At 38.3% G+C, this 288,358-nt stretch overlaps 7 protein-coding genes across 12 annotated transcripts in view; 2 read left to right on the top strand and 5 right to left on the bottom strand.

The window, feature by feature from the left end:
• Positions 1–6,081: 6,081 nt before the first annotated feature.
• plcb4a (phospholipase C, beta 4a) lies at positions 6,082–68,485 on the bottom strand. 3 transcript variants are annotated; one of them, XM_077238292.1, is made up of 37 exons: positions 68,456–68,485; positions 66,298–66,386; positions 64,932–65,012; positions 61,625–61,684; positions 61,140–61,283; positions 58,753–58,832; positions 56,359–56,412; positions 55,601–55,682; positions 52,878–52,978; positions 51,830–51,887; positions 51,425–51,533; positions 50,609–50,819; positions 49,416–49,509; positions 49,090–49,169; positions 48,896–48,980; positions 48,707–48,797; positions 48,186–48,281; positions 46,404–46,501; positions 42,743–42,887; positions 39,370–39,454; positions 37,374–37,498; positions 35,009–35,060; positions 32,999–33,101; positions 32,033–32,197; positions 29,710–29,914; positions 29,542–29,630; positions 26,963–27,092; positions 24,394–24,446; positions 24,215–24,280; positions 23,963–24,078; positions 21,937–22,012; positions 21,672–21,847; positions 18,718–18,819; positions 17,204–17,261; positions 17,029–17,115; positions 15,520–15,556; positions 6,082–6,760 (listed from the first exon to the last, which is right to left on the bottom strand). In XM_077238292.1, exons 2-37 carry the CDS (start codon positions 66,379–66,381, stop codon positions 6,675–6,677), a joined length of 3,564 nt encoding a protein of 1,187 aa, XP_077094407.1. In that variant the 5' UTR covers positions 66,382–66,386; positions 68,456–68,485; the 3' UTR covers positions 6,082–6,674. The 3 variants fall into 3 exon arrangements, 2 of the variants coding, with proteins under 2 accessions (XP_077094407.1, XP_077094408.1); XM_077238293.1 differs by lacking the exon at positions 15,520–15,556; XR_013206568.1 differs by lacking the exons at positions 6,082–6,760; positions 15,520–15,556; positions 17,029–17,115; positions 17,204–17,261; positions 18,718–18,819 and having other exon boundaries at positions 21,800–21,847; positions 23,968–24,078.
• Positions 68,486–74,537: 6,052 nt separating this feature from the next.
• On the bottom strand, positions 74,538–151,141 carry plcb1 (phospholipase C beta 1). Of its 2 annotated transcripts, XM_077238291.1 has the most exons (32): positions 150,692–151,141; positions 147,812–147,889; positions 138,700–138,768; positions 120,834–120,974; positions 119,945–120,024; positions 118,004–118,057; positions 117,847–117,922; positions 116,980–117,080; positions 115,717–115,883; positions 109,789–109,935; positions 108,354–108,511; positions 107,476–107,558; positions 107,043–107,127; positions 106,779–106,965; positions 98,309–98,385; positions 97,083–97,179; positions 96,924–97,008; positions 95,340–95,464; positions 95,093–95,247; positions 94,761–94,925; positions 94,583–94,682; positions 92,594–92,698; positions 91,360–91,475; positions 90,290–90,425; positions 90,071–90,124; positions 88,719–88,938; positions 88,447–88,627; positions 85,164–85,240; positions 84,987–85,076; positions 82,600–82,657; positions 82,432–82,518; positions 74,538–79,486 (listed from the first exon to the last, which is right to left on the bottom strand). In XM_077238291.1, the coding sequence occupies exons 1-32, from the start codon at positions 150,788–150,790 to the stop codon at positions 79,283–79,285; spliced, it is 3,657 nt and encodes a 1,218-aa protein (XP_077094406.1). In that variant the 5' UTR covers positions 150,791–151,141; the 3' UTR covers positions 74,538–79,282. The 2 variants fall into 2 exon arrangements, 1 of the variants encoding a protein (XP_077094406.1); XR_013206567.1 differs by lacking the exons at positions 74,538–79,486; positions 82,432–82,518; positions 82,600–82,657; positions 84,987–85,076 and having other exon boundaries at positions 88,729–88,938; positions 150,692–150,969.
• An 8,404-nt stretch (positions 151,142–159,545) lies between these two features.
• tmx4 (thioredoxin-related transmembrane protein 4) lies at positions 159,546–177,751 on the top strand. Its single transcript, XM_077238312.1, has 8 exons — positions 159,546–159,768; positions 160,223–160,338; positions 162,165–162,210; positions 162,372–162,500; positions 162,588–162,633; positions 164,094–164,195; positions 164,650–164,713; positions 175,980–177,751. The coding sequence occupies exons 1-8, from the start codon at positions 159,566–159,568 to the stop codon at positions 176,192–176,194; spliced, it is 921 nt and encodes a 306-aa protein (XP_077094427.1). The 5' UTR covers positions 159,546–159,565; the 3' UTR covers positions 176,195–177,751.
• Positions 177,752–193,294: 15,543 nt separating this feature from the next.
• hao1 (hydroxyacid oxidase (glycolate oxidase) 1) lies at positions 193,295–207,286 on the top strand. 3 transcript variants are annotated; one of them, XR_013206560.1, is made up of 9 exons: positions 193,300–193,470; positions 197,114–197,265; positions 198,430–198,685; positions 200,878–201,053; positions 204,587–204,678; positions 205,874–206,032; positions 206,115–206,184; positions 206,779–206,969; positions 207,124–207,286. XR_013206560.1 is itself a non-coding variant. In XM_077238262.1 (8 exons), the coding sequence occupies exons 1-8, from the start codon at positions 193,334–193,336 to the stop codon at positions 206,844–206,846; spliced, it is 1,110 nt and encodes a 369-aa protein (XP_077094377.1). In that variant the 5' UTR covers positions 193,300–193,333; the 3' UTR covers positions 206,847–207,028. The 3 variants fall into 3 exon arrangements, 1 of the variants encoding a protein (XP_077094377.1); XM_077238262.1 differs by lacking the exon at positions 207,124–207,286 and having other exon boundaries at positions 206,779–207,028; XR_013206561.1 differs by lacking the exons at positions 206,779–206,969; positions 207,124–207,286 and having other exon boundaries at positions 193,295–193,470; positions 205,869–206,032.
• Positions 207,287–262,630: 55,344 nt separating this feature from the next.
• On the bottom strand, positions 262,631–264,983 carry LOC143746318 (uncharacterized). Its single transcript, XM_077238159.1, has 4 exons — positions 264,908–264,983; positions 264,184–264,311; positions 263,958–264,050; positions 262,631–263,128 (listed from the first exon to the last, which is right to left on the bottom strand). Exons 1-4 carry the CDS (start codon positions 264,981–264,983, stop codon positions 262,823–262,825), a joined length of 603 nt encoding a protein of 200 aa, XP_077094274.1. The 3' UTR covers positions 262,631–262,822.
• Positions 264,984–278,455: 13,472 nt separating this feature from the next.
• On the bottom strand, positions 278,456–284,803 carry bmp2a (bone morphogenetic protein 2a). Its single transcript, XM_077238310.1, has 2 exons — positions 283,692–284,803; positions 278,456–282,818 (listed from the first exon to the last, which is right to left on the bottom strand). Exons 1-2 carry the CDS (start codon positions 284,020–284,022, stop codon positions 281,992–281,994), a joined length of 1,158 nt encoding a protein of 385 aa, XP_077094425.1. The 5' UTR covers positions 284,023–284,803; the 3' UTR covers positions 278,456–281,991.
• Positions 284,804–285,999: 1,196 nt separating this feature from the next.
• gdf3 (growth differentiation factor 3) overlaps positions 286,000–288,358 on the bottom strand; it is a 2,771-nt gene continuing 412 nt past the window's right edge. Inside the window, 2 exon segments of the mRNA XM_077238263.1 lie at positions 286,000–286,334; positions 286,337–287,011. Of these exon segments, the coding sequence (XP_077094378.1) occupies positions 286,198–286,334; positions 286,337–287,011 (812 nt within the window). The 3' untranslated portion in view covers positions 286,000–286,197.

Consider the following 288,358-nt stretch of genomic DNA (forward strand, 5'->3'; position numbering starts at 1 on the left):
TGTAGTAGATGAAGTGGATGTAGTAGATGAGTGGATGTAGTAGATGAGTGGATGTAGTAGATGAAGTGGATGTAGTAGATGAGTGGATGTAGTAGATGAGTGGATGTAGTAGAGGAAGTGGATGTAGTTGATGAAGTGGATGTAGTAGATGAAGTGGATGTAGTAGATGAGTGGATGTAGGAGATGAAGTGGATGTAGTAGATGAAGTGGATGTAGTAGATGAGTGGATGTAGTTGATGAAGTGGGTGTAGTAGATGAAGTGGATGTAGTAGATGAAGTGGATGTAGTAGATGAGTGGATGTAGTAGATGAAGTGGATGTAGTAGATGAGTGGATGTAGTAGATGAAGTGGATGTAGTAGAAGAATGGATGTAGTAAATGAGTGGATGTAGTAGAAGAATGGATGTAGTAAATGAGTGGATGTAGTAGATGAGTGTATGTAGTAGATGAAGTGGATCTAGTAGATGAAGTGGATGTAGTAGATGAAGTGGGTGTAGTAGATGAAGTGGATGTAGCAGATGAAGTGGATGTAGTAGATGAAGTGGGTGTAGTAGATGAAGTGGATGTAGTAGATGAAATGGATGTAGTAGATGAGTGGATGTAGTAGATGAAGTGGATGTAGTAGAAGAATGGATGTAGTAAATGAGTGTATGTAGTAAATGAGTGGATGTAGTAGAAGAATGGATGTAGTAAATGAGTGGATGTAGTAGATGAGTGGATGTAGTAGATGAGTGTATGTAGTAGATGAGTGTATGTAGTAGATGAAGTGGATGTAGTAGATGAAGTGGATGTAGCAGATGAAGTGGATGTAGTAGATGAAGTGGGTGTAGTAGATGAGTGGGTGTAGTAGATGAGTGGATGTAGTAGATGAGTGGATGTAGTAGATGAAGTGGGTGTAGTAGATGAAGTGGATCTAGTAGATAAAGTGGATGTAGTACATGAAGTGGATGTAGTACATGACGTGGATGTAGTAGATGAAGTGGATGTAGTAGATGAAGTGGGTGTAGTAGATGAAGTGGGTGTAGTAGATGAGTGGATGTAGTAGATGAAGTGGATGTAGTAGATGAAGTGGGTGTAGTAGATGAGTGGATGTAGTAGATGAAGTGGATGTAGTAGATGAAGTGGGTGTAGTAGATGAAGTGGATGTAGTACATGACGTGGATGTAGTAGATGAAGTGGATGTAGTAGATGAAGTGGGTGTAGTAGATGAAGTGGGTGTAGTAGATGAGTGGATGTAGTAGATGAAGTGGATGTAGTAGATGAAGTGGATGTAGTAGATGAAGTGGGTGTAGTAGATGAGTGGATGTAGTAGATGAAGTGGATGTAGTAGATGAAGTGGGTGTAGTAGATGAAGTGGACACAGTACATGAAGTGGATGTAGTAGATGAAGTGGATGTAGTAGATGAGTGGATGTAGTAGATGAAGTGGATGTAGTAGATGAGTGGATGTAGTAGATGAAGTGGATGTAGTAGATGAAGTGGATGTAGTAGATGAGTGGATGTAGTAGATGAGTGGATTTAGTAGATGAAGTGGATGTAGTAGATGAAGTGGATGTAGTAGATGAGTGGATGTAGTAGATGAGTGGATGTAGTAGAGGAAGTGGATGTAGTTGATGAAGTGGATGTAGTAGATGAAGTGGATGTAGTAGATGAAGTGGATGTAGTAGATGAGTGGATGTAGCAGATGAATGGATGTAGTAGATGAAGTGGATGTAGTAGATGAAGTGGATGTAGTAGATGAAGTGGATGTTGTAGATGAGTGGATGTAGTAGATGAAGTGGATGTAGTTGATGAAGTGGATGTAGTAGATGAAGTGGATGTAGTAGATGAGTGGATGTAGTAGATGAGTGGATGTAGTACATGAAGTGGATGTAGTTGATGAAGTGGATGTAGTAGATGAAGTGGATGTAGTAGATGAAGTGGATGTAGTAGATGAGTGGATGTAGTAGATGAAGTGGATGTAGTAGATGAGTGGATGTAGTAGATGAGTGGATGTAGTAGATGAGTGGATGTAGTACATGAAGTGGATGTAGTAGATGAGTGGATGTAGTTGATGAAGTGGGTGTAGTAGATGAAGTGGATGTAGTAGATGAAGTGGATGTAGTAGATGAGTGGATGTAGTAGATGAGTGGATGTAGTAGATGAAGTGGATGTAGTAGATGAGTGGATGTAGTAGATGAAGTGGATGTAGTAGAAGAATGGATGTAGTAAATGAGTGGATGTAGTAGAAGAATGGATGTAGTAAATGAGTGGATGTAGTAGATGAGTGGATGTAGTAGATGAGTGTATGTAGTAGATGAAGTGTATGTAGTAGATGAAGTGGATGTAGTAGATGAAGTGGGTGTAGTAGATGAAGTGGATGTAGCAGATGAAGTGGATGTAGTAGATGAAGTGGGTGTAGTAGATGAAGTGGATGTAGTAGATGAAGTGGATGTAGTACATGAAGTGGATGTAGTAGATGAAGTGGATGTAGTAGATGAGTGGATGTAGTAGATGAGTGGATGTAGTAGATGAATTGGGTGTAGTAGATGAAGTGGATCTAGTAGATAAAGTGGATGTAGTACATGAAGTGGATGTAGTAGATGAAGTGGATGTAGTAGATGAAGTGGGTGTAGTAGATGAAGTGGGTGTAGTAGATGAGTGGATGTAGTAGATGAAGTGGATGTAGTAGATGAAGTGGGTGTAGTAGATGAGTGGATGTAGTAGATGAAGTGGATGTAGTAGATGAAGTGGGTGTAGTAGATGAAGTGGATGTAGTACATGACGTGGATGTAGTAGATGAAGTGGGTGTAGTAGATGAAGTGGGTGTAGTAGATGAGTGGATGTAGTAGATGAAGTGGATGTAGTAGATGAAGTGGATGTAGTAGATGAAGTGGGTGTAGTAGATGAGTGGATGTAGTAGATGAAGTGGATGTAGTAGATGAAGTGGGTGTAGTAGATGAAGTGGACGCAGTACATGAAGTGGATGTAGTAGATGAAGTGGATGTAGTAGATGAGTGGATGTAGTAGATGAAGTGGATGTAGTAGATGAGTGGATGTAGTAGATGAAGTGGATGTAGTAGATGAAGTGGATGTAGTAGATGAGTGGATGTAGTAGATGAGTGGATGTAGTAGATGAAGTGGATGTAGTAGATGAGTGGATGTAGTAGATGAGTGGATGTAGTAGATGAAGTGGATGTAGTAGATGAAGTGGATGTAGTAGATGAGTGGATGTAGTAGATGAGTGGATGTAGTAGAGGAAGTGGATGTAGTTGATGAAGTGGATGTAGTAGATGAAGTGGATGTAGTAGATGAAGTGGATGTAGTAGATGAGTGGATGTAGTAGATGAGTGGATGTAGTTGATGAAGTGGATGTAGTAGATGAAGTGGATGTAGTAGATGAAGTGGATGTAGTAGATGAGTGGATGTAGTAGATGAAGTGGATGTAGTAGATGAAGTGGATGTAGTAGATGAGTGGATGTAGCAGATGAGTGGATGTAGCAGATGAGTGGATGTAGTAGATGAAGTGGATATAGTAGATGAAGTGGATGTAGTAGATGAAGTGGATGTTGTAGATGAGTGGATGTAGTAGATGAAGTGGATGTAGTTGATGAAGTGGATGTAGTAGATGAAGTGGATGTAGTAGATGAGTGGATGTAGTAGATTAAGTGGATGTAGTAGATGAAGTGGATGTAGTAGATGAAGTGGATGTAGTAGATGAGTGGATGTAGTAGATGAGTGGATGTAGTACATGAAGTGGATGTAGTTGATGAAGTGGATGTAGTAGATGAAGTGGATGTAGTAGATGAAGTGGATGTAGTAGATGAGTGGATGTAGTAGATGAAGTGGATGTAGTAGATGAGTGGATGTAGTAGATGAGTGGATGTAGTAGATGAGTGGGTGTAGTAGATGAGTGGGTGTAGTAGATGAGTGGATGTAGTAGATGAGTGGATGTAGTAGATGAAGTGGATGTAGTAGATGAGTGGATGTAGTAGATGAGTGGGTGTAGTAGATGAGTGGATGTAGTAGATGAGTGGATGTAGTAGATGAGTGGATGTAGTAGATGAAGTGGATGTAGTACATGAAGTGGATGTAGTAGATGAAGTGGATGTAGTAGATGAGTGGATGTAGTACATGAAGTGGATGTAGTAGATGAGTGGATGTAGTAGATGAAGTGGATGAAAAATCAACTAATTTACGCACAGCATTTAAATCAACAGCAAAAGAAACAATCCTCCAGCAGACAAAAACATAAGATGCACAACCCAGTCTTGATTTGTGAACATTTGCAATGTGAAAAATGTTAAAGAAATAGTTCTTGCATTGCACAAAAAAACAAATTCTTACTCATTATTTTTGTCTTGTTTTCCACTACAAATATCTAAACATTCTTGAATTAAGATACAATTACTTGAGAAGTCATGTGTCAAGTCTTGTATGTCAAGAAAAATATTAATTCAAGAGGAAGAGAAATGTATTTATTTTTATGACCGTATTGGCGGATATTCTTTTCTTGTTTTAATCATAAACTTTTTCAGAAAACAATACTTAATCTCTTAAATGAATTTGCTTTTCAAGTAAATATATCTTGCTTTATGAATGTTTAGGTATTTGTACTGGAAAACAAGGCAAAACAACTTTCTTCGGTGAAACCCAAAAGGTGAATTTTTTGGTTATTTTGTCCTTTTTGGATCTTGACAGAACTGAGTGAACTCAGAACAAAGAAAGTCCAAAGGGTTTGGAGTGGCATGACGGTGAGTAAATGAGGAGAGAAGCTTCACTTTTGTGGTACAAGAGGCAAAATTCTGTATTCAATACATTTTTTACACAATTGTTTATAGCATGAACACGCACTGACATCTCCAGATGATCGCAAGCTTCCTGACGGGCAAAATAAACAGAGAACCCGTGAGGAACGGCTGGACGCGTCTGTCTGCTCAGTAGTCTGTGAACGTGTGGAGGACGGGCAATAATTCACACATATGATGGACTGGACTTCCATACGGGGAGAAATGAAAGAATCATGGGAAGGGGAGGCGTTGTAAAATTGATTTTAGAACAAAAACTAGGACTTTATTCAGCATTGTATTGTCTTCCGGTTCTGTTGTGGATTCGCGTTCATGAGTCCGCTGACGTAAGACGAGCTGACGTGTGTCTGGTGCGCCTGAGCTTCGTTTACAGTCTGAGGGAGACGCACGCTGTAAAAAAAACAATCTTTGCAAACATGTCTGAGGATTTGGACACAGGGGAAGACTTGCATTTTTTTTAACCAGACATATTTATTTGAACCCGAATACACGGACGCACCAGATACACGTCAGCAGCGCCACGGGCCTCGTGAACGCGGATTGACAACAGAACCGGAAGAGAATACAATGCTGAATAAAGTCATCGTTTTTGTTATTTTTGGAACAAAATGTATTTTCAATGCTTCAAAAAATTCTAACTAACCCCCTGAGGTCACGTGGACTACTTTGATGATGTCTTTATTGCCTTTCTGGACAAGGACAGTATACCATACATAGATTTTCAATGGAGGGACAAAAAGCTCTCGGACTGAATCTAAAATATCTTAAACTGTGTTCCGAAGATGAACGGAGGTCTTACGGGCTTGGAACGACATGAGGGTGAGTCATTAATGACATAATTTTTGGGTGAACTAACCCTTTAAGCGTTTTAAGTAGCGACTGGCAGTGTGAAGCTTTCACTTCTATTGGTCGTCGCTCTCAAAGTCACTCTTCATTTGCATAAATTTAAACGTAACTTAACTCTGTCTAACATGAGACTAGTGTGAGAAAAACACTCACTAAGTTCACCAAGTCTGTTCAAGTTTTCCCTGTTCTTACAAACTGCTGGAGTGATTTTTGTTTCTGTGGTAATCAGCAGCGAGTCTTGGCTTCGGTCCGAAGAGCTTCATCTGTAATGAACCTTGAACTTCATGAAGTCATTGAGCAGATCTTATCCAAAGCCATTCAAAAATAAGGAACATCACAAGCATTTCAAAATGAAGAACGAACATTGAGGATGAAAACTCAAAATCTACCAGAAAAATTGCATTATGGTAAAATAGATTTTCTATCAATGCAACACATGTACAACAAGTATTTTGCATGATTTTTATAATATTTAAGTATGAAAAACAGTGTTATTTCTAAAGACTCAAATACATAATTTATATTTTGTGGTTTATATTTTACAGCTATATTCCACTGTAGAGGATATTTAAAATCAACATGAAAAAGCATTCACAATTTATTTTACTCAGGTAATGGCATATTTACAAAATATATTTCTGAATATACAAAAATAAATTGATCGTGTGGTAAAAAGTTGGCGTTCTGTACCAGAATAGCTATCACAGGTTTACAACCAGGGTTAATCAAGTTATTATATTTTGTAAAAGACTTTTATTCTTTATAATAATAAGCCCTGGTGAATCATTCACAATAAAACCAAGAATGTCTCTTTAAAAAATAAATATAGTGGATTTTAATTTAATGTTGACCTTAAAAGTTATTGTAAACCAAAGATCAAAATCAAACACTTAGTTTATCTCGTCACCGACAAATCATAAAGCATCTATTTGCCCATATACAATATTTATAAATATTTCAACATTCCTAAAATGTAAATTAATATGAAGCAGACATCACTAAAACAGATTCTATGTGCATTTAAGAGTGAAAAAAGTGCGTTTTCACTGTGTGACCTCAAATGAGCTGTGAGGTTGATTGGCCGTCAGTCTGTCCTCTCTTGTGTCCTCATGTGCTGAGTCTCTTTGGCCTGTAATGACAGTGAAGTACATTAAAAAAAACATGTTATGCCCTTTTACAAAGTGTTGATGTTCTTTTTAGACTAGAACAGGTTTTCCTGCTTGAATGTTGATTATTTTCCTCATATTCTCCATTGTTGCAGCTTGTCTCTTCCCAGTCTGTCAGTAACGCTCTGTTTAGTTCCTGTCTCTATGAAGCCCCACCTTCTGTAAAGCACACTGTGCTCTGATTGGTCAGCTGAATCAGTGTCTTGTGATTGGTCAAGAGCTTCGAGTGTATTTGGGAAATGTCCCGCACTGTACCATAACCACGAGTTTAACACACTACTAACTAACTCAACCAGGCCCCGCCCCTTTATTCTGTGTATGAATTATTTAAATGAGGAATATTGAAATATGTTCGTTCCCTGAAGAAACTCAAGAAAACAATGGAGGCATTGCAGGAGTTCAGAAACACTGACACTGAAATAGAGAGTAACTCCCGCTGGAGGGACTTTATCATGTTCAAACAGCAACATTACACACTGAAGAAAGAGGAACTTGGGAAATAGCAGAATAGGACCCTTTAATGAGGAATTACAGTGCTGGCCTCGAGAGGAAATGCTTTCGAGAGAGACCCGGGTTATAAAAAGCCCTAGATTTCACAAATCCTGTTTATTGAACGACATCTTCTCAACATGAGATGTGCGCTGGGGAACAACATTTTTTGTATGGAGGATATTGCAAGCTCACAAACAACATTATGAAGTTAGTCACATGACACGTCCTGTGTTTTAGTTAGATAAGACTGGTTGGGAAGCGTTTTATAGGTCTCTGCACCAGCCATCAGTGGAAATGTAATGCGAAGTTCAGCATTTCCTATGGTGATTTAAGTAGATGAAGTGGATGTAGTAGATGAAGTGGATGTAGTAGATGAAGTTGATGTAGTAGATGAAGTGGATGTAGTAGATGAAGTGGATGTAGTAGATGAAGTGGATGTAGTAGATGAGTGGATGTAGTCGATGAAGTGGATGTAGTAGAAGAGTGGATGTAGTAAATGAGTGGATGTAGTAGATGAGTGGATGTAGTAGATGAGTGGATGTAGTAGATGAAGTGGATGTAGTAGATGAAGTGGATGTAGTAGATGAGTGGATGTAGTAGATGAGTGAATGTAGTAGATGAGTGGATGTAGTAGATGAGTGGATGTAGTAGATGAAGTGGATGTAGTAGATGAAGTGCATGTAGTAGATGAGCGGATGTAGTAGATGAAGTGGATGTAGTAGAAGAGTGGATGTAGTAAATTAGTGGATGTAGTAGATGAGTGGATGTAGTAGATGAGTTGATGTAGTAGATGAGTGGATGTAGTAGATGAAGTGGATGTAGTAGATGCAGTGAGTGTAGTAGATGAAGTGGGTGTAGCAGATGAAGTGGATGTAGTAGATGAGTGGATGTAGTAGATGAAGTGAATGTAGTAGATGAGTGGATGTAGTAGATGAGTGGATGTAGTAGATGTGTGGATGTAGTAGATGAGTGGATGTAGTAGATGAGTGGATGTAGTAGATGTGTGGATGTAGTAGATGAGTGGATGTAGTAGATGAAGTGGATGTAGTAGATGAGTGGATGTAGTAGATGAGTGGATGTAGTAGATGAAGTGGATGTAGGTGGATGTAGTAGATGAGTGGATGTAGTAGATGAAGTGGATGTAGTAGATGAAGTGGATGTAGTAGATGAGTGGATGTAGTAGATGAAGTGGATGTAGTAGATTAAGTGGATGTAGTAGATGAAGTGGATGTAGTAGATGAAGTGGATGTAGTAGATGAGTGGATGTAGTAGATGAAGTGGATGTAGTAGATTAAGTGGATGTAGTAGATGTAGTGGATGTAGTAGATGAAATGGGTGTAGTAGATGAAGTGGATGTAGTAGATGAGTGGATGTAGTAGATGAAGTGGATGTAGTAGATGAGTGGATGTAGTAGATGAAGTGGATGTAGTAGATGAAGTTGATATAGTAGATGATGAGTGGATGTAGTAGATGAAGTGGATGTAGTAGATGAAGTGGATGTAGTAGATGAAGTGGATGTAGTAGATGAAGTGGATGTAGTAGATGAGTGGATGTAGTAGATGAAGTGGATGTAGTACATGAGTGGATTTAGTAGATGAAGTGGATGTAGTACATGAAGTGGATGTAGTAGATGAGTGGATGTAGTAGATGAAATGGGTGTAGTAGATGAAGTGGATGTAGTAGATGAAGTGGATGTAGTAGATGAGTGGATGTAGTAGATGAAGTGGATGTAGTAGATGAAGTGGATGTAGTAGATGAGTGGATGTAGTTGATGAAGTGGGTGTAGTAGATGAAGTGGATGTAGTAGATGAAGTGGATGTAGTAGATGAGTGGATGTAGTAGATGAGTGGATGTAGTAGATGAAGTGGATGTAGTAGATGAGTGGATGTAGTAGATGAAGTGGATGTAGTAGAAGAATGGATGTAGTAAATGAGTGGATGTAGTAGAAGAATGGATGTAGTAAATGAGTGGATGTAGTAGATGAGTGTATGTAGTAGATGAGTGTATGTAGTAGATGAAGTGGATGTAGTAGATGAAGTGGATGTAGTAGATGAAGTGGGTGTAGTAGATGAAGTGGATGTAGCAGATGAAGTGGATGTAGTAGATGAAGTGGGTGTAGTAGATGAAGTGGATGTAGTACATGAAGTGGATGTAGTACATGAAGTGGATGTAGTAGATGAAGTGGATGTAGTAGATGAGTGGATGTAGTAGATGAAGTGGGTGTAGTAGATGAAGTGGATCTAGTAGATAAAGTGGATGTAGTACATGAAGTGGATGTAGTACATGACGTGGATGTAGTAGATGAAGTGGATGTAGTAGATGAAGTTGGTGTAGTAGATGAAGTGGGTGTAGTAGATGAGTGGATGTAGTAGATGAAGTGGATGTAGTAGATGAAGTCGGTGTAGTAGATGAAGTCGGTGTAGTAGATGAGTGGATGTAGTAGATGAAGTGGATGTAGTAGATGAAGTGGATGTAGTAGATGAAGTGGGTGTAGTAGATGAGTGGATGTAGTAGATGAAGTGGATGTAGTAGATGAAGTGGGTGTAGTAGATTAAGTGGATGTAGTACATGACGTGGATGTAGTAGATGAAGTGGATGTAGTAGATGAAGTGGATGTAGTAGATGAAGTGGGTGTAGTAGATGAAGTGGGTGTAGTAGATGAGTGGATGTAGTAGATGAAGTGGATGTAGTAGATGAAGTGGATGTAGTAGATGAAGTGGATGTAGTAGATGAAGTGGATGTAGTAGATGAAGTGGGTGTAGTAGATGAAGTGGGTGTAGTAGATGAGTGGATGTAGTAGATGAAGTGGATGTAGTAGATGAAGTGGATGTAGTAGATGAAGTGGATGTAGTAGATGAAGTGGGTGTAGTAGATGAGTGGATGTAGTAGATGAAGTGGATGTAGTAGATGAAGTGGGTGTAGTAGATGAAGTGGACGCAGTACATGAAGTGGATGTAGTAGATGAAGTGGATGTAGTAGATGAGTGGATGTAGTAGATGAAGTGGATGTAGTAGATGAGTGGATGTAGTAGATGAAGTGGATGTAGTAGATGAAGTGGATGTAGTAGATGAGTGGATGTAGTAGATGAAGTGGATGTAGTAGATGAGTGGATGTAGTAGATGAAGTGGATGTAGTAGATGAAGTGGATGTAGTAGATGAGTGGATGTAGTAGATGAGTGGATGTAGTAGATGAAGTGGATGTAGTAGATGAGTGGATGTAGTAGATGAGTGGATGTAGTAGATGAAGTGGATGTAGTAGATGAGTGGATGTAGTAGATGAGTGGATGTAGTAGAGGAAGTGGATGTAGTTGATGAAGTGGATGTAGTAGATGAAGTGGATGTAGTAGATGAGTGGATGTAGGAGATGAAGTGGATGTAGTAGATGAAGTGGATGTAGTAGATGAGTGGATGTAGTTGATGAAGTGGGTGTAGTAGATGAAGTGGATGTAGTAGATGAAGTGGATGTAGTAGATGAGTGGATGTAGTAGATGAAGTGGATGTAGTAGATGAGTGGATGTAGTAGATGAAGTGGATGTAGTAGAAGAATGGATGTAGTAAATGAGTGGATGTAGTAGAAGAATGGATGTAGTAAATGAGTGGATGTAGTAGATGAGTGTATGTAGTAGATGAAGTGGATCTAGTAGATGAAGTGGATGTAGTAGATGAAGTGGGTGTAGTAGATGAAGTGGATGTAGCAGATGAAGTGGATGTAGTAGATGAAGTGGGTGTAGTAGATGAAGTGGATGTAGTAGATGAAATGGATGTAGTAGATGAGTGGATGTAGTAGATGAAGTGGATGTAGTAGAAGAATGGATGTAGTAAATGAGTGTATGTAGTAAATGAGTGGATGTAGTAGAAGAATGGATGTAGTAAATGAGTGGATGTAGTAGATGAGTGGATGTAGTAGATGAGTGTATGTAGTAGATGAGTGTATGTAGTAGATGAAGTGGATGTAGTAGATGAAGTGGATGTAGCAGATGAAGTGGATGTAGTAGATGAAGTGGGTGTAGTAGATGAGTGGGTGTAGTAGATGAGTGGATGTAGTAGATGAGTGGATGTAGTAGATGAAGTGGGTGTAGTAGATGAAGTGGATCTAGTAGATAAAGTGGATGTAGTACATGAAGTGGATGTAGTACATGACGTGGATGTAGTAGATGAAGTGGATGTAGTAGATGAAGTGGGTGTAGTAGATGAAGTGGGTGTAGTAGATGAGTGGATGTAGTAGATGAAGTGGATGTAGTAGATGAAGTGGGTGTAGTAGATGAGTGGATGTAGTAGATGAAGTGGATGTAGTAGATGAAGTGGGTGTAGTAGATGAAGTGGATGTAGTACATGACGTGGATGTAGTAGATGAAGTGGATGTAGTAGATGAAGTGGGTGTAGTAGATGAAGTGGGTGTAGTAGATGAGTGGATGTAGTAGATGAAGTGGATGTAGTAGATGAAGTGGATGTAGTAGATGAAGTGGGTGTAGTAGATGAGTGGATGTAGTAGATGAAGTGGATGTAGTAGATGAAGTGGGTGTAGTAGATGAAGTGGACACAGTACATGAAGTGGATGTAGTAGATGAAGTGGATGTAGTAGATGAGTGGATGTAGTAGATGAAGTGGATGTAGTAGATGAGTGGATGTAGTAGATGAAGTGGATGTAGTAGATGAAGTGGATGTAGTAGATGAGTGGATGTAGTAGATGAGTGGATTTAGTAGATGAAGTGGATGTAGTAGATGAAGTGGATGTAGTAGATGAGTGGATGTAGTAGATGAGTGGATGTAGTAGAGGAAGTGGATGTAGTTGATGAAGTGGATGTAGTAGATGAAGTGGATGTAGTAGATGAAGTGGATGTAGTAGATGAGTGGATGTAGCAGATGAATGGATGTAGTAGATGAAGTGGATGTAGTAGATGAAGTGGATGTAGTAGATGAAGTGGATGTTGTAGATGAGTGGATGTAGTAGATGAAGTGGATGTAGTTGATGAAGTGGATGTAGTAGATGAAGTGGATGTAGTAGATGAGTGGATGTAGTAGATGAGTGGATGTAGTACATGAAGTGGATGTAGTTGATGAAGTGGATGTAGTAGATGAAGTGGATGTAGTAGATGAAGTGGATGTAGTAGATGAGTGGATGTAGTAGATGAAGTGGATGTAGTAGATGAGTGGATGTAGTAGATGAGTGGATGTAGTAGATGAGTGGATGTAGTACATGAAGTGGATGTAGTAGATGAGTGGATGTAGTTGATGAAGTGGGTGTAGTAGATGAAGTGGATGTAGTAGATGAAGTGGATGTAGTAGATGAGTGGATGTAGTAGATGAGTGGATGTAGTAGATGAAGTGGATGTAGTAGATGAGTGGATGTAGTAGATGAAGTGGATGTAGTAGAAGAATGGATGTAGTAAATGAGTGGATGTAGTAGAAGAATGGATGTAGTAAATGAGTGGATGTAGTAGATGAGTGGATGTAGTAGATGAGTGTATGTAGTAGATGAAGTGTATGTAGTAGATGAAGTGGATGTAGTAGATGAAGTGGGTGTAGTAGATGAAGTGGATGTAGCAGATGAAGTGGATGTAGTAGATGAAGTGGGTGTAGTAGATGAAGTGGATGTAGTAGATGAAGTGGATGTAGTACATGAAGTGGATGTAGTAGATGAAGTGGATGTAGTAGATGAGTGGATGTAGTAGATGAGTGGATGTAGTAGATGAATTGGGTGTAGTAGATGAAGTGGATCTAGTAGATAAAGTGGATGTAGTACATGAAGTGGATGTAGTAGATGAAGTGGATGTAGTAGATGAAGTGGGTGTAGTAGATGAAGTGGGTGTAGTAGATGAGTGGATGTAGTAGATGAAGTGGATGTAGTAGATGAAGTGGGTGTAGTAGATGAGTGGATGTAGTAGATGAAGTGGATGTAGTAGATGAAGTGGGTGTAGTAGATGAAGTGGATGTAGTACATGACGTGGATGTAGTAGATGAAGTGGGTGTAGTAGATGAAGTGGGTGTAGTAGATGAGTGGATGTAGTAGATGAAGTGGATGTAGTAGATGAAGTGGATGTAGTAGATGAAGTGGGTGTAGTAGATGAGTGGATGTAGTAGATGAAGTGGATGTAGTAGATGAAGTGGGTGTAGTAGATGAAGTGGACGCAGTACATGAAGTGGATGTAGTAGATGAAGTGGATGTAGTAGATGAGTGGATGTAGTAGATGAAGTGGATGTAGTAGATGAGTGGATGTAGTAGATGAAGTGGATGTAGTAGATGAAGTGGATGTAGTAGATGAGTGGATGTAGTAGATGAGTGGATGTAGTAGATGAAGTGGATGTAGTAGATGAGTGGATGTAGTAGATGAGTGGATGTAGTAGATGAAGTGGATGTAGTAGATGAAGTGGATGTAGTAGATGAGTGGATGTAGTAGATGAGTGGATGTAGTAGAGGAAGTGGATGTAGTTGATGAAGTGGATGTAGTAGATGAAGTGGATGTAGTAGATGAAGTGGATGTAGTAGATGAGTGGATGTAGTAGATGAGTGGATGTAGTTGATGAAGTGGATGTAGTAGATGAAGTGGATGTAGTAGATGAAGTGGATGTAGTAGATGAGTGGATGTAGTAGATGAAGTGGATGTAGTAGATGAAGTGGATGTAGTAGATGAGTGGATGTAGCAGATGAGTGGATGTAGCAGATGAGTGGATGTAGTAGATGAAGTGGATATAGTAGATGAAGTGGATGTAGTAGATGAAGTGGATGTTGTAGATGAGTGGATGTAGTAGATGAAGTGGATGTAGTTGATGAAGTGGATGTAGTAGATGAAGTGGATGTAGTAGATGAGTGGATGTAGTAGATTAAGTGGATGTAGTAGATGAAGTGGATGTAGTAGATGAAGTGGATGTAGTAGATGAGTGGATGTAGTAGATGAGTGGATGTAGTACATGAAGTGGATGTAGTTGATGAAGTGGATGTAGTAGATGAAGTGGATGTAGTAGATGAAGTGGATGTAGTAGATGAGTGGATGTAGTAGATGAAGTGGATGTAGTAGATGAGTGGATGTAGTAGATGAGTGGATGTAGTAGATGAGTGGGTGTAGTAGATGAGTGGGTGTAGTAGATGAGTGGATGTAGTAGATGAGTGGATGTAGTAGATGAAGTGGATGTAGTAGATGAGTGGATGTAGTAGATGAGTGGGTGTAGTAGATGAGTGGATGTAGTAGATGAGTGGATGTAGTAGATGAGTGGATGTAGTAGATGAAGTGGATGTAGTACATGAAGTGGATGTAGTAGATGAAGTGGATGTAGTAGATGAGTGGATGTAGTACATGAAGTGGATGTAGTAGATGAGTGGATGTAGTAGATGAAGTGGATGAAAAATCAACTAATTTACGCACAGCATTTAAATCAACAGCAAAAGAAACAATCCTCCAGCAGACAAAAACATAAGATGCACAACCCAGTCTTGATTTGTGAACATTTGCAATGTGAAAAATGTTAAAGAAATAGTTCTTGCATTGCACAAAAAAACAAATTCTTACTCATTATTTTTGTCTTGTTTTCCACTACAAATATCTAAACATTCTTGAATTAAGATACAATTACTTGAGAAGTCATGTGTCAAGTCTTGTATGTCAAGAAAAATATTAATTCAAGAGGAAGAGAAATGTATTTATTTTTATGACCGTATTGGCGGATATTCTTTTCTTGTTTTAATCATAAACTTTTTCAGAAAACAATACTTAATCTCTTAAATGAATTTGCTTTTCAAGTAAATATATCTTGCTTTATGAATGTTTAGGTATTTGTACTGGAAAACAAGGCAAAACAACTTTCTTCGGTGAAACCCAAAAGGTGAATTTTTTGGTTATTTTGTCCTTTTTGGATCTTGACAGAACTGAGTGAACTCAGAACAAAGAAAGTCCAAAGGGTTTGGAGTGGCATGACGGTGAGTAAATGAGGAGAGAAGCTTCACTTTTGTGGTACAAGAGGCAAAATTCTGTATTCAATACATTTTTTACACAATTGTTTATAGCATGAACACGCACTGACATCTCCAGATGATCGCAAGCTTCCTGACGGGCAAAATAAACAGAGAACCCGTGAGGAACGGCTGGACGCGTCTGTCTGCTCAGTAGTCTGTGAACGTGTGGAGGACGGGCAATAATTCACACATATGATGGACTGGACTTCCATACGGGGAGAAATGAAAGAATCATGGGAAGGGGAGGCGTTGTAAAATTGATTTAAGAGAGGAAAGTCCTACCTTGGCATTGTGATTTTGCATAGCACGAGTTCAACAGCTAAATAAAAGAGCAAAATAAAACTCATGGTGAGTGATATATTATATCCTCATGACAGTTTCATGCATCATCAAACGGGTCATTCCTGCTATGCATTATATTGTCATTCCACACTATTATATATATCTTTAAAAATATTTGTATCCAATATTTTAGGAACAAAACCATATTAGTAATGTATTAATTATTAAGGATTTAGAAATATTCCTAATGGGTTTTTTTCCACAACACTGGAAAACTTTTCTTTTTTTTATCAACATGATAAATTTTTTGCTAAAAACCTATTGCACACAATCTACGACATGCCTTCTATCGTCTGATTGATAGTTTATACTTCTTTAGCAATTAAAAGCCTTTTTAATGTAACTGTACAAACGTCCACCTTCAACTTCGTCTTTTTGCTGTGACATCTGCACTGATTTCTATCAAGTCAACATAAGAATAACTTGTTACTGATATTTCACTTACTGGACTGAAGCAACTTGGGTTTACATGATTGTTCATATATTATTTTTTAGTAAAATCATGTTCAAATGTGAGTCTCAAATATGATCATCAGGTTTTTGAGGAAGGTTTATCTGTTCATCTCTCAATCATCATCATTCTATTGCATTGCATTATATGTTTTAAAACTACAGAGCTTTGATCATAAAACTAAACATTTAAATTAAAAATTAATTACATTTATTTAAATTTTTAATTTTATTGAATTTAAATTAATAATTTAAATTAAACTCATCTTACTAAGACATTATTGGCAGATATAGAGGGATGACTGATATTTATATGCATTTGATGTCAGTAGTCTGTTATTACTGTTATTAAGATCTCATTGATTTACATTACATGAATTTCATCAAACTTTTTGTCCATATAAATATCAGCATCTGCACCAAATTGCATATTTTCTGCTCAGTTTGGTCCTCTGAATAAAATTGAGTTTTTTCCTCCATATTTTCACTATACCATATTATATGAGCAATAAAAGCTTGATGCATCAAATATAATACCCAACTAAAACATATGCATACTTTATATTTAACATATTTAAATATGTTGTCTAGTTTCAATAAACGTATTCATTTCTTATATCAGGCTTTACAGGGTTAACTGATAATCAGTTTATATTTTTTGTGTTTCCCTATATCACTTTCCATCCTCAGTCTTTTGTAGAGTGAAAACATCAATTAACATCCTCAATGACATCATCTTAAAGGAAGTGACATCATTATCATGACATCGACATCATTAAGGATCAATGAATTCAGAGGTGTTTTGTGATGTCACCTCTAAAACATTTATCCTGTTTGATCAAATCAACATTTCAATAGATTAAAAATATGAAAGAGAAGCCTGGGCGCTTCAGAACGTCTGCTATACCGCATATTTAATTACAGAAGCACATTCATTATGTGGAGGTTACAGAGTTGGACTGGTACAGCACAGCAGGAAGGACCCAAACACTGAGATACCTCGTGGTTGTGTTTCTCCAGCCTCTCGAGTTGTTCCCGCTGAGCCGCCTGGAGTTGCTCGCTCTCTTTGGATTGTTTCATGGCGAGCTGTCAATCAACGCCCATGTTCATTTACATAATTAGAAACATGCATTCGAAAAAACACACACTTCTGAAGCAAGATTAGAATCGTTACCCTCTTTCTTTCTGTAAGAAACTTCCTTGTGTTGGTGCTGTTGAGCTCTCGAACTCTCCTGCAGAAACAATATCAATGGAGTTATGGATAGTTGTTAAAGCCTAGAAGTAGATTATTGCTTAGAAGTTATATCTTTTGACCATATGGTTGCACTGGCTTAAAGGTGGGGTATGTGATTTTCTTTTTTGACCATTTTTTCAAAATCACTTGAAATCCTATTCCTGACCCACTTGCTGACTGTAAATTAGAAGCACTGAAATGAAAATTAAGCAATTTAATCATCTGTGGAACGGGCAGGACTCGAAAAACTCCAGCCAATCATTTTCAAGACCGTCTAGAATCATTGGGTAGAGAATGCGTCACTCAAACGGTCTTACCATGCCCCCCTCCCCCCGCCCCCCTCGCGCGTGTCCTGTTCGTGCGCATACTCAAAGCTCGTGACCCAGTCACAGGAAGTGCAAGTCGCCCCGGTACAGATAGAGAGAGAGAGAGAGAGAGAGAGAGAGAGAGAGAGAGAGAGAGAGAGAGAGAGAGAGAGAGAAGGAGAAGTTGCTTCCGTTTGGAGAATGTCAGACAAGACACCATCACAGAAAAGGAAATCTATTTTCGAGAGAGCAAAAAAACGGCCGAAAGAGAAAGGTCTAAAACAAGGGTCATTCTAGGCGATGCTTTTCAACGTTGGCGGCAACTGAAGGACCAGGAAGGAATACCAACAGATGCGGCTGTGGCATTTTTTCTGTGGCATCTGAGTTTTCGCTCGTGCTTGATTGCGCGTCCATGTTTTTCGAATGGGTGGAGTCAGAGCCAGCGTTGGAGGAGAAGTAGGTAGGACCTTATGAGTTGTGTATTTTCAAAATCTGCCGGCCGTTTTGCAAATCACATACCCCACCTTTAAACTTTTGTGCACACTCTAAGTGGATGATGACAATGATGATTACCCAGTTTCATTATAATATACCAAAGCTTTCCCAAAACACACCCTCAGTTCCTCTTTGGTGTTTTCAATTTATTGGTGTGTTAAGAGTCAAAAAGTTATGAAAACCACATTTGTGAAATTTGGTCTATAGATTGATGATACAAGGCTTTTTTTGTTGTTGTTGTAGATTTGTAGAAGTTCATTACGGTGCAAAAACATATGGTTTACCTAAAAAAAAAAAAAAAGTTTAAGGAAAGTTTAATGTCAACATATGGAAGCATTGTGGAGATGGGGTTTATTTTCCTGAATAACGCATGTACTGTTTCGTCAAATTTGGAGAGAATAACAAGAAAGTGACATTTTGAAATGGTGGAAATATTGCAATGAACAGAGCAGCACTAATGCAATCAGAGAAGAATAGAATAATAGTTCTAGGTGGTGTTTTCACAAATAATATGGATGAAATTGCACAAGATGGTTCTGTCTAGTCATTACACTGTAATAGCAATGCCTCAAAAATACAAGCAAAGCCCAAAGGAAAGTGCAACTCTAAAGTAACGCAGGTCATGTGATCTTTGACGGGAGCAGTTGTTATTACCGTTCCCTCTCAGCCTTGTTCTTTATGCTTTTGTCTTGACTGATGGCTTTGCTGCTCTCCATCGAGGTCTTGGCTTGGTTGGTTCGCAGCTCTTTACTCTGTCTGGAAGAGGAGAGGGAACATCATTTTTATGACAAACATTGGTTTGCTCTATGATGTTAAAAGTTGGTCTGTATTTATACGTTTATATATTTATAAATGTCAACCACTTGAGATGTTAAAAAAAGTGTCCCATGCAAGTTTTGCACGTTTTTTTAACATTAGTACGAGTAATTTGTTATGAACTCAATGTGACATTCATTTTTTTATTCGAGTAACACTTTAAAATAAGGTCCTAACTATGAACTAACATGAACAATGAGCACTACATTTGTTACAGTATTAATTCATCTTTTATTATGTTAGTATAAAAATACAACTGTTCATTGTTACTTCATGTTAGCTCAGGTTCATTAAATATTACATTAAGAGATACAACTTTTGATTTCAATAATGTATTAGTAAATGTTGAAATTAACATTAACTAAGGCTAATAAATGCTTTTGAAGTATTTTTATTCGTGGTAGAGTGTTACCATTATTTGTAATTGATGTTTTGCTTTGAGTCCATCAAATTCCTAATAAAAAGAAAAATAATTAAATGATATTAAGTATTTAATATTCCTAATAAAAAAAAATCCTAATACAAAGGAAAATAATCAATTGAGATTAAGTATTTAATACATTTAATTATACATAAGTACAGTAGACATTATCACATGGTTAATACATATATTAACTATTTTTATTTTATTTTATTTCAGCAAAACAAACTAATTTGTGAGAACGTCATTGCAATATAAAAGGACATTTTGGTGTGAAAATATCTTTTTGCCCTGTGCAACAGAAGTAGCAAGTACATGTAGTTTAAAGTGCAACTGCAATAATAAATGCTTGATAACTCTGTGGAGTTAATGTAAAATATCCAATAAGAACACAGAGAACAAAACAGCAGCTGCAAGAACAGATACACACACACACACACACACACACACACACACGTCGTATGGAACAAAAGCCCATAAGAAGGGCACACAAGGGAGAATTCAGTAAGAATAATTGCACCCACTGATAGTCTGTTTAGCAAGCATAGACTGCATTGTTTCAGCACTCGATTCACTTAAGGAATTATGCAAATCAGGTAATGCCACAAACACGCCTACAAAATTAGTGCAGCTCACACTTCGCATGAAGCAATTCCCCACAATACAGGCCGGATCTGACGACTTTACCGGGACTGCAAATGCTGGAGGTGCGCTTGACTTCACATCTGGATATATGCCTGGATATATCCTTCACTTAATGAATTACAGCTGACATGATCAATAAAAACTGTACACAGACGTTAATTGCAATTAACAGGCACACAGTGATGTCCTCTGTTAATGCAGCACACACTATTTGCATAAAAAATGAGACACATGTGCCCAGAAAATAATGACACTAGCTTCATTTAAATCCGCATGGCACTTAAAAAATACTTTTTGAAGTTTTAAAAAGTTTATTGGCGGATCTTTTAGAAGAACACTATTTTCAGTCAAAGTTTAAATATATATATATATATATATATATATATATATATATATATATATATTATTAGTATATATACCAATATTATTACAATTTAAAATAATGGTTTTCTATGTGAATATATAGTAAAATGTCATTTATTCCTGTGATAAAAGCTGAATGTTCAGCATCATTACTCCAGTCTTCAGTGTCACATGATCCTTCAGAAATCACTATAATATAATTTAGTATCAATGTTGGAAACAGTTGGTCTGCTTAATATTTTTTTTTGGAACGTGTAATACTTTTTTCAATTATTTATTCAAAATATAATTATTTTCTCATAATATAAATCTTCACTATCAATTTAACACATCCTTGCTGAATAAAAGTAATAATTTCTTTCAAAAAAGAAAGGAAAAAAATGACTGACCCCAAATTTTTGAACGGTAGTGTATATTGTATATTGTTACAAAAGATTTCTATTTTAAATACATTTTTTTAACCTTTTATTCATCAAAGTATCCCGAAAAAAGTATCACAGGTTTGAAAAAAAAAAAAGTAGCGCAATTGTTTCCAACATGGATAATAAATCCATATTATACAGATTTCTGAAGGATCATGTGACACTGAAGACTGGAGCAATGATGCTGAAAATTCAGCTTTGCATAATTTTTAATTGTAATAATGTTTCACAATATTACTGTTTTTTCTGTATTTTTGATCAAATAAATGCAGGCTTGATAAGCACAATAGATTTCTATCAAAAACATTAAATAGTAATGTTTCCATATATATATATGAATGCATAAAATATTGTAGAGGTATATAAAGCTATTTGCTATGACTAGCAAATAGTCACTTATCACGTTGACCAAGTTTGCTATATGCCACAAAATTTTCCAACACTTTAGAAACAGTGTGATTCATTAAAGCAGAAAGCTTTAAAGAAAATAAAATCTTTCTAGAGAGATCCAAGTTGTCCAGCGTTGCAGGTCATTGTCCTGAGGCCAGCGAAGAAGACTTCAGGGCACTACACTAGCTTTCATCTAAACTTATTCAGAAGTTCTCTGTCTGTCTCTCTCTCTCTCTCTCTCTCTCTCTCTCTCTCTCTGTCTCTCTCTATCTCTCTCTCTCTTTCTCTCTCTATCTCTCTCTCTCTCTCTCTCTCTGTCTCTCTCTCTCTCTCTCTCTCTCTCTCTCTGTCTCTCTCTCTCACTCTCTCTCTCTCTCTCTCTGTCTCTCTCTCTCTCTCTCACTCTCTGTCTCTCTCTCTCTCTCTGTCTCTCTCTCTCTCTCTCTCTCTCTCTCTCTCTCTCTCTGTCTCTCTGTCTCTCTCTGTCTCTCTCTCTCTCTCTCTCTCTCTCTCTCTCTCTCTCTCTCTCTCTCTCTCTCTCTCTCTCTCACCTCTCATGGACGAGTATGAGCTGCTGTGTTTGCTGGTCCTGCTCCATTAACATGAGCTTTCGGAGCTGTTCGCACTGCTGGGTCACGTGCTGCTCTCTCACAAGCTGTTCTTCAGACGAATGACATCTGATCATCTCAGCCCATTCACACGCGTGAGCCGCAACCACGTCCTTCACCTGCCGTACAGGGACATTTGATTTTAATATTCAAATTGTAAAAGGAGTAGCTGGAATGTGAATGGGACAAATGAAATTGAACTCAATACCTTGGATTTGTGATTTGTCGTTACGGTCTTAATTTGCCTTTCGATGTCTCTGCTCATTTCAAGGCTGTAACTTTCACTGAGGATGAACAAACATTGAGAGCGTGTTCTGTTTTCAACTCAAAATATGACTGAGAAGAAGCTGTTAAACTTCACAATGTTCTGGCTTTGCTTTACACAGGTCATAGCATGTAGATCTACAATGATTCAGATGTAAATGGATAGTTGGACGGCAGTGTATTTCTCTAAAATAAACAACTATTTTAAAGAACATTCTTCCAATTTTAGTGTAAAAATTGCCATATAGTATGTAATTTCATCTATCTATTGTATAATCTAGCTTATGTTCAGTGTACAATTATTTCATATTATGTGTTGCATTTCAGTATTCGAGTTTTGATTGTAAACTTTCTTTATTTGTGTGTACGTGTTAGATAAACATTCTCTATATTTACATTGAAATATGTTATATATTATATATTACAGTATATGTGTACTGGCCCTTTAAGAATTGTGAGTGTAAGTGATGTGGTTGTGCGTCCTTTTAAGAAATAGAGTTGCACAGTTTGCTTTACCGCATCCATGATATTTAGGATTTAAGATTATATTTTGTTTCTTTTCTTTTATTTGTTTGATTTACTTACGAGTCTGGATTAAAGGAAGATTTTACATGAAGAAAACGGTGTATGTGAATTGTTTTTTATTGGACACTGAGTAAGTTGACTGAAATCGTGCGATGCGCTCTCAACACATGGTTTGAAATTAACTTTTTCACTCACCAGCCAATTTGGCTACTACATTTTTAAGTTACAGACCATTCAGAACTTCTACTGGCCAAAAAAAAAAAAAGAAAGAAAGAAAATTAACCAGATTATCTTCTTCACAGCTATATATATATATATATATATATATATATATATATACACACACACATATATAAAATTAGGGATGTTGGAAAATAATGTATTTTCTGTTAACCAAATACTTTTTAATCTTTGCTATTGCTTCAATGCAAGTGAACAAGCGCGCCGTTATTTGTTGCGTATTTACAAGTGTGTTCAAGTAAGCCAGATATGAGCAGATTCTGCACAATACGCTGTATTTAATATATCATGATGAATCACGAGTTGAGTATTTGCATTAAATCTGCACAGATTTGGCTTACACGAACTTCTCCAGCAAAGTAAGTAAACATAATAAGTAACACACCAAATTGTCTAGTGATTTTACACGTTACCCGCCACAGTCGATTTATACCCGCATTTGGCGGCTGTTAATTTCAAACCCTGCATCTATTCATCCATCCATCCATCGTTACACTCAAGAATATGCAAAATTTCAGAAGCAAAATGAGTTGAATGAGTGAGAATGCCTTTTTATTATGATTATATAAATGCTAAAAGATAATGAATTGTGAACAATTAATCATTAATATAATATAATGTAATGGATACTAATGCCTAAATGCATTGTGTTTGTTTGAGCATCATGTGGATAGTTCATGTGATTCTCTACACCTGCGTGAATTTCAGCAGAACTGACTTTATACATCCAAAAATCATCAAAACACCAGCTGATTCAGACACTCTGAGACTTCAAACATCACAAGGAAAATTCACATTCATACATACGTGCCTGAAGTGAACAAATGTTTCTGGTGCCACAGTACACTTGTACACCTGAAACTTTGATGTTGAATAATCAACTTTTAAATGACATGAAGGATACTCAAACTGTCGGTAGATGTTATGACTGATTACTCACTTTTTTGTGAAATTTTGATATTTCATGACCTTGTAACTCACTATTTATTACCAGCATAAATTGTTATATGTTTTATGTTATATGTTTTTATGTCTGCAACCGTGTTAACTGCTGCCTGTCTTGGCCAGAACGCTCTTGGAAAAGAGATTTTTAATCTCAATGAGTTTTTCTTTCTGGTTAAATAAAGGTAATAAATAACTACTTGACTACCTGTATGAAGAGAAAAGTACATCTGAGTGCAATGAAAAGCTGATATCACATTCACCTCACTTTCTTGCAGCCTTTTTCGAGTTGCTTCTCCAGCGCTTGTTTCTCTTTATCATGTTGAGCAACAAACCTGTCCACTTGAGCGCAGTGGGAGCTCTGCAGTGCAGCGTGTGCCTGAAATAGGAAGCAGGATTGTCTTTATATCCGTGCCGTCAGTTTTCCTGCCCTACAGGCTTCAGTGTGTGTGACACTCCGGCAAAGTGTTCATAATCAATTCAATGAACTCAATGAAACAAAAGCCTTCGGTCACCTTAGCATGCTTCTTCTTCAAAGCCTCCACATCCTTCTGCTGCTTCTTGACTAGTTTCATGTAGGTCTGGGGAGAGGTTATAGAAACATGAATGCAGCCCTTTTCATATTTCACGTTTCAGCGGTGTAAATCACATGCTTTATTCTGTTTCCGACAGAAACGTCTGGTTGGGTTGTTACCTTCGTTTGCTGTAAGTCATCGATGGTCAGTTGAGGTGTGAGAATTGATGCATCTAGGTTCACAAAACAAAATATGTTAATGCAAATGTGAACTAATGAACCGATTCTGAGATGTGTGCTTTAGTGTAATCTTTTAAGACGGATGCATAATGTATGATTTTTGCCACAGTTTCACCTTTGGGAATTTCAGGGATTGTGAAAGATGTGTTTTTCGCTGTAGGACAGTCTTGGATTGGTTTTTGATATCAGTGTCAAAGTCTTTAGTTTCCCTGAGCTTTTACCCAAGATCTCACTGGAGCCATATCTCAATCTGACAAGCAACAATAGTAAAAGTAAAAAAAATAAGGTTTTTTTTTACTATTAAAAAAAGAAAAAAAAAAGAAAAAAATCACAGTCTACATGCAACAAGCAAATGATTTGAAATGCATTTAGATTAAAGGGGTCATGGCATGGATTTGTTTTATTATTGGAATATGTTCCTTGAGGTTTAAAGGTTTTTTGCACAAAAACAAGAATATATATATGAGGAACTTCGTTCTGACCCTCTGTCTGGAATGATCCTTTTTAAAGGTGCAGCTCTTTTAAGGCTTGTCATTGATTGGCTAATGTCATTTCATAGGAAACAGTATCAACAGTATCACTATTGCTCATGAGTAAAAGTTTTGAAAACATTATCCATATAGTATGTGGAGTATGTTCGAAACTGATCGCGCATCTGTATCCTGTATCCAGTGTAGACAGCATCTGTGATTATAATGACTTCTATTTGCTTTTTACACAACGTTCACATCCAGTGTAGTCAATGTCAGCTGCCAGTGGGCGGAGCCTATGGTGTGATCAGTGTTGTGCCTGAACGCGTTCATTGAACGATAGTTCATGAACTCGTTCATATTTTGGGCGAACGTGGACTGAACGTACTGTATTACTGCCTGATGAACATTACTGTGAACTCGTTCATTCTGGTGTCTGTGAACGCACACTCTCTCAGTTTAACTTCGTTCAATAGGGTGCCAGATTTCTATAGAGCCTCACAGGCGAAAACCAGGCTAAAACACACCGTAAACAGGCCTTAATATGTAGCGGAAAAACACCCAATCTGGCAACACCAGCACCAGTGTCGCACCGCCGCACGCGTCATCAACACAAAAAGCAGCAAGGAGGATCGTATGATCATTTAAACGAGTTTTATGACGAGGTCGGTGAGGATGGGAAAAATCTTACATTTCTGTGCAAACTTTGCCCGCCGATAAAAATCATTGCTGTCTGTGGTTCTATATGGGCTGTGGCAATAATTTTGAAAAATAATAGCTCACAGCAACATATGGAAAAAGTTAACTATGAACTAGTTCAACACTTAAAAGTATGAACTATGAAATGTACTAGTTCATTTTAAAATTTGTGAACTGAACTTTGAACTAGTTCATGTAGAAAGTGAACTTTCCCAACACTGGGTGTGATGATGATTAACTATTGGTCGATGTCTTGCTCTGGAGGCAGTCATACACAAATGTATTTGCATGTGAGACGTCACAAATCCCACAGTATGAGAAGCAGCTGTTTTTGGAGCTTTGATTAAATAAATGCTTTGTTTATGATGAGGAGGACATATTGATCTGAAACAAGTAAAAGACAAGATCAAGGCAAATTTGATTTTTTCGTCTTATGATCCCTTTACAGGCCCACCAACCAACTCGACTTGATAAACTACCCATCATCTAGCCAGAAATATATTTTTTTCAAATTTAATTAAACATTTTTAATGTAATAATTTTTTTTTATAAATTACATATAATACATATATATATATATATATATATATATATATATATATATATATATATATATATATATACACACATACACATACATACACATACACATATATATATATATATATATATATATATATATATATATATATATATTCAAAATTGTGAATGTAATACAATACATAGATCATTTATTATTATTATTTTGGGTTTGCATTAGGTTCAGGTTTGTAATATGTCTGTATGTAATATATAATTGATAATATAGAAATTATATTACATTCATTCATTCATTCATTCATTCAATCATTGATCCTGTTTCACTTAGGAATATGTTCAATTATTGAAGTAAAATCAGTTATTAATGCCATTGTATGATGATTACACAAAAGCTAAAATTAAAAAACAAATTGTGAAAATCTTTTTTGAACAATGACAGGATGTGTATTTTCCATTATGCATATATAATTGTAGCTTGTATTCTTCATTTACAAATTGCTTTGAATTAAAGTGTTTGCTAAATTACTAAATGTAAATGTATTTTAAGTATTCATCTGTATTTATACACATATGGCACATACAATATCTGAATACAATTACATTAGATTCATTTTTATAAAAAATATTTATATACATTTAATATATAAAAATGATTAGTTCAAAACTGATCAAATTATCTGATGTGCTGTCCACATTGATTTTATATCTCTATACTCTTACGGACTGATGTGTGTATTTTGATTTCTCCTACACAGAGCCACTGCCCATGCAGATCTCTACACTGTTTATTTTATAGTTACCCTCTTTTGAACAGGTGACCATATTTTGTCCCAGTTTCCCTGAGTCCTTCTGCGGTGTCATCGTGGCCGAATTCACTCTCCGTTTCTTATTCCCCATCCAGCGGTCATTCGGCACATCAGCAATATCTGACTGAATAAACACCCAGAATTCATTAAACAACATCATTCTCCTTCACAGCATCTCCATGAATGGGAAATAAATTACTGGCTTCTGCATTATCTGAAGTAAGAGTTATAATATTTTAATAATTTTGTCGAAACAATTGTGTATGTAAAATTAAAGCAGAACTAAGTAACTTTATTACCTTAACCAAACAGCTTTGGAGTCATTGTAATGTTTATATTACTGATTTCGTGTTGAATGGTGGTCGTCTCGCACCCCCTGGTGCCTGTGAGCCGCAAAACCACCCTTGCAACTTTGGGCCGGCGGGCCGCCGGCCTCCGTGTTAGGAAGTATCGTGTGATATCAGGTCTCGCGAGGTAACGAATTGCTTTACAGCACTGCACGCGTACACGCCCCCATCCAGGATACGACTAGCTATAAGAACAACTATCGTCCCATGGCAAAGCTGGCATATAAGAAGCAGAAAGCTAGAAAAGCATTGTCGGAGGAACAGAGAAAGAGGAAACGGCAGACTGACCGAGCGAGGAGTCAGACACGAGTAAACATCGGACTTGCGTTTTCAGAATGGCGAAAAAAATTAAGAAAGCGCTGTCGGAAGAGTCTAGAAAAAGGTAACGAGAATCTGACAGCGCGAGGAACCGGACAAGAGTCCTACTCGATCAGGCTTTCACTGTTAAAGTTGATTCCTGCGATTATCATGAGAACAGTTGTCAATATCTCACATAATTATCAGGACATAAATAAGCCTACACGTTGTAAATAGTGTAAATGAGCGCAATTTGCAAACTATTATGATAAATTGCAATAATCATGTCTAACAACATCATAACGGACATTGTTACGAAATCAGGGCTGTCAAGTGTCACGCATTGAGCGTGACAGTCACTCATTTCGGTCTTTTGTCCCGCTCTCCCGCCACACATTGTATTTCTCACGCTGAAAAACTATTTGTAATATATTTAATATGCCAAAACTCTGTCCGCGCCGCTCTCACTGTGGAACCGGCAGGAATCAAGCGTGTCTCCTCTGGTGTTGTTCGTCGAGCTACACAATAGCCAATCAGAAAATAGCACTATTGTATCTGGGTAAGATTTAACGCAACAACCAATGAAAAAAATGTATCTGTCGGCTGGATGTCACTCTTGCCTGTCTTCAAAACTTGAGAGCCCTGCGAAATAATGCAACGTACATGATACACTTTACTGGTGTCATCTGGCATTTAGGCTCAGGTTAGCCTAACGTGGTAGGCTACTTTATTATTATGAAGTGCAGAGGCTGTGAGTGCAGATACGCTCTGCGTGAGTGGTGTTTACGACAGTAACGTTAAATACAAGTACTCTACAGCGACTCTAGGGATCGCTGTTTGACAAAAACAGAAATCCTGCATAGTGCTACTTTAAAGCTGCAGTCTGTAGTTTTTCCTCTTCGTCACCACCTCTGTTTGAAATCTGCAATTGCAGTTATACACATGTCCAGTTATTATCAACTTTACGTGGGTTGTGCCTCGGCACGGCACAGCGCGGATGAACACAATGTTTTGAGGAGAATGTGCAGCTGTCAGTCGCCGCCGGTGTGGATCCTGGCATTCGCAATCACAGATTATACTTTTTGGAAGTATGACCAACATAAGAGTTTTCACTGGAAAATGTAATCTGAACAAGTAAGTAACATCTACTTTTGTTCTGAGCAACTAAAGGGAAAAAGCATTGCTGTAAATCACGCTGATTAAATCTAACGATCGCTTATCATATCACGTCAAACCATGCAAATTATACTTTCTTCTCAAAAACATCAGCGTTGCGTGACTACATTTAATGCCCTCCCGATATTATCCTTGTTTCCGCATGGGCCGGTTACAGTCTCTCTTTTTCTGTTTTGCATTTTACAGCGGGTGAGTCTCCAGTTGTCACCGGTGATTGTCGTTTGAACCGTTCTGGATCCGCCATCAAACTGATAAGTTTAATTATATCAAGTGCTGTGAGAAAAGGCTCTAAATCTCCACCTCCAACGTCCTCACTCATAGTCTACTAGCCGAGACTCTTCTTTATGTGTTCAGATGTGACGTAATGACACAAACACATGCTCGAATTTCCCACGGAAATCCACCAGTACCGCTGGAATTAAAAACATTATTACAAGCATTTTAGAAAAGAGCTACGGCAAGCTGAGAGTTTTGAACACTGGCTGGTTATGTACTTGCTCAAAAGTTCATTTTGGATAATTTTTAACCCAAAAAAGTTACAGAATTCAGCTTTAAGTAGTCGACATGTGTGTCAAATAAACTCACAAGTGAGAAAAACCAGAAGCTACCAGGAAAATCTTTGTGCCACAGAAACACATTAATACTGAAAGTTTAGCGGTCGATTGGTACAGTTCAGCGAGTACATGAAGAGCTGAATAAAGTACATGGAGACTTCTCAAGGTTAATGTGTGCATTAATGATACAGATGCTCACCGTCTCAATGCCCATGGCTCTCATTTGGTCCGTTCTTTTCTCACAGACGGATAAGAACTTTTTGGGATCAGACAGGGCATCTACAATAGCTGAAACGAAAAGATCTGGCAGCGTAAAGACTTGTGATGAAACACACTGAACTTGCTTTCATCATGTCAGTGTCCTAACCTCCGAAGCCGTCAGGCACGTATGTTTTGAGGATAATGTTGCAGAAGACGGTGGCCAGAGACAGGGGTTTGTTGTACTCATTTCTCAGGGAGATGTGTCTATAGCCAGACTGCAGTCCATCCAGCGGGAGAATCCGCTGTCCGATCAGTTTACTGTTGTCATCGTACACGGCCACCCGGAGCACAGCCAGATCGGGGAGGATCACCTGTGGGATCGAGGTCGTTATTTACTCTGCTTGTGTTTCTGACTTAGAGGAAGGGGTTTCAAAAGCAAAATAAGAGAGATGGTGACCTAGAATATTAAATAATAAAGCTTAGAAGCTGAGTGAGTATTTGATGACAGAATTAACAGTTGTGGGTCAAAAATCCCTTTAATACCCATTTAAAACCCATTCATCTCATAGCATTATTAATGCAATTACAACTGCAGTGTAAATGAATCAAAAATATTTATTTTTAAAGCTTCTTTTTGTAATGTCTATTTGACGCTTTTCTCGTTTAACACAATAATGTCATTATATTATCTTTTGGAGGACCACATTTGATAGCGATTCATTTGTGATTGATTTGATTAATTAATCGGTAGGCTAAGCTTTTGCTCAATTTTCATTATTTTTTTATTTCAATTTCTTCTAACTTGCAACTCAACATTTAGCTGTGTGCTTTTTATATTTAGGTCGGCTTTATTCATTATTTATCCACCTATATATTTTTTCAAGGGAACACAGAATATAACATAAAATATTTCAATCTTAAATCACATTCAGATTCAAAAACTCTGCATCTGATGCAGAACATTTTTTGTTATGCATGTCGTAACTAAATATGATGCGCCTGTTTTTTGTGATATTTTTATTGAAATTTGTTACAAAGTAGCGTGCATAATTATGCATATAATACAATAAATAGCACTTTACTATATACAATTGCCAAAACCCTTGTTTTTTTAATACAGACAAATAAATAAAATAAACAAATACGGCTACTTCTATTACAACTAATAATAATAAATTATACTAAATAAACAAGTTTTAATAATCACACAAGTGTGAAGGCCTGTTTTGCTAAATCTATACAAAATCAGAAGGGCTTCAAAAGAGTTTGTGCTTTATGGACAGTGTTGGGGGTAACTTATTACAAGTAACTTGAGTTACGTAATCAGATTACTTTTTCAAGTAACTAGTAAAGTAACGCATTACTTTTTCAATTTACAACAAAATATCTGAGTTACTTTTTCAAATAAGTAACGCTAGTTACTTTTTCACATTTATTGACTGACAGCTCTCCTGTCCCCATGTTGAGAGAAATAAAGTGAGGTGTTGTGTGCATTTGCATTGAACATGCATTTACTCATCTCACTTGCACAAAAACATTCAGTATTCCTCAAAATGAATAAAAACAGTCAAATGCAATCTCAGAATTTTGTGCAAAAGTTTTATAATTAACTATGTTAAATTACACAAATATACTTTATGTATTTAATCTCACTTTATTAACCAATGTCTTTGCTGCTGACCTACAATGATCTAATTCAACCATACTAATAAGCAAAAATGACTTTAGATTAGGTTTAGAAATAAGAGTGTTGAACTTCCTTCTCCTGTATCCTATTGTTATTTAATCAAGAACAGCACCAGCTGAAAGGTTTGTTTGAGCGGCGCCCTCTACTGTACAGTAGTAAATATGCATTTCCTTCAGCCTTAGGCTTATTCATTTAACTTTTGATGTGAAAGGGCCTTAACAATTGGCAAAAATAGATTGTTTTAGCTGTTATTAAAAAACAAACAAACAAGCCCATGCAGGTGAGAAAAAGTAACGCAAAAGTAATGTAACGCATTACTTTCCATAAAAAGTAACTAAGTAACGTACTTAGTTACTTTTTTGGGGAGTAACGCAATATTGTAATGCATTACTTTTAAAAGTAACTTTCCCCAACACTGTTTATGGATCACCCCTAATGGCTCTGTTCTTCATATAAAACTACTGTATTGCTTTAGTAGACTTACAAGTCCTTTGTGGGAGCTTGTGGTCACTATGAACTGTGGTTTGTGTTAAGATGCTTCAAAAACTCTCCTGTTGCGTTTCATCAAAGAACAGTGTGTATAATTACACTGCAGCGTTCAGATCTCTACTTCATTGAGCTCATGTAGATATAATGAAAGTTCACTATACAATTCCACGTCTTATACGTTCTGGATAATGATGGGAAGTCATTATGTCATTGATATTCTGAGCTCAGTGAGAATGAGCACCTCGGCTCTTTAGGGTAAGAAGATCGTAACGTGACATAATCGAGACAAAGACGTCAGTGGCATAAAGGTTACCTTTCTGAAGACAAATGACTCTCCGTTGTACACCGGATTCAGCCCGTTGTTCATCACCATCCTGGTGCGAAACTCTTTACGGATGGTGTCCGTGGGGAGCCCGTACATGTCCACCTCCACGTACGTGCCGATCTTCTTATCGGACAAAAACTGTCCAGAAATAACCTGAGACACAAACCCTCCACTCACTAACAACAGCTGTCATGTACAGTGAATGATTAACAGTACACTTATTACAGTCACATTTTACATAATTAACAGTGTAACACTGTAGCACTAACAAACCTTAGCACTCAATATGTCTGTCATTAAACCATAAGTGTTATTATTCAGGAAATATGTCAAAGTTTAGCTAACTAAAAGAGAACAGGGTTTCTGGTTTTAAATTTCTAGACTTTTTCACCAATCAGTGTCCATGATTTTTTTTTTTTCATGACCTTTCCAATTCCATGGTTACCAGATAAAGATTTTTAAAAACAATAAATAAAAACAAATCATTAATTTTTTTTTTTTTAAATACCTTTCAACGAATTTAGATAAATAAAAATGTATTTAGACAAATTCACTAATGAATCATTTAGTCTGTCTAACAACTGATATATTGAAAAGAGCCGATTTAGATGTGAATGAATGAATAAATAAATGTTCAGACAAAATGCTTAATAAACCATTTAGTCTAAGTGATTCATTGGAAAGAACTGATTTTAAAAAATATATTTAAATTAATAAATGTAAATAAATAGATTTAAATAAAATAACATTCAGACAAATTGCCTAATGGATCATTTAGTCTGTCTAACTGATTCACTGAAAAAGAATGACTCAAAATTCACAATTCACTCACAAGGAAGCGTGTGTTCACTAAAGACATTCCTGTGGTTTTTCCGAGCCTGATTGCAGATTTCCCAGGACCGCAGGAAGCCTGTAAAAGGGGTGTTAGTTAAAGCGGACTGAAAGGACACACACCTGGACACTGCATGTGGCGGCGATCACCCCGTCCACCGGCGTCTCTGAGAACGGGTCGAACATGCGATCGGGCCGGCGCATGAAATCAGGCTTCAGAAGAAACCTGAGAGTTCAGTACAAGAGCTACTGTATCATCAGCACTCACCTTAAAGCAATCATCCATTTAATGAATGTCCCATATTTAATCTACACCGCTAAACACAATGCTAATGAATATTGCGCTGCTTTGCCATGATTAATGTGTTGATTAATATGTTTGGAGTTTCACACTGTCGTGCGCGACTCACAGCGTGGATCAGCAAATTAACACTGACAACTGATGTGGCTTTAACCCCTTAAGTGTCACCCCCGCTTTTGATAATGGACATTAAAATGCACTATACAATCTTGAATGGTTGTAATTCAAGAATGCTTTGGAATATAGACCAAAGTTTGGTCTTGTTTTAAAGAAAACAATCAGCAGATTATTACTTAAGTGAAAGCAAAAAATTAAAGTATGAAAAAGTTATGGAAGTTTACATTTACAGTAAATCAAATATACTTTATTAATATTTTTTAATATAAAATAAATATTTTACAAAATAATTTTTACTATAAAATTACTATAACATGAAAGCTATATATCTAACCAAGTTGTGTTCCAAATTTGAAGTTAATATCACAAAAATTGAAGTTCCCATGAGATTTTGTTTAGGCGTAGTACCAAAAATAGCCACCGGGTGCCATTGAATTCCATTGAATTTAATTGTATGCATTCTGCCATAACAAATTAATAAATTTCTATCCAAATATCACTTTTGTCACTAAAAATGGAACCTTGAGACTCAGACCTTTCTGACAATATTTGTTTTGTCAAGATTAGAAAATGTTTTGATAAAAAATTATGAAAGATGATGCCCAAAAGGGGAGGAGCCAAATACAAAAATACCGTTTCTATGGTAACGCAACATCCAATTTCAAAACGGTTTTCACAGGATGAATTCTTAGTTCGTAAGCTTTCAAATGATACCTAATTTATGATAACTACTAAAATATGTGATGTAATAATAATAAAAAAATTTAAAAAATATATATTATATATATTATACTTTTTAGAGGACTTTTTACTTTACTTTTTCTAATATTATATTTCATCTTTTTTTATTGACAAATACTAAATTATGTTTTATTATGAACTTTTAGCATTAAAAAGCAAAGTTTCAATCATTAAAAGTGTGTGCGTCGACTTTTCGTGACAAAGGTCAGAAACTCCTGTTATGACGTAGATTTTTTGAGGCGCACTCTTGTCATAAAATCATATATTATTGTTCCTACATAAGTTGTAATAAAAACAGCGCTAAAATATCTATTTAGGAGTCTTAGACCTTTCCAACGATATATAGTTTTTCATGTTTAAATTAGGATTTAATAGTAATATTTTGAAGCAAAGTTAGGCGTCCCGCTAGAAAAACTAAACACCATCTCCTCAGACCAGTTCTGCACTGTTGTATGACGGACAAATATCAATTTTCATGTGGCCAAGTCAGTTATGTGATGTAAGTTGCTTTTGTGCATTTAAGATGTTTCGCATGTGGAATACGTTTCTGACGGTCACGTGTTGATGTTTACACGATTTTAGTTGCAATAAATGTGTTTTGAAGTTCTAACGCATGCATATCAATGAAACTTTTGATAGAAGATCTTTTAGACTTTATGGAGCGTTGTATATTTTCCTCTGGAAGTGAAACTCATAATGATGCTTTGTCTAGTGATAAATGTGTCAGAGTAACTGGTTTATTTGTGAGCACATGATGGTTCATTACTGCAATAGCTGTCAAGAATAATGAATAGCGCAGACGTCAAATGTATCCTACGTTTAATTTGATGTTAAACTTTTTCCCAGCACAGACACTCTAAAGCTTCAAACTAGATTAACAGCAAGTACAAGGCATCATTGTCAGGCAAAACCCCTCTAATTGAGTTATTCAGTGTAATTAGTTCAGTTTTACTCAGTCGATGATTTAAACTCACCCACATGAGCCGTTATATTCAAATTTCCCTTGGTTGAGCTGCATCGCCAAATCTACAGAAAACAACAAACAAACTGAATATTAATACAGTTTTAAGCTTTCTAAGCGATCCGGGTCTTTTTGACCCCTAATGATGTTTGCTAAAATTATTAATAAAAAAATTATAAACAAATTATAATAATAATAAAAACCAAATAAAATAAAAAATGTACCTAATATATTACCATGCATGTATTAACCATTTTAATAGTATTTCTACATTTTATGTTTTACTTAAAAAAAAAAACAGAAATAAGTATTATTAGTACTAAATGTCTGACATTTAATTTGATAATAAATAAAATAATTAAATGAAGTACTGTAATAAATAAAAATAAACTAACTAATAAAAATAATAATAGCACCCCCCCCCCCCCCAAAAAAAATGAACCTAATATATTACCATGCATTTTTTTTATACTTCATTATTATTATTTTTCTAAATGTCATATTTTACACCAAATTCAAAAGACAGAAATAAGTATTATCGGTATTATTAACAAGCATTATAATACATATCAATGCTAATAAACAAATTAGTTAAATGCATTGGTGTAATAAATAAAAATAAATTCACTAAAAATTACCAAAATTGTAAAAAGAAAATTCACTAATAACAACAACAAAACAAAATAAAAAAGGAAACTAATATATTATTATGCATTTTTGTATTTTTTGTTACTTTTTTAATATTTCACTCAAATCAATAAGTGATAAGCCAGAAATAAGTATGATCAGTATTAAATGTAATTAAAATGGCGCACTTGGAAGGGCCGAGAGGTATTATTGTCACTGAAAAGCTCGTTTGTTTGAGTGAATGTGGAACTGGAATTAAAGCAGAACTGACATCATGACTGACACATCAAACCCAGCAACAGAACACACACGAGCAAACAAGAGTTTCAGGAGCGCACACACACACACACACACACACACACACACACACACACACACACACACACACACACACACACACACACACACACACACACACACACGTGTGCTCAGATCTTCAATATTTCAGCACACTCAATAAACAGCACAATATCTCATCACATACAAATATAGCTTTTCATTTTTACTCCAAAATTCTGTGATTTTTACATCGTCTCGTTGTGAGAACGATCGCATTCGACTGAACAATTTAAACTTTTGGAGTCAGTAAAAAAAAAAAAGAAACTATTATTATTTTTTTATTCAGCCAAGATGCATTAAATTGATCAAAGTGACAGTAAAGACATTTATAATGATTCTATTTTAAATAAATGCTGTTCTTTTAGAGCTTTCTATTCATTAAACAACCCTAAAAAATTTTTTAATGATTTCCACACAAATATCAATCAGCACAACTGTTTTCATCACTGATAATAATCATAAATGTTTCTTGAGCAGCAAATCATCATATTATAGTGATTTCTGAAGGATCATGTGACACTGAAGACTGGAGTAATGATGCTGAAAATTCAGCTTTGATCACAGGAATAAATTACAGTTTACTATATATTCACATAGAAAACAGCTGTTATAAAGTGTAATAATATTACACAATATTTATTGTGTGTGTGTGTGTGCGTGTGTGTGTATGAATGAGTGTGTGACTGTCTGTCTGAGTGTGTCTGTCTCTCGGTGTGTGTGTGTGTGTGTGTGTGTGTGTGTGTGTGTCTCTCTCTCTCTCTCTCTGTGTGTGTGTGTGTCTCTCTCTGTGTGTGTGTGTCTCTCTCTCTCTTTCTCTCTCTCTCTGTGTGTGTGTGTGTCTCTCTCTCTGTGTGTGTGTGTGTGTGTGTGTCTCTCTCTCTGTGTGTGTGTGTCTCTCTCTCTCTCTGTGTGTGTCTCTGTCTCTCTCTCACTGTGGTGTGTGTGTGTGTCTCTCTCTCTGTCTCTCTCTCTCTCTGTGTGTGTCTCTCTCTCTCTGTCTCTCTCTCTCTGTGTGTGTGTGTGTCTCTCTGTCTGTCTCTCTCTCTCTCTCTCTCTCTCTCTCTCTCTCTCTCTCTCTGTGTTTGTGTGTGTCTCTCTCTGTCTGTCTCTCTCTCTCTCTCTCTCTCTGTGTTTGTGTGTGTGTGTGTCTCTCTCTGTCTGTCTCTCTCTCTCTCTCTCTCTCTCTGTGTTTGTGTGTGTGTGTGTCTCTCTCTGTCTGTGTCTGTCTCTCTCTCTCTCTCTCTCTCTCTCTCTCTCTCTGTGTGTGTGTGTGTGTGTGTGTGTGTGTGTGTGTGTGTGTGTGTGTGTGTGTGTGTGTGTGTGTGTGTGTGTGTGTGTGTGTGTGTGTGTGTGTGTGTGTGTGTGTGTGTGTGTGTGTGTGTGTGTGTGTGTGTGTGTGTGGTCTGCAGTACCTGGGGTCTGGAAGTTCAGAGACACCATCTGGCAGCCTGCGTTCCAGAAGATCTGTGGCATGTAATTACTGGAGTCCACTCGTCCTCCTTTAGGGTAGATGCGACTCATCTGACGCTTGTTGTAGCTGCGCATCTCATTCAAGGAAACTCACACGGAAAGGTTTCTGGGATTTTTGGGTCTTAGAAGACCCACACTTTAAACTTCATCCTTGAAGGCATCCTCACACTGTAGGTCTGCTGTTTCACAGTACAAACGCTCTTTGAAAGTCACTCTTTTGGATGAGAACAGAGATATGAGGGATCTCTCATTATAAACCTCTAGACCCTCAGTCAGGCTTTTCTTCTCAAGTGTTTCAGAAGCTTTCCTTTTAGTTTCAAGGACCCAACACACACACACACACACACACACGTCACACTGTCTGACTTCATACATCTGCTAAAAATCACCGAAACACCAGCTGATTAAAAGACATTGAGAGCCATTTCTTCACCAACCTCTTTTCTTCATCATTTCGAACGATGATAAAGATCCTGTAGTGTTTGAGAACAGATCTTACTTGATTTATTCTTGTGTTCTCTAATAATCAAGAGAGATTCAGTGTGACTTAAATGTCCAAGTAAAGTTTTTGCCACTTATTAACAAAATACTATAAAAAAGAGCCCAAATCTAAAGGTGAATAAAAGGCATTAAAACATTAGGGTTCAGAATTACAATTTTAATATTTAATTTGCTAACAGCTAAAATATTTAAATGTAATAAAATACATTTAATAAATAAAAATGAATTCACTAATAAAAAAAAGGAACAATAAACGTATAAAAAAATAAAATAAAAAAATATGATATTTTATAGATATTATTTAATTTGTTAATAAATAAACAAAACTATGATATTACCTCAATATTTTATTCACCTCTAAACTCTAAAATCTAGAGGTGAATAAAAGGAATTCAAACTTTAGGGTTCAGTATTAAACTAAAATAATTAAATGTAATAAAATAAATGTAATAAATAAAAATGAATTTAATAATAAAATGAAATGATAAAAAAGTAATAAAATAAATATAAATGAAAATAAATTCAGAATTAAAAAAGTAAAATATATATATAATGAAATAAAAATAAAATAAAAAGATAAACTATGATATTTTATTTTAATCACGATTTAAATTGCTAATATTTAATACAATAATACAAAATAAACAAATCTATATTACCTCTATATAAATTCAAAATAAAAGAAAAACTATATTTTATTTTAATGATATGATTTAATTTGATAATAAATGACACATAGATGTAATACATTTAATCAACAAAATTCAAGAAACTATGATATTTATCCCCCTCTAAAATCTATACAATTTTAAAAAACTAATATTTAATCAGCTAACAACTAAAATAATTTAATAATGTAATAAAATAATAAAATAAATGTAAAAAATACAAAAATTCACTTATGAAAACTGATATTGCCATGTATTTTTTTATATTTTATTTGAAAATCAAATCTAAAATCTAGAATAAAAGGCATTAAAACTGTACTTGCAAAAAATAAACAAAAAAATACTACAAACTGTTTCCAACCATCCATCTTATTTGTTGCACTCACACGCCCCCTGGGAACAGAGAAGTAAACTACAACGTCAACTGCAAAAACCTCATGAAACAAAACAAAATATTACAAAAGTTAAAGGTGCACCATGTAATATTTTAAATTTAATGTAATAGTGTAAAATTTTTTAACATGTAAAGACATGAATAATACCTAATAACTGTTTTTAAAATGAAACACCTGTTTTATTGTACATGGTGCGGCCGGTCACAGTCAGCTAAATACTCACTTTAACTCTTATATGAGACGCTTTAATGCAGAATACATTATTGATAAGTGCATATAAGCAGATAAAGTGTCTGTTTTTTTGCACCTTTAAACAAGACCCATAAGATGGACAAGAGCATGAGACATGGCTTAGCATGCAAAAGAAAGGATACTTCACGAATTCGATGGCGTTTGTCCTTAAATATCCCAAACCGACAGACTCGTTGAAGGAAGACATGTTGTGATGAATATTGTTTTCTGTGGACATACAGAGAAGATGTGGAGGTGATCTGACAGTCCTGAAACAGACGACCTGTGTGACAGAAACACTCTTGTAGAAAGAATATTATCCTCAACTAAACGTATTTAAAACATTCATTTAACATGAAATTTTAGAACACTATTTGAAATCAAGATGAAATAAAATATAGCAATATTCAGATGAAAAACTTTAAACAAAAAATAGAAATGTTGCCTGAAATACTTTTGTTGAAGCACTAAAAATTACTAACTGGAATTGAATAAAACCTAAAACTGAACAAAATCTAAAACTGAAACAATCTAAATGATAATGACAGGAGCACATAACATAATAAAAAAATAAATAATTCAAATGAAAAATAAAATTTAAAAAAAATCGCAAATAAAAAAAATGAAAATTAACATTTAATAATAAAAAATGTATTCACATATATATAAAAAAAGAAACCATGATATTTTATGATTTAATTTGCTAATAAATGAACAACTTATATTTCCTATATATTTTATTTACCTCTAAAATCTAGAGGTGTAAAAAAAAAACATTAAATCTTTAGGGGTTAGTATTACATTTCTAATATTTAATTTTCTAACAACTGAAATAATTAAATGTAATAAAATGAATTCACTAATAAAAAAATAAATGATGAAAATGTAATAAAATAAATGTAAATGAAAACAAATTTACAAATAAAAAAAGTAAAGAATGAAATGAAAAAAATAAACTGATATTTTCATTACATGATTTAACTTGCTACTAAATATGTAATAATTAAAAATAAAATGTGCAAACAAAATAAACAAAACTATGCTATTAGCTCTATAAATTCACAAATAAAAAATAAAGAGAAACTACATTTCATTTTAATGATATGATTCAATTTGTTATTAAATAAAACAGGTTAAATTTAATAAATGTGTAATAATTGTAATAATAATAATAATATGTAATAATTCACAAATAAAATAAACATATCTACGATGTTACCTCTATATTTTATTCATATATAAATTATAATACTACATAAATTATACTAAAATAAAACTTGTGTAGAATGTTTCAGGCCAAACTATCAATATATTTCCATCTACCTATTTTTATGCAAATCTTGGAATATTGTATTTTAAAAAGTGCTTAATTGAAAAGCCAAGATGTGTATCAATAAAAAAAAAAAGTGTATAAAAAAGCTTAATTGAGGTGGATAATTGTTTTTTTATCTGATAAGAAGTCATGTGCATAAACTAGGATGGAAACACGTTTACTGAATAAATCAGGTGACTTTGCCTCAGCAGAGGCTGTGATTGGATAACTGGACAAACCAGCGGACCAATGGCATCGCAGGATCTCAAATGTTGGTTTGTTGGCTCTGAAACGCCTGAGTCAAAGTGTGTGATCAGAATGATTTGGTTTAATTCCGTCCAGAAGCGTCTCACACGAGTGTGTTCCCGAACACCAGCAACCCAACGCAAGAGAACATGACAGCGTTTATTGAGTTTCGTCTGACGCCCGGAGAACTAACATGAACAATGTAATCTATTGTTATTTCATGTTAGACTCATTTATGATGGAGGGAAAAAGTAAAAACGTACATTTTTATTACAGATATTTTGTGCCAATTTCCCAGGAAGTGATGATTTAGTTTGAACAGATGAGATGGAAATGTGCTTTATTCACAAATGTTTTATGCGTTATTCCAGTTAAAGGTGCATTGTGTAATATTTCTGAGGATCTATTGACAGAAATGCAATATAAGATCCATAACTATGTTTTCAGTGGTGTATAAAGACCTTGCATAATGAACCGTTATGTTTTTATTACCTTAGAATGAGCAGTTTCTATCTACACACACCGCGGGTTCTTGATCATTGAAATGCGCAGACATGTTTCTACGGTGGCCCTAAACGGACAAACGCGTTTCGTTACTATGTTGCTCTTTGTGCAAGGAAGCAATCTTAGTTCAGCGAATAAAACACTGACACGATGATAAACAAGCAACAATAATATTCGCAATAACATTTAGTTTTACTGAATAATTAAGTAAACATCATTTCTTAATTAATCCTTGTAAAGAAACAAACCTCATTGCTGAACTGGCTACTCTCTGCTGTCTCATGGTGCGTTCACACCGGACGCGAATAGAGGGTCTAGCGAGTGATTTCAATGTTAAGTCAATGCAAAGAAGCGTTACGCGCTTAAAAAATTCCTGCGGCGCGAATGAGGTGTAGAGCGCGGCGCGGTAGATGCTAATTAATTATTTCGTGCTTTTTGTGCATTCACGCGTTTGACGCGAATTCGCGTCTGCCGCCCAAGTTGAAAAATCTGAACTTCTGCGTCAAATTCGCGCCGTGTTAACCAATCAGGAGCCAGCTTGCTGCTGTCACGTGGTGAAGTAAATATTTTACCACATAAAAACTTGATTTTAATATATGAGACATTTATTTTGTATGCTATTTATTCCATATCTAATCTAGATTATATGAAACATTATTATTATTCTAATGTAAAGAGAACCAACATACTTTAGTGCAAGAACATAGTTCGTGTCTGTGTTGCATGAGGGAAAAAAACACAGGACAGTTTAATCACTTTTGTAGTAGCATAGGCTGGCTCCATTTATCATCAAAACAAAAATAAATGACAGATTAGGTGGGTGAGGGCGAGGATGATCCTCGCTCCGATGCGGGACAGCAGGTCATTGAACTGGGCGCGGGACAGGCGGAAGTACCGCTGAAAGCGGCCGTCATCCAGGCGCAGCTCCTGGAGCAAATGGTGAAACTCGCCGAACTGGGTTCGCCTCCGAAGGGTCTGGTGGACCCAAATACGGCGATGATGATCCCTACGCCACTGTTCTGCTCTCCAGAGCAAATACAGAGCGGTGACTCTCTCGATAAATGAGCCATCAACAACAGACATCTTGTAAAAAGATGGCCGCCAACGGCGTTCGAAACTTTTGAAACTTTTGCCTCTGACGCGCGAGACGCGCGTAAATTTCGCTTCAAACTTTTGTTTTTACGCGCGACAGTTTCACTCTTGTTCGGCGAATTAACACAAAGTGGTCAAGCGTCAAACTAGACGCGGTAGACGCGAATTTGACACGCTATTCGCGTCCGGTGTGAACGCACAGTCAGACGATGACATATTTTCCTATTGGCCACCGTAACTTTTGTTGGTTGCAATTCGTAACCTCACCACTAGATGCCGCTAAAAATCACACACTGCACCTTTAAATTCACAACTTTGGATGGAAATATGGTTGATGTCTTTTTAGTGTAAAATCTACTTGCCCTCGGCTTCATCAAAGCCGATGAACTTCACGGCCTGAGCGTAGTTGACTATACTGGACAGATACGGGTGGATGTTAGTCGTGGCCGCCACATACGTGTACGACTGAATCAACGCCAGTTCATCGGCCACATTCGTCTCGCCCGCCTGCAAAACACAAACACCAGTCAATGCATGACAACAATACAAATAAGAAGAACAAGTGTGTGTGTGTCCGTCCAGGCAAATCTCAGCAGCTCAGAAGAGTTTGTTCAAATCTGGAATTTTAAAGTTCTACACACTTATTTTCTTTCTTTATGTATGTAGATGAGAGTGTGTCTGCGAGATTCCCATCATCAGAAGTAAAAAAGACAGTAATGGGTAAATCTGGCAGAAATATAAACGCCTCTCCAGCCCATTATCATGATAAGAGGCTTGACGTGAGTTGTGTGTTAGTTCTGAACTCTGCGTCACATTCAGAAAACAAAGACTGTCTTCATTTCCGGTTCTGATCACATGATCTTTGAAGAAGAGAAGAACTGCCAGAAGCTTCGATGAAGAGTTCATTAGACTTTTAAAAATGTATTTAAACCATATAGAAATAATAACTTCTTTAAAAGCAATAGTTCACTCACACATTTGACTATTTCTTCTGTGGAAAAGAAAGATGTTTAACAGGATTTTTCTTCACAAAGATTTCAGTTTTCATTTGTGTTTAGTTTAACTTGAAGTACTAAAAATAAAAATTACTAAAAACAATATAGATATATATAAAAAAATATTAAAACAAACTAAAATTAAAATGAAAACAAACTCAATATTAACAAAACACTTATTAATATTGAATATCCATGATAAAAATTGAAAATCCATTTGTTTTAATATTAGTTTTGTAAATTTGTTGTGCTTTTTTGTCATTTTTATTACTATTCTTTATATTTCAATTTGGCATTAATGATTTTTTTTGGTTTTATTTTAAGTAATTTTACTTAAACTTATTTTATTTTAGTTTTACTAAAGTAACATAAAATAAAATAAAAGTTAATAAAAACAATATAGACATTTAAAAACAATTGACAAAAACACACAATATTACTAAAACAAACTCAAATTAAAATAAAATGGGAAAATATGCCATAATAGTTTATTAATATTGAATGTTTTTATATATAACAAAGGTGCTACAATAACACTGATAAAAAGCATAATAAAAGGAAAGAAGTAGATACTTTTATTATGCATTTGAGTCACTATGAACTATTGTTGTATGCAGGGTTTGAAATTAACAGCCGCCAAATGCGGGTAAAACTCAACTGTGGCGGGTAACGTGTAAAATCACTAGACAATTTGGTGTGTTACTTATTATGTTTACTCATTTTTCTGAGTAAGTTTGTGTAAGCCAAATCGGTGCAGATTTAGAAAGCTGTGACGCCTCTCGCGGTTCAAACAAACAGGGACAAACGTAAATCATTGTGTTGTGCGTCAGGTCAAGTGTTATTCTTTCACCGTAAAGCGATGCGTACGGCTCTGCCGGAAGCTAGTTATTTTAGTCGATAACGTTTTAAATAAGGATATTTTTCTTACACGAACGCATGGCTGCACTTCAGAAGGCCTTTATTAACCCCCGCAGAGTCGTGTGGAGCACTTTAATCATGGATGGATGCACTTCCAAAAATATATACCAATGACTCCCATTCTAAAACTTGGAAGAGCCGGGACATTTTTTAATACAACTCTGATTGTATTCGTCTGAAAGAAGAATGGCATATACACCTAGGATGGCTTCAGGGTGAGTAGATCATGGGCTAATTTTCATTTTTGGGTGAACTATCCCTTTAAATACAGCGTATTGTGCAGAATCTGCTCATATCTGGCTTACTTGAACACACTCGTCACTACACAACAAATAACGGCGCGCTTGATCACTTGCATTGAAGCAATAGCAAAGATTAAAAAGCGTTTGGTTAACAGAAAATACATTCTTTTCCAACATCCTACATGTTCTTTGTACTGTATGGATCTGTCCTCCTAAAACACAATTTTAGTGAAAAGGAGGAGATGCTGGATGACAGGATTTTATTTGAATAAGAAATGAATGTATGAAATCCAAATTTTATTATATATATATCCTACATTTTATGATGTTCTTTGTACTGTGTTGATCTGTCCTATATATTTTTATAGGACAGATATAATATATTTTTTGCTGAAAAGGAGGATGATGAAGATGAAGGGAGGAGATGCTGGATGACAGGATTTAGTTTGAATAAGAAATGAAAAATTCTAATAAATATATATATATATATATATATATATACACAAGGGTGTAACTTTGGTTTGAGAAGTGGGGGGGACACAAAGTGGGGGAAAATATTTTCGATTTGAATCCCATTTCCTGCATTTACAGACATTTAGGGACAATGGTGATGCAAAATCCAGGAAATCATTTGATTATAATGATAAATTCTGCCAAAAATAATAGTAGGCTATCTGTGTATAAGAAAAAGATGTCTTACTTTATTGTTTAATAGGGGCCGATCGCCAAGACTTAAGAGAATAATTTTATAAAGTAAAAAATGTTAGCTATTAATGTTTTGTGTGTAGGCCTAAATAAAATTTAAATAATGTGAGACTCAATTTCCACTGTAATGTAGAAACAACATAAAGACAGAATAATGTCTCGAAATTAGGCTTCAAAAAATAGTGAAAAAAGTGAACTTAAAACAAACCTCACATAAACCCATAATAGAGTCATATTATGTTGACTTTCTGTCTAACAGCTGTGCCAGTTGTCTAACATGTATGAAATATACAGACATTTCAGAAAGTTTATAAAACGGCATACATTATAAATTAAATATTAATTTAAATAAATTAATTTAAAATATTTTATTTTATTAATCCGTTCTTTAGTCAAGAGCAGTTAGTAATTTTCTCTTTTCCTTTTAGCTAACACAGTCTGAAGTTATTAAGCAGCAGTGTAGCTCGCCTCAGTCAACGTAAGGCTAACATCAACAGGTGTAACGTTAGACAGAAAATATGATTATCCTGACCTGAGCAAATTTACTGAATCAACCAATTCACATCTCCTTTCTTTCTTTTCATCCAGGATGACATTAAAGTCACCTGTTGTTGTTTCTGGCGTTGCGCCGCAACCGCTAACGTTATTCCTGCTCATTAGAACTTTCAGTGAGCTATTTTTAGAGTGCACGCGAAGTTCCTGGACGTGGACTCGCGCGTCGACACTGGCTCGGTCCTGCTCCTCCGTTACGATGACGGCGTGCGGTTTAAAATCATAACAAACGAATTTGAAAGTGGGGGGGACACAAACGGGATTTTGAAAAGTGGGGGGGACATGTCCCCCCTGTCCCCATAGGAAATTACGCCCATGTATATATATATATATATATATATATATATGAGCTTTGATGTAGTTAATCTGGTTATTTTCTTTTCTTTGTTTTGACCAGTAGAAGTTCTGAATGGCCGGTAACTTAAAAATGTAGTAGCCAAATTGGCCGATGAGTGAAAAAGTTAATTTCAAGCCCTGGTTGTAGATGCACTAAGACGCTTTTTCCCATCAAAACAAGTAACAGCGAACCGGAATGATACGAGTGTGAGTAAATGTTGATTTGTGTGTGAATTATCCCTGTAATGGTCATTATGTTAGATGGATGTAAGAACCTTTCTGGGTCTGAGCAGAACCTCTTCCTCCCGATTCTCTTCCTCAGTGATCAGACATCCGTGAATCCGCTCGGGATGAGCTTCGTTCAACAGCTCCGCTAAACATCAACAAAATACATTACTCAAAAAAACTGAATGTGAAATCAATGCAATACTTCAAAATACAGACTACAAAGAAAAAACAAGAGTACTTTAAGGTGACATGATAAAAAAATGTTCAAAAATATGCAAAGAATGAATTATTTGCATTCAGAACAAATCCTCCAGTTAAACAGGTCTGAGACAGTGTTATTTTAAAATTATTTACATACTATTACAGTCTTAATTCATATTTTGAATTAGCTTTCATTTTTACATTTTCCTTTTCATTTTATATAATAAAATACTGAATATATATTTGCAGGGTTTTTTTTCCTCAGTATTTTTATATTTTCAGTTGTCATTCTAATTTATGTTTTGGTAAATTTGTTGTGCTCTTTGTAATTTTTATTAGTTTTCCTTATATTTCTATTCCTAATGGTAGTAGAGTTGGACTGGTGACCCAAAGGTTGCTGGTTCGATTCCAGTACCGGCAGGAATATGACTGAGGTGTCCTTGACCAAGGCACCTAACCCCCAATCGCTCCCCGGGCGCCACTCAAGGCTGCCCGCTGCTCCGGGTGTGTGTATCCACGTTTGCAGTGTGTGTGTGTTCACTACTCACTACTCTGCTCCTAATGTGTGTGCACTTACTTGGATGGGTTAAATGCAGAGGTCAAATTCCAAGTATGGGTTACCATACTTGGCCATCACGTGTCACTTTCACTTTCATGTATTTTTTTATTTAGTTTAAGCTTTAGTAATTTTAGTACTGAAACATATTTTATTTCAGTTAATTGCCAAGGCAACATTTCTAAAGTTTTTCAAGTTTAAGTTTTTAATCTAATATTTATATTTAATTTCTGCCTTATTTCAATTAACGAGCATTATTTCTAATCGTTTTAGTAACCGATAACAGCATGTTAATGAGAGAGAGTGAAAAATAATCATCTAAATTAAATGTAGTAGAATATGCCGAAATATGACCCTTTTATACCCTGTAACTAGAAGCTTTTATAATAGTTTAAACTGCAAAGCATTAAATCTGTAAACAGGGCATTAGGGTCGATTGACAGGGAATTAATTAATTGAAAAACCGAATAACCAGAATGTAATTTAAGACACTTTGGATACATGTAGTTATTTGTTATTAGTGTGCAAGGAAACAGATTATGGACTACCTCTAGTTTAAAAGTATTGCCACCGAGCAAATAATTACAATATATCATTATAAATATGATCTCATTGTATGCCCAGGTACAGACTTTGCATTTTTATTCAAAATGTGTGTCGGCAGTGTTCACAACCACCCTATAATGGTACAAATCCACCCACGGCTTTTTTATATTCCCATAAATCAGAAACAGTGTCTCAACATTCACGTTTTTTATACATCGGGAAGTCACAATGTAACCCGCCCACGACTGCTGACAAGATCTGCCCCGTTAGCTTAGCTCCTCCCCTAAGTCGCACAAGGCTCCGCCCTCTTCTGGAAAGGGGGCGGGGAGCAGCAGCTCATTTGCATTTAAAGATACACACGAGAACAGTGTGTTTTTGCTTTCAGCTAAAAAGGGGCATTAACAACATGCTATAAAACATGAGTTGTGGGGTATTTGGATCTGAAACTTCAGAAAGACTCACTGTGGAGACACCTGAGACTTATATTACATCTTGTAAAAAGGGGTCACAATAGGTCTTTCCTCACCGGTAGACGTCTCCTCCTCATTCTCATCTTCAGACATGTTTGTGGAGATGCTGGGCTCTCCGGCCTCCATGTGCTTCCTGAAGTGCTCCAGCTGTTCTGTGGATCAAAACCATGTTTGACAAAACTCAGTTTTTTATGACGACCTTGAGAATTATGTTTGTTGACATACTGGCAATGTAACTACTTCTTCCCATACAAAAATACAATTTACCATGGTTTCTGACAAAATACCCGTGTTATGCGTGACGGAGCTCTCAGAAAATTCAGAGTTTACAAGTTGTAATTACAAGTTCTACGAGTTCTAAGTCGGAATCTCATAATTACGGTGATTCTAACATGGTGTGAACACACCTTCAGTTATGATGACCAGAATTTCACAGACTTTTGCATGGGAAAAATGTTTTTTACAGAAAATATAAAAATATAGTTGTTAAAATCAACTTTTTTCAAAGTTCAAAGAAAAGATGCCATATAAATTGCACGTAGTAACTATGGTGTTTGGTAGAAATGAATATCACTACTTTTTTCAACGTCAGGCTTTAATCTTCTGTTCTTGATGAGGATTTTTCCCCGGAGCACATTTGGAGACGGCAGCGGACATCCCGTCTCCATCTGAGAGAGAATGACAGAAAAAAACATTAGCAGGTAACTGTGTTACGAGCTCTTCAATAAACACACACACACACACAATGAAAAACAAACACACTTACTGGGAAATCATCTAATGGCTGTTTAAGGAGAAAATCTCCAAAAATGTCCTCACAGTAGCGCGCTAGTTTATACTGCTGATGTTTCCTGACAGAAAGGTGAAATTACAGCGTTTATTGAGCGTTTCTTTATATAGTTTGTGAGATATTAATGAGGACCTGGATAAATTGTACCGATTAATAAAGCACATACATACGTGCAGTGGTTTTCGAAGGACAGAATCACAGGATACTCAGATGTCATGAAGGCCGTCTCTTTAATTCCCTGAATGACGTCCTGCATATAACATACAGTAAATTTTTTTCAGTCGAAATATTAACAAACAAGACATTCATACTGATTGGTATGACCGGACTGGATTTACTTGAGAAATGGATGATATGACATGAGATTGTTGTGGAACATTGACTGAAGAAACAACACAAGACGTGTGTGTGTGTGTGTGTGTGTGTGTGTGTGTGTGTGTGTGTGTGTGTGTGTGTGTGTGTGTGTGTGTGTGTGTGTGTGTGTGTGTGTGTTCACCCTGAACAGGACGTCTGTGCACATGGCCTTGCCGTGAGTGATTATGGGTTCCTGATCTTCACCTTTCCCATCCCAGCAGTCCAGCTCCACACACCTGCCAACACAACTCGCCAAGTTTCAGACACGTCAACAACATATTCAAAATGACAGACGTTACTTTGCATCAATTTTAAGTATGGCTTTATAACATATGCTGCAAAAATCAGATTCTTTATCACTATTGTCTTGAATTATTACTAAACATCCACTTTATAGTATTTCTTATTTTTTTAACGTAGCCATTATTCAACATGTACTGGCAGTAAAATATCCTTGTTCACTTTCTCATTTTTGTTAGAATTTATATTCTGTCAAATGGTAGGTTGTATAATATTTGATAATACTCTGTAATAACTCTAACTGATAAGGCATTTTTTTCAAACAATATCTAATGCTTTACAGAATAATAGATATATCAATAATGTTTAAAAAAATATGAATCAAAGTTGATGTTTTTTTGTAATTTAATGTTTTTTTTTTGACAAATGATCTCATAGTAATGCAATAATGTTTGTTTTTAAAGAAAGTTGTAAGTGTTACCCATTTAAAAACTACCCACATAAATAAACAAATGATATTGTAAATGCAACATAAACAGACTAACATTTCTACATCAGCATTCTCATTTTTGTTAGACTCTGTATTTTATCAAATAATATATTAATATGAATCTAAAATATATGAATAGAAGTTGATGAGTGGTATTTTTTGTCATTTAAAAAGCTCTAACAAATGATCTCACAATGATGAAATAATATGTGTTAAAAAAAATGTTAAAAAATTTGATAGCTTTCGATTGTAATGATGGAATCACTGTTAAGTTGGATGGCTATTATTAATGTTCAAAATTGTGTGTGTATGTGTGCGGGGGGGCATTTTTATCCAGACATCAATGGCTTATTGATCATTATAGGTGTTATCTACATACACATTTCAGAATTATCACTAATCTGTGTGTGCATTTTGCTTTAGAACCAAGCAAGTTGACTCATGAAACCATTTGTTTATTATATCGCAATCGCAATATTGACCTCAATAATCGCAATATGGCATTTTCCCCAAATCGTGCAGCCCTAATTGTTACCCATGTAAAACCAGCCAGATAAATCAGTAATGAGGTGTTCTGGGAAATGCGGCATGATCTGTCTGTATACCTGCAGCCGGTCAGCAGCACCTGTCTGTACATCTCCACTGAAGATCTTCCTCCGAACTGTCTGCCGCTCAGGTACGTGTTGTGAGACGAGTTGATGAAGTAATGAGACAGCGGATGATCCATCTCCTGATAAACCTCCAAACGGTCCAGAAACACAGGAGCGTTCTCATCAGACATCAGATACCGACAGAATCCATCACATGACATCAGGCCTGCACAAACACAAACATTCATGCAGGCATCAACAAATTACATCATGTTTATGTTCTTTAATATCTGTAAGTTACTGTACTTAGACACTAGAGGGTGCTGCAAGATTACAAAACTGTATTTACATAATCAGACATGAACAATGACAACATGACAGTTTATTTGAAATTCTTAAACGGCTACTTGTCAAAAAAAAAGTGTTTGCCTTGAACAACTGTCAATTATATTTATATATTATGTATTGACTGTACAATGCCAGCCCTGACCAATCACAATCAAGTATTCAAGAGAGCCATATAATAAATATATTATCTTATACTAACATTTCTACATTAACATTCTCATTTTTGTTAGAATCTGTATTCTATCAAATTGTTTTTTCAAATAATATATTATAATGAATCTAAAATATATGAATAAAAGTTGATGAGTGGTATTTTTCATCATTTAAAAAGCTCTAACAAATGATCTCACAATGATGAAATAATGTTTTATTGTTATTACTGTTGATGTTTGTTAATGCTATTGTTATTAACATATAGACATAATATAAGCAGAAAAAAAGACATTAGTCACATATAGTCAGATATAAACATAACACACACACCTTTCATCTTCAGTGTTTCATCAGGTTCATATCGCTCTATGATTTGGAAAGCGCATTTACAGTCAAAGAACGGGAAGAGGATTTCATTCAGACGTGGATCTCTCTGATTCTACCCAGGAGAAAAAACCCAGCCGGTTACATTAACTAGATCAAGGGTCCCAAGAAATGTGTTTAAAAGCATATTTCTCTAATATACACATGCCAAAGGAACAAGCTGCTTCTTTGAAGAAGTGAAGACTAAAGACTTCAAAGAAGAAAAGACACATAAGGATAACGATAACAGAGCAAAAGTCAAAATCATATATGATCTCATGTTTATTGTTCCTTCAGGATGCATAAACTCTAATGATTGCCAGACGCTCACATACAGGAAATTAAAAGTTAATATAAGAAAACATTGCTTACTTCGTTCAGAAAGTGGACTAACTGGTCGACGCTTAAATAGTGGCTTTTGTCTCCATTGCTGAAAAGAAAAGCAGCACATATGAAACGCAACAGGAAAACTTCAGAAATGTTTGTGTTGTTCCCGTGAATGATTCATCCGTGATGTCACACTACTACATGTTTCTCATTCAGGCTAGTTAGATTAATGGTTTAATATTACAGCTCCTCAGGCAATGCATGTTTAAATATAACACTGTTTAGTTTTAGTGTTGTGCAGCTCGTGGGAAAAACTCTCGACTGAACATGACCGTAAACTACTGTAGGTCACAAGAATCTCATTCTTAAAAATCAGCTTGAAACGCCATTCACAAGCCATTTCACTTACATAATGTGACATATTTACACAGAAAACAGTCATTTTGGAGGTTATTACATTTCGATGAATGATTACTAAGATATTTGATATAATGACAAATTATTATCATTATTATTTAAGTATTATGTCTTACAGATGTGGTTACAAGTGCATGATATAAATATGTGAAATGTTCATTTTATTTTTGGAGATTAATTTATTGTCTGTATTTTTATTGATTTATTTTTGGCGGTAGGCATCATTAACACAAAATAAAAAAAGGAAATGAAAAGAAAAGAAAGAAGAAGAAGAAAAATGTAAGGAATACTGAGGGAAAGAATAATTATGACCTTAATAAAGAAATGTGAAATATGAAATGAATTCAATGGAAAGACACATTTAAGTATAACAAATATTTTAAAAAAAATCATATAATACTAAGACTTTTCTTAGGAGTAAAAAAACAGGGTGAATTTACCTTTATAATTACTATAATAAGATATTAATAACAGATCAAAATCCATATTACTATTTACAAATCATTTATCAAAATGCTTAAAGAAACTGAATTAGTTTGTAAGAGCAATCAGCTCAGAGTATCTCATATGATTTTACACGTTTTGAATAATAAAGCTTTATATGTGTTGCTCATAATATACTGTATATATATATTTAAAAAAAACACAGAGCTAAAGTGCAGGTTTGCATGCTTACAATTTCTTGAAGAGTTCTTCTATATCAGTTCTGGGACAAATCTTCTGCGTCAGGCTGTAGAACTTGTCAAAGGTGAAGATCTCATGCTCAATTTCATCGTTCTGGTAAAAGACATGAATATGAATCATATGACCTCCAATCAGAAACAAACCAGCTGGATGGGTTACAATTCATTAGTAACCATAATAGCATAAAATCAAACTATTGCTGTATGTACGCATGTTGCCAAAAAGAGAACATGCAGCATAAAGAGGTCATGTGACGACAAATGTAGCATATAATCATTGCATATTGCATCGTCAGCATGCTAAAACTGGGTTTAATAACAGGTTTTTACAAAAACAAAAACTTATAAAATGATAAACCTCACATTTCAGCCTTTAAAACATTTTTTTTTTAAAGTCAAAATGCTAAATTATTATATTTATATTCATGTAAAATATGATTTTATATATATATATATATATATATATATATATATATTATTGTTATAATAATTTGGAATTTAAGAATGCATTAATTATCTTTTCAATCCACCGGCTGAATTAAACAATGCAACTTTACTTTCTGACAGCAGGTGGCGCTTATGAAACAGCAGAAATATAGCGGTCACGCTGGCATCGCATTTTAGAAATGCCATGTGTTTGCAAGTATGACATTAACACCATATGGTAAACATTGTCATAATTCATCAACATCACATCAATAAGCAATCTACCCAAATAAGCAAGCCCACCGGTGGGCCCACAGCCATTACATATTGAAACAGTAATATCCTATACTAAACATAAACTAATCTTGACAAACTACATATCATTTGAAAGCTTACAATTTGGTGACAGAGGAGCTGTAATTTATCAATTTACAACAAGAATATTTTCATACTCCTAAGGCGTGTTCAGACCTTTATTTTGAAATGGCGATGAACATGAAAAATCATGAAAGAATAATCATAGAAAACTCAGTTTGTTTTCATGCCAACACTTCAAAAGATAGCATCCATTAATTTTTTTTTTTTTTTAAAGTTCTGAAAATGTTATAAATATAAAGAAAAAAAATAGATTCACCATTTGTGATGTGGCAGCGAGCTATAACGCACATACGTGTCCTTTTTATATGTTTATTAGAGGTTGAATTCATATCAAAATCTGCCAAACTTCCAATATTACTTCTGAATAGGATGTCTACTTCATAAATTGTATGAAAATTGTGGAAATAATGGTTCAGATCACTCAAACCACTTATGGAAATGGCAGCGCCCTTATATGGGCAGTAATGGAGTCTGGTGTTCACCTAGTGAAAAAGTTTGGTACTGCGCCCAAACAAAATATCACTGAAAGCTCATTTTTCGAGATATCACCCTAAAATTTGAAACACAATTTGTTCAGATTTTTGGCTCAGATTTTTTTGCAGTTTTAGAGTCCAACATGTTTTACATTGTACATTTTCATAAACTCAAACGTCTATAACTTTTTTTCTGTTTCACTTTAATTTATTTAACTTCTACAAAAATCTGCCAAATGTCTTCTTCAAAACAAGACCAATCTTAGGTCTATATTCCAAAGCATTCTTGAATTACAACCATTTAAGTCCGGAATGTGCATTTTCATGTCTAAAAAAAGAAGGGGGGGGGGGGGGGGGGGGTGACACTTAAGGCCTGGTTTCACAGACAGTGTTTAGATTTAGCCAGGATTAGTTCAACTAGGACATTTAAGAAGCTTTTATAAACAAGCCTTAGAAAAATGACTGTGCATCTTGAGACAAAACAATGCCACTGATATATTTTAAGATCTGTCAGTGAAAGTTGCTTTCAGTTAAAACAGCTCAAACATTCATTTTAGTTTGGGACTAGCGTAAGCATTGTCTGTGAAACTGTAGGTTTACGGCACTAGCGGCGCCAGGAATTTGATTGTAGGTGGCCACCCAGAAAACTGGATGGGCCAGTTAAAAAAAAAAAAAAGGGTTCCCCTTCATCTCCGTTTCAGCACTTTTCTGCTGGACTGGATAGCGACTCAGTAGCCGTGTACCTGTGTGGCTCTTGTGTCGCTGTCCTCAGCTCAGTGCAGTAACGTTAGCCTAACTGGGGGGTCGCACACTGGGCCACGTTGCGTCTAGGACAACTCGACGATTTGAGACAAATACATTTAAAGTTAATATAAAACAAATGGCGCTCTGTGGCGCGGCAGGATTTTGAACAAGGTCCTGAGCCGTTGCTGGGCGCCGCAGACAGACGACGAATGGCGCCGCCGGTGTGTGTACACTCATAAAGTGTTCGAATTTTAAAGACGCGGCGCTGCGCTTCTCGTCCGGTATGCGATCCCCTTAAGTCACACTTGGGGTAGAAGCCGCTGATTGGTTTAGAAGCTTTCACTCAAAGCTTTCCTCGGGCTGCTTATTGGATGAACTGCTAGAATGAAAATCACTCACTACTCACTATAGGCCTGGGTCAAAATGGGCGGGCCCGGACCTAAAATGGGCGGGCCCGGATCCTAAAATGGGTGGGCCCATGGTAGCGCCGCGGGTGGTCTACGGTCTATGTAATAAAACTAAACTTGAGACTTTTAAAGACTTTTTAAGCCCCCACAGGAAACCTGTAAAAACAAACTAAAACAACATGTGGCTCACATCAACATCGGTACACTTATATAATTGTTGATATCTCTATCCTGGATCTTCATATATGAGATGGTATCTGAGAGAAAGTAAGTGCTGTTAAAAATTACCTTTCCACTGGGTAAACCAAGATCCTTCAGTGCCTGGAAAATACCCTTCTCCGTTTTGCCCGAGGCAAAGGTTCTTGTGATACTGAAGAAAATCAGACACATTCAACACTTATAAAGATAGACTTCACTCTTTTAAATTTGTGAATGTCCTTCAATAGATCAAGCGTCTGTATCAGTTGTCTTAAACAGCAGGATTGTTTCTCTTTAACAGATCTATCATTTTATTTCAAACTAAAAAAACCTTCTGTTAGCTTGAGGTGCTTGTGCATCTTTATGTAGTGTATACTGTATCTTCTAAACACACAGAGATATAGAAATGTGCTCACATTTTACAATTCTCACTATTACCTAACTATTAACTACAACTTTTGCCTCAATAAACTCCTAATCACTGCTTATTAATAGTTAGTAAGGTAGTTGTTAAGTTTAGGATTAAGGAATGTAGTATATTGTCATTCAGAATAAGGCATTAATATTTGCTTTATTAATACAGTACTAATAAACAGACAATATCCTAGTAATATGGATGCTAATAGGCAATTGGACCCTAAATTAAAGTGTTACCAGAAATATGATATTTTGTTATCAAATTCAATGTTCTGACATTTTTAAGTGGAACTGAAGTCTATTATTCACTGTAGGAACAATAATCAGTGTAAAATATACAGAGATGTGATCTCTTACTGTGCAGCAGGCATTATCAAATATCACCAAAAGCATGTAAAAACTCGTCACATTAACACGAATGCTGGAAGTACCTCCTGACGGGGATTTTTCCATTCACGTTAGTCAAAAATGACAACCGCATCCAACTGTAGAAAATAAACCAGAACACAAACAAAGGACAAACAAGAACATGAAAGTGACCAGACATAAAAATCTTCTAGATTGTCTTAAATAGTTCATTCAGATACAACAGTATTCGCACCTAAAACAAACGCCGTAAATAACATGTATTTTCCTGTGGAATTAATAGATGCTTCATATTTCTGCTTTGAAACCATCTGTAACGTCTTGCCACATAGACTTTCATTTTAAGAGCATTACTGTAAACACGACTTGTGCTTGTTTATACAAACTGAGGGATTAGAGAAAATAATTATTAGTGCTATTTTTCAGCACATTGACTTCAACCAAGAATATACTTTAAATAATGTTTTTCTGGGTAATTAACTCATATAAGTACTTCCTAAAATCTTTAAAACTAGTTGAGACAGTGCATTAGCAGGCTGAAACTGCTCCAGTGGCTTGTGTTAGCTGTGATGATGATGATGTATTAGCTGTGATGATGATGATGTATTAGCTGTGATGATGATGATGTATTAGCTGTGATGATGATGATGTATTAGCTGTGATGATGTATTAGCTGTGATGATGTATTAGCTGTGATGATGTATTAGCTGTGATGATGTATTAGCTGTGATGATGCATTAGCTGTGATGATGTATTAGCTGTGATGATGTATTAGCTGTGATGATGTATTAGCTGTGATGATGTATTAGCTGTGATGATGTATTAGCTGTGATGATGTATTAGCTGTGATGATGTATTAGCTGTGATGTATTAGCTGTGATGATGTATTAGCTGTGATGATGTATTAGCTGTGATGTTGTATTAGCTGTGATGATGTATTAGCTGTGATGATGTATTAGCTGTGATGATGTATTAGCTGTGATGTATTAGCTGTGATGCATTAGCTGTGATGATGTATTAGCTGTGATGATGTATTAGTTGTGATGATGATGATGATGTATTAGCTGTGATGATGATGATGTATTAGTTGTGATGATGTATTAGCTGTGATGATGTATTAGCTGTGATGATGTATTAGCTGTGATGATGTATTAGTTGTGATGATGTATTAGCTGTGATGATGTATTAGCTGTGATGATGTATTAGCTGTGATGATGTATTAGCTGTGATGATGATGATGATGTATTAGCTGTGATGATGATGATGTATTAGTTGTGATGATGTATTAGCTGTGATGATGTATTAGCTGTGATGATGTATTAGCTGTGATGATGTATTAGCTGTGATGATGTATTAGTTGTGATGATGTATTAGCTGTGATGATGTATTAGCTGTGATGATGTATTAGCTGTGATGATGTATTAGCTGTGATGATGTATTAGCTGTGATGATGTATTAGCTGTGATGATGTATTAGCTGTGATGATGTATTAGTTGTGATGATGTATTAGCTGTGATGATGATGATGATGTATTAGCTGTGATGATGATGATGATGTATTAGCTGTGATGATGATGATGTATTAGCTGTGATGATGATGATGTATTAGCTGTGATGATGTATTAGCTGTGATGATGTATTAGCTGTGATGATGCATTAGCTGTGATGATGTATTAGCTGTGATGATGTATTAGCTGTGATGATGTATTAGCTGTGATGATGTATTAGCTGTGATGATGCATTAGCTGTGATGATGTATTAGCTGTGATGATGTATTAGCTGTGATGATGTATTAGCTGTGATGATGTATTAGCTGTGATGATGTATTAGCTGTGATGATGTATTAGCTGTGATGATGTATTAGCTGTGATGTATTAGCTGTGATGATGCATTAGCTGTGATGATGCATTAGCTGTGATGATGTATTAGCTGTGATGTATTAGCTGTGATGATGTATTAGCTGTGATGATGTATTAGCTGTGATGATGTATTAGCTGTGATGTATTAGCTGTGATGATGTATTAGCTGTGATGATGCATTAGCTGTGATGATGCATTAGCTGTGATGATGTATTAGCTGTGATGATGTATTAGCTGTGATGATGTATTAGCTGTGATGATGTATTAGCTGTGATGTATTAGCTGTGATGATGTATTAGCTGTGATGTATTAGCTGTGATGATGTATTAGCTGTGATGATGTATTAGCTGTGATGATGTATTAGCTGTGATGATGCATTAGCTGTGATGATGTATTAGCTGTGATGATGTATTAGCTGTGATGTATTAGCTGTGATGATGTATTAGCTGTGATGTATTAGCTGTGATGATGTATTAGCTGTGATGTATTAGCTGTGATATATTAGCTGTGATGATGTATTAGCCGTGATGATGTATTAGCTGTGATGATGTATTAGCTGTGATGATGTATTAGCCGTGATGTATTAGCTGGCGTCACTCACTGTTTTCTCAGGCAGGTCATCGGACACACGTTATTCGCTCGAGAGTTCTGGATCAGTGACCGCAAGCCGCCTGTCCATTTCTGCAAACATGCACAAGCAAATAAGGGAACAACTTAAAATGTCACTGAGTTTCCAGTCTATGCATGGCCAAAATGATTGAGACAAACAAAAATATGTAACCAAAAGTCATGCACGGTTCAACTGACGATAGATTTTTCGATTCAGATTTTAGTTTCTCAGAAAGACACATCAGATGTGTTGCTCAAACAGTAGAGCATGAAACTAGCAACATTAAGGTCATGGCTTCGATTCCCAAGGAGAGCAAAAACTGATCAGATTTCATGATATTTCAAACCCATATTCCTTCCTTCATTCATTGGAATGCATTGCATGTCCATTTATGCATTTACGGCTTGCATTGCTAAGTATATATTTGATAAGGTCGTGCATTTCCTGGGAATCAAACCCATGACACCGGAGTTGCATATTCTTCTCATTCATATGCTTAAGTGTCAACATACTTTTATGATGCTTTTTTGTTTAGTTTCCATGCTTTGTTGCTTTTTAGAGCTTGACAGAGCCTACACACTGCTTTTATTGTATTGGAAAAAGATAACAGAATGATAGTAGGGTAAATGAGCAAAAAATGAAAGAATGTTGATTTTTGGGTAAACTAACCCTTTAAATAATGCACTGGGGAAAACACATAAAAAGATTGAGCCTGAAAGGTTGCATGAATGAATGAATGAATGGAAGATGTGCTGTTTTGTGAACATGTTTTTCTCTCTTAGCGTTTTATGAGTGTGCTATTTTTACACCAGATTCCAGGACATTAAGGATGTCACTTCTAATGCTCTCCTAAGGCAAACACTCTTTCTTCCCGGAAATCTAATAATGAATCAAGCACATGTTTCAGACAAAACATGAAGCTGAGACCACCAGAGTCCCGAAACAGCAGCTGCTAGATCAACACAAGTGCACGCATCCCAGGAGTCATGAGCCCATAAAACCAGCAGTGGTGACGGCAGTGACAGGAGACGTCAGGAGATGGAATTAGATGCGAGTTTGATGACCTTCCCTCAGCTGAAATCCTTCAGGGACGGGTTGAATCTTTGGTCAGATTTTTTATATATCATTTAACAGAAATTTTATATTTATAAATATGATGTTTAAAAAAAAAACAGTAATATGTATGATTATATATGAAATATATGTGTGTGTGTGTGTGTGTGTGTGTGTGTGTGTGTGTGTGTGTGTGTGTGTGTGTGTGTGTGTGTGTGTGTGTGTGTGTGTGTGTCTGTGTCTGTGTCTGTGTCTGTGTGTGTGTGTGTGTGTGTGTGTAAGACAATTAATAATAAACATTAATTGAAGTTAATTGAATTAATAATATTTCATATATACAGTATGTGTGTAAGACTGTTAGCAATTGGTTAGCAACAATCTTGTATTTTAAAGTCGCTTTACATAAAAGTGTCGGCTAAACGAGTAAATGTAAATCCAAATTATCATAGTTCATGCTAGATTTCTTAATATTTATAATAAAAATGTTTCACATTATTTTAAAATCTGATGGTGTTGACGCAGTGAGCGGAAGTCAAGGAAAATGTAAACATCAGTACATGAAAACATGAATATGTTTGATAGATCAATTCAAAATCACTTTTTAGTCCATAATCTTTTATTTCTGTATATGTTTTTCCCACATTACTCTTTCACAGCCAGTGTTTTTTAGTATCATTAAGAACCTATTATAGTTGTTATTAATAATTTTTAAATATAAAAAATAGATTTTTTTATATTTTCTATTTTCACTTTAATTGTTGCAATTTTATTTTTAAATATATCTATGTAGTTTTTATGATTTCTTTAGTTATTTTAGTACATTAACTTAAACTAAATGAAAATTAGAAATGTTGCCTTAAAAAAAAACTAGCCGAAATAAAATAAGCCCTTTATTTGAAGGTGACGTAATTACACTGTACCTACTCAAATAAGTGTACTCACATGTACTTACTACAGAGTTACGGTTAAGGGTTAGTTACTTGTAAGTATGCATTTCCTGTTATTACTTTAGTAACTACATGTAGTAACATGTCACTACATCACCTTAAAAAAAGGGTTACACTTTATTTTAAGGTGTGATTGTTACAGTGTAATTATATATTTAAGTACTGAGTAATATTAATCAACTACATGTACATACTATAGGGTTAGGGTAGGATTTGATTGAGAGTTGCATGCAATTGTGCATAATTTACTGTTATTACTATGGTAAGTGCATTTAACATATGTAACAAAGACACTGTAAAATAAAGTGTTACCAATAAAAGTGTTACCTGTAGTTTTAGTGACCTATAATAACCCTGGCTGCTCACAGCGAGCGTTACCTTGGCAGCGTTGATGTTCTGGGTGACCATGTACATAAAGCTCAGGTTCACCAGGTCTGTGCCGCTGCATATGCAGATGATTCTGCCCTCCAGGTTAGCGTCGCACTTTCCCGTGGCCTCCAACGCAGAGAGAATCTTTGGGTCCTGCGGAGAGTTCGGGAGACGAGTGCATGAAGCAGAGCACTAGCAGTCCATCATCATCACTACTCAAACCTCATCAAAATGTACATTTACAATGGCCATTAAAGAGCTGTCAGTTTGGTTAAAAAATTTATTTATTTAAGCTTGATGAATGAAACAAGATATTTAATGAAAAAAAAACCTGAGTAGCACTTAATTTTATTAATGCCAAAGAGCGGTTATTAAGATGACGAAGACAAATATTTTTTCTTTAGAGAAACATGCACTGATAAATCATTCACAATAAAATGAAAAGATGAATTAAGAAAGCAAATAGGGTTTCATGTTGAGTTTATTGGTTTTACCTTAGGTACACTGATATCACGTATACTGTTGATCAGGGAAAACTCTAATACTTGACCCTCCTGTATGAAAAAGACATGAAACAAATCGAAATTATGATAAGGCATGCTTTTTATTGTAAGAGTTTTCAATGTTTAGACATATGAGCCTAAAAATGAATGAATTAAAAAAGAACTGTGGTGAAAATCACGTTTTTAATGTTGTTTATTCGTCTATGTGGTTTTTTAAATATGCTTTAAGACAAACCATGTGCAGAATCATAAGTCAGCACTATTGCAGAGTGTTTTCTCCTTAAAACTGCAGTGAACCAAAGCATGGGACGGGCAGTGGAGGTTAGGCCCCGGTTACACCTGGTATCGGATCACAAGTGGATGACTCTAAATACAGGTGTAAACGGGGTCTAAAATGTTTTGAGCTTGTGTTTCAAACAAACCAGGAAAGAAAATGCCTCTGCACTCAACTGTATAGACCTACAACAACCAATCAGATCGGCCATCGGGGCCAGCTGATAAACACTTTCAAACACTTCCAGAGGTCGAAAGCACTTTCGTAGTGTAGACGCTCATGTGTTCAAACAGCCACTCTCAGTCTACTGACCTAATGCTTAAACATCACGCTAGCCAGACGGGATTTAAACTATCAGCTGAAGACCCCAGAGACCGAGTGGACCAGGTAATCTGATGTGTGGTAGGCGGGGCTAATTTGCATATTCATGAACCGCTTATACTACATGAAGCAAGGGTGGAGAGTTAAATTCAAGCTATTTGAAGGCATAGAGAAATTATATTTACAGTAAAAAATAACATTTTGATGATCAAAAATGATAAAATGATTGTCTGCAGTAGGACTTTAATGCAACGAATGCAATGTAATAATGTGATGTGTCATACTACATACTCAAACGTGTGTACGTTTATAATAAATGTTGTTTATAATCAGGGTTTGAAACTAACAGCCGCCAAATGCGGGTATAAATCGACTGTGGCGGGTAACGTGTAAAATCACTAGACAATTTGGTGTGTTACTTATTATGTTTACTTACTTTGATGGTAAAGTTCGTGTAAGCCAAATCTGTGCAGATTTAATGCAAATACTCAACTCGTGATTCATCATGATATATTAAATACAGCGTATTGTGCAGAATCTGCTCATATCTGCCTTACTTGAACACACTCGTCACTACGCAACAAATAACGGCGCGCGTTGAAGCAATAGCAAAGATTAAAAAGCGTTTGGTTAACAGAAAATACATTATTTTCCAACATCCTACATGTTCTTTGTACTGTATGGATCTGTCCACTTAAAACACATTTTTACTGAAAAGGAGGAGATGCTGGATGACAAGATTTTATTGGAATAAGAAATTAATATATGAAATCCAAATTTTATTTTATATATATATATATATATATATGTATGTATTAGGGATGCACCGATCCGATACTCAGAATCGGTATCGGCTCCGATACTAGCATTTTTGCCGGTTTGGGTATCGATCAGACGAGGCCGATCCAAATCCGATATTGTGCGTAATATTCTGTGTTATTGTTAAGCTCCACAATAGCACCAAAACATTATAAAGCACCATAAAGTTTTTGTGCACTATATTACAAGTGTTCTGAAGCCATTATAGTATAATGTGAGATAGAAATTAACATTTAAGTCATATAAATTCAAGATCACGTAAACTTTTCCCTCAGCTGCGGCTGTCAGTCATTCTCCATACAGTATATTCAATCAAAGTGTCACGTTTGGTTACGACAGTCAACATGATGAAACCCTCTCCAAGATGATTCAATATTACTATTACTATACTTGATCTGTAGATAAAATTGTATGGTTTCGCATAAAACAACTTTATCTTGTTGGACTTTATTGCTGTAATGTTAATCATGTTTCTACCGGGTGTTTGTTAGATCACAACACTAGAGTAGAGTCCACTATAATTGTTCTTCACGCGCACAGTAACTAAAATTTAAAACTGTTAAAATGAAAGGCTCTATAAACTGTTGCATAGATAGATACTGTATAATACACTACGCATCTATGTCTTTCGTTTGTGCTCTGAACTTTTCAATGCGGACTCTGCGCGCTGTGACTCCGTGTTGCTTCAAGCGCATCATTCTGCACTCGGGATGCGCATAAGCGCTCTGTGCCGCACTGTATTGCAGCCTTTCATATCATAATACAGTGACGCAATGAAAGATTATTAATAGCCTTTCTTGTTCTGTCCTATCTATCATATGTTGCAGCCTCATTAAACAGGTGTGCTATACATTTAAAACATGTCTCAATTGTATAGTAGCCTATTAGCTATATATAAAATAATTTATCTTTTTGATTTTTGTAATCTTGTTTTTCATGAATGTATTTTACAGTACAAAGAGCAATGTGTAACGTTTTACCAGATTTAGTGTTGCACTTATTGTCTCTTATTTGTTTTTTTCACTAAATGTTCAGATTTTATACAATTATTGTGGACTTATGATTCTTCTAGACTAAATTTTACTGCTGAATTATCCACTAATCTAGTTTATAAAAGCATTTTTGTCATAGATTATGATCATATATTTTTTGGATTTGTTTTTCTTTATAATGAAGTTGTCTGTATTAAGTAGATTGTGTTTAACACACAAAAGAGTGATTATCAGTTTAACACACAGAGTTATATAGATTCTACTTAATTAAAAAAAAAACTGTGTTGGTATCGGATCGGTATCGGTCGATACTCAGAATTTTTGGTATCGGATCGATTCTGAAAAAAGTGGTATCGGTGCATCCCTAGTATGTATATATATAGCCTATAAACTGTGACGCAGTTAATCTGGTTCATTTATTTTGTCTGGCTAGTAGAAGTTCTGAATGGCCTGTAACTTAAAAATTTAGTAGCCAAATTGGCCGTTGGGTAAAAAAGTTAATTTCAAACCCTGTTTATAATAAATTACACTATAATTTGTGTTTGTTTAATACTTATATTTTGTATTCCTGTTCTGTTCTGAATACTGTTCCATTTAAAGTACTAGTTGTGAAGTGAGGTGAACTAAAATACATGTTGATAATGTGAACGTATTTTATATGATTTCTGAATGTATAGTAATAGTAAAATTTGACTTATACACCAATGCGACTTATCCGTGTGTTTTTTTCTCTCAACATTGACCAGTTATGACCAGTGTGACTTATTTTGCAGAAAATATGATGCTTTAACATCACCAACAAGTCCATACTTTTAAAGTATAGCACATGAACTGGAACGCAGCCATAGACGACAAGAAACTAGAATGCATTACATTCTCACACAACTTGTACCTTTCCTTCACTTTTCCACGTCAGGAAGAATCCAAAAGCATCCGCTTTGAAAAAACAGTTTGATTCAAAGACAAACGGATCCTGCAAAACAGAAATAAAGCAGAAGCATAAACACTGTTCTGGGTCAGCTGAGATTGAGCGTCATTTGAAGCACGTTTGTTATCATCTTACTACTTTAATAGAACCCGATGCGCATGTAACTGTAATGTTTATAGCACTTTATAATCTTGTTTTATGAATGTATAAACAAGCTCATATTGAGGATCAATGAAAGAGCTGCTATGAGAAACTCCACATTAGAAAGAAAGAAAGAAAGAAAGAAAGAAAGAAAGAAAGAAAGAAAGAAAGAAACTCCTTGTTGCATCTTGGGAAGAAATAAACATAGTAAAATAAACCACCTTCATAATGTCAACAGAATAAATTTAAGTATTCAAGAGATAATGGCAAAAATATAATGATAACAAACAAATAAAGCTGAATTTGATCTCATATTAATAGAGAGGGAGACCTCTGAAAGCCTCATGGGAAATCTGTACGCTGGTTTCACAGCTCAGATCCCGTCTCTGACACATCGTTCATGAGAATACATCCTTCCAGAAAACTTTTATTCCAAGATAAACTTCTCCAGGCCGAGCGAATGTTCCCAGGGGACGAATGTCTTTGAGAACACAGATGTTCACAATATCCTCTGCGATTAAAGTCACCAGCGTCCAGAAGGATCTTCTTTACGAATGAATGATGACATTACTTCAAACATTACATAAAACATGGTATATTTACAGCAGCTGAGCTATTCTGTTTTGTTTAGTATCTTAAATGAATCCGGGTACCAGAAAAATGAAAAGCGGTTTAATAATGCACATTTTAACCCAACAAATTATCATTACTGAAATGCAGAGATGGTTTAAAATTGTAGTTTTTAAAATTACTAACTTTTCAGTGCATTACCATTAAAACAATGCAGTATAATGACCTTTTATTCCAATCAGCAAAACAATAAGGCAGTACAACACAGGGTTATCTTAGTTATAGTTAAACCATAAGAAACATTTTCATTACTTGAAATAAATGACACTCAATGCTCACAATCATTATGGTCCCTAATGGTGTAAACATTTAAATTTTAATTTTCAAATTATATATTATGATATATATATCACATATTATATATACAAACACACACACACACACACACACATATACATTATATATATATATATATATATATATATATATATATATAAATGCATGATTATATATTCTTGGATTTAGTACCTTCCTCTTCTAAAACTATATTTCATGATTTAACACCTAAACATGTTTTTCATCAAACAACAAAGACAATGAGTCTGAGAAATATTCATACCTCATCAAATCTGTCAAAATATGCCCCTTCTTGCATGAAATGAGGAACGGACCTTTGCCAGTTGAACTCGTACGGTTTCGCCATTTGACCTTCAGGATGTAAAAGAAGACAACAGCATTCAGTGCTAGAGAACGAGTGCGCACAGAGGACATCTCTCAGTCCTGTATGGGAGGTCCATATAAATCAGGCCTGACTACATCTCAGAAGACCAGCCCAACAGAGCATGTGCATTTATTATTATTATTAGCTTTCTTTTTTTCAGAAACTTCAGAATCACTATTTTTATTATTGCTCAATGCAAGAGTTTTGCACGTTCACATATTCAACTTAAAATCTGTTTGTTTGGGGGTTTTTTTGTTAGTTTTTTCACAGCACAGAAACATCTTCAACTTTAAGGAGATTTAAATCATAAGATCTTCCTAAATGAAAACAGCCTAACAAATGATCCATAAAATGCAAAAAAATCCCAATCTATCAGTCTGTTCTCACTGTTTTACACATTAGGATAATGAGAATACTTTATTTTTATGGCAAATGCGTTTAATTCTCGTAAAAATTAGATAATATTCTCCTCAGTACAATATAAAATAAACACAGCAATTCTAATAGGGTCTTCACACTATCGGTGCTCGGGCCTTAAAAATGCAAAAAATGTTAAAATTCATTATGATATTTAATTGTCTAGGGTACATTTACACAACAATGATGTGCTAGAACGGAAACGGTTTTGCTTTGCATTTTTGAAAAGTTTGGCATACAGACGACAACGTTGTCAAAACAATCCGTACACACGGATCCGCAAAAACAATGTAATTTTAAAGGAATTATGCACTTTTGCAATTATGCATATTTCTCAGGTTATGCAAAAATTCTCAGGTTTAGTAGCTCCTTTTTTTTTAAGAAGAAGAAAAATAACTCTGTTTTCCTGAAAACACTTTGACACTCAAGTTGTCATGGTTAATGAATCACACGTTAAAGATTGCACACGGAAACTTCAAAGTGCTGCTCATGTCTGCTTGAAAATCATCAATGAACAGCAGCTGAGCTGAAAACACCACAGATACACCACAAAGACACACACACACACAGAGAGAGAGAGAGAGAGAGAGAGAGAGAGAGAGAGAGAGAGAGAGAGAGAGAGAGAGAGAGAGAGAGAGAGAGAGAGAGAGAGAGAGAATGAAGAACCAAATCCCAAAATATGTCATAACTTCAGAAAACACATGGACAAAATTACATGAGTATCATTTCGGTAGATCACATGCAATAATTCATTCAGTTCTAAAACTATTCTAATCTAAAACATGTTTATTCTTTAGTATAATACACATGCAGTATTTCTGAGCTCTTTAAATGACAGTGAACTGAATAAATATATAAATCCACACTCACACATTCAGACAGGAGTCATTAATGAAGGCAGGTGTCAGTTGAAATGCTGAACTTTGTGCTCTGTACAAGAATAATTCACATTGAATTAATGTCAGGACGGGGCAAGTTGTCACATGCGTTTTAAATGTTGTACACTTATACATTTTGTTAACTACAATATTTGTTCACAGATGTTACTTTTTACACTAACTTGTTGTTACATATTTGCTTTTCTTCCTAAATGTGGCTGAAAATCCTATAATACATGGTTTAAAGTCAGATTATTCTGACAACATGCCCCACTGTTAGGTTAAATTTGTTTTTATTTCTTAATTAATGTATTAAAGGGAAATATAAATTGAAATGTAAAAAAAATGTTTTTTTGTGTGTGTGTGCATACAAAAATGATTAAAAAAGTAAACTCACTAAAGTAAAAGTGTGACAACTAGCCCCGTTACCCTACAGTGTGTGGTGTGGGATCTGATGTTTACATGTAAAGCAAGACTTTAAACAATTACTGATACATGTAATATAACTACTAATGTTCTGAATTAAATGGCTTTACAACATAAAACAAACAAAAGACAGATACACAAGAAACGCGTGAATCAAACGCACTGATTGAATCAGTTTGTCTCAAATCAGATGATTGACTGATGTTGTTGTCGAGTTGATTAAATCTCAATAATCCGAACTAATCGAGTAATTCATCGGATATTTAACAGATGATGTCTCATTGTTAGAGTTTACATCATTTTATTTGGTAAAAGTTGAGTTTGAGTTAACTCACCCGCTGTACTGCTGCTCCAGTGTGATTGATTTCCCCTTTAATGCCTGATGGGAATGAATGATGTCGAACCCGTTCATATGACTGAACAGCGACACCCACATGCCGCATTCTGCATTACACCGACACACTGTACAAAATACTATATACAGGTCCTTCTCAAAAAATTAGCATATTGTGATAAAGTTCATTAATTTCCATAATGTAATGATAAAAATTAAACTTTCATATATTTTAGATTCATTGCACACCAACTGAAATATTTCAGGTGTTTTATTGTTTTAATACTGATGATTTTGGCATACAGCTCATGAAAACCCAAAATTCCTGTCTCAAAAAATTAGCATATTTTATCCGACCAATAAAAGAAGTGTTTTTAATACAAAAAAAAAAAGTCAACCTTCAAATAATTATGTTCAGTTATGCACACAATAGTCAATACTTGGTCGGGAATCCTTTTGCAGAAATGACTGCTTCAATGCGGCGTGGCATGGAGGCAATCAGCCTGTGGCACTGCTGAGGTGTAATGGAGGCCCAGGATGCTTCGATAGCGGCCTTAAGCTCATCGAGAGTGTTGGGTCTTGCGTCTCTCAACTTTCTCTTCACAATATCCCACAGATTCTCTATGGGGTTCAGGTCAGGAGAGTTGGCAGGCCAATTGAGCACAGTAATACCATGGTCAGTAAACCATTTACCAGTGGTTTTGGCACTGTGAGCAGGTGCCAGGTCGTGCTGAAAAATGAAATCTTCATCTCCATAAAGCTTTTCAGCAGATGGAAGCATGAAGTGCTCCAAAATCTCCTGATAGCTAGCTGCATTGACCCTGCCCTTGATAAAACACAGTGGACCAACACCAGCAGCTGACATGGCACCCCAGACCATCACTGACTGTGGGTACTTGACACTGGACTTCAGGCATTTTGGCATTTCCTTCTCCCCAGTCTTCCTCCAGACTCTGGCACCTTGATTTCCGAATGACATGCAAAACTGAGCAACAGTCCAGTGCTGCTTCTCTGTAGCCCAGGTCAGGCGCTTCTGCCGCTGTTTCTGGTTCAAAAGTGGCTTGACCTGGGGAATGTGGCACCTGTTGCCCATTTCCTGCACACGCCTGTGCACGGTGGCTCTGGATGTTTCTACTCCAGACTCAGTCCACTGCTTCCGCAGGTCCCCCAAGGTCTGGAATCGGTCCTTCTCCACAATCTTCCTCAGGGTCCGGTCACCTCTTCTCGTTGTGCAGCGTTTTTTGCCACACTTTTTCCTTCCCACAGATTTCCCACTGAGTTGCCTTGATACAGCACTCTGGGAACAGCCTATTTGTTCAGAAATTTCTTTCTGTCTTACCCTCTTGCTTGAGGGTGTCAATGATGGCCTTCTGGACAGCAGTCAGGTCGGCAGTCTTATCCATGATTGCGGTTTTGAGTAATGAAACAGGCTGGGAGTTTTTAAAAGCCTCAGGAATCTTTTCCAGGTGTTTATAATTAATTAGTTGATTCAGATGATTAGGTTAATAGCTCGTTTAGAGACCCTTTTCATGATATGCTAATTTTTTGAGACAGGAATTTGGGGTTTTCATGAGCTGTATGCCAAAATCATCAGTATTAAAACAATAAAAGACCTGAAATATTTCAGTTGGTGTGCAATGAATCTAAAATATATGAAAGTTTAATTTTTATCATTACATTATGGAAAATAATTAACTTTAACACAATATGCTAATTTTTTGAGAAGGACCTGTAGACCTAATCCTGGTTTCATATAAGCCCTGCCTGTGAAACCATGCTTTTATGTTCTTTAAATATCATTAATAACACTTTATAACAACCAATTATTGTTAAAAACATTAACCATCAAACAGGTATCTTAAATGGTCAAAACAAACTGTATCAGACTGATGACTTTTAACTAATCTTATAAAATGATCATAAAAAAGAATGCAGATTGATTCTTCGCTTTTCCTCCATAAAATTGCGTACTTAATTTACTGTTTCAGATTGTAAATATATTAATAAATTACATTGTCTCATGCTCTGATACACACTTGCAGAACATCCATGCCAGCCTGTTGTCATTTTTTTGCTATTTTTCTTGTCTTTTTTTTCTGGGGTTAAATTGACCGCAAACATTAGCAATGTTAAAGGGTAACTGAACCCTTTCCCGTTTGAAGCCATAGTAAATAAGGCTACTCTGTGACCTCATTACATCAGTATTACCAAAATCATATTTCAAATCAGCAAAATCTGACACGAACTGTCCCATAAATGTTTCTTGTGCTTAAAAAAGCTATATTTCAGGGTAGACTAAAGCACATGTGCAGTCGTTAGCTCGAGTATCAGCTTCTGACGGTGCGTGTCCACTGGCGAGCGGAGCGAGCGTTTTCAATTCATTCCTATGGAAGTCGAGCTTCACGCTCGCCCAGTGCATTTTTGGATTGAGCGGACCGGAAAAAGCATTAAGAGCGTCAAAATGTTGGGCAGTTCGACTTTATGCAAATATCAAGCGAAAAACGCAGTCGACAGCCAATTGCTGTGAGGTTTGAGATGTGATGTACTGTTTTGAGAGATTCAAAATATGCAATTTGAGCAGGAGTTTATGCTGGATTTAGTGCGTATTTCATTTCGTTTACAAATTAGACGCTTTGCAGTTGTTATATGTTAAATACTTCATTTTGGATGTGTTCATTGTGATTGTAGCCTACTGGCTGGGTTTATAAAAGTTAGTAAAATTGACTGGATATACATCATACTAATACTGTGTTTGACCCCGTTTCGCCTTCAGAACTGCCTTAATTCTACGTGGCATTGATTCAACAAGGTGCTGAAAGCATTCTTTAGAAATGTTGGCCCATATTGATAGGATAGCATCTTGCAGTTGATGGAGATTTGTGGGATGCACATCCAGGGCACGAAGCTCCCGTTCCACCACATCCCAAAGATGCTCTATTGGGTTGAGATCTGGTGACTGTGGGGGCCATTTCAGTACAGTGAACTCATTGTCATATTCAAGAAACCAATTTGAAATGATTCGAGCTTTGTGACATGGTGCATTATCCTGCTGGAAGTAGCCATCAGAGGATGGGTACATGGTGGCCATAAAGGGATGGACATGGTCAGAAACAATGCTCAGGTAGGCTGTGGCATTTAAAAGATGCCCAATTGGCACTAAGGGGCCTAAAGTGGGCCAAGAAAACACCCCCCACACCATTTCACCACCACCCGCCTGCACAGTGATAACAAGGTATGATGGATCCATGTTCTCATTCTGTTTATGCCAAATTCCAGCTCTACCATCTGAATGTCTCAACAGAAATCGAGACTCATCAGACCAGGCAACATTTTTCCAGTCTTCAACTGTCCAATTTTGGTGAGCTCTTGCAAATTGTAGCCTCTTTTTCCTATTTGTAGTGGAGATGAGTGGTACCCAGTGGGGTCTTCTGCTGTTGTAGCCCATCCGCCTCAAGGTTTTGCGTGTTGTGGCTTCACAAATGCTTTGCTGCATACCTCGGTTGTAACGAGTGGTTATTTCAGTCAAAGTTGCTCTTCTATCAGCTTGAATCAGTCGGGCCATTCTCCTCTGACCTCTAGCATCAACAAGGCATTTTCGCCCACAGAACTGCCGCATACTGGATGTTTTTCCCTTTTCACACCATTCTTTGTAAACCCTAGAAATGGTTGTGCGTGAAAATCCCAGTAACTGAGCAGATTGTGAAATACTCAGACCGGCCCGTCTGGCACCAACAACCATGCCACGCTCAAAATTGCTTAAATCACCTTTCTTTCCCATTCTGACATTCAGTTTAGAGTTCAGGAGATTGTCTTGACCAGGACCACACCCCTAAATGCATTGAAGCAACTGCCATGTGATTGGTTGATTAGGTAATTGCATTAATGAGAAATTGAACAGGTGTTCCTAATAATCCTTTAGGTGAGTATATTTGCTTGGGGCATTTGGAAACAAAGCTTGCATATTTCCGAATGTAATTGTGTGCATCTCTAATGATTATACTGTGTGTGTGTTGACACACTCGCAACAAACACACCCCAAAGCGGAGGCGTTACCGTGCGTTCACACCACCGCCGGCGAGAGTGTCAAAATTCGCTCTCGCCGCCCTGCCAGCGACGCCGTGGAAAGATTCGTGGACGCTTTGATGCAGGGTTGCCAACTCTCACGCATCTGGCCTGACACTCACGAATTCAGCCTCAATCTCACCGTCTCACGCTCAACAAAGAAATCTTACGCTAAATTAGACATTCTTCTGTGCTGTATTTTTTTTCACTCATGTGCACTAATTTCAGAATTACTATAAGCAAGTTCAGGCTCATAACTACTGATTGGACCACTGCGTTTTCTCACCCAGAGACAAATTGCGGACAAAGAGGACACTGACACCGACAGACTAGGCAGAGGTGGTTACTTTTGATATGGAACAAATTCTCAGCTGTCAGATTCTGTCAATATTTCCAACGTTTTGGCGCTTTTAAATGTGACAGATCGCTGTAGCGCGTCGGTTCAAACAAGCAAAACTCAAAAGTTTGATGCTCTGACGTAGATCGAAAGTTAGGTCTTTTTATAGGGGCCACAAAGCAAACAAGCATGTCGATCGTTATTTTTGCAGAAAATTGATTGATGGAAAGAACTTAACAATTATAGTGACATGTTTGCTAACGAAATAAAAAAAATGAAAAGCCTTTTGTGTGGTGTGGTTTTTGTGTTCATGGTTGAGTGCTATTCTAATTTACATTCCCGCAGAAAAACAAGTGTTCTTGCGCAAAAATCTTGCCTATAAATAGTGTTGCGCACATTCTTATCAAATTCAAATGATCAACCTCTCCTCTATTTTGCTTGGGAACTAATGTGGTCGGAACCAAAGTTCACAGGACTGCGTTCTCTGGAATCCTCTCAAACGGAGCACTTCTACATTCCGATTGGTTGCCGCCGTTTGCCGCCGAACCGCATCATAGCTCATTACCATAAAGTTGACCTGATTTCAACTCTCCTCGCCGCTCTCAATAGACCCTCCCTCCTCCTCATCCACACACTAACCCTCCAAACCCCACCCCAAAATCCTTCTTGTCGGTTATTGGCTGGAACAGTTTGTTATGTTTCGTGGTGCGGGTTAGCCCAGTTTGTTTTTGTTGCCGTTTGTGGAGCCTGGGGTGTCTGCAGAGATCCCGTTTTTCTACAGTGTGTTCAGGAGACAGGCAGAGGCAGCTAGCGGATAGTGAGGAGATGTTTGCTGTATGTGACAAAAAAAATGCTTTGACCTAAAAAACGCGTGACACCGCTTAGAGCACCTTTAAACTGCGTCCGAAATAGCGTACTATGTGAGTAGGTATTACATTTAAATTTGAGCGTACTTCGCGACCGTTAAAAAAGTAAGTTCTATTGTATGAATATGGGTAGTATGAACGGAGTCCGGCGCCATGTTGGTATTGTCACGCGACATGCGCTGTCACATCAGCGCGAAAATTTAAAGAGCCCATTCCACTGACTGCACCAATTTTGAGCAATGTGTTTAGTTCTGCTTTCCGCTTTCGTCTGCGTTTTTACATCATTCGAGGTTACAATTCAGAGGATGCGTCGGTCAGCTGCTCGCACATCACCCCCTAGTGACGCAATGACTTTACCAATCAGCGATTGGTAGCCACTGCAATAAATATTAAAATACATATATATTATGGACCATTTTATAAAGCATAGTTATAAAGGTAAAATAATAGGAAATAAGTATAAAAGGAAATAAAAGTAAATCTCATTTAAATAATTGAATTTAGTAGGCCTATACTGTAAAAATTGCTGTCTTAAAATTTTAGGTACAATCAACTGACTTAAAATAAGTATATAAACATATATAACTTAACATTTTGTTAAAGTAATGTAAAAACGTTGTCATAACTTATTAATCATAAAACCAAATTTTAAGTGTATAACAATTTAATACATTTGAGAATGCATAACAGCTTTAATATTATCATCAGTGAGAGTTACAGTCTGTAAAATAGGTCTGAGAGGTCATAAAACCTTTATTTCACACCCACAACACATTAAAGTTACGACTAAAATAAGCATTATTGTTCAAAGCCCGAAGTTCACAAGAACAATTTTATTAAAACCAATGCACAACACGAGCACAACTTACATTCAACAATATTTGTCTTCCAAAGATCTTGATATTTGTCAAACTAATAACAGAAGTGGACAAAATCAAATGTCATTCAATGTTAAATAGGGATCCTTTCTGTCAACAGACGTTGAAAATAATAAAAGTGGCATTCAGTAGCATCCATGACCAATAGTCTGACACGTCATATCTATCTAATTCTGTAGTAGTATAAATATCTTAAAAGTGCGCTTACGGTAAGGTTTATACAAAAAATGAGCTCTATTCATCAACACTTTTTACATTCCACATCTAACATAGATTCAACATTCAAAGGCACGGGACTTCACTTCAAAACGATCGAAAATATTCTTGAGTCATAAAAGTAATTCAAGTAATCTTACATTGCAAAAAAGATTTTGGTGGAAAGGAACCGATGGCACAGAACCGTGTAGTAAAAATTCATTAACACTACTGGAAGTGAATATACAAGATTCATGTTACATGTAAACTAGTGATTATGGGGAAATTAAGTAAACGATAAACGCTTTTTAGTTGCAGCTGCTTCCCAATGGCCTCACTGAAATGATCCAGACTCTTTTCAAAGCAAATTGATATTATGCAAGGTTTCAACATTTGTGTTTGAAGATGGTTTACTCAAACTAATCTGTCACCAGCTTTGAAAAGAAAGTGAAAGGAAACACATTTTGGCCCTTTTGAAGTATTTCACATAGATCCGATTGAGCATAATAAATATCGAAACCTTGCAAATATACAGAGAACGAAATGTCAAACTTAAATCCATTACTTACAGTACTTGGTGTCAATAACCTTGAAATACATAACTAACCCAATTGGAGCAGATTAAAAAGAGTAAAAATTCTAAGTTAAATTAAAATCTAGAAGTAGCAAGTAGAAATAACAGATAATAAAAGTGCTTAATGAAATAACTAATTATAGATGAATGGCATAAAGTAGAAAAAAATTAACAATCAAATATCACTTGGCATAAAAATCCTTAAACATATCCTACATCAAAAACTGAATATAATAAAAAGGAAATATGACATGCTTTCTGACTTATGTAGAAAGATTGCATAATACCTCGGGACATCCAAAGTGCATATCCATTTTTATTATTTTTTTATTTTTTGCCTTCATCTGCATTACTAATTTTATTTATAACTAGGTGAATCTCAAGAAATCCAAGTCCAGGTCACATTTTACTCCAAAATCAGTAATAAATAATGACTGTAAAAACGTTTTGTAACATTTTCATGACATTAAAGCACATCGTCCCCAGCCAAGAATATCGTTACTGTAATGCAAAAAAATAACAATAAAAAATAAGGTATGCATCGTTTTTGAATTTAAAATTATAGTGCCTTTTATGCTGAAAAAAGAGACAAGTGCAATGCCAATTCCGGTCATTTCAATTTGTCACTGATTTTGGGGTGAAAGTGAGCTGGTCATGTTTCCATGAGATTCACTCAGTGATTAAAGTGACCTATTGATGCTAACCGGGAAATTCTGCCCGTACGACAAACTGTAGTAACAAAAGAGAGAATTAAAACAGTTCCCTAGACAGAAACTGGAGGAAATGAAATGGTCCCTTAATACAGCAAATACACTCTATGCATTTATATATTTTTAAAACGACCTATGGGTTCAAAAAGAAATAGAGCTTATAACTTGAAACACATCGTCACAAATTGATAATAGTTCATCACATTACAACACAAGCTATATTGCTGACATTTACAGATGTGTAGAAGCACAAACGCTGGGCTGACTGTAAGCATGCATCCCTGAAACTGTTCCAGGTCAGTGTTGGACAGGCTTTCAGCACCTCAGACCAGCATGTTTCATTAGTACAGGTGGAAAATCAATCCTGTAATATATACAGCAAGCACTCAGAGTCAAAACAAACCGACAGCAGCAACTTTTGCAAGAAGATGAATCCAATAATCATCTTCCGTTTCAGTGCAAATAAACCATGAACCTTTCAGAAACTCTCATGTCTGTTAAAGGCCCGTTCAAACCAAGCGCGATAACTATAAAGATGTTTATTCTAAGCAGTTTTGTCGTCTACAGCTTTAAGTGCTCTAGCTCTGAAAGCAAGATGGATTATGATTGGCTGTAAATATTTTTATCCTTCATCAGCTGGAAAAAAAAATCATTCTGAAAGTGATTCCAGCGATATTGTTTCTCTGTGGCGTTATCGTTATCGTTGTGGTGTGAAATCTGATGAATGATTTTTGGAACTAAAGATGCGTCTCAATTCACATACAAATGCAATATTTCAAAGCCATTTCGTAGGATAAATAGTGTACTGTGTTCACACGGAACATTCCAAAATGAAAAAGTGCACTTAAAATACCCGTATGATGCACTTAATTAACCGAAAATACAAAGGCTGCATCTGGAATCACGTACTTCCCTACTATATAGTATATGACAACAGAAGTATGTCTGAATTCACAGTACTCATAAAAGAGTGGGCAAAAAGTAACCAGATGATCTACTACTTCTGATCAGATTCTGAAGTGTGCATACTAGGGATGCACGATATATTAGCCACCATAATGGTATCGGCCGATATATGTCAATTTTTAATGTTATCGTCATCGGCTGATACATTAAAGACGATCAATAATATATTATTTCCTTCAGCTGAGACACTTCAGATGCGCAGTCTTCACCATAGTTTTAATTTGCATGAAATATGATAGGAATAATTTCAAAAAGGAAAATACAGTTCAGTGCATAAGTCTGTCATATCGGCTGCATAAAATTATGAGAACATTATAATTGTGTGTTTTAATGGAGAGACTATTATTTTTGTGATCAGGCTCTCAAAAATTATATAAAAATTTGGATTTAGATTCATCAGCCAATATATCAGCTATCGGCTTTAAAATATATAGAATTATCGGCTATCGGCCAAAATCTTAATATCGGTGCATCCCGCATCCGATGGACACTTTACTATCCAATTAGGACATGGGAGAGGGTTGATGAATGGAGATGAAGCGATGGATGGTCACATGATAATGACATCATGGCGAATGTAGTACAGAATTACGTAGAGGAGGGGGAGGGGCTTCAGACTCAAATGTTGAATGACAAAATAACCTTATAAAGTTCATTCAATACAGTAAAGCACAAAGTTTATAGTGCATCATTTGGGACACATCTTATATCTTTATCGTTACAGCTATCGTACTTGAAGTGTACGCGCCTTAAGGCCGTTTGTCCACCAACGAGTTTTTTCACGCGGCTGGTGTATTTTTTCAATTGTTTTCAATGGGAGCGCCGCGTTTTTAGAACATCATGAGCGTAGAGGCGTTGAGCGTTTTTTTCACGCTGAAGCGCCGAGCGCTCGGCATTTTTTACTGGTCGCCGAGAGTTGAAGAATGTTCAACTTTGGGTAAAACGCAGCAACTCATCACCGTCACTTTTTACCCAGCCGTCCAATCAGAGTGGAGGAGGGGCGGGACAAATACCACACCGACCAACTGTCACGACATTCTTTCTGTACAACGACGTCAACCAGCAGAGCTAACGGAACAAAATGGATGAAAAATTTTTTTTTGTAGTATGAAACAAATTATCTGTGAAATCAGTTACAAGTAAACTGTGCTGCGGATATTCTGAATCATAGCAACGAATCGTCTCAACTGAAAAAACGCTACGCTGCCAAAACGCTCTAAAGCGCCCACAGCTAGGCGTTTTCAGCTGGCTAAAAACACTTTGGTGGACACACGGCCTAAGAGTGAAACTCACAAAGCCTGTCGAGAACACATCCGGGTCATATTTCATCCCAAAAACTGCAAGGATGTGTCTGAAATCGCCCCTTATTCCCCTAAATAGGGCATTATTTGAGGGAACAGTCATTTGAAGTGGTGTCCGGAACCATAGTGGACGTTATCGAGTGCACTCAATGAATCCCACAATGCACCGCATTAACGAGTGTACAACATTCAGCCGCACTCAAAGGCTAGAGAATACCCATAATGCACTGTGAGAGTCGCGCGCTGAATGAATTCACGCGTCTGACCAGAAGATGGCGTCGCAGCTCAATCATCCATCCATCCACTTTCCAAACCGTGGGTCCAATGTAGGTACAGCGTAATATCATACAGGTATTACTTCCTTTTTAATTGATTATTAAATAGTTTAATTAAGGTTTATACATGACAGAGTTCAAGATAAATTATGCACAAACATTTGCACAAACTATGCAAAAGCAGCAGCGTCTGAATTCACTCACTCGTTTTCATTCACTCTTTCAAGAGGACTATATTAGTGTATTATGCAGGGAATATTGAACGAGCGTATAGGGAGCGATTTCACAGACAGAATGAGGTGAAATATGACTCAAATTGTTTTTATCATGATGTTTTTGTGAGATTCATCTATTAAAGATAATTGATCGCTACAGTACCTCTACAGTATCATGACCTGCATTCTCTTCCATTTTTCTTCCACTCATTATTATGAGAAGCACATCAACAGAACATTAGAAATAATTCATATTTAAACTTTAGTGTGTTCCCAGCCAAGTAGAATACACAAACTGAAATAAAATAACTCCCAGCGTGACATTAAGCCATGTTTCTGATGCAGCGCTCCCACCAAGACTCCTCCATCAGCTGTCCTTCACTTTTCCTTTCAGTTTCCCTCCGAGAGAGAAGTGGGAAGAGATCCTGAAGGTTTCTGACAGGGTGGGATCAGTCTTTCTTCTCCTCTTCTGTGTCGTCTTCAGATTGTGCGCTCTTCTGCATGAGTTTCTCCAGCGTGGAAGAGGAAGAAGGAAGAACTTCTTGCTCTACATCCTCAGTCTTTCTCTTGGTGCTTTCCTGCACAAACTCCTGGATCTCCAGTGGAAGCCGCCGGAATTTATCCTGGTATTCCTGATCCAGGTCGTTCTGAAGCTGTGAACACAGGTCAACATATTAATCAAAACTGATCATTAGTGCAAGTTATTTAAAACAATAATCATTTTTTTGGTTCCCAGAACGTTCTTTATGGTTTGTTTTTGGTTAGTCAGGAAAGATTTCTTAACGGAAATAGTATGCATTTTGATGGATCTAATTTCTACAATTTATTAAATGCTTTATTAAAATAATTTCGGGTGCTGTGTAGGTCATTGCACAAAAACATCTGCAACATTGTAATTGGAAGGTTAGTTTACATGGTTAAAAACAAAAACAAAAAAAAACCATTAGGGAACGTTCTGTATAAGTTATTTACAAAATAACCTTCCTGCAAAGTTCTGGGAACGCTATTTTACGGTTGCAAAAAAATAAAACCTACAAAGAATGTTCTTGGAACGTTATTATTTGGTTCTCAAAAACCAAACAGGTTAACCAACAATAAGAAACAAATAAATAATAAAAATGTGGAACAAATAGCAGCATGTTTAATTGCAAGAGTCAGAGAGAGAGAGTGAAAAAAATTCATATAAAAAATTAGTTTTTGGTGCAAAAAACAAACAAACATTGATTAACAATATAATAGGAATCCAAATAAAATAAATAATAAAACAAATAAATAATAAAAAGTATATATATATATATATATATATATATATATATATATATATATATATATATATATATATATATATAAGCTATAGCATGTTTAATCGTAAGACTCAGAGAAAGGTGCGGAAAATGATCCTGAAAAAAATAAATCAGATACATTTAAATATAACTTAAATGATAATTTATTTCAAATTTGAAATAAATCTAAAGATAAATAAAAAATAAATTATTAGAAACAATAAATGTGGGAAAAGTCCATGAAAAAAGCAAATAACCGCATGTTTAACTGTAAGAGAGAGAGAGAGAGAGAGAGTGCAAAATTATCCTGAAAAAATGATTTAATATATTTAAATATAATTGAATAATAATCTTAAATGTATTCTAAATGTAACTATAAATGTAAAATAAATTTGGTGGAAAAAACGAAACATTATTAGAGGGCTAAAAATTAAATGTAAAGAACAAAAAATAATGATATGATCCCTGTAAACCTCATCATTGCAAACATGCAATAATAATATGGTCATGTAGCAAAATTTATATCATAAACTCTAAACGTGCTGCGGTTCAGTGAGTGAATGTGTGAGTGAGTGTGTGTGTGTGTGTCTGCCGTGAGTGCAGGAGTCGATGGTATGAACGGGTCAGTAATGTGACATCATGTGACGGTATTGACAGATCCGGATCAATGTTCACTAATGCAGCAGCAGATCCAGACCGATCCGATCTGTGCGCTCCTGTAGCGCTCAGGAATGACAAATCAACAAATGCATGGAGATATTTCACCAGATACCTTTATAGATAATGCACTCATATCAATTTTGTTATGCACATTAAACACTGAATTTGGAAGCTCGGGAAGGGAGTCTTGACTCCATGTAAAATGATTGGTCAGGTCTGAAGTGTGTCAGTTCATAAGCCAATCAAAGAGCGGAAATCCTGAATCAAGTCGGATCTCTATGTTGAACATTAAAAAGCACATTTGTTCTGTTTCTGCATCTAAAAATGTGCTGGATCACACTGACATTCTCCAAATCATATAATCCTGACAGCTTATGGAATATTTAAAGGGCTGAATTGAAACTGGCATCATTTACTCGCCCTCATCACAGCACAAACCTGCAGAAAGCCTTAATAGGACTTAATGGACTTTCAAAGATGATAGAATTTTCATTTTTGAGAGAACTATTTCTCAACCTCATTAAACCTACTGTATCATATTTAATATGCACATTTATAAGGCCTCTAAATGATCAGCATGATCTGAAAAACCTTTTACACAATCTGCCTTCTGTCGCCTGATTGATAGTTTTAATTTTTTAGCAAGAAAAAGCCTTTTAAGTGTAATTGTACAAACTTCAGCTCGTGGTTTACATGAAATCTGCACTGATTTTTAGTCAGTAATATTTCAAGATCAACACTTACTGGACCGAAAGCAACTTCGGTTTACATGATTATCTATGCTTCATATTTTAGTACAATCATGTTCAAATGTTAGTCTCAAATATGATCATCAGGCTTTTGAGGGAGGTTTATTAGTTCATCTCTCAATCATCATTGTATTGCATTGCATTATGTTTTAAAACTACAGAGATTTGATCATAAAACTAATAATTGGCAGATATAGTGATGACTGATATTAATGTGCATTTTATGTTAGTATCTGCCATACTGTTATTAGGATCTCATTGATTTACATTACAAGCATCAGAATTTCATTTCAACAGGACTTTTTGTCCATAGAAATATCAGAATCTGCATCAAATTGTATATTTTTGCTCAGTTTGAGTCTCAGAATAAAACTGAGGTGTTTTATTCCCTTCATATTCTCACTATATCATACTATATGAGCCATAAAAACCTGATGGATCAAATATGATAATCAACAAAAACACATGAAAACATTTATTTTAGTTTTTTAGTTTTTTTTGTCGTAAGGTTTAATAAACTGTTCCATTAAAAAAAAAAGCATTATTATCAAATTTTGCCAGGTTTTACACTACAGGGTTAAAGTTAAACAACTGATGCTGACAAAAAATATTGTTGAGCATAAAGGCAACAATGACAAATGCAGAAAATCAATGACGTTTGTAGAATATGTATTGATGCAACACACTCTACAGACGCTGTAAGTGTATCAGACTGATGTTTCATCCAACACGCATCTGTCAAACTTCCCAGAAAGCAACAGCACTCACTTTCATAGCAATAACAGTCACAACGCTAGTAATAATGATATCTTTCATTCTGCAGTGTTCATTTATGTGACATTGGTCCATGGTACGTATCCAAAACAAGGTATTACTATGGTACCATATCATTTCATTTGTTCTTACCTTGGGTTTCTCATCTAATATCTGTTGCAGAATGCTTTTATGGGTTTCAACAAGCTTCTCGTGTCTTTTAGTCTGAGCGTCTTCCAGCTAGTGACGGAAAAGACAAAAAGTGTAAAGAATCATATTTATTCTCATTTATGATCTTGAGAAATGGGGAAACTCTTTTACCCTCTTAATGTGTTGCACCACGTCGTTCACATAAGACCGGTTGATCTCCAGTTTCTCCCTTAAATCAGAGAGAGAGAGAGAGAGAGAGAGAGAGAGAGAGAGAGAGAGAGAGAGAGAGAGAGAGAGAGAGAGAGAGAGAGAGAGAGAGAGAGAGAGAGAGAGAGAGAGAGAGAGAGTGTGTGTGTGTGTTATGGTGTTTTATCAGTGTTTTATTGCCATCTAGAGGCCAGTTTTATAAAGAATAATACAATTCTTTCCATTCCTTTAATTGCCACCCAGAACATTAATGAAAATAACCTGAAATGAATCTTCTTTTTTGTCTCCAAATCGATTCATGATTAGCTTGGAGTAAGTTAATATCTCGAGGGTCGATGATATAAGCATCTTTGTAGCTTAAATTATTTTAATACCAATTATGCTTACAATTCCCCTCAAAGAATCACCTGAATGAAACCGTCTGTAGTCAGTTGCACATTTTACTCATTTGACACAGATTTTATTAAAGCACTTCACCTTTGAGTCTGCATTATTTCTTATAAATTCATTTCTACTGATATGAATCCAGATCGTTTCGTGTCAATTTTTTTTTTTTCGTGCTTTTATCTAGAGTGACTTGCATTGCATTCAAGTTATTTATTTTCTGATTTTGTAAAACACACCAATTTGAAATTTCTATGATGACGTGTGTATTTCTGTGGAAAATCTTCACTTATTCACTGCATCTGAACATACTGCTCAACATGTTTAGGTCACGACTACATTAATCCAGATACATTGAACCAAACTGCATTTTGGTTTCAAAACGCTTTCCGTCCACACTAAAAATATCCAAAAGTTTCTCATCCACACTGAAACGTTGGAAGATGCAACTGCGCAAGGCTAAAACTAAATAAAAGCTCACTGAGATGATACAGAGAGACCAAACATAAAAAAAGTTATTATGCTATTCTTCTGGTACGATCACTTTACTAGCAAAATATCTCTGGAGTGTAAAATATCAAGGTCGCTACATGTGTGGTCTAAAACGCTACTGCAATTGCGAAATTGAGAAATAAAATGGCGAGTATATGAAATATACTAGTTGGCCGGTAACATTTTTATGAATTTTAACAATGCAATGTTGTGAGAACATGAACGGAATCAAACATCAACGTCACTCGCGACACCGTCGCAAGAGTTTAAGCTTTGGTCATTTAAATATTCAAGCGCAAGAATACGCAAAAGTGAACTCTCACTCAGTGTGGGAAGTTTTGAGTGAGGTTTCACATCTTTTTGCACTTGAACAGGCATAAAATTGTCAAAAAATGCCTGTTAACACAGTCGCTTGAGTGAACGTAAAAAGTCGAGAAAGAAAACGCATGTAACATTTTTATGATTTTTACCAATGCGATGTTGTGAGAACATGAACGGAATCAAATATCAACGTCATTCGTGATACCGTCGCAAGAGTTTAAGCTTTGGTCATTTAAATATTCTGAATTGAGCTCGGTTTCACATATTTTTGCACTTGAACAGGCATAAAATTGTCAAAAAATGCCCGTCTGGATGAGTATCCTCGTTAAGACAGTCGCTTGAGTGAACGTAAAAAGTCGAGAAAGAAAACGCATGTGTATCAGTACAGTATATTGGATCAGTGCATTGGGCCTTAAAGAGACAGCAGCCTAATATTCCTTCTGCTGTCTGTGTTTTTAATGGAAAGCAGACAAGAAAGGACATATAAAAAAAACAATCACTGCTCTTGAAAATCTCTGAATAACTTTTGAAACGATAATAGGATTTAATCTACATTTAATTCATACAGTGAAGACTATATCCAGTGTCATTTTACATTTGATTAATTTATGCAATGTCTCTACCTAAAAACTACTGGTACTTGTCTTTAATAATCTTTTAAAATGATATTAGTTAGGCTAGTAATTTTAGCTGCGGTATTGAAACTAGAAAAGAGAATTGTGAATTTTCACTGCTATCTAAAATTTTGGTGTCATTACTGCCTGTTTTTGCAAGAACGGTTTATTGACGTATAAAAATTATTTATGTCAGGTAAATTTTCTTAAGTAATAATCGGTCATTGGCAGGTGTGGCAAAAAATTATTTTAGGCCCTGAATATATTCCCATCGGTGCAATATTCTACACATGACTAAACATGCGACATCGTTTTCAAAACCTCTGTTTTCACAGTCGACACTAGCCGTTTTTTATTTAGCCATTCTTCAAAAATCTTTTTTTTCGAAAGACAAAACGCCCTCTCAGTGCGGACAGAAGGCCAAAATGTGGAGACAAATATGTGTTTTCAAATGTATCTGGATTAGTGTGGACACTAGACAATTTATTTCAACCAAAACACACATTGTATCCAGGAAATGATGAACAGATGAACTCTTACTCTTCTGTCAAGTGCTTCTCCTTTGATTTGGCTTCATTGATCTTCTCTTGTCTCTTCTTGTCCATTTTCTTTTTCAGTTCTTTCTTTTCTCTATAAACACAGACGGAACAGCGAGGTTGACGCTACATGACCTTATGAATTATTAAAGGACGTTCGTGATATTGGTAACGGACTCACTTCTCACACAGCTCCTTGATTTTCTTCATTTGGTTGCTTTGACTTTCGTCAGCGATGCCGGTCAGCTTCTCGATAACCTGCAAACACAGCCAAAACACCATCAGTCTTTCTGAACCATTCATTAAACAGAGGTTTTCAAAAGTTGTACATCAGAAATGTTTAAATCATTTATACTTGATTTCTCACATAAAATAAGTAAAAAGTAGCTTCTTTCTAGATGCAGACATTTAGATTGCACACTTGACTGCTTTATATTTTATTATTTACATTTATGCATTCAGCAGACTATCAAAAGCGACTGAAAAAAAGGAACAAAAGCATTATTTAAAAAAAACTTGCTATGATTTGTTTATTGAATTACTATCTGTATGTGTAATATGACAAGATATATTTGTATACTTTACTTTATTAATTGATATTGTTAGCATTATAAATTTATATATAAATGTTATATATAAAGTCATAAATAATTAAGTCATAAAAGAGTCATTTGCCAATGAACAAAAAAGTCAATAATCAATAAAAATATTTTTTTTGTTTCAAATTTTATTTGAAATAATTTCCTAATGTTTGGGCCTTGTTGGCATTATTTTCTGTATATGTGTAATATTACAGATGGAAAAATGCAATTTTGCCTTAAAGGGGTGGTTTACTTCTTTTTTTCTTTGCATGACTGTGTTTATGGGGTGCAATATAACAAGGTCTTCGTGTTTTTTTGTTTTTTTAAAGCCTTATTTTTCATAAATTTCCCCTTTATTGGAAGCCGCTTTCTCCTCTGTCATTTGAACCATAGACAGTAAAAGAAATGGACACAGCGACCCCGTTGATTTCAACGGAGAGAGTTGAAGCCGAACATGGGCACTCACTTCCTGATAGCCAAGCGTTCTGCGCAGGCTAAAACTGAGCTTGATGACGTAGATGTCACGTGAGCAACCTGACTGACAGGTGTAAATCTTCTAGTAGCTGTGCCAAGACAAATCTGAATCACCCATAGACAGTCACCCAACGTTAATCGTGCACAGAGACGGTGAAGCGCGACCTGCAGCAACTTTTGGTAAGTATTCTGATTAATTATTTTGTCATTTTGCTTAATATTTATTTATTTAAAATTTAACGTCAGTACGCCTGCGAGACTGTGCGAGCTTCTCCTCCTGTCTATACGGTAATGTCTCTATTGTGCGACATGAAGTCGCGTGGTTATGACGCAATTTTTAGCCTATTTTTACAAGAATGGCTTCTACGGGGCCATAACGTAAGATACAAAGTAATGGAGCCTTTTATACATTGTCGTGTTTCTTTAGAAATAAATAATGGACAAATGAAGTCTTTGGACGCCTCAGATGTAAAGTTATTCGCCGTCAAAGTGACGCCAAAATGAATGGGAGTCAATGGGATGCTAACAGCAGGTGATAGACAGCTACAATGGCGACCCCTGGAGGCAGCTTCAACTTCCGCCTGATGGATTACCCCCTTGATTTGAACGACCGGTTGACTTCCTGATTCTATGAAACCACTCCCTCAGAAACAGGCAATGGGCTCAGATTGGTTAGCTGGGCCGGTGTGTTGTAATTGGCTAAACTGCGTAGTGCATGTTGTCCGGAAACTCAACGCCCATTAACTTTACAGGTGAAAGCTGCATGTGCTCCGGTCAAATATAAATAATGGTGTCAATACAGCCGTCTCAGTTTGAGCCAGAATCAGCCCCAGAAAGCGGCAATGAAGAGAGTCAAGCAGAACCTCCCCAAACACGGCTCTTACAAAACATTTCTGAATGGTACATTTTTGTATTATTATTATTCTAATCTATTCTATTCCACTATTATAAGGCAATATAAGAATTTCGATATGCTGTTACTTGAAAATGCTACTGCTGCTTGTTAGCTTTTGAGTTAGCTTTTTCGGTTTTCTCCAGATTAAACATTTAAAACTGAATAAATGACTGAGTAATACCGTTTTTTAAAGTTATTGTTTTATCGATATAATGAGCAACAGTTTATCTATTCGCAAAACGTAGTTAATCAGTGTATCGTTTTCTTTAGGTGTACATGTGGCAACTGTGTTAAAATGCCAACAGAACGTGAAAACATCTGATAACAGCAGCTGAAGTTTTCTGTTGCAATTACATATCATTTTTTTTAACTTTATACACGTTTGTCTTATACACACAAAATAGCATCGAACTAACTGGCTACTATAAACAAACAGCGTTGGCATTGGTTTACGTTCTTGATCAAATCGAAAAATTACGTCATAAAGTATACATGGAAAATACATTTACAAAATTAGTACATAATTACAAATTCAGGTCCAAAATGTTTGTACGCATTTGTCATAGACACACGAAATAGAATAACTAAGTGGCTACTAAAGCCAGCACTGGCATTTGTTTACGTCCTTGATAAAAACTAAAACATTACGTCTAAAATTATACATGCAAATTCATTTAAAATTATTAAGTCTTACTTACTGGTTGTGGCCCAACAACTGTTGCCTCTGGTTTTAAAGTTGGAACTGCTTCATGCTTTAGTAACAGTTTCTTGTTGAATCCGACATTGAATTGGAGATTCTGGAAGCTGTCTTCCGTAAAATGCGCAGCACAGAGAGCTAAATCACGATTGTAATTTTCTGGAACATAATCAAACATAAATTGTAACCATTGTTGACGAACTACAGCGTCCGTAGGAAGCCCGAACACAGAAGACCTGACAGCTGGGTGAAAATAACACACTTTCGACGGCATGGCTTCTGCTCTCCACTATAACTCTTCATCTTTGACAAAGCCGCAGAAATATGGCCATGGCCCCTTTTTTGCATATTCCGGAGGGAGTGTTGATTATGGGTTAGTTACGTATAAAACCCGGGAAGTATCTCGTTGTAGTCCCATTCGAGTCGTTTTTGTAGGCATTAAGCTTCCTGATTTTTAAAAGACGATATCTCTGCTCACGTTGAACTTTCAGCGCAGCAACTTTGCAGGTACTGTTCATGCACCAACAGCAACATTACACACTATTTACAATGAAAAAAGTGAAATCGCAATCAACCACCCCTTTAAACTTTCAAGTTCAATCAAATAAGGCAAGTTTAAGTCTTTTCAACTTAAAATATATTAAACTGACTTTAAAAAATTGTGTTGAACCTTGTATAATTTATAAAAAAAGTTAAAGTTGAAAATGTGAAAACACAAGTTGCAATGAGTCTTTAAAGAGACATTTTCAGTTTTAAAGAGTCATTTGCAAATGAATCAACACTGTAACTTAGTTTGAGTCCTGTATTCCCGACTCGCCTGTTTAATGTGTTCTTTCTTCAGATATTTCTCGCTGTAATACTGTTCCTGCCGGAGATTCAGGAGCTGTTGTTGCTGCTGCTCCTTGAGGTCCGACAGTTTGTGTCCGCTGTCCTGATCCAGAGTGTTCAGCTCCTGCTCGAAGAACGAGGGTCCGTGTTCAGGACTGGAGGACAAGCACCTGACGGCAGACCCGGTGTGTGAGACGTTTGTTCACCGGACGTTTGGACACACAATCCCACACAGCAACCGATCCGAGGACGTCTACCTACCTCTTCTTACCGTCTCGTTTTGCAGATTTCAGCAGGACGGCACGTTTGCGGAGGTAGTCGTGCTGGATCTCGTTGTATTTGGCCGTGTGCTCCTTGATCATCTCAGTGGTCTTCTTGTGGTGTTTCTTCACCAGGTCCTTCATCTCTTTATAGTGTCGTCTCTGCTCTCGAACGAAGCCCTTCTGCTGTTTGAGCTCCTCCACGGTTTGCGCCTCCATCTCTGACGCAGAAATAGTCAGAGGTGAAATGGACTGTGAAATTACTCCTTTACATTCCACCTCCATATTTTATTATCCTTTTCTGAAGCTCATGTCGATGGATTTTCTAACTCTCTACATCAGAAGTGTTTAAATAATATATAGTGAACCTTCGAAATGATTTGGACTCAACAGCTACCTAATAAAACATAATTTTATTTGAAGTCTCATATAACATAGGCAAAATATAGCTTCTTTTTAGATAGAGAAATCATTTATATTGCACACTTGACTGAATTATTTGTATTGTTTATGTTTGTGTAATATTTTGCATGTTAATATATATATATATTGTTTTTTGTAAACAAATAATAGAATAAAAATAGCAGGTTATTTAAAAAATAATTAAAATATATTAACATAAAATAATACACTGAATGTGATATATATTATATATATATATATAATAACCTGCTATTGTTTATACTTTCATGTTATATATATATATATATATTAAATTTAGTGTATTATTTTATATGTTAATATATTTTAATTATTTTTTAAATAACCTGCTATTGTTTATTCTATTATTTATGTTTACAAAAATAAAATCTTTTATTATTTTATGTTAATATATTTTAATTATTTTCGAAAATAATTCTATAATTTATGTTTACAAAACACACACACACACACACACACACACACACACACACACACACACACACACACACACACACACACACACACACACACACACACACACACACACACACATACACACACACACACACACACACACGCACACACACGTGCCGAGAGTGGAGCAAGGCCGTGGCGATTGATAATGAGCGATCCTTTAACTTTGTTACATATTTGTTTAATATATATTTAATATATTTAAATTATATATGTGTGTGTGCATGTATACATAATATTATTTGCATAGTATTTATATGTAATATTAAATTTGCCATGGATTGTTTATTCGTAATCTATATCTATATATAAATCTATATTCGTAATATGAAAAAAACCTAAGTTCATCATATACAATTATATTATAAATAATAATATATTAATATAAACCGTGCAGTTATTTCAGATTTTTATTTCACTGAATCGTTTAAGCCATTAGATGTGTTTAACACTGACCAGTGAGGACGCTATGAATGAGATCTTCAGTCTTTGCCGCTGGTTTGGTTGAGCCTGAAACATATCCAGATAAGATCTCATTAGATAAGATTCATGCATATCTAATAACATCATCATTTTTCTATCCTGTCCTGCTTGATGTGTGAATGTGTGAAACACCTCAATACACGCGACAGTAATGACGTGTAGTTCAGAAGAGAAGGTGTGTGAAGGTCTGACCTGAGGACTGTGCTTGTGTGCTGGTCTGGGACGCTGGTTTAGGAGCCGCACTGGGAGCGTGACTCAATCCGTTCTCAACCGGGGCGGGTTTGGGTTCGCTTTTAACCTCCGAGGGGTTTTCAACACCTGGATCCGCCTGAACAACAAGAAACTTCTGCTAGAAACGTCAGCAAATACCATTCTCTGTCAAACACAGTTTAACAGCAACAGAGCGCTCTCTGGAATGAAGGAAAAACTCATTCGAAAAATGACTTCATTCAGAAGTAAATGAATGGGAATGTGATTAGAGTTAAGACAGAGTAATTAATGAAGTGATTCCATTATAAATCTAGCACTAACTGATGCTCGTGTATATTGCATCTGAGAAATTAATTTTAATATATGACATTAGCATTAGTTTGCCCCTTTCAAAGGGCTTTTTCTTATACATTTTTAAGGCTCTTTTCTTATATAATTGAGTAGATAAATAAACACACACACACACACACACACACACACTCACACTCACACTCACACACACACACACACACACACACACACACACACACACACACACACACACACACACACACACACACACACACACACACACACACTCTCTCTCAGAAGTCTGGCCAAGGAAAATTTACATCTTCACCCTTTATTCACATATTATTAAAAAACTGTTAAAGGTTTTCAAACATATTGCGTAGTTGAGCTTGGAGTTGATCATTTTATTTATGATAACTCTATGAAACATGACAAATTGAGCCGACATAATTTTTTGGTCAGGCTTTCATTCAAAGAAATTATGAACACATGCAAAAACAAGAGAACCAATGAAATATTAATAACAGATTATGTTGTAGTCAATGTATGCTGTTTTTCTATGCAAATTTTTTTTTTTTTGCGAAATAATTTTGTCAGATAAATACCTTACCCAAGTGTAGTGTTTTATTCTTCCCTCATATTTAAAGGAAGATAATGAATTTTCTTCATATTTTGATGGTTTAATAAAATTTGTAGGGTCATAATTTCACTCTCCAACATTCAGGAGTGAAGATTTGTCGTGAGAGAATGTGAACGTGAACCTCTTTCATGTCCTTCTCCTCTTCTCCTTCCTCCAGAGTGAGCGCTGCCAGCTGTTTGGATCTCTGCTCCATTAAGTTGACGTATCTGATGGGGTTGGACAGCGCTTCAATGACATCTGTTCAACACAGAAACACACACATCTGCATTCAAATCAGTCTCTGCGTTACTATGAGCTAAAGTCACTTTAGTTAGTAACAACTGTAATGTTTTCAGAATATTTAGCAACTACAAAACCTTTTAAATATATCCAAAATAATATCCAAAGAAATAAGAATTGATGTGTGACATTATGCTGTGCCCCTTTTAAAGACCTTCTTCTTGCAGTGACATATCGCTCATATTTCTGAAGTTTCATTACAGCTAGAAACCCTTAATTAAGAGACATTTTTGAAAAGGTTTTTTTCCTTGGCATTTTATGGGTCATTTCGTCTTTTTAAAAGGCCTTCATTTACATAAACAGGATGTTAGATTCAATATTTTCTAAAGAAAGGTCTCTGATAATTATCTTCTGTGGGGTCTATATCACTTTGGATATTTGCATATTTAACACGTGATTCCCCATTTTAGCTTTAAATAGATGAGTTCACTTTGTTTTTATGTGTCTTTAATAAGGCAAAGTTTCTATTTAAATTAAACAAAGGAAAAAAAAAACGTTGTCTCTTAAGATCTTCCCACCAGTATTAGCGTCTGACAGGAAAACAGACGAGTAGAAACAAACGTGTGAAACGCTGCTGAGAAGGTCAGTGCTGTTGTTCCTCTGCGCTGTAACACTTTTTGACACAAACAGGAGCATTCTGGGTACTGGAGACGTGAGTCTGTCCCAAAATCCCTCATCTCATTGTTTCGGTATGCAAATAAGCATAAAACCATCTCTGGTATGAAGATTGAAAAGCTCCTCATTAAAAGCACAGTCGCTGTACAGTGAAGGCATCAGACGGCAATACCACGGTATTCTGATATATACCACGGTACTGGTAAGTCATTACTCACACTCAATAATTCACACTGAATATATTTGTCACATATGTTGTAAATAATGCAAAGCAGCTTGATGGTCTATTTTCTGTATGCAAAGTATAATTTCTTGATTATGATCCAGCTTGTGAGATTCACTCATATTTACCATGGTATTCATATGGACACCACAGTAGTACTATGGTAATTTTAGTGCTTTTTGTGAGTTGCCAGCCAGATGTTTCAGATGGCGGGTGATTATAGTAATGAACTTCTTACCAGCGAATGTATCCGGTACGTAGTCTTTGACCTCGATATACACGAATATAGCAGGAAGAGTTAGAGCTTGATTCTTTTCGTTTCTCAAACCGATGTAACGATAACCTGTGAAAATGTGAGAAAATTATTGTTTAATACAATAAACCCCTCTGCATTTCCATGTTGCAGCCTTAAATGTATCTAAATTAATAAATTACTAATTATATAGTAAAATATTCTAACTCTAATCTACGTAAAATCTAAAATAAAATTTTAAACAAAAAAATAAGATGAAATCATATTTCTATTGTTCCTTCAACAACTATTATTTAATGAAAAACATACAGTTCTTAAAATTTCTGAAATCAGTTAGTTTATTAAATCAACATTCAGCATATGGATTAAATATAGCCTATATATTGAGTATTGTGTTCGACCTTCAAGTCAAAAAAGTTGAGAACCACTAGTTTTAACTGTATAAAGAAAATACCTCATCATAAATGCCATTTGATGTTGTGATGACACAACGCAACACCATTTTTGCAATGTAAAGACGACTAAATAAATGCAAGAAAAAAAGACCAAAAGAACAAAAATGACAGAACATCTCAAACTGGAATTAGTCTATAAGTGTTCAGGCTAATTTAATGTGCCATATTATGCTTTTTTAAATATTTCCTTTCATGTGGTGTGTAATAGATCTGTTTGTGAATGTAAAACCTAAATGGAGTTATTGTCTCCTAAAAGAAAGAAGTGATTCTGAACTGAAACGAGTCGTCAGTAATTCAGTCTCACTTCCTGCTGGACCTGTGTAGGTTTGTAACTAATTTGAATAATGTCACCCCATTGGCTGCCGGATGAACAGCGTCTCTTTGCTCCGCCCTCAAACACTGTAGATGTATCTATGGCCCCATCCACACTACTGCGTTTTAGTTTAGAAACGGAGACCTTTTGCTACGTTTGCACCTCCCGTCCACACTAAACCGGCAAAAACAAAGACCTAAAACGGAGAAGTTTAGAAACTCTGCCGACCCCGTTTTGCGTTTTGAATCTCCGGAGGATATTTTAGTGTAGACGGGTCAAAACGGAGGACTTTAGAAACCATGACGCAGAGGCTCACGCTCGGCTCTCTGATTGGATGTCATACAATGGAAGAAAACGCAGAACAACAGCCTGGACTACCAGTTACGTTAGTGCAAGTAAATTCTGCATTTCACAATGCTACAACTGCCTACATGCGCCGGAGGCGAGCTATTATTCCAGCGATCTGTGCCAGTTCCCGTGTGCAGCGGCGGTATCAACCGTTCATGGAGCGTCGGTTTTGAGTTAAGCCGGGAAGAACCAGCGCATGGTGGGATAACTTTATCAATGAAGTTGTAGTTCCTGAGGAATGGTGCGAAAACTTTCGAATGTCCAGATCGGCACTTATCAACCTCAGCGAAATCTGAGGAATAGTCAATCCGTTTCCTGTTCACACCGGCACGCGCATGCCCAGTGTAGGTGAATGGTGACGTGATCCGCGTTTTCAGTCGTTTTAATGTGGACGGAGATCAGTTCTAATACGCAGCTAAAACGCTGGTGTGGACCGAGATCGTATTCGTTTTAATTCTCCGTTTCTAAACTAAAACACAGTAGTGTGGATGGGGCCTGAGACTGGAAGAGTTTGGTTGGTGTTGTTCGTGTTCAGAAGACGCTGTTTTCTGACAAAGCAAATCCACTTTGATGAGATTGATACGGTAAAACCCACCGTTACGGTTCGTATCACTGTGTATAAAGAGCTGAGATTCAGATATGATAATGAGCGTTTGGTTTCTGACCAATCACAACAGACTGTGTCATCTGACCAATCAGAGCAGAGCAGCTCTCAAAGAGGCGGAGCTCAGAGAGACTGAATCCTTAAACGGACCGTTTCAGACACTGTGAGAAATGCATGTAAAACTATTGCAGGAGACTCCAAAACAAAATTTAGAATAATAGGGGCACTATAATAGACATGACAGAGATTCTCACCGGGACGAATGGCTGAGACGGGAATGATCCGATGACCAATGAACTTCCCTCCCTCCTCAAACACGGCTATCCTCAGGGAAGCGAGGGTGGGCAACACAACCTGACCAACAAACAACACAAGTATATATCTCATGCTTTCCAGCCATCCGATGATCATAACAGCAAAAACATCACATACTTTTTTAAAGACGATGGGCTCCTCGTCCCACACAGGGTTGATGGCGTTGCTTTGGGACGTCTTTGTCTTGAAAGCTTTTCGTCTCGTGTCAACTGGAAGTCCAAACATGTCAATCTCCACATAAACGCCCACCTTCTTGTCAGTCAGGAACTGTCCTGATATGATCTAATGAAAGAGGCGATGACATTTCTCTTGCACAAAAACATCAAAATGCAACACTAAACACTAAAAAACATGCAAGTCAAATTATAGATTGCATCGAAATAGTGCATTGCAAATGAGTTTTGGCAACAGTCTCATGTCATAATTCTAGTACGTGTAATAAACCAAACCTTCACGGATAAGGTATTGGCTACGATCCCATCCACTGTGCTTTCTGTGAAGGGGTCGAAATGCTTGTCCGGTCGCCTCATGAACTCTGGTTTGAGTCTGTAGCCACTTTTCCCGTTGTACTCGTACATGCCGAGGTTCAGCTGCATGGACAGATCTGAGAGAGCAGAGTAAAGCACAAAATTACACTTGACATGTCATATCGCAGTTAAGTCCTATTTGAAGAAGTCTTGTTATTGCTCTGCTCACCGATGGTCTGAAAGTTGAGAGCGACGAGCTGACAGCCGGCGTTCCAGAACACCTGAGGCATGTAGTTGGAGGAATCCACTCGAGTTCCTTTAGGATAGATCCTGCTCAGCTGAAATTTGTTATATCTACATGTACACAGTTAAGGGAATGACGTAATGAACGGCACCGATTAATCAAGAAATCACGGACCTTCATCACAACTAGCACATACATCCCCAAAACAGAGGGAATCTGACAAATCATGTCTGTGTAGTATTAAAAAAATTGGAAATATGAAAGAAATTATATTTATCATAAAGACTTTTTTGCTATGTGACATTGTTTTATTGGCATGAGAAATAATCATATTCATCTAGATGTCTGTGTGTGTATATATATATATATATATATATATATATATGTGTGTGTGTGTGTGTGTGTGTGTGTGTGTGTGTGTGTATATATACACACGTATATAGAGTTTGGGCTCAGTAAATGTATATACATATATACATATAAAGCTACATTTACTGCCCCCAAATCATATTTAGTTTGGGATATATTACATTATATATATATATATATATATATATATATATATATATATATATATATATATATTAAAATGAACAAAAAATATAAAAAATATATAAATTAGAAACATTGCTTTGGCAACTAACTGAATTAAGTTTAAGTTCTAAAATTACTGAAATAAAAATAAAATGAATAAAAAAAATACATTAAACTATATAGAAATAGAAATAAATAAAAAAACACTTTTTTTTTCAAATGTTGACTTTGCAACAAACTGAAGTCCTGAAATTACGAAAAACTAAAACTGAAATAAAAATGAATTAAAGCTTTGTAGAAATATAAAACAATACAATTAAAAATAATTTTAAAAATCAAAAATGTTTCCATTTCAAATAAAGGCTATTTTTATTCCATTTTTCAAATAAAAATGGTCTAAATAAATTAATGAAAAAGAAAAACAATAAATGTGAAATAATATATATATATATATATACTTTGCAATTTAAATAACATATCATTGTTTTTCACAATATAGTGAGGATGAGAATGTACTTAATACAATAAAAGGCCCTAAAAATAGGCTTTGTTTTGTTTAATCCAAATGTAAATTTCTTATTCATTTATTTAAATTGTATTTGCGGTGAAATGTGACCCAGACGTGTATCGAGGTTTTGTGAGACGCACCCAAAAAAATGGCATAAAATGAAAACAATATCCTTTCATAAAAGAAATCGAATTCCCTCTTCCACACATTGAAACCTGTCGTGACTCGTGATCAGTCGGTCGTGTCTTTGATGATCTGATATTGTAAAGTGTGAATATGTGCACATGTGAGCATTTTCAGTCCATTCTTCACACAAATCTAGTAAATAGCTTCAGAAGAGTCATAAGGACTGGAGTTGTGAAATGTTCCTGACAGATGTGATTATTTGGGTCATTAGTTATGGCATAAATGATAGATGCACTTGTCCTGGTTTCCTGTCATGTGTGTCTGATGGGTTATGTGGGTTGTGTGTGACGTCGCTACAGAACAAAACACACTCCTCCTGGAGTTTATGGGGTAAAGGATGCTCTACGAACTCCACCGGGGTCTTGGTCAGCTGCTCCAGGGCTTTGGTCTCCACAAACGAGGACATCTGATAACTGCGTTTGGTTTCTGAAAGCAGACACGTCGAGTTTGAGCGAGATCTTATATCAGCGCAGCATGTTATCGCATGCAGTCGTACTCACTCTTGGAAACCTCGAAGGAGTGGAACTTTGTGGGCTGGATGTAATTGACCAGCGTGGACATTTCTTCAGTGGCAAAGGCTTCAGATCCTGCCGTACCCTGAGAAAACACAAAAACACCTCATACTTTTATGAAGGTTAAGCTCATCATTTGACAATCTGTTGAGAAAATGTTTATTTTTGTAAGAGGTACTATATAGGTGGCAAAGTATACCTGGAACTGACACAAGAGAGGTAAAACATTTTATTTACACAGAAATCAGCTTCTGTTGAATTAAACAGCTCGATTTATTTATCCGATTGATTAAATAAAATAAAATAAAATAAATACATTAATTAATTAATTTAAAGAAGAATAAAACCATACAGAAATGAAAGCTACATAGAAATACTAAAAAGAGAAGAAGACAAAAGCACATAATAAAATTCCTCAAACTTAAACTAAAAACTAAAACTGAAATACAAGTAAAGCCATACAAAAATATAGAGGTAAAAACAACATACAACATTGCATTGGCAACTAATTGAAATAAGCCTTAATACTAAAATTACCAAAATAAAAAGATTCTAAAAGCAATAAATACATTGAAGTTATATATAAATATTTTTAAATAAACCAACAAAAAAATAGAAATGAGAACTGAAACTGAAATAAAATAAAATATAATAAAAAAAAAAAAAACTAGAAATTAGAAACATTTCCATGGCAACTAATTAAACACGTTTAATTGGTATAATTACTAAAATACAAAAAAATACATAAATAAAAATTATTTTAAAAGAAACCAACAAAAAATAGAAATGTTGCCTTTGCAAAAAACTGAAATAAACGAATAAACAAATAATTGAAATTAGAAGCATTGTCATGGCAACTAATTGAAATAGTTGAAAGTACTAAGTTATTTATCTATTTAATTACTAAAATACCATGTTTTTATTAAATTAATAAAAATACACTGAAGCTTTATAAAAATATATTAAAAGAAACCAACAAAAATAGAAATGAGAAATGTTGCCTTTCCAACTAACTGAAATAAGTTTAGGTTGAAGTCCTAAAATGACTAAAACTAAAACTGAAAATAAATCAAAGCTAAAACTTCTAAACTAAAATGAAAACAGAAAATATAAAAACATAAGCAATTATAGCATAAATAAATACTATCATTGTACGTAAAAAACACTTATTTATCGATACACACCTGTCAATAAAAACACAAACTCTTACTGACCTCATCCATGGACTTCTTACAGTCGTCATCGTCATCATCTTCATCCTCGTCATCCTCAGCCTCCACCTCTGCAGGCGCTGAACCACAAAAATAAAATTATAATTCAAATCAAATCCCAAAGCAAACATGCGCATCTAAAGCAGACGGCAGAGTCGGTTCTGTCATCGCCTCGATCCACTGGATATAAGCAGAGCTGGTGTGTGTGTGTGTGTGTGTGTGTGTCTTCAAGATGCCAAGACTTCATCAATGAGTCTGAGACACACAGACCTTCACGACCTGCTGCTTTACAGGGATCGTTCATGATTCACTCATCATTTACTCATGAACACAGCGCAGACAGTTTACAAAAAACTCCATGTATTCCAATGAAAGAAATTCCTACAGGTTTTTAACAACATTGTAATTTTTGGGTGATATTCAAAACACCAGTCAAATGTTTGGTTTAATTAAGATTGTTGAAAGAAGTCTGTTCTGCTCACTGAGGTTGCATTTATTTGAGCACAAACACAGAAAACAGCTATTTTGAATCCTAAAAATATTTCCCAATATTACAGTTTCTACTATGTAAATACATATTAAACTGTAATGTATTCCTTTATTTATTTCAGCATCATTACTCCAGTCTTCAGTGTCACATGATCCTTCAGAAATCATTTAATATGATGATTTAATCCTCAAGAAACATTTCTCATTATTATCAATGTTGAAAACACATGTGCTGCTTCATATTTTTTATGAAGCTTTATATTCATAATATTTCATATTACACCTAAAGCGCTTTACAATCACGTCAGAGGATCTCCTTAACCATCACCAGTGTGAGCATCCACTGGGATGATGAGACGGCAGCCACAGTACAACGGCTCCAGTGCGCTCACCACACACACACACACACACACACACACACACACACACACACACACACACACACACACACACACACACACACACACACACACACACACACACACACACACACACACACACACACAAGCTATGGGTGGAGAGGAGAGAGAGTGATAGAGCCAATTCAGTGGATGGGGATTTATTAGGAGGCCACGATTGGCCAGGAAACCGGGGTTACACCTCCACTCTTTATGAGAAGTGCCATGGGATTTTTAATGACCACAGAGAGTCAGGAACTCGGTTTAACGTCTCATCTGAAGGACGGTGCTCTTTGACAGTATAGTGTCCACATCACTACACTGGGGCGTTTGGATCCACACAGAGCACAGGGTGAGCGCCCCCTGCTGGCCTCACTAACACCTGTTCCAGCAGTGACCTGGTTTTCCCAGGAGTGACATGTACCCCAGTCTTTGGGTACAGGGTGATATGTACCCCAGTCTTGGGCTACAGGGTGATATGTAAGTAAGTAAGTAAAATTTATTTATACAGCGCCTTTCACAGACTAAGTCACAAAGCGCTTTACAATAGACAAAAATGGATATAAAAATAAAAATAAAACAGATAAAATTATCAATATATAAAGTACAGAGATTACCCAAAAGCTAACCTGAACAAATGAGTCTTCACTTGTCCTCTAAAACTGTCCACATTCTCAGCAAACCTAATACTGGTTGGCAAAGCATTCCATAATCTGGGTGCCATAGCGGCAAAGGCTCTATCCCCACATGTCTTTAAACGAGTGCGTGGCGTAGATAGCAGATTTTGATTATTAGACCTGAGAGACCGGAGAGGGGTATGAAAATGAATTATGTCAGCAAGATAAGCAGGGGCCTGACCATGTAAAGCCCTATAGGTTATGGTTAGTATTTTGAATTGGATCCTGTAAATTACAGGAAGCCAGTGAACGGAGCAGAGTATCGGGGTGATATGGGTGCGCCTACTTGATCGAGTAAGTAACCTAGCAGCTGAATTTTGAATGGATTGCAATCTATGAAGAACAGATATGTTAAGTGAACAGAAAAGTGAGTTACAATAATCAATACGGGGGGAAATGAAGGCATGAATGAGCAGCTCCAGTTCTGAGTGAGAGACCACAGACCTCAATTTACTTAAATTACGTAAGTGGAAAAAACAGGATCTAATAGACTGCACCTTATCAATAAAAAAAGACAGCAGCCTATCACAAAAATTTTCAGAACATATTGTTGTCCTAATGGCTGGAGGAGATACAATATTATTTATGGTATCAAATAAAACCTTAGGGTTTCGCTTAGAGGAAGATATTAAATTAGAAAAATAAACCGTCCTAGATTTTGCAACTAAATTATTAAAATCCTGCATAAGTTGCTTAAGATACAGACGGTGGACTTCAAGCCCGGTGGATTTCCACAAACGTTCAGTCGTACGGCACCTCCTTCTTAGACAACGCACATCGTCCGTCATCCAAGGTGAGGTGTTACAGATGGGCTTAGTTTTTATCTTTAAAGGAGCCACTTCGTCCAACACAGAAGAGCAGAAATTGTTAAAAGATTGCATTAAGAGCTCAACATCATTGCTACAACCCATAAAATTAAGATCACAATCAAACCGAGAGATAAATTGCTCAACAGTTGTTTGAGTAATAATACGCGATTGTGTCAGACGTATGTACCCCAGTCTTGGGCTACAGGGTGATATGTACCCCAGTCTTGGGCTACAGGGTGATATGTACCCCAGTCTTGGGCTACAGGGTGATATGTACCCCAGTCTTGGGCTACAGGGTGATATGTACCCCAGTTTTGGGCTACAGGGTGATATGTACCCCAGTCTTGGGCTACAGGGTGATATGTACCCCAGTCTTGGGCTACAGGGTGATATGTACCCCAGTCTTGGGCTTCAGGGTGATATGTACCCCAGTCTTGGGCTACAGGGTGATATGTACCCCAGTTTTGGGCTACAGGGTGATATGTACCCCAGTTTTGGGCTACAGGGTGATATGTACCCCAGTCTTGGGCTACAGGGTGATATGTACCCCAGTCTTGGGCTACAAGGTGATATGTACCCCAGTCTTGGGCTACAGGGTGATATGTACCCCAGTCTTGGGCTACAGGGTGATATGTACCCTAGTCTTGGGCTACAGGGTGATATGTACCCCAGTCTTGGGCTACAGGGTGATATGTACCCCAGTCTTGGGCTACAGGGTGATATGTACCCCAGTCTTGGGCTACAGGGTGATATGTACCCCAGTCTTGGGCTACAGGGTGATATGGCTGCTGAGCAGTGGGGATTTCTTTAAGACCGCAAGGGAAGCTCGGCTTACCCTATAATGTCAAAAAATTAATGGTCAAATATTTACTATTGTGTTAACATTTTATTGACTAAAAATACGTTAGAACACGTTCATGTCGAAGACGAGTTCGTTCAGAATCAGCTACATATCAGCTACATATCAGCTACATTCAGACGGTCATTGGATAAATCTGCGATTATGTCCCATAATCTGGACGCTGGGCTTCTGCGTGATGATTGAAGAGTCTGTCGAAAGACAGCATGTTCTTTTGATTGACAGCGATTTTGTACTATAAAAAGTCGGTGACGCTGAAGCTATTCGAGCACAGTCCCATTGCGGATTTTGCAAGTGTAGTCGAAAGACAAATTGCTGAAACCTATTTCTTGGTATTTGGTTGGCGAAATTGCTAGGCGACTTTCATCATACATTTTACACAATTATACACCACATTCCTTGTTTCAGTTTAACCTAATTCCCACATTTCCTCTGAGTTTAATATCTTTATTTTTTATTTTTTGTTCATTCATTCATAATATATATATATATATTTAAGTATAAATAAATGAACAATTGTTATGATGTAGGCCGAAAATGAGCTTCCCCTCTTTGAAAGACCAGCAGCCGCCACTGCTGCTGACGTACAGTATTTGTGATTAAATAAATGCAGCTGTGGTGAGCAGAAGAGACTTCTTCCTCTACAGATGAGTTTTTTAAGCTTTATTTGGTTCTGAAATCATCATGTGCACTTATTTCCTGATAACTCTCTCTTTCTGCAAGGCAGTGTGGTCATGAAAGAGCTCAGCATGATTTCAGACATGCGTTCAGGTTCAGGTCTCTGTGCTTCTGCAGGTGGAGGTCTGGAGGAATCCACACCCAGCTGTTCAGCATCTGCTTTCTGCATGAATGCTGTCTGGATTTAACCTTTAAAAACCTCTGGCATCCATCAGCGGCTCCGACGCCTCTGTCAGACATGAACACACACGTCTCAGAGCTGCGGAGGGTCTGTCAGACATGAACACACACGTCTCTGACCTGCGGAGGGTCTGAAATGTCACACGCTTGACTCTCCACATGAGGCTGAACACAGAGACCGGCTCACGGTGGACCTAATCGAGCTGATGACGAGCTACTGACGTTTACTGGCCTTTCTTTCTTTCTTTCTTTCTTTCTTTCTTTATTTTCACTAAAGATAGATGTGACATATCAAGGGTTTTCATTTCACTTAAGAGAAGTTTCAAATAAGAAGGTTGAATATACTACATAGACCAGGGACCAGTTTTTCAAATAACAGACATCAGATGTCATATTAATTTACTTGGATCAAGTTATAGCCAAACTCGTGTCTGTGTTTTTACTTCCAAGGCATTTATGTTCAACATCTATCAAATCATTATCAAACAGTTCATATACCAAACGTACAAAGCTATTGTATTATATTATATTATATTATATTATATTATATTATATTATATTATTATTATATTATATTATATGTTTATAATTTAAAAATGACTATAAATAATTCTATAAATGAAACAATAATGTAAAAATAATATAATAATGTTTTAAATATTATATATAATACAAAATTATAATGTATTAACATATTACATCATTATTGCATTTTATATTGTAAAATAAGAACATTATAAAATAATAAAATGATCAAATATAAAAACAATAGTATTGTATGTAATATATAATAATATAAAATTATATTTTATTGATTTACAAATGTGATATAAATAGCATAAAATAACACAAATAATAATATAATATTATTTGTGTTTATATATAATACAATATATTAAAAATAAACTATCTAATTTAGTATTTTTATATTAAATATTTACAATGTAGAAATGTATACAAATTGAATATAACATATTATACATTATAATATAGTAATATTATAGCATATATAATACATAATAAAAAAATGAATGCCATAACCATTTACAAATTTAATTTACATTTTTAATATTCTATTTTTTTTTTTAAATTTATTGAAATTCTATATAAATAATAGAAAATATCAATAATATTATAGTATATAATTGTCACATGTATGTCCCGTGTTTCAGTCTGTTCCTTGTCTGTCGTTGTTAATATATGCGTGGTTGTTCTGTTCCCGTTCTACCTGTTCTTGTATATCCAGATTGTGTAAATTACAGTCTGCTTCTATTGTGATCCTGACTCCATGCCTGCTTCAAACAGCCTGTGACAGAACGACAGACTGCCCAACATGGACTATCGGGACAAAATGATCGTCATGGCTCAGGAGAGCCAACGTTTTTTTTCTTTTGTTGTTGACTTTTGCCGCCTTGCCTTCTTCAGTGACCTGGATGATGAGACCTTGTGCACGTCGTGTCCCACCGAGACTGTGCTGCCGGGGTGTCTTATCGCCGAGCCGGCACACCCCGCCAGTCCAGCCGAGCCTGCACCGTCAGTCCAGCCGAGCCTGCACTTCACGCCAGTCCAGCCGAGCCTGCACTTCACGCCAGTCCAGCCGAGCCTGCACTTCACGCCAGTCCAGCCGAGCCTGCACTTCACGCCAGTCCAGCCGAGCCTGCACTTCACGTCAGTCCAGCCGAGCCTGCACTTCACGTCAGTCCAGCCGAGCCTGCACTTCACGCCAGTCCAGCCGAGCCTGCACTTCACGCCAGTCCAGCCGAGCCTGCACTTCACGTCAGTCCAGCCGAGCCTGCACTTCACGTCAGTCCAGCCGAACCTGCACTTCACGTCAGTCCAGCCGAGCCTGCACTTCACGCCAGTCCAGCCGAGCCTGCACTTCACGTCAGTCCAGCCGAGCCTGCACTTCACGCCAGTCCAGCCGAGCCTGAACTTCACCCAGTCCAGCCGAGCCTGCACTACACGTCAGTCCAGCCGAGCCTGCACTTCACGCCAGTCAAGCCGAGCCTGCATTTCACGCCAGTCCAGCCGAGCCTGCACTTCACGTCAGTCCAGCCGAGCCTGCACTTCACGCCAATCCAGCCCAGCCTGCACTTCACATCAGTCCAGACGAGCCTGCACTTCACGCCTGTCCAGCCGAGCCTGCACTTCACGTCAGTCCAGGCGAGCCTGCACTTCACGCCAGTCAAGCCGAGCCAGAGCATCTCGTCATGCCCGCCGAGCTAGAGACTGAATTCCCACCCAGCCTCCCTCTCCCACCTCCTCCCATCTGCCACCTTTCCACTCTTCCGCCACTGCCTGTCAGCCCCTCAGCTCGTCTAAGCACTTTCTGCGAGGTGGAGTCGCTGTGGGCCTGCCAGCCTGCAGCTCCTGCGCAGCTAGAGGTCGATTCCCCGGCTACACCTCAGTCCTCAGAGCCCACACCTTCATCTCGACCTGTCAGCCCGTCGCCTCCACCTAGATCCACGACTCCTTCATCGCCTCCGCGGTCCGTGGGTCTTCTACACCATGGCCACCCGAAGGGTCTTCTCCACCATGGCCGCCCGAAGGGTCTTCTCCACCATGGCCACCCGAAGGGTCTTCTCCACCATGAACACCCGAAGGGTCTTCTCCACCATGGCTGACCGAAGGGTCTTCCCCATGGCCGTCTGAAGGGTCTTCTCCACCCTGGTCACCTGCACAGCCTGCTCCGCCCTGGAGGCTCCCTGCTCTGGATTGGCCAAGCCCTCATCAGCCTCCAGGACACCCGACCCTTATCGATGTAATACGGAGCGAGGTCGCACCTTGCAGGACGGGGGGCTTCTGTCACACGTATGTCCTGTGTTTCCCCCGTCATTGTGCAATTGATTTAGTCCTGTGTCCTAGTTTTCCTGCTCATCGTTAGTGTTCAGTTCTATCACCTGTCTACCTTTCCTTATCAGTTCATTTTCCCCAGCTTTGTCTTGTTTCCCTAATCTGTTCCCTATGTATTTAAGTCCTGTGTTTCAGTCTGTTCCTTGTATGTCGTTGTTCCTATATGCGTGGTTGTTCTGTTCCCATTCTATCTGTTCCTGTATATCCAGATTGTGTGAATTAAAGTCTGCTTCTATTGTGATCCTGACTCCGTGCCTGCTTCAACCAGCCCGTGACAATAATATATAATAATATAAAATTATATTTTGATATTAATTTACCCATTTGATTGGAATATTTAACATAGATTTTTTTACAATAATAATATATGGCCTGCATAATTTTACATTTCGAACACTGTCAGTCATGGACATGAACATTTCAATTATTGACTGACTGTTTGAAAGTCCCGCCCATTTGAGATCTCGTCCAACCATTATACACTAGAAACGTGCCGGGTTTCCAGGTGGGGCTAAAAAATATTTCTCAAAGACTTTCAGTGAAGCACACAGTGTCCATGAGGGACATAAAATGACGCTTTTAGAGACTATTGTCCAGTCAACATCAATGCTTCTTGCTTCATTCAATATCAATAATACAGGTATTGGGCCCTATCATACACCCGGCCCAATACGCAGGCGCGATGCGATTGTTTTTTGCTAGTTTCAGCCCCATGCAGTTTTCATTTTCACGCCATGCGCCACGTTGTTTAAATAGCAAATGCATTTGCACCTATTTATGTGCCCATGGGCTGCTGGTCTGAAAACCAGGTGTGTTCAGGCGCATTTATGGTGCGATATTTTGAGGAACTGAAATAGACTGAGCCATTGACCAACTGAAACCTGTTCTAAAGTCAATGGTGCAATTTTTTTTGTTATTTAAAGAGCGCGTTAGTAATGTGCACCTATAGGCGGGTGCACAACGCGTGTATTACACACACTCTGCTTATTAAACACACAGGGATGCGCAACAGCACACAAACATGCCAAATATTAAAAAGAAAAGGATTACAATGTAAAATATTATTATTGTGTACATAAAGATATGGTGGAATGAATCCGGCTTGTCATGTAGATATTCTGCCTGTGCTTTAACCTCACACACACACACAGCTTTAACCTCACGCACAAGCTGATCCATTTCCTGGCTAGGGAAGCATTCCGTTTTTCCACTTGCAAATTCCGCCATGTAAATAGCGAATCCGCCATGGCGCGAGCGCAACTGGCATTTAAAGGGAATGGGAGATGAGACTCTGATTGGTTTATTGCACGTAAAGCTCAAAACACACCCATTATTCATAAAGAGAATAGAGACAACCCTTTTAGACCATGCACCGGGAGCGCTGACCATTTTTCCCGTCGTTAAACTAGCAAAAGTGGATTCGGACACGACCTAAGTGTGATTAGTGAGCTTAGATACTTAAAATAGGGCCCATTGAGTTTTCTGAACCTGCAGATTTGAAGGTGAAACCGTGTGTAATATGAGCAATACCTGCAGGTCCAGCACTGGGTGACGACGGCTCAAAGACGCTGGACGAGTCGCTGTTGGTGTTGGACACTTGCTCGGACAGCTTCTTCTTCGTGCTCCCGTCGGACGGTTTCGGGTGAGATTTCTTGTTCTTGATGAGGATCTTTCCCATGAGCTCGTGAGGGCTTGGCAGAGGAACTCCTGATTCCAGCTGAAACAGGATTTCTCATGAGAACATTGTCTCGACAGCAAAAAGAGCACCAGTGGATGTGGGAGTGATACACTTACAGGATATTTCTCAAGCGGCTCGGTCAAAAGAGCGTCCCCGAATATTGATCTGCAATATTCTGCCATTTTGGCTTGCTGTTTGGGGCTGCGATTCAATATCAACAAAATTAGAGCTGTCATAAAACAACCATCACAACACCGAACAAAATTAGTTCCTTGCATGCTTCTCATTCCTGTGAAACTACGAGTCCTTCGTCGACTGATATGAAATTCCCAGACTGCGAAACACATCATGTCATCTTTGATTTCATGCAGAAAATAAAGCCGCCACATCTCACAAGAGAACAATGATGACTGAAAACAAATTATGCGTTTCAGAGATGGTTATAATCGCTGTACTCAGTGTTGCCATAGTTTCAGGAGCAGCGGCGCGACGGGACAAGAGTATCAGAGGAGTGTGTGTGTGTGTGTGTGTGTGTGTGTGTTCACTTACGAGTCTACATGATTCTCAAAGGACAGGATGACAGGGAAAGGAGACGTTTTAAAAGCGCACTCCGCTATGGCTTCAATCACTTCCTGCAAAACAAGAACAGATTGAACTGAATTTAAATGTGTAAATATTTAGATATAGTGCAATAGCTTTATTTATAGTGATTATTTATAATATTATATTGCAGTTATAACAGTGAATGCTATACAAACTGACTTTTTATTATTGTACTTTCTATATCACTTGTTATATATGTTAGTACATTTTGTGAAATTCTACAGAACACATTTAAAAATGTAATTAATAAAATTTACTTATCTCCTAGCTATAAAAATAAAATAATACAATTAAATGTAGAATAAAATATAAAAAAATTAACAGACAACTAATATTAGTTAAATAATAAAGCTAAAATAAATAAATAATTAATAAATATTAAAATTAATCAATTAATATATAAAATATAGAATATATATATATATATATATATATATATATATATAAAGAAATATAGAAAATAAATTAAAATTAAAATTAAAACTAAATAAATAATGAATTACTAATTATTTAAATGAATTAGCTTTAATAAAATAAAAAAGCACTTACGTCTGCAGACAGACTTTGCATTTGATTGCGTATCAGTCAGTGAAAAAATTACTCAGTACAACTTTTGAATTATTGGTTATTTTTTACGGAAACCAAGGTAAGCACCACTTAACTGCAGATCCTGATGAAAAGCAGTGTGAAAACTCAAGACTGACCCCAGGCTCTCGTGTGTGTGTGTGTGTGTGTGTGTGTGTGTGTGTGTGTGTGTGTGTGTGTGTGTGTGTGTGTGTGTGTGTGTGTGTGTGTGTGTGTGTGTGTGTGTGTGTCGCGGTCACCTTGAAGCAGATTTCTGAGGTCATGGTGAATCCGTGTGTGATGACGGGCTCCTCCTCCGCTGTTCGGCCCTTCCAGCAGTCGAGCTCCACACACCGACAACCAGACAGAAGAGTCTGACGATACATCTCCACTGAGGAGTTCCCCGCGAGCTGTCCCGCTGACCACACACACACACACACACACTTGTTTTTATATCTTTACGTAGACTTTCCATAGACATAATGGTTTTTATACTGTACAAACTGTATATTCTCTCTCCCTTACACTAACCCTACCACTAAACCTACACATCTCACACAGACACACACACACACACACACACACACACACACAGACACACACACACACACTAACCCGACCGCTAAACCTACCCATCTCACACACACACACACACACACACACACACACACACACACACACACACACACACACACACACACACACACACACACACACACACACACACACACACACACACTAACCTGACCGCTAAACCTACCCATCACACACAGACACACACACACACACACATACACACACAGACTAACCAAACCCCTAAACCTACCCATCACACACACACACACAAACCCAGCCCCTAAACCTACCCATCTCACACAGACACACACACACACACACACAAACACACACACACACTAACCCGACCCCTAAACCTACCCATCACTCACACACACACACACACACACACACACACACACACACACACACACACACACACACACACACACACACACACACACACACACACACACACACACACAGCATATGTTCTAATGAATATGCACTCAAACAACTACTTTGCTTGACTCGAATGGACTGCGTTATATTTTCATGGACTTTTTTTTGTCTTTTTTGAACTTGACTCATGCTTTTTATGGAAGAAAAAAACAGTATATCAGCTATATCCGCTTGGAACAACAATGGTAAAAAAAAAGAAGAGTGGTTCCGTTAAGAACAGCAGTTGTGTCACGTAGTCGAGTGTGTTCTGCACTCCTGCTCCGACTGAGGTTTAGATTGATACATTAGCAGGACATTCACTGTAATTGCATTTATAATTCATTTCTGCTTGGTTTTTGAGGTCTAGCTGAGCATGCGCTGTATTCTCAGCTCTCTCCTGATAATTGGCTTTTACGTGATGTAATGCACTTTATCGGAAGTAGGCTTAAATGTAAATGTACTAATTCATGTAAAACATTGCCAAATGAGGAAATATTATTATAGAGTTTTAAAGGCAGCTCTGCTTCTGTGCAATTTATATTATTCATAGAATGTTTCGATCAGTCAATCTACGGTGTGCAGTTTATTATGAAATTTTGCAACTTTATGCATTAATGAATTGAGTTCGGTATCATTTCTTGCATCTGTTTGCATATTGCGCATGCATGTGATATGTGTCTGCTATGAGTTGTGCGGTACCTGTGAGGTAGGTGTTGTGGGAGGAGTTGATGAAGTACTGAGAGAGTGGGAAGGTCATGTCTTCACTCTGGTCCAGTTTTTCGGCAGGAATGACGCTGTTCTCTTGACTGATCAGATATCTGGAGAAGCCCTCCACTGAGATCTGCCCTGTTACACAGATATCACAAAGAGGAGCATGCTTGCATGCAACATAAATCATATTTGTGGGTAACACTATATTTGACAGTGTGTTTGACAGGTTTTGTGTCTTGTTCCTTGTTCTTGTCTGTCATGTGATGCCCTGATTGTCATGTGATCCTGCCATATGTCATTTGTTAATCGTCTGATCATTGTTCAGAGGTGTTCCTTGTCTTGTGATTAGTCTTTGTATGTAAGCCCTCATGTTTGCCCTGTGTCTTTGTCTAGTATTGAATGTTCGTCTAGGTTCTTGATCGGAGTTTCATGCCTTGCCATGCCCTTATTTTATGTTTGATTATGTTTTGTAGTAAAGTTGCATTTGGGTAATCTACCAGCTTGCCTCCAGTGGATTCATTCGTAACACCTTGTTACATATATTACATGTACTTACCATAGTAATAACAGTAAATTATGCATAATTACATGCAACTAACCCTGAACCAAATCCTAATCCTACCCTAACCCTATAGTAAGTACATGTTCTCAATTAATATTAATCAGTACTTAAATATATAATTACACTGTGACAATGACACCTTAATATCAAGTGTAACCTAGCCTATTTGTGATATGCAATTTAAAATAACTGTTTTCTGTAATTGTACTTTATTCCTGTGATCAAAGCTGAATTTTCAGCATCATTACTCCAGTCTTCAGTGTCACATGATCCTTCAGAAATCACTATAATATGATGTTCAAGAAACATCTTTTGAAAACAGATGTGATTCATTTTCTTTTAGGATTCTTTGATGGATAAAACATTAAAAATAACATTTGGAATTCTCATGGAACACTTTCTTTCTGTCACTTTTAAACAATTTAATAAAGAAAAAAAGCCTCTGAACGGTAGTTTTCCAGCAGGATCATTATGGCACCAAAGTGACAAAATAAAGATGGGATTGTGTTGTATTCACCTTCATCTACGAGCAACAGAGGATCTTTCACGTCAGAAAATTATCACTCTCTTTAGCACCTAAACTAACAACTTGTCTCATCGAGTAAATTAGCACTGCTCTGCAAACAGACTTCAAATTAAACTGGAGCTGTAAGATCAGTGTTCCCTGAACAGCACTCGCGCTTGAGAACACACTGGGGGACGAGTGTCCTCTGAGACTCGTTCTCATCAGCAGTTTACATTCATTAAGCTCATTCTCTGCAGAGCTCCAAAGGTAATTAACCGTGGCCCTTTTTCCGGCTGGAAGACACTGCTCGGGATCGGGATCAGGATCAGGATCACCACGTCTCTGTCACTCCAAAGCAAACACAACCTTTGAGTGCACACCGAAATAACACAAACCACCTCGCTGTCTCCAAAGGGGAGTCGAACGCTTTTTAAAGACTACAATTACCGCACACTGCTGAAATTCTGCAATTGTCTTGTCGAGTTAAATGGGGAATGAAAGAACAGGGACGAGATGAGAATGTAGATTGCATCTGTTGTCACAGTCCTGCATCCGAAGGTGCTTTTCTGAGATGTTCAGACCGGTCTAGTTTCAAGCTTTTAAAGGGGTTTTTACACTGGATTGGTCAGACTAGAAGCTATTATATTAAGAGTTGAGCAAAACTCAGTTAGCTAGTGGAAAATCAGTCTAACCTTTCATTCTCCAATTTGGCCAAAAGAAGATTTTACGCAACTGACTTTTAAAAAAGTCTGGTTGATTGACTCGAGATTATGCTTTTATAGCAAGTAAAAATATTTTAGTGTAATTGTACAAATCCTTTCAGCTTGTGCTACCAAATCTTTTTATTGTGAAAAAACATCAGATTTTTATTAAGTAAACATAAGAATAACTATTATATCATTAGTAATATTTCAAGATCAACACCTACTGGACTGAAGCAGCTTCGATTTACATGATTATCTATGCATCATATTTTACCAAAATCATATTCAAATGTGAGTCTCAAATATGATCAACAGGCTTTTGAGGAAGGTTTATTTGTTCATCTCTCAATCATCATTGTATTGCATTGCATTATGTTTTAAACTTTGATTATAAACTAAGCATTTAAATATCATCAGACATTATTGGAAGATATAGAGTGATGACTGATATTTATATGCATTTTATGTTAGTATCTGTTACACTGTAATAAAGATCTCATTGATTTACATTACAAGCATCAGAATTTCATCTCACTTTTGGTTCATATAAATATCAGCATTCATATTTTTGCTCTGTTTGAGTCTCTGAATAAATTTGAGCTGTTTCCCCCTCCGTATTCTCACGATATTATCCTATATGAGTCATAAAAGCCTTAAGATTTTCTTTTTGTCTTTTGAACTGCTCCATTTCAAAACACTAGATTTATCTGATCATTATTTCATATGTATAGATGATAGTTCATGCAACCGGTCCCAGATAAAACACCTAAGACCAGCAAACCTTTTTTAAAGAAAAGAAACATGATTTTTTTTAACAGCCAATTCAAATATAAAAATAGGAACAATGTCTCCAGCGTTTACTGGCAATCGAACAACGAGTGTCGCTCGGACACAATGTAATCCTGCCACCGCAGACCATTCCCGCGTTTACAACCCAGTTGTTCTTCAAATCTACAATCAATACTGTGCAAATATCCGCGTCTCGTGTGGCTGGCGTGGGCGTTCGCCTGTCCACCGCCTGTCTTTGAGGAAATAGAGTGGTAATCTGTATGACAGCGGTGTGTCGTGCCAGAACCGCGAGCTAAAGAGCCTCATGATCATCCTCATCTACCGCCATCACTGGCTGATCAATCTCCTGTCACCAGCCCTGCGCTCACACTGACCTGATCTCCGCTTCGCCCGGGGAGCCTTGTGCTCGCACAGATATAAATAAACTGCGCGACTGCATCTCGGGAGTTATTGTTGCTATGGAAATGAAAAGTGGAGAACGGTATGGAGGTTTTATTTTCTTTCCATAGAATAAATATAAGGAAACTCAAAGGTTCTGCACAAAAAAACAAGTGCACTTTCTTGCTGTCTACCGCCTACATAGGCAACGGCCTTCTTAGTCAACATCCAGGCTGACAGACAGACAGATCCTTATGAATTAGATAAATACATACTGCACAGAAATGTTTGGTAATTGTATTAATTATACTTTTCAGTTTAGAATGAATATTTATATTTATTATTGTTATTAGTACATTCATTACTTTATTAATATACTTATCATAAAAGATACTTATTGGGGCTGTCAAATCGATTAATCGCGATTAATCACATCTAAAATAAATGTTTTTGTTTGTGTTTATGTAATATAATATAATATATATACAGGTATGTATGTATATATATATATATATATATATATATATATATATCACACACACACACACACACACACACACACACACACACACACACACACACACACACACACACACACACACACACACACACACACACACTATATATAAACAAACTTTTATGTTAGATGCGATTAATCGTGATTGTTCGATTTGACAGCACTAATACTTATACTAATATAAATAATTTACTGAAATAAATGTGTGCATATAATATACATATTGATTAGTATATTAAATTAGTGAATTTACTTCTAAAGCAACATCCCAACCGAAACAGATCCTTATAAATGAGAGATTTACAACATATAAATATACAAAAAATACACAATTTTTAATAACTAGCTATTCTTTTGAGTTTAGCATGAATTAGTACATTCGTTTTAGTATATTAATTAGTATATTTATATACTAATTACATACATAATATACTAAAACCGATAATGCACTCATTAATTAGCATATTAAATCAGTGAATTTACAGTTGCCTTATACAGGCAATAACTCGATCATTAAAAATTTGAGATTTTTTAATTAATATGCATGAGCCACTGATTCGCTGACAAAAAAGCAAATCTCCAGAGGAGGGAAAAGACGTAAACAAGAGATGAATGACTGAGAATATCTGATGAAAATTTACATTTTTATATTAGGTTGTCGCTATAATGTTTCAGGCCGGATTACTAAACATTTTAATGACAAAAATTCTCAAACGTATTTCTGTAAAGTTACATTTTTTTAGGCCTCCCTACGGTTTCTGATATGAGTGTATCCAGGCATTTAAAACTGATGAGATTTATAAGGTGTCAGTTTTCGGGACAGTTCCCGCACTCCGGGTTAAATCCAGAGGTATTTGCTGTTTGAAGCGACAGACAACACTGAAAAACACAGTTTTAAGGCGGCTGTCAATCAGAAGTTGGGTGGAAAAACTAATGAGGGATTATATTTCATATTAGTATGATGACAGGAACTGACGGCGTTCTGTTAAAAAGGCCTCATCAAACCTCATGGGAACGCAGAGCCAAAACCACCCACAGAATTATCAGAGATAATCAATTACACTCGCGCAGTCCATCAGCGATCGATACATAAACAGCTGCAAAGTGAGCTTATTCCCGTGTGCGGTTACACTGATCGCAGGGGATGATGGGATACTGAGAAAAACAGATCCTGACAAGACAAGCGATGTTCTGAGCTGCTGGATTAAAGCATTTACTGACAGCAAAGTTCCCTCCACAATAAGAACCGTCACTGATCGAACAACCATTGCTGTGCATCTCGACATCAGAGACATATTTCATTTAAGAGCTGAAGATTTTCAGTGAATAATGACTACATAATGACATATGAGCTTCTTCTTTTAGTCATATGAACGATGAATCTAAATGAAATCAATACAGAGATGCGCCTTAGTGCGATTTAATTGAATAAATATATCGCTTTTGGAGTGGAGCGCTTTTTTTTGGATGGATAAATGGGACATTTACTACATTTGTAATGAGAAGCGTTGATACCTGTAGCCAACAAAGGAGAACATATGAAGACAGAAATATTAGTATTGTAGTTCTACAGTTGTATTGTTTTTTTTCTTCGGCTGAAACAATATGTATTGTGAAAAGCATTGGTGAAATGTAATAATTATAATTACTATAAAAACTTTTATTTTACAGTGAAATAGTATGAGAACAATATTAATATATTCCTTATTTTGTTATTATACATTTATTATTATTTTTATTATCAATAATAAATATTATGATTATTTAAATTTTTGTTGTTGGTTTTAGTCATATTGATATATAATCACAATATGATTTATGTATTTATTTTCCAAATTGTGCAACCCAACATACAATTACAGTAAATTTGGAGCCCTTTAAATATGTTTTTTTTTAATTATAAATAATTACAGTTGCTTTGTAAAATAATAATAATTATTATTAAATTCTAGTTTTTTTTATTTTACAATAGTAACATTTTCCTTAGTTATTTTTTTATTTAATAATACATATTTACAAATATTTTATTAAATAAAAAAAAGGGGCAGGCCAAATTGTGCATCCCTACATATACGCTTTGCAAACTTACTTGGAGCTCTTTACATATAATCACATTTTAAATCACAATTGAAATTGTCAATTTTTTTTTTTTAGATTTATAGTAGATAACAATTAGATTTTTTGATGACACTTTATTTTAAGGTTACATTGTAGTATATGTATAATATATGAATTGACGACATGTACTTACTATAGAGTTACAGTTAGGGTTAGTTGCTTGTAATTATGCATAATTACTGTTATTCCTACAGTAAGTGCATGAAATAATGTGTAACTACATCACCTTAAAATAAAGTGTTTTTCCCCCCAAATGGTTCAGCCCTACTGTGAACGTAATGTAAAAACTTCATCAGTGTTCTCCTTTTATCCGACTAAATGATGGCATTATTCTCAGACAGACCTTTCTGAATCATTCCTGGGCTGGGCTCAAACTTCTCCATGAGCATCTGGGTTTGCTCCGGCTTCAGCGGCGGGTACAAGATCTCGTTCAGCCGAGGGTCTCGCTGTTTGTTGTTTATGAATTCAGTCAGCTCATCCATGGTGAGAAAGTTTCTGCTCTTCGCACCACTGGACAGAGACGGTGAGAGATGTGTGTGAGAGATCGTGAGACACAGAAAAAGAGTGTATGGTTTACAGTGATAATCATAACAATAAGATGAGCAGAAACATCCCACTGCGCAAATTACACAATGACTTTCAGGAAGGTTGTTTTTGTTATTATCGTCTCGGTTATGATCAATGCCAATTATCTTTCATTATGATTTTTTTAATTGTAACATGCGCTCATCTCATACACATCATTCCAACATGACTTGAAGGCATCATTAGCTATACATACTAAATAAAAGTGATAAATGAAAAGAATGTATAAGAAAATAAATGTATAAATGTATAAAAAAACAGATAAAAAATACATACGTAAAATCGATAAAACACTTAAACATAAGAAATAAATATAGATAAAATTAGAAAAAGATAAATAAAAAATAAATAAACAAACAAATAAATAAATTGTTAAAAACATAAAATAATAAATAAACACAGTGTATAAAAAGTAACTAAACAAATAGAAAAAATATAGATAAAAACAGATAAATTAAATAAATAGATAAAAACGGTAAATAAAAACAATGTATATAAAGTAAATGTATAAATACATAAAAACAGTTTAATAAATAAATAAAAAGATAAAACATAATAAATAAATAAAATATAAGAGAAGTATAAAGAAAGAAAGAAAAAAGAAAGAAAGAAAGAATACATAAATAAATACATAAAAAACAGATAAATAAAAATAATGTTTTATATATAAATAAATAAATAAATAAAATAGATACAAATGAATAAATAAATAATGCATATTTGATAAAATGGCTAAATAAAAACAATGCATAAAATTAAACGCATAAACAAATAAATAAAATAAATTAGAAAAAAATATAAAAACAGATAAATAAACAAATAAATAAATAAGAAACATAGATTAAATAGATAAAAACAGAAAAGACGACAAATAAAAACCATGAATAAAAACAAATGAATGAATGAATAAATGAATAAACAGATAAACCAATAAATAAACAAACATATACATCTTTTTGTATTTTTTTTGAAGGCATCATTAGCTAAAGCTTCAGCTGAAATCAGCTTCATAAAGACTTACAGATCAGCAAATATCTGGTTAATCTCAGATCGTGGGCAGAGATGATTGATGAACACTTTGTAAATGTCAGGGGTCAAATCCTCCAACGGGATGGAGTCATTCTGCAGAGACAATCAAATAATGAAATATACATATTCATATATTTATTACACAACATCCATTAAGTCCAGACAGTCTTTAACCATGGGTCGAAACAATTAATCACCAAAAATAGAGGAGCCTCCTTTTAATAACATCTGCTGTCATATTAATAAAAACAAATATAGCATAATTAAGCTGGCCTCCATATTAATTAGTTCATTCCATCCTAAGAGAAGCATCTAGTCCGAATCAATTGGTTTGTTACGACAAACCCAATAACAGACATCAGTCAATGTCATGCACACGCTGTTAGACATTCATCTCCCGCAGGAAACATTCGAAACACTGAGTCTGGAAGGCCACGTCAGCGCCCGAGGCTGATGAATGCTTTGTTGGTCAAAATATAAAGTAGCAAACAAAAAAGAGAAACCCATGAAAGGATGCGAATGCGAGTGAGTCAGAGGAGGAGGGCAGCGAGAGTAAAGCATGATGATTTCTCATTAGCTGTACACTTTTTTCCCTCGCCAGTCTCCTGAGGCCTTTTAACATTATGGATTTTGAAAATCTCCCTGTGTCCGCCGCTCAACCTTTATATTTGCCGTAAAACGATAAGGCAAACAAATATACTCCCCTTGTTGCAGGGAATGAAAAGGTAAGATGTCATTTGTCAGGCGTTTAGAAAGGCGATGTGCTTCAATCTGAAACCGCAGGTTTTTTTGGTAAATCCCTCACAGGCTTCCTCTCTGCCAGTGGGTTTCTGGAGCGATTAACCCAACATATGCTCACCCGGCCTGACGGAAGATTACAGCTCTCCAGTGCCGTTTCCACACGCTTCCGGTCAGCGGAGAAAATGCGGAATATGCTGCAGAACGAGAGGGAAACGTTAGGATGATTAAACATGTTCATGTTCTGGTTTATCAGCTGAAAACGGCTGGTGTCTTACTTCTTCACTGGGACACGACCCTCTTGATTGGGCTGCAGCTTGAGTCTCGTGAAGCTGGCGATAAACAAAACAATTTCATAGAAACGTTACAGAACGTTACATCAGTCTTTCTCTGGGAATGATGCCATTGTTTGGACTTGTGTCTTCATAACTTACTACTGATGAACAGGGTACTGAACTAATGTAATGTAAAAGTTTTCCACCAGAATGTCAGATAATTTAAAGATCCCATTCATCACTTGTGCATTTTTATTGGATGGATGGATGAAGGGAGAGGATGGATGGATGGATGGATGATGAAGGGAGGGGATGGATGGATGGATGATGAAGGGAGGGGATGTATGGATGAAGGGAGGGGATGGATGGAGGGATGGATGGATGAAGGGAGGGGATGGATGGATGGATGAAGGGAGGGGATGGATGGATGGATGGATAAAGGGAGGGGATGGATGGAGGGATGGATGGATGAAGGGAGGGGATGGATGGATGGATGGATGGATGGATGAAGGGAGGGTATGGATGGATGAAGGGAGGGGATGGATGGATGGATGATGAAGGGAGAGGATGGATGGATGGATGGATGGATGATGAAGGGAGGGGATGGATGGATGGATGGATGAAGGGAGGGGATGGATGGATGGATGGATGAAGGAAGGGGATGGATGGATGAAGGGAGGTGATGGAGGGATGGATGGATGAAGGGAAAGGATGGATGGATGGATGAATAAAGGGAGGGGATGGATTGATGAAGGGAAAGGATGGATGGGGGGATGGATGAAGGGAGGGGATGGAGGGATGGATGGATGAGGGGAAAGGATGGATGGATGGATGAATAAAGGGAGGGGATGGATTGATGAAAGGAAAGGATGGATGGGGGATGGATGAAGGGAGGGGATGGAGGGATGGATGAAGGGGGGGGATGGAGGGATGGATGAAGGGAGGGGATGGAGGGATGAAGGGAAAGGATGGATGGGGGATGGATGAAGGGGGGGGATGGAGGGATGGATGAAGGGAGGGGATGGAGGGATGAAGGGAAAGGATGGATGGGGGGATGGATGAAGGGAGGGGATGGAGGGATGGATGGAGGGATGGATGAAGGGAGGGGATGGATGGAGGGATGGATGAAGGGAGGGGGTGGAGGGATGGATGAAGGGATGGATGAAGGGAGGGGATGGAGGGATGGATGGAGGGATGGATGAAGGGAGGGGATGGAGGGATGGATGAAGGGAGAGGATGGAGGGATGGATGAAGGGAGGGGATGGAGGGATGGATGAAGGGAGGGGATGGAGGGATGGATGAAGGGAGAGGATGGAGGGATGGATGGAGGGATGGATGAAGGGAGGGGATGGATGGATGGATGGATGGATGGGTGGATTGAGGAAGGGAGGGATGGATGGATAGATAGACAGAGGGAGGGATGGAAGGATGAATGGATAAACAGATAAATAGACAATAAGATAAAAGATAATAAGATAAACAAATAAATAAAAATAGATAAATAGATAAAAGATAAATACATAAAGATGAAAATATAAAATATAAAAATAAATGTATAAACAAAAAAATAAATAAATAGACAAAAGAAAAATAAATACATGTATTACAAATATTGTTTTTCGATAACACTACAATAAGGTCTAATTTGTAAACATTATGTAATGTATTAACTCACATGAACTAACCATGAGCAATACATTTGTTACAGTATTTATTAATCTTTGTTAATGTTAGTTCATTAAAATAGTCATTCATTGTTTGTTCAAATTACGATTTTTAAATGCTGTAGAAGTGCACTTCATTATTAGTTCATGTTAACTAAACAACTATTCATCAAATGAATTCCTTATGGGTTTAAAAGAGAAATGATGTTATTGATGTGTGAGGGGTTCTGGACCGGGACAGGTGAAGGTCCTCGATGACGAATGATCTGCAGGTACTCACGCTTTCTCCAGACAGGACTCTCTGCCCATGTTCTGAGCGAGGAGGTTAGACGCCAGACTAAACAGCTCATCTGCCCACTCCTTCATCAATGACAAAGCAGAAACAAAACACCGCATTTTCATTCAAAACTATTCAGGTCAAGTATCCTGATTCCTGACTGAAATAAATGCTGCACAAATATCTCACTGACAGAAATATATTTCATACTATCAGGGCTTGACATTAACTTTATTGTTCAGCAGCCACTGTGGCGAGTGGTTTTCCAAAGTTACTAGACACTCCGCATTTTCACTGGCCACAAATTTGACAATGATACAATGGGGAAAAACTGCAATATTTTTTAATTATCTCATCATTTAGCAGCAGGTTTATTAGGCTGCTGTCCCTTTAAGACCTGACGCACAGATCCATCAGTCTGTTACACATGCATTTACTTTCCCAACTGTTTACGTTCACTTAAAACATAACTGTGTTTACGTGAATTACGTGAATACTCGCCAAGACTGGTGTTTTTTTGTGTGTATTTGACTGTTTAAGTGCAATAAGCACCGAAAAAAATTTATTTAGTACTGAGAGGCGGCTTTATGTGCCGCGCTTTGGGCGTTCGAGCACGAAATCGGCAGGAATGAGTAAAATGATGTGCAATACTGAGATTTACGCCCCGTAAGAGCAACAATATTCATCTGGAGCAAATGAAAAGAGTGAGTGAGAAGAGGCGGGTTTGTGTGTCACTCGCTGTCGGAAAGCTGTGTCACCCGCCAGTCTAGTAGGAGTGATTGTGTTACACACCACTGCTGAAACACACCCGCGGTTGGTGTTGGCGGGTGTAAATGTCAAGCCCTGCATGCTCTGCTTATTTGATCAAATGTTCTGATGCTGATGAAAAAACCTTGGCGACGTCTTCTTGGAAGGCCATGAAGTTCAGGTACTGGATATTGACCATGTCGGGTCCCGTCACCACCGTTAGCATCCGGTTCTCTATCCGTCCCACCAGATTCCCCACATCCAGGAGCTCCCGGAGCTTTGCTTCCTGAGGGAAAACGATAATGAAGCCTCGCTGCCATAAAACATCTCAAATAAGCCAGTAAGCCTCTTTACGGCTGATCTCGCCCACGAGCGTTTCCCACGAGCGCTTTATCCGTACGATAAAAACAGCTGAACACCTGCTGATGACGGGAAAACATTCAACATATCCACTGGTTTTACTTCAGGACCCAAACCCTTTAACATCCTAAACAGTAACCCAAAAATGACATTTATAAGTTAAAATGGGATTCAGTTTGGATCTAGACTTTGTGATGATTTCAGGCGATGCCGAAAAGACTTCAGATGACGCCAACTCTGGCTCTACATAGAAAAATTACACAATATTATCTTTATATTGTAATCATTATTATAATCAAGGCCTGTTCATACTAAGGATGAAAACTATAAATATTATAGTTCAAGATATTAAAGAATATCTAGTTCACACCACAACTATAAAGATAAAAGCACAGAGTATCCTTGGAATCACTTTCAGAATTATTTTTTCCAGCTGATGAATGATAAAAACATTGACAGCCAATCATAATCCATCGTGCTTTAAAGAACTCGAGTATTCAAAGTGTCAGATGAAAAACTGCAGTGCACTTATAATAAACAGAACAATATCATCTGTTGGTGTGGACGCTAATATAGTTACCGTTCTTGGTTCGAACATTGTGTCTGTTTAACTGAATACATGACTTTAACTTTCCACATAACATGCACTGTATTATAGCGGTATATTACTGCCATTCGGACATTACCTTCACACACTTATCTCTGGCTGATAACAGAATACTGTGAAAACTTGTTTCTGCCAGAGAATAAAAAAAAGTCAAACGTAATTGAGTCTTTTAATATCACAATTTAGATTTTTTTTTTCTTGCTATTCTGCTTTTACATCTCACAATTCTTGGGGGGGGTTTTGTCGCAATGCAATATATATATATATATATATATATATATATATATATATATATATATATATAAATATAAAGTAATTGTGAGATCTCACAATTCTCAAAAGTCAAAATTGCGAGTTATAAACTCAAAATTGAGAGGTATAAACTCAGAATTTGTTTACTCACAATTATAAGTTTAAATCTCAAGAAATCTTCGCAGTTTTGGGAAAGTCAAAAATTGCGAGATATACACTTGCAAAAACGTTATATCTTGCAATTACGAGTTTTTCTTCTAGATCTGCTGTACAGCCGAAACAAACTTTGTTGATTATGTCCCTGTTATCACTGTACACTGACTGATTTGAAACAATGTGTATTGTAAAAAGCGCTTAATAAATAAAGGTAACTTGACTTGTATCTCGTACTTTTTTAACAGACTTTCCCCTCCAAGAATTGCCTTTTTTAGTTTTTTATTCCATGGCGAAAACAAAAGTGTACAGATTTCCTAAATTGTAGAACTGAAAAACAAGCATTTTCTGTAAAGCTGCATTGAAACAAAATATATAGTAGAAAGTGTTATGCAAATAAACTTGATGAAATGCATATGCTCACACAGGAATTATTTCCTATAAATCTGAAATGTAAAAATAAAACAGTCTCTGGCTGGTTGCTTTGCATGCAGATCATCAGATGCTCTGTTCCTGTCGAAGTGGGCGTTTGTTGGCAAGAACAAGCTGCAATGTGGACCTGATGTTATGCCAAAAAAGCCTTTGCGTCTGTAGCTCTGATGCCTAGAGTGTTTCTCAGGTAGGGAGCCTGTCTCTAGTTCTGGAGCAGATCTTTCATCTGAAGCGTCGTCCAACAAGTGTGTGTCTGCGCGTGCACATGCAGCTGTGCAACAGGTGTGTGTGTGGCCTCTCAGCTGTCAGTAATTACAAGCCAAAGCAGCGACTCTCCAATCAAGCGCTGATGAGCGAGTGCCATCCGTGCCACCAATGCTTCAATAAATCCAGCATGAAAAACACTCACTGCCAAACATGTGTGGATGTTTGAACGGGGACGAGGATGAGAAACTGTGCACAGGCAGCAAATCCCATGAGCACAGGAGCACTTCCCCGAGAACAAATGGAAAAAGACACCCAACGGTTTTCCATCAAGAAAAATCTAACGTTTTATCAATTTCGGCTGTGACTCACAAAAAACAATAAACCTACAATAACACACCCCAGAGGAAACCGAAGCCATTAAAGAGTCTAAACCCATCAGTGCTCACGGACGGCTTTGGTAATTTCAAAGATGGTTCAATGAGTAATATTACATTTTGAATTGTCTTCTTGCCACTTGAGGGAGCGAATGATTGAATGGCGCCACCAATGTCTCGCTCCAAACCAGCATTTAGATGCATTGCTAAATGATGCTCGTAAATATCTTATTCAGTCGCATTCAATCGAAACGATGTGCAAACACTGAATAGACTTTCACACTCAACACAGTATATCAAAGAATCCAACGTAAAGGAACAGTTCACTTAATAATGTTAATTCTGTCATCATTTACACACCCTCAAGTTGTTCCAAACCTGTATGAGTTTCTATCATCTGCTGAAAGAAGATATTTTAAAGTGAGTCGGTGACCAAACCCCATTGACTTCCACACTATTTTTCTTTTCCTACTATGAAAGTCAATGGGGTCAATTGGTTACCGACATTCTTCAAAATATCTTCTTTTGTGTTCAACAGAAGACTATGGAAGCTTGTTTCCGCCACTAAATAAATAAATAATAATAATAATTATGACTTTTTATCTCACAATTCTGACTTTTTTTCTCACAATTGCGAGTTTACATCTCACAATTCTGACTTTATTTCCCAGAATTGCGAGATATAAAGTCAGAATTTCGTGATATAAAGTCGCAATTGCGTGTTATAAAGTCACAATTGCGAGAGAGAAACTAAGAATTCTGACTTTTTTACTCGCAATTCCTACTTTATATCATGCAATTCTGACTTTATAACACATAATTGCGAGTTTATATCTCGCAATTCTGACATATTTTTTTTGAACTGTGAGATATAAACTCGCAATTGCGAGTTATAAAGTACAATTCTATGGGGGGGGGGGGGGGGGGAAAGACTGACTTTTTTCCACTCAGAATAGTGTATATCTCACAATTCTGACTTTATATCCTGCAATTCTTACTTTATATCTCGCAATTCTGAGAAATAAAGTCAGAATTGTGAGATAAAAAGTCGCAATTACCTTTTTATTTTTCATTCTGTGGCGGAAACAAGCTTCCATAGAAGACAGAAACTCATACAGACTTGGAAGAACTTGAGGGTGAGTAGCCTAAATGATGACAGATTTTTTTTTTGGGTGAACTATCTCTTTAAGTTAAGTATTCAACCTCAGAGTGTGGGAGAGAGCTGTGCTGGCACTTTACTAAGTTATCAAATACATGACTTTCACCTGCTGGACCATAAAACAGATGAAAACAATCCCACCGATACACACTGAAGGATCAGAGTCATATCTAGAGACAAGAAGATCAGTTCAAGAGACCAACCTAGCAACTATCTCAGCAATCTCAGCAACACCCTGGGCTGCACATCTGGAAATACAAATCTGTAATCGCATTTTTCTGATACAAACTGTGAATGTGTGTGTGTTTTTTTTAAATCCAGGTTTGCTCGGCTTGTTTGTAGAGATGTACAATTTGGCCAGACTTTTGTGATTAGATATCAATATGACTATAAAATCCTTTTTAACATTATAATTAAATAAAAATGTTTACATATTATTTTACATCACAACTGTAAAGTTACAATACTAAAATGTATTGCTGTCTTAATTTCTTCATCTTCAAATGTTAAACCATCAAACTTTTATTTATAAATTGTATTATTCTTAAAGATTCTCTTTTGTTGATAAGAGCTGCTTATTACAATATTACAATCCATAATAACTGATTTTATTAAAGTGAAAAATATTATTTAACATCTCTGAAGCAACCTAAATAAACCAATGTATACCAAAGTTAATTAACATTAGTTAATGCATTATTGTAAAGTGTTACTAAAATCTTTATGGGTTCAATCACTAGAAACATCTGTTTAAGGTGATAATAGCAGGTCAAGCTCATAATGAGAAGAGTTTACTGAATCGAGCCGCTCTGACACTTTGTATTTTATTTCCTTTTTATTCTAAACTGGTTAAATTATTCTTATTTGTTTTGATTATTTTAATTACTTCTATGTTAAAAACTTTAAATTACCATTGTGTATGAAATGTGCTATATAAATAAACTTGCCTTGCCTTGAGACGCTGAAAACACCAGCAGCTCATGAACTGCTTTGTAAATGAACACAGTGTCATGCTTCAACCTGAAACACGCAGCGCATATATTTATATCATTATCACATCTTATACGATTTGATAATCATATTAAGCCATAAGGCAATTCCAGTTTTATTTCAATGAGTCGTGCAGCCCTACTGGCAACCATCCACAACAACCTAGTGCTTTGGTGCCGACTTTTGCACGTGAAAAAAGAACAATATTTTTTAATAATAACACAATTTTAATGCAAAACTTTTCTGTACACATGTTCCAATAAAGCTTTCACATATGTGACTGCAGTGAGGAGAACAAGTGTGCCGCACACCTCCTGAAAAATGAAGCAAAATCATTTTGATCGCCCCCTGGTGGCTTTGAAATTATGGTTTCTGTCAATTTAGGAAGTTTTTCCAATAAGTTTGGTTTTAGTAAGTTATTCGATGTTATAAAAGATTTTCATCGGGAATCGTTTCTAGGATATTTTGCCTTAATTTTTCAACAACAGAAGGAAGTGAAAAAGTCTATCTTTATTACAGTCTATGGAAGAGACACCTCTTGGCTTTGTTTCAGACAGGATCTTCAACCTCATGACTCATCATTGGGTTCGGGCCCCGGGGCCCTTACAGCCAGACTACGGTTACACTTTTATTTAAAGCAGTTTCCTCCGACAGCATGACAGACGACACAGGTTCATTAGTGAAAGACTCTGTGTGTACTGCAGACATGGGCTCTGAATAGCACATGAATAATACATGCAGTTATTGAATATTAAATTGAATCTTTAAAAGGGGAGTTCTGTATGAACTGGACAGATGTGTGAGAGACTGGCTCTAAAAAAAGATCAAGCCTGTAAATAGCCTACTTGATGCATGATTATTTTCATTGCATTTTATTTTTCTGTATTCTTTTACATTTTGCATGTAGTATTTATAATTTTTTTGGGTTTAGTGTGCAAAAATAATCTCGGCGCAATGTTCTTATCAAGCAGTTCAACACGTCAAGCTCATGAACACAGGCATTATTATCTCTGTAAACTCTCTCACGTGTGCATGTTTCATGCAAATCTGCGTTTTATATTCTCTGCAGGATGCCTGGGCAGAATGAAAGGTCCTGTTGAGAGGAAAATAAATTGGATTTAGATTTATCTGCACACCTGCATATATTACAGCACTCCAGCGCACTGACAGATGCAGACGTGCAGACGGTCTTTTGTAATGAGAGACCTCTACATTTTCTATTTGTCTGATGGAATTCAGCGCTGTAATAAAACAATTCATCCTTGATCATCACAGTGAAAAATCAAGAGCGAGTTAATTGCCCCTTGCAGCTAATCACAAAACCACTGACAATCTCAACCCTGGAACATTTAAACGTGCTCTTTAAAAAGAATAATATGAAAATAAGTGGTGCTTGGCCCTGTTAAGCTCATTACCATGATGTTACGGTTGCTAGGTGGTTGCTAAGTGGTTCTGGAAGGTGTTGTTATGATGATCTGGGTGGTTGTTAGGTGGTTACTTACTACCAGGCAAATCTGAAAGAGCGTATATCTCGTCTGTTCAGTGCAAGTGGGATTTATTTTTCTCATTTTATTGTCTGCTAATGAGGGCTGCACGATTAATCACAATTAAACTGAAATTGCGATATGGCTGATTACCAAATCACAAAGGCTGGGATATAAATGAATATATGCGCTGTGGGTTTCAGAGTGAAGCGCAGCATTGTGTCTTTTTACACGTGTGCAGCTCATGCTACAGTGTTTTCAGTGTCTCGGTGCGTTTTGGTTTATTTTTATTCTTAAATACTTTTTTTTTTTTTACAGTAAAACATTATTATAGTAATATTTTATATCTTTATTAATATTTTTATTAGTTAATAATAATAATAAATAACTCTATTGTCTTCTGTATAGCTGCTTTATTTAACTTTATTGATGAACTTTACAACATTAACTCTTTTCCCGCCATTGACGGAATTTTCTGGTTTTCCGTGTTTCCACTGTTATACTGTAGGGGGCGCTATTACACATCTTTTGAAAGATTACTGAATATCCTGAATATATCAAAACCAAGGGGGTAATCCATCAGCCAGAAACTGAAGCCTCGCGGGAGCCGCCATTGTAGCAGAACTTCACCTGCTGTTAGCATTCCATTGACTCCCATTCATTTTGCCGTCACTTTGACAGCGAATAACTTTACATCTGAGGCGTCCAAAGACTTCATTTGTCCATTATTTATTTCTAAAGAAACACGACAATGTATAAAAGGCTCTATTACTTTGTATCTTACGTTATGGCCCCGTAGAAGCCGTTTTTGTACAAATAGGCTAACGATTGTGTCATAACCACGCGACTTTCTGTCGCACAATACAGACATTACCGTATAGACAGGAGGAGAAGCTCGCAGCAATCTTTTACTGTCTATGAGGCAATCGGGGGGACATAAAGGCATAAATTCAAGAGAGAAGCCCATAGATAGAGAGTCCATAAAAGCAACGGGACAAAATATTTCAACAACGTTTTTGAGGAATTAGGTCATTCAGATTCGTCTTGGCCCAGCTACTAGAAGATTTACAACTGTCAGACTGTCGTCAAGCTCAGTTTGATCCTGCGCAGTCGCTCAGCCATCAGGAAGTGAGTGCTATAATCTGGCTTCAGTTTTCTCCGTTGAAATCAAGGGGGTCGCTGTGTCCATTTCTTTTACTGTCTATGATCAAAACACAGGTGAAGCAGAAGAAGAAACAAGCAATAGAAGCATTGCTTATGCAAAATGTAGTCTTTGACAAAAACGTGACTTTCTCAGCTTTTTGTTCAAAATGTGCTTTTTATGAAACGTTCACATTTAAGTGTTAATAAAAAACGAGAATAAAACAAGTTTTATTTTTTGTTTAAAAGCAGAGGCTCTGTTCTTTCTTTTGGTATTGCATGTTCAGATATGCAAACAACAAAATATTCTGGGAGGCATGAAATTAGCGCAGCTGGCAACTTAAAAAAAACGCTGGCAGGAAAAAGTTTATACTGTTATTCTCCTGTTTATTAATGTGAAGTTACTTTGAACAATCTGTATCTGTATTGTTATTATTGTATAATTATTAGTATTATTATTTTAATTTAGTTATATTAATATATTGATATACAGTATAATCACAAAATGTTTGGCCAAATAGCCAAAAAAAAGAAAAAAGCATTTTAAATCACAATTTTTATCGGGAAGAGAACTAATTTACATGTAAGCCGTATCTTGATCCTGTCTTTTTTGTGTCAGTTTTGTTTATTTTTTTAACAGTTAAATTTTACAATAGTAATATTTGAAGACTTCAGATGCAAAAACCTCTATGTCCGTCTGACATTTTTCTTTTAAATATGCATTATTATTTTTTTATCAGACTCATATATTTAGGTTCAGTAATTTCAGTTTAATGGCAATGAAAGGTTATTAGTCAGATACTGAAATGCCTTATTTTCAAAAAAAAAAAGGGTAAAATGAATAACATAAAAATGCTAATTTAAAAGAAAAATGTCAGATGGACTTAATTTAAATTTAAAAAAAATAAAAAAAAATAATACTTATTATCATTTTAATTTTAGGGGCAAAAAGCACTTTAAATCGCAATATTTATGTACGCAATATTTTACCCAAACCTGCCCACCTGAAATCCTAAGTTTAATGGGTTTGTTCAAATCCATGAATAGTAACCTTGATGCTTCTCCAAGCAAACACCATTAACACCGGCTCCAGACACACTCACAGTCCACCTACACCTGTGATAATCAAGCTCCCTGTAGTCTTTCTCCCTTTAGACCTGGAAAGAATGCTCTGAAAAATACATATTCATTCTAATGATGGCGGAGCTGTGAAGGAGGAGGTTTTAAATGAGATGAGTCAGCGTGGATGAGCCCGCAGGCGAGCTGGTTCCTGATCTCCGCTCCAGAGCCGTGTCATTGCTGTCACCTTGTCCTCCGCCAGGCTCCTCGCCATGTTGGATGCCCTTTCTCAACCTCATTAGCTCCGCTGCCTTTGGCTTTGGTCACATAGCCTTTCCACAAGAGTTTCTATGGCAACATGCATCAAGACCTCGCTGCCTTTGGGAGCCGGATTTAACCAAACCACGTCGTATCAAAGTAAAGGGCCACGGTGCATCTGCTCTGACCACAATCATCAGCTTTGTGCTCGCTGGATCTCTTTCAACCACCAAATGACCTCGCGGACAATGAGATTCACCGTGACGTCGAGTCAAGCCTTTTCATGCTGCTGATAAGCAGTTTAACCAAGCACGATGTATTAGTTCAAATGAGTTATTATAATGAGTGAACCTACAAACTAATGCTGATACTGTTGAAAATGCCGAATGGATAAAATGTACCAAAATGCAACAAAAGTTGCAGTAAAATGAGTAAGAAATAATCACATGTCATTTTAAACCAGTTGGCAAATATTGTATGGTAGAAAACATTTATTTACTGATTTAACGTTTTGACACCTTATAATTACACAAATGAACAACCCCCTGAAAACAGAGATTTGACCACATACTAAGAACTAGATTTATACACTCTGAAGAAAATGTAATTAAGATCCTACAGTCTGACATGCAATAGTCATAAAGGACTTCCATTAAAAACAAAAAAAAACTTTAACATCCATGGAACCTTTCCATCACACAAAAGTTTATTTATAGTGGAAAAAGGTTCTTTAGATTATTAAAATGTTCTTCACACTAAGAAAAAAATGGTTATGTTAAAGAGCAACTTTTGTGCTTTTTTCCATCTTCATCTTTCTTTAGTGTGTAATATTGCTGTTGAGTTCTTCTCTATATCAGTGTCAGTGTTTCTGAACTCCCTGAAACGCCTCCATTGTAGTCTTGAGTTTCTTCCGGGAACGAACACGTCACAATATTCCTCATTTAAATAATTTATATGCAGAATAAAGGGGCGGGGCCTGGTTAAGTTAGTTAGTAGTGTGTTAAACTGGCGGTTATGGTAAGGGGCGGGACATTTCCCAAACACACTCAAAGCGCTCGACCAATCACAAGACACCGCTCCAGCCGACCAATCAGAGCACAGTGTGCTTTACAGTGTGCTTCATAGTGACAGAAACTAAACAGAGCGTTACTGACAGACTGGGAAGAGACGAGCTGCAACAATGGAGAATATGAGGAAAATAATCAACATTCAAGCAGGAAAACCTGTTCTAGTAGAGCTCAAAACAACATTAAAACTTTGTAAAAGGGCTCTTTAAAACTGTTCACTGAAAGGTTCTTCGGGGAACTAAAAAAGTTTCTTCTATGGAGTGTAAGAATGAGTGTAAGAATGAGCAACAGTGATGCTTTTCTTAGAAAAGCACTAATTACAGCACATTATCACCTGAGTTTCACACACACCTTGAGCATGTATTGTAAAGTAAACCAGCGAGTGGGTGTAAGTGTTGGACCAGAAGCTGTGTTGAGATCAGAAGTATGTCTGCAGATGGAGGACTGGTTTCATGGCTCTGTGTTGTGGTGCTGATCCTCCTCCAGGCCCTTTTTTGGGTTGAGAAGTTGGCAGGAATCGTTCTGGCTGAAGCCCCACTGATTCTTCTGTCTGCTTCATGCTTGAACGGCTCATTACCCAAAGAAAAAAGGGGTGGTACCTTTATTTGAACTAAAAATATATGCAGTTGCATGGATAAGAGCAAATTGCACCGGCTGATAACGCAGTTATTTGCAATGCAGATAACATAATCCAACACATAAAAAAACAAGTGCTGAACACAACTGAACACAAGCTCACGGTCCGTTTGTGGAGGAAGCAACAGATCCGTCTTTGGTCACATACTAACCTAGAATACTGTCTAACACTTGACGGCTGCTCTGTCAAGTCTTCGCAGTCGGTTAGGAACCTGGGTGTGCTCTTTAATAGCAATCTTTCATTTGAAAGTCACGTGAATAGTATCTGTAAAACTACATTTTTCCATCTTAAAAATGTATCTAAATTACATGAAATGCTCTCAAGACAAATGCAGAACAGTTAGTTCATGCGTTCATGACATCAAGGCTAGATTATTGTAATGCTATACTGGGTGGTTGCCCTGCACGCTTAATAAACAAACTACAGCTAGTTCAAAACGCAGCCGCTAGAGTTCTTACCAGAACCAGGAAGTACGACCATATTAGCCCGGTTCTGTCAACACTGCATTGGCTCCCTATTAAACATCGTATACATTTTAAATATTGCTGATTACTTACAAAGCACTAAATGGTTTAGCTCCCCAGTACTTGAGCTAACTCTTAACGCAATATAGTCCTTCACGTCTATTGCGATCTCAAAGTTCTGGCCAGTTGATAATACCTAGAATATCAAAATCGATTGCTGGCGGTAGATCCCTTTCCTATTTAGCACCAAAACTTTGGGGCAGTTTTCCTAACATTGTCTGGTAAGCAGACACCGTCTGTCAGTTCAAATCTGGACTAAAAACACATCTCTTTGGCTAAGCATACACATAACACATTATAGACTTCTATAATTCAATCTTAGGCTGCATAGTTTAGGTCAGCCGGAACCGGGAACACTTCCCATAAATCCTGATGTACTTTTTACATCATAAGAGGGATGGCGATAATTCCAGGTCACGTGGCTACACGGAAGCAATAAAAAATTCTGTATTATAAATTTTTCAAGGCTTGTAGCTTGGAACACATTTCATGGTTTGCGTTCTGAAGCCACCGGCACTGTTTTGTGCGGATGTGCGGCCGAATCGCAATAAGGGTTTTCTGCTAGAACGGTGCCGTGTTAGTGGCACCACAGTTCATAACTAATGATCTTCGCAACAGAAGTGAATCAATCAAAACTAACTTTAACTGAGCTATAGCTTTAAGAGCTGGTGTAAAGCCAAAACAATCTCTGTTACTTTAATTTCCTATTATCTATATTGTTAAAATTGCTATATAAATGAAGGTGACTTGACTTGACTTGACCAACTATGATTGTGTTAATGAACAAAATATTTTATATTAAAACATGTAAAACATGTTATGTATTTTATTTATATCAAGTATTATATAGTATTTATAAGAATACCCTAGTGAAAAAGTATACTTTATTGTTTTTGAAATATATTCCCCTTTTCAATAGTACATTGTAAGTATACTAACAAAAATTGTACTCTTAATATATTAAAAGTATATTTTTACTTTGACCTATTTTCACAATACAACTTTTAACACATTTTAAAATAATTGTACCTAGTATATTTTTTAAAAGTGTATTTATTTGCACTTATTAATAAAAAAATATACATTTTAGATATATTTTAACCGTGTGCTGGAAATGATCATTGTAACAATGCATTGAAAGTGTACTTTCAAAAAAACATTATAGTATACAATAACATTTAGTGCAAAGTATAGCTAAGTTTTATTTGTCTAATAATGTACATTTGTTATTGAAGACAAAGTATGCATATTTTTCAAATATGCAAAAGATGCTGGAAAAAGGAAGAGTATTCGGGACCTGGAGGATTTTTCTGAAGAACATTGTTCAGTTTAACGGCTCAAGACAAAAAAAGGACTCAAGAATAACCATCAGAAAACATGTAAACAGCCGTGGATCATCCAGGTAACGACGCAGTATTAAGAATCAAGACTTTTGAACGGGGTCATTTATATAAATTCAGCTTTTTTTTGTGTCTTGTGGAGTATATAAAACCCTCTTTTATGTAAAATATCTTATTCAGGACAGTAATAGATAAAAAATAACATGCATTTTGTATGATCCTCTGAACATCCTATGAACATTTTGCAGATTCTACAAGGTGTATGTAAACATTTGAGCAATGTATATGACATAAAATGTTCATATATATATATATATATATATATATATATATATATATATATATAAAATTTGCCCTTTAAAATTTGGAGATAAATATGTCAATACTATTCAGGCTTGGACAAACTACAGAGGACTTGTGAGACTCTTATGGCAGAACGGGAACATCGTTTCCATGAAACATATGGTCATTAACAACAGCAGTGCCATTAGCAAAGCTCTGCTTGCTTTCCAACAGATGGATGCATGTAAACAACCACTACTTATTGAGACGATCTGATTGGTTTTAATATGTATCATATACATTTATGACATAAATGTCTTGTTATCTTCTCCATTTTTCAATGGAATAATTATCAGGATGTTATTGTTCTTGCTGTGTGCTTTAACAAGCAGCCAAGAACTGTGAACATTAAAGATGATCAGTTCTTCTATTCTGTACTCATCTGCTGTCGGCTTCACAAGCGCACAACTCAATACGATCCTTCTTCTTTTCAATTAGCAACACATCTTTAATGACTTACATAAACAAGCAATTCCAAACAAAAGCAGCAGGATATCTTTCATGGTCTCAGCGTACTAGTGATTAAAATCTCATTCAAATCCCTTGCACTTAGGAGGTACCGGCTACTTTAGGACGAACAAAACTCAAAAGATTACATTAGAAGATTTAGTGGGCTCATAAACTTAAAAAAAAAACAATAATAAAAAAAAAAAAATATATATATATATATATATATATATATATATATATATATATATATATATATATATATATATATATATATATATATATATATATATATATATACCTGTTCAAAAGTTTGAGGATGGTAAGATTTTTAATGTTTTTAAAAGAAGTCTTCTGCTCACCAAAGCTGCATTTATTTGATCAAAAACATAAAAATAGTGAGATATTACAAATTAAAATAAGTTTTCTGTAATATATATATATATATATAATAAAGTGTAATTTATTCCTGTGATCAAAGCTGAATTTTCAGCATCATTACTCCAGTCTTCAGTGTCACATGATCCTTCAGAAATCACTATAATATGATGATTTGATGCTCAAGAAACATTTCTGTGACATTTTTCCAATTTTTCAGGACTCAAGTGGACTATATTAGTGGAGTAATGTAGGGAAGAGTGAATAAGGGGATAGGGGGTGATTTCGAACACAGACCTCATTTTCAGTTGTTTGTCAGATCTCGTCTACAGTAAAGTGATTGTTCTATTTCCCGCATTTTGCTTCTTGTATTCCTGAAGAATAGTTAAAGGGTTAAAGCAGAGTTTAATTTGTAATAGCATTTCTCCAGCATGCATTATGTCTTATTGGGTGCTGAGTGGCTCAATCGATCATTCGAGCATCGCTCCTTCAGACAGCATCTCACTCTCTCAGAATGATACAGCGTCTCATTTTCAGTCGGAGTAAATGGCTTCGACCTCTACATCCAGGGGTGGATGGACGGTCTGTTGTGGCTCGCGAACGCCTTCATATAAACGCTCCGCTACAAGATTTATTCATCTGGCTTTGACACAAGCACACTGCGTTTCCCAGAATCACTCTCAGTCATGACACTCGAGTCATGAAGATGCACTCGCACTCGCTCGCAGAACATGCTTTATATCATGCTCCAGAAAAGAGAGAGAGAGAGAGAGACCGAGCTAATCTCCACCTCAATACAAGATTTCGAAAAATTAACAAATAATAACTGATATACATGAGTGGTAAAAAGTTTGGAATAATTAAGGATTTTTTTTTACAGTATATAGTAACCATTATATTGTGGAATATTATAACCATTTAAAATAAAGCTGAATTTTCAGCATCATTACTCCAGTCTTCAGTGTCACATGATCCTTCAGAAATCAGTATACTATGATGATTATTTTTCATATTTTTGTGTAAACGACTATTCAGAAGTGTGAGCTAAAAAAAGAAAAGAAAGAAAAAATAAATGGATGAATTGTTTTATTCATCACGGATGCATTAAATTGATCAAAACATTTGACAGTTAAGACATTTGACATTTATAATGTCACAAAATATTTCTATCTGAAATAAATGAACTTTACATCTGTCAAAGTATCTTGAAAAAATTTATTATGGTTTCCACAAAAATACAAAGTAGCAAAAACTGTTCTAAATATGGATAATAATAAGAACAATTATTAATAATTGAGCCCAATAATAATTGGGCATCAAATCATCATATTAGAATGTTTTCTGAAGGATCATGTGACACTGAAGACTAGTAATGATGTTGAAAATTCAGCTTTGATCACAAGAATAATATATATATATATATATATATATATATATATATATATATTTTTTTTTTTTTAATATTCACATAGAATCACAGTTATTTGCAATGTAATAATATTTCACAATATTATAGTTCTTACTGTATTTCTTATCAAATAAATGCAGCCTTGGTGAGCATAAGAGACTTCTTTCAAACTGTTTTAAAAATGTAATTATTCCTAATTTTTGATTGGTAGTGTAGACAGATAATCAGACAAACTAATACTTTTTTTTCATATATTTCAGTTTTCTACTTAAACTGTGTGTTGAAAAGAAAACAACAGGTAAAGTAAATCATGAAAATAAATGTTAAAATTTTAAAAGAAAAGTTCTACAAACCGGTTATATTTTCAGTATAAAAATTAAATGATAAATAATAATAATGTAGAGTTCCTGCTGTATCAGTAACCAATGAGCTTGCAGTTCAACTTTCAAATCAGCATTTACTGTATCGTTTTGCAGCGTGCTTTCAGAAACCCTCCACCTCCCCAGCTCCACCTGTGTAGATCTTGTGTATGTACTGGCAGTAGCAGCAGCGATAACAGAAGCAGCAGCGTAGCAGATCTATTCCACCAAGACCAAATATATCAACTCATTCCCATTACCAATCATTTGTTAATCATCTGTTAACAAACAAGTATTCATTACTTCAATGAGCTCATTGTTTCTGCATTAAATTGTAACATTGTTTAAATTACTACCTTTTTCGCTAACTGTGATATTGCATATGTACATTTCTGAAATACATAACTTAGACAGTTACCTCTGATAACAGATCACTCTAAATTGTAATGTGGACTCGTGCATTTTCTGTAAAGCTGCTTTGAAATGATGTGTATTGTGAAAAGCGCCATACAAATAAATGCGAATTGAATTACCATGCCAAACACTCAACGGATGCCTACACCAGAGCTTCTTTCTGAAAGCGTTAAAATATTCTTCATTTTTGGCTGCGTGATCAACCACTTTCACAAACGCTTGCATATTGTCTCAACATCCTCTTGATGGAACATCCACATCAAAATCAATGGATCTGCAGTGTAAACTCTAGCTAAAGCGGGCCTTCTGTTGACGGCCACTGTGACGTTACGCATGAAATGGCTCTTCATAGCATTTGTGCGTTTGGTTTGGCACCAGTGCCTGTTCTCTCATCTTACACACACAAATAACATCCATGAGCGTCAGGAAAGAGTTCACCTGGGAGACCTGCAGCCCACGGGCTCCATATTTAGATCCAGATATAGCGTGGGTGCAGATGTCTGTCTGCCTGTGGCCATTCCACACCAGATTGCACAGACCATTACCCTCATAGAGAGATGCTTATCACCCACAAGAGCTATTAACCTATATAGGGCCTGGGAAACAGAGCACAATGCCGTAGTAACAGCTAAACCTCCATTACAAGGACATACTTAGAAACGGATGTAAACGAATGAAGGAGAATGGATAGAAAGCTACTGGTGTTACTAGTCCTGCATCTCAAACAGTGACACCCATCTTTTACAGCATCCCACAAGTTTTTTTCTCCAATGTAACATTTTTTATGAACACTCCAAAGTATTTATTTACTCCACAGGCATCTCAAAAATGTGTTCAGTGAGCCGAGATCAAGGCGAGACACGGCAGGCAAAAACATCGTTATTTTTTTACTGGTCAATTTTGAGATTTTGGGATATTTGTCTTCAATAACATGTCTTCTTTCAGACTTGTGGTGACAAAAAAGTGAGAAATACACATTTAGGTCTTTATTTTACTACACTTTGTCTGTTTGCGTGTGTAGATTTCGCCTAAATTCATCAAAGGTGGGCGTTCTAAATCACCCCACTGCTCCGCGATCGCGATCTGCACCCTGTCATCACACACACCGTTAGAAAGCTCTATCTCTCCTGAACAATACTGTCGGATCCAAATATGGTCATTTCCTTTTTATCAGCAACCAATCGTGAAAGTAAAAGGGGGGGTTTAACTCTAAATGCGCAATCTCATTGGCTGATCTTTAAAGCCCGTTTTCTCAAAATGACTTTTCTCTCGTACTCCAAGTTCGAAATCTCCAGTTCAGTAGCACCTATATACACCAAACTTTCCAGGCTTGTACCTAGTTATATTATGAAGACATTTACATAGGGATTTGTACATATATTGTTCCAAGCCTGATTTATATAACATTTTATTACAAAAAACATGGCGAAAATCATTTTTTAAGGCTATTGGCAGTATATTCTGATTTGCAGGATAACAAAAGCAGATATTCATAAATACCTCTGTAATTCTTTCCCCATCTAATATTTGAACACAATGAAAAAATAATTTTGAAACTGGCTTTATCCAGTACTCAGATTTCGTTTTTTTTAAATATATGCAAATTGGCGCATGTTTAATTAGATAATGCCTAATTTGCATATTTAAACATGAAATTACAGAAAACTTGTAATACACTTTTTCTCATCTTAATCTGCTGATATTCTGGTGATATCTGCTAGTTAAAAAAATTACCCTATTCCCCTGTAGTATCTCACCTCAATTAAAACATTACAATATTTTAGCTTTGACTGTGCACTTCTTTTCTCGTTGAACATCACTGCTCAAGCACAGCAAAAAAAAAACTATTGATTATAAAACATTGATTGATGTATAAATACTATATAATGAAAGTTCATCGCAACATTATCAATATACATATATATATATATATATATATATATATATATATATATATATCCACCTTATTTTACACCGCAGATGTAATCTATTTACATTTCATTAGCCATTAAATAACTAGAAGCATAACGAAGTGCAGAAAATTGTGAGACTATTTGCACTACAAACCACTGTGTTTATAATAATTTAACATTATGATAAGAAATACCAGTTTGCAGTATCAAGCAGCATAACACACTGTTTTGTACACCTAAAAATAACTAAAAGTGTCGCACATCCAACTTACAAACAAGCGCTCCCCTTGCGTTTAAAGTTGGCATAAAAAGAAAGTTCCAATAGTTTTCTTCTTCCTTGTTGTGACGTATATCTGAGTGAAACGGTTTCTCAAACAAGAACAAATATATAGGGTGGGTCTTGATTTTGTCCATTTGGGAGTTGATTGAATGGTTGTGGTTTGCTATTGGTTGATCTCATATGACTGACAGGTCGCCCCGCCCTCACAAGAGTAAACAATTCATCAGGAAAACAAAACAAAAACTGTCCATTTTGATTTCATGTTGACTTTAAAATAAGGTGGATAAGAAGGATTTGCTTGTGTCACTGCTGAACTTTCCTTTTTTAGTTTTAAAATACGTTGGAAATATCATTGCTATTGTTTAGCATGTTGTTTGGCACAGTTTGTTTGTTTAATAATAGCAGGATGCATTGAATATGGTCTTACCTTTGGCGTTTTGGTGCATTTCCCTGTTCTTGCATCTTTGATGTAGTTGATGTCCAATAGGTCTGTTTCCTGAGAGAGGGAGGGCAGATTTTATGTCACAGCTCACAAAAACAATTTCATGCTGTTGGAGTAAATCAATATTATGTTAAATATCACAAAAGCCAGATGTCACACAAGGCAACAGCATGGAAAGTGTTGACAGAAAACACTGATGGAAAATCAAGGATTAATAATTAAGCAAATGTGAAACAGAGTGTTTAATTTACGCACATAGATCAGATCAAAGAAATAATCGAATGACTCTCTTAAAAATACATTCCTAAGGAAATGATGCAGGGCCAGAGCGCCGCATTATTTGCGTCTGCAGTGTGTAATGCGCACGCTGATAGATATGCTTTCTGACAGCTGCAGCAGAACCGAAAGCTGACGGCATTCTGCTGGCATGGCTGAGCTACAACTGAGCTGGAACAAAACAAAGAGCCATTTGCTCTTTATACTCATTTATGCAACACAGCAATGAATGAGGATAAAAATGGAACATCATCATTTGTATGATGGTACAACCTGAATATCCTCATATGCTCCAGGGAACAACTTATTAACATTTGTAACACATAACCAACCGTGCCCTGTAGTGACACCTTACTCCAAAAACTATGCATTTTTCTAATGCCTTTATTTTAATTATGCATTCTTTTTATGACCTCATAGTAAACGAGGTCTACTTTAAAAGAAAATAATGTCACACCACTTAAATCGGCCTAACCATATTTAAGCATTTAAGCACAGGGAGTGCTGTTTCCGCATATGAATATCCCAAATTTTGCGATTAAAATATGCCTCATTTCAATAAACAAGAAGTTAATATTGAGACACCTATATTTTAGACACAATATCGTCAGATACAATCTGTTTTGCCTCCATTATCGAAAATTGTTCCAAACAAACACAACAGAACTGCCGCGCATGCCTGAGCAACACACTTTTGTGGTGTTTTGTTCTGGGATGATCCAACGAGTCGATTGAGTGAACTCAATGCGGGTTTCTGACGTCATAATCGTGTTGCATTGCAGTCTATGACGTGTGCATATGAGTACATTCGCTCACTCGGTCAAAAATCGAGTTTAGACTTTCTTTGCCAACTTGACAAAGTTGAACACACTTCAAAACGGCGGTGCAGATTCCCTCAAGGAAGTTGTAGTATGTTCTTCATACAGACTGTTTGTCAGTGTGTTAGAGGTGGGTTTTGCTCAGTCATTATTTATGCAGGCTACGCCAGTAGGTGTATCGAATTCAACCGATTCGTTCAAAGCACTGATTCCTTCAGGAGTCATTGAATCATTCATGCAACCGAGGCTAGGAACTAGGCTTACTAACTGCTTATGGAAGCTGTAGTATGTCAAAAAGGCCCTGTACCAAATGGCTCACTTAAAATGCACTAACGGTCTTGTGGACTTACAATGGCCGCTGCGTGATCGAAGTCCACGAGACCAAAGTGTGTCCCATTTGTAATTTTAGCTTTCAGAAGGGTGCTCTGCAGTCGATATGCGTCCTCGATAGGAAAACTGAGAGTGTTTGGGGTGCCATTTGGGACATGGGCTAAAGTAGAGTTAAACGTAGCCTAGGTTGCATGAATGATTCAATGACTCCTGAATGAATCAGTGCTTTGAACGAATCGGTTGAATGAATGAGTCAGTCGCGTGTCGCCACCTACTGGCATAACCTGCAGAAATAATGACTGAGCAATCCCCAACTCTAATACACTGACAAACAGTCTGTCTGAAGAAAAGACAGATGTAACAGATGTAATATGTTTTACACATATTATGCACATTTTAAAAAAAAACAATTTTGGTGGACTACAGGTGATTGAAACTTTCCCTTTAAGATACACTGACATAATAATCAATTATAATTTCAAAGTCAGTCCATTATCATTATTTCTATATTATATTTCTGTTCATGAAATGCTGAAATGCATTTTGCAAGGGGTGCAATCTCCACCCCTCGCTGACACACTTTTGCGTGTGTGACACAAGGATGAGGACAAGCAGACTCCAGGACATTATATAAAGACAACCTGGATGTCATTTGTTCAGCGCTTTGACCTAAAACACTTACACAAGAAACACGTCTCCTTTAAAATGCACTAGGCCACGAGGTCATTCACAACTCAACTCACATTTATTTCAGACTGTCAAATAACTTCGAAATTAAAACATGAAGCACAAACGACATTGAGCAGAAACCGAACAATGCCTGTAGGATATTTTTATACAGTTTTATATTTTCTGATCATGTGAAGGTGCCTGTAAAACATGCAACTACAAGGCCATGCAATGCAATGCTCCCCATAATATGACTATATAATATTTATGATAATTGCAAGTAACTGCCAAGGCTATCTGAATAATGAAAGCATCTCTGCAGTCAACCGGTTCAACTATGAAAATTGGAGTATGGTGGTGAGCGCTTCACCAGCGCCATGGCAACAGTGGATGGAGGTGGTCTATGACGGAGAGTTGGGTTAAAGCAATTTGAAGACAGGCACCATGCACCGTGAAATCAGCTTACAGAAGACGTCGCAAGCAAACTCAGACTCTTGCTTCTGTGCTCGCTGAAAATCCATTGGGACTACATGATCAAATATATGATCGTTCAGCAGAGCAAACCGCAGTTTATTGACTCTCTATGCACAGAAAACTCACAAACGTGCTACAATGTTCAATAATGAAGCCGGTTGTAAGTGACTATAATGATTTCCTCGTCTCTCGCTGGCGACAATCCGGCCTGCAATGCATCTAAATATAGAAAATCATGTATTGATTCAATAGATGCTTGCTTTGCATAACAATCCTGGATGCTTTTACATTACTGTTGGCCAGAGGCGGCTGTTCTGGAATTCCTCACGTACTTTATGGACAGGAAAAACTGTCGGTTTGATTTCATTGCTTTCATTGATTCGCAAGTAGAATGTTATCTAAAAAACAACTGTGACCTCTGGTTTCTCTGTCCATGTGCATTTGTATTATACACATGATATCAAGGTGAACAACAAGAATGCGTTCATATTTATTTAAATTTAAGTGTGACATAGACATGCTTTTGTAGGGCCCTATGAAATCCATAATTTTTTTCCCCAAATTCCATTTTATTTAATTTTTTCCAAATTCTGTTTTTCAGTTTTAATGTTTCTTGATTTCGTTTTTTCCCCCCGTTTAATTTCTACTCCATTTTAATGGTTAAATTAAATTTTAGTATTCGTAATCAATATGTCTAATTAATTGAAATCATGAAACTTAAACAATTTAACAACCATTTATGAATGAAATGTAATAAAAATGAAATGTTTAGGGCCCTATGAAATTTTTTTTCTTAAATTCAATTTTATTTTTTACCAAATTCTGTTTTTCTGTTTTAAGTTGTATGGATTCAATTTTAATGGTTTAGTTACATTTTAGTAATCAAAAAGCATGTCTAATTAACTGAATTCATAAAAACATTTTTTTGGTCAATCAATCAAATAAAGGCCTAAAAACATTAATTTAATTTATCTTTTATGAAATCGAACAAACTTTTTTTTGTACAACTGAGCTTTACAGATATGCAACAAAGTAAAATTTTGAAAATTTGTGATTATTCCATTAAAAAGTTTTAATAATAATTTATTATTATTATAAGTGTTAGTATTATTATTATTATTATTACATTGAGACCTATAGCTTAATTCTACTGTACAACAGTAATATTGTAACGATCACCAGTGAGAGTGCCCATCATTACCACCAGAGGGCACTCCACCCCAGACTATTGTCATTCCCTCATGAAACTACATTTCCCATAATCCTTTGCCCAGACCATCATCCATTATCACATTCACCTGTGTCTCATTATCTTGTTTACTCACCCTATATAAGCCTTGTTCTTTCTGTCATTCCCTGTGAAGTCTTGTATGTGTAACACTGCATTTCTGAGTGTTTCCAATTTTCCATGTACAGTATGTGATATGTGATATTTAATATGTGATATTTGATATTTGTCCTGGTTTTCCGTTCCTGTCTCAGCCTCTGTATTTGTTTGTTTGATTGGACTGATTAACTGTGCTCTGACCTTTTGCCTGTCTTTTACTACAATTGTGGATTACCCTTTCATTAAAACATTGCATTTGGATCCTCAACCTTTGTGTATCGGAGCAGTTCATAACAGAAGACTTCGCCATACATGGATCCAGCAGATGAAATTCTGTTTCTATGTCAAGGTAGCTGTACTATAAAGGTCTACACTGAACCGTTCTGTGCTCTTGGCAACCGGTTAAACTGGAAATATACTGTTTAAGGACTAGTACTATTGTCATAGTTTAGCGGAACCCATAAGATTGCTTATGCCTAGAGGACAGAACAAACTGATTCTAGAACAACGTATAGACTATGCTGTGCTGTTAAGTTGGTCCTCTTTCACTGCCGGGGAGGTTGAGGAGGACATGTCCCCAAAAAGTCTTTTGTGAAGAGGCATCACACTCCAAGATCCAGTGGCCACGGAGCTTGGCCCATCACAGTCACCAGCATGCCCAGGTCTGATGATTGCTAGTCCTGTGTTTTATGTACCTCCCTGTCCTTTAGTTCCCACACCAGAGCCTGAGCTTCACGTCATGCCTGCCACACCTGTGTCTTCGGACAAGATCGTGACCTCTGCGCCTGTGTCTTCGGACAAGATAGCCAACTCTGCGCCTGTGTCTTCAGACAAGATGGTGACCTCTGCGCCTGTGTCTTCGGACAAGATGGTGACCTCTGCGCCTGTGTCTTCGGACAAGATGGCCACCTCTGCAACTGTGTCTTCGGACAAGATGGCCACCTCTGCGCCTGTGTCTTCGGACAAGATGGCTACCTCTGCGCCTGTGTCTTCGGACAAGATGGCCACCTCTGCGCCTGTGTCTTCGGACAAGATGGCTACCTCTGTGCCTGTGTCTTCGGACAAGATGGCCACCTCTGCGCCTGTGTCTTCGGACAAGATGGCTACCTCTGCGCCTGTGTCTTCGGACAAGATGGCCACCTCTGCGCCTGTGTCTTCGGACAAGATGGCTACCTCTGCGCCTGTGTCTTCGGACAAGATGGCCACCTCTGCGCCTGTGTCTTCGGACAAGATGGCTACCTCTGCGCCTGTGTCTTCGGACAAGATGGCCACCTCTGCGCCTGTGTCTTCGGACAAGATGGCTACCTCTGCGCCTGTGTCTTCGGACAAGATGGCTACCTCTGCGCCTGTGTCTTCGGACAAGATGGCTACCTCTGCGCCTGTGTCTTCGGACAAGATGGCCAACTCTGCGCCTGTGTCTTCGGACAAGATGGCCAACTCTGCGCCTGTGTCTTCGGACAAGATGGTGACCTCTGCGCCTGTGTCTTCGGACAAGATGGCCACCTCTGCGCCTGAGTCTCCAGGCTCTCTTCCGCTCCACAGGCCTAGCCCTCCATCCCGCCTCCGCTCTACCTCCCTCCTGGACAATTTTAGGAGTATCTAGAAGCCGCTCCTTTGAGGGGGGGCTATGTAACTATCACCAGTGAGAGTGCCAGGGATAACCATCAGAGGGCATTCCAACCTGGACAATCACCACACATACTCCATTCCCCATAATCCTTTGCCCAGACCACAATTATCACATTCACCTGTCTCATCCTGTTTAGCTCACACTATAAAAGCCTGGTTCATTCTGTTAGTCTCTGCAAAGTCTTTAGTTTACTCTGCATCTCTGCGCTTTTTTTCTGGTCTTATGTCTCTTGGTTTTGGATTACTTGCCTGTCTCTGGATTACCCTTTTGCCTGTGTTCCTTGCCTGTTTGATTGGACTGCCTGTGTTTGACCTTGCCTGTACTTTGGATTACATGTTTGGATTGTCCCTATTAAAAACTGAATTTGGATCCTCAACCTTTGTGTCTCGAAGCAGTTTTGTAACAAATATTTCTGTCATTTCTTCAAGTTAAACCGAACTTTCACTTTAACGGGTTACTGTGAAGACCTTAAGTTTCTGTGTTTCAAATGAAAAGCAAATATGCTCATAGTGACTCTCAAAGCAGCTCTGGGGATGAAGTTCATGCATTTATGGACCTGCTTTTTATAAATTCATGATAAATTCATGAATTTCATAAATTCCTCGAGTAAATTCGGTTTTCATGACTTGTTTTGTGTGTTCATAGGGCCCTACTTTAGTTTGCATCAATATCTATAAGCACAGACACTGTGCTTCAGGCAATAATTGAACATCGTGTTGGTGTCCTGCGGTTCCTTCAGAGTCCGTCACAATTAGTTATGTTTTATTCAATACCATCTGGTATCAGAAGATTGAGTCACTCATATGAACATTATTCTGATATTACTCACTGCTACTTTCACACATTCTGCACTTGACTCGCATGACAAATTATATGATGGAGTTTGCTGGAATACACTTGCAATCGACTGAATCATAATCAATTATTTTATATAAAAGGGCAAGAGGAGAAAAAGAGAATATGCTGCCAAATCCACACTCAACTTACATGACCTCACTTCCTGTTGCATTCGTTGTAGATCAATTTATGCATACATTTACACTGTAATTGGAATGCATTTTTTCAGTCTATGGGTCTCAAGACTTTTTTTCCTTGAAATAATATGCAAGACCAGAAAAATGCATTATGAAAGTGGATAGATTCAGTTTAGAATTTAAGTTGCATAATAAAAACAAAAAACAGTTTAGGCTCATCAAAAGAGGTGAATTAACATACTTTTACAGTTCAAAATCAATGTTGTGGAAGGTGAGCACTTCATTTGCTGAGAACATTTAAACAGCTCAATGAGCTTAATTTATTACGATAAGATAAGATTGTGTTTTCTGCCGCTTTCAGCGCTGCTGTACTGATGTTATCTTACCAAACGTGCTTGTGATTTAAGTTGTTATTGTCTGGTGTCCCATAGAGCAGTTGTGTCTTTTAATACAATGTGACTTCCTGGTCTGCTCCTCACCCACACACAACTCTATTCAGATCATTTCAGAGCAATTACTATTGAGCACAATCTATTAGATTCTGTTTATCAAATCTGCAGCTCCAGGTACATAAATCAAGATGAACGCTGAATGAATGTGTACATAGTGTTTTTACAATGGCAGAAAGTGATGGACGGACAGAAACACTTCAAATTAAAAATTCATCCATACTTCGATGAAAAGCTTTCATTGAAAATGGGACGCCTCTACTAGCCAAACTCTGAGGCTATGTGAGCATTTGGCTGTCAGTGCTCCATCTGGACAATAGACTCAACCTCATTCCCTACAGACAGACATTGGAACGTGACACCACACCAGATAAAATGAACAGTTTTGCTCTGATGAGATGTTTCGCATTGTGCCTTTGATTCATATAATGCTCAGGACACTTAAGAGTCTCAACCCACAGATCAGTGTTGTTATCATTAACTAAAACTAAAAATACTAAATGCTAGATTACATAAATTACAGAACAAAATGAATAAATAAATAAATAAATAAATGTAATGTTAATTGAAATAAATTAGATGTTAAATGAATAAATAAATAAATAAATGCAATGTTAAAAGGGTTGTGAATTGAGAAATAAAATTTTCCTTGAGCTTTTGACATATACGAGGTCATCTTACTATAAGAATATCCTGTAAGTTTCAGAACTGAAAACTTCCTTGGTAGTCCAAAAACAATTTTTATTGTAACCAAGCCGTTGTGGAATGTGAAAGACCGCCTCTAACATTACTAAATCATAATGCTAGGAATGTGGTTATTTATTTTCAACAATGTGAATGTCTCAGTTGAGTTGAGCATTATTTATTTGTATTCTGTACATTTCTCTGTGGATGCTTTGGTAAATCAGTCGCAATTTCAACGCAGGCTTTACAAACAGACTCGCGACAACATGTAAGTTACCGTGTAATGACTGATCTGTGACCAGTGATTTCTGATATGTGAATGATTCATGTACAGTCAGATGTTCTTTGTCTATGTGTCAGTAAATCAAACCAGTGACTAAACGGTCAACCTCACATTGTTTCACTTAGTAAGAAAATAATCTGTTATTTAAACTGTGATTAAATTAAATATAGAAAGCGATCAAAGAACAATACCTTTGCAATCGCTGGAGCTGTCAATCAAACTGTGACTGAGTTCTGGACTCACTTTATAGTCAACAAATCTCTTATTTACATCGTGCTTGCACAGTTGTGATGAAATAATTCATCAGTGTGCAGAAATTGAGTTGCAAAGACGAGATCACTGCATTCATGTGCCCAACATGTCTGTGATCGGCTACAATGCTCATCACTGCAACCACAATGTAAATATGATGCTATAGATCTAAATATAATGCTATAATCACACTTTCCACGATTAGTTAACCTTGAGAGCTGTATTAGTAAAAACGTGCTAAAAGTTTTAGAGAGAGTTCCACATGTTATACTCAGCTATTTTATATGCAAAGCTGTTAGCCAATCCCAGCAGTGGACATTTACAATGAAGTCTCACACAGACAGAGCCTTTAAATCAGAGGATAAAATCAGGCCAGGAAAAATGCATTTCTAAATTATGACCATTTTTGATGTAAAAATCATACTAACATTATAAGTGCACCCCAGGAAACATTATAAAACAATGAACAAAATGCAGTTCATGACCCCTTTAATTGAAATAAAGTGTTAAATAAATATAAATAAATAAATGTAATGTTAATTAAATGTAATGCTAACTGAAATAAATAAATAAGTGTTAATTGAAATTAATTACATAACATAGGAATATTAAAATACTTTCAGTTGGTTCTAAAGACATAATTTACAAATTTATTTTAACTGAAAATAAACTTTAAATAAAAATTAATTAAAAAAATGTAAATTAAAAATAAAATAGGCATATTAAAAACTCATCAAAACAACAAAATCACTAAATAATTAACTAAAACCAACAAATAATAAGATAATAGTAATGATACTAAAATAAGTCTGACAACCTGATCAACAAATATTGCACACAAAACTGGGAAGCGTAAATAAACAAATAATAATAATAATACTCACACATGCTTCAATCACACTGCACTGGTTTCTGAATTGAGAAATTTTACCTTATTCTGATCCGTCCAGTACAGGAAGTATCCCTGCGGATCGACGCGCAACGTCACTGGGGTCACAGTAGAAGAATCCTGAGCAGAGAAATTAAGTTTTTAAGTCTAAATACACAGCAGATATAATATAAACATGGTTATGGCCACATATTCACAGCATGCATTAAAGAAAAGACCACTTTGTTCCCTGCATTGACATACGTATTTCCTATTGGAACAGGGCTGAAATTCAAGACGCTGGAGGACATGACTCAATGAAAAAGAATGACGTAATCTCCCTACGTTCTCAAAATACTTAAATATATGCATCTTTAAATGTTTTATATTTCTCTTTTTTTAAATTTGATTAGGCAGTTTGCAATGCGTCATGGGATTGTAGCCTAGTTCTTTCCCTCATTAAAGCTGTGAAGTATGCAGTCTTTATTCAAACACTTTTTTGCTTCAAATCAAAGTTTGTAGTGTTGTGATTCTCCTTGAAGCTGGTTGGTTTGGTTTATGGCTTATAACACTTTAACCAAGACTTTTTTGAAATCCCTATGGGATAAATAAATGGAAGAAATATGCTGAAAAAGTGGACAGGCACTGTTGAACTCTAAACCTTTAGTTTACATGAACCATGGTTTACTGCTTGCACAATTTTGGACAATCCACATCATACATATGGATCTGAATGCAAAATGATGTCATCGGTACAGCTGGAGGAGAAAGATATCACTTCAAATGCTAAAAGTTTCCTTTCACTCCAGCATATAGAAGATCTCAGAGCTAACAGATGGAATATAACCCATGATTTTGATATCAAGGGTCTGTAAAGTCGACTGCAGGAGGAGTTATTTTAAGCACACTGAACAAAAAGCGCAGCAAAATCAAAGTCTTCAGTTAACCCACGTCATGTTTCTGTGGGAGGTGAAGAATAATCTTGCCTCGCGCAAAAAAACCCACATTGGATTTGTGTGGCAATCCACTTGAAACATGTTTCTCGCTACGGTCTCGGGACGGGCCGAAAGTCCAGGTTTGACTCAGACATTGCATAAGTGCTCTATATTAGTGTGATTCATGCTGGCTTGTAATATAATTTCCCACTGGTAGAAGTCACAGAATTTCAAGAAGCCGGAAACGAGACGTCGGTCCTGTTTTAAACGGTTTTAAGCGGATCATTTGAACAGACAAGCAGCTGTGCTGTGAGGAAAGAGGAGCAGACGTCAGGCGTCCCTTCAGAAAGAGATCTGGAATTGATTGTGTTATTTTAGATCTTGCGTGGGTCTGCACACATTCTAACTGCACATCTAAGTTGGGCGGCGCAGCATGTCTTAGCTAATGTAAGGCAGGCCAGGAAGACGGGAATATAAAGCATGAAAGTTGCCATAGCAACAGGCCAACATTTCCAAATTTATTTGCAGTGAAAAGCTTTTAAACGTCAACATTTTCAGCATAAGCTGTATGGCATTATGGTGCTGATAGCAGTCAGACTCCTCCAGAATACTGCATTTATTTAAAGTGATTTAAGCTTCTAAAGGACCGCACAATAAAACAGACCTCATTGAAAATATGGGAGTTTTGTTACTTTTAAACCTGGATATAAAACCAAGAATAGTAAGAAATATTTCAGATCCTGCACTCTTTCTAGGCCAAATATTTAAAGTGGAGATATTGACTCTACACAGACAGTCAGATTTTCTGGAGAACATGATCTTCAGGTTTTGTTCAAGCGTCTCCAGTGCTGAAGAGAAACACGCCAACACATTCACAAATGCATCCTAATGTTTCCTGTCTGCAATTAAAAATGTTTTAAATGACAGACAATGCTGAAGATGGTATCAGATTTAAATGCACTACAAGAGTTGCACTAACAGACCAGATCAATTTGGACCACATTTATAGCAGCATTTTCTTAAAGAAATGTTGCCTGTATGATTACAGTAACCAAGAATTGCTTTTATATTTCGCTTTAAAGCATTACATAATAAACTGTACTGATGTTACCAACATCAACAAATGTTTTACTTTGGATAATTTTACCGAACCACATCAAAACCTCTAAATAGTTGAGTTACAGTTAATGTTTGATTACAAATAAAACCAAATATTCAAGCTCTGTTAAGAGTCCAGGAATTGGTCATTAAAAACATATTTGATCAACCATGAAATGTAATATTGGGGAGGACATTCTTAAAACATCCAGTCATGTAACAAAATAAAGCGTGTGCATTATAAGAAAAACTGAAATCTTGTCAATGCATGCTTTAAAACAAATATTTGACAATTGTCTTGTGTCTCAATTCTCAGAGTGCAGCGAGTTTCTCCTGCTGACAAACTCTCATCCAACAGGTGAATGTGAACATCCAGTGCTGATACTCAATCAATGCTCATGCAGCACTCACAAAATGCGACACATTCAGTCTCCAAATGCATGCTTCTTTGTAAAGGTTTTCATATTACAGAACACAGTGAGGATTCATCTGAGCTTGCTGCATTAGTGCATTAGGTTTCTGTAAAGTGACAGCAGGGCTGAGATGCAGTGATACATGACTGCACATAAAGTAACCTGATGTCATTCTCATGAACCTCTGCAGAGACTCGGACAGATGGAGTCTGTGAAACATGCTGATGGACTTGAGAACTGGAAACTGATCTTAGTGGCTCATTTCTCTCCTCTATAACGCCAATAAAGGTCGATCAGGAGCTGACTGAGCGGGTCTGCGGCGTTCAATGTTGGACATGTTCATGTATACAATGCAACATCCGCGCGAGCGATCAAACAAACAAACAAACCGAACGCCACGCGTGTTCACCGCAGAAGCATCATCATCATCATCGTCATCATCATAACATGCATTCATCTTCTGACAGCCGCAGACACACAGGCTAATAGTGACTTACCTCATCCCATTTCATAAACCTACTGCCTCGCTTCAGGCTCTCGGACACGCGCACCGGTTTGAGTTGAAGCGCATGAACGCCAGGTTGAGCTCCAGCCATTCAAGCTTCAACATTTACACCCAAAACAGCGTGGGGAAAATCAAGTCACTCTTCTTTCTTCTCCGGGAAGAAGCCAAACCGGAGCGCACAGGAGGACAGCGGAAGAGTTGTGGTGAATGGAAGCGCTTTACGCACGCGGATGCCCTTGGCATATGGACACATTACATGCCTGCGGTCTCACTCACTGAACGCCGCAGATGTGTGTTTCAGAACGGAAGGAGCAAATGAGCAGCAGAGAGAACCAGCGATCATAAATGATGGAGTGTGTGTGTGTGTGTGTGTGTGTGCGTGAGTCCTCCGCACACTGACTCATGCGCGCGCTGAGATCCAGCGCCTCCTAGTGCGCAGCGCGTCCCTCCCCTGCTCAACAAACCCTCACAATTAGACATTTCATAACACCTCTGCAAAGAGAATGCAGGCAGGACACGTTGAGGGATTTTTTTTCTGGCTATTTTAGCCCTATATAATTCAGCACTGAAGACGTTGGTTTATTTATTACAACAATTGCAAATAATTCCAAGTTTATTTATGAAAAGCACAATACAGTTTGCTACAGTAAGAAATAGAAGGAATATTATAATGTATGGGCTATAAACTGCCTTTCTGTTTGGATTTGAATGGGCAAATACTTGAGTCTATGATTGGATCAATATTGCAGTGGTTATTATGTTTTTAGCATGTTATATGTTTGGTAACAGTTCTTCTAACCCCAATGTCAAGATTCATCAGGCTCAAACTGTGAAAGAATGGTTGTGAGGAGAATGAAGAATCATTTCCACACATGAATCGCCATCTTTGAGTCCAGAGCTTTTATTCATTGCAAGTCTTTGGGATGTGCTGGAGGAGACTTTACAGAGTGCTGGACTCTTGCATTGGCAATACAAGATCTTGAACAAACATTGATGCACCTCTTGATGGAAATAAATGTTGTGATGTTATTTCCATCAAGATCTTATTTTGACAATGCAAGAGTCCAGCACTCTGTAAAGTCCCAACATGCTAGAAACAAAATAATCAGAGCTATAATGATCCAATCAAAGACTCTCAGTATTTGCCATTTAAATCCAAACAGTGACTTTTTTTTCTTTGCATTTTGACCATTTTTCATGACATTTAAGTTTGTACACACTTACTTTCAGAATCTATTGTAATGTGAAAAAATGTAAAGTATTTAGGCCTACATCATGGTATTTGTTTTACTGAATTACATTTTTTTTTTTCTGTGAAAAAATACATGTCTCCTGAAAATATAATTCTCATTAATGTGATAAGCATATTTAGGGCAATAACAAATTTATCTTGTAATGTGATCACATTTAAATCATAAATATGTCCATTTAAATCATAAATATGTCCATAAAAAAGTCATTTTTTTTCCTGCTCCACATCTGGGAATCTAAATCCTACACAATTCAACACCGAATACAGTATATTAATATCTCCTCTTCTTTTATCACTTATAAACAAATCTAATCTTATTTATTAGCATTAGCAAATCAACAGGATTACTTTCTAGAAAATGACCTTGTCCTTCATGTTGAGTTAATGAATGTTACAATTAGGCTGCACCAATATTAATTCAGACCAACAATAATAATTAGGCCTATGATATAGTAATATTGTCAGATACACCGTTACTGTTTATAATTATATAAGCCACATTCAAGCATCTTGTTTCAGTACGTCTGGGAAGAAAAACAACAATTATGTTATTGTTTTATATCAGCTTGCATTGACTAAAGTACATAAAGATGAATTTAGCTGTTATATAATGATATATATGCTATATGCTTCAGGTGTGATTTAACAGAGTAGTTTAAAATTCTCACTGGAGCAAAATATATTAAAATTATCAGCCCAAAACGTCATCTGAACATTCTAGTTTTTTATAATATCTAAAGCAAACAGGTTTTTGAAAGTTACAGTGTTGTGTTATGTAAGGCAGTTCCTGAACAGTGCGCACATAGAGGAAATGCGTAAAATCCATCCCTAATTCATAGTGTGTGGGTTAGATTAGATAACACACCCTGAAGTAGGTTTCTTTGAGGACACTACTGTATAGCCTATAGTTATATACTGTAGAGACGGAACGGTTTCTTGCCACATTAACAAACACTCATTTAAAATCACCAAAATGAATCAGCCATCAAATTAAAACCTTTAAGAGCTCCTGGTTAACAGAGATTATGTTTTTTATATTATATTATATATATGAATAATAAAAAAAGTCATATATATATATTATATACACTGCCGTTCAAAAGTTTGGGGTCGGTAAGATTTTTTATGTTTATAAAAGAATTCTCTTCTGCTCACCAAGGCTGCATTTATTTGATTAAAAATACAAAACAAACCCAGAAATATTGTGAAATATTATTTCAATGTGAATATATAGTCAAGTGTAATTTATTCCTGTGATCAAAGCTGAATTTTCAGCATCATTACTCCAGTCTTCAGTGTCACATGATCCTTCAGAAATCATTCTAATATGATGATTTGATACTCAAGAAACATTTATGATCATTATCAGTGTTGAAAACAGTTGTGTACCATTTTTTTAGAATTCTTTGATGAACGGAAAGTTAATAACAACAGCATTTATTTGAAATAGAATCTTTTGTAACATTATAAATGTCTTTACTGTCACTTTTGATCAATTTAATTCCTCCTTGATGAATACAAGTATTGATTTATTTTATTTATCCCCCCCCCCAAAAAAAAATTTTTTTATCCGCCGCTAGAGGTCGCTAACTTCTTACAATAACGAAGGCGTAGGTTGATGACGCAGTGATAAGCGGAATGATTCGACTTGCTGTCATCCTGATTGTCAGGATTGATTTATTTAAGGGTCGTTCCTGTTGGAGGCTTGACAATGACTGGGAGTGAATCGGGTGCTTTTGTGCTGGCTGGGAAGTGAGTGCTGAGTGGAAACAGGTGCAGGTGATCAGTAATCTGGGGACAGTGATCTTTGCGTGGTGACATGTGAGGGATCTGATTGGCTCCTGACAGTACCCCCCCCCCCTCCAGAGTCCGCGCCAGCGGACCTTGGACCTCGACGTCGTGGGGGTCTGCCTCTGGGTCGTGGTGCAGATTTCTCGGGATGCTGAGCATGGAATTCTAGGAGCAGACTGGGATCAAGAACATCATTACGAGGTACCCAACTTCTCTCTTCTGGCCCATATCCCTCCCAATCAATGAGGTATTCTAACTGACCTCCCCGACGTCGAGAGTCCAAGATCTCCTTGATGAGGTAGATGGGCTCGGGTTCAACGGGTGGTATCGGGGGGTTTTCTTCGGGTTCGACCTCGTTGACTGACTGGGGAATCTGTGGATGATGGGGTTTCAGAAGTGAGACGTGAAACGTGGGATGGATACGGTATTCTGGGGGCAACCGGAGCTGGTAAGTGACTGGGTTGACTTGCTTGACAATTGGAAAGGGTCCGATGTACTTTGGATTTAATTTCTTACATGACTGGCGCAGTTTGATATCTCGAGTGGAAAGCCAGACTAGTTGCTCAGGTTGGTATTCTGGCGTGGATCTTCGGCGGGTGTCAGCGAACTGCTGTTGTCTATTCACAGCTTGTCGGATGTGCTGATGAGTTTGGTTCCAGACCTGTTCGCTCTCCTCAAACCATTTGTTAACCGCGGGCACTTCTGAAGGTTCACCGTACCATGGGAATAACGGAGGTTGGTAACCAAGGATACATTGGAATGGAGTCAATTGAGTGGATGCTTGTCGGAGGGAATTCTGTGCATATTCTGCCCAGATGAGGTACCTACTCCAGATGTTCTGGTTGGAGTGGCAGAATGTGCGCAAGAACCGACCTAGATCCTGGATCTTTCTCTCGGTTTGTCCATTGGTTTGTGGATGATACCCGGAAGACAGACTCACTGTCACATTCATGAGAGTGAAAAATGATCGCCAGACTCGGGAAATGAACTGTGGCCCTCGATCGGAGACAATGTCCTCTGGCAGACCGAAATTTCGAAAGACATGTTCCATGAGAAGCTCAGCAGTATCAAAGGCGGTTGGAAGTCCCTTTAATGGAATGAACTTGCATGCCTTCGCGAACCGATCGATGGCTACTAGGATGCAAGTATTTCCGTCAGAAATCGGAAGGTCAGTAACAAAGTCCACTCCGATGTGGGACCAAGGTCTATTTGGAATAGGCAAGGGGACCAGTTTCCCCACTGGCAGATTTCTTGGGACCTTGGAGATGGCACATGGGATGCAACCTTGAATGAACTGAGTGATATCTTGGCGCATGTGAGCCCACCAATACTTCTCCTGAAGTGTGGCTAAGGTCTTGGTTATACCTGGGTGTCCAGTGGCCACTGAAGAATGAGCTGAGGAAATCAAGGCGTTGCGAAATTCTTCAGGGACATGAATCTTCCCGGGAGGACATCCGGGAACTCTGGGTTGCTGATGAGCCAATTCTTGAAGCTGTTCGTTTATTTCCCACTGGATAGGATTTACGAATAACCTCTCGGGTAGAATGGTCTCAGGTTGATCAACAGGGCTCTCAGGGGCATGGATACGGGAAAGAGCGTCTGCACGAGTATTCTTGGATCCTGGACGATAGGCAATCTTGAAATGAAAGCGTGTAAAGAATAACGCCCATCGGGCCTGACGTGGATTTAACCGCTTGGCATCTCTCAGGTATTGGAGATTCTTATGATCGGTTAGGACTAGAAATGGGTGTTTGGCTCCCTCTAGCCAATGTCGCCATTCTTCCAAGGCAAGTTTTACTGCGAGAAGTTCTCGATTTCCAATATCGTAGTTTGCCTCTGCTGGAGAAAACTTTTTGGAGAAGAATGCACAAGGGAGTGGCTTTGAGGAGAACTCGGAACATTGGGACAGGATTCCTCCAACCCCGGTGGTGGAGGCATCGACTTCCACCATGAATGGTTTTTCAGGGTCTGGATGGTGAAGCAAAGGGGCACTGGTGAAGGCAGATTTCAGAGCATGAAAAGCTTTCTCAGCCTCGGGTTCCACTGCAGGATCTTAGGTTTTCCTTTTAGCAAGGAGGTCAATGGAGAAGTGAGAAGACTGTACTGGTTGATAAATCTCCTATAGAAGTTGGCGAACCCGAGAAATCTCTGAAGCTCCTTCACGGACTTGGGAGTTGGCCAGGACAGGACGGTCTCGGTCTTTTGTTGGTCCATCTCCACTCCTCGATCGCTGAGTATGTATCCCAGGAAGTCGATGGTGCTTTGATGAAAGGTACACTTCTCAGCTTTCAGGAACAGAGTGAATTCTCTGAGACGTTGTAGGACTAGAGACACATGTCTCTGGTGTTCGATTGGATTCTTGGAATAGATCAAGATGTCATCGATATAGACCAGAACAAACTTCCCTAGAAAGTCTCTGAGGATCTCATCCATGAAACTTTGGAAAACGGAAGGAGCGTTGACCAAACCATATGGCATGACAAGATATTCGTAGTGGCCAGCAGGGGTTATGAAAGCAGTCTTCCACTCATCTCCTCCTTTGATACGGATTAGATTGTACGCACTCCGCAAGTCAAGCTTGGTGAACATCTTTGCCTCTCTGAGTTGTTCGAGAGCAGCAGGTATGAGAGGCAAAGGGTAGCTAAACTTCACAGTGACTTGATTCAAGGCTCTGTAATCAATACATGGTCTTAAACCACCGTCTTTCTTGGCCACGAAGAAGAAACTTGCGGCGGCAGGAGATGTGGAAGGTCGGATGTAACCCTGATCTAAAGCTTCGTGGATATATTTCTTCATGGATTCTTGCTCTGGAATGGACAAGGAGTAAATCCGACCCTTGGGGAGACGTGCATCAGGGATCAGGTCTATAGCACAATCCCATGGTCGATGAGGGGGTAACTTGGAAGCAGTGACAGGATTGAAGACTTCAGAGAACTTAGAATAACAGGCTGGGATATTAGTTGACAAGTTTTCCTTGGGACTCTCTATGGACGTGGAGTTAACTTTGAGCACTTGGGTCCTTGGGTTACTGGATGAAAGGGATACTGGATCGTTGATCTCTGGACATTGACATCCCCATTGCAGGATTTTCCCAGACGTCCAATCAATGGTGGGTTGGTGATGGACGAGCCATGGCCGACCAAGGATGAGATCTGTTTGGCTGTTTAGCAACACAAATGGTTCAAACCACTCTTGGTGCGTCTCTCCCACACACAATTGAATAGGACCAATCTGGGTAGTAACGTTCGTCTTGTTAATTAACTCACCCGTTACAGCGTAGATGGCGTAAGACTTGGGAGTGTTGATCTCTCGCAGACTGAGCCTCTTACAGAGTTCTCCAGAAATGAAGTTTCCCGCGGACCCTGAGTCGATGATAGCTGTTACAGAGATTTGTTTTTCTTGAATCTTTAATATCACAGGAATCGTGAGTGGTGCTGAGACAATGGGTTGATTAAAGACTGAGCTTACCATCATTTTCCCCGGTCGAATTGGGCAGTTAAGTCTGAAGTGACCCTTGGTACCAAGTACATAACTTCATCTCTCTTCGACGAACACGTTCAGCCTGAGAAATTTTTGAAGTGTCGACTTGCATCTCTTCAACTTGATTTTCTGGATTGAGATTCTTGGGATTCTGAAAAGACACAGGATGGTGATGAGACTGATCAGCGTAACAACTCAAAGATCGTTGATGGACTCGCTTGGCTTGCTGAATGAATTTCTCAATTCCTTCCACTATTTGATGCAAGTGTGCGAAATTCCACAGAATACTCAGTCAATGACTTCTTTCCTTGACGTAATTGTAGGAGCTGTTCTCCAAATGAGGAATCATCCGCGGGTCGTCCGAAAACTTCCTTAAAATGTTTGACAAACTCTTGAACTGACGCAACCACTGTGGATTCCTGCATCCATAACGCCTCTGCCCACCTCAGAGCTGCTCCAGAGAGTTGCTGAATGATAAATGCCACTTTCGATCTCTCATTGGGATAGAGCTGAACTTGCTGTTCCAGAGCTAGCGAACACTGGAGTAAAAATCCGTTGCAGTCCTCCGCCCGGCCAGAGAAGGGCGCTGGGCGCGACGGGGGAGTTGCAAAGCAGGTAATCGAAGAAGCGGCGCTCGCGGAAGTTCTCACTGGAGTAAACATGGGTTCTGTCGGAGGATCGGTGGTAGGTGTGGAGCTGGTAGCAACAGCGGGCTGTCCGGAATCCATCTCTCACCTCTTTCTGTTGTTTAGGTCAAGCCTTCTATCAGGATTCAGGCTCGGAGACAGAGGTAAGTGATAAACATAAATGTATCTTTATTTAACTCAAAGGTAAGTATGCAGGGTTTCGGGAGTTCAACGGTGATCTCGAAGAGGATATATGTGGCAGGAATGCATCCAGGTGAGTGAATCCTCTTCTTAAGGAATAACGTGGCGGGTAACACAGATCAATAACTTGAGTTTTTCTCTCTTTTCAGATCGTTCGTGGATAGGCGTGATTCAGGGAGGATTCCAGGTGAGTAGATCCTTTGAAGTGCACTTGACAATGAGCTCACCAGTTCAGTGATACTTTCCCTTTCTCTTGCAGCTCATCCAGTGGGAAACGGGACTCGTGGCGGATTCCAGGAAACGGAGAACATGAGTCATGGAGCGGATCCTGGGAACATCAGAACAAGGACAACAAGGTTAGTTTCTTTCAGGTAAGTATGCTTTACGTCCGTTGCTGAAGGATGGCTCAGAGTGAGACAAGTGGTGACTGGTAAGGGTCGTTCCTGTTGGAGGCTTGACAATGACTGGGAGTGAATCGGGTGCTTTTGTGCTGGCTGGGAAGTGAGTGCTGAGTGGAAACAGGTGCAGGTGATCAGTAATCTGGGGACAGTGATCTTTGCGTGGTGACATGTGAGGGATCTGATTGGCTCCTGACCCTGATGGAACTAATAATGTTTATGGATGAGTGAAAACATTCATGTTTTTAACATGACTGGAGCAGGTCGCGATTGCTAATGAGAGACAGAGATTAGCGCCACACGTGAGATCAATATTCTAACATTTCTGATCATATTCTAACATTTCATCATCTTGTGCTAGATGTGCTAGGTGATAACAATGATTTGTTTTATGTACATTTGCTCACTGTCAATAAAGTACATGCAAGAGCGGTGTCTCTGTCGAGTCCAAGTTAGTCGCGGACGTGGAGCTCTCGCCATCTCGAAAATGCCACGCTAATATTGATCCTTGTTTTATTTCTACTTTTGTCCCAAAGTCTGCTTGCCCACGGTCCATAATGTTTAAACGCAACAACAACAGCGTGAGTGTGCCGCTAGACATAACGCAGTTGTCCACGTCTGTCGCCATGGTTACTATGGCAGTACAAGCGGAAACCATGGATAACGTGGGATATTATGTCATTGAAATGCGACAAGTGAAGATGGACGAGCCATTATTTAAAATTGTGAATTTCTCTGAATTTACTAATTCTTGGGAACATTTAGGATAATGAAGGTACACAATTGAAAGAAATATATAACACTGTGCAAGTGTTTTTTGGATATTTTGATACAAAATTCTTACGAATACTGAGTGTAATAATATTGTAATAATACATGTAATTAATTATGTGATAATAATACTACTAATAATAATAATATAGTAGAGACAATAATAATAATATAGAATACATTGATTTAATTGAATTATTATTTAACACTAATATAAAGATGAATGTGTATATAATAGTATAGTGTGTATATAGGCTCGTGTATTTGTGCAGAAGCGCGTATAATCCTGCACATCTGTCGAGTTGTGCTTCTGATGCTGTTACTGTATTTCCTGCTTCTGGTGGATCATGTGCTCCTGCAGCGGCAATATGGCGGGACTGACACGCGCTGAACTGCAGGAATATGGCAGAAGTTCATGTTTCATGTGTATCTCTGCTGTATTTCTGCTGCTCGTGTGTCGTGGAAACGCTCAGACGGGGGATAATCATGTGCTGACAGTGGCCGATGCGAACTGGACGCTCATCCTGCAGGGCGAGTGGATGATCAAATTGTGAGTATGTGTGTGTGTGTGTGTGTGATCTCGGCAGGATTCTAGAGTGAATCATTGAGATGCGTTGATCAGATCATCAGCGCGCGATTCTATGACGCTTTGATTTGCCGCGCTGCAACAATGTATCAGTTTAATACTGTTACAATGTGTCGAAATAATAACAGTGTTTGTTATGTAGTGAAGTACGTGCTGAACTGCAACCGGAAGTGTTTATAAACTCTGCTGCAATACTATACATGTAAATAAGCGCAAATCGTCATGTTATGCATTAAGCATCTATATGCACAAATATTGTGGATGTTATTGTATTTATACCGGCCTACAGTGAATATGATCACATCATCAGGGGGTTACGCCCACATTTACATCCAGTATGCAGGAAATGAAATCATAGCCTGTATTATTTATGCATGCATGTAAATGAATCGCTGCTCTGTTTCATGTGTTTTATTAGTTATGCACCTTGGTGCCCGGCGTGCCAACATTTACAAGCAGACTGGGAGAATCTAGGAAGACAAAGTGAAAGTCTAGGCATTTCAGTGGGCAAGGTGGACGTTACTCAACAACCAGGTTTGACTGAATATCTATCTTTCCATCTTGGGGCAGTATGAACAAACAGTTTGTATAATTGTATGGCATGCAAACAAAATATGTATTTTGCTACTATGTTATACATGAAGTATCCGTGGTAATGCATACAAATTGGATAATCCAGTGAATTAAATTATTTGAATACACTTTATTTTGAGATGACGTAGTTACATTGTAATTACTTGTATTAATAAACTACATGTACTTACTATAGAGTTAAGGTTATGGTTTGGTTTAGAGTTAGTTACTTGTAATTATGCATAATTTACTGTTATAACTATATTAAGTACATGTAGTACTGTTTAACTACACCTTAAAATAAAGTGTTACTGATTTTGTTTTGTTGTTTTTTTTCGGGGGCGGGGGGGGTTTGATGGATACAAGTTGTCTGACATCAATGCAAAAACATCTTCACATAATGCAACAGTTGAGTTAATACTATAAAACAGATTGAGGCACATTCAGAGCTGTTGAATTGACTGTAATTCTGCGCGTGTGACTCCATCAACCAGCGTTAATGCCTCGTTTGCTCATGGTTTGATCATCTGCAGTGTGTCTGGCATTTCAGAAGGAAGGAACACTGCTGGATTGTTTGCACACACACGCACGCACACACACACACACACACACACACGCACACACACACACACACACACACACGCACGCACGCACGCACACGTACACACACACACACACGCACGCACACACACACACACACACACACACACACACACACACACACACACACACACACACACACACACACACACACACACACACACACACACACACACACACACACACACACACACACACACACAGCTCTTTACTGACTCGCTTTAAGAGCTGTCATGTGGCTCAAATTAACTCTAATACAGTTGTGCTTTAAACATGATTGATGTCACTAAATTTAATTCCTACTGCAGTTATTATCAGTCATGTTTGTTGTGTACCATCATAGAGTGACATCATAAGCAGATGGAAGCCTTTAATATTAAAGAGGCCCTAGTATGCCCTTTTTCAAAGTTTTGATTCTGTTTTTGGGCTCACAACAAATTATTTTCCTCATATTCCACATTGTTGCGGCTCGTCTCTTCCCAGTCTGTCAGTAACGCTCTGTTTAGTTCCTGTCTCAATGAAGCCCCTCCTTCTGTAAAGCACACTGTGCTCTGATTGGTCGGCTGGAGCGGTGTGTTGTGATTGGTCGAGCGCTTTGAGTGTGTTTGGAAAATGTCCCGCACCTTACCCTAACCACCAGTTTCAACACCAATAACTGACTCAATCAGGCCCCGCCCCTTTATTCTGCGTATGAATTATTTAAATGTTCGTTCCCGGAAGAAACTCAAGACTACAATGGAGGCGTTTCAGGAGTTCAGAAACACTGACACTGATATAGAGAAGAACTCCTGCTGGAGGGACTTTTTCATGCTCAAACAGCAACATTACACACTAAAGAAAGAGGAACATGGAAAATAGCAGAATAGGTCCTCATTATATCAGACCGGTTAATACGATTCCCTTTTGAACACAATTACAATTTAAAGACAAGCAAATATTGCATTTAAGCCAGTAATGATGCACATGTTGTCTTGTTCCTCCACCTGCAGCGGGTCTGAATGCTGTTTCTCAGAGAAAACGCCTTTCACTGTGTCTCGCTGTCAGCAAGCTGTCAGGCTTTTCTCATATTTCAGCTCCGCTATAGACCGTATACCGCCTTCCAATGCCGAAGGGAATTTTATGCCCAGTATAGGATGTGCTTGCTTTTCTGCATCAATATACCCATCCTCTCTTCTTTTGTTCTGCAGGTCTGAGTGGGAGGTTTCTGGTTACAACACTGCCGACTATTTTTCAGTAAGTCCTCAGATGGCTGAATTTATATTCTGTCAGGTGTTATGACACAACTCACTTTCACAACTCGTTTAAAATTTTCTTTCAGGTTCCATTTTTTAAAAATTAAAACAGTGCAAATGTATTTCATTGTAGTATAACAGAAAAACCCATCTCACCCACAGTGCTAAAGATGGGAATTTCCGCAAATACGTTTCATCGCGGACGATTGAGGATATCCAAGCTTATGTTGTGGCCAGAAAGTGGGCGACGGTTGAGCCGGTGCCAGGATGGAAGTCACCATCCTCTCTTCTGTAAATAAAACCTTTGCTGTCTGCAAAAGTGCTGATGTGTTTGCATCATCATGAAATTCTGTATATCATTTTTTTTTCTTTTTACAGAATGTCAGGAATGGCTAATCTGTTTCGTCTCTCCGTGTGGATCCGAGTAAGAAACATTTCTGGAGTTTTGCTTTTAAAACTGCCATAATTTACTCATTCAAATTCCTTATGGCTTCATTTTTCCCATGGAACACAAAATAATATATTTTAAAGATGTTTACGCTAGTCCAAAAAAGAAGAAAACACCATAAAAATATCAAAGTAGTCCACATAACTATATTGATGCATCAATTTCCCAGTCTGCAGCAATACATTTGAGACATAGAGCACTACTTTTATTATTCAGGGTTTGAAATTAACTTTTTCACTCACCGGCCAATTTAGCCATGACTACTACATTTTTTAGTTCCCGGCCATTCAAAACTTCTACCAGCCAAAAAGAAATTAACCAGATTAACTACGTCACAGCTTAGTTTTATATATATATATATATATATATATATATATATATATATTAGCTTCCTCTTTCATCCTCTTCACCAAAAATATGTTTTAAGTGGACAGATCAATACAGTATAAAAGAACATCAACATTTTTTTTAATAAAGTATTTTCTATTAACCAAACGCTTTTTAATCTTTGCTATTGCTTCAATGCAAGTGAACAAGCGCGCCGTTATTTGTTGCGTAGTGACAAGTGTGTTCAAGTAAGCCAGATATGAGCAGATTCTGCACAATACGCTGTATTTAATATATCATGATGAATCACGAGTTGAGTATTTGCTCTAAATCTGCACAGATTTGGCTTACACGAACTTCTCCAGCAAAGTGAGTAAACATAATAACAAGCCTATTTATTGAATGTCTTACATCAAGATACATTTATTAGAGAAGCAAAAAGACATAAGACTGAAGAAGTCTTGTTTTCTGAAAAACAAATCACCAGAATTATTTGAGTTTATGCTTAAAATAATAATAAAATAAAAAACTGGCAACAGGGTCAGAAAAATACATTTTAATTCAGAGGTAAAGCAAGATGACTCCACTGGCAGATCTTGTTTCTTGTTTTAAGCTAAGTTTCGCTTCCTTTTGATACATGTTTTAGAAAACAAGTTTTAGTATCTTCTTGAGTGAATGTATCTTAATTTAAGAATGTTTACATATTTGTACTGGAGGAAAAAGACATATTGAGTATGAATGTTTTTTTGCAGCGTAACATGATCTACTAATTAAAAATACTTCTAAAACATTTATAAATCTCAGTTAATGTTAATTTCAACATCTGCTAATATCATTGAATGGACCTGAGCTGTCATGAATTAACAATGAACAGTTGTATTTTTATACTAATGTTAACAAAGATTAATAAATATTGTAACACATGTTTTGCTTATTGTGAATGTTACTCAATGCATGTTAAATAATGTGACCTTATTGTAAAGTGTTACTGATACTTGTATGTCCTTTTTGGTGCTTTATGCTTTCATTCACTGAACGGAGCTTTATTTTATAAAAAAAACTATCTTTTTACGTATATTGAATATATCCCTTTGTTGTCCATTTAACAGCAAATCCACACGTACCTGACAAATGCTCTCGGCATTCCTTCTTGGGGTTCTTACGTGATATTTGCCATCATCACACTGTTTATGGGACTGATACTCGGCCTGGTAAGTCTAAAAACATAATTTTCACAGTTTAGATGGGTTAATGTATTATTCCTGTTTAAAGCATAAATTGATATACTTTACTCTATGCATGAAAGTATCTCATGCATAAATCTTTCTGCAAACGGACCATCCGTGGTACAGATCTAAAAAGACCATTTACCAAAGGGACCCAACGAAGTGCACTTGACTTCATCTAATGCGAGCGCTCTATGAAGCAGATCGCACATACAGACACATGATGTCTTGCAGCAGAAGGAATTATATAATGCATGTTGAAATAAAGATGTTCCTACATTATACAACTGTGAGTTGCGTAATACTGGTCGATTGTGCGGCTCTTTTGAGAATACTGTGGGTGGTTCTCGCATGTAGTGGATCAAACTTTTAAAAGTGAACTTCCACTGGTGGGTTTGAAATCATTACTCCATCTAATGGTAAATAATATCTCGATTAGATGCTGGTTCTGATCGCTGACTGCATTTGGCCATCCAGACCAAAGCGTAGAGAAAACAAAACAGGTGAGATTAGAAACACTTTTATTACTTACTTTGCTTTTATTTACTGTAAAATGTTTTTACAAATGTTGTAATTTCTTATGTTGAAATGTCTTTGAATATCACACTGCTGTTTGAAACTTTTATCATTACATATTGCATGCTATTTTTGGTATCACATTACAATAAGGTCCCATTAGTTAACAATAGTTCAGTCATGGCAACTGGTTTTTGCACGTTATTGAAAAGTTAATAGTTAATGTATTTGATCTTGGCGGATTCGATCTGCTCTTCTGCTGTTGATTATTGCTGCTGCTGCTCAGAGTAAGGATGGACATGGTTCTGCTAATTAGCGCTGGACCAGAATATTCGAATATTCGTTCGGTGGGTTGGTATTCGATTTGAAAATTTGACATTCGAATATTCGTTTTTTTTTTTTTTTTTGCACACCTGGGATCCCCCGCGAAACGGTTCTCACTCGCGCTTGAATAAGGCCGGCGACACACTGGCTGCATGGCGTGAGCGTCTCAGCTGTGTGGCATGTACGTTTTTATTTCAGCTCCCATGTTAACAGGTTGGAGTTTGCACACTGCCTGTGTGAAACACGCGTCTCAGGCGCGGCTCGAGCCACGCGGAAAATGCGTGCATGCTAGAAATAGAACCGACGCCTAACTGCAACGGGAGTGTTCTCTGGCTAGAGCGCAGAACAGCGGAGTTTGTATGGACCGAAGTGCATGCCTGAGCTTGTGTTTTGGGTTAAGCTGCGTTGCTTTGACATTGTGGAAAATAGAATAATAGAAACAAAATGTATTAGCCTTTTACCCGTTATTATCAATCTAAATTAATCTCGTTTTTAATTTAACTTAATTTAACTTAATTTCGTTTTTCTTTATTTAAATTTTGTTTTTTCTTTATTTAAGTTTCATTTTTCTTCATTTAAATTTCGTTTTTTCTTTATTTAAGTTTCATTTTTCTTTATTTAAATTTCGTTTTTCTTTATTTAAGTTTCGTTTTTCTTTATTTAAGTTTCGTTTTTCTTTATTTAAATTTATTTTTTTCTTTATTTAAATTTCGTTTTTCCTTATTTAAATTTATTTTTTTCTTTATTTAAATTTCGTTTTTCTTTATTTAAATCTACCCTTTACTGTGTCAGTAATTCGTCCGTTCTCGGAGCATATAAACCCTGCCCGCGTGAGGTGCGCTGCTTCCCGCTCGCGCTGTTCTGTAGCTGACTAAAAGTTTATTAATTCTGAATGTGTCGCGTCTCGCGTGTCCATCTATATTGCACCAAATGCAGCACTGCACTCCCTTGTGAAGTCGGTTGGATGAACGGTTCTCGAAATAATCAAAATGCAAAAAGACAGACCAACACAGAGATTCCTGCCTTTATTAGTGAAAAGAATATGTTCAGCCCCCTCTCGCCGAAGCTTCGAATATTCGATGTTCATTACTACCGAAGCTTCGAAGCTCAAAAAATGGTATTCGGACCAGCCCTACTGCTAATAGACACACAGACACGCTGCTGTGAGCATCTAAGATATGATAGACATACATGACTCCTAGGCAGATCTAGGCAGGTGGAGCTGGGGAGGTGGTAGGGTGACCACCCGTTGTCCCGCACAGCATTTTCACCCCTTGTCCCGCACGTCGCATATTGAGAAAATGCATTTTCATCAGTCTGTTGGTTTTTAATTATCATTAGAGATGCACCGATTGATCGGCTGGTGATTGGAATCGGCCGATTTTCACGTGATGGGCCATGACCGGCAACCGGCCGGTCAGTCTGATATATTCCGGTTTTTTTTCCGGTCGAATGCACTCGGGCGCCGCATGATTAAAGGGCTTGGAGCGACATGAGGGTGAGTCATTAATGACATCATTTTAATTTTTGGGTGAACTAACCCTTTAACATCACGCAACATCAGCATCACACGTGCACACGGAACGCACATGTAGGAAACCTCGTGAATTACGGCCGTTTCACACCGCAAGCGTGAGCAGTGCGTTTTTTCCCCCCGGCGTGCATGTTAATCAATGAGTGCATTCACACCGAGAGCAGGAGCAGCTCATGACCACTAAAATCCACTGGATCCGTCTACGGCGCTGTAAGACTGGACAAACTGGAATGACTTTAAGAGAGGGCCACTCTCTGAGAAAACAAAGGAAATTAACATTTGAACTCCCCCTCATGCACTATTGAGACGAAGGTCTCACCTCCCTCATCCTAATCTACATTTCTCTCCCCATTCTTCATCCTGGCAGAGATCTCCCAAACTCACACAAGAATCTGAATGGTTTAATGTGAATGATTATCATCGAGTTTTATACATGTTTGGTATTATTTGAAATGTCTCGGTGAGACTGGTACAAATGTCTCATTCCCAAAGAAGTAAACCAAAAGGTAATAAAGTTCTTAGGAAGTTTAGAAATATCTTCCACACTGGAGAGTGTGTCTTTGAGTTAACACCTTCTGACCATTTGACTGAATGCTAATTGTCCACTGCTAGCAAATGGTGACTTACAGGTAAACTTCCACTGTGGATGGTGTTTAGATTTGAAATGAGGTCCGGGTATATAATGAAACGCAGCGAGAGCACGGGGCCTTTTCTGTATCTGAGATCGGCCCGTGAGGCTGAGAGTTGTGAGACTCTCACTGTACGTTCACACCGCTGCCGACATGAGCGTCAAAGAAGCTCTGGCCGCTCTGTCAAGGACGCTTGTCAAAAAGCACGGGGAAGCTCGTTGAAGCTTTGGACGCTCTGACATGGCAGGGAGAGGAGAAGTGTCACAACATGAAATGTAATAAACAGAAAAAACAAGCAATACATTGAAGAAACCTTTTATAATGACAGCATTTTTATAACCGTTTTGGTCACATTTGGTCAGGGAAAAAAATAATAATTAGCTATTATTATTATTATTTGCATTAGGCTATTATTTGCATTAGTGCAATTGGTCAAATCGTTGTCACCGTGAGCAAATTAATTGCATACCTGCTTAAAACGAGCGTTCGTAAATATTTCAAATAAAAGTTGTGCTCATTCTCAAATGTGTATCACTGGATCATTATGGAAAAGCACGAAGTTGTTGTGTTTGGTGATGCTATTTTATCCCATGCCTCGTTCTTTTGTAACTGGTTCCTGTAAGCAAACAATGTCATATCATATATGATAGGAAACCCAGCAACAGCGATTTATCAGCTTCTCCTCCATTTTCTCTGAACTAATGTTTTGGTAGGAACGAAAGTTCACATCGTATGTTTCTCCGGAATCAGCAAGAGTGAAGGACGTCTTTATTCTGATTGGTTTCTGGCGTTTTGCCGCTGCTTGCCGCTGAACCGCGTCATAGCTCATTGCCATAAAGCTGAGCTTCTTTCAACTTTCTGATTGACGCTCAAAACGCCCAAAACACGACGCCGAGGGATTTGACGCTCCTTGCAGCTGAGAGAAGCCAGCTTCCATTGAAAATGAATGACTACCGGCCGCTTTGGAAGCTCAAGTCGGCGGCGGTGTGAACGTACAGTCAGCCTATCGCATTTCTTGTCGGGTAAACTTTTTCCTCTTTGTTCTAGAGCATTTGATGTTTTGCATTGATTATCTTTGAATTGGTTATGAAATTGTAATGATGAATTTACCTGACATATTAAATTTTGATATTTGATTATTCTAATTGACTTTGACATTATTTTCATTCAAGAGTTTAAAAGAATAGTAAAACATTCCCTCACATTTAATGATGCACAGATATCATTAAAACCTTTTTCATTTAAGGAGTCAGATGAAATAACGAGAAAATACATAGGAGAAAATGTATTGTAAAATGTATGTAAAAAAACTTTGCCGCGAGAAAAGACAGTAATATGCAAAGACCTTCACCGCTAATTAGAATACCGCCATTGGATCGAGTTAGACGGCCTTACAGCGCGGAACGTCAGCGTCGCGGATGCCGGAGCTAATCGAGGCCATTATAGTCAATGCTCTTAAGTCCACCAGCTCCGGACGCAGCGCGTCTCAGAAGCGTCCCAGAAGCGTCTCTCCGCTCCGCAGAGAATAGGGGTGCTTCTCAATATCCCTCCTCGTCTCCTCGCTCCTCGATCCTATGACCCGGAAACCAATCAAGCACAGCCATCTTGAAGGACATCTCAATTCTCTAATTGCACCGCGAGGAGTCGAGGATCGAGGAGTGAGGAGGCTTTCAGAGGAGTCATGAGCGAGGATACACAGGTGTACCCTATGCGGAAGTGTTTTATTGACCTAACGTTGCGCACGTATACATTCTCCTCCCCCTTCACATCGGTCACAATAATTTGAATTTACACTTTACCCTTGCAGTTTATATAAAACATACATCTCACATATTTAAACAGGGTATCTTGCTTTATTATTATTCATTATGAATTTCTTAAATAAAAAACTTCAACAACATAACGGCAGATCCTTTGAGCGCTACTGATGACGCTGTGAAGTGACGCTCGAGTGATCAAGTATTCCAATGTATAAAAAAAGCTTTCATTCGATTCCTCAGTCCTCTTTTTGCGTCCTTCCCTCACATCCTACAGGGGGAGGAGCTGAGGCGCTAGGAAAGGAAGCGAGGAAAGGAAACGAGGACGCACAAATAAGAAATGAGAAGCACCCTAGGTAGCAGGTCTATTTTCGCCGCTAGCCGCGTCAAGCAGCAAAGAGTACATCGTACCGGGCAGGAAGTCAGACACAGAACGGCATAGAGGATCCGGTCGATTTTCAAAATAAAACACCCTGTGGAGACCAACGCTCCGCTGCTGAAACGCGTCTGAGACGCTTCCAGTGGACTTTGACGCTGAGCTAGGGACGCATCAAAAACGTGGCGCTGACGTTCCGCGCCGTAGACGGATCCAGTGGATTTTAGGGGTGAGCGTCGAGAAGGAGCGTCGCGTGAGCAGCAGTGAAGCGGGGTTTCGGTGCACAGTCTATTTTTGCTGCGCTGCTCGCGCTCAATTGAAGTGAAAGCACACTTTTGTTGGGCAAAATAAATATTTCATATTTCAAAATAAATATGAAATAAAACTTGCCATTGATGTACAAGTGATTGCAATAAGCCTGTGTGTGTGTGTGTTTGGATAAATATCTTTTTACTGCAAGGCTATATTTATTTATTTATTTATTTTTGCTATTTATATATTATTTTATTGCCATTACCTGTTTTCATACAGAAGTTTAGTTTCCAAAATAAGTAAATATATCACATTTTTGTATAGTTGAATATAGGAATTGAAAATGGTTCTTCCATACCATAACACTGCACCATAACACACACATAAATGTGTGAATTTCCCACACCAGGAGTAATTTATATAGTTCAATTTTATTTAATTTGTTCAAAAAATTGTCTATGTTCTATGTAAAATGTTCTATTAAAGAAAAGATAGAAAATAAATATTTGTGTTTGCTGTAAAGTGGTTAGAAAAAATGAAATCGGAATCGGCTAAAACCGGTATCGGCAGGCCAAACTCATGAAAAATCGGAAGTCGGAATCAGCCTAGAAAATTGTAATCGGTGCATCTCTAATTATCATATAAAGATAACGTAGCCTGGGAAAACCCAGACGAACTTCCGGCAAATTTAGATTTGCTCTGCAAGTTAGTCTGGCGAAGAGCCCATTCAAGCTCATTTCCAATCTTTCCAAATTGAGGCACCAATCACAAACGTTGAGGCGGGTTTACAAGATGACGATCGATCTGATTGGTTTTAGGTCTATCCAATTGCGCCCAGAGGCATTTGAGCAACGTCCGTTGGTGACGCCCCTTTGGAAGTGAGCTGTGAATGAACCTTCCCCAGACCCTAACTCAGTTACGACTGAGAAGGGTCTGGTTTTAACCAGGCTAAAGAAAACGTGCATGCGTTCTTTTGCCTTTTTTAGAAAGCATTTTATTTATTCTTTCTGCGGCGTAGTTTTTCACCTACAGGGCTCCAGACTAACTTTTCCACTGGTTGCACTGGTGCTACCAACTTTCTCAGTTGGTCGCACCAGCATATGATTTGGTCGCACCTTTTCTTTTTTCTTTTTTTTGCTACATGCCATGGGATTAATCAATGCATGCTGATGAATAGTGGTTTTAATGGACCAAGGCTAGCAAAGGCTTTCTGGGTTGCAGCAGAAATACCTGTAATATATTAATTATCATTGCCAAATTTCAGGATTTTCATGGATTTTGGCAAGTAATTTTAATCTGTAATTTTAAGCATTTTACATTTGAATTATATACAATCTATCTATTTACATTTGAATCATATTCTATCTATCTATCTATCTGTCTATTATCATCTTTCTATCTTTTAAAAACCATTAAACATTCTGTATGCATTACATTTTAAAAGATTAGAGTATTATAATAAACTGATACAGATTTTTCGTTATCAAAGTTTATAGTTGTAACAAAAAGCAGAAATCTCACACTCCTTACCTTCTGCATTTTATAATAATTTCCTTTTCCTCTGTCGAGCGATCATGAGAGTAATCGTTCGACAGAGGAAAATATAACCGCTGAAAAGACGTTGGAGGAAGGGGCTCTGTGTTTCGTGAGACCATTTTTATCATTTTTATATGCCTTAATTCGTGAATTCGTAATTGGCGCGTTTCACCATCAGTGTGAAATGCGCGTGACGTCTACGTTCGTCAATAAATAAACTGCACGTGTCTTGCGGAAGAACATTGTAGACGGAACTTCTCTCCGTTAATGTATATGGCGAGTCACGCAGGCACTGGGCTACTCCGCAGCCGAGACGACCCCGGGATAAAATAGTCCGAATATAAACACTTATTATAGGCGTACCGTAGTGTTTCAGATTAATTCAAAAACACGGTTTGGAAAATGGATTCATGATGTAGCCTACTCGTTCATTTTGAACATAAGTTACGGAATGCAGCAGCTGATACAACGGCGTTCTGTTGCTCAAGCGTCCACTCGCACAAATGCGACCACATAACATTTTAACTCGCACATTCTCAAAAAATTGTCGCGTATGTCTGGAACCCTGACCTATATTTAACAGCGTTTTGTCAGAAGTACAAATACAACAGCCGTTTTTAATATCCTATCCAATGATTGAAAGGACAGGGGTAAACATTGTCACTAGTGGGTTGTGACGCTGTCAATCAAAATGTGGAGCGGTGAGTCGTTCGTGCTTCTGTCAGAAAACAAATGGATAATTCGGTAAATTAAAATTAAAATGTAACAGAATTTATCAACTTGTTTCCTGCTGTGGTTGTTTTAATTCACATGCTTTCTAAAAAAAAGAACGTTTTTGGTTTAATATATTCTTAATATATAAGACTGTCAAATATCTAAATTCATGTTGGTTTATATTTTATTTTAGATTTCAGAACTGTTTCAGAAACAGTGATCTGCATGATGCCTTTGGGCTCAGTGATGTTGAATTTAAATGTCATGTAAAATAAAGACATGTTATTACATTGTGATGGTGTTTTCTGGAAGGGACTAAAGAACAAAGAATTGTTACCAGCTGAAAGGCAGAATACAAATATTTTTATTAAGTTAGATAATCATTATATAACAGTCTCAGGTTATGTTTTAGTGTTGGTAACATGTCCCACACAAACTTATAATCGTCCCACATTTGGTTTTTTTGATGGTGGTCACCCTAGGAGGTAGAGGTGTTTAGAGGAACTCTGATAGTTGCTGCAGGACTAGATTACAGCAAACAATTAACAGAGGCCGTTTCTCAAAACCAAGAATGCAAAGAACGGACTTGTGTTCTTGGGGAGAACGCTCTTGCTAGTTGTTCTTGGAAGAATGAACTTACGAGGTGACGAGCACACAGAACGCTGCTGACAGTTTGAGGCGATGTGTTCTTGCTGGTATTGCGCAATACCACCGCACAGCGTCGTCTTCAGTACCCAAACATAACAAGAATTATTGATGATAACAGCCAGGTTTTTAGCATGACTGGCCGGTTGGCTCGCTAGCTACACCCCCGTGCGCTTATGGAGATTCTTCACTACCGAAAATGTTTGAGCATATTTTCGATTCGCCATAACTTTTCGTAAAAATGGCAATATTTGAAATCTACACAGTAGATTTCTCGCATCAAATGCTCTCAGAAGTTAATTTAGTGATGAAATAGCATACGAAATTGTAGAAAAACGACTTCGTTGTTCTGCCTTTCTGCTCCCCGCTCCTTCCTTGAATGCCGAAATGAATTCTGGGATATTTCTGCCGTCAAGTTCACACAAGTTACCAACCGATGCATCCTCGGTAAAATGGGCGTGTCAAGAACACTTCCGGGATTTTTAACCGTTCTTGCCAAAATGCAAACTTGTGTATTGAGACAGTACTTGGGCAGCGACTGATGACGTTTCACAAGTCCACAAGCACACAAGTACAGACAAGAACGCATATTGAGAAACGGCCAGACTATTCAAATGTTGAGCAAGCAATCTCATTGGCTGCAGGATCAGCAGAGGCCAATCAGCTTGTGCCATGCGCTAATGATGTGATTGCTTGCGGACTGTATGTAAAGGACGTATACTCTATAGAATTGCATGACGGAATGCATTAACCCTGAATTGGACACTGGGGTCTATATGACCCCCAATCGACGTTTCCTTAGTAAAAAAAAATGGTTCCCTTCATCTCAGTGGAATAAGATTTGGTAACTTTTCCTACATTATCTATCTATACACACAACAAAAAACTGGGCTTGATTCGGTGGTTCTATAGGTACGTAAAAAATTTTTTTACACTTCTGGTCTTCGGGGTCAATATGACCCCACATTGAAATGAATGGGAAAATCGAAAAAAATGTGTTTTTTATTTTTCATTTGTCAAAAGAAAATCAATAAATCCAGAATAAATCTGAAAATTTCCATACCGCAATGAAGTCCTGGTACTAGAGCACAAATGCAATGTGGAACGAACATGATCACTTGCACACACACACGTGTACGCGCACACAAACACACATAAACGTATGACTCCAATAGAAAGCATTTTTATTGAAATTGGCAAATAAAATCAATAATTCCTGCATAAATTTGAAAATTCTCACACATAAATGAAGGCCTGGTACTAGATCACTAATGCAATGTGGAATGAACATTAACACACACACATGTGTGCCCACACAGACACAGACACAAATACACACACAGATAAAGAGAGGTGTGACTGCAATAGAGAGCATCTTTATAGAAATTGGGAAATAAAATCAATAATTTCTGCATAAATCTAAAAATTTTCACACACAAATGAAGGTATGATATGAGAGCACAAATGTAATATGGAAAGAACGTGACTGCACACACATAACATACACACAGAGAGACACACAAACAAACAAACAGGTGCGACAGTAAAAGAGAGCATTTTTATAGAAATTGGGAAATAAAATCAATAATTCCAGCATGAATCTAAAAATGTTCACACATAAATGAAGGCCAGGCATTAGAGAAAAAAACAATGTGGAATGAGCATGATTACACACACACACACACACACACACACACACACACACACACACACACACACACACACGTGTGCACACACAAACACACACAGACACAGGTGTTTATTCTTCGCTCCTGTTCATATCCGCCTATAGCTGTATGTTTTTTGTTTTTATTTCCTTTTGAAAATGAATTTCTGATTCTAAAGTTAATCATTTTATACATTTCGATAATTGAAATAATATGAAATTGCAATCAAGTATTTTCTTTTAGTTGTAACTTGTGGCATTATTGCAAATTTATTTGGGATTACTGCAAAATTTATATAGCATTATTGCAATAACAAGATACTTCAAAAGACCTCAAACAACAACAAAAATAATTCTAAACTTTGAAAAAATACGGATTTAATGTATTTTAAGCGTTTAAATATATATATTCATAAAAAAAGCTGTTATAAGAGCAGTAAGTCACATCCAGAAAAATGAATGGATCTCTATGGGGCCTCTGCTGGAAGTAGATGGTAATTACACTTTAAGGCTAAAAACATATTATCTACAAAAAAACATCTAACCAGCAGATGGCAGAATTATGCATCTAACACCTAGACCAATATCCAGAAACAATTCCCATTTAAATTTGATCATCATTAATGTGTTTTTTTCATGAAAAATTAATATTTCATATGTATGCTAATGGTGTAGTGGAGGAATTCTGCAGTAATTAGGTAAAAAAGTACTTCATATCTCCCAAAACACAGCATTAATGAATAGATTAGAAGTAAACAACAAAAATGATATATTATTTGTATGAATAAAAATGTATATTTTTTGTACAATTACTCTATCAATTGTTGGGGTCATATAGACCCCAAAGCCCTGATTTGTAAACAGGAAATGAAGACCTTTTGAGCAATAATAAATACATTTGCTACAGTATTTATTTATACAACTGTTCATGGTTAGATCATGTTAGCTCAGGTTTAATAAATATGAAAAGTTACAGCTTTTGATTTTAATAAAGTATTAGTAAATGTTGCAATTAACAATTGCCTTAGAAGTGCCGTGTAAGCTCATGTTAACCAATATATTTAACTAATGCTAACAAATGAATCCCTTATGTAAAGTGATACTATTTGTTTTATTTTAAATAGTTCACTGATTTTGATTTTCTTTGTGTATATATTTGTACTGGACACTAGCACTTTATAACACTTTCTCAATAACACTTTCTTAAATCAAGATTAATTTATTTAAAATTGTAAATACATAAGATATTAATTCTTGTTTACTGGAAGAAAAAAAAAGAAAGATCAAAAATAAGTAAGTTTAAGCTTAAAGATAGAAACAATATCTGCCAATGTGGTAAGAAAATTACATAATTCATAGGGAAAATAAGTTTTTTATTATAAGATTTTTTCGTGTTTTAAGGAAAAAGTCACTTAATTTTGATACTTTTTATACTTAACATCACAATATTTTGCTTCTCAAGTAAATGTATCTTGATTTAATAATGTTTAGATATTTATACTGGGAAAAACCATTTTATTTGTTTATTTTTTGCAGTATATGCTACAGTTTGTACTTAAGTCAAACACATAATTTTATATAACACAGTTGTCAACATTAGAGATGTTTTGAATCGATTCACTGAAATTGACACTCTGAACTGACGAACAGATGGGAAATATTGTTGCTATATTTTGAAATCATTGTAAATATTTTGTGCATATTCAATAGTAAAGCCCAGTTCTACATGTAAGTGCAACTTTACTTGGTTAATAAACCAGAGAGCTGTTACTGAACCTTCCCTAATATAAAGAATCATTTAATTCTCTGTACCTCTGCAGTTGTGATTGTGAAAGAGGAAGTGTCTGAGGAAGAGGTGGAGGAGAAACACACGTCTGACCTGGACAACGAGAGTGAGAGAGTGTCTGGAGACGACTCGACTGAAGAAGAAGGAGTGATGACAGACGGAGGCAGTGGCAGTGAGCAGATGCTGTCAGCAGAGAGTTCGGTGAGGAAACGCAAACCACAGGGACCGGACACTGCCGAGGGAACCTAATGTGCTCATCTCACCCGAGTGCACTTGCCGCCAAAAACAAGAGGAAGCAGCCATATCTGTAGATATGCAAAGCAACGCCAGCTATCGGCTGACTTCCGCGCCGCTCATGCAGAACACGGTTCGCCCATGTGACGCTTCCCTCGCATTTTACCTGCTTCTCGCTGCAGTTTAATTCATTTCAGTTTTTAAAGACTAGTTGTTTAAAGTTAATGCTAAAAGTTGCCAAACTTTGACAGACCTTAAGATTTGATTTTTCTATTTTCTACAATCACCAAAAATATGAATCATTTTAATGCTGAACATGTAACATGTTTACGATGTATTTGGACGAATCTTACAAAATCTGTCAAGAAATATGTGTCTCATATTTTACCTCAAAATCAGAAGAAACAAATGCAGCATATTAAGTATTATAGTTTTTTTTACATTGTGATATTTTTTATTATGATTAACCACAAAATATATATTCATCATGGTAGTATTTGTTGTACTGCCTATATGCTGATTTTAATAATTGTTTTAATAAATCGTATAGCTGTAATTTTACATGTCTATATATTTGCTGCAATATCCTGTTTTATACAGTAAAGTATAAAAATACTGTATTACAGTAATATAAATTGAGAATTACAGAACTCAAAACTAAAATGTACTGATGCATTTCAATAATGACTATGTTGATATTAATATATTGGGAGAAATGTGCTTAACTGCATAACAATTTCACAATGCAAAATATCTTAATGATCCTATAAATACCTATTTTGTTATTATTATTTAATTGAAATTTTAAGTGAAATATGAAGGACATGTTCTTATCAGGTTTAATGATTCATCCATTACACTGTTGTTTTACCACTATTTCTTAATTACACTATATTTGCTGTAATGATGAACACTTCCATGTTTATTCATGTTTCACATTCCTGTGCTGAAACTGAATTCCTGCATTTACAATCCTGACTGGTTTCAGAAGGAATGGTTCTTAAAGTATGAGAAATATGAAGAGTATTTTTGCACTATTGCATTCATCCACACATGATTCATATAGTGTTGAACAGCACAAACTGTCCGTAATCATTGTTACACGGCAGATGATCAGAAGGATGTTTTGTGCTCCAGGTCTCAGGATAAGTATTTCTCTATGGTATGATGACGTTGTTTTGTACAGTGTAGATTTGTAATGTATTCCCCGTAATGGCAAATGAAATTCATAATTTGCACAGTAAAACACTGATAATGGCTTTAGTATTAAAATTGGTGCAGTCTTTGACTGATGGTTCAATGGTCAATTGCCTTTAATTTTTGATACTATTGACAGACTGTTTAAATCTGTGTAGTGTAGCAAATAAATATTGGTGATTTTTTTGTCAGTTTCGTAACAGGTAACCAGCACAGAAACACACCAGCACATCAGTAAAATGTTTCTGTGTCATTATTTATGCTGAACATCTGGTCAATTGCATTGTATTGTGTGCCAGATTGTTGTATTCTTAATATTGTGTAATGTGGTCATAACTGATGGTTGTATGTGTTCATTAAACATGTTTGACTGGATACTAAGTGTTTTTAGTTTGTCATGTGAGCATTAAAACAAATAATTGCGTGCAATGTCTAAATCCCCTTAGACTTCCATTGTAATTGCATTACTGACTTAAACCTGACATCTATGGGCCAAGAAACTGCATTGGGATAATCAGTGAAATACTGTTTCGAAAGCATCACCACAAGATTTTAACATTATCGGCCGGATTAACTAACATGCAGCACAACCCCTCTTTTGGCGTTAAAAAACGACTGTCCGGATTTGGCCTACTAAAGAGACACAGTGAAAATTAGCGCTAAAAAGGCATTATTTTGCGTCTGACATTATTGCATACGCATTCGTTGGAGTTTCTATGAAAAAATTTATGGGCAGAAAGTATTTAAATGAATAATGCAACGTGATTTACAAAGGTTTGCAGTAGTTGATGGCTGCTTTAACTTCACTTTTAGACACACTCGAACTCGAACTTCCCGAAGCGCTTCTCCTTGGGGGAAAACCCGCCGCCGGGGACCCATCAAGATTTGCTGCCAACTTCGTCAAGTGGATGAGGAAATTTATTTGGACAAATCCTCGACTCTTCGATTTTGACCGAGGTAGTGGTAAAGTAGTGGCGAAACCACATGAAGGCAAACCTGCAACCTTAGCCGAAAAAATCGTAACGTAGCAGCAAACACAGAACGTGGACACAACGTACCCAACCTTCTTACAACGCTATAACAACATGGTCAAAAGGTTGCTATAACTATGTTGGGTGCCGCTCAGTGCCATTGCTTAAGGTTGTGCCATAAGTGTCTTGACAACCACTGGACTACATATGTACACTCGTCACTGCCCTGAAGCGCGAAAATCTTTGAAGGTATTTTTGGTGCAAATCAACTGAACGCCTGACAGTGAAATTTAGTTGTAGGGAACAGCCATAGAAACGTTCCATTAATGTACGGATCTCTGAGGCACTGCCAGCGGGACATTAAACAGGAAGTGTCTGTCCGAGCTCACAACAGGTTTTGCGAGGGAAGGCGAATTGAGGTATCATGTTAAATAATCTGAGTTATTGTTGTTTAGCAATGATGCAACATTTATTATTTATAAACTATTAGCTAGATAAAGCTTGGGTATGTAGATGTCAATTAATTTCTATATATCAATGGATGGGTCTATAATTTATTTCGAGAGACAAAAAGTTGTTGTCTGGCTCAAACTTGGCTAACCACGTGTCAGGTTTAGCTGCCCCTAGTCTTCTCTACTCCCTTTCAAAACTGATTTTCTTTTGTTGCCTAGCTTGCGTGAGATGGCCTCTTCTGGTAAGACCCGTTTACGCCTTGCATTCAAACATACTACATGGTTTCTAGGGCAACATTACAGTAGATATTGGAAATATGTGAACTTCTTTTTTACACTCTACGGTCTGAACTCACAAAAGACACATTTATAATAGGCATATATGTATGTAAATCTGTCTCTCTAAGTAAAGAGTTGAACTGCACACTCACTCAAATATTTTGATTATTGCCAATGTCATACATGATAAAACTCACATTAAAAACCTTTCCCATACGGGTTGAATGTAGATCCTGGTTTGAGTTGTTTCTTATAACTGAGATGTTCTAATTATCTAATTTATATCTTAATATACATCTTTCTTAAAATAGCTTACTGATCTGGACTGGTATGAGCACTTAATGTGGGTTTATCATATACTCTGTCTTTACAAAGTTCTCTTTAACTTGCATCTCATAAAGGTGTGTGTTTGCTTTAGCTACTTGAGGAAATGAAAATCTCTCTCTCTAAACACCCATCGCTTTTTTTAACTCCATTCAAACCAATAGCTTGTCTAGTAAATAAACGACTTACATAGAAATACATGGACGTTTTTAATGTCAATCAAAGTGGTTTGACACCTTTTCCAAAAGTGTGCCACCAAGACAGTGCCTGTGCCGTTGTACTTTGAAGATCAGGAGCAAATTGATGTAATCCACACTCACCTGACATCAATACTGGGCAGCACACCCACACACGCCCACAGTGACAAGATCAAATTCACCATGGATGTCCTTTTTTTAAAAAGTAACGTTAATTTTTTTTTTTTTTATCAGTGAGCAGGAGCACTTTGACAGGAGGATAGAAAAACAGTTAAAGAAGAGTTGCAAGCCATAGGGGAGTCATCTACGGGAGTCATAATAATTGACCCTTCGCTAAGCCCCGAACTCCCTAGTTACTGTTGCTACGCCTGTCAAGCTTTCGTGTCTGGCACGTCTATTACAGTGTGTATGCACCGGTGTCAGACATTTCCAATGAGATAATTAGTAATTTTTGGCGAACATGTGAAATATCTGAGAGAGCAAGACAAAGGGGACTGCAGTGTGCTTTCGAGCGATATATCCACGAAATATTATGCAACCAATTAGCGAATAATTTCATTCAAATTGAAGCTAAAGCCTATAGTCGCAGCGCAAGCAGCCGCCGCCTCATACGCTGACCATTCAAATGGGAAACACACAGCTATTTTCGTGCACAGCAGGGTAAGTGAAATGTGAAAATAATCTAATAATTATATCAAACAGTTTATCCATACATTTTGTGGAATAACACTAACACCGGGTGAGCCGCGATCAGATTGGGTTAAAGTTACTCAGTCAGGGGTAACGTTAGTAGCCCGTCGATTAACGAAATGCTGAAATATATTTTAAAGTATGTCAGTGAGCCTCCGTCTTGTCTTTAATCGTCTTATTTTACTTTAAAATATATGCATTATGAACAAAGAACAGTCATTATTTCCAACTTCCAAGCAATATGTGTTTTTGTTAATCCTGTGGACATGTAGTTGTGAATGTGGTCTCCACACTGCTGATCAACGCACATCATTTCTCCTCTTGGCTTTTAGATTTTCGTGAAGGAAAAAAATTACACTCCCCCGTCCAAACTTTTAGGATACCGGGTATCAGATTAGCACAATCCATACGCACAACGCTTCGGCATGTTTCCCTCGCTCGAAAGCTTGCCAGACCTCCCGCGCCTAGTTACGGTTGCTAAGACACGATTGGCCATTTGCGGTTTTCGGGCGTGGCTTAGCGAAGGGTCAATTCATAAATGGTTTTACTGTTAATAAATCTTTTTTTTTTTTTTGCGAACAACAATATTGTATCTTTCTTCTAAATGGCCCTTGGAATTTTAGAAAAGGATCAATTGTGTTTGTCTTTATAAAATGCTATGACGACCAATAGAGAATAGTACAGCAGATATTTCATCGCGGATCCATACGAATACACAGTACTGTATGTCTAATGGGCTAAATATGGTTAATATCTAAATGTAACTTTATATAAATTCACAAAAACATATTTCACTCAGTCTCTAACCTACAGTGAATATAACTGTTCTACAGTAGGTCATATATCATTACTTGTCATCTGATCCAACTATGTGTAGCCTATTATTAAGTTTTTAATTCACAAAAACAAAGTCTTCTGTAGGCTGAGTGAAAAGAGTGAAGCCCAACTAAATATGTACAGATATTTTAATCCGTAGTGCAGATCTACACTTTAACATTTATTTAAATGAACAAAAAACACAAAATTGGTCAAAGACTATGGACGGGACGTTATTAATGTGTAAGTTTCAAGGGTTGATTTAATGGTGTTATTTCGCAGTATATCCCCTCTTACAATTCCCCATATTGCTTAAAAGCGAAAAACAGTGTTTGATTCATCGCAGCAGATTCAAGCAGCTGTAGTTATGTAGGCCTACTTGTGTTTGTGCTAGAAAAATATACAAGAAATTTGTGAGAAAATATTCTACAAGTGTGCAATTCTCATTGGATGAATTCACAAACTGATTTGCGGAGGAGCAAGATTTCTCCGCGACTTCACATTTTTTGATGCGGTTGTGTAAATGCGTTTTGCACCATATTCCTTGCATCCTTGCAGCAACTTTAGCAAAAATGTGAGCGTACGAGTTTCTTAATTTGTGATTTGTAGAATAGGATTTGTGCACCTCCAATAAAGAATTTGAGGAAGTGTAACTGTTGTGTTGTGTTTGTAGAGAAAAAAAGTTTGCAACCCTTAAAACATTTCTCTCTGTGACTTCAAATTTACTGATACACTTGTGACTATTCTCTACAGATACAACTACAAATTTCAATATCACAGGCGTTCAGTTGATTTGGGCTCATTGTGTCGTCTCATTCTTCATCGAGCAAGGATACGTGAATGAGTAGCCTATTGCGTTTAATTTAGACTACCTCAGCTAAATAAGATACGTAATTATTCAAACAAAACCTCCAACTTCATTTTCTAATGTGATGTGACTAATGTAGCCTCGCCTGCACTGTTTAGTTTTTCATTTGATTTGTCTGCTATTTAGTCTCAATCGTTTCTGCTCCTCTGGATTGTGGATGTTTCCTGCACTGATTCTGATTACCGACCTTTATCGCCCGGCTTTCCAACAGAATCTGTCTGCGTCCTGTAAAGGCAGGAACACACCAAGCCGACGGTCGGCCGTCAGGCAGTTTTTGTGCGTCGGCCGACTAAGTTTCCTCAGTGTGTTCCGCACCGTCGGCTGAAATTGGACCTCGTCGGCTTTGTTTCGGCCGATTCGAAATGTTGTATCGGCGTAGGGCCTTCGCGGAAAGAGAGAACACTGATTGGCTGTTCAGCTTAGTGAAAGAGTCAGTGCACGAGAATAAAAGCAAAACAGCGAGCAAAGAAGTCAAAACGGTACAGATAGAAGGCTGTTCTTATGTTACGTCATGATCGTCATCTTACCTGAGTGTTCCTTGGCGAATATTTTAATATTAACATGAGCGTAGTGGAATAAAGAAAGTGTTTAGCAGGATTGATATTCAAAATTACAGACAGACCCATCTCCAGCTTTTGACAACTGTCTGCCATGTACAGAACCCGGTTTTGTTTATTAAATGTTCTGATCTTTGCTTTTTGTTTTATTTATTATACTTAAAATAAATTTGTATATTCGTTTATTTAGTTTTTTTCTTTTTTCACAAATGTATGACTTTTGGAAGTGCAATTTGATTACCATATGCATGCACACACACACACACACACACACACACACACACACACACACACACACACACACACACACACACACACACACACACACACACACACACACACACACACACACACACACACACACACACACACACACACACACACACACACACACACACAGTTTTAATAAAGTTGAATTAACGTAACCTTTTGTAATTTTTACTCTTCAAAGTGTACACTTGCAGGTGTTGATTATAATAAGGCTAATTTACTGATAGCCCCATTAAATAATAAGGATAAACAATATTTAAAAAGTAGCCTATATACTTATCTAATATCTGACTAATTCAAAATTAACCTCAAAACATAAAAGGCTAAATGGGGGATATCTATAGGCCTATCTAGCATTTTTTTTTAAATGGTCAGAATGCCGGGCCTTTCTCAATCTGTGTTCTTGTCTGTTCTTGTGTTCTTGTGAAACGTCATCTTTTGTGGCCCAAGTACTGTCCAATACACAAGTTTACATTTTTGGCAAGAACGGTTAAAAATACCGGAAGTGTTCTTGACACGCCCATTTCACCGAGGATGCATCGGTTGGTAACTTGAGAGAGGCAGTAAGTTGTTTTTCTACAATTTCGTACGCTACTAAATTTACTTCTGAGAACATTTGATGCAAGAAATCAACTGTGTAGATTTCAAATATTGGCATTTTTGCGAAAATTTATGGCGAATCGAAAATGTGCTCAATCGTTTTCGGAAGTGAGAATCTCCATAAGCGCCTGCGAGTGTAACATTAGCTAGCGAGCCATCCGGCCCACAGACTCATCGTCTCAAACCGTCAGCAGCGTTCTGTGTGCTCGTCACCTTGTAAGTTCATTCTTCAAAGAACAACTAGCAGTAGCGTTCTCCCCAAGAACACAAGTCCGTTCTTTGCATTCTTGGTTTTGAGAAACACCCGTCGTCTCTCAGTTGCTGAATGTCGCGCAACAACATTGCCCTTTCGCGTCGTACAATTCCACGTTGTTACAATGTTGATAGCACGTAGACAGCGACGTTGCCATAGCAGAAATGCAACGTGCCACAGAAGTTACCACAACGTGAATGTGTTCGCTGGGGAAGGAGACAAGAGGCCATTTTTTTTAATGGATGTCAATTGAGAAGAGGCTTCACTACACTGAATAAAACACTTTTGTGATGATATAGCTTATTATTTAATGAATAGACAGCCCACAGTTTACACCAAAAAATACTTTTATAAGAGAAGTAACAGACAATTTCACGGCAGGTAGGATTCGGTTCACGGCACTTCTCAGTCTATGGTATCCCAAACTCCAAATGAAATTCAATGACGTCAAGGCTGTAATGTGATTGGTAGATGTGAACCGTTACAGTTAGTTAGCCGTTACACATTTTCCAATGGTAGCGCAACGGTCCCTTATATCTCCAAACATGCAAGATGAGGTTGGATGTGGGAATATCCCAAATAAATTGTCCCACTTCAAACCTCAGTGAGTATGTCACATTCACATGTTGACCACATGATGTCGCCAGGACACAAGAGCATGTCCTGTTTTTGTGGCAATAATGGCAAAAACGGTATAAAAACAAAATAAAACGAAAAGCAAAAATGAAGGTATTATTACATAAACTTAATATCTAATGTTAAAGTTTGTTTTTACACTTATGCTCATTGGAAGCAGGACTTGTCGACATCTTGGAAGTGAATGTGAATGACCCGTCTCTCTGAGGTTGGGGTTGATCAATACACCCTGAGTTCACTGATCAAAGCTTTAAAAAACAGCATTCAGTTCAGAATTCAAATGGATCCGACACGTTTTCTGGTCTGCGGCGACTTGCTCATGTGATCCGCTCTGTGCTGTCGGGTCTCTCATATTTACACTGTCTGAATTGCTCCCTATCCCCTAATGTAGGGGTGGGACTTTAGATTCTAGAAAGCATTTGATTGGACAGAAATTCTGATGAGAAGCTGAAGTGCAGTGATGTCATCAAAATCATAGATCTATATTGGTGGAAATGAGAGACTGGAAGTTTTAAATGCTTATATCTTATAAATGTCAATGCTGTCATTGTTTTGGAGCACACTAGCTTAGATAACAGTAAAGCTAATATATTCATACTTAACGGCAAAAAACTTCAATTTTGGTTTCATGGGGACTTTAAGTGGGAAAAAATCTAAATTTCTGAGTTGCCTAGAATGCAGCATGAGACTATATCTGATAGAAAATAGTAAAAATGTGAACATGTGACCAATTTCAGCCGCAGCTTCAGCGTCTATTCATGCAGCATAAGTAATGACGTACATCCAAGTGAACCAGACAGAGGGAAGTTAGCAAAGGAAGGGCATAAAAAGTGGATTTAAACACAGCCATAGCAGTGGCATTTGCACCATTATTCCACACACACACACACACACACACACACACACACACACACACACACACACACACACACACACACACACACACACACACACACACACACACACACACACACACACACACACACACACACACACACACACACACACACACACACACACACACACACACACACACACACACACACACACACACACACACACACACACACGCTAATTTGCCCTGTTCAGTAAATCTGGCCCATATATGTTTAAAAGGTACAAGAAAAAAAAAATATTACATAGAAAAACAAGTCAACCTACTGTACATTTATAAAAAGAGTTCACGGGTTGCCTGGTTGACATGGGTCAGTTACTGAAGCTACTGTTAAACATCATAACTGCATCAATCATGATTCAGCTACAAAAAAAAACGTCTCGGTTACATATGGTAACCCTCGTTCCCTGAGGGAGGGAACGGAGACGTAGGTCATGACTGACCAATAGGAATCTCGCTAGAGAGGCCAATCTACTTCGAGTGAAACTAAAACAAGCCAATACACATTGGCGTGCAATCATTTGCATCAGCTGCGCGCCCTCGTTAGCGTGGGTATAAACGAGCAGCTGGTGCGATTGCACACTAGTTTTTTGCTGAGGAGCCAAGCCTGAGAAGCTGGCCGCCCCGGCGGGCGGCAGCGGATGTGGCGACGGGACCTACGTCTCCGTTCCCTCCCTCAGGGAACGAGGGTTACCATATGTAACCGAGACGTTCCCTATCGGTCAGTCACTACAACGTAGGTCATGACTGACCAATAGGAATCCCTACCAAAGCGCCACAGCTGCTGCACCCCATCCAGTGCCCCCGTGCAAGCCTCTACACCTTCTTGCCTGGAAGGACGATAGGCGGAGGCTTACACAGAGTGAGTCTGACACTGTTGTTCCGTAATAACCCATACAGTGAGATATTGGATAACACTGGGAAAGCGTGCCCTTTCTGTTTAGGAAGGAACGCTGCGGAAGCCACTTCTTCAAAGAGTTATGTGGAAATGCATATGGACTAGCCGAAAGCTGTACTGCATATGAAATAAAGGGTGACTTAGCCCAAGGGAAAGACACGGGCTTCCGATAGGAGCAGCCGTGGAATATACACATATGGGATCCCCGTAGGGTCACACAAATGGAACCCAGCCCAGATCCGGTTCTCAAGGATTCAGCGGATAAGGGCCTGGCGCCGGACGCTCCGCCAAGTCCGGGCCGAGGGGTTTTGGAGGACTCAACAGGTTTTACTCTGGAGCAATAAGGGTGCACAGTAGGGTGCAGCAAGCCGACAGAGCCAGACCTCTCAGTGCTTCTACCCATCTAGGGTGAGAACACGGGAGGACACCGGCTCTACACGTAGGCTATAGTATCTAGCGAACGTGTTAGGTGTCGCCCAGCCCGCAGCTCTACAGATATCTGTTAGCGAGGAGCCACGTGCCAGCGCCCAGGAGGATGCAACGCCTCTCGTGGAGTGTGCATGCAACCTGAGCGGGCAGGGCACGCCTTGTGCTTTGTAAGCCAAGGCGATGGCATCCACTATCCAGTGGGCCATCCTCTGCTTGGAGACAGCCTTTCCCTTCTGCTGGCCTCCGTAACAGACAAAGAGCTGGTCTGAGGTCCTGACGCTTTGAGTTCTGTCCACGTACATACGCAGAGCGCGAACGGGACAGAGCAAAGCCAGGGCTGGGTCTGCCTCCTCCAAAGGCAGCGCTTGCAGGTTCACTACCTGGTCTTTGAAGGGAGTGGTAGGAACCTTGGGCACATAGCCAGGCCGGGGTCTTAGTACCACGTGGCTGCCACCCGGCCCGAACTCTAGGCACGATTCGTCGACCGAAAATGCGTGCAGGTCTCCTACCCTCTTGACAGAGGCCAGTGCAACCAGCAGCAAAGTCTTCATGGAAAGAAGCTTTAAGTCTACTGACTGCAGAGGCTCAAAGGGAACATCCTGAAGTGCTCGAAGCACCAGGGAAAGATCCCAAGAGGGTATGGAGGGGGGTCGAGGAGGATTTAATCGTCTCGCCCCCCTAAGAAACCTGACGACCAGGTCGTGCTTTCCCACTGCTTTGCCATCTATGTGGTCGTGATAAGCTGAAATAGCGGCAGCATGTACTTTGAGGGTGGAGGGAGACAGTCTACGCTCCAACCCCTGCTGCAAGAAGGAAAGCACAGACCCTATCGGACATCTTCGGGGGTCTTCTCGGCGAGAAGAACACCACTTGACGAACAGGTTCCACTTCAGGGCGTAAACACGTCTCGTGGACGGCGCCCGTGCTGAAGTGATGGTGTTAAGTACCTCAGGGGGTAAGTCACCTAAAACCTCCGCGTCCCGTCCAGGGACCAGACATGGAGTTTCCAGAGGTCTGGACGCGGGTGCCATAGGGTGCCCCGTCTCTGAGTCAGAAGGTCCTTCCTCAGAGGAATGGGCCAGGGAGGGACTGTCACAAGGAGCATGAGTTCTGGGAACCAAGTCCGGGTGGGCCAATAGGGAGCCACCAGAAGGACCTGCTCCTCGTCCTCCCTGACTTTGCACAGTGTCTGCGCAAGTAGGCTCACTGGGGGAAACGCATATTTGCGAAGGCCACGCCCATCTCGGGACTCGGCCGTGAAGCCAGTGCTGAAGCGGTCTCATATGTAGCAGGCCGAGCGGGGTTACCGCTGATGCTGCTGCCATATGCCCCAGGAGCCTCTGAAAGAGTTTCAGTGGGACCGCTGTCCTGCCCTTGAACGTGTTCAAGCAGTTCAGCACCGACTGAGCACGCTGCTCTGTGAGGCGCGCTGTCTGGGCGACCGAATCCAACTCCATACCGAGAAAAGAGATCCTCTGCACAGGGGAGAGTTTGCTCTTTTCCCAGTTGACCTGAAGACCCAACTGGCTGAGGTGCCTGAGCACTAGGTCCCTGTGTTCGCATAGCTGATCTCGAGAGTGTGCTAGTATGAGCCAGTCGTCGAGATAGTTGAGGATGCGAACGCCCTGTTCTCTCATGGGAACAAGGGCCCCCTCCGTGACTTTCGTGAAGACACGGGGGGACAGGGACAGCCCGAAGGGTAGGACTTTGTACTGATATGCTCGACCCTCGAACGCAAAGCGCAGAAATGGCCTGTGTCGAGGAAGAATCGAGACATGAAAGTACGCGTCCTTCAGGTCGATCGCTGCAAACCAATCTTGGGGACGGATACATTCGAAAATGCGTCTCTGCGTGAGCATTTTGAACGGTAGCTTGTGGAGGCTCCGATTCAAAACTCGCAGATCCAAGATCGGTCGTAACCCACCACCTTTCTTGGGTACAATGAAGTAGGGACTGTAGTGCCCTGACCTCATATCGGCTGGAGGGACCGGCTCTATCGCATCCTTCGCCAGTAGGACTGCGATCTCCGCACGCAAGACATGGGCATCGGCTGCTCTCACTGTAGTGGAGTGGATGGCCCGAAACTTGGGGGGACGCCGGGCGAACTGAATCGCATAGCCGAGCCTGATGGTTCGAATGAGCCAGCGAGACGGCCTGGGGAGCGCTAACCAGGCTCGCAGAGACCGTACAAGCGGGACCAAAGGGACCGTAGGCGTACCCGGAGTGGGGCAGCGAGGTGGAACACAGGGACGCAGCTCGGGAGGCTCTCTCTGGGAGGCGGCCCGTAGCGGGGTCTGAGTGTGCTGTGCAGCACTTACCTGGTTCCACGGGGCAGGAGGTGCGGGAGGCGGCTCGATGGCGTTCTCGGACCGTACGCAGCTGCCGGCTGGCGATAGAAGAGGCGGATGAGAGTGGTGAGGATTCTGACCCCCCACTACTCTCCGGGCCCTCTTCGAACCCAGAGATGATAGAAACTGCTCTTTTATTGAAAATTTGGGTACCGCTGGTTTTAAGGCCAGCGGCGGAACACAAACAAAACGAAACAAAGGATTTTCCACCCGGCCCTCTTCCGGGGGAGGGAGCGATGCAGTCATCGTCTCCTGGAGAGCAGTCCCTTCCACCTCTGGGTCGCCCGTCCTAGGGCCGCTTACCTTTGGCTTTGCCGCCCCTCTTGGCGGGGGCCTGGACGGGCGGGGCGCCCTGCCTGCGACTGGCTCCACGGTGCCACTTGAATGGAGGCTGCTGCTGCGGCGCGGGAGCAGGGGCAGACGCAGGCGGACGCCCACGGCGACGAGCAGACCGAGGAGCCGCGGGCGGTGGGGTGGAGGCAGCAGCTGACCGCCGCGGCAAGATGTGTCTAATGGCCTCAGTCTGCTTCTGTACAGCCGAGAACTGCTGGGCGAAGTTCTCGACCGCGTCGCCGAAGAGGCCGGTCTGGGACACGGGGGAGTTAAGGAACCTGATCTTGTCGGTCTCCCGCATGTCAGCCAGACACAGCCAGAGGTGGCGTTCCTGGACCACCAGTGTGGACATCGCACGACCCACTGACCGCGCAGTGACCTTCGTCGCACGGAGCGCGAAGTCAGTTGCGGCACGAAGTTCTTGGAGAACTTGTGGATCATGACCACCCTCGTGCAGGTCCTTCAGTGCCTTGGCCTGATGAACCTGCAACAACGCCATGGCGTGCATGGCAGAGGCAGCTTCCCCACAGGCCTTGTAAGCCTTGCCGGTCAGGTCCGACGAGTACTTACAAGCCCGGGAAGGAAGACACGGTTCTCCATGCCAAGTGGAGTTAGGGCACAGTTGCATAGCAACGGCCCGTTCCACTGGCGGGATACGCGTGTATCCCTTAGCTGCCCCGCCATCAAGGGTGGTGAGGGAGGAGGATCCACCGAGACGGTTTCTGGCAGTCAAAGGTGCCGTCCACGTCCCTGTGAGCTCCTCATGCACCTCCGGGAAGAAAGGCACTGGGGTGGGTTGCTGAGAACCAGCGCGCGCCACCCCGAGATACCAATCGTCCAACCTCGAGGGCTCGGGACACGGTGGAGGGTTCCACACGAGCCCGATCCTGTTGGCGGCCCGGGAAAGCATGGCCATCATCTCCGGGTCCGACTCGGGCACCGCTGGCACACCTGAAGGAGGCAGCGGCTCCGAGCCGTCGTCCGCGGAGAGGTCTGACCCACCCTCCGATGCAGCGATCGACATCTGGTCGTCGCAGGGAGCGCCGAACGAAACGACCGGTACACATCTCGAGGACGGTCCAGAACGTTCCGTTGGCAGCTCAACTGGTTGCGGAGCATGAGAGGAGTGAGGGTTCCTAGGGGGTTGGTTCCCCGAAGGAAGCGCGCTCACTGTAATCCTCAGGTCACCCGTGTCACTGCCCGAAGCAACCCGCGAAGGGGGGTTGGAACGAGGTGCAGGCACGGGGACTCCGCCCCTTTGCAGGAACGTGAGTCTCGACCTCAGCTCCGAGATGGTCATCTTCCCACAATGGGTACATGACTCATCCACGAACGCTGCCTGTGCGTGTTCGAGGCCCAGACACACAAGGCAGCGATCGTGACCATCCCGCGACCCCAGGTAACGACCGCATCCAGAAACACACAGATAGAATGTCATCTTGAAAAAGACGCAAACTATCTGTGTAAGCTCTTTTAGAGACTGCTCTCCTTGGTGCTGAAGCACGCAGGGGAACGGTCACAGCGAACACAGACAGGAATGTGCCCCTGTCTGTGCGCGATTCTCTCTCGCTGGTCTTACCAGCCGTAAAAACGGCCGTTGAGCGCTTTAATCGCGCACCTTACCAGCCGTAAAAACGGCCGTTGAGCGCTTTAACCGCGCACCTAAGTGGAGAGATCCAGAAGAGGCTTGCTTTCAAATTCACTCTGTTCAGCATACGAAGTGCTTGGCTCCGAAGCAAAAAGCTAGTGTGCAATCGCACCAGCTGCTCGTTTATACCCACGCTAACGAGGGCGCGCAGCTGATGCAAATGATTGCACGCCAATGTGTATTGGCTTGTTTTAGTTTCACTCGAAGTAGATTGGCCTCTCTAGCGAGATTCCTATTGGTCAGTCATGACCTACGTTGTAGTGACTGACCGATAGGGAACATATATTTACTTTGACAGGCTTTCAAAAGCAGCCATTTGTTTTGTAAAAAAAAAGTATTTTCAAGCAAAAAATAATACATTTCAGAATGCAAGTATTTCACATATTATTTTTCAAAAGATATCAATTGGACTTAAATTTCTTTCCTGACGTCACAGCTCAGGATGTTCACTACCGAGGGTCTGAGTCTGTGTTGTGTTGTGTTAAGACATTATTTTCCTACAGCAATTTCCTCCAAGCAAAGATGGCAGATTTAATTGCACATACAACATCCAACTGAATACAAACAGTGTAGAAATTGAACCGCATTCAATTGCATTAAATGCAGGTTGATATGCAGTTAGTGTTATGGAGACCCAAGTCTACTAATCAAACACACCTGATTCATTTTATGCTGTGATAGTGATGAAAACATTACCAGACAAAGAACAAGCTCAAATATAAGTTTTCTTTTGTGTCACGTTTTTATCACTATCATTCCCATACTTAAAAATGTCATGGATAGTTAATTATGAAGCAGTCAGTTTAACTAGCTGGTGCTCTTAGGTCATTTGTTGACCAAAAAATGTTACTGATATTTGTTTATTTCACCGAAATGGTATGAAACTTGGTAAAGGTTTTGACACTTGCTGTGTGAACAAAAAAAGGTTTAATGGTCCTGAAAAAAAAATTAGTCTAACTTGTATTTTTCACGGTCAAAAATGTGCGCATTGGAAATGAATGGAAGATACATTTCATCTAGAGGAATCTTTTGGTACTTCCAAATCTTACTGAAAGATCATTTTTTGATATATCAACCTTAAATATGGAAAACAACTTGTTTAGATTTATGGCTTTGATTTTCTTGTAGTTTTAGAGTAAAACATGTTTTGGAAAATACATATTTCATATAAAAAATGTAAAAAAAAAATGTTTATTGTTTTCATAACAATAAACGTTTTTTGACTTCAGCAATAATCCGCCAAGTGTCGTCTTTAAAAGAAACCAAACTTAGGTGTGTGATTTAAAGCATTCAAGATTTATGACAGTTTAAGTTGGAAATTTAATTTTCAGGTCTATGCTCAAAAAGTCAATAAATGGATTATTACTTCTGCATAAATAGTATATATTTAGTAAAAATGCAAAATATTAATGTATCAAAACATCACTGAACTAAAATATAGTAGATTCCTTTCATTTATATAATAAAGAAAAAATTCTGTCATTTTTGACTCATGCGAGGAGCTCCAGAAGGGTATTGAACACAGTGAACAACTGAGCATCTGATAGTGGACTGATCATCAGTGAAAGTCGTCTGTGGAGTGATGTGAAGCCCTGAGAAGCTGTTACGTAAAACTGCAGAGGAGGCACATCTGAACATCCTACACACACACACACACACAGATTCTGAACATACTGCTATCATTTAAACTCACGCCACGGAGAATCTCACCTAACATATCGGGAATATATCTGCAACATTTTCCGCACCCTGCAAAAAAAATTGTTTTAAGATGAAGCTGACTGAATAAAGAAGACATTATATAAAATTATTTGATGACACTTAAAACACAAACTTATATACTAATTATTAAAATTAAAGTTAGATTTGCATTTGCTACCTGTGTTTTTTGCTGATTTAAACACATAATTATATTATAGTAATGATAATTGAATGGTTATTACCATTGTAAAACATCATGAACCACTGCAAAAACATATTTTCTTCCTGTTTTCCAGTACAAATATATTAAATCAAGAAATGACTTAAGATATTAAGTCTTGTTTTCTGTACCAGTCTTGCTTCTCACTTTTTTTTATACATTTTGTCAAAAAACAAACCAAAAAAAAAAAAAAAAAGACTTATAATTTGAGTAAATGCATGTTGATTTAAGAATGTATAGATAGTTGTACTGGAAAACAAGACAAAAATGCTAAGTAATTAATTTATTTTTCTGTTTTGACTCAAGCACACAATCTTATGCAATTGTTAATTTCATGCATATGAGTAATTTTAATGTTTTTTTTTATTATTTGATCAGAGCATATTGATTTTTACTCAGTTTTGTGTTGTTTGATCACATATTTGTGAGCAGAGGCCCCTATAGCTGTGTGTGACGGGGCAAAGGGACCGATGCTGGATAAACATTAGCAGAAAGTTCTCTTCAGAAAGTTAATTATTCATCACTGGTGAAATACAGCGAGTTGAAGAGGTTTGAGTCTCATCAGTGGAAACATGTCAGACACGCTGGTGTGTGTTAGCGATTATGAGCTTCAAGCTCAAAGACTTTTGCCAAAGTCAGTATTTGATTATTATTTCTCAGGAGCCGACGAGCAGGAGACTCTGCGTGATAATGTCGCAGCGTTCGCCAGGTACGAGACCGTTCACCGGCATATCATCTGATTTTACAAGCTATGATCACAGATATAAGTGTGAATCACACAAAAACATGTCAAGGTCATACGCTATATGATTTTTCAAATTTACAAGTAAAGCAATGATTATTGAAGCACGTTTTACAAGAAAATTAAACTATACTACTTAGTGCGGATTAGAACCCAGAACCTCGACACGCTTGGTAAAAGTTCTGCCACTGGACCATTAAAGTACATGGGGATAATAGTTGGATCTATGTATTTATTCACGTGAAAATTCTCGCCACTAACAACATATATTAGATCTCATTAAACGACAAATCAGTCCCACCCACTTTTTAAAACAAAGTTACGCTTCGGCTGTACACTCATTATTACAGTGCATTGTGGGATTGAATAAGTGCACTCGATAATGTCCACTGTGGTTTCGGACACCACTACAAATAGCTGTTTATAGGGTATAGGCAGCGATTTCGGATTCAGACACCATTTTCACAAATTCATGTTTTTGTAGTTTACACTGTGACAATAAAAGGTATAATTTTCAAAAACTTGCACTTTGAAACCTGTTTTTAATTTTTTTTTTTTAGGCCCCCAAAACACTGTTGACCTGAACATTTAACGGCAAAAAGGCATAAAAAGTTTTTAGTTGAAATGGTGACGTGAAAACGGGCCCTCAATCTAACACCAGTCTATTTTAACTCAAATAAAGCCTATTTCTAAAAGCATTAACATGTTTTTCAATTGACTAAGCACAATTTTCTTCTAATCTATTGCTCTGTTTTACTATTTAATTCTCATTACTCTCTATTTAAAGGGATAGTTCACCTAAAAATAAAACTTTTGTCATCATTTAAGTCATCTCACTCTCAAGTTGTTCCAAAGGGCATCAACTTCTTGTCAACCATCAACTTTTTCATTTTTGGGTCAACTATCCCTTTAAGAGCAGATCAAGAGTTTAAATGTCAGATCAACACAATGTTTCACGAAATAATGTTTCAAGAATCCTACTGAAGAGAATCATGTCACCGTTCAATCACAAATAATGCATCTGATATACTCTGTACAGTTACACTTTATTTTAAGGTGTCATTGTTACAGTGTAATTATATAATTAAGTACTGAGTAGCATTAAGCAACTACATGTACTTACTATAGGGTTAGGGTAGGATTAGGATTTGGTTGAGGGTTAGTTGCATGTAATTATGCATCATTTACTGTTATTACTATGGTAATTACATGTAACATATTTAACAAGAACACTGTAAAATAAAGTGTTACCCTCTGTACTAATAAGCTACTAGTTTATGTAATTAGAAATGTATATAAGGCAAGACTGCACAAAAGACAACCTTAGTTATAAATATAAACTCTTAACCACTAAGGGTTTTCTGAACGCAAGGTTTTGTGCAACCAGATGCTGGTCTTGTAACCCAAGGGTTGAAGGTTGAAACCTTCGAGCATAACATGTAAACGCCTGTTTCTCCAGGTGAAATACAGACATATTCCAAACTGATCGAGACAAGAAAGTGTCTGCTAAATGAGCAACATCTGCATAATCAAAAGACTCAATTATTATCTGATACAAAGAAATCTAGTAAGTGAGCCTGGGGCTAGTTGTCAGTCTACAGTGAATGTCTCTCAGTGTGGAGTTTAGTTTAAAAGTCAATCTCTGTACAGACACAAACCCTGACTACAACAAACTAACCGTTTCTTTCAAAATAATTTATCTCAGAAATTAATAATTAGATGAAAATTAGATAAAAAGTCAAAATTATATAAAAAAAAAAATACTTTCATGACAAAGGGCCCATCAAAAAGTCTTAATTATGAGGTGAAGTCAAAATTATGACAAATTAATTCATAATTATATAAAGGTTAAATTGTGAGAAAAGAATTATGACAAAGTTTTAAAATGATAAAAGTTTCAAAACAAAAAAATATATTTTTAATGTTATCATTATGACATAATCTCATAATTATGACTTATGTCATAATCTTGACTTTGTCTCATAATTATGACCTGCAATACTGCTTCCATACTGTTGATTTAAAAACAAAACAAAAAAGGGTTAATTTAACACATGATGGGGCATGTTGTCACACTCTATGGGGGAAAGTACTCACGAAAACTTGCTGATTATTAACATTTGGTTATCAATTTGAGAATACATTTAAAAAATATATGATTTATAATAGTCTAATAAACCCTATTCAGAATCATTGAACTATACAGTACTGTAAATAAAAATGCAGTGAGAGTACAAACAAATACAAAACTCTTGTTCATCAAGTAAACAGTCAGTCTGTTGTATTTCCAGTCAGTCCATCAAAATGTTGACAAGTATTTCACTTTTTCTAAATGTTTGCCTAATTTTAGAGCGTGTGGGCCAGTTATAATTGTGTGTGTTTATCTTGGCCTGGAGCGCTCGTGTGGGTGAGCAGACCTCAACGACTTACAGCACTGTCCAGATTAATAACGACACTTTATATTAGTCATATATATACATATTTATAAAATGCGCAAACAAGACGTCCTTCAGGGTTACAGACACGCGTTGTGAAAGTTAAGCGAGCTGTGGTCAGACGACCCCGTGAGTCACGAAATCAACACAAATATTACAAGTCAAGGGTGAATTCATACGGCAATACCGTGCACAAGTAATACAGGACGAAATAAGCAAACATTTGATCTATTTTAAAACACAGTTCCCACAATCTGGTTGTAGTTGTGTTTCATAATTGTTTTATTGAACAGATTTAGCTGAAAATCACCTGGATATTATTTTTATTCATGTTGTGGATTTGGGTTAGTTTGGACCTAGAAGAGACCGAGAAACAAATAAATAAGCAAACAGTTTTTAGTATGGGAACCAAACTTTCCAAATTATACCATTTTGATGACTTTCAAAACACGTTTACTTTTTTTAAAAAGAGTTTTGAAAAGAGATTTTAAGAGATATAACCATTTCACTTTAGACTGAATTTCATTTATCAACAGTTTTCTAAACGCCCTATAATGTGACAACATGCCCCGCGGCAGGGGTACATTTTAGTCAAGGATTGTGTCTATAGAAATATCACTTGAGAGAGTAATATAAGAGATATTACTTGAGTAAAAAGTAATTTTTCTCTTCATTATTTAGTATAATATGATCCTCAATAATATGGAATATACTATACTATATACCACTATAATAATCAACTCTTTAATCTCATAATTTTGAATGAATATCATAATTGCACATATATTTTAAATCTCAGAATTCTCTTTTTCTCATTATTCTAACTTTTTATTTCATACACTAAAAAATGCTGGGTTGTATCAACACATGTTCGGGTCAAATAAGGACAAACTGGTTGGTTTTTAAACCCAGCAGTTGGGTTTGTCCATATTTAACCCAAACATGGAATTAAAAAAAACAGAATTCTTTTGTGTAATTATGGCATTTTGTGACAATTAACCAGCCATGGTATCATCTACATTTGTTATTTGTGAAGTATGAACTCAATTTGTGAAGTATGAACTCTCTCTCTTCACTCACTCACTCACTCACTCACTCACTCACTCACTCACTCACTCACTCACTCACTCACTCACTCACTCACTCACTCACTCACTCACTCACTCACTCTCTAGGTGGTGTCTTTACCCTCGTGTGCTCAGAGACGTGTCATCAGTGGACATGTCCACCACAGTCCTGGGTCAGCGGGTCAGTATGCCCATCTGTGTGGCAGCTACAGCCATGCAGAGAATGGCCCATCCCGACGGAGAGACGGCCACTGCCAGAGGTCAGACACCAACAACTATATTTATTTGACATCACATGCAATTACTATAAGCAACCACATGGTGGCGTCATCAGTCCTTCCTACATACTGCATTATCTCCTGCTCCCTATCACACTCTATTATCCATTACAGTAATGAAAAATATTTACCATAATAGAAGCTAATATACTGTACTGTAGTTTAGTGTGGCCATAGTATGGAAGCCCATTTTTTCCCCACAAAAAATAATTTGGTAAATCATAATTATGACATACAAAATCATAATTTATTATAAAATATCAAAATTATGACAGACTATTATGACAGTTATAACTATAACAAAGTCAAAATTACAACACTAATTCATAATTATGAGACAGTCAAAATGATGGCATAAAAAGTCATAATCATGAGATAAAAAGTGCAAATTATGAAACTAATTGATCATTTTGAGAGGTAAAGTTAAAATTATGACTATTAAGAAAATATAATTAAAATTAATTAATACTAACTATTAATACTAGAAAAAGTCAATTTATGACTTAATATGAAAATTACAACAGTCAAAATTGACATACTAAGTCAATTGAGATAATTAGTCAAAATTATGTTATATGCGATAAAAAGTGAACAATCACAACAGTCATAATTATGACTTAAAAGTCCAAATTACCTTCTAAGCAAATGAGATAAGTCAAATTAAGACAGTCATAATTATAGCACTCAAAATTATGACACTAAATCATTATTATGAGGAAATTGACATACCAAGTCAATTATGAGATAAAGTCAAAGTTATATCATGAGATAAAATTTTAAAAAAGAATTGCATCATAATTTTAACAGTCAAAATGACATAATAGTTAATTATGAGATAAAATGACAAGATACTTTTTATCTCATAATTTAAACCTTATACGTCATAATTGTGCATGTGTGTTTTTCTTCTGTGGCAGACATTTCACACTTATTGTTACCGTCAGTAGCAGTGAATACAAACTAGCCCAGCTTTACTGAAGTAATAATTCTGTAATAAAAACTGTAGTGCTCAGGCTGAAACTTGTTAGCATGGCACTTTGTGAGGGATCTATATGATCTCGGAGCAGATCCTACATGATGGATCAGTCCTTCCTGAAGGTTTGAACCCAAACCCAATCATGCTGTTCTGTTCTGACCTGTCCCCAGCCTGCCTGTCCTCAGACACGGGGATGATGTTGAGCTCCTGGTCCACCTCCACCATAGAGGAGGTCGCGGAGGCCTCACCTGGAGCCGTGCGCTGGATGCAGCTGTACATTTATAAAGACCGAGCGCTGACTCAGTCTCTGGTCAGGAGGGCAGAGGACGCTGGGTATAAGGGGATCTTTGTCACAGTGGACACACCTTATCTTGGCAGGCGACGTGATGACGTGCGCAACCGATTTAAGCTGCCCTCTCATTTGAGGTAAACGCAGAGACAACCACACGTGACGCGCGTGTGTGCCAGCTGCATGCTTTACAGACATCTCTGGGTGTGTGTGTGTGTGTGTGTGTTTGAGTGTGTGTGGATGTAAACTCAGCAACACTGTGAATTCTTCATCAGTAATAATCTGGCTGCATCTCTTTAACAATCAACACCTGCTGATTAACTGTCACTCTCTCTGCTGCGCTGGAGGTTTCTGTCCTTATGTGTATCTATAACAAGCAACAAGTGATTTTTGCAATTTTAACAGCATCGTATGACAGGACACATTATCATTGCATATTTGCTTACTATGATCTTTTTTCTCTGATCTTATCAACCACTTGGCAACAGTTTAGCAATCACATAGGCTCACAGCCACTCAGAACACCTAGAAACCACATAGCAACACCCTGGAAACCACTTGGCAACAGCTTAGCAATAACAAAACGAGCTCACAGCCACTCAGAACACCTAGAAACCACATAGCAAAACCCTGGAAACCACTTGGCAACAGCATTGCAATCATATAAGCTAGCGGCCACTCAGTCAGAACACCTAGAAACAACATAGCAACAGCTTAGCAATCACATAACAAGCTCACAGCCACTCAAAACACCCGGAAACCACATAGCAATACCCTGGAAACCACATAGCAACACCTTAGCAATCACATAACAAGCTCACAGCCACTCAGAACACCTAGAAACCACATAGCAAAACCCTGGAAACCACTTGGCAACAGCATTGCAATCATATAAGCTAGCGGCCACTCAGTCAGAACACCTAGAAACAACATAGCAACAGCTTAGCAATCACATAACAAGCTCACAACCACTCAAAACACCCGGAAACCACATAGCAATACCCTGGAAACCACATAGCAACACCTTAGCAATCACATAACAAGCTCACAGCCACTCGGAACACCTTGAAACCACATAGCAACACCCTGGAAACCACTTGGCAACAGCTTAGCAATCACATAACAAGCTCACATCCACACAGAAAACCTAGAAGCCACATAGCAACACCCTGGAAACCACTTGGCAACAGCATAGCAATCACATAAGCTCACGGCCACTCAGTCAGAACACCTAGAAACCACATAGCAACAGCTTAGCAATCACATAAGCTCACAGCCACTCAGAACACCTGGAAACCACATAGCAACACCTTAGCAATCACATAACAACACCCTGGAAACCACTTGGCAACAGCTTAGCAATCACATAACAAGCTCACAGCCACTCAGAACACCTAGAAGCCACATAGCAACACCCTGGAAACCACTTGGCAACAGCATTGCAATCACATAAGCTCACGGCCACTCAGTCAGAACACCTAGAAACCACATAGCAACACCCTGGAAACCACTTGGCAACAGCTTAGCAATCACATTACAAGCTCACGGCCACACAGAACACCTAGAAACCACATAGCATCACACCCCATTTTTATAGCATAAAATATCTAACTTAAACCAGACTTATTGGAAAAACGATAAGAACCAACATGCTGGATTTTCCTTCAGGGGCATGATAAAGAAAATTCACAAGACTGATCACATCAACTCTTTTTACAATTCTTCTGAGGTTTCTCTATCAACAAAGCCTCAGTTTTCTCTCACTCATAGACATATTATTTTACTGATTTGTTGCGCTCACTGAAGAGCTTTATGTATTTATGGAAACAGAAATCTCTCTCTTGAACACGGGGAAGCGTTTACTGCCGCCGTACAGTCGATCACGCCGCTCATGGGGATTAATACTCACCGCTTCAGCTCCGTCAACACTCCCTACATTATACTTTTTATGTGAGGAAACATTCAGATATCAGCAGTTCTACAGATATATGCCAACAGCGGCCCTCTATAAAAATGCCCTCATGAAAGTAAAGCCTTCCTGTTCTGGATCCCACGAGAAGAATTACGGCAATTAGAAATCCAAAAAAGCATCACGGCCCACCGTATATTTCAGCACAACTGCCTCCGTTTCTATCAGCAGTGATACAACATGAACTTCATCTCAACCCTCCCGGAGACCCCACAAATCAAAGCGCAGCAGCGGTAACAAGGTGCCATTGAGCGCGAGCACCCGTGTTTGGATAAAACCCCAGCTCAGTTTTCATACACTGACCAAAAACAACACTCACAGGACTAATTCCATTTTGCACTCTCATTTTTTTTCCCACAGGATGGCCAATTTCGAATCCCCTGATTTAGCGTTCTCCTCAAAAGAGGGTTATGGGGAGGACAGCGGCCTGGCGGTGTACGTGACTCAGGCCATCGATGCCACGGTGAAATGGGATGACATCGCCTGGCTGAAGAGCTTGACCTCCCTGCCGGTGGTGGTCAAGGGCGTTTTAACAGGTGAGGGATCCTCTTTTGTTTTGGGTCATCTGTGATTGTGTGTCCGAAAGCTGTCCATTAGGTCAGTGACTTCACAGGAAGAAAACTGGATTCAGACGGGCTTCCAATGCGCTATAACATCATGTCTACAAATCTGATTCTGAAACCAATTAAATTGAGCTTTAGAGACAACCAAACAAAGATGTAGTGGCAATGTTTATTTTTAAATAAAATAAAACAAATGAAATAATAAAAATGTATTAAATTAAATATTTTTTTAAATAATAATAAAAATGTAGTATAAAAACAAAAAACAAACAAATATACTGTAAAATATAAACAGAAAATAAAGGAAATAATACATATTAAAAATTTAAAATTAAGTAAAAAAATTAAAGTAATATAATAAATATAATAAAATACAAAAAACAACAAATATACTGTGCAAAATAAATTAAAAAGTAAACAAATAAATAAAATAAATATTAAATTAAGAAATATATACCAAAAAAGCTAAATAAAACAATATTTAATATCTATAAAAATAATATGTTAAAGTAAAAACAAAAATAAATAAAAAATCAACAACAAATGTTTATGAATATTTACACCTACCCCCACAGGATTGTGGGATAATTTAAGGGCAGTGAAGAGCACATTGTGCCTGCAAAAAGGAACCAGATGAAGGCATGTTATGCAAACATTCTATATTTAAAATGTGAAAACTTACTCTAGTAGTTGACCTCAAAACTTACAGACATGAACTAAAAGCTACAAAAGTCCAGTTTGGATTTAATTCACTCTCGTACGTCTCTCACATGTGTCTTGCTAAATAAAGGTTTTTCAAATAAAGCATCTTCTTTTCAAAAACAACTTGAATTGGTTAAATGGTTCTTTTGAAATGAAAAACTTTTTTGATGTTGCATTATAAGTTTTTATGATCAATTTATAAACACCATAGAGGTTTTCTAAAACACTTTCTGGTTCTAACTAGAACCTTTATTTTTAAGAGTGTGGAATGTTCATCGTCACTGATATAGAACGAGGTATTTGCATAATATAATCAAAGCAAAGCGGACGTTGACCCCGTCTGTCAGCGTGGGGCCGCTAATTAAAGATAATGTGTCATTTATCTCGCGGGAGGAAGAAGCAGCCAGACCGTGAGCGGTGAGGTTATCTCGCAAACGTCTACAAGCTTTACTGCTGTTATTGTGTCTTCAGATAAACTTTTATCTTCTCTCTGGCTCTGGAAATGGCACATTCTGTAAAGAAAAAAGCGAGCACAAAAAAAAAAAAAGTATTTTAATTTCAGCACAGACCGAAAGATATAAAAGTATTCCCTGACAAGTTTGGGAGGGGGTGGCGGGTAATTGGGGAACGCCATTAGTTATTTTAGCTCATGTGTGGAACATAATTTTCCTTAAAAAGTGCATCGTTTCCTCTTGGCCTCAGCTTAAAGGAAAACGCTATTCAATCATTTTTAGGACTTTTCCAAACAGAACAGACTTAAGTTACAGTACAGTACATGCAATGCTAAATTTTAACATTTTTTTGAAGATACTTTCCAGTGAAAAAACTGGCATCTTATAAATAAATAAATGCAATAGTAACAGTGACTATTATGCTTTTTTTTCCATGTTCCTCTTTCTTTAATGTGTAATGTTGCTGTTGAGTTCTTCTCTATATCAGTGTCGGTGTTTCTGAACTCTGAAACGACTCCATTGTAGTCTTGAGTTTCTTCCGGGAGCGAACACGTCACAATATTCCTCATTTAAATAATTCATATGCAGAATAAAGGGGCGGGGCCTGGTTGAGTTAGTTAGTAGTGTGTTGAAACTGGCGGCTATGGTAAGGGGCGGGACATTTCCCAAACACAGTCGAAGCTCTCGACCAATCACAACCATAGGCGTAATTTGCGGGTGGGATGGGTGGGACATGTCCCCACCATTTTTGTCCCCACCCAACAGTCTTCACACGGACGCGCGCTTCAATACGTTGTGGAGAGACTCTCTATTCGTTACGGTGAAATCACAAAACATAAATGCACAAAAAAGTGTCCCTGCTTGATATAGAGGGAATGCACGTGACGTCACCGTTGGCCGGAGTGACTGCGGTTACGCCCACAAGTGGCAAAAAGACTGAGCGGCAGCATTGGTTTTCAGTGTGAATGCTGCGGAAAAACACACAAAACGAGTCTAAAACGGGAAAGAGCTTTGAGACTGACTGTACAACTAGATTTGACAAGAAATATGAGGAATATTTTTACAGACTACCTTAAGCTACAGAACAGAGAAGCAAATAGATCGCTACAATTCATAGAAACAACTGGACTCCAGGCAGCGAATGGTGGATTTCCAGTTATCATTTTTGTGTCAATATGCTGAATTTAGTGGTAAAATCATTCTCTATATATTGTATTGTTATATATTGCAGTGACAACTCATCAATCAAATATTTACCACGGTATATTCTGTATAATTTGACATTTTTAAATAAACACTGTCAAAAAACTATACAAGTTTTAAGGCTCTAGATGATATGATGATATATATAACATTGATAAGTGATCAGATTTAGACCTGCCTATTTTGTATTTATATAAAGCGTTCACAGGAAAATCTGCTGTATGTATTTCCCCGGTGTCGAAATCAGGCACATATAAATGTCAGGAAACACGATTCCTGGCTGCATGTTAATATCCATGGATCACTGGATCTTTAGTAAGTAGTAAGGAACACTATATTGAGTCCAATCTTTAGTTTAAACTGATAATTGTTTGTTTTACTTGCGTTTTCGCAGTTTCCCCTATTAAATCCAGTCACGCAGCAGCTCTTCTGTCACTCAGTCCGGCTGAGGGGGCGTGTTCCGGCGGGAAAGTGACGTTAATGCATTCCCTCTATACAACCACTAATAAACAATCGGTTTTGATGAGGGAAAAAAAAAACTATACTTCTTAGTGCGGATTAGAACCCAGAACCTCAACACGCTTGGCAAAAGTTCTGCCACTGGACCATTAAAGTACAGATGTAGAATAGTCGGATCTATGTATTTATTCACGTGAAAATTATCGCAATTAACCACATGTATTAGATCTCATTAAACGACAAATTAAACACAATGTACTATTGTATACTATGTACACACACCTGTCCCACCCACTCTTTAAAACAAAGTTACGCCACTGATCACAACACACTGATCCAGCCGACCAATCAGAGCACAGTGTGCTTTTCAGAAGGAGGGGCTTCATAGAGACAGGAACTAAACAGAGCGTTACAGACAGACTAGGAAGAGACCAGCAGCAACAATGGAGGATATGAGGAAAATAGTGTTTTTTGCACAATCAAGCATTCAAACCTCTTCTAGTAGAGCCCAAAAACCAAAAGGCATAATAGTTCCTCTTTAAATGCAGATAAAGACAGCATTGCATTCCATAGCCATTCAAAGATTTTGGCTTCAAATTGCAGCTCCCTTGCAGAATGAGTAAACGCAAAACTGCTTTAGAAGAACCACAGTAATTAATGTTCTGCTCATGGTGAATCTTGCCGTTTTAGCTGGAGATGCCCGAGAAGCTCTGAAGTATGGGGTGGATGGAATACTTGTGTCAAACCACGGAGCAAGACAACTCGATGGCGTCCCAGCCACCGTAAGTGTCTATTGAAGAAATGAGACCTCCAACCCACAAGTCCTCTTTGAAAACTATCCTCTGTGGCGTTTAAATTGCATCTTTGATTGTGTGAAATACAGTCACGGCTTTACCAAATTGGATGCCAAACAAAGGTTTGGATGCAACCTCAAGTTTTATGAGCGCAGAACTCAAATGAGCATGAAGAGATTTCTGAGTATAGACCTAGAGGTGGTGTATCTGCTCCTGGTCTTCCAACACTTGTGTTTTATGATGTGATCTATAATTAGGGCTGAGTTGATCTACTGAAGCTTTATCCTTCTACAACTAGAAGCACTAGATGTGTCTTTTGATACTAAAATGCACTACTATGTTTGGAATAATTATGATTTTGTAAGAAGTCCCTTCTGCTCACCAAGGCTGCATTTATTTGAGGAAAAATACAGTAAAAACTGTAATATTGTGTAATATTATTTTAACCCAAATGAGCTTTTTTCTATGTGAATATATAGTAAGTGTAATTTATTCCTGTGATCAAAGCTTAATTTTCAGCATCATTACTCCAGTCTTCAGTGTCACATGATCCTTCAGAAATCACTATAATATGATGATTTGATGCTAAATTATTTTTAATGGTTCTTATTTGTATCAATGTTGGAAACATTTTACTGCTTAATATATTTGTGGAAATCATGATTTTTTTCCACAGGATTCTTTGATGAAAAGAAAGTTCAAAGAACAGCATTTCTTTGAAATATAATTTTTTTGCATCATTATAAATATATTTTTTTTCTTCCTTTTTTCTTTCTTCATTTCTTTTTCTTTCTTTCTTTTTCTTTTTTCCTTTCTTTCTTTCTCTAAACTTTTGAATGGCCATGTAATGTTTCTCCAGCATCAAATCATCATATTAGACTGATTTCTGAAGGATCATGTGACACTGAAGACTGGAGTAATGATGCTGAAAAATCAGCTTTGATCACAGGAATAAATCATATTTTACAATAAATTTGCATAGAAAACCTTTTTCAAATTGTAATAATATTTCACAATATTACTGTTTTCACTGTATTTTTGATCAAATAAATACAGCTTTGGTGAGCAGAAGAGATTAAAAATCATGATTTTTTCAAACCTTTGACCGTAGTGTACAGCTGAGAATGAAAGAGCAACCTCTGCTCAGTAACACACAGTAATGTGCTGGTGTATGCCAGTGCAGATTGACGCTCTGCCTGAGGTTGTGGAGGCTGTTGAAGGAAAGGTGGAAGTCTTCATGGACGGTGGGGTTCGTAAGGGCACAGATGTGCTGAAGGCTCTGGCGCTGGGAGCAAAGGCTGTTTTTGTAGGAAGACCCGTCCTGTGGGCGCTTGCCTGTGAGGTAAAACACTGCAAATATGGAATTACTGGACAAGCACGTTATTCCCTAATGTCTAACAGGACATCAACCTTTCTGTTTGCAGGGTGACAAAGGAGTTACTAATGTTCTAGAGTTACTGCGAGAGGAACTTCACCTTGCTTTGGCACTTACAGGTATTTTGGTTTGAGCATTAGTTTGTGCATGGGTCAAAAAAAAAAAACACAACACAACACAACAATTAATACACAGTGCAATTAAATAACACAATACAATAAAACAAAATACAATACAATAAAAAACAAAACAATAAAATAACCTCTAAGTATGGTGAAGGGAATGTGATGATGTGGGATATTTTAATTCCAAAGGCCAAGGGAACTTTATCATGATGCATTTTATCCTGGATCCATGAAATAACTGACCTTTAAAAATAAAAATCTGCTGTCTCTATGGGAATTTAACATAGGGGTGTCCTGACTTATGCAACCTGTATTTTAAGGAAGAACATTTATTTATTTATGCTACATTATTCATACACAAAAGAAATTGGTGTCCTTAAAGGTTGGATTTTTCCTCATTTTTCTAATTAAGGCATTAAGATCAATTTCCAAAAGATGATTTTTTTATTCCTCTTTTTAGGCAACTTTAGCATGGGTGTCCTAACTTATTCACATCACTGTATATATATATAGTTATACATTGAGATGAATCAGTGTGATTGTATTTGGCATGTGATATTGTTTTTACAGTGTGTTGTCTTCTGGCAGGGTGTTGCTCACTGAAGGAAGTCAATAGATCCCTTTTGAGAAGATCTGAGTTCATTTCGAGGATCTAATGAGCAGAACTGTTGCATGCTGGGGGATTTCATGTGTGCCAGTGACTGGACTGACTTGTGTAATTCAAATGAACCCAGAGGATTCGGGCACGACAGATTTAGCATCATGAATAAAACATTTGTGTAAGTCATTTGTGTAAAGTTTTGAATAAATGCATCAAAAGCATGTGGTTTGTACAACCCTACCGTGCATGACAGCAGTAATCCTTCCTGTTTACTCCAGACATGCAATGTTTAGTAACCCAAACCAGTTTTGTAACTCTTCCAATCTGCACAGGGACTATTTTCTTCACTGTCCAGACACTGGGAACAGAGCGAAGAGGATATTTAAAGGAATATTTCACCTAAAAAGCAAGGTTTTTCTAGTTAAATCTAAAACCATAAGCAAATATTTTTGCACTTGAAATAAAAATTCAGCTAGTTGCCAAGGAAAGATTTTAAATTTTCATTTAAAATTCTTAGATATATAAACTATTTATCTTATGCAAGTGATTTCATGATTTAGGTGAATGCTTTTTTCTTGCATTCACAGGAATACAGAACTGATATCACCACACTGAACTTGTCATTTACATTCCTCTATTTCATTACAGTAATAGTCAATTTGCTGTAAACAGGTTCCCTGCTGTGTGGTCACTGTAGAGACTTTCTCATGAATATGCATTTACTCTCTCCACGGGGCCCGAAAGGCAAATAGGTTTGTGAGAGGTTCAGAAAGGTCACACACAAGGCATGGGATTTCTTTACTGGCTCTTTCCATGGCTGAACCACAGGACCTGAATGAAGCCATTATATGCATTGACTCTCCACAGGAAAACAAACTTTGTCAGGGCTCTGTTCATTAGCACCTAACACTTTGTTTGAAACGCCTACTTGTGCAGGGGCCAGAAAGGGGAAGTGAACTTCTGCTGAAATCAAACAAAACTCACCGTTTATGAGGTTTTAAGAGGTTTTGCATTGTTTGCATGCACCCTCGATACTTAGAGGATATACAGGTGCTGGTCATATAATTAGAATATCATCAAAAAGTTGATTTATTTCAGTAATTCCATTCAAAAAGTGAAATTTGGATATTATATTAATTCATTACACACAGACTGATATATTTCAAGTGTTCATACCTTTTAATTTTGATGATTATAACTGACAACTAATGAAAACCGCAAAATCAGTATCTCAGAAAATTAGAATATTGTGAAAAGGTTCAATATTGAAGACACCTGGTGCCACACTCTAATCAGCTAATTAACTCAAAACAGAGACTGGTCTCTCAGTCTAGTTCTGTAGGCTACACAATCATGGGGAAGACTGCTGACTTGACAGCTGTCCAAAAGATGACCATTGACATATTGCACAAGGAGGGCAAGACACAAAAGGTCATTGCTAAAGAGGCTGGCTGTTCACAGAGCTCTATGTCCAAGCACATTAATAGAGAGGCGAAGGGAAGGAAAAGATGTGGTAGAAAAAAAGTGTACAAGCAATAGGGATAACCGCACCCTGGAGAGGATTGTGAAACAAAACCCATTCAAAAATGTGGGGGAGATTCACAAGAGTGGACTACAGCTGGAGTCAGTGCTTCAAGAACCACCACGCACAGACGTATGCAAGACATGGGTTTCAGCTGTCGCATTTCTTGTGTCAAGCAACTCTTGAACAAGACACAGCGTCAGAAGCGTCTCGCCTGGGCTAAAGACGAAAAGGACTGGACTGCTGCTGAGTGGTCCAAAGTTATGTTCTCTGATGAAAGTAAATTTTGCATTTCCTTTGGAAATCAAGGTCCCAGAGTCTGGAGGAAGAGAGGAGAGGCACAGAATCCATGTTGCTTGAAGTCCAGTGTAAAGTTTCCACAGTCAGTGATGGTTTGGGGTGCCATGTCATCTGCTGGTGTTGGTCCACTGTGTTTTCTGAGGTCCAAGGTCAATGAAGCTGTCTACCAGGAAGTTTTAGAGCACTTCATGCTTCCTGCTGCTGACCAACTTTATGGAGATGCAGATTTCATTTTCCAACTGGACTTGGCACCTGCACACAGTGCCAAAGCTACCAGTACCTGGTTTAAGGACCATGGTGTCCGTGTTCTTAATTGGCCAGCAAACTCGCCCTGAACTTAACCCTACAGAAAAATCTATGGGGTATTGTGAAGAGGAAGATGCGATACGCCAGACCTAACATTGCAGAAGAGCTGAAGGCCACTATCAGAGCAACCTGGGCTCTCATAACACCTGAGCAGTGCCGCAGACTGATCGACTCCATGCCACGCCGCATTGCTGCAGTAATTCAGGCAAAAGGAGCCCGAACTAAGTATTGAGTGCTGTACATGCTCATACTTTTCATGTTCATACTTTTCAGTTGACCAACATTTCTAAAAATCCTTTTTGTTTGTATTGGTCTTAAGTAATATTCTAATTTTCGGAGATACTGAATTTGGGATTTTCATTAGTTGTCAGTTTTAATCATCACAATTAAATGAAATAAACATTTGAAATATATCAGTCTGTGTGTAATGAATGACTATAATATCCAAATTTCACTTTTTGAATGGAATTACTGAAATAAATCAACTTTTTGATGATATTCTAATTATATGACCAGCACCTGTATATAGTGGACCCAAAATTATTTGGACAATTTCATCATGTTTTGTATTTGATAAAAATATATAAAACAAGCAGTATTGGGTTTAATGCATTACAAGAAATTACTGTAATTTAATTACTTTTCCCTAGAAAAAGTAAAGTATTACTCTTAATTTGTCTGCAATTTAATTACAGTTACTTCTAAATGTAATTGATTTAAAGGAGAACTCCGGGCAATTTTTAAGTTAATTTTGATCGTTAGACCTTTGTGAGTACTGACTATAGAAAAAAAAACGAACCGGATTGGTGCTTGCTACGCAGAGCTGCGACCGCGAATGCCCAGAGCTCCCACCCAGCTAAAACGGCAGCTATGGGGGCATCGACATAAAGAGCGTTTTTGAGCCTCTTAACAGACACAAAATGCAATTAAAATGTCTGTCCAACATGAACAGGGACCCTACATGTGAACAAGATGCGTTTAGCAACTAGCCATTGTTTCAACTCACCTAAATAGTCTTTTAGACGGCAAGCTGTAGTCTCGCGCTGCAGTCCCGTGCTGTAGCCGGAAAAGGTAAACAATGTCCAGGTGGGAGGAGCGTTGATCATGTGCGACGAGTCTTCGTACATGGAATGGCATTTTTCTTCAAACGGCCCCGCTGTGTTGAGTGTGTGTAGTCATCCTTGTCAAAGTGTTCACTGCAAATGCGGTAATCTTTAGCGCGTAGTACTTCTACGGGAGTTTGCACATCAAGTTGAAATACAACTAGCCACAAACTGCAGAATCTCGAGGTCATGGAAAGGAAGACGATGAAAATTTAAGCTCTTATATTTTCGCATTCTGTTGTCACAATTCGGAAAGGCACAAACACGAACCATTTCTTCTTCACTTGTAAGCAACTCTGATCATAACTCGTCGCACATGATCAACGCTCCTCCCGGACATTGTTTACCTTTTCCAGCTACAGCAAGGGACTGCAGCGCGAGACTACAGCTTTCCGTCTAAAAGACTATTTAGGTGAGTTGAAACAATGGCTAAGTTGCTAAACGCATATTGTTCACATGTAGGGTCCCTGCTCATGTTGGACAGACATTTTAATTGCATTTTGTGTCTGTTAAGAGGTTCAAAAACGCTCTTTATGTCGATGCCCCCATAGCTGCCGTTTTAGCTGGGTGGGAGCTCTGGGCATTCGCGGTCGCAGCTCCGCGTAGCAAGCACCAATCCGGTTCGTTTTTTTTTCTATAGTCAGTACTCACAAAGGTCTAACGATCAAGATTAACTTAAAAATTGCCCGGAGTTCTCCTTTAAATACTGTATACTGACTACTGAACAATTCTATATAAAACAACGGTGGATTTAACATCAAAATTTACTGTCCAATGTTAAAATGTATGCAACCTTCTCCCTTAAAGTAAACTTTGGTCAGTTCAAGAATAATTTATGCAATTTTATTTTATTTATTTGAAATAATTAAAAGAGCTGTTCCATGTCTATCCTTGTATTGTTCAACTGGTTGAGATTGACAAGGTATTAGTAATAAGTAATTCAATACCTTTTAGAGATAGAAATTAGTAATCTAATTATTTTGTTGAAGAAATTACCCAACATTGAAAACAATTTGCATATGCATAAAAATTATGATTAATATTATTTTTATTTTTTTGGCTATTGCTTTAACGCTTTGTTTATCTAAAGCAATGACATTTACACGTTTTTATGTGTGACCCAATCATCCAAATACGTTTTTATTATTGCCTCTAACAGGAAATGTTCTCAAAACTTTGACTAACATTCTGGCGAGGTTCTTTCAGAGTTATGACCAAAACATAACATTAGAAGATTCGTTCAAAGTTATCTGGTCTAGAATAATGCATCTGAAGCTGTCAGATCACTAGTGCAGACACAGCAAGTCCCCAGTTATCTCAATATAACCTCGCCTGCACACCGCAGGAATACAGCTGCATTGAAGGATATCATTTTGAAACACTGTGTGGCCATGAAGAATCTAACCGAAAAGCGCCCGCATCACACAGCTGTTATTCTAATTTGTTTGAGCGTTTGCAAATAGCACCAAGACCACATCACCCATAAAAGTTAGCAGAGGTTTTGCTTAACAAGGCGCTTTTGTCTGACCAGAGGAGGGCACTTGTTCAAACACACAAACCAAAGTGAAGAAAACAAAAGTGGCTCATCTAGAGAGAGAAGAAACTTTGTCCTCTCATTACACCAGCCCTGCACACAGATACCCAGTATGGCAAACTGCAATACCTATCATATTAATTTTGTTGTAGTATTGTTGGAATAGAATATCTAATATGTGAAAAATGTGCATTGCTGCTGCTGCTGCAGTTGATTATTGCTGCTGATGATGATTATTGCTGCTGCTGTTGTTATTGCTGCTGCTGTTGTTATTGCTGCTGCTGTTGTTATTGCTGCTGCTGTTGTTATTGCTGCTGCTGTTGTTATTGCTGCTGATGCTGCTGGTTACTGCTGCTGCTGTTATTGCTGCTTTTGCGACTGTTATTGCTGCTGCTGATTATTGCTGCTGTTGCGACTGTTATTGCTGCTACTGCTGATTATTGCTGCTGCTGATTATTTCTGCTGCTGATTATTGCTCCTGCTGCTGCTGTTGTTATTGCTGCTGCTGCTGCTGGTTATTGCTGCTGTTGCGACTGTTATTGCTGCTGCTGATTATTGCTGCTGTTGATTATTGCTGCTGCTTTTATTGCTGCTGCTGATGCTGCTGATTATTGCTGCTGCCGTTATTGATGCTGTTGATGTTATTGCTACTGTTGATTATTGCTGCTGTTGCTATTGCTGCTGTTGATTATTGCTGCTGTTGATTATTGATGCTGCTGTTATTGCTGCTGTTGCGACTGTTATTGCTGCTGCTGATTATTGCTGCTGTTGATTATTGCTGCTGATTATTGCTGATGCTGCCGTTATTGATGCTGCTGATGTTATTGCTACTGTTGATTATTGCTGCTGCTGCTATTGCTGGTGCTGTTATTGCTGCTGCTGTTATTGCTGCTGCTGATTATTGCTGCTGCTGTTATTGCTGCGGTTGATTATTGCTGCTGCTGTTGATTATTGCTGCTGCTGTTGATTATTGCTGCCGTAGATTATTGCTGCTGCTCTTATTGCTGCTGTTGATTATTGCTGCTGCTGTTATTGCTGCTGCTGTTATTGCTGCTGCTGTTGATTATTGCTGCTGCTGTTGATTATTGCTGCTGCTGTTGATTATTGCTGCTGCTGTTGATTATTGCTGCTGCTGTTGATTATTGCTGCTGCTGTTGATTATTGCTGCTGCTGTTGATTATTGCTGCTGCTGTTGATTATTGCTGCTGCTGTTGATTATTGCTGCTGCTGTTGATTATTGCTGCTGCTGTTGATTATTGCTGCTGCTGTTGATTATTGCTGCTGCTGCTGCTGCTGCTGCTGCTGTTATTGCTGCTGTTAATTATTGCTGCTGTTGATTATTGCTGCTGTTGATTATTGCTGCTGTTGATTATTGCTGCTGTTGATTATTGCTGCTGCTGCTGTAATTGCTGATGCTGCTGTTATTGCTGCTGCTGTAATTGCTGATGCTGCTGTTATTGCTGCTGTTGATTATTGCTGCTTCTGCAGAGCAAGTACGGGATTTGCTACTGCCAATCTATACAGGTGGAGCTGGGGATGGTGGAGGGTTTCTGAAAGTGTGCTGCACTGCCACAGCAAATGCTGAAAAGTTAGCTTATTGGCTACATATACAGCAGGAACCAATCAGCTGTGTCTTATAGATAATGATGTGATTGCAAGCAGATTGAGTTAAGGACCCATCATCCTGCGCCATCTAGAGTTTCATGACAGAACTTTGTATTTAAATAGTACTAAAATAACACTGCTCCAGTGTGATGAATAAACTGTAAACTGAAATTTGTTTTCATCAAAATCTACAGTACTATAAAATAAACATAAATAGATCAATAATGTGATATTTTTAGTGCCTATTCTTCCACTGCATTTGATCAATAGTAATTACTTGGTGGTAAAGAATCGCTTTTACTATTTCTCATATTCAGGGTTACAGATTTGAACAACCTCCTAATCATAAGTATCAAACTTTACAAACATTTTGGCTTGTGAAATAAGCCCTTTGGTATCATATGCATCTCAGCTGTAGTTTGTTTAGATTTGTTCAGCCGTGATCTGGCAGGAGAAAAGCTGCAACGGTCTGTGTGTCTGTTTCTGAAATACAGCCTCTGGCTTTGGCCCAGCGTCTATGGCTTTAGCTTTGGTTTCTGCACACTGAAAGCCTTTGGGGGAAGGCAGTGTGGGACAGGGTGTGTCCTGCTGAAGCTGTGGTCGCTGTGACAAGACACTGGCTTAGCGTCTCTGCACAAGGGGCCTGGAGAACTAGAGATCTGCACCTGTGTGTCTAGACAGCCACCCGACGAGAATAAGAGCGCGTCAGGGGACAACTTCTCACACACGATTTCTTTCCTCTTTGCTACAACTGAACATAAATAAATTATGGGAATATGGGAAATGGTGAGAGTATAATTCCCTAGATTTTATTTGCCTGTGCAAATCTCACTGAGTGCTGTGAGTGTTCGCTAAAGTGTTGTTATGCAGTTGCTAAGGTGTACCAGGGCATGCTTGTCATGCAAAACTCGCCACCGTGATGCTAGGGTGTTGATATGTGGTTGCTACGGTGTCCTGGGGGGTTCTTAGGGTGTTGCTATGGTGTTCTACTTGTTCTTAGGACATTTCTACGCAGTTGCTAGGGTGTTCTTGGTATTTACCAAGGCATGTTGGCCAATGCAAAACTCGTAACGATGCTGGGGTGTTGCTATTTTGTTCAATGCATTCTTAGGGCATTGCTTAGGACATTGCTAGCTTGTTCTGGGTCTAGGGTGTGCTTACCCATGCAAAACTCGCTGCCATGTTGCTAGGGCGTTGCTATGTGGTTCCAAGGGTGTACTAAGGATTCTTAGGGCATTGCCATGCAGTTGCTAGTTTGTTGTGGGTAGTTTCCAGGGCGTAATTGCCCTACAAAGCTTACCACCATGATGCTAGGGTGTTGCTATGTGGTTGCTATGGTGACCTGGGTGGTTGTTGGGGTGTTGCTAGGGTGTTCTGGGTAGTTACCAGGGGTCTCATATGCTTGTTCTCTAACAAGCAAATGTGATATCATTCATGTCTGTAGCACAATTGTTTGTTTTAACCCCAAACCCTTAGTCTGGCAATGCACCTCTAAAAATAAAATAAATTAACTATCTGTGCATGGTCACAGCCGCAGATACCAACCAAAGCATTCAACTAAAACACTCTAATATACATAAAAATACTCAACACACACAAATACTGGGTAAAATATATTTCATTTAGATTGAAGAACTTCTTAGCATTGAATGAATTATATTTTTAATCAACATTTCTCAAGCTTCATCAACCATCTTCGAATTCAGAATTTTTTGAGCTTGTTTCAACGTATTGAGGCATTTGGTTTTCTATTAAAAATGCTGTGGCCAAAAGAAGATATGTAAGAAGAACGTATAATTATGCTGCCTACGTTCTGAAACGCACTTCACTTAATGTCCTCCTACGAAGGACCTAAATATCTGCTCCCTACTTCATCAAGATCATCAAGAAAGTGATTCAAGTCATATATCCAGGAGAGGGCAATGTTTAGCTTCTCATCTCTGAAAAAAACGTATGTCTGATTATTGGGTTTCCCCTGTAAAGACATGCACGTTCTTATTTAAAACAACTGTTCTGCATTGAGACAAACATCTTTTCCTCATTTTTCAGAAAACATCTTTGCAGGATGCGATTAATGCGCTCCAAATTAATGCTGCAGTGTGGGATTAAACAAATACGCATTAAGCACAAAAGAAACAAAACCAAAGCGCAGATTGTTGAGTTATACCCTCATTAAATGTCAACAAATGCATCTGATTAACTCTTTTATTGCTCTTTCAAGCCCAACTGTTGATGGAAAACCAGCCGAGTTAAAAGATCTGGCATGGGCGATACGGCAAACAGAACAAGGCAGTTCCTTCCTGTGGCACAGAATGTAATGGCCTGGAAAACCATATCAATGTGCAAGTAATTACTCCATCATACTTCCCACAGTAGTCATCTGCCCGGGGATCAGGCATGATTGTTAACCCACCAGAACTGATCTCAAACTAACACTCAAGGTCACTAAAACAACTTTGGACTGACACTAACACTCGGCCGTCAAGATGGTCTCGACACGTAGGGCATCTACAAGAAGAAAAGAAGGGGGAAAAGAAAAACAAGCAGTGCATGCTGTGATTTCATAAGTTTAGGGACGCTCTGCTTCTGAAGGCTTCCCACGTGTTTCGCAGATTTTCGCAGAAGAGAATACTAGCTTGCTGTATACTGCATAGTGCATACTCGTTTTTAAAAATGCAATGTACAATTGGCATTCCTGTTGCTAAAAAAGTAGAGCATGACTCTAGCAATGCCAAGGTCATGGGTTTGATATACCCTGAATGCAGTGTAAGTCACTTCTGATAAAAGCAATATGTATGCAAATATAATGCAAACAGTATCATGCTAAATTACTGCCACATAATTTCATTACGTTGAATGTGGTTGATATTAATGGAAGGTCAAGCCATGTGCATTGCATGAAGAGATACAGTATTGCACACAGAGTGTGCTTGTTGTGTACTGCACATTTTAGCAAACCATGCATGCAATTCACAAATCTTACCTGCTTCTGAAAAGCACTGAAAAAAAATGTGGTGTTGAAACAATTCTCAATGTTAGTAAGTTTCACGATTAATTACAAATAAAGGGCATTGAATTAAATATGAAAAACTGAAAATTTTCTTCTGCTAATCTGCTAATCTTTGTTTTTACAACTTTTTTTTTAAAGTTTTTTTTAAAGTGCTTTCAAATACAGCCCACATTTTTGGTTCATCAGAAAGAACGCTCAAATTCTTTGTTTTCGTTCTCTACGTTTAAGAATGTGCGAGTTTTTCAAATGACCGTTTAAGTCGTACCAGGTGAAGAAATATGATTGCGGGGAAAGCAGTTTTGAAAACACTCTGTGTCTCTTTAACACTCAGTGACAATTGCCTCAAATTATCCATTTATTTTCGCACAGGCCTGGTGACAGTACGTGTTTTCAGATATGGAACTCACAGCTGCGTCCAATTAATAACAACTTCATGTGCAACGCTGCAGCACGCCACAGCCGAGGGAGGGGGTTCGGTTCGAGTAAATTTAGTTTCAGAACAAGAGGAACGTTCAGACCAGAGAAAGAAAGAAGAGGGAAAAAGGAAAAAGCACACATCTGTTGACATCAAAATTGTGGAACCTTGAATTCTTCTTTTTTTTCAGTCATTGTGGTGTTTTACTACCACAAGTCCGAGTCCAACATCTGGGCCTGTTGTTTTACGAAACATTTCCCACAGATCTTTCTGTTTTGTTTGTCAATTCACGGACGTTTAGTGCATGAATCCATAAGACATGAAAGCAAGAGCGTTGTATGTGGTCTCGCGCTCTCCGCCTGACGCAGCTGTGTCTGTTCGATATCCATCTAAAATCAATATCTGTTGATGATTACGTCCAACACTATTTATTCTTCTTGGGCTGGGATGTGGCCTTTGGTCAGCAGATGTTCGGCTGTGATTTGCATTCCTGTTTTCTTCCCATTTACCAGCAGATGTGCAGATGTTCAGAAATATTAAAGTTGTGTTCATAGGCCTGGCTGCATTCTGAATAGCACACTATCATACTAGCCTTATTATTTGGACACTTAAGCCACACTTAGACACAAGATTTGAAGCCAAACATTTGATGAAAAGATGTTTATACATTTTGAAATGCTCTAGCATTGAAATTGAAGATAGAAAGTGTCATACAGTGGAACATGTTGATGATCTACACCTGTGATTACACTGCTAGGACACCTGTGTGAACTTGAGATGAACTGACTTCATGCATCCACTAAAACCCCCCAAAACACCAGCTGATTCAAAGACCTCGAGAAAAAATGATGAAGAAATGTGGATGAACCATGATATCTGCCAAGATGTGCAGTATAAAACCACAACATACTGCATGAAATAGTAATGAACAAGTCAGAAGCAAATGTAACCAAACCTACTCAACCCGCTTTGAGCAGGATTCGAACCACCGGTATGGGAGGCGGGCGCGCTAACAAGGATTCTAAAGACCCCAGTCGCTATTGTCAGTCGCTAGCGTGCTTCTGGAGGCCAGGGGAGTGAGGTTTACGTGCCCAGCATTTACTTGCTTGCCTCTGTTACACTCACTCTCACCCGGGTCACGGCACCAAATGTAACTGATCCTTCTCGCCCTGCTCTGAGCAGGATTCGAACCACCGGCACGGGAGGTGGACATGCGAACAAGGATGCTATAGACCGCCGTCTCTAACGTCAGTCGCAAGCGCCTATTGAGGACATGGAAGTAAGGTTACTTGCCCAGCTCTTACTAGCTTGCCTCCTCATTCCCATCCGGGTCACTGCACCAAATGTAACCGGTCCTACTTGACCCGCTCAGAGCAGGATTTGAACCGGCATCTCTAGCAGGTGGCTGGGCGCGCTAACAAGGATGCTAAAGACTGCAGTCTCTAGCGTCAGTCACTAGCATGCCTCTTGAGATCAGGAGAGTGAAGTTTACTTACCCAGCTCTTACTAGCTTGCCTCCATTACTCTCATGCTCATCCAGGTCACGGCACCAATTTAACCAGTCTTACTCGACCCTCTCCAAGCAGGATTCGAACCTGCGCCTCCGGCATGGCAGGGACGCTAAAGGCCACAGTCTTTGGCATCATTCGCTAGCACCTCTTGAGGCAAAGGGAATGAGGTTTACTCACAGAGCTCTTACTAGCTTGCCTCCGTTACACAATATCAGCCAGCCTTTTAACATCCTGTTCTTGCCTCATTATTCAAGACTTTACAGTATCATTACATTCAAACGTACAGTATATACAATGCACAATATTCAGTAAGTAAGCTAATACTTCATTCTGGACACAGCCTGTCTGCATGTCTGGCAGGTGGAATGTGTTTATGCTGTCCAAATTTTAGAAAATAATGAATTTATTAAATGAGCAGGTTGATGCACTGCTTTAATTAGATGAAATATTTTATAAGGCTTACTCATAACTTCAGACATTCTAAAAAAAAACACTTTTAAAGAAATGCATTAAAGTGTCTCGTAAATAAATGCTTTACTGTTAGCCCTCTGAGAGTCTGGGACTGGAATATAACAAGCACGTTTAAATCATCTGAACTTCTCTGGTGGACTCGGCATGCTTGATGTAAGAAACATTCTCTGCAACAAAAAAAAGAAGAAAAATTTGGAGTCATGACTATAATTAACTTAACAAATGAGAACTACAGTCCTGCAGATTGAAAGATGAAAATGTGAAGAAAACGTGATTGATTTTAGCATGTTGCAATGCAAACCCAAGCGTGTTCTGGGTGATTGTCAATTCACCATCATGATTCTAGTGTGTTATGGATGGTTGCCGAGGTGTTGCTAAGGTATTCAGCAAGTGGCTGTTAGTGAGTTCCTAAAGTCCTCACATGCAAACAATGATAGCATGTTATGGGTGGTTGTCATGGTATGTCTATGCAGCTGCTCAGTTGTTCTGAGTGATTTTTAGCATGTTGCTATGCGGTTGCTAGGATGTTATTGATGGTTACATACTGATTCAAGCAAAAAGAGTCCTGCACCCTCAAGTCACTGTGATCTTCTGGTCTATATATATGGCAAAGAACAAAAAGCATCAAATGCTTAGAAAAGTATAGCACAATTTTATGCACTAGTTAAAGCAGGACTTGATAGGACCTCAAAACAGGATCATTGTGCTTATACATTGATAAGCCATTCATCCACGACTTGCTAAATGGCATCTGACCATCCATCTTGGCCAGAGGAGAACTGAGCTGACTAAGTCTGGTTTCTTCCAAGGTTTTTACCTCAATTTCTGTCACCTGATGGAGTTTGGGTTCCTTGCCACCATCGCCTTTGGCTTGCTTAGTTGGGGTTTAAAAGACGCTTAAATGTTTATTAATACTGCATTTATCGGTTTGACTGCTCTGACACTATTGGATAAGGCCAAAAACTTAGAGAAAAAACCAAAGAATTAAGCTGGACTGATGACACTACTGTCTTCTGTAGAGCTGCTGTACATCTGAATCGTGCCGAAGCTTGTTCCCGCCAATGAATAAAAAATAAAAAAGGAATCTCGCAATTTCAAGTTTATATCTCGCAAAGTCAGGACACCCCTATGTTAAATTCCCATAGAGACAGGCAGATATTTATTTTTAAAGGCCAGTTGTTTCATGGATCCAGGATATTATGCATCCTGATAAAGTTCCCTTGGCCTTTGGAATTAAAAAAGCCCCACGTCATCACATTCCCTTCACCATACCTAGAGATTGGCATGGGGTACTTTCCATAAGATCATCTTTCAATGCAAATCAAACCAGCTATTTGGCTAACTGAAATAACACCATGCCAATCTCTAGTTATGATGAAGGGAATGTGATGATGATTTAACATAGGGGTGTCCTGACTTACGCAACCTGTATTTTAAGGAAGAATATTTATTTATTGACGATACATTATTCATTCACAAAGAAAATTGATGTCCTTAAAGGTTGGATTTTTCCTCATTTTTTTAAATTAAGGCATTAAGATCAATTTCCAAAAGATGATTTTTTTATTCATCTTTTTAGTCAACTTTAGCATGGGTGTGTTCACTTATGCTAAGCACTGTATATCCTTTTTTTTTACAGTCAGAATTGCGTGATTAAAAAAAGATTTAAAAAAAAGTCACAATTATGAGGAAAAAGTCAGAATTGCGAGAAAAGTCAGAATTTCGTGGAAAAAAAGTCAGAATTGCGAGATATAAACTCTTGCAATTCTGACTTTTTTGTCTCGCAATTCTGACTTTTTTCTCTCGCAATTCTGACTTTTTTTTCAAACTTCTGTTTTTTCAAAAAAAGTCAGAATTGCGAGAGAAAAAAGTCAGAATTGTGAGAGAAACATGTCAGAATTGCTAGATAAAAGTCAGATTTACGAGATGAAAGTCAGAGCTGTGAGAAAAAAAGTCAGAATAAGATATAAAAAGTTGCAATTATCTTTTACTTTTTTAAATTCCGTGGTGGAAACTGTTATGTCTGAAAACGTTCAGTATTGTGTCCTGTTGGACTCTATTATGTTATGCACTGCGAGTGACAGGTTATTGTGCCTTTAAGGCTTACAGCAGTGATTTACGGCAAAAAGTCATAAATGTGAGGTTTTGCGGCGGTTGATTAAACACAACACGAACGGAGCTGCACGTGTGGTTACTGAGTCCAACACAAACATAATCGAAACAAGCTTCCATAGAATCAAAATTTTGCAACATCAACAGTTATTGAACTGAATTGAATCAACATTGAACTAACTCGACCAGAAACACTATTGTCTTCTATTGTATTGCATTTGAATTCAAGTCTCATATTTGCATCATTGATTCTGTTACTTTGCTGTTTTTTACTGTGAAGCTGCTTTGAAGCCATCTGTATTGTATAAAGTGCTATAGAAATAAATGTGACTCGACATGACTTAATCATAAATACAAGGAATAGTAACTGTATTGCTTGACTTAGCAAACACTCAGACAAACACATACATTCAGCTCATTTATCTCTGGTTGTTCAAAAGGCTTCTCCCACACTTCATTGATATGACACACTAATCTGGCTTTTGTTTTGCGGTTTTGCCCTACGAGGAAGTAAATTCACTTAACAAGCTATTATCGTGTGATGTGATGTGACAGTGGTTTGGACGAGTGTCAACAGAAAGTGATGCAGGCCAGATAAAGCCGGTGCATATGTTTATGGCGTAATGGTTGATTATGAACTATATGCTAGCTGCCTTCAGGTCATGATTTTTGAGTCCATTACCTGAGTTAGACTTTGGCAGACGTGCTGTTGCCCTAAAGGAAAACACACACTTACACACACAACCTGTATCCACAACAACAAACAAATTGGGGTGGGACTGTTCGCAAGGAAAAACTGAGACGTGTGTGGACATTGGCTCTCGGGCAATATTGCGCATAAACAAACACAGAGGAAGAGACCATCAGCCATAGTACACAAATTAACGTAAACTACACAGCTGGGCGTCTTTGGCTTGTCACCAGAATGAGAGGTACAAAAATATTTAGACAGGCAGTGTTGGATTTCAAGAACGAAATGAAAAGTAGCCATAACTATAAAATGTTAAACCGTTCTTGGCACTCTGAAATTGAGATTTATTTCACAGAGCCATCTCTATCATACTATGTGTATAAATTGGAAATTATTCAAGAAATAAATCCCTAGAGAACAATGTTATTGCTCAGAGGTGAAATAAGATATTCAATGAGGGAGAGGTGGGGGATAGGGTGGATTGTGATTTTATCCATCAGGAATTGATTGGAAGGTGAAAAATGTTGATGACATCAGCTGAAAAGAAAGATAGAAACAGTATCTCTGGAAAAACATGCACCAGCAACATGGATATAAGTTTATATCGGAAATGATATTATAATTATATAACATTATTATATAATTAATAATATTATTAAAAAAATTAAGGAAACAATAAAAAAAAAGATTTAATTTAAACAAAGATGTCTACTGACACTGAAGGACACTTCTAAAATCTCCATTTAATCTCGATTTAATATATTATTGCTGTCTAGGAGAAATGGGAAAATATCTCTAATCTCTATCATTTTTGTTTACTATGAAAAATGTATGCATCCAAATTGTTTTACTTGTTTTTCTTTCGTTTTTCTTTTTTGCATGCATTTTTTTAAATAAGACTTGTAGCTATAGTTTGCCTTTTTTGCCAATTTGTTTTTGTCAGATAAACACTTTAACCAAGTTTAGTTTTTTTGTTCTTCCCTCATATTTAACATAATTCAAAAATATTTTCCTTTATTTTGATGGTTTAATCGGTCATTAAGAACAAATATCCCCTCCGGACACCATTTTTTGTACATCTAAAGGCCAATTGACATGCACTGACAGACAGAAACAGACACTTCGTCGGGTTTTGTCGGATCATGTGTTACTCCTGTGGGAGTCTGTTGGTGTCTGTCAGAACTTGTTTTTGCCGAATGAACATGTTTAATCGGAATTAGAATGTCTGATAAGTGACGTTCTGTAATCTAGTGATTGTGGCGTTGATCTGTGTCTGTCAGTGCAGTGTGAATTGGACTAAATATTCAAATTCAGTCTCATTATCTTAAACCACACTTCTGCAAATGATGCTGTATGCTGGTATAAGAGTCTGTCTTTCCTCCTGTGCAGCGTCAGTTACTCGTGCGTGTGTGTGTGTGTGTGTGTGTGAGAGACCTCTTTAGTAAACGGGTTCAGCACTGACAGCCGACGTGTGTGTGTGTGTGTGTGTGTGTGTGTGTGTGTGTGAGACCTCTTCAGTAAACTGGTTCAGAACTGACAGCAGACGTGTGTGTGTGTGTGTGTGTGTGTGTGTGTGTGTGTGTGTGTGTGTGTGTGTGTGTGTGTGAGACCTCTTCAGTAAACTGGTTCAGAACTGACAGCAGACGTGTGTGTGTGTGTGTGTAAACTGGTTCAGAACTGACAGTAGACGTGTGTGTGTGTGTGTGTGTGTGTGTGTGTGTGTGTGTGTGTGTGTGTGTGTGTGTGTGTGTGTGTGTGTGTGTGTGTGTGTGTGTGTGTGTGTGTGTGTGTGTGTGTGTGTGTGTGTGTGTAAACTGGTTCAGAACTGACAGCAGACGTGCACCTGCAGGAGCTCTTTAAAGTGTGACGCTGCCACATCCTCAGATCAACAGTATGACTGGCTCTGTCTTACGTAAAGCTGTACATTTACAATGCAGGTGTACGAGCTCTGTCCGATTACACAGACCTGGATCTGCTGCCAGACAAACACAACCCTCTGCCAGCTCTCTGAGGAACGACTCGGCCCCTTTTTACTCAATATTCCTGAGCACCGCTTCACTCTAAATCATCCCTGACTTCTGTAATGTGGCTTGCAATGAGACCCAGGTATTTCAGAAATCATCTTTCTGATGATATGACATTCATCTCATGATGTTATATAAACAAAATCTAAACCTGTTCATAGACTTTGATCACTCTGATCATATTTAGTGGTGAACAGATACAACAAATATAAATGTAATTAAATATAATTTTTGCATTCCCATTTGATCCAGTAGCAAATCAAACGAATCAGTGAGAGTGTTTCTGACTTTTCAAAAGAGGAAAACAATATTGAGATGTATTAGAAACACTCATACGGCAACGTTAGTTTTCTGTAATTTAAAGTCAGAGCAATTAAAGTATAGTGTTATAAATTTAAATTATTTAAAAAAAAGCAACATTGATAGTTTTAATAAATGTGAAAATGCATCATCAGTCTGTGAAAAGGTCCATTGAAATAAAAATTTAATAAAATAGAAATATTAGATGAAAAATGTAAACTAAACAAAAAGTTGCCTGAGAAACTAACTGAAATAAAATAAGTTTAAGTTAAAGTATATTAAAACTGAAATAAAACACAGAACACAGACAAAAACACAGAACAAAATGATTAAAACCTGAACTAAATTTAAATAAAAACCATCTATAATCGAATATTAATAATGCTATGAAGAAACATTGGTTCATATGCACAGACACCTCTGAGATATTTAATAAAGAAATTAATTCTAATTCTATTGGACTGTGTGTAAATACTGTAACAAGATTTTAAAGGGATAGTTTGCACAATATAGTGTGTGAAACATCCTTTTCAGTGAATGCTGAGCTACATCTGCGTCTGTTCCTCACACAAAGCATCACACGATTTCAGAAGACTCGAGTTGCGTGAAGCGTTTAAAGGTGTTTCTGGAGCTTGACAGCATGCATCCCCATCATTAGCATGGAAAGGAGCAGTGTGATCTTTCTTTCTCCATTTGTGTTCCACAGAAGAAAGAAAAACAAACAGGTCTGCAACATCATGAGGCTAAGTAAATGCAGAAGCGAAAGCCACATCACACACACTCAGCCTGGAGTATCACGACGCGTTACGCCAACAAAGGTCAGACGAACACACATGGAAGCCAAAACACACACGCGGGTGATGTAAACTAGAGGAACAGCGGTGTACCCCGCTGGATTCGCATATTCAACTGCTACCGGTTTCCATTTCCATTTAACAAATTCCTTGATAATGAATCCCACATGCGCTAATAAATGACTTTGAGAATTGCTCAGTGGCTTCGGCAGCTGGATCCGCTGGAATGCTCGTGTGGTTTACTAACAGTTCACCATCTTCGGCGTAACACATGTGACATGTATTACTGTGCAGCTCGTACTGCTTTTATTGTGCCTTTGAGTGTATGGTGGCAAAACCAAGTCAAATGACACGGGGGAGCCAAAGCTCACTGACCTCGACTGTGTGCGTGCAAAACTACAATGCATTTCCATGCAAGTGCTATCTGGGCCAGAGTCTGTTTGATATATTCAATGCAAGTATATGGGATTTTTCTTTCCAAGAACATCTTGTTGGTTAATCAGCATTCAAACATTCAACTGTTTGTTTATCAACCAATGAGACACACTAACAAATGCTGTCCTCACGGACGACGCACAACACTTTCCATCAGATTTCAACACAGACTTCAACACAAGACTGTAATGCACTATATTTGAATTTAATGTAGACAAATACTCACCTATATTTAGGTTTAAATGGATCAGGACACCATGGGACGTGCAGTGTAATTCATAAAGCCTCTTGTAGGAGTGAATTAAAACATCATTAAATGGCTTTGACTTATTTCCTGTTGAAACAGGAAGTTATGGCAAACTAAAGGGCTCATCCCTTTTATTTTAAAATAAAGCCAATAGGCTTTAGTTTGCATCAAAGCCATGAACATGATTTGCTACTTGCATTTGACATTTGTAAAAAAAACATGAGTGTAAAATGATTGGAGGATGACTGCGAATTTTAAATGCATACATCTGCTATAAGTGTATTTTGCCAACTTTTAGCTGTACATGAGCATATAGATGAGCACAAAACAAACTAAAACCATAAAACTCAGTTTTAACTGACGTTAAATGTTAAAAGTGAACAGATATTTTACTTAACTAATGATCAGAAGTTTGTGGTCGTCAGTAAGATTTTTTTTTGTGTGTTTTTGATATAAGTCTCTTATGTGAATAAACATTTTGTGCAAATATATTGTAAAATGTAATTTATTCCTGTGATCAAAGCTGAATTTTCAGCATCATTACTCCAGTCTTCAGTGTCACATGATCCTTCAGAAATCACTATAATATGATGATTTGCTGCTCGAGAAACATTTATGATTATCATCAATGTTGAAAACAGTTGTGCTGATTGATATTTGTGTGGAAATTTGATCAGGATTCAATAGTTCAAAATAACTGCATTTATTTAAAATAGGATCTTTTGCAGCATTATAAATGTCTTTACTGTCACTTTTGATAAATGTAATGCGTCCTTGCTGAAGAAAAGTATTAGTTTCTTTAAAAAAACAAACAAATTCGTGCAGACCCCAAAGTCTTTAAAGCAGTAGTGCGATATGCAGCAATAAATGAATAAGCCTTGAACTCTACTTTGCATGAGTCTCTTTTCACTCACTCAGAGATGAACAGGAACTAAAGGCGAGAGACGAAGCTCCAGCCAATCACGTCTCTTGACTTCACGTCTTCACTATCTTCAAGCAAGCTTTGTTTGCTCACAGCTGAGGATTCAGATGAAAAGAGAGATTATAGACTCTAGCGTTGCCATTTTACACACAAAGCATGATCTGTTGTCTAACAGTGGTTTTCCTGTTGGAGAAGGTTTACACGCTTCCAAAGGCACATTTCATGGAACAGTTAACAAGGTCAAAGCATCCCATCAACGAACACGATACTAAACAAAACAGGGCCCGTCTGATGCTCAGCTTCTCCATTCAGACGGCCGAGGGATTTTTAACTGGCCTCCACACATTCACAGAAATCAAGATGTACTGCGAGACCTCACAAACACTTCACTTTCTCCTGTTTTTCCTAGCCTGGAAGTACTTCCATGTGTCCAAATACAAAGCAAAAGTCATGTAAGCTGTAAGTGAAACACTCTTTGCTTTCGTACAGAAAAAAAGTGGAACCATTAGAGAGGCAAACAAGAGCTTCTCGAGTGTCTTATGGTTTATTTGTGTAAGGTTTTAATACTATAGCACAGATATGCTGGTCTGCCTTGAAAAATAAGCAACCCTGTAATTGGTTTCGAGTTTGCCTGAAGTAAAGAGGACAAACTCTAACAAAAATATTGCATTCAAATAACCAGAACAAAATTAAGAGCAATACTTTGTGGCTATACATACAAATGTAAAAACAGATTGTACGTGACAAAATTACGCACACACTAAACTTTAAGCAAATGTAATAGTGACGCTTGCAAAAAAAATTAAGTAATTGTCAAAGTTGTAAATTGGAGTAAACTCACACGAAAATACTATTTCACCCTTTCTCATTAGAAAAAAGGTTTAATGGAATTTTATATAGAACTCTAGGGTTCTTGACTCAATTTTAAAGAACCTTTTATGCCAAAAAGGTTCTTTAAAAGGAGAAATGTCTTAAATGATGGCATAATGCTTTCATATTTCAGGTTTTTTCCCAGTGATAAAGTATATCTATGAGCTGTTTAATTAAAAATATGTAATTAAAATCAAAAGAAATTAAAAAAAGAAATTAAAACTAAGTGCATAAAACAATTGGAACCCTTTAAGGGTTTGAAGTGAAACACTTCAAAATTCTAATTTAATCCAATGTGTTACTTGCCGTTTCTTTGTAATTATTCATACAATTTCTGAGTGAAAATTGTTTCAAAGTAAATCCTACACCAATGCAGTGCACTGAATTTTATTTAGATTACAAATAAATTCAAAACTAAAGAGCCAGTCACATTACTGTAATGAGAATTTAGGGGGAAATGTGCTTAATAGCGATGAAAATACAATACAAAAAGACTGAAAACTGGCTTTGTTTTCTTTATGCAAAATCGTATTTTATTCCTTTTAATCGTGGGATAAACTATTATCCTGGTTCCATTAAATAAATATTGTACTAGTTCTGCTCATTATATTGATGATAACACTCTTCACTCAAACCAAACTGGCCTTTTAAGTGCTGTTATTGCCCTACTTTTCCCTCCCTTTCTTTTTTCCACTAAATTTCAATCACGTTGGAGAAGCACAGGAACACAAAGAAGAGAAAGGGACATGCAGGGGGACAGTATCGGGGACTCTAATGTAGAGAAGTTCAAGTGTGAAAGGCCCCGCACCTGGTCCCGCGACATAAAGAGCCACATTCATCTCACTGACGCTTTACAAATGTCAGCGAACACAAAAGCCTATCGTTTCAGTCAGAGCGCCGTCTCGTGTACATCATACACAGCTTTTTTTCTTGCATAGTATGACGTTACTGAGTGGACGCAGACACACACCAGCAGAAAGATCTGCGATCGATTGAGTCGAAACTGAAGCAGATCCAACAATAAAAGGGTTTAATTGAGTGGACGTCAGATGCTGCCAGATCACGAAATGTGTCTAATTGACACAGAAGCGTTGTGCCAGAAATTCACAGCTAACAGATTTTGGTTCGTGGAAAAAAAGAGGAAAGCATGACTTTGGAATTAACTCTGTGAAGCTTTTCTTGCTGAAAAAGAATAGCTTAAACAAGCTGCGTCCCAATTTGGTTACTGTGATTTTGCCAACATATTTAGTTAATCCTAGAACAACAATCTACCCGGAAAGTGTAGTCCTAACCCTAACCTAACTTCTCCCTAAAATCAGAGTGAAATGAAGGTGTATAACACTGATGTAGAAGCACCTAACCCTTATTGTATAAGCCTTAATTTGACATAAACTGTAAACTTGTTCCTCAAATCTGATTGGTTGAATGGAATGTTGTTTCAGGATCAACAAAGATGTTGATCAGGAACATGTTGGACTTGTTGAAATCACATTCACCGTCCCAAATCAGAGGCTGTCTCCTTATACGAATGCGTCACAGCGGTGGGGCGAAGACTGTCCCAATTCAAGGCTCCTTCGAAAGCTCCCTACAAATGTGTCCTTCTTTTCTTGAGCCGTGAAGGATAGAACGAGTGGATCTTTCTCAGCCAAGCCTATATCCCAAGATTCATTGTGCACTGGTGACATTTGGATTACACTTTTAATAATGTATTGGGTTTCAGCGTACTCAAATATCTAACGATACAAATGTTTTTTTTTAACATGCAAGACATGAGATTTTATAAAAAGTTTATACTCTTTATTTTGTACATAAATAAACTTGGTTAATATATTCAGACAGGTTGTGAACCCGGATTTGTTTTCAAATCGTTAAATTGAACAATCCTCCGCTAGACCGTCCCGTTCATCAACACTCGTTCCGAAACTTCACGTCCTTCGAAGGACGCAGCCTCTGAACTGGGACACTTTGGTGGTAAATGTGGTTCACTCTTTCCCCGCCAGCGTTTCTGATCATTTTCACAAAAGTTTTGTGGCCACCAGAAACAGACCCTCTGCTTTAAAAAAAATTCTGCATTCTTTTTTTTATCAACATTTGAATGAGTTTTACATAAAAAAAGCATTTGGAGCAAAAAGGTGAAAAAATTGCGTTTTTGTCAAAAACTACATCCAGATCTGATTCAGAGCGATTATCAAAATATAGATGGAGAAGATGGAGTCCATCAGCATCCCTAATGCTTGCACAGTCCTATAGCTCGTCCTGGGTCGACATTTCATTCAGTAACATTAGGCAGTTTTGATATATGCTGTTTAATGTTGATGGTTGCGTTATTTCACATACAGTATGCATCTTGTTATGTGCTATCGCTTGTTTCTGCTTCTTCGCCTGTGTTTTGATCAGGAGATTCTGTACTGTTTCAGAAGATGCGTAATAACACCCAATACCAGATAACAGTGAAAACACGGAAAGCTGTAAAATTCTGTCAATAGCGGGGAAAGAGTTAATTGTGATGAAAATAATTTCCGGCTCTATAAAATATAAGCACCATAAGCTGGTCACACTCAAAAAAAAAAGCTGTTGAACCAACTTAATTAAATTAAGGAAAGCTTTTCCACGAAATTGAATTACACTTTTCCAACAAAATATAATTTGTTGTAGTCTTGCTGTATGAACTTAAATTAATTTAGTATTTAGTATTTAGTATTAAGAATACTACTAAAATTATTGTGTCATTCCTAATAGATAAAGTTTAGTCAAGTTAACTAGATTTAATTTTTATCCTACTTAAAATCACTAACATTATAATTTTAGTTAATTTGACTCTACAGTTGCTTCCAATGATAGTAGCTGCAAGCGTTCAATTTATTTAGAACAATTTTTTACATAGTAATATTAGATATGACTTATGCAGGTCTGTGGGTGAGGTTTAATGCATATATGTACACTGAGTGCCCATAGTCGTCACTCTTCTGCATAATGGTAACCACAAAATACAAAAACATTACAGAAAGTCCTCTAAGTTTCTAACATAACTGAACATTAAATACTAACATTAACAACATCTTTCCATTTACTGAAAAACATAAAATAACACTTTAATCCCTAAATTTACCCTCGCAAAGCATGCTGGGAACTACAGATCCACTGGCCAGTTAGTTGTCAACAAAAATGATTCATGTAGTTTTCACAAAAATGAATTAAGTAAACTTCAGATTGAAATATATTAGGTTGATTGAAAACAATTAAATTAAGTTGTGACAAAATATTAAACAATCATGTTACTTTTGCTTATTTTAATTAATTCAATTTAACAAGAGGCAAAAATTATGGAGACCAGGCTGGGAGACCAGTTAAACCAGCCTACATCATATAAGACCAGCAAACCATTACTCAAAAAAATATTTAGGCCTAAATTTTGTAGTTATGCATTTGACCTGCATATAGAATTTCCATTCCTTTGGATTGCACGGTTTTAACATAAACAAAATTAATACATTTATTCTGATGCATATTTGTCGGTCATGCTTAAATGAAACAATAAAATCATTACATATTCTATTAATAACTATTTGCATGATTTTATCTATATAATCATATTTTCAAAATGCATATTATAATTGCTTAGAATCAGAATACATCTGTTCATTGAGAAAACACTTATATTTATTTAGGTAAAAAGTATGATTAAAATATAGCTGCGGAACAAGCAATATTTAGTTAAAATAAATGATGATAAATATATAATTGATGATAAACAGTGTTGGTTAGGTTACTCTAAAAGTGTAATTATTAGCTACTAATTACATCTTCAAGTGTAATTAGATTACTGTACTAATTATGCTCTCTGAAAAGTTATGCCTTATTACTAATTACTTCCTAAATCCCATATCAATCTCGACCAGTTATAAAGATAGACATGAAACTGCTCTTTTAATTCTTGCGAATAAATAAAATATAATGGCATAGCCCTAAATTATTATTGAACTGATCAAAGTATTTAAAGGAAAAAGGTTACATTAAAAACATTATAAGATTTTGTAAAACAACATACATTTTATCATTAGACGTTAAAAGTTTATGTCAAATCCACTATTGTTTTATTTCGAATTGTTGTCTACTTTATTCAGTATTTAATGCCATGACATCAGAGGTAACTGTAATTAAACTACATAAAACTTTGTAATCCCTTAATTAAATTAAATAATTAATAACACCCAACACTGACAATAAATATATAAAACTTGTTATTGTGCATTTAAAACCCATTTAGTTTATTAGTATTATTACAGAAACCATTTATGCATGAGTGACAAATATGCATCACATAGTTTAGTTGGTTTATGGAAATTTTATATGCAATTCAAATGCATAAATTGTAAAATTCAGGCCTAAATATTTCAGGAAAAGATAACAGAAGATAATTTATCAAAGCATTCTCACCCCAAGGCGTCACTAAAATGACAATTTTGACCATGCTTCAATATTCGACGCTTTAGGCACCCTTTAGCGTCAGTTACATGACGCGATCCTAGGGCGTCATCTTACTGACGCTTTACCTAAGCGTCAGTTAGATGACGCGGGTAGGTTTAGGTCTGGGGTAGGGTTAGGATTAGATAGCGTCATCTAACTGACGTTAAAGGTAAAGCGTCAGTAAGATGACGCCCTAGGATCGCGTCATGTAACTGACGCTAAAGGGTGCCTAAAGCGTCGAATATTGAAGCATGGTCAAAATGATTCCCAAGGCGTCAGTTTCATGACGCCTAGGGATGAGAATGGGCTGAATTTATCAATGTAATGACAAAAAACAAAAACCAGCAATAAATATAAATCTTGCTTGTGTGTGTTGACACTGAGTTAGCAAGACTTCAAATACATGTCATGACTCACAACAATAGTTCAGTGAAATGATTATCATCTGCGAGTAGCATGTTTGTTGTCTTAACCCATTATAAAATCATATGTCATGCACACGGACCGAAGGCGTGAGGTGTCTAGGACATGTCCTGATGTGGGCCTGTGGGTTCCCTGTCGAATCAAAGAGACGTCTCTGTCTTTGATGACCAGAGCTCAGTCATTAGTGTGTGTCTTGGGATTAGCCACTTCCGGAGGCCTTTGAGATTTATTACTCATACTTTGAGTGGACTTGTTAAATCAATTTCCTCTTAGCCTTCTATTGTGGCTCTGCTCATCAAATCAGATTAGATTGTGTTACAGTTGACAGATCTGTGAATGAAGGCTTAAGGAGAGAGGTGTGAATTTTCCACATGAATGGAAGTTTGAGGATTGAATGCGGCCATCAGTTTATCCTAGAGTTTCCTTCAGAATTGGGTTTTTGGAGAAGAAGAGCTTTCATCCCCTATAAATAGCCCTAATACTAAAGTACTAAAATACATATGCATATTAAAGAAAATTGTTTAACTGGCATTTTCAGAAAATGAAGTCAAGATTATATTATATTATATTATATATATTATATTATATTATATTATATTATATTATATTATATTATATTATATTATATTATATTATATTATATTATATTATATTATATTATATTAATTTATTTAGAAAATCAAATAAAAATATTTCATCAAATTAAACAATTCGTTTTTAATGGCTATCAATGGAGAAAAAGGTTTTATATCTATAAAGTATATATTTATACATACAGACATTAAAATATGGTTACAAAAACAGTAATCGTATGGATGGATGGAATGAAAAGTAACCTTTTTTCACAACAAAGGCAACTGAACTAAAATATGATATATTATTTTTTATTTAGAAAATTAAATTAAATTAAAATATTTCATCAAATGAAACTAGTTTTTAATGGCTATCTATAAAATGTATATTCACAAACATTCAAATATGTTTACAAAAACAGTAATTGGATGGATGGATGGATGGATGGATGGATGGATGAATGGATGGATGGATGAATGGATGGATGAATGGATGGATGGAGGGATGGATGATGGATGGATAGATGGCGGGATGGATGGATGAATGGATGGATGGATGGATGGATGGATGGAGGGATGAGGGATGAATGGATGGATGGATGGATGGATGGATGGATGAATGGATGGATGGATGAATGGATGGATGGATGGATGGATGGATGAATGGATGGAGGGATGGATGATGGATGGATAGATGGCGGGATGGATGGATGAATGGATGGATGGATGGATAGATGGCGGGATGGATGGATGAATGGATGGATGGGTGAATGATGGATGGAGGGATGGATAGATGGTGGGATGGATGGATGGATGGATGAATGAATGTATGGAGGGATGGATGGATGATGGATGGTGGGATGGATGGACAGATGGGTGATGGAGGGATGGATGGATGAAGGATAGATGGAGGGATGGATGATGGATGGATAAGTAACCATTTGTCAAAACAAAGCCAAATGAATAAAAATATTATAAAATAAACATTCAATTTGCACAGCAAATTTAAAATTTTATGTTATATAATTTAATTTGCTGTGAATATAATTTATCTACTGTAGATAATTACTGTAGATATAATTTATTGCCCATTACATCAGGACCTTAATAACCCGTTCAGGAAACCCTGTTTTATCAGTATACGGTTGGTTCTGAAGTCAATGCAATCTTCCTCAATAGAGTGTAAAACAATAGAACCCGAGAGAAACAGAAGCAGTTTAAAGTAGAAACAGGTACAAACAGTGAGCGCTCATTCAGACCCGCAGACAAACAGGCCTTGTGGTTCTCCATCTCCAGTCACACTGCCAAAACACAAATGAGCCCAAACGCGCACCTGCAGCTCCAAACATCCAGCAATTATAGCAGCATTTCTCCTAGAAACACACAGAACAAACCCTCTCCGTGGCCTTTCAGAGCCTTTCACCTTTAGCAGTGAACATAAACTAATTACATTCCTCCTGCAGCGGAAGCCTCGGGAACGCCGTGAATGGGAATCGCCATTGACGACTTAATTAGCGTTTGCCGATGTGGAGCGTGTAATTCCACTGGACTTGTTCTGGTGAATAACCTCTCATTATCTCAGTTCTCCTGCTGAACATGGCACTCGCTGGGATGGAGGGACATTCATATTGCTGAAAATGTCAGCTGGGAGTCCCGCTCCTCCAGCAGACACAATGAGGGCCATTGTCGAGTGTCACTTAGCCATCATTTCGGCCCGTCAAAACAGCTTCTGTTTTAGCAGCGACGTGTTAATGGGCCTCGGCTGGGTGTGAGAGCGTTCTGAGCCACACACATCAGATGAGGGTCACAGGTTAACACATACTCTCTGATTCGGGTGGCTGGGATTTTCGCAACCTTTCCTCCGAAACGGAAGCCGGGGAGGGAAAAGCAACGGGGCTGATAATGTGATATAATTAGTCAGAGAGTTTGTAGGTCAGAATCATCGCGGGCCGACACCGGGACATGAATGGGCACAGATGGGACAGTGAATGGGCACAGATGGGACACCTGGAGCTCAGCGGCCCGGCAGGTGATGCGCGTGAGAGGATTCCTTCATTAAAGACTCCGGGACGCTCAGCACCGTCAATGCACTGAAGGAAAAAAATATATATTCTTGGTATTTTTATCTTGTTTTCTAGTAAATGTTGAATGACATTGATATACAGTACTGGTCAAAAGTTTGGAAGTTTTTTGTAATGTTTTTTTAAAAAGTTTCTTATGCTCATCAAGGCTGCGTTTATTTAATCAAAAATACAGTGAAAACTGGAATACAGTAAAATAATATTACAATTTAAATTATCTGGTTTCTGTTGTGATACTTTAAAATGTAATTTATTCCTGTGATCAAAGCTGAATTTTCAGCATCATTACTCCAGTCTTCAGTGTCACATGATCCTTCAGAAATCAGTATAATATGATGATTTGATGCTGGAGAAACTTTTCTGATTATTGTCAGTGTTAAACACAGTTGTGCTGATTAATTTTTTTGTGGAAACTGATTTTTTCCAGGATTCTTTGATGAAAGGAAAGTTCAAAAGAACATAATTTATTACAAATGTAACTTTTTTTGTAATATTTATTAACTTCATAAATGTTTTTTGATCAATTGCTAAATGTGCCTTTGCTAAATAAAAGTATATATATATATTTAAAACCTTACTTACCCCAAACTTTTGAATGGCAGTGTATCATGATTTCCCCCAAAAAACAAAAAACAAAAAAAAGGATAATGATAACATTTATACATTGATAATGATAATAAATAATAATAAATTATCTAATAAGATGATTTCTGAAGGATCACGTGACACTGAAGACTGGAGTAATGATGCTGAAAATTCAGCTTTGATCACAGGAATAAATTACACTTTACTATATATCACAACAGAAACCATGCAGTTAATTGAAATTGTATGTTGCTCATTCCAAAACGTAATTTTAGAGCTTTTGACGGAGACTTAAGCCACTGATAGCAGACTAATGCAGTTATTAATTTAAAATTATTTGAGAGAGAGAGAGAGAGAGAGAGAGAGAGAGAGAGAGAGAGAGAGAGAGAGTTTAAGCGCGTGTGAATTACCTCAGTCTGTCTCTCAACAGTGTTTGGCACCAGCGTCTACTAATAGCGAAGCTACGTATATCTGTACCTTGCTAGTGAGAAAATCATGTAGCTTTTAATTAGCTAAACTACTGATAAAATGTGATTGGTCTTTTTTGTCCAATAGGGCTTGGGCGTCGTGACGTCATTACCTGGTGTGGCCGCCATGTTGATTGCCTCCTTTACTGCTACTCGGACTACTGCGCACTGTTTATAGACGTACTCCCTCACAGTCGTGTGTCTTAATTTGATTCATTTCCCGGGTTACTCACCCAAAATACGGGAAAATTTCAACATTCATCTTTCTGTTGCTATCCATCTGCTGACAGCAAAAATTCGTACTACAAAACTGCTGCATTAACTAAGCGAGTTGTGAAGCTAGGTCTAACTTTTGCTTACAGATTGGCGTGAAATCGTGCTCTCACAACAAACATGCTGTTATCTTAAAAAGGCCAACATCATGCTAAGGTTGCCTTCAAGTAAGGAAAACGATGCTTTGAAAACATTTGTTTCGCTGGAAGGCAAGGGGATAGCAACAGGACAACAGTACAGAGACTGACAGGTCCGATGGAAGGGCTAACGTTAATGTTATGAGAGTATGAAAATACGGGATATTTTACAGGAAAATACTAAAACGGACAGCGGGAAAAGAGCTCAAATACGTGAGAAACCCGGAAAAAACGGGAGGGTTGACAGCTACTAGCTACACTTTTGAAACACAGTTAAAAGTACATGTGTGAATGGTTGTTAACACTAACGGTTACTAAACTAGCAGCTAGGTGGAGCGCAGCTTACCTTTGTCCGGATTACTGTGTTCCCACTGTTTGCCGGCTTTATGATCTGCAGCTCCTGAACCCATCCATTTGTAAACTGCACATGAGACTCCAATGACTTGTAGCTTCGGAACTGTTCTGAAGTGAAGGCGCTCACACCACAAACAAGGTAGCCGAAGATGTCCGTTATGCAAAACTGCTGCAGCAAGTCGTCGTCGGTGCTCCACTCTTTGTTGGAAATTCTATATGGATCCAAACCGTTAATAGTGCCGATTTTGTCCACATACCGGTCCCTGGCTTCCCTATTTAACGTATCCGGAAAATTACACATCCTTTTAGCGATTTTAACATCTTTTTCTTTCTTTTTTTTCTCCCAACTCTGCTTCTTCTCCTCGTTCGACTTGCTGTATGCTTACATTCGCGAGGCCATCAACATGGCCGCCACGTCCCAGAATGCAACGCGGCACCCAAGCCTTATTGTTTACTATATTTATTTGCTCGGTAAGTGTTGTTGTGGGTTTTAGTTCTGTGGGCTCCAAAGACGTTAGAAATTACTGTAATCATTTGGCGAAGTGATTTGGAACTGTATTTATATTTATAATTCGGGGCTATGGCTGTAGTACTCGAGTCCGGTCTTGGACTCGAGACCATTTTTTTATGGTTTCGGACTTGTTTCGAACTCGCTGGTATTCGGACTTGTCTCGGTCTCTGCCACTGGTCTTGCCAAGTATGGTTTTTGGTCTTGACTGAGTCCAGGTGTCTTTATTATGTTCCCAGTAAGCACACATAAAAGCCGTTTACTTGCACGCCGTTTATTTTCTATGGTGTGAGCCGCGATTGCACCAGAACCAGCCAGTCGTCGAGATAATTCAGCACTCGCACTCCCCGGAGTCTCAGGGGAGAAAGCGCAGCGTCCATGCACTTCGTAAATGTACGGGGTGTTAGTGACAGACCGAACGGCAGAACTGTGTATTGATAAGCCTGCCCCTCGAAGGCGTATCTCAAGAATGGCCTGTGATGGAGGTCTATCTGAATGTGAAAGTCTGCGTCTTTCAGATCCACAGTGAAACACTGCTATTATGAAGTATCACCATATGTCATCATTCTGTTTTCTCTAGATTAGAAGATTATATGATATCAAGGGGAATGTCTATACTTAAAAATCCTGGGTGTTGTGACACTGTTTTTGCTTTTAGATCAACAAATAATAACCCAAAATGATTGTCTTGATAATGTCATGCATAATACTTTTTTTTCCTGTCCTGGACTCGGTCTTGACTCGGACTCAAACCTTTTTGGACTCGGTCTTGTCTTGGACTCGAACCTCTTTAGACTTGGTCTTGACTTGGACTCGACTAGTTCTGGTCTTGGACTTGTCTTGGACTCGACAAAGGTGGTTTTGACTACAGCCATATATGGGGCTGTTGAATGCTTGGTTCTGATTGGTTGACGAACGTTCTTCAATTACAGTTTTATATCACTTCGCAAAATGATTTCAGAAAAATCTACGGAAATATATTTCAATGCTTTTGCGCTCTCTCCCAAATCTTTTGAGTTGTTTGCGAGCAAATGCAAAGTTTCTCAGGGAACTCAAAAGTTTTGCGAGAGAGCGCAAAAGCATTGAAATATAGATTTTTCCTTTATGTACCTTTAGGGGCTCTGTAGATTTGTCTGAAATCAAGACCTAATTATTCAATAATTTTGCTTCTCAAGTGAAAATATCTCAAAACATCTAGAATTAATTGTGCTGGAAAACAAGACTTTTAGGGTAAGAATATGATTTTTTGCAGTGGCAGTATAACCTCAAGACGTTTTGATGTTTTATATCCATTTGTTCGGATACATTGCCTTTGAGAGGAGATTTTGTCAATAACAGAACAGAAATCTCACGTGAAGCATGAAGCAAGTATGAATGCATGTCAGTTATGTGTTAACCCCCATAATTACAGGCCGATTAAACCAGGTTTGTGTTCAGACTTGTCCTGGTCTTTGAACTTTACTCATCTACAGTTTAAACCCGCCAGCTTTGATCTAAAAAATACAGTTTCGAGGAGTGGAGAAATTAATTATATAAATGTCAGCATGTGTTTGGATCGGTTTCCTGCCAGTATGAAAAATAGATGCTATTACATTTGCATGATGAAGCGTCATCAAAGAAATTCTCACTTTCAAATGATTAAAAAATCGTGTGATTGTCTAATCATTTTTTAGAAAGCCAAATCAATTAAATTGAGGACTAAAACAGTTTACCATCAGTCAAAGCAATTTGGACTCATATTAATACTCAGAAGATGTTAGAAACCACATAGTAACGCCCTGGCAACCACTCACAACACCCAGGCATGACGGTGGCAGATTTAGCACGGTCAAACAGCCCTCGTAATTCCTTCAGAACATGTAGTGTTTACATCAACACTGAGACACACACGGGCGAGTGACGCACGCACGCAATTTCCAGGTCTAAAATATAAACACTTATTATAACAGACATACCATGGTGTATCAGGGTCAAGACAAAAACATGTTTTGGACGAAGGGTTGATGATGCATTGACTCATTATGTAAATTTTGTTAATTTTGAACAACAACAAAAAAAAGGTAACATGGTGAAACTTTAAATTTAGTCAAAGTCCATTTTTTTTTATGATGCACCTGTAGCTCACCTGAAACTGGGACCTGGTGTTTATATCCAAACCTGTTGCATACACCGCAGGTCACGACCCTAGTTCAATTTATTTATTCACTTGTCTTTATTGTTCGAGTTCAATGGACTGCTGTGGAGTGACATTAGAGTTCACTGTAAGGAACATTGCATGAATATTTAAACGGCGTTTATTAGCCCGACACTACCAGGTACAATGCATGACTGGAAAAAAAAGAAAACACAATCATGGTGGACAAAAAAATCCATAATCCTTTCTAATACCCACAGTCATTGTCTTTTACAATGGTAAATGACTAAATATGGCGAGAACAATGGTGTCATATCTTCAGACAGTGGTGGCAGAGGTCAAGTGGATATGGTTACCGTCTGTCCTCTGGGACAGGAAATGAGATCTGTCATAGACCGGATGACTTTCAAAAATGCAGTCCAGATAAAAGGCCGTGGACAGTATTAGCTTGAGGACATTGCACTGCCTTAATAAAGGACCATTTATTACACCGAATGTGCATTTGTTGGTATTCATCTTGATATACAAATCATATTATGCAGAACGTTTTGAATTTAAAAATGAATTTGCTTGTGTTGGAATATAACTTTGTCTATACATGCATAAAGCAGATTTTCAGAAATTCATGCCAATAACACTTCAACTTCATCTATACTGTATATCTTTTGAGATGTTGACTTATTTGTGTAATTCAATCAAATGAAAAACTAACTAACACTATAAAACAAGCAAATCCAACATGTAATCCATTTGTAATACTTACTGATGTTTGTGCTGTTGTTTTCCCTCCAAAATGATGTCACTTATTATTGAGGAAATGGCTTCTGTTAAAGGGATTTTACAAAAGATTAACAGAGCTGAAAGTGATTTTGAGAACAAAGGAAGAACCTATAAATTGATCATCAATTAAAACAATATATTCAAGAAAGCATTTTATTCGAAACATTTATATCACAAAAAGAAAAAAGGGAATATATCTTAATATGTTTTTCTTTTTAATGTAGAAGATGCACCCAAAAAATATCTAAAATATATCATCCAGTCTGCTACAACATATATAAAGAGAGCATGAAAAAATAAATTGAATTGTAAGATTTTATGTATGTAATGGCCAATGGTTTTCTATATTAAAAACATTTATCCGTACTAATAAATTTAGAATATACACAAGTGGCTGATTGACGTCAAGAAGTATGCATTTAAATGTTGCAGGTTCAACCATGTCATTGGAAGCGGAAACTAAGATGTGATATGTGTGAAGTTTTATCTAAACAAATAATGAACTGCATCCTTTGACATTTGACCATCGGTGCTGATGTCATGAGCACCGCTTTCCTCAAAGCAATGCAAAATACCCATACCAATGCCTTTCAACTGATTATATGGTATATAGTGGCCCTAAAAAGTGTTTGGACACTTAAGCATTAATATGAGGAAATTCGATTGAACTACAAAATATCGAAGAAATTGTCATTTATTTTTAAGTATAAGCAAAAAAGTTAATTGCCTCATTAAAGAGATTCTGTCATCATTTACTCACACTCAAGTTGTTCCAAACCTGTATGAATTTCTTTCTTCTGTTGAATAAAGATCTTTTTCATTGTGGGGTGAACTAAACCGTTAAGTTAAAACAATACATTTTATCTCTGTATAAACTTCAAGGGAACCATTGCTCTAAAAGACAAGTTGCATTCATGCTTTCATCCATTTCTCCAACTTTTATCACAATATTAATGAATGTGAACCTGAGCTCAAGCTCTTATCTTCACCACAAATGTCACTATAACAGAAACCCTTCATATTGAACACATCCTCTCATTTTCAACTTGTACAAAAACACTCAATTTTAGAATTTATTATCCATTTTTTGGTTCCCCAAAGAACCTTTCAGTCTTAAAACATGTTTTTTTTTTGCACAATAGGTTCTTTATAGTAGGGAAAGTTTCTTTAGATTTTCTTTTAAGATTTGTTCACAGAAATGGAACCAAAAATGGATCTTCTGTGGCACCTTTTTGGAAGCTTTATTTTAAAGACATGTACTGTATAAGTTTGTGACTTAGGTGAACAAACCTTTTGGTGCAACGGCATAAAATCTATAAAATCTCACTATTGTTGTCTCTGTAATTTAGTCTTTCAAAAACTAAATGCATATTAGTTTAACTTCACTTACATGTAGAGAGCAGATTTTTTTATTGCACGCAGAAAAATCCATAAAATTCTTCCCCTGCAGCATATACCTCTTAAATAAACAGTTTACATCATGGAAATGATTCTTTAGGGTCATTTTCTGCGGTGGCTCATCAAACAGGAAGGGCTTACGCCCAGCCAATAATTACCAGCTAAAATACTTCCTCGGAAAAGACATCAGCGGTGTTTGATATTTCCTTTTACAGGCAGCCGCGGGTGAGGCTCTCAGCTCTGTTCCCGTCTCGTAGGCTGGTGGAGCGAGGCCTACACAAACAGATCTTATCGCCACCGGCGCGCACTCTTTCATCAGGATGTTGCGGCCGCTATGAAACACATTTATACTAACCAGCGAGTTTCAGCCATTTTTATTGGTCTGGATCTTAGAGTCGTCTCTACGACCCAGTCTTCTCTTCTGAAGGAAGTGTTGTAGAATGTTTGTGGTTACTCCAGCCACAATAAAGAAACTCAGAAAATATATGGAATTAGCTAAATGTATGTGACACAAGTCAGGATTGCTGCCCTAAAGCACAATGTAGTGAACAATAGAAATGCTTTTGTTTTCAGATAAAGACATCAAAACTTGATTTTGATGGATTTTTGGTGCAAACTTCAGAGCTAAGCACAACTTAGAGTCAAGGGTTAGCTCAAATAACTCAAAGTATGAGCAGAAGTAATAGCTATTCTTTTCTTTGTCATGATATTGATCTAAAAAAACAAAGCCTATTTTCATATATGTCTGTTTATAAATCTGTATTTTCCTGCAGCTCAAACAAGAGCATGGCGTTAGCAACACCAAGGTCATGAATTTGAACTGATTAAAAAAAATGCATGCCTTGAATGCAATGTAAGGTATTTTGGATAAATCATCAGCCACATGTATACATGTAAATGCATTTAATATTTACTGCAATTTACTGTAGCACCCCTTGTGGTCGTGCAGAGATTGCAACATGTACTTGCATTGCATTATAAATTGCATTTGGCACATTTCAGAAAACAATAACACAAAGTCAAGATTGTATAGCAAGAATTGTGTAAAGGACATTTTAAGAATTAGGCTAGATATAAAACTCATAACAGTGCTGGTAACGCTTTACAATAAGGTTTCATTGGTTAACGTTAGTTAATGTATTAACTAACATGAACTAACAATGACCAATACATTTGTTCATGTATTTGTTAATATTTGTAAACGTTAGTTAATAAAAATACAGCTGTTCATTGTTTGTTCATGTCAGTGCATTAACTAATATTAACTGATTTTATTTGTATAATGTTTTATTTTTAACATGTATTAAATTTTGAAATGAACATTAACAAAGATTAATAAAAGCTGTAGAAGTGCAGTTCATTATTAGTAAATGTTAGCTAATAAAACCTTATTGTTAATCGTTACCAAAACGCATTAGCAAAAAACTAAAACTAAAATAAAAATTCCTTAGTATCAGGAAGACTAAAATATGACGCCATATATGGTGCCAGAAACCTTGACGAACCTTATAAGATTCAAGAGAGCTTTATTGTCACGTTCACGCCAGCCATATACAAGTGTACAGATGAGGTGAACTGGTATTTCTCTGAGACAATATTCATATGCATATGTTGAATTCAGAAGGGGTAAAAAAAAAGTGCAGAATAAACCTATAAAATAGTTTGTCCAGCACAATGGCTGCCACTTCACTCATCATGTAGGCCCAGCTGGCCAAGAGATTTTTTCCCTCTATGAAACATGGCATCTCATAATCCCGTTTTGCTCATGGAGAGCAGTAAATTAAACTGTGGGATCAAGATGGGCGTTCATTCATTCAGCTTGTGTGGTGGATGCTGTCTCTCTATAACTTTCTTTTTATTGCCCATGGTGAAGGGTGGAGTGTGACTGGCAGGTGTGATAAGTCAGCGTACCAGGGGCATGTGAAACAGAGAATATAGTGGACTAACAGGAAAGCAGTCATCTGACAGCTTGACAATAGCGTCCAGCCCTGGAGGACACCAGACCTGCACTGAGCCCAGACAATAGAGCCAAAACCTCTCCCTTCAACTGGTGACAAGATACCGTAATGGGAAGGTAATCATCGAAGAAAAGCGCCATCAAATATTCAAAAGCTGCCACTGCATGGGGTTGATTAAATATCGAGTCCTCTGTTCCGCTGTCATGCTCGGCTTTGACTTCTCGCGCAGGTCCCGCGGCCTCAGCCTGTTGTCAAGCTCGAAGGCATGCGAGACTTTCCCAGCGCCCGGTTTGGCCTCTCGAAACTGTTCTCGTCGAGAACCCGTTTTTAATGGACTTATCTAGTGCCACAAAACAGCCTTCTTTCATGGTGGCTCGTTGCCTCTGAGAATGAGTGTGGGTCTTTTCTGTTTCATGTCTGAACAACATCGTTAAGGCAAAAAGTTCTATGCAAAGATTGTATTAAATTCTACACATTGTCCAGGCCTGTCATACACAATTTCAAAAGTCCATGATATTTTTGAGGGAAAATATAAATCTCTAAACAGCATCATAAATGAAATAAGAATTATATATAGGCCTATGCAAGTAAATACTAGCAACAACATAGCAATTTTCATTGGAAAACGATACTCGGTTACTAACGTAACCCCGGTTCCCTTTCGTTGTCACTCCGAGTTACGTCGGATGACGACGAATGGGGTTTCGCTTAGAAAGCCTATCAACTTCGAGTATTACAAAACGAGCCAATGGCAAAGAAATGCCATGGGTCTGCGGAATTTGCATGACGTAACTCCGCCCCACCTCGTGGGTATAAAAGGAGGACGCCAGCAACAGGCAGATATGTTTTCGCTTCGGAGCCAAGTGTAATTCTTCACTCCTTAAGCTATCTCTGATTGTCAGCTACTTACGAGACGAGCAACTCTCCAGTGTTGGTGTGACGGCGATCTCCCGGCGAGTGCACACTTCCTGCTTATCTGAGCGTGGTTTGCCAGCGAGTGTGTTCTCCGCGGGCGCTTCAGCACTGAGTTTCTCTCACAAAAAGAGCTTGCACACGGCACGTCTTTTTAAAGATGCCTCGCCCGTGCACTTCTGGTTGCGGTCGACTGGTGTCTGACTCTGATGGGCACGAGCGCTGCTTGGTGTGTTTGGGCTTTGATCACGCTAAAGCAGCGCTCGTGGATGAGTCATGTTCTTTCTGTGGGAACATGACCATCGCAACACTTAGATCGAGACTCAAGGATCTCGCAAGAGTGAGAGTCCCCTCATCCACACCCCGATCTAGCGCCTCCTCGAGAGGCTCTACTTCGGCTGGTGGCCAGGGTGATCTGAGGGTGACTGTGTGGAACAAAGCGCCGACTATGTGTCCGTGCCCCGCAGCACCTTCTCCAGTGTTGCAACCCGCGAGCGTTCAGGGGATCATCGCGGGACCGCTCGGACCTGGTTCTCCGAACTAGTACTCCTCGCGACAGCACCTCCCTGGCCGATTCCCCTGAGGAAGGACCTCCTTTCTCAGGGACGGGGCACCCTATGGCACCCTCGTCCCGATCTTTGGAACCTCCACGTGTGGCTCCTGGACGGGACGAAGCAGGTTTGAGTACCCTTCCACCTACGGTGGCGGCTACCATCACTTCCGCTAGAGCGTCGTCCACGAGACACGTCTACGCGTTGAAGTGGAACCTCTTCGTCAACTGGTGCTCTTCTCTTCAAGAAGACCCCCGGAGATGTTCGATTAGTGTCGTGCTTTCCTTCCTTCAAGATAGGCTGGAGCGAAGGCTGTCTCCCTCCACCCTGAAAGTCTATGTTGCCGCTATTGCCGCACACCATGACCCAGTCGAAGGTAAGTCTGTTGGAAGGCACGACCTGATCATCAGGTTCCTGAGAGGAGCGAGGAGCGGAATCCTCCTCGTCCTCCTCTCGTTCCCTCTTGGGACCTCTCAGTGGTTCTAACTGCCCTGCGGAGTGCTCCCTTTGAGCCTTTGCAATCAGTGGAGCTTAAGTTCCTGTCTATGAAGACTGCGCTCCTGGTTGCATTGGCCTCCATCAAGAGGGTGGGGGACTTGCATGCATTCTCCGTTGACGAAGCGTGCCTGGAATTTGGGCCGGCTTACTCTCACGTGATCCTGAGACCCCGGCCTGGATATGTGCCCAAGGTTCCTACCACTCCCTTCCGGGACCAGGTGGTGAACCTGCAAGCGCTGCCCCCGGAGGAGGCAGACCCAGCCCTGGCACTGCTCTGTCCAGTACGCGCCCTCCGCGCCTATGTAGACAGGACGCAGTGTTTCAGGACCTCAGACCAGCTCTTTGTCTATTATGGTGGGAAGCTGAAGGGAAAGGCTCTCTCCAAGCAAAGGTTGTCTCACTGGATAGTGGACGCCATTGCCTTGGCATACCAGCAGCAAGGTCGACCGTGCCCCCTTGGTGTGACCGCCCACTCCACCCGGAGTGTGGCATCCTCTTGGGCTCTAGCGCATGGCGCCTCGCTAACAGACATCTGCAGAGCTGCAGGCTGGGCGACACCTAACACATTCGCCAGATTCTACAATCTCCGAGTGGAGCCAGTGTCCTCTCATTTACTCGCTTCAACCAGCTAGTACTGGACCCGCTCAGGTGTCTTCGCTTGCTCGCCATTCCACTCCACGGACTGGATACGTGCGATATTCTCCTCAGGTGAGCTTCCCCGAAAAGCCCTGAGTTCCTCCAGCACTCCTGACGTTGGCGCCAGTGTCTATTGCCTGTGCGTCGGCTAGGTGCCTCCCGTGTGCATGGTCCCTCCCCTGAGCGACCCCCACATGTGTATTTCCACTGTAAGCCTCTTGAGCATGTGTCTTTCCCTTGGCAAGCCACCTTGCCGCCCCTGGGGTTGAAATATTCCACCTGCGGCTGGACACCCCAGTGTTCTCCATATGTCTCCTTCGGGTCATATGTGTATTCTCTAAGTCCCCCCCCTCAAGGTTGGCAGTAATTGCATATTTCCCCTAAACTTTGGGATATGCTCCCCAGTGTACCTTGGTATTCCTGTGCTAAATAGGAGTCCTTCGTCCGTGCCAGTCTCACGACAGGGATCTCAGATTTACGCAGGGCACTGGAAGACAGCTGAGAGGGTGGCGTGATTAGACTGGTAACCCCATTCGTCGTCATCCGACGTAACTCGGAGTGACAACGAAAGGGAACGTCTCGGTTACGTATGTAACCCTCGTTCCCTGAGTAGGGAACGGAGACGTTACGTCTGCCTGCCACTTTCCGCTGTACCGCGGGGATCGCCTGAGCTCAGTCTTGGCTCCTCAGCGAAGAAACATATCTGCCTGTTGCTGGCGTCCTCCTTTTATACCCACGAGGTGGGGCGGAGTTACGTCATGCAAATTCCGCAGACCCATGGCATTTCTTTGCCATTGGCTCGTTTTGTAATACTCGAAGTTGATAGGCTTTCTAAACGAAACCCCATTCGTCGTCATCCGACGTAACGTCTCCGTTCCCTACTCAGGGAACGAGGGTTACATACGTAACCGAGACGTTCTCTCTAGAGAGGGAACGAGTATTGCGTAAGTTTAGCTTACGCTACGGGAAAGATTTATCTTCTCGATATATTGAAGCCAAAAAATTATCCTTAATTTTGTATTCATTGTCATCGCAGTGCAGCAGCTAGCAGACCTAGAGCAGGCCATCTCGCGTGCTCATTGGCTGCCCTGCGGGCAACTGCTGCAGCCTACCAGTGAGCCCGGCGTGACGTCACGCCCAATGAAGGGCGCCCGGGCCTTCATAGCGTCACAACCCGCCGGAATGGGTGTGGCCTAGCGTATAAACATAGGGGCTGTAGGCTGACTTCCCTGGTTTTTCGTCGACTGAAGCGAAGTCGATCGTGGCCCGAGCACGGCCGGTTACGCAATACTCGTTCCCTCTCTAGAGAGAACCGAGGTTACATTAGTAACCGAGTATCGTTCTCTTACGAGAGGTTCTCTCGTATTGCGTAAGTTTAGCTTACGCTACGGGAACACTTTGTCAATGCCGTGTGCGCCAAGCATCCACCATGAGACCCCGAACTATCAGGGGAACCCCATAAGTGGAAAAATAAGGTGGCCAGCCACACGGGCCATCAGTTGTACATAAGCACACATAGGGAATACAGAGCGGCGTGCCGGTCTGGATAGGCACATGGCACATACCCTACTAGTGCAGCTCAACCAGGAGAGCTGAGTCACGTGAGAGTGATCTGAGCAGGATGATCTGGGCAGAATACACCTCTCCTTCACACTGACAACAGTTTAGCCTGTAAGGCAGGAACTTCTAGGTTATAAAACCTGACAAAGGTAGACGGGGAGCTCCAGCCCGCCGCTACACATATGTCATGGATAGAAATCCCACTGGACCATGCCCACGACGAGGCCACGCCTCTCGTGGAATGAGCCCTGATGCCCAGAGGGCATTGCAGACTTTTTGACGCGTAAGCAGCCGCTATAGCGTCCACTATCCATCTGGACAGGTTCTGTTTCGAGGAGGCGAGACCCTTGGTGTGCCCACCAAACGAAACAAAAAGCTGTTCTGAACGCCTGAAGGAGGCGGAGCGCGTAATGTAAAATCTCAGCGCCCTGACAGGGCAGAAGAGATTCACATCACTTTCGCTGTCAGATGCTGGCAGAGCTGACAGCGAAATAACTTGAGCTCTGAATGGAGTGCCCATCACTTTAGGGAACATAGGCATGTCTAGATCTGAGGAAGACTTTAGAGTCATTCGGCCCGAACTCAAGACATGACGCGCTAACAGACAGCGCGTGCAGGTCCCCCACACGTTTTACTGATGACAGTGCAGTCAGAAAGACGGTTTTCAGTGATAGATATTTCAACCCCACGGAGTCTAGTGGTTCAAATGGAAAGGCTTTCAGGGCCTCGAGGACCAATGAAAGATCCCACATAGGAACCAACGGGGGGCACGGCGGGTTCATCCTTCTAGCTCCTCTAAGGAAGCGGATGACCAACTCATGTCTTCCCAGTGACTGGCCGTGCGTCGATTCTGCGAACGCTGCCACGGCCGCCACATATACTTTGAGCGTGGATGGGGACCTCCCCTTATCCAACAGCTCTTGTAGGAAGGTGAGCAGATGCGCCACCCCGCATGTCCGTGGGTCCAGACCTCTGTCGGTGCCATCCGGAGAACACCGACCATTTAGACGCGTAGCCATCGAGCCTTCTCGTGGAAGGAGCTCTAGACTGCGTGATCGTGTTCAGCACTCCTTCTGGCAGGGCAACGAGTACCCGTTGATCAATCATGCGTGCAGAGACCAGCGCTCTGGATGGGGATGCCAGATCGTGTCGCGAGCCTGAGATAGAAGATCTGCCCTCACCGGAATCGGCCACGGAGCTGTATGTGACAGCCGTGCTAGTTCCGGGAACCAATCTGATTCTCCCAACGCGGGGCTATGAGGAGCACCGAGTGGCGCGTTTCCCTGATTCTCTTGATCACCTGTGGTAACAGAGAGACTGGAGGGAAAGCATATAGCGGGAGGCTGGGCCAACCTGGGCCAGCGAGTCCCCGTCCTTCGAGAAGAACGTCGGGCATTGAGCGTTGTCTTTTGACGGAAATAGGTCGACTTCTGCTCTGCCGAATAGGCGCCACAGCTTCTGGACCGTTTGGGGGTGCAGGGACCATTCCCCTGGGGGAACATTGTCCCTGGACAGTTTGTCTGGCCCGTCGTTCAAATGGCCAGGCACATGCACCGCCCTCAGCGAGCGCAGGTGCATCTGAGACCAAATAAGGAGGCTTTCCGTCAGATTGCAGAGATTTCTGGATCTGACACCGCCCTGATGATTTACATAGGATACTACAAACATGTTGTCCGAACCGAAAAGAACATGTTGGTCCTTTATGAACGGGAGGAAGCGCTTCAGTGCGTTCTCGACCGCTATCATCTCCAGACAGTTCATGTCAAAACACTTCTCTTGGTCTGACCACTGGCCGAAGACCGGTCTGCCCTCGAACAGCTCGCCCCAACCCGAGTTGGACGCGTCTGTCGAAATGACTTTCCGATAAGAGATGGTTCCCATCATCACTCCCTAATGGTACCAGTCGGCTACTAACCAGGGCTGCAGAGCCGCTATGCAGGTCTGAGTCACTCTGATTTTTTTATGTGAAACTGACCCGGAGCCGAAAGCACGGCGCGCGCACTCTCGGTTCTGGGCAATGCCTGCCCGCTGAAAACCGAGACCGGCTGTTTTATGTGAGATGTCCCAATCATAAGGGATGGGGAACATTATTTTTTTTCTTTTTCACTTTTTGACGCGCGAGCAGCGCTCCGGGCGGAAAAGCTTCCTGGAAGCGTCAGCGCATGTGCGCGGGCACTAGACTTACAAGTGTATTTGACGCCCCGATCACAATGGATGGGGAGCGTTTTATTAATGCCCTGTGTTTTGTGATAACACTTAAACGCGCGGGCAGAGCCCGGGGGGAGGTTTGTGTTAGCAAGCGTGAACGCACTCTGGCGGGCACGAGACTTACATTCATAACCTGCTTTCTTTTGTGAAACTGACCCGGAGCCGAAAGCGCGGCGCGCACGCTCTCGGTTCTGGGCAATGGCTGCTCGCTGAAAGCCGAAACCGGCTGATTTATGTGAGATGTCCCAATCATAAGGGATGGGGAACATTCTTTTTTCACTTTTTGACGTGCGAGCAGCGCTCCGGGCGGAAAAGCTTCCTGTAAGCGTGAGCGCGTGTGCGCGGGCACTAGACTTACAAGTGTATTTGACGCCCCGATCATAATGGATGGGGAGCGTTTTATTAATGCCTTGCGTTTTGTGATAACACTTAAACGCGCGGGCGATGTGTCTGTTAGTAAGCGTGAGCGCTCGTGAGCGGGCACGTAACTTACATTCTTAACCTGACATTATACTCACTTGAGATTTCTCTGGGTCGCTGCGAGAACGGCGGATGTGTGCAGGCGAACAGGTTGCATTACCGGCTCGTTGGCTGCCAAATACACCGCTGCAGTAGCCTTATCTAAGGGGCCCATCCGGGTCGGGAGGGCCTCGAGAGGGCTCTGCATGACACGAACAGGGACGCGAGGGCGGGGTAGCTCTCTTGTAACGTAAAGAGAGCTAGCCGTGTGCTCGGTGGTCGAGCAGAACTGGAACAGTGTTTGTACGAGGGCGCGCGCACGAGTAGTGGGCACGGGAACTACATGTAAGACAGATGATGCCCGTCCGGGTCATGCAGAGAGCTCGAGAGGGCTCTGCGTGACGCGCGAACGGGGACAAGGGTAGCTCTCTTGTAACGTAAAGAGAGCTAGCCGCGTGCTCGTACGTGTCCCTCGGCCTCATCCTCAGATGCGACTGCAGTGAGGCTCGTGAGCGGCAGCTGCGCGTCGGTGAGGAGGGGCGGGGGGTGTTGAAGGCTTCGAGTCGAGCCCGCAGGGTCGACAGCGGAAGCGCTTCACAGAGCTCGCAGCCCCGGAAGTACGAGGCGTCTTAAAAAAGACACTCGCTGCTCTTTTAGAATAGGTTTTAGCAAGGTAAAGGATACGTCGCCGGATAGCGTAGCTCGCACGAATGGCTGAAGGTGGCGAAGACGGCCGGCTTCCTCAGCGCTGTCCTAAGCTGGCTGTTCGCTGTTCGACGGCGGCGGTGGCTTCTCTCAGATCCAGCGATGCGAAGAGCTCGCTGAAGAGACGAAAAATCAGGGAAGTCAGCCTACAGCTCCTATGTTTATACGCTAAGCCACGCCCATTCTGACGGGCTGTGACGCTATGAAGGCGCGGGCGCCCTTCATTGGGCGTGACGTCACACCGGGCTCACTGGTAGGCTGCAGCAGTTGCCCGCAGGGCAGCCAATGAGCACGCGAGATGGCCTGCTCTAGGTTGACACTGCGGTCTGCACTGCGTTGACAATGAATACAAAATTAAGGATAATTTTTTGGCTTCAATATCTCGAGAAGATGAATCTTTCCCGGAGCCTAAGCTAAACTTACGCAATACGAGAGAACCTCTCGTAAGAGAACTGACCATAGAAGACTAGGGTTGTTAAATACTGGTAGGCTACTAAAAATTCCAGTTCACGGTGCCAGCTTTTTTGCAGAACTGGTTGTACCGATTACAGGGTAAATTCGGTACCCGCTGATAGACGCTGTTTTCATTCATAGTTGTTTGAGCCCTCTCTGAGCATAAAAGGTTTCTATTTACATAGGTTTTACAAAGGTTGAGCATTGTAGCCAATCACAATCATATCTGTTAAGAATTTGATCGCAATGGCCAATCAGAAGTGCTAGTCAGTGATTTAAACAGAATCTACTAAACACTGCAGAAAATGCACAAGGTTTTGTTTTGTTCATCGCTCGCCAATCCTTTAATTATAACCAACAAAGTGCAAAAACGATATAAATATGAGATTCATTGTACAATTACGACAGCTTTTTTATTCATATAACGAGAGTTTTCGTGAGAGTGCAGAATTGAGATTGACCGCCTTAGTGATTATTTATTTTTATTTTTTATTTGTTTAGTTAACAGGGACATTGCACATTAATAAAACATTTCTGTAAATGCACCATAATTAGCCAAAGGCTATTATAAAGGAAGGATCTTCTCTTTCTTTTTGTTCATTACCCCTTCATAATCTGAATCCAAGTTTAGTTTTTCATGTTGCTAAGTACACTGCAACATTTTTGGATTGACAAGCGTATTTAAATGCGCGATTGAATCGGAAACTGTGATGATTGACAGTTTTTGCTCTAGTACCAAAATTGGTACTGAGAACGGCCAAAATTGACTAGTATTGTTACCAATACTGAAATTTTGGCTACGCAACAACCCTAAATGCTAATATCCACTATATCGCCCCTTGTGGCAAATCTGGAAATGCAATATGCAATTTAAAAAAAAAAAAAATATATATATATATATATATATATATATATATATATATATATATATATATATTGCACTTGAAAATAACAATATTTAGCCAATTAAATTAGATGATAACTAAAGATTTTATTAACTTCCACAAGGTTTCGAAGCACAGCTGTAAAAGTATTCTTAAAGGGGCATTCGGCAACTATTTCAACTTAATAAAACCTTTTAGAAATCATTTGGATGGTTTAATAACCTGTTCTGGTGAGAATGGTGACTTTCCCCGGCTCCCTCCAGCGTTCCCAGGCGGAAAACCAACCTTGCAACATGAGGATTAACGTCCCGGTAAGTTGGAAATAGGAAGTCTCCTGAGAAGCGAGAACAAGCGAGAAACACAAACTGCTTTACGGCAATTCGACATAAACACACACGCCGCCCTCAATGTGTGTGATGTATTACCCACCTCGGTAGACACACTCCACACGATAAAATTGTCCGGCTCCGATAATAACAAATGCACTTGAGCAGCGGTAGAAAGGGGTAGGAGGGGCCGCAAGTCAGTTTTTTTATGACATTGTTGTGAAATATACGCCTCACAACTGTAGGGGGAGCTCGCTGACAAAACATGTGACAACAAAAGTGAAAATCAGCGAAGAAATGGCTAGAGTTGCAGAATGCCCCTATAATGTTTGAACAGCATCATAAATGTAATAATCACTATATGCAAATAAAGACCTAGCACCCATATAGCAATTTTTTTTAATAAAACTGACCATAAAAGATTTTTGCTAATACGCACTATATCACCCCTTGTGGCAACTCTGGAAATACAATGTGCAATTAAATATCTTAGATGAGCATAACTAAAATTACATTCTAGAATTTCAATTACTTTTTAAGATTTTATTAACTTCCACAAGTTTTACAGGTCTGGGAAGCACAATTTTAAAAGTCCCTGATATTTCCAAATTTGATATTACAATATTTATTTAGTTTCTCAGACAAATGGACAGCTAAAAAGCCTTTTGTTTTGAAAATCTAAATGTTTTCTATTCATTATGTCTGAACAGCATCATAAATACAATTCGTTCTAAATACAAGTAAATAATAAGTAAATACCTACAACAATTTCTTTAGAAAATACAAAAATGTAGCTACGCTATTTTTCTGCACAGTTACACATGAATGTATGCTTTTGAAATTCGCCAAGTAATGTTAAACTAAATATTTTTTGAGTGCCCACACAACTCTGTCAAAGTCCAGCATGTTTCATACAGTGAGTGGTGATATAGACGCCCCACAGAACCGTATATCCTTGATTAAAGCCAACAGTTTAGGCCGCAAAATAACCCCACAATGCAGGTGCCTGCCATGCATTATTAAGCTCAAATCGTTTCCAGACCTGTGGACAATTTGTTATCTGAAAACAGTACATTTCTGTAGTAATATCACAAATGTGTAGCAGGTTGAAAAAACATCAAAAAGGTTCAAGCTCCAGTTCATTCTGAATGACGCATTTATGATCAGTTAAGATACGTTTTTACATGTGGAGCATGGTATTTTTCATACCTGAAAACTTCATAGCTAAAATGAGCTGCAAATTATGGAACTTTAAAGATGTTTTTTTTTCAGGGTTCCCACACTTTTTGACCAATGAATTTGCACAACTTTTTTTGGGTGAGTATTAAAAAAAGAGCAATCTTAAATGTTTTATGAGCATAACTACAAGTATGTGTATTCTTTATTGCAACCTTTAAAGATTTCATTAATTTAAATCAGACACATTCAAGTACACAAGCTCTAAAGCCTAAGAAATTATGAGAAAATGAAAATAAAAGAAAAATGACTATAGAAGAATATTAATGTATGTATATATATATATATATATATATATATATATATATATATATATATATATATAATATATTAATTTTGCATTTAAAAAAGAGCAATATCTAGCCAATTCAATGAAGCAAAACTAGAAATATGCTGTTGCAATGTTCAGGGAAGAAGGAGGCGGGAACCGGCGAACATTCAAATAAACTTTATTAAAATAAAACAAACCAAACTAAAATACACGCCTGTTCCTCTCTTGATCATCAACGTCGTCGCTCCTCCTTTATGCTTCCGCTCCTCCGTGAGAGATGCGAGACCGGTGTGCTTCACAGGTGTTGCTCATTAGCAATCGCACCACCGGCCTCACGCCGTTCTCTCACGTCCCTCGGCCGTCCGGTTCGACTCATACCCCCATCGCCCCTCACAGGCCGGGGGGTACTCACGAGCCTGTGCCTACTCCCCCCGGCGGCGGCGATCCCTGGGGGGTATGGGTCGACAAGCCGAGGGAAACGGAGACGGAAGCATGAGGAGCGACAGATCGAGAGAGGGGAGAGAGGGAAAAAAAAATTGGTCCGGTTCCCACAACGCGCTGACATCTGGTCCCCCACCAGCTGGGCGATCTCCTCCGCGGTGCCTAGCGGTGACGCTGGGTAGCCCTCGGTGGACGGCTCGACACTCCTCCGCCGCCCGGTGGACGGCGACGGCTCCTCGGTTGCCTTGGGCAGACGGCAGGAGTCCCCCGCTCCCTGCTCCTCCCCTTCGCTGGTGGACGGCAGCAGGCTCCGACCCACGGCGAGCGGCGGCGATTCCTCCTCTCCCTCCCGGATGGCAGCCGCCCCTCCAATACCCAGGCGGCCGGCAGCGAGCTCGACCGTCCCACCGGCAACTCACTCCAGCGCACCGCCTCGAGCGTCCATGGCCCCGAGTCCCCCGCTCCCTGCTCCTCCCCTCGTTCGGCGGATGGCAGCAGGCTCCGGCCCACGGCGAACATTCAAATAAACTTTATTAAAATAAAACAAACCAAACTAAAATACAGGCCTGTTCCTCTCTCGATCATCAACATCGTCGCTCCTCCTTTATGCTTCCGCTCCTCCGTGAGAGATGCGAGACCGGTGTGCTTCACAGGTGTTGCTCATTAGCAATCGCACCACCGTCCTCGCGCCGTTCTCTCACGTCCCTCGGCCGTCCTGTTCACCACATATGCATATGGAAAGTTTGTTAAGATTTTAAGATTTGATTAGTCAGAAACTCTATGCAAGTGCACAAGGGCTGAGTCCGTAATCACATACCTCACTATAGTAGGTGGAAAAACAGTGTGTGATAAAAGAAGTATATCTCAATTCACAGTACTCATAAAAGAGTAGGCGAAAAGTTTCCGTATGACCCGTGAGATTCTGAAGAATGAATATACGATGGACACTTTACCATCCCATTAGACCAAGGGACAAGATTTATGAATGGAAGTGAAGCGACTACTGACGCTGGTAGCCCTTACAATAATACATATACTTAATAAAGTATACTTAAGTAAAGTTCAAGTATATTTTAAGTATACTGTATGTAGTAAGTATACTAATATTAATGTACTTGTGGTGTACTTGTGTACTCTTTCAATACTGCTTGGGACTAAATTGGCCCACTTTTTAGTGTATAAAAGTGTATTTTTAAGTATACTTTAAGTGTAACAGTAGTAAACTTTGAATACACAATGTTTTTCATGTGTATTGCAATATACTACAAGTGAACCTATATAGGTATACTGATAGTTTACTAGTCAAATACTTGTAACACATTTTTTTTAGTTTGTGAAAGCACACTTACTCTCAGTAGAAGACTACTTCTACTCTAGTGTCTCTTGTAGCAACACTGAAAATGAAATGTGTTATTTCTTTTAAATATTTAATTTTGCACTTCAAAAGAGTCCTGCACAAAGTGCACATACTGTATATATTTGATGAAAATATATAGGATATATCATGGCCACGACTTACTAATTAATTCTTGTGTTGTAGTAAATCGTGGCCATTATCAAGTTTCCCAGATCTGATACTTCCAAGTGCACAGCTAGAAATATGTTTTAGTGGATATGTTACATCGGCCCCATTTCTCATGACAGCTGCCTTTCGATGACACTTTAACAAACACTGTGCTGAAAGATGTGTGCATGTTCACTGTCCAGGCTGCACTATCAGCACAATCGGTTTGTTAACAGGATGTTTATATATCTTTCATTTGCGAAGAGAAATCCAGCCCAGCTCGGAGGTTGACCTAAAAACTAATTGAGCGTTGAGCATGGTTGTTCTCACAGCACAAGACGTGTTAGGAAGTCGAGGTCAGAGGTCATGCTGACACATTGTCCACCCCCAGTGTGAATATAAACATTTTAGAAAGCCTTTTGACCAAATTAACGGCTCTTATGAAAGCAGCGAGTACAGACAGAGATGTGTCTGTGTGGCCGAGAGGTCTTGGGAGGAATGCGCTGGACTTTAGCATGTGAGATGTTTGCTTCTGACACAGGATGCTTGTGAAATGGTTTTTGGATAGACTCTCAACAGAAGCTGTTGCAACTGTTCGCCGCTGACGGCCAAAGCCTTCTGTCATTGTTTTACAAGCTGACTAACAGTCACTTATCTTGTGGAAAAGAGTTCGGATCAGCAATAGCTCAGGCATTCAAGTGCTTCAAGTCAGCACGACATCTAAACTGACCTTATTTACTTTCTTAATGCACATTCCTGGTCGTGTTGGGAATGGTACTTCAGTGCATGATATTACGAGGACAAAAATTGTTTGTCTTCTTTTATTAATTTCATCACAATGCCTTCTTATTTTTAACTGCTCCATTCACACAGTCCCATTCACTGTCTCAAAATTATTTAAAGGATATGCAGACACACACACACACACACACACACAGTAGGTTATTTCAGTTGGTCAAAATGTAATATAAATCTGTACGCACACATACACATTAAAGTAAGAAGAATTAATCATAGAAAAAAACGTTCTCGGTTACTAACGTAACCTCGGTTCTCTCTAGAAGAGGGAACGAGTACTGTGTAATATCTTACGCTAGGTGAAAACCTCTTTTCCACCAGATATTGAAGCCAAAAATTATCCTTAATTTTGAATTTATGTAAAACGCGTTGCGGCAGCATGCAGACATAGCCAAGGCGGCTCGCGTGTATATCGGAGGTCCTGCGGCAACTGCAGCAGCCTATCGAGAGAGGCCCTTTGGTGACGGTCCAATGGGGGCACTTCGCGCCCACTGCGTCACACTCCCGCCGAAGCGGCCGTGGCCTAGCCCTATAAATATAGCTTGATGGGCTGGTATCACTGGTTTTTCATCGCCGAAGCGAACCAGAGCGTATGGCAGGCATGGGAAGATACGGAGTACTCGTTCCCTCTTCTAGAGAGAACCGAGGTTACGTTAGTAACCGAGTACGTTCTCTTACGAGAGGTTCTCTCATACTGCGTAATATCTTATGTTAGGGGGAACACAGTGTAAAACGCCGTGCGTGCAGGGATCCAACACTAAAGTCCCAAGGGCAAGTGCCCGGGGCTCATATAGTGAACAATCATGCGCTTTACTGAAGCGAGAGCCATAAGAAACACTGTTTTGAACGACAGGTGTTTCATATACGACATCTGGAATGGCTCAAAGGGGGCACCTTTCATGGCTTCCAGAACCGTGGAAAGGTCCCACATGGGGATTGAGAGGGGTCTGGGAGGATTCAGCCTCTTAGCTCCTTTTATGACCAGATCGTTTTTCCCCAGTGACAGGCCAGTCGTGGGTTTCGTAAACGCAGCTGTCGCCGCCACATAGACTTTGAGTGTGGATGGGGTTCTGCCCTTATCCAGCAGCTCTTGAAGGAAGGAGAGCACTTCCGTGACCCCGCAGTCTACGGGTGAAAAGCCTCGGGCTTTGCACCAGCCAGCAAACACCGACCACTTTGAGGCATAGAGTCATCTAGTAGATGGCGCTCTAGCCTGCGTGATCGTGTTTAACACTCCCTCGGGGAGGTTGGCGGGTACCCGTTGATGGACCATGCGTGCAGGGACCACAGCTCCGGGCGAGGATGCCAAATCGAGCCCTCGGCCTGAGAGAGGAGGTCTTTCCTCATCGATATTGGCCATGCGGTATTGGGCAGTGCTTGTCAGCTGCATCAGGACTGGGAACCAGGCTTGGTTTGTCCAGAGCGGAGCCACAAGAAGCACTGAGCATCCGGTTTCCCTGATTCGTTCCAACACCTGAGGCAGGAGCGAAACTGGGGGAAAAGCATAGAGCGGGCAGCGGGGCCAGACGTGGGCCAGCGCATCCCTGCTCTTGGAGAAAAACCTCAGGCAGTGAGCATTCTCTTGGGACGCAAACAGGTCTACCTGCCCTCTACCGAATGTCTCCCACAGCAGAAGGACCGTCTGCGGGTGCAGAGACCATTCTCCTGCTGGAATATTGTTTCTAGACAGTCTGTCTGGCCCCAAATTCAGGTGACCAGGCACATGTGCTGCTCTCGGTGAGCGCAGATTGTGCTGAGTCCAGACCAGGAGGCGTTCCGTCAGCCTGTGAAGGTTTCAGGATTTGACGCTGCCCTGGTGATTTATGTAGGCTACCACCCACATGTTGTCCGAGCGGACCAAGACGTGGCGACCTTTTATTCGGGGACAGAGGCGCCTCAGCGTGTTGTCGACTGCCATCATTTCTATTTATGTGTAGGAGCTTCTCTCGTTCTGACCACTGGCCGAAGAATGGTCTGCCCTCGTGCAGCGCTCCCCATCCCGAGGTGGAGGCATCCGAGATTTTGCGGCACGAAGAGCCAAGTCTGTAGCGCTCCGTAAATCCGGCACATTGATAGCTTCCGGGCCTTCCTCTTCCAGTTTCCAGAGAAGGTCGGCCTGGAGTATCTGCAGTATGGCCATCGAGTGAAGTGCCGACACAGCCTGCCCAGCGGGGGTGTAAGCGCGGGAGTGCATGGCTGATGTGGTGCGGCAAGCCTTAGATGGTAGCGCAGTCTTAGCTCGCCGTCCAGCAGAGGGCGGGCAAAGATTGGCCGCTACGGCTTCTTCCAGGGGGGGAAGCGAGTGGTAACCTCTGTTTTTCGCACCGTCCACCACGGAGAATGCTGTAGAGACAGAGGAACGCACTCGGGATGAGAAAGGGGCGTTCCAGGATTTTGCGACTTCTTCGTGAAGCTCAGGAAGAAAGGGCGCAGGTCTGCAAGGCGGTGAGGCGCGGTCCCTTTGAAGGAAGCACCCATCCAGTCGGTTGCGCGCAGGCCTCGCGGGCACCTCCCACTCGAGGCCGAGGTTCGCCACGGCCTGCGAGAGTAGACGCATTAGTTCCGACTTGATGCTGGCTCGTTTCCCTGACAATTCACGGGCAGCAGGGGGGGGGAGGTCCGCAGAGCTCGCTTAATCCTCACTGTCCAACGCCAGTAAAGATCAGCTGGCCTCCTCTGCAGATCCAGCAGGCTCGTCATCATCGATGACGGAAGCGGCGGCAGACGGCGGCCGTTGTCCGTCGGTGAGCGACCCGAGCGAAGCCCGTTGAATACGGCACTTTTTGCGGCGCGGTACTGTAGCGGGTGGAAGTGCAGACTCGGAGAAGGATGCCAGGCGAGTCCTCATAGTCACCATAGGCAATAGCTCGCAGTGAGGGCAGCCGCCGTCGGCGAGCGTGAGTGCTGCATGATCCTCTCCCAGGCAGGAAACGCAGATCACATGGCGGTCCCCGTCGCTGAGTGGGGCTTGGCACGAGCCACAGGAGGATGCCATCTTTAAAAAGACGCAGCTCTTTGAGAGAGAAAAAAGTGTGAGTCGCGACAGCGACCACACTTATTCAGAGTATAAAGGACATAGACGCCGGATAGTGTAGCAGGAACGGCGACTGAAGGCGGCGAGATGAAGGCCAACGGCTTCAGATGCAGTGGCTCGTCCCGCAGAAGGCTTTCTCAACGGCGCGGCTTTTCACTCCGGATCCAGCGATGCGTAAGCTTCGCTGAAGAGTTGAAAAATCAGTGATACCAGGCCATCGAGCTATATTTATAGGGCTAGGCCACGCCCGCTTTGGCGGGAGTGTGACGCAGTGGGCGCGAAGCGCCCCCATTGGACCGTCACCAAAGAGCCTCTCTCGATAGGCTGCTGCAGTTGCTGCAGGACAGCCAATAGGCACGGGAGCCGCCTTGCCTATGTCTGCATGCTGCCGCAACGCGTTTTACATTAATTCAAAATTAAGGATAATTTTTGGCTTCAATATCTGGTGGAAAAGAGGTTTTCCCCTAGCGTAAGATATTACGCACTATGAGAGAACCTCTCCTAAGATAATGCTAATATCCCCTATAGCGAAAAATAATGCACTTAAAAAAACAATACCTAGTTAATTAAATACTTTTAGACATGAGAATAACTAAAAATGTACATGAAAATCTCAATAACCTTTTTATTAACTTCTACAAATTTACCAGGCCTATCAACTTTAAAGGACTTAAACTTTAAATTATACATAAATTGAAGTCAGGTGCAATGAAGAACTTTACTAAAGTTTTGACCTCTTACTGTGGCATAATGCATATTAATGGATAAATGGTGCATTTTATGATGCGCTCTCTCTCTTTATATATATATATATATATATATATATATATATTCAAGTTCATTACTTATGAAAATTCTTTGAGTAAATTACCTCACTTTAGTTGGGATCCGCCCACATTTATTTGTCTGAGAGGTGTGACTCATATAGAACGTGAGTGACCGTTACTATAGTAAACACACACACACACACACGACTCTGATTCACTATAATTAACAGTTTCGCCTTATTTCACAATTGGATTTGTAAACATGTTTGTGTCGTATCTAATGCTGCAGGCCTCCAGAGGAGAAAAGCAAGTTTGCCTGGATACTGTTTGTAAAAAATTTAGTTTTGGAAAAAATTACAACAAATCTAAGGTGAACAGGAAATGACGCACACTTCAAACTACAGTTAGACACACACAATGACAACCTAAGTCCCTTAAAATGAAGGTGTTTGAGAAAACAACATTCCCAAACAAGACAGGGGAAACATTTTCGGGACAGTTTTTCTGCTGTTAATGTTTAGTCTTTTACATAATTTAAGAGGGTGAAATCAACTATTTGAAAAGCCTATCTAAAGTTTCTGCTTAAAACAAGAAAAAAAAATCTGCCAATTGGGTACAAAAAATAAATAATTTGAGGGATATTGTCAAAATAAAAACATGTTTTGAACATGAATTTTTGCAGTGTGGAAACTTTTGGCGGTGGGCTCTTTCAACTGAAACCACTTAGCAAGCACATATAACATTCAATAAAACAAAAACTTCCTGAAAACTTCACTTCCTTGGAAACTGGCACAAAGTATCAGTAATAAAATAATACAATAATATGGGTAATGCTGCAACCGGGGAAGTCTGTTTCTCTTTTTTGCTACATAATAAATGACTTGCACCTCAGATTAAATGCAGTAAGAAACACTATCTTTTATCTTGCCTTTGGATGACTGTGTTTGGAGGCACAATCGTGAGAGACAGTTTAGGAAGGATATAATACCTGTCATTTTGATGGCAGACTTTGGCTCAGGCATTTCAGAATGACTAGAACAATACTGAAGATGGTGTGCGATAGCGTGCAAAAACTTTAAACATGGCGGAGGAGAGAATGATTGCTACTCTGATTGCTATCAATTTTTCCACAACAGCTTCATCAGCATGTCTTGTTGTTAAAGAAGTGCATATTTACATATATGGATAATCCTTTAATGCATATTGTGTGATTTATACACAGCAAAAATAGCCTATGTTTGACTGAAATCCTAGATTCACCAGCAAGCTGACGATCTACAGCGCAGTGATTTTTAATATGGTTTTAACGAATGGGACGCTAAATATAATTTTGACTTCAATAAGATTTTCCCAATGAATAAGCAAGAATAAACCTGGTGTTTTATAACCATGATTCCTGTTCTTTCCGACAACAAAGCCTTTGAACTCGACAGGCTCCTTATCACAACTTCATAAGTAGGAAATTTTGATTGGACATGAAGACAGCATTGATCCTGTTATCCAATCACATGATCTGCTGAGGAAAAGTCACATGAGCTTTTTGTTGCTCATCCACAAATGTTATTTTTTTTGGTAAGTGTGTTTCCATTGTTGTGTATGTATGTGCATGTTGTCTTACTGAATAAAAAAATGATAAATCTCAATTCTATGCACATCTTGCCATTTCCACCCAGCGTCTTTTAAAGGTGCCATGTGTAAGAATTGAGGTAAAAATATCCCAAAAATGAGCTACACGCATCAAAAGAATGAGAAGAAATAAGGGCGATGATGTCATTAAAAAAATAAAAAATGTATAGTGCTGCTGAGATATCAACCTGAATTAGCATGCTAAATTACTAGCCCCGGCCCGACAGGTGTCATAATACCAGTTTCGGCCATGGGAGGCGGTTTGCGGGCAACATAACCACCAGCCAGACTGCAATACACACTGTAAAAAGTAATAAGTTGACTTTACTAAGAAAAGCTGTGGAAACTGATTGCCTCAAATTTTTCAAGCAAATTAGGTCATATTTTTTGACTTGATACTACTCTCTACTACTTTGTAGAGTTAACTTGTGTATTTGTAGAGGTTACCATAAAACTTGAGTACAGGTACCTTAATAAACTCAAGTTTAGGCAACTTACAGATTTAAGTTGAGATTTGTAAGCAGAACTTAAACAAAACAGTTATTTTAACATGTCTGCTTGTTCATTTTACTAGAGGAATGTGTGGAAACTGATTGCCTTAAATTTCTCAAGCAAGTTGTACTCAAAATTCTAAGTTGAGAATACAAAGAAAGACAACAGATTTGGCAAAACACTAGAATGTTTATTTGTTCAACAATATTAATTTTAAAACATTACTTGGCCCGCCAACAACATTTTAGAAATACAGCACATAATGCATTCAAGAAAAAACAAAAAACTAAATACAATAAAAAGATCAATGTTTCTTTGTTTTTAACACCTTTATAAAGTGGTTGAAAGCAGAGCGTGTAAGTCACAGAGTTTGGTACAGAATGGCTTGTGGCCAAGGGACAAAATCACTCTCTGTATGAAGTCGAATGTGCTCTTCAATACTGCAGGATACTCTTAAGTTTAGAGCATAATTTAGTCCAAAGAGCAAACACATTGCTTGTGGAAGATTTTCAAGATCATCCACAACCACCGTACCTTCCAAAATGATTGCCGTTGTTGTGGCATCAAGATGCAGGGAGTAGGGTACGGCAGCGGTTGCAAAGTCCTCGGGAATCACTGTCAGAATACCTATTTCAATGTTGGACATATCTTCATTGTCATCATAGTCCTAAAAATGGGAATAGCATATAACAAAAATGAGGTCAAAGAAAGCCACAAAACATCTTTTAAAGGGATAGTTCACCCAAAAATGAAAATCTTGTCATAATTTACTCACCCTCAAGTTGTTCTAAACCTGAATGAGTTTTTTTTTTTTTTTTTTCATCTGTTGAACTGAAAAGAAGATATTTTGATGAATGATGGTAACCAGACAGTTAAGAGTAGCCATTGACTTCCATAGTAGGAAAACATACTATGGAAGTCAATGGCTACTCTCAACTGTTTGATTACCAACATTCTTCGAAATATCATATTTTGTGTTCAACAGAAGAAAGAAATTCATACAGGTTTGGAACAACATAAGGCTGAGTAAATGACAGAATTTTTATTTATGGGTAAACTATCCCTTTAAGAGCACATACTCATTAAAATGTAAAACTAAATTAATAACACTGTATTATGTCTAAATGTAAAGGCGTTTTCAAATAGGACACAGCAGTGGATGCAGGGGGGAATACATACATCAAACAACTGCATGAAAAAACAAATAAAACTGAAGGCCAGTTATATAAATTAAAACTATCAAAAATCTATTGTCTTTCTTATAAATGTTTTTTTTTTTGCATTTCTTTACGTAATATAAAATGTATCTTCTTACTGTCTTTTTTCCTCTAAATTCTTAATTTATCTTTCACTTTCTTTTCTCTAACCCTTACTTTGTATCAGTGTCCCGGTGAGTGTTTTTCTTGCCTTCATAACTCTTCTTGCCAGATATCAAAACTGTTTGAAGAACAGTTTGCCTGTTAAATAAGAATCACATCAGAGAAGAAAATACTTACAAAACATGTCTTGTAAAAATCGGTGGGGTCCTCTCCGAGAAGGAGTGGTAGGCCATGATGAACGGCTGTTCGTTCCGCATTGATGTTGGATTTCTGCAAAGTTATAAAAATTGATATTGAATAGAGCTCATGACACTAGCACAACACAGAGCAAAAAACAACAGCAAAAGCTACATTTGTTTTTCCATCGAAACATAATACAATTGTGATATGTCAAGGAGCTTACGTCATTTTGAATCTGCTGCAGAATCTTCTTAAGTTTGGAGCCAATGTCTCCAGCTTTAGCCTTGAGTGAATCTGTCCAGTTCTTGAATGAATTCAGTTTGCAGGTTTTGCCAGATATACAGCATGGATCTAAAAAAAGAAAAGAAAAAAAGAAAGAAAAGTAGGACAAACTGATATTACAAACTGACTTTTTACTGAAGAAAGTAAGTCCTAGTAAGAATTAAACACCAAAAGTGGTTAATGATCAATTTGTTTTGTAAATGTTCAAGATTAAATTATATAGGAAACCAATAAAGACTCGTGTGAAGAGGGCTGGCCAAAATAAGATGATACCTGATTGTTAGTTACACTATCGTAATTAATGCATCATGCTATTCATTTCCATGTGAACGACACATGAGCCTCGAACTTTCTAGAAAGAATGAAAGAAACGTTATAACGTTAGGCCGCACAGAATTTTTACATACAATGATAAACCCATAACCGATTAACACAGCTTATAAACTGTAGCTGCTACATAAAACAGTGTTCAATAAAAATCTATTTTTGCAATCTAGCTAACGTTAGTAAGTTAAGCCACTTGTCTCAACTGGTCTCATTCGACATAAAACTACTTCAGTGTGCCTTTTCCTCTTACTGCACAATGAGCAAAATAAATTCTGTTTTTATAAGCAATACAATGACATTAAAGTTGAAAAATAGTTCAAGTGGCTAGCATAACTTACCTAGTTTTGCTGCCGCATCCCGAACACGAGATGAAGTTCTTCGTCGATGTCGTGTCGTCTTCTTCAACCGTCCCATTGCGAAAATGCGCAAATTGCGCATGCGCGAGACGAAAACGCATTTAAGGAATTAAAAGAGGAAGAGTTGTTTCGTCTATGCTGAAACTTAATAACCAACGAACAATAACTATATCAAGCTCTGTTAATAAAAATATAAAAGACTGTGAAGCAGCAGCAGCCGATTGGCTTGCAAATACTCTTTAATCTTCCCAGTTATTTTATAGTGTGAAGGAAAAAAAGATTCCGAACCTTTAATAAATAAATAAACACGCATGTGTGTGGTGTGTGCGCGCGTTAATTGTAGGGTATTTACTAAAAATGTTATTCATTTCATTATTATTATTATTTTTATGCAAATTATGTGCTCCAGAAATTTGCAACAGTGTGAACATGCCTTTAGTACAATACACTTACCAATCTTAAGTACAATGTACTAGATTTGTTTAGTTTAACTATTGCATCCACCTAAAAGTTCACAGTACACAGTATAATCAAGTTAAATCAACTAATTTTCCAAAGTAAGTTAAATGCACTAGTTTTTCTTAAGTAGAATCAGCAATTACTTTTTACAGTGCACGAATAACTCGCACGGCTTGTGGGTGTACTTGAACCTCATGTCAGTCGTGTGGAAAGTACAGCCCACTTCTACATTTCAGTTCAGGGAAGAGAGCGGAAGAATGGTTGAAGCCCTTGGCAAGAGACCCTTACCACCACCACAACCACCCGCTGCAGGGAATAAACCGCGCTCAAAATCACAAATAAAATCGGATAAAAAAAGGAGCAGAACCAGAATAAACATTGGCACTGCTTTCTATCGCTAGAGACAACTAATGGACATGAAAAAAATGAAGTTCAACTCCGAACTTGCAACATTTATTTTGGATTGGTAAGTAAGATGCTGTTAGTATTTCGCAAGAAGTTTGTTTTATATGTTTGTTTAGTTTTTTCGGGAAGTTACAACATAGAAATGAATCGAAGGCTGTTCGATAAAAGTCTACCCACAGATCCGATCCGGTTTTCACCTGTTATCTACCAGAGCCCGTCTCTACCAAGCTGATGATAAAATGTAACATTAGCTAAGAAGCTTGAAATGTCTTCGATGATAATGAACCCAGATATGGACGCACGAAACGTAACGTAAAACATTGCAAGGTGTAAAGAGACCGAATGTTTTTTGTTGACTAATGATAACTTAGCTAGAAGAAGTATTGCTAATGAAAATCAAACTTGATATATGCTGCTAAATTAGCATCAGGCGGGCAGCATACGTAACACTCTAAATAGTCCCTAGTTTCACTTGTATATGTGCAGCTAAGAATACTTCATAATTTTTAACTAAAGTACAACTACAACATTTTTGACGATGTTAGGTAAAGTGATGGTGAAGTTATGCAGTGGCGATCGACTGGCCAGCTGATTTTGGGATCTGAGAGGGATAACATTTGGCTTCGGCTATGGCTCTAGGGTCGTTGTGAAGGTAGGGGCGGAGCATAGAGACTATGCCGTTTCTCGTTTGTTACTCTAGAGTAGACCAACTCAGTTTCTGGAGGTATACTGCTCCCATCTGGTATGGAATGTGGAGTATGAATTGATTTTTTTGCCGGACATGACACATGGCACCTTTAAGCGATCCCCCAAGATTTGCATAAAAATACATGGATGGAAATTGAAACACAGCAAAAAAATATTTTCTTACTCAGAATATTTGTCTGAAAGGATTAGTTAACTTCAGAATTAAAATTTCCAGATAATTTCCTCACCCCCACGTCATCCGAGGTATTCATGTTTTTCTTTCTTCAGTCAAATAGAAATAAAGTTTTTTGAGGAAAACATTCAAGGATTTTTCTCCATATAGCGTCTTCAACCCTTTAAAGGGCTCTACACGATCCCAGCCGAGGAATAAGGGTCTTATCTAGACAAACACTCTGTCATTTCAAAAAAATAATTCACAAATGTCTTGCACATCCACGACTTCACGTATTAATTAATCATCACATTCTCCTCCAACTTTATAACTGTCCGGCATAATCGTTTTACCTTTTATTTATATATTTCTTTGTGCAAATGGCGTTTCACTTAGTCTTTGCACGTTGGCTTTGTAAACACTAGGTCCGCCAACATCACACGTGTCCTTTCAACATGATTACGTAATGTGTGGCGCATCACAGCTAGTGCAAGAGGAGCATTTGTGGTTAAAAAGTAACTAAATGTTTTTTTTTTGTGTGTTTTTTAAATGAGCGATGTTTTGTCTAGATAAGACTCTTATTCCTCCCTGGGATCGTGTCGAGTCTTTGAAGCTGCACCTTCAACCCGTTGGACTCCATTGAAGTCCACTATATGGAGAAAAATCCTGGAATGTTTTCCTCAAAAACCTTTTCGACCGAAGAAAGAAAGACATGGAAATCTTGGATAATGAGGTTGTGAGTAAATCATCAGAAAAACTTTATTCTGAAGTGAACTAATCCTTTAAATCGAGATATTTACTTGACTCTTTCCCCGCCATTGATGTAATTTTCGAGTATGGGGTCTCTGCGGAAAAAAAGAGGGCGTTTCTAAATTTGAGGGTGTTTTCAAACCGGTGGGTGTTTATAAATCATGCAATGAAAATGTCCCTCTCTTTATGGCCTTGCCCACTGATCTGGTAACTCCTATAACTGTCCTGCAGAGACCTATACTTGGAAAGTGTTCTAGCTTTCTGTGTTTTCACTGTTATTTGGTAGTGGGCACTATTAAGTTACTTCTGAAAGATTACTGAATCTCCTGATCAAAACACAAGTGGTGAAGAAGATGCAGAAACAATCGATAACATATGTAAGCAGATGCATATCTAAAATAACGGAATCATCAACATTAAACAGCATATAAATCAAAAAACTCCATTTTTATTTGTTCAATTGAACACTACATATTTTCAGATATGAATAATTCTAGTGACTACTGCCATCATCATTCATCAATTGAATCATCTTTTTCAGTTTCAGTTCTCCTAACGGACTTCAGTCTGTATGTTCTCCACAGTGGCAGTTCATGGCACTTTAAAGCACAGCAACGGTCCGGTCGTTGCAGGCCAAACGTGAGTATGATGGCAGGGACATGTGGGGACAGACTTGACTTCCTCGCACACACTGACTTTATTAAAGGCGTTTGACCGTGGCACACTGCAGTTCTCTTCTTGTGATGCAGCAGCCTACATGTGGCTTTCATGTGGCCGAGTGTGTTTAGCACATGACCGAGCGGACTCAAACGCTGCACACACTTGGCACGTTGGCTGATCAGTCAGTGCCCTATTTTAGAAACTCAGATTAAAGGTTTCTGTTTGTCTTTGGTTACTTACAAGTTATTATAGGCTGACTATGACCTTGGCATATTCTAAATTAAAAAGGTTATGTCATGCGTTGAGTGTAAAGGCATATAATCTTCTCCCTCTTTGCTCTTTCTTTTTGTTTTTTCTCCCTCCAGTCAATCACATCCATATAATCGGCGAGGCTGCAGTCAGAGGAAAAAGTGAATCAAACGCTGAGCGCCATCAACTCAATTACACATATCTCAGGATTACTATCATCTTTAGTAGTAGTTGTAGTAGTGTTGTTTTGTAGTAATGCCTGGAGCGAGTGCGGATGGAGAACAGAAGACTTCAATACAATGATCAATTTAAAGCCTTTTCAAATGAACTCCATGTGCAACTAGAATTTAAAATGAAACTAGACTTTTTCTGAAGAAAATACTGTATAAGTGTTTTTTAATCAAGCGAAATCAAGTAATCAAGCTAACGATGTGAATAGGCGTAGTCAAAGTAAAACAAAAAATCTGTATAAAAATACGATTTTACATTCACAAATCACATAAGTTGTCCAGATGTTGTTTACGTCGCAGTGTCTGGCGAGACATTAGTCGCAGAACAACAACAAATGCCTCAGATCAGAGATAAATACACAAATACACTTCAATCGTCACTCCGTCTGTGTATCAGTGCTGTTATTGTTAATTAAATCTATTTCAAATCTTGTCAGTAATTGAAATGAAGCTGAAAAAAGATAATACATAAATATTAGAGGAAAAACTTGAACTTAAAAAAACCCGAACGAAATGTTGAGTTTAAGTTAAGTTGAAGTTGAAGTACTAAATTTAATAAAAAATAAAATAAAAATTAATTAAAGCTATATATATATATACACACACACATATATACATGTCAAAATTACTAAAGAGAATTAAAACAAAAACTGAAATCAAAATATTAATAAATAATACTAAAATAACTGCTTAGTATTTGAATGCAACTAAATTATTTTAATCGCCACTCAAAATTGTTGTGCAAACAGCAGAGTAAAACAAAAAAGTTAAAATTATACATAACATATTTAATTTATTAATATAATAACAAAAATAAAATACTATTAATTCATACTATTGTCAACTAATGCAATGATATTCAGACGTTTTAAAGTGTGAATTAAATAGATAAACTTAATTGGTTCATCCAATAATTACCATACAATAAAAGTGTACAATGTATTTTGGACCTCATTGACTTTCATTGTATTGAATTTTTTTGGGTGAAATATCCCTTGAAGTCACACTTTTAAAATGACTTTCAAAATATCTTCTTTTGTGTCCCCACATGATCCCCGAATGTACATTTTTCTATGAACTGTTCCTTTAACTGTCCAAAAGGCCACTGTATAATGAAATATTAGCTGTTAACCCGTAAAGTGTCTGTATGGCCATACGCTTCCACTTCTTCGGTAAGATCAATGACTTTTCTGTTCCCTCGAGACCGTAGAGCTAATTCAGATCTACACTAATGACCAGTCGCTCTGCACAATCAGTTTAGACGTTTGGACAAGCAGAATAAATCCATTGTGTGTGTTTAAAGAAACACTTCTCAATCCAGCACGACATTCTCAGCGTCTGGAATGAAATGACCCTCATGCCTGTTGATTGGATTTGTTCAGCTGTGATCAAAATCCTTTCAGTTGAACAAATCTGCTTATTTTTAAACCTCTAAACCCTTCGCTTCCTTTCAGGCCGCTTCTGAAAAACGACCAACACAATAGTTCACTTTTACCAAGACATGATGAAATACTGTTGCGCTTTGCAGCAAGAGAAATGAGTGGACCATCTATGCGGCATGCATATCCTTTCTTTCCGATGCATTCTTGTCCAAGCAAAGTCTCGGAAAGCAAATTAAAAATAACAGGATTAACAATCTTTTTTTCATCCGCCGCAAGCACAAAGATCTGTTTCTGAATTCCTACTGAATGCGAGCGCTGGTGTTCATGCTCAGGCTCGAGGTAAACATTTGTAAACACAGCTAATCAATTTCATGGAGAGGATATGACAACGATCTCCAGCTGTGTCTGCAGGGTGTCCAACTGCGCAGTTACGGGACTCGCCCTCCAAGTTCCCGATGTCGCATTAAATGCATAATCATTCATTTCACAGAGCAGCCAAAAGTTTTCAGGCTTATTTTCGTTGGTCCTGCCCCTTAAACTCACCGTCAAACTTTTTTAAGAAGTGACAAGTATCATGGACAAGCTCAGTGTTCAAGTCTGTCATCCATTATCCAATACTGTAGCGACGGTAAGAAACACTAAATACTTAACAGGCCGCTGTAATTGTGCTGCGCACTGCCTCTTGGGGCAGATGTAATTAAGTGAGCCAAGTAAGAGCTAGTAAAACAGTAGGCCCAGATGGAAGCTCCATAACTCATTCAAGTGCACCATTAAAACGTTGCAGAAACAAGAAACTTAAAGCATTTAGAATTATTACGACTTCCTTAGGAAAGGAAATGACGATTAACAGACTCTTGAAGGGCTTGACTCAGAGCTTAAACAACAACACCCTGACATATGCAAAAAACAAAAAAAACATGTATGTTTTGTACCATAAGACTTGTGAAATATAATATGCATTCTTACACAGGATGCATGTGAGTTTACACACCTAGCTGATGTTTTAAGAGTCATTGTATAAGTCAAGGACAAATAATGCAATGATGATTGGACCTGAAACTATGGGGGTGAATTCAGGTCGATTGGGATACTTTCCCCCAGTCATCACAATGGCAAAAAGTGTCCCAATCAATTTCAATTCATTCCTACTGTAGCTAAGTATTCTCAAATTCAGGTTATTGCATTTTGTAAAGTTTCTCCACATGGGGGTGATCTAGGTGCACCTCTGTCAGGCTTGGCGGAGCAACATGGCGATATCGCCCTGTTTATTTTAAAAAGTGTGCGTTGCAGTTTTGTCATCTTTCAGAAAGTGATTCCAACGATGGCCCTGTTTACACCAGGGGTCTATACCATGAAGCCGGTTTAGGTGGCTAACCAGGTGTGTTTCAATTTAGTTTGCACCAACCCTGGGTTTAAGGCACCATGACAGTGGTTTGGCTTTTAGCGTGTTCATCGCCATAGTAACTTATACGCTCTAAGGCTAACCTGGTCCGGGACAGGTTATGCTCCAGGTAAGAGGTTGCAAACCAAACTTGGACGAATCAGCTGTGAGCAAAGTGACACATGTATGATGAGATAAAGTCACTCCACCTGTTTCTACTCCGAATTAAAGGTCACTACATAGCTAATGCTTTTTAAAGACAAAATCGTCTGGCTTTAAGTAATGCTTATTTAGAATAATAATTTTGTATGATTTAGATATTATTTATGTCATTATTATACCCTTAATCGATTACACATGTACCAATTTGGTTACACTTTATTTCGATAGTCACTTTAGACATTCTACTAACTATAAGTAACTTTTCAACTACATGTCAACTAACTGTCATTAGAGTATTAGTAGAGTGTAGTAGACTGTTATGGTTAGGGTTCGGGTTCGGGTTAGGAGAACAAGTTGACTTGTAGTTGCTAAGTTACTTATAGTCAGTAGAATATCTATTGGGGGACCAACAAAATAAAGAGTTAGCAGATATTAAGCAGACTGTCAACTAATACTCTAATGACAGTTAGTTGGCATTTTGCTGCAAAGTTACTTATAGTTAGTAAAATATCTAAAGTGGACTATCGAAATAAAGTGTTACCAAAAATTTTTTGTTTATCAATTATTAGTATGCACAGTTTAAATGCATAATTATATAAATATAATATAAATATGCTTTTGAATCAATAGATTAAGCTATAAAATGACTACATGTGAGCTTAAGTGTGCAATTCTCTCTCTACCTTTATCAACTGTATTAACTAAATTCACAACTGTAACTTGCACTGATATAGAAAGACTTTTTCTTTTTCATAGACAGCTTTTTTCTTCTTGCTGAGTAAATTTGTTTAAATTCGTAATATTTTTTAATCTCGTAATATTCTGCAGAAGAGAGAAGTGGATCGGGCTGCTTGTCTCGCGAGTAATGAATCTCAGTTTCCCTCTTTCTCAGCATGTGATTGGCTGTTCGCTACTGATGTCACAACTCCTAAACTCAGGATCAAAGTCCGAGTTAAAAGAGAAAGATGATGATCAGCATCATGGTACCAGCAAAGCCTGGTTGGAGTGGTTTGGTTTGGTCAACTCGAAACTAGTCAAGTAAAGTAAAGTCAAGTCACCTTCATTCATATAACGCTTTTAAAAATATGGACTGTTTCAAAGCAGCTTTAATAGTGATAATAGGAAATTAAAGTAACAGAGATTGTTTTGGCTTTACAGCAGCTCTAGAATAAAGTTAATGTCCAGCTAAAGTTAGTTTTGATTGAAACTAATCCTGTAACCCTGAGTTTGTTCAACTACCATCATGGTACAGGCCTCTGGTAGTAAGATACGTTTTGGTCGGGCAGATCACATGTGAACAACACTAAATACAGATGTAAACAGGGTCTAAAACATTTTGAGCTTGTCCATTTTTGACCACTTTCAGAGGCAGTCAAAAACACGAATGCGTTCAAACAGCCAAAAAAGACCGTCGACTCTCCGCCTACTGACCTAATGCTTAAACATCATGGGAAACGCACTAGCCAGACGAGATTTAAACTATCAGCTGAAGACCCAAGTTTGGTTTGAAGAGGAAAAACATTCCAAGCACAATGTTCTCTCACCGTTCCTGATTTCTAACACACACTCACAGCGTTCGGCTGGTCTTGCGGCTTCAGAGCAGAAACGAAAGCTGCTGCTCTCTGTATGTTTTTTCGTCGTCTCATATACAAATGGGACAAGCTTGTTTTGTCCATTAGATTAAAAGATCAGAAAAAGTCCATGCATTTACCCGTCCATAGACCCCCCTTGAAGAATTCAGGACAGAAGTGTGTGAAAGTGGATAAAAGAGACGGATTAAAACACCAGCTGTAAACGGGAATGTCTCCCTCGTCTACTTGTGATCCGATCCACCAAAACGCATCTTAATACCTGGTGTAAATTTTTACAACTACATCTTTAGGGTTATAGTTATCGTTCTCTGTGTGAACGGGTCTTAGACGCCAAGTAAAAAAAAAAAAAAAATGTTTTGTAGTGCAGCTAAATGCTAAAACAAATATAGATTAGCCAGCCTTTATATTCCAAAGCATTATTCAACTTCCAAAACCTTTATGACAAAGAAATGTCAGGGATTTCTTATTGTCCACCTTTTTTTCACAATTATCAGCCACACATAACTAATGAGTACAAAAACCTTGCAAACACTGCAAAAAAATATAAGTGTACAAATATCAAAATATTCTTAAAGCAAGATGCATTTATTTAAGAAGCAAATATTAAGTTTTGCATATAAATAAATATATATATATATATATATATAATTCAAAATTAGTTTAAGCTTAAAACATGAACAAATATTTGCTATTGGAGTAAAAAAAGATGTTTTAAAAGCCAAAAAAATTAATAAAAAATGTCTGATCCTATTTACAGATATTTTTTTCTTGTTTTTTTTTTTCAGAAAACAAGACTTAATTTGCTTCTCAATCTTCTTTTAAGGAAGTTTTTTTTAATATTAAAACTAAAACAAAATGCTGATTCATTAAAAAAACTAAAATAAATGCTAATTCTAAATGTATATAAATAATATATAAAAATACTAAAATAACACTGCTGTGTATTTTCCAGAAAACAAAACTTAATTTGCTTCTCAAGGTAATGTATCTTGATTTCATTTTTTCATTTGTACAGAAAACAACAACAAGAGTATCCATCTATATCCAGCCATCTATAGCCACTATATTAATTCTCCACAATCAGACAGTTGATTTAAATCCACAGACTCATTCAGAAAGCAAATAAGATAATGAGCGTTCAGTCAAAACCACTAATCCACGATGATTAATGGCGCAAAGGCCTAAATTGGCACTAAACGTTCTTCCCTATGCAAATTGGAGCACTGATTTGTCTTTTAACACTTGTGTAGCTTGTAAAATGGAAGGTTTTTGGAAAATCTGCACCACCACCACCCAGGGAAACCGATCCCGCCCCTCCCAGCTGCCTCTGGACGTCCCGTAATGAGGCACAAAGACAGGGTGTAAGATACTTGCATTCTTCCCAGGGGCAACTCCAGCTGGGAGCTTGACACTAATGCAAAACCCACAGCCGAGAGACTGACATCTCCGCCAACTCTAGTAATATTAAAGCCCTTTGAAACCAGGCCCTGTTTTAATGGGCTGGATGACAGGGGAGTTGCCTCTGAAGGCTTTATACCTGGACGAGCGCAGGAGATAATTAGACCTTAGTCACAGACGCTTTTGATAGCACTTTAATAAGCCTTTATGCTTCATCGTTTTTTAGTGCACTATAATAATTAAAGGTGAAATCAGACTGCGGGTTGGAACGGTCAATATTTTGGAGGTGATGTCACTGAAGCATCATCGTGCAATAGTTCAGGATGACGTAACGTGTTGAACAGCACATTTACTGTAGAAATGCCTCTTGCATGAATGTAAGCGCAAGGATAGGTCTGCATTGGAGAATTTGTCATTAGCACTAAGAATAACAAAGATTTGCATCTGTCAAAAAAAGTGCTTTTACTTTCCAGCTTCTTGGTGAGAAAATGTGTGCATTGATTTCCAAATCTGTAAACGCCAAAGTCAACATTGACATATTTGCGAGTGAAAGGAGATACTGCGAGAGAAAGAAATGCAGGGCGGGAAATGATTGGATCCAGTGGGGATTGATTGGAGGACTGGAAATAAGAGGGCTGACGTCAGCCGAAAAGGAAAGTTATTGGAGCAAGTTAATTCATTTTGATGAAAGATTACAATCAGGTTTTTTTTTTTGGAATAAGATACACTAATGAATCATACACAGTAAAACCAGAAAAAATGCATGCAAAAAAAGGGTCAATTTTTTTGTCATGTTGACTTTAAATCTTATAATTTGAAGGCCCCGGCAGAAGAAATCACAGGTGCTGCATGCATTCTGGAAAAGTTTGGCATGTGCAAAATGCAGGAAAGCATGACTCAAGAAAACCTAAATGAGACGAGCTAAATTCAACTCTCGTATTCCACGCAACTCCGGTTTGAAGATCTGATCACACACGTCGAAGCGGTCGGCACAAAAGTATTTATATCGGCCTGTGTTTTGTTTCAAGTCAGATGGACTAATGGTTGCCATCTGCTGGTGAGACCCAGTGGAAGTAAAGCATGTATTTACACAAAATAAATCTCCACGGAGACAGCCAACTGCACATGAAATTACAGGTCTGAATCTACAGCACGACAGCTGAGTGTCAGAGCAAGAGGAACCGGAGTGTGTTTGTTATGGTGGAGGAGGGTTCCTGTTGCTAGCCGATCGAGAGCCCAATACTTCTGGAACGTTCTTTGAGGCCTTTTGAAAGCGAGGTTTCGACTCAATAACATTATGCTTTCTCTGCGATTTTCACAAAGCGAGCATGTCCAGAGTTTGACAGTGACAAAAAAGTCCTAGCGTATAATTTGTTTAGGTTCCCATGGTTGCTCCGTGACCTCAGATGTTTATGTTGGAAAGGGAAACTGACAGCTTTAGAAGCACTTGTCTGAGCGCACAAGGCATTTCGGCCTTCGAGTGTATGATGCGCAAGCTGACGCGTCACAAACGTCTTCACGTAAAAGTAGTGATTTGAGCCATGAATCATCTACTCTGCCGTGCAAACACTGTTATCTTTGCACAGCTGCACTGAATGATCATGTGTGAAGGTGCAAAACTTGATTTGGCAGGTTGCAATCAAGCTTTTTTTCGTCATAAAGCTGCACATCTTTAAAAATTAAACATAGAATTTCAGGATACATGCAGCAGAATTAGATTAAAAGTCTGAGACCACAATGAAAATTGAATTAAGACATGGAAGTTCTTGTGTTTGGATAAAATTTAAAAAAAGAAATATTATGACATAAAATTAAGATTTATTGGGCACTAATACAATAGGGTGACATTTTTGGTGATAATATCATTTATAGAAATTATATAAAACAAAATAGGGAAAAAATATGTTTATTTATTTCAGTAATATAACAGTATCATTATTTAAAATAATAAATTTACAATAATGATTAATAAATGCGCAGTCGCTCAGCCATCAGGAATGAGTGCTCTAATCAAGCTTCAGTTTTCTCCGTTGAAATCAAGGGGGTCGCTGTGTCCATTTCTTTTACTGTCTATGTTACTATGTCTGGGTTTGCGTGAGTTTTCTCCGGTCAATTTTTTACCGGTCCAATCAGCGAACAGAGGGAGTGACTGAGAACGATGACGTTGAGGTTGTGCGCTAGTCGTGCGTCACATCCAAACGTTAGTGATTGGTTATTATGGCAGATCCAAAGTGGCTCTGTGCAGATCCAATAGTATTAAACTTCAACACCGCCTTCGAGGAAAGCTTGTCAATGGAGAGCGGCCAGACTCTCTGTACAAATGAAATGTACGAGAGTCTGATAGGACCAGGCTAATATTAACTATTTTCACTCATATAATTTAGAGGAAAATCGAAAACAAATATTTTAAAGCATTTAAATAATTTAATTGGGTAATTATATTAAACGATTATTTTAGAAAACTGCAAAACACACGCATTTTCTCCAGCAGTGTCGGAGTCCAAAGCAGATATCAGACACAAAGCAACGATGCAGATTTTCGGAGGTTTTGAAGCACATTCTGTACACAGACACGAGATCATGGCACATCAAAGAGAAGTAACTCTGAGTAAGTTCATCTGAAGGGTGTGTTGAATGAGCAAACAGGCCTTTTTGACTCATGCACAGGGTGGTATTTGAGGATTTATGCGTAAGAATAGTCAAATGACACAGTAAGAGCTCATCAACCGGCTGTGTCACTGTGGTTAGGGAATTTCCTCTGTAATTACCTGAGCGATCCCTCTGCACCTGGACACGATGCTGAACAAACCCTCGGCTTTACTCTGACCGCTGGAATGTAAACACACTTCCTCTACAAGACTAGGGCCAAAAACGTCAGAGAAATCAATACAAGACACGCGATGTCAATAATTGCTAAATAAATGTGGGGGTTTCTTTAAGGGAAAAAAATGCAGCCATTATTAACTCACCCTCATTCCGAAACCCATTTCTCCAATGCAACACAAAGACAACGTTTTTAAACGTTCATGGGCAAAAAGGGCACCATAAAGATAATCAATACGTCTTGAATCCATAAAATCTGATCTCATTTGTGCATGCATCCATTCAAACTTAGCGTGACTAGATGCTCGAGAGCCAGTGCCATTGGTGTAGGCTAATGCATGAATGAGATTTGGGAGCATGGAGGGCACGATTTTCAGTCAATACAACTTAACTTTGGGTCTCTTCCTCACTCTAAGTATTATATTTACATCTATTCATATAGCAGATGCTTTCAAAATAGTCTCATGACTGACAGCAGAAGGTCTGGTCTCCATCGCAGCTTTCATTGGCCAAGGACCAGCCAGCCAGAGGCCGTCTGACTGACGTGTACCGCAACCAATCAAAGTTGTGTGTCATGTTTAGGGGCGTGGAAATGTGAAGTCTATACCCCTACAATAACAGACAGGCATGTGAAACTTTTCGACGAACTTTAAAGAGTGCTGTGAACTTTACACACTTCACATACTTTTGAAAATCCAGCATTTAGTTGATCCTGATAAGCCCTCATTGTCACAGCTGTAAAAATTATGGATTTCTTCTTCCATGAGGGGGTTTAGCTTCACAACGGCTTTGTTAAAGAACACACACGTCTCCCAGAAATCCTGTACAATTCAACCAATCAGACCACGACTTTAAAACTCCTGGAATATTTCCCATTTTGTGTGCCTTATGCATTAAACATTCAGCCAACGGTTGAGGCGTTGAGACTAACTTACAAATGACGAACATCACAAGCAAAAACATTCATAATCAATGCCAACTTATTATACAGCAGAGCTGAAATTTTATCATTTTATCACATGGGTTTGGATCAACGTGAGGGTGAGTGAAGAATTTTTGGGGGTAAACTAATCCTTTATTGTTCTTTCCCAAGACCACAAGAAAGAAACCAACATAAACCTCCCCCATCGTATAGAGCGCAGAGGATTATGCGAGTATATAAAAATGACAACTCGCTCACTTTTTTTGGCCAAACTATATTTATTCTTTTGCCATGGCAGGAGTACAAACCTTTCAGGCTCCTTATGAAGCCGTATGGCCTGCTATTGAGTAAATATACAGTAAAGACAGAATCATTCTGTAGTCTGCATGTCCAGAAATTATGGCATTGCAAGACAGGACTTAGATGACGGAATATCTCCACTGCCCACAGCTGCGCATGAGTCCACACATTATATTCAAGCAGCGCGCGAACACGCTGTAATACATCATGAGAGAGGAGTTTCCACACTCGCTGGCTCATGCAAAGTTTATACACTTGGGCAATGAAAACAAACAATTAAACTAGCAAGAGTCTAATATCCTCACAGGCATAAACCTATTTTCTGGTGCTGGCTTTGCGAGGACTATTCAAAGTTTAATGTTTGCACGCATATAAATTAACACATTGCCTCCTGAAGTAAATAAAAATACCAGCAATTGGCCACTGCCTCTGCAGCACTGCAATTCTGGGTCTATGATTTCCTTTCGCTGTGGTCAGGCCCCTACGGTGCAAATGCAGTCCAGATGAGTTCCTGGTTCACGGTTATGAGCTAAATGAAAGGCTTCAGGACAAATTCCCTCCATCAAACTCGCCTGAAATCAAGGCCTTCTGGTGTTCCAGCCGAGCCGGTCGCATGTGCACATGTGCAGAGTCGGGTCACGTGACTGACTGAATTTGACGGCATTATGATACATGCTTGAATTAATATTGCATCAGTGAGTCTTTTCGGATCGGGTCACTGACATGCATAGTGTAACTATAGCAAAACAAACAGGCTTACCAATGTTTAAAAGGGAGGAGAAAACACCTCCCATATCTTTTGTTGTTTATGTCAAAGGTCGTGTGTCAAATCAAACATAGTCAAACTAGACAGATGCAATGTTGACAGGTTGTGCGACATGCCCTCATCCTCAAAAACCATGAACACAACTACACAAAACAAAAGTATGGTCAAGGCAACATTAAATACTAAGATAAACATGGTTTGTACTGACGCAATGCTTTTTGTGAGGTATGTTACTGGCTGCTGGAAGCATGAAAGCATCAAAATTACACAAATAATTTAAAGAAATAATCTAGATCCTTAAGCAAAAGCAGGTGAGATTCACTGCATTACATCATTTGCAAAATACATGCAGATAAACTAAATGGTAGACAATTTTTTAACACTTTACTTGAAGCCTTACAGTATAATGCATTATAAAGGTATTCATGATTTACACTGTAACGCATTATTATGTAATCAAAAGTAAAATGCATTGTACAAATGCAATGCATTTGCAGATTACTAAATTACACTGGTTGCTTGAAATATGTATAATGTATTATAACTGTGGTTACAATTATTCTTGAGATCTTTCGGTGCATTGTAAGGTGCGTTACAATGCATTAAAATACTTGTATAATGCATTATATATACAGTAAATGCTTCAAGTAAAGTGTTTTTTGATGGCAAGCAGTAAGAACATGTTTTAGAAAACAAGACATGATTATTGACCAAAAGTTATTCTCAATAAATTCTCCATTATGAAAGCTTCTTTAGAAACTGTAATCATTCTCATTAGATGGAGGTCAGAATGTGGCATGGCACACGTCGAAGCGATGTTTCCACGTGTTTGGCTGTGAATCACATGTAAAGCAGGTGATTATTATCGTTCCTGCCATCAAAGAGGACAATTCTCTGCGCCCGTTCTGGGCTCTTATCTCGGTCATTAAAGCTATCTCAACACCAATTATGAATCATAAAGACGATCGTGTTGGCCACCTTATCTCTGGAATGCCACAGGAATGCAGGGCATCATAACATCTGCGTGTTGCCATGAGCATTCGATTGGTTTATCTGCTTACTGAAGCACTGCATGCGCGTATCGCTCTCCAGTAACCAGTATATTGATAGGTAGGGTGTGTCTCTCCCAACATCTGTAAACCATACATGTTCATTTGAAGCGTCCACATGCCCTATAGCACAGCACCATACTGTTACCGACCCCTTAATGAACTCAAACTGTCCATTTTCAAATAGATCGACATCAAGGCATTTTTACCAGCGGTGCATAACACGTTACATTTCAGAGAAACCTGCCTGCGCGAGGAAAGCTGTACTTCCCACAGTTCTGCTTTATGATCCATAAGAAAGTCAAGTTGCAATTCCTTTGACGTGTGTTTAACCTCAAGACAACCCAATAAAAGACTATATTTTCTAGGGCCAAAGTGGAGAATGATTCACACAGGATAAGTAGATGTTGCTAAAGAGCATGTACTCCTTCAATTTTGGTGCATATAAAACTCTAGATTAGACTACAGTCATATTTCCACAAATGCAAACATCTGATTTTGGCTGTAAAACATCAGAAACTCAAGCATACACAACCTACAGCTGTACTAACAGATAAAAGCATGTTTATGGATCAAATTCTATTTTGTTCTTTGACTTCAAATTAAAGATTTTTAAGCTTAGCCTAACAGAACATCATGTTGCAGTTGTTTCTGTCAACGCATACATTTTGCATTCTGCACTCTTTATTTTGGGCAACTTAATTACATGGCAATCCTCACGTTTTAAACAACATCCCTCTAATTAAACACTTCCTAGCTCTCCACTTTAGAGCACCATGTAGTGAATGGCTCTTAATTAGCCAGACTCAATAAGCTGACTTCAGTATAAAGCTGGAGGAAGACACCTTTACGCTACCAAAGCATAAGGACCTGTGAGAAGAAACACAATAGTCATTGTCTCCAGGCAATAGGTCGATTTCAAGAGCTCATACTGTGGGACTAAACTCACACCGGCTAATTTCCTGAGCATTCAGTGTCAACTACCTGTCACATTGGTTTGAAATAAGTGCATTCACATTTACTGCTGCGTAACAAAGACCCATCTCTAAAACACTGGCATTCCAGTGCTGCATGCTCATTGTTTTAATGGAAGTCGGTCTAGTTTGGCCAATGCTGTTCCAATGGTAACCCTCTAAGTGCTTTTACTGCATTTAATGCATTTCCACTTATAGGCGAGTAGCTCTTTTGCATTGCTTGAAGTAACATAGAAACTATTAATGACATATAGCTATTTTTTTCTTTGATTATGCATTAAAAACATGGTAACACTTTACAATAAGGAAAACAACAATTATTAATCTTAATGTTGATCTCGCCATTTACTAATACATTATTAAAATCAATAGTTGCATCCGTTTCTATTATTTAATGGACCTGACCTAACCATGAACCGCTGCTATGTTAAAGAGTATTAAATAGTGTATTGCTTATAATGTTAGACCTTATTGTAAAGTGCTACCGAAACTATTTTCTAAAAAGAGTGCAGTAGAAATAAATACAGAATACGAATACTTCATGTGCGAAACGTACATCAGAAAATACCTTAGTTTAACTCTGATTAAAATATTTATTTTCCCAATAGTGAACATAAATATATCTTTATATACTTCTCCAAAATATGTGTTTTACTTTATTATAAATAAAGTTTAGTATTGGGAAAAATAAAGTGTGTGGAGACGTCAGCGGCATCCGCAGCCCTCCACGACCATGTCCTGGTAGTTTTTTAAGATCACCCGCTCATACTCGTCCAGATAGAGCAGAGAAACGGGACTCAGGTCCGTGGGAACGCAGCAGGCCCGGGGAATGTTGCTGTTCACCGAGTTCACCAGTGTCTGTACAATAGCGTGGTTGGTGGAGTTCAGGTGGTCCGCCAGCGGGAACGGACACTCGCCCTGGCAGTAAAAGGCATGGTATCCCGCCGGGGCGACTATCCAGTCGTTCCACCCCACGTCGCTGAAGTCCACATACAGGGAATGTCTCTTGCAGTTGGGTTTGTGCTTCTTCCGCTGGTTTTTGGGCCTCACTTGCCGCTTCTCGCGAGAGTGTAGCACGTTCCCTTTGCCGTCGTGGCTGTAGGTCACCAACAGAGGCCTCATCTGGGACCACGTGTCCTCCCTGTCGTGCAGGGATCTACTGACCCGGACGTGTCTTTTGGAGTCCTGGTCCGGGTGAACTATTTCCACCACGAAGCCATGGTTGGGCCGTCCGTCTGCGGTCCACCTCGTGACGGCGGGGCTCACGTCGAAACTCTCCCACTTGCTCAAGCTGTGCTGAACCAGCCTGGTGTCCAGGAGTCTCGTGATGGGTTCCTGAAGGGAACCGGACGGTCTGATGATCTCGTGAATGTTAATGCGGTGGGATCCGTTGCTCGGAGAACTCGCGATCTGCTCTCGGAAAATCCTTAGCTCCGCTGACGTCACAAACTCCTCGCCCGGGATGGAGGTCAGGTTGAAGAGGAACCGCTGAGTCGTCTTTCCGCTCGAACTGGACAGATCCTCCGTGGATTCTGGAAGAAAAAAAAAACAATTATGGAATAAATATATGGGAAGTTTATGGCTGTTTGAATCAAAGCCAGTTCCTTGTACTGTGACCAACTTATTGTTTACACTCATTGACAGGATGTGACTTTTACTGACTCTTAGTGGACACACTGGTTTAAAACACTTAAAAATGATAACTTATCCCGGCATGATTACTTCAGAGGTGGTAAACTAACACAAGGGGCATTTCTAGTTTATTTTAATGTCATCTAAGACAATCCACAGGATTACTATGCATTCAACATTTATGTTAAAAAAGCACCTGCAACTCTACAATGCAAACAAATAAATAAAAATATACAAAACTATTGTATTTACTCCATACAGATGTATACAGTATAAACAGTATAGGTACGTAGATGAGGACATGTACCCCATATATATATATATATATATATGGTGAATTAAGCCTGATTGGGACACTTTTTGCCATTAAAATGACTTGAGAAAAATGTCCCTTTCAACCTGAATTCACCCCTACACACACACACACACACACACAAAATATATGTGTGTGTGTGTACTTGTGTGTGTGTGTGTGTGTGTATATATATATATATATATATATATATATATATACACACACACACACACATGCATACATACATACATATATACAATATACTATATATATATATAATGATTGAAGAAAAAATTGGGAGTACAGAAAATGTGTTCTCAACATAGGACTTTATACAAATAAACTGCCACTTCCTCATTAAGTAGCCTGTAGATAACGTCAGCTCCTGTCAGGAATGAAGAATAAAGCAGATAAGAAAGGAAAGAAGGAATTTAGGGAAGATGGAACGGAAGAATTCGTGAAGTAAACACTTGCTTACCATCATGATGGAAGCTCCTGATAGTGTTTGCGCGGCTGGCGGATCTTTCTGAGGCTTTCCCTACTGAACTCTTGGGTCTGTTGCTGTTGTTCTGCTCCGCGTTCACCGAGTGCATCGAGTACAAGTCCATCATGTATTGCGGAACCACCGCAGACCTGCTGGGACTGGGTCTGTGTTTGAGTCCAAACATGCTCAGAAGTCGAAGTTCAAACGCATGTAAGACATCCTGAGACAGAGAGGACCGGCCGATCAGAGGTACGAGTCCACTGGAGCCTCCAAAGAACACCTGAGTGACCATCAGAACCATCAGAGCGCCAACGCACGAGACCATGATCACTCTAAAGCTGACAGATCAGTGACGAACGAGATCAGATGGGCTCGGGCCAGGAGATGGGAACATATTCCGTGTTTAAGTGAGCCATTGTAAGAGTTTGGAGGATCCTTCGTGCATCAAAGCCACCTTAAGAGCCGCTTTAAGGAGGAACGCAAACCTGCGCTAGATCCATCTGGATAGAAGTTCCATGAGTCCAAGCCTGTCATAATATTAGATTTGCGCTCTTCTTAAAAACAAAGTGTTGACATTGAACATTCGAACTCCTATAAATAAGACGGTTTTACACATCAGCAGCGTTCCAATTAATAAAACGGAGACTAAATCGAGCTCAGTGGTTATTTGTAACCTTCTCCGTGTACAAGTGCAGGACCTGAAGATAAAGTCCAGATAAAGTTAAAACTCCAAACACGCAGCTGATCTTCTGTTTCATGGCATATGGGATGATCAATGCAGGTCTTCATATAAAGCGGCTCCTCTTTTATAATTCCCTGTTTCACTGTGTTCCATCTTCGAGATCACCAAGGAAAGCTGTTTATCTGGAGAAAACAGTGGGAGATTTCCAGGAGAACGCCCGCCTCTTTTTACACATATTCTACCGTCACTGCTGTATTAAGACAAGCTGTAGGTGCTGTAGCAGATATAAAAGTCCACTTCATTGACGAAACAAAAGTGTCTTCCTTTGTGAAGAGCGCAACGCGTCGCGGCGAGGGTTTGGGTACGTGTGTCCTTTACGCGCAGTGCGCAAGTGTGCAACAGCGTCTCTCTCTCTCTCTCTCTCTCTCTCTCTCTCTCTCTCTCTCTCTCTCTCTCTCTCTCTCTCTCTCTCTCATGTGTCTTTATGTTTAACTCTCTGATGTCATGACAGAATTCATCACCTTTGGACATCAAGGGGTCCGTGTGGTCAAATGCTCCTTTTAAGAGCTCAGACATCATCTAATTAAGTAGGGGGGGGGGTTCCAGATTCACTCCATTACTGTTTATTAAATTGGATGCAACATAAGGAATTAAATCTCTCTTGGACATTTTAATCAGTCCTCACTCTATCACCTATTATCACTATATTTAGATCCCCCCAAAAATAAAATAAATAACTTCAAGAAAAAAAAAAAAAAGACACTCACTGTCTAGCGCTCATATTCAGAGTCAGTGCGCCAACTCGTGGAGAACAGAAGTAACGACGTTTGATGTCAAGTAGGAGGGACCGGGGCTGGTTATCACAATTTGCCCCAAAATAAATATGTAAAAGGTGAGTGGTGAATAAAATGAATGCTATTGATGCATAAAAAGTATTTTATTTAAAAAAAAAAAGAACATTTAAAATAGAAATCTTTTGTAACATTATACATTACCATTCAAAAGTTTAGGGTCAGTAAGTCAGAAATTTCTATTTTAAATAAATGCTGTTCTTTTCAACTTTTTATTCATCAATGAATCCTGAAAAGTATCTCAGGTTCCAAAAACAATAAGCAGCACAACAGTTTCCGACATTTATAACTGAATATCAAATCAGCATATTAAAATGAATTCTGAAGACTGGAGTAGACTAATAACACTGAAAACTCTGCCTTGCATCATAGAAATAAATTATATCTTAAAGTATAATAAAACAGAAAACCATAATTTCACATTGTAATAAAAACCACAATATTGTTTCCCCCCATTTTTATATCAAATAAATGTAGGCTTGATGAGCATAAGAGTATTTTTAATGTTTTGAAAAAAGTGTCATGTTTCCAAACTTTTGACCAGTACTATACATATGCGTCTGGTTTTGTTGACTTATTTACAAAACTGATACTACAAAAATATTTCAGTCCTGATCGCAAAGTCCGCCAAAAAAAATATAATTTAACACTAGGAATTTAATTTGTCCTTGTAATATGGATATTTCAAACAGATTCCAATCCAGGTCTAATACATCATTAAACTTTAACATGCCTCTAGTCTAATATATTAAAAACCACTTAAACCATGTTTGATGGAAAAAAGCAATTTATTATAAAACGAAGTTTATTTTGAACACATATGTCACAGCTCCGTCTGCCTGCATCCACGATCTCCCATAATGTCCTCCATGTCTAAAAACCTCCACATTATCATTGTTAAACTCTAAATCACATTAACCTTTTTAATCAATGTTTGAGAAAGACGTTTTGAATGTTTAAAATGAGTTCATCTGCATCCACACTCATCCACCACCATGTCTTCATAATGTCGAAGAACCACGTTATCGTTGTTGTCGTAGTAGAGCATGGAGATGGGGGAGAGTTTGATGGGAACGCAGCAGGGCTGAGGCGTTCCTTTAGGAACGAGTGGACCAGCGTCTGCAGGATGGCGTGGTTGGTCCCGTTCAAACTCTCACTCAGAGGGAAAGGACACTCGCCGTGGCAGTAATTGGCTAAATACCCCTGAGGAGCAATGATCCAGTCCTGCCAGCCCACGTCTTTAAAGTCGATGTAAAGCCTCCTGGGTTTGCACACGTTACTGGGGGTCACGGGTAAGTAATACGCCGCGCTTCTCTTCCTTCTGGACCTGCACTGAAGCGGGTTCAACGACACCACCACCAGAGACGTGTGCATCTCTGGGAACTGCACGCTCTTCACGTATGCATGCTCCTGAAGCATGTTGCTCAGATGCGTGAGCTGCATCTCCAGTTGCATCCCGTAGTTCTTCCCTGGTTTCCTCCAGGATTCAGCCAGGTCTGTCAGATTGACCAGCACTGACCCGTGCGCTCCAGGCCCGAGAGACTGAGACTGGAGTAATCTACGACTGGACTCGGGACTCACTCCCTTCAGCGTGGTCCTTAAAACCCTGTACAGGTCCACGCTGAAAACATGCTGTCCCAGGTGAGCCAGGTCCTGCTTGAACTTCATTTCCAGCTGCGCGAAGGAGAGTTGCTCAACATCCTCCAGCACCGACATGTTGAAGAACAGATGCTTGCGCTCACAGGTAAAGCAGTGGACGGCCGGAGCAGAGATCAGACTGCCTGTTGGGGGACACATCGCGTTATAGTGGTCATACAGGGTCATTCCTGTTCTGCAGAACCTTTTGAATTTGGTAGCATAAGGGTTATAATTTATGAAAAGACACCCCAGATGAATAGGGTAAAAAAAAATAAAAATGATATAACCACACTTATAGGAAAAGGTTCGATGTATGGAACCCTAAAGGGTTCTGTAGGGTGTTCCATATATATAACCTTTCATGGGACCCTTTTGTGGATTTACTTATTTTTTTAATTTATTAACAAAATTTACTTATCAAAAAAAAAGTGAAATAACCTGTTATTTATTAAAGTATTATGCAATAATTTAAGACATTTCCCCTTATATAGGAACTTTTTGCCATAAAGTGTTCTTTAAAATTGAGTTGAGAATCCTAGAGTTCTATATAGAATTCTGTTGAAGTGTTGAGTACTTTCCCAGTTGATTAGTTACATTAATAATTGCAAAAAAAAGTTGTTTAGATAAAAAGATGTTTAGATATGCAACTGAGGAATTATCTAATTAAACACCCACTAATTTGCATACATTTCCATAAGAGAAATCTGAACACTGGGTGACAGGTTCAAAATTGCTTTTTTATTGTGATATTAGAGACATAGGTTTTACAGAGGGGATTTTTGATCTCTTTTTATTGCTCTGTAAATCAGAAAATCCGGTGAACAGCAGGGGGAAAAAATTTTCACTGTTTTTTTTAGAAATAAAATGTTGTATAAATAAAATGCTACTCTGTAAAAACATTCAGAATAGGAATAAAACTAAACTTTGGTGTATACAGGAGAAAAAAAATCACAGCCTTTATGCAAACAGATAAAGTGCAATAAAATAAGCGTTAAAGGTATATTTTGGATTTTTTTTCTTTCCACTTTTCTGAAATGCATGGAGACAAAATTAGCCTAAAATCTCAAAACTGACCAATGCCTGTAGTGTTGTTATTCCTATAAAAGGGTGTAACGGCCTTTAATTAAACTAACTTGATTTACACAATGCTTAATGAGGTCCAACCACCCATAATGATGTCACTTCCTGGAGAATCATCATAAAAGTGAAAGATTTTACAGAAAACTAACATGGAAAGAACTAAACTTATTGCAATGATTCCCAAGAAAACTTTTCAGAGGACAGGACAATAAAACAGATGGCTTAAGTTATGCCTGGGATGCCTTTATTCGTGGGAATCATTGCAATCAATTTAGTCCTTTACATGTTAGTTTTTTGTAAAATCTTTCACTTTCTGAATTCTGAATTCACTTTTGTTTAATTCTGAAATCTGACCCCTTGAAAAAAAAAAAACTTCCCCTGAAAAACTAAGACATCTGATTTAACATAAG

Source organism: Siphateles boraxobius, unplaced genomic scaffold (assembly GCF_051911475.1).
Source record: "Siphateles boraxobius isolate OS27281-9 unplaced genomic scaffold, OSU_SipBor_1 22, whole genome shotgun sequence".
In the NCBI taxonomy this organism is placed as follows: domain Eukaryota; kingdom Metazoa; phylum Chordata; class Actinopteri; order Cypriniformes; family Leuciscidae; genus Siphateles; species Siphateles boraxobius.

Bases quoted from the DNA above. Each gene is read 5' to 3' on its own strand.
- plcb4a (XM_077238292.1), bottom strand. From the start codon at position 66,381: ATGGCGAAACCGTACGAGTTCAACTGGCAAAGGTCCGTTCCTCATTTC. The intron at 56,413-58,752 runs GTGAGTGACGCC...TATTTTCTACAG, and splicing joins ATGACCTGCCTGAGAAAACA to TTGGATGCGGTTGTCATTTT. The intron at 22,013-23,962 runs GTGAATGTGATA...GTTCATCCTCAG, and splicing joins AAAGGCTGCAAGAAAGTGAG to TGAAAGTTACAGCCTTGAAA.
- plcb1 (XM_077238291.1), bottom strand. From the start codon at position 150,790: ATGGCTGGAGCTCAACCTGGCGTTCATGCGCTTCAACTCAAACCGGTG. The intron at 108,512-109,788 runs GTACCGCACAAC...GTGTGTGGTCAG, and splicing joins CCACAACACCTACCTCACAG to CGGGACAGCTCGCGGGGAAC. The intron at 90,125-90,289 runs GTCAGACCTTCA...GATATGTTTCAG, and splicing joins CACACAAGCACAGTCCTCAG to GCTCAACCAAACCAGCGGCA.
- tmx4 (XM_077238312.1), top strand. From the start codon at position 159,566: ATGTGCTCCTGCAGCGGCAATATGGCGGGACTGACACGCGCTGAACTG. The intron at 164,196-164,649 runs GTAAGTCTAAAA...TATCTCGATTAG, and splicing joins TGGGACTGATACTCGGCCTG to ATGCTGGTTCTGATCGCTGA. The intron at 164,714-175,979 runs GTGAGATTAGAA...GTACCTCTGCAG, and splicing joins GCGTAGAGAAAACAAAACAG to TTGTGATTGTGAAAGAGGAA.
- hao1 (XM_077238262.1), top strand. From the start codon at position 193,334: ATGTCAGACACGCTGGTGTGTGTTAGCGATTATGAGCTTCAAGCTCAA. The intron at 193,471-197,113 runs GTACGAGACCGT...CTCACTCTCTAG, and splicing joins AATGTCGCAGCGTTCGCCAG to GTGGTGTCTTTACCCTCGTG. The intron at 206,185-206,778 runs GTATTTTGGTTT...GTCTTCTGGCAG, and splicing joins CCTTGCTTTGGCACTTACAG to GGTGTTGCTCACTGAAGGAA.
- LOC143746318 (XM_077238159.1), bottom strand. From the start codon at position 264,983: ATGGGACGGTTGAAGAAGACGACACGACATCGACGAAGAACTTCATCT. The intron at 264,312-264,907 runs GTAAGTTATGCT...TTCTTTTTTTAG, and splicing joins GGATGCGGCAGCAAAACTAG to ATCCATGCTGTATATCTGGC. The intron at 263,129-263,957 runs GTAAGTATTTTC...TCCCATTTTTAG, and splicing joins ATTTTTACAAGACATGTTTT to GACTATGATGACAATGAAGA.
- bmp2a (XM_077238310.1), bottom strand. From the start codon at position 284,022: ATGGTCTCGTGCGTTGGCGCTCTGATGGTTCTGATGGTCACTCAGGTG. The intron at 282,819-283,691 runs GTAAGCAAGTGT...TTTTTCTTCCAG, and splicing joins CAGGAGCTTCCATCATGATG to AATCCACGGAGGATCTGTCC.